The 288358-nt window shown below is 39.1% G+C and overlaps 3 protein-coding genes and 1 long non-coding RNA gene across 5 annotated transcripts; 2 read left to right on the top strand and 2 right to left on the bottom strand.

Moving 5' to 3' along the window:
* Positions 1–3020: 3020 nt before the first annotated feature.
* Positions 3021–18657, bottom strand: LOC132384542 (uncharacterized). Its single transcript, XR_009508929.1, has 3 exons — positions 18640–18657; positions 18332–18471; positions 3021–3094 (listed from the first exon to the last, which is right to left on the bottom strand). It is a non-coding gene; the product is annotated as an uncharacterized LOC132384542 (long non-coding RNA).
* A 2352-nt stretch (positions 18658–21009) lies between these two features.
* spred1 (sprouty related EVH1 domain containing 1) lies at positions 21010–119334 on the top strand. 2 transcript variants are annotated; one of them, XM_059955698.1, is made up of 6 exons: positions 21010–21607; positions 65500–65674; positions 99332–99500; positions 107516–107565; positions 114336–114497; positions 114894–119334. In XM_059955698.1, exons 1-6 carry the CDS (start codon positions 21582–21584, stop codon positions 115551–115553), a joined length of 1242 nt encoding a protein of 413 aa, XP_059811681.1. In that variant the 5' UTR covers positions 21010–21581; the 3' UTR covers positions 115554–119334. The 2 variants fall into 2 exon arrangements, with proteins under 2 accessions (XP_059811681.1, XP_059811672.1); XM_059955689.1 differs by having other exon boundaries at positions 107513–107565.
* A 19256-nt stretch (positions 119335–138590) lies between these two features.
* On the top strand, positions 138591–180680 carry fam98b (family with sequence similarity 98 member B). Its single transcript, XM_059955681.1, has 8 exons — positions 138591–138777; positions 142588–142736; positions 145953–146087; positions 147812–147990; positions 148075–148155; positions 162438–162554; positions 174198–174365; positions 179829–180680. The coding sequence occupies exons 1-8, from the start codon at positions 138740–138742 to the stop codon at positions 180237–180239; spliced, it is 1278 nt and encodes a 425-aa protein (XP_059811664.1). The 5' UTR covers positions 138591–138739; the 3' UTR covers positions 180240–180680.
* Positions 180681–187934: 7254 nt separating this feature from the next.
* On the bottom strand, positions 187935–287314 carry LOC132384505 (RAS guanyl-releasing protein 1-like). The gene is made up of 17 exons (XM_059955660.1): positions 287251–287314; positions 273830–274135; positions 242076–242181; positions 234137–234199; positions 231117–231248; positions 227420–227573; positions 218663–218836; positions 214542–214658; positions 212305–212580; positions 206309–206389; positions 204444–204548; positions 203400–203509; positions 200732–200876; positions 200233–200269; positions 196335–196478; positions 190911–191281; positions 187935–190275 (listed from the first exon to the last, which is right to left on the bottom strand). The coding sequence occupies exons 2-17, from the start codon at positions 273900–273902 to the stop codon at positions 190117–190119; spliced, it is 2247 nt and encodes a 748-aa protein (XP_059811643.1). The 5' UTR covers positions 273903–274135; positions 287251–287314; the 3' UTR covers positions 187935–190116.
* Between the last annotated feature and the right edge of the window lie 1044 nt (positions 287315–288358).

Genomic DNA, 288358 nt, shown 5'->3' with positions numbered 1-288358 from the left:
CTATTCCACTTCTCTCCAACTTGCATACTAAGACATTCAAGAGCCACATTAGAAAAATAAGATAACAATTCACTTCAGTGTTCTGTTGTGACTTGTTCCAAGATCATTGGAGAGGCATACAACAGTAGCTGGAGGCCTTGAGCACCTCTCCTTTTAGAAGGGACATCACAAATTCCCTGTGTGCAAACTACATGAAATTGCACTTTCAATAAACACAGCAATCAAGACAATGACTCATATACAAACTTCAGATAAGACCTCACTGGTTTATACTAGCAAGAGAAAATCTGCAGATGCTGGAAATCCGAGCAACATACACAAAGTGCTGGAGGAACTCAGCAGGCCAGGCAACATCTGTGGAAAAGCACAGTCAATGCTTCAAGCCAAAGCCCTTTGGCAGAACTAGAGAAAAAAAGCTGAGGAGTAGCTTTGAAAGGTGGGGGAGGGGAGAGAAAAACACCAGGGAGCAGGTGAAATTTGGAGGGCGAGGAATGAAGCAAAGAGCTAGGGAATTGATTGGTGAAAGAGGCAGAAGGCTATGGATGAAAGAAAAAGTGGGGTGGAGGGGTAGAAGCTCCAGAGGGGGTGATGAACAGGCAAGGAGATAACATGAGGGAAAAGGGGATGGGAAATGGTGAAGGGGGTGGGAGGAATTACTGGAAGCTTGAGAAATCAAAGTTCATGCCATCAGGTTGGAGGCTACCCAAACAGAATAAGTGCGGCCTCATCACAACAGTAGAGGAGGCCGTAGGTGGACATATTGGAAAGGGAATGGGAAGTGGAATTAAAATGGATGGTCACTGGGCAATCCCCTTTGTATACTAGAGTGTACTAGATAGAGTAGGTTTCTCATGCATTCCAATTCATGAGTTGAAGTATGATCCAATTTTTCTCCCATGAGCTCTAGGACATTCAGATGAAAGTAAGGAGAGGAATGAGGAAACCAAATATAAAAAGGATGCAATTTTTTGAAAGAAACAAATCAAGTTCATAGGGAAGAGAGAGAACAAATGGGAGTGAAACCAAATGGGAAATGAAGATAGAGAGCACTAGACAAGAGAAATAAATCTCAAAAATGAAGGAAAATTAATTACTGTTTGAGTCTAGTAATATGCTTTATTCAAAGAATGAACACGATCTGGCTGTAAAACCCTCCAAAATCCAAATCCTTTTCATCACTGGAAACTGAATTACTTGAAAGCTTTGTAAAACTGTTTGCAGAAATATGAGGGCAATTTGTAAACAGCTGGAATTTATATAGATCTGAGTCATAGCTATACCTAACTTTATTTTATGAAGAAAATTGAAACGAGATAAACTTAATTTACATGTACATTTTACAACTGTCCTACAATATAAAATAAGCATCCCTACGAGCTCAGCTTGCAGCTTGCCTGTTGAGCAGAAGATTGTGATTTCTGCATTTGCATTGCTGTCCTTTAAAAACACAGGAGGTTCTGTGACCTGAAAACTAAACAAGAAATCTGCACAAGTACAGCTGCTTTAATCTTCCCCTGAGGATGAGAGAGTCATAAAATGCAACTGGAAGTACATGGAGCACAGGTAGATGCCAATTGGCCCAAAATATCCGTGCAGTGAATGATTCTGTATCTGCATGTTATTTCTGTTGTTCAAGGTAATTTTACCGATATAAGCTCCATTCATTTGCAGAGTAGATGGATCGAGAATGGAGTCACTGAATAATAAGTTGTGCGATATATCAACTCTTGATTTTCTGGCAGGATTTGTTATGTGATTATTTGCATTTGCCACACGCGATACTGAAAGAGAAGGAAGGACCTTGGTGGATAAACCAAATCATATTGTTTTAATATCACCCTGATACAAAAGAGCTCCAGGAAGTTACATGGGTTGGTGAGCCTAAAAGAAAAAAGACAAAGGTTTATAAGACTGAAAAAAATACTCAAAGACAAACTTCAAGGGATGCTTTGGGTAACTAATTTTGGAAATCTGCAATATTGAGAATACAATAAACTCCCAGTTGTGTACTTCAAAACACCTTCTAATTCCCTGATGTACTTCAGCCTATTCCCAGAAACCACATACCCAGTCTCTTCCTCATCCTGTTTACAATAGCAGTGTGTGTGTGCGTGGAGACTGAAAATAGGAACGCATCAGGGAAAACCTTGCAGCATTTGGAGCTGTTTATTTTGGAGAAGTTCAAGCTTAGAAAGGATATGAATGTGGTTTTCTTTAAAATGAAAGGGCTAGATTCAGTGCGCATTAGATGGGTTATTTTATTAGATAGGGATGACAGAAATTACTCTTACTGAAGAAATCTGTGGTAAAGAGTTAAATTAGGTGCCAAAAAAATGTTTCCTTTTCAAAAACTAAGTCACCTCTGGAAAGAAACTGTGAGAGATGTGGGTACCAATATTTACTTAGATTCATGAAGAAGCATGGGAGAGGATATCCGGACAGGAAACCCAGAAGAAAGGGTTACTGTGATGTCCAGCAGGATGACTTTTTTTTAGCAACCGTCCCGTGGGGCAGACAGCCTCATTGACAGGTTGCTTGCTTGTTGGAGTAAAGTAGCCAAGAAGATGGTAAGCATGCACGTATGTGTGGGAGTAGTTGGTGTCTGAGAGCATCATGTCCTGAGTTTGCAGGGTAAAATGGATTTAAGAGTACTGAACCGGATATTGAGGGAAGTGCAAGAGGTCAGAGACTAAGTGGAGGTATGAAGACCACTCAACGAGTGAGATTGGTATGTAAATGCAGTAAATCCAGTGCTTCTGTTGTACTCTATAGAAAGTTACAGCATGGAAACTCTCCCTTCAGCCCATCAATACTGTATAGGCCATCACCCATATTTACATTAATCCTACCATTACTCATTTTATTCTCCCACAATACAATCGCTGTTGAAGTAATAACAAACAAGTTATGTCATTGAATGATTGATTATCTAAGGAAAGATGCACAGAAACTCTAGTTGGAGCCCTGTTATGGAAAGACAAAAGGCAAGATTCAAAGATGAGCATATTCCTCACCCAATTGCGCAGTGTAAAGGAGGAGCCCCCAGGATGGCCATGACAGTCTCAAGGGCATTTATCAGGAGCACCCAGAAGCCCTGCATAAGCAGAAGAATGTAATTATGCATGTGCCACATCATTTCAGAATAACCCATCATAGTGACTAAGTGGGTGGAAAAACTTGCTGGAAAATTATGACACATTCCTTGCAATTATAGAAAAAAAAACGTATCCTTCTTGGCAACCAGTTACAAATGCTTGTGGCTGAAGCCATGGTATCAAAGGCAGGTGCATGTCTTTCCTTCTAAACATTTCATTTTAATTAATTAGTTTACTTAATAGAAACAGAATAAACTGCTTTTGTGTTTTGTGTTGGTTAAATAGTGAGAAAATGTTTCTTCTTTGATGTGATAACCATGCCACATATTTTGCAAGTAGCCAGACACTTTAATCTGAATTCAATATTGATATATACTTACTGTATGTAGAGAGGCATCTTCCTAAATCCTTGTAGGCTTCTCAAGACACTAAGATGCAAATTGCCACTGACCACAAACCCCTGATTAAATCACAAATAAAATCTGGGCCTTTCGGAATGAAAGTTACCATTTGAATGCAATGCTTCGCCAATAAGGATAAGCCAATCAAAATGTAAATGCTCATGCATAGTCCTTGCTGGCGTGCAAAGGTGAAATGCAACTCAAGTGCCAATTTTGGACTTTGAGCCCTGTCCAGAGTGTTTGCAATGTTGAGAATTTGCGCATTGTATATTCTTTGAAGGATTTTCTGCCTCATCATTGTATGTTATAGGTCATGCAAAATGCAAATCTGTGAAATACACTGGAGAGTCACAGACAAAAGAAGATCGAAGCAGCTTCCATCAATCACATTCTCCTCTACTGCTGCAATAAGGCCACACTCAGGTTGAAGGAACAACACCTTATATTCCATCTAGGTACTGCAACCTTCAACCTGATGGCATGAACATCGATTCCTTAAACTTCCGTTAATTGCTTCCTCCTTCATCCCATTCCTACTTCCCTCATCACCTTATCTCCTTACCTGCCCATCACCTCCCTCTGGTGCTCCTCCCCCTTCCTTTTCTTCCATGGTCTTTTACCCTCTCCTATCAGATTCCTCCTTCTCCGGCCTTTCATCCCTTTCACCAATCAACTTCCCAGCTCTTTACTTCACAACCCTGTCCCTGGTTCACCTATTACCTGCCACTTTGTACTTCTTCCTCCCCAACCCCCATCTTCTTCTCATCTTTTTTATCAGTCCTGATCAAGAGTCTTGGCCCAAAACATTAACTGCTTACTCTTTTCCATAGCTGTTGCCTGACCAGCTGAGCTCCTCCAGCATTTTGTGTGAGTTGCAGTACTTTGCTTTAGCATCCTGAATGGCTCATGGTTCATCTATGATTTCAATCTGAACTGACAACAGATGATAGGTTTTTAGAGTGATTTATCCAATTTCCACAATGTCACCATATTATGAGCTACATGGTGGTACACATTAAAAATTGAGAAGTGTGTTGGTACTAAACCTCTTAACAATGAAGGTGACCTTAAAAGACTATGATCCTGTTCAATGCAGACAGGTGCTTGTTATTGTGGAAGAATGTTATCAGTTGACATTTACAGTCAATTTCAGAATCAGAATCAGGTTTACGATCACCGCCATGTGTCGTGAAATTTGTTAACTTAGCAGCAGAAGTTCAATGCATTACATAATCTAGAAGAAGAAGAAAAATTAAAATAATATCAATAAATATATAAATAAGTCGATTAACATATACGTATATTTAATAGATTATAACTCATGCAAAAAACAGAAATAATATATATTAAAAATGTGAGGTAGTGTTCATGGGTTCAATGTCATTTAGGAATCAGATGGCAAAGGGGAAGAAGCTGCTCCTGAATCGCTGAGTGTGTGCCTTCAGGCTTCTGTACCTCCTACCTGATGGTAACAGTGAGGAAAGGACATGCTCTGAGTGCTAGAGGTCCTTAATAATAGACGCTGCCATTCTGAGACAACACTCCTCGAAGATGTCTTTGTAGGCTGGTATCCAAGATAGAGCTGACTAAATTTACAACCCTCTGCAGCTTCTTTCGGTCCTGTGCAGTAGCCTTTCCATACCAGACAGTGATGTAGCCTGTCAGAATACTATCCACACTACATCTATAGAAATTTCTGAATGTATTTGTTGACATACCAGATCTCTTCAAACTCCTAATGAAGTATAGCCACTGTCTTGCCTTCTTTATAGCTGCATTGATATGTTGGGACCAGGTTAGATCCTCAGAGATCTTGACAACCAGGAACTTGAAACTGCTCATTCTCTCCACTTCAGATCCCTCTATGAGGATTGGTATATGTTCCTTTGTCTTACCCTTCCAGAAGTCCACAATCAGTAAGGTTGCATGCAAGGTTGTTGCTATGACACCACTCCAATAGTTGGCATATCTCGTTCCTCCTGTCTCAACTGAGAGTCTACCAACAATGGTTGTATCATCAGCAAATTTATAGATGGGATTTGACCTATGCCTAGCCATACAATCATGGGTATAAAGAGAGTAGAACAGTGGGCAAAGCACACACCCGAGGTGCTTCAGTATTGATTGTCACTGAGGAGAAGACGTTATCACCAATCTGCACAGATTGTGGTCTTCCTTTTAGGAAGTCGAGATCCCATTGCTGAGGGAGCTACAGAGGCCCAGGTTCTGTAACTTCTCAATCAGGATTGTGGGAATGATGCTATTAAATGCCAAGCTGTAGTCAATGAACAGCATCCTGACATAGTTGTTTGTGTTGTCCAGGTGGTCTAAGGCCATCAGAAGAGCCATTGAGATTGCATCTGTCATTGACCTATTGTGGTGATCGGCAAATTCCTTGCTGAGGCAGGAATTCAGTCTAGTCATGACCAACCTCTCAAAGCATTTCATCACTGTAGATGTGAGTGCTATCAGGCAATAGTCATTAAGGCAGCCCACAGTATTCTTCTCAGGCATTGGTATAATTGCTGCCTTTTTGAAGCAAGTGGGGACTTCCTCTCATAGCAGGGAGAGGTTGAAAATGTCCTTGAAAACTCCCACCAGTTTGTTGGCACAGGTTTTCAGAACCTTACCAGGTACTCCATTGGGACCTTCCACCTTGTGAACGTTTACCCTCTTTAAAGACAGCCTGACATCGTCCTCTACGACGGAGATCACAGGGTCATCAGGTGCCACAGGGATTTTCACAGCTGTAGTTAATCAATTCGAAAACTGATTCAAAAAGTACAACCTTCTCAAAGGAAAACCTTAATAAATGATATCTTTGCAGCAACGACTAAATTCTGAAAGAAGTAAACTAAAAGCTGTAACTGGATTTTAATAAATTTTGCGTAAGGTGTTCAAAAAATGAAAATTTTGTAATCTATATGTCAACAACATAACCTATGTTTCAGAACCAATTCATTACTTGAAAATCATTTTACAAAATCTTGAAAATGCAATAAAATGTTCCATTAATGCATTTTTCATTAACTCCATTTTAGGCAACTTAGTCTATTATAATCAACTGATTTCAATTCCAGTAAATGTGAGTCTATAGATATAAATACTAACTTGCATTAATAATGTAATAACCTTTATAAACCCCTGAAGACAGGCCTCGAAATGATTGTTATAGAAAGAACTCATAAAAAACGAAAGCATTTCCAGCTCTAAAAATCAAAGATAGAACAACTAATGTAGAAAATCTAAAATAAAAACAGAAAATGTTGGAAACACTCAGAAGATCAGCCAACATCTGTGGAAAGAGAAGCTGAGTTATTATTTCAGGTCACAGAATTTGGAAACAGGTAAAACAAGTTAGCTTTCATTAACAAAGATTGTGAGATGGAGGAAGTGGATGGAGACAGAAAGGCCCAAAAGGGCAGGGAAAAGTCAGATATGGACCATCTCTGATAAAATGAGGGAGGAACTTAGTAAAAAGTAAAGAAATTTTGAGTTGTGAATGAATACCAAAAATAGCATCAATACAGTTTTGGTTTCTCATTCATTTTACATGTTCACAAAATGATTTTGTTTTTTCATTTGTACATCTGCTTTTATCACGTGGCGAAACATGGAGTTCAGCATTTGTGTGGAAAGCAGCACATAGGTTCCATAGCAAAGTCCAATAATCTTGCTCCAAAATTCTTCTGAATACTCTTCTATAATGTATCCAACTTTGTCCATTCTGCTCTGCTTAAAATGGTTTTTCATATCTTTACCAACTTCCCTTTCTCCCAAACGTAAAGCCCTGACCATCACGACTCTAGGTATTCAGATGAAACCCTTCCTTTTGCTTCATTTTAACCTTCAGAAACATCATCATGACTAAGTTTTCATCTTTACCTTTTATGCGCACTACTAACTTACTGCAACTCATGTACTGTATTCACATTTTCCCTTTTTTGACCAACATATATCGAGATTTTGATAGGAAAACTTACACAACAATAACTTGGATTTAAGTGAAAGTAGAAATTTCAAGCATTTGGTCATCATGTTAAATTTACATAACAGTTATCTCCCCAAATCCCATGCCACTATTATTTCATGATAAAGTTCCATATTTTTCAAGTATTTATCTAATCTAATCTCTGGTTATGATTGACTTAACTTCTACAGCTCACCACAAAAATAAATACATCAAACTTCTCTTTTGATAAATATCTTTGTGTTTTCCTCTTTGAAATAAATGTTCTTTAGACTATTGACTAGAAGAAATACATCTACCACACATTTCCTGTTTTTTTCATACAGATTTTATTATTTCACACTTATTTGACAAGTATTTTTTTGTTGTATAAATGTTACCTCAAACTTGCAATTGAATGCAGTGGAGTGGATTTCACTTATGATGTCTCTTCCACAAATTAATCATAGAATCCTAGAAACTAGTATATTGGCCAGACCATTTTAAAAGCTGTATTGACCAAATACCAGTATTATCTGTGAAAATTTTTGTTCCAGATATAGATCAATAATCATTTTCTTATCCAATCAAAAGCTCAGGGATTTGCATTACGGAGAACTTAGTGCAGATATCTAGTAGAGCTCATCTAGTGAGGCCTTATGGGCAGAACTCAATTATAAGAGTGGTGCATTCACAACAATGTTGCTATACTATAGTTCTTCAAAATAGCCATCAGGAGCTCGAGGAACAGGTATGCAGACAGATCATGCAAAGTAGTGAAAGAAACCAGGTCATTATAGTGGATGATTTTAACTTTTCCTACATTGACTGGGAGTTTTATCATGCCAGAGTTAGGAGAGAAAGAGGTGCATCCAGGAAGGTTTCTTGAAACAACATGTCAGGATTTCAAATAGGGATGAGGCAGTACAAGACTATTCATTAAGAGATGTGCCTGGCCAGGAGGTCAATACTTCAGTGAGGGACAATTTTAAAAGCAGTGATCATAATTCTGTAAGTTTTAAGGTAGTTATGGATAATGATAAAACTGGTCCTCAAGTAAAAGTGCTAAATTGGATGAAGGCTAGTTAAAGAGGAAATTGGGCAAGTAGATTGGGAGAGGTTGTTTTGTGTACAAATCCACATTTGACACATAGACCAATGGATTGGAGGTCAAGATCAACAATTCCTGTGCGCATGAAACATAAGGATGGCAAGGTTTGGAAACTTTGGATGACTGAAGAAATTGTTGATTTAGTCAAAAAAGAAAAAAGAAGAATATGTAAGGTTGAGGAAGCTAAAATTAGACAAGGCCTTTGAAGAATAAATGAGCTAGGGAAAAATGAACAAGTATTTAGGAGGGGTAAAAGAACCAATTAAATATTCTTGACAGATAGAATGAAAGCAATTCACAAGGAATTTTATACAGTATGTATATTAGAAGCAAGAGAATAGCTAAGGAAAGTGCAGGTCTACTCAGAATTGTGGACGGAATTTATGTGATAAACCAGAAGTGATCGAGGCCATAATTGAGCACACTGCCTCAGTGTTTACCAAGAAAGACACAGATGATGGTAAAATTAGGGAGAGGTTTGTTGACTTTCTAGGGTGTGTTGATATTAAGAAGGAGATATGTGTATTGGAAATATTAAGATGGATAAGTTCCCAGAGCCTGATGGAATTTATGCCAGAGTACAGAGGGAAGCAAGGGAGGATATCTTGAGCCGTGATATCTGTATCCTCTTTAGCCAGAAGACTGAAAAATAGCTGTACTGATCCTTTGTTGAAGAGGGAAAAAGCAGGAAATTATAAACTGGTGATCCTTATATCAGTGGAAAGAAATAATTAGAGAAGATTCATAAGAACAGGACTTACATTTGGAAAAAGCATGAAATTATAGTGAAAATCAGCGTGGCTTTATATGAGGGGGTTTGTGTCTCACAAATCAGACTTGAGTTTTTTGAGGGTATGGCAAAGCTGTTTGATGGACATAAGGCTTTTATTAAAATGTTTGACAAGGTCCCTTTTGATGGGCTAGGCAAGAAGATTGTCACTTGAGACCTACGGTGAGTTGATAAGATGGATACAAAATTGGCTTGATCGTAAAAGACAGAAGTGTAGGGGTGTTTCTCTGCCTGGAGCTTTATGATCAGTGGTGTTCTGCAAGGCACTCTGTTCTTTGTTATACTATATGTATAACTAATCTGGATGAAAATGTTTGATTTATAGGTTTGCAGATGACATACAAATTAGTGGATTTGTGGAAAGTTTTGAGTGTCTTCAAGTGCTACAGCAGGTTACAAATCCATTGAAAATTTAAATGGAGAAATGGCAGGAAGTACTTAATCGAGACCAGTGTGAATATTTTGGGAGGGTAAGTGGAAATGGAAAATATACAGTAAATGGTAGGATCCTTAGTGGCATTGATCTGCAGCGGGATCTTGAAGTGCAAGTTGATAGTTCACTGAAAGTGACAACAAAGTGGATATGGTGGTAAAAAGATATATGGCATGCTTGTCTTCATCAGTCAGCATATTGGTAAAAAGGTCGGAAAAACAGGTTGCAGCTGCATAAAACTTTGGTTAGGCCGCATTTGGGGTATGTGGCATTCTGTTTGCTGCACTTTCAGAAGAATGTGGAGTCTTTGAAGACGGTGCAGATGATGCCTGGGTTGTAGTGTACTACTTACAAGAAGAGGTTGGGCAAACTTGGATTGTTTTTGCTGAAGCATCGGAAGCTGATACGACCCAATAGAAGAATGTAAAATGATGAGAGGCATAGATAGTGTAGATGATCAGAATCTTTTTTATAGGATTAAAGTGAGAGGGAGAAAGTTTAAAGGAAATGTGCAAGCTTCCACAGAGTGGAAGGCCCTGTCTAGAAAGGTAGTTGAAGCATTTATGATAGCGACACTTGGACCAACACATGAAAAGGCAGAGAGAGATACAACCACATGCAGACAGATGGGATTGGTTTAGCTTGGCATCGTGATCAGCACAGACATGCTGGGATGAAGGGCCTAGTCCTGACCTGTGATGTTCTATCTTCTCAACTTACTTGGGGATTTGCCAATTCAGAGGTTCCATGAAATTATGGCAGAGGTATACTGCAAAACTACAGCTTCTTTCATCATCTCCAACCAAGGCTAATTTTATTCATAGTTCAATTATCATATACCTGTCTCAAAAATAAACTAGAATTCAGTATTGCAGCTAATTGAATTTAATGACAGTGATTTATTCCAGAAAACTGATGGTAAATTAATGATGGAATGCGATAGGTCATGTAATTCCTCTCACATTAATACTACTTACGAATACAGATAGCTCTTAACAGAGGTTCTGCATCAGCATACAGACTGGCATCTGAAATCATATATACACGCTCATATGCATTCACAGGCAGCATAGAAAAGCTTAGCCCTATATAGAACATGCTGTTATGAGTCATTCTTTATAGCTTAAAACAGGAGATGCTGAGACCTTTCCAGTGTGACACAGTTCAGACAGCAATGTGCAATTACACTCTGATATTACTCTCTGACTAATGTAATCTACACCAATAAGTCAATGAACAATCTTTGAAACTTCGCTCAAAATAATTTTATTTTGTTGCAATCATACTTCCAATAGTAGCAGAACTGTAACAATTTACTTCTTACACAAATTTATAGGAATGTTCCTAAAATGTAAAGCAGAATATCATTCATGACCTCAGGATGACCAAAAACCAAGAAATGTATGAAATGTAATCATAATTGTAATTTGAGAAATATCACAGCTTTTACAAAAAAATTCAAATTTACTCTTTTGCATTAAATATTCTCAAGTGTTTTGGAAGCAGGCATTTTCAGAAATTTAATGAAGCAGGTGCTAAAATATATATCTTCAGGTTGGCAAAGGAGAGCGAGGAACAGCCTGAGGGTTGGACAATTTCAGTGCCAGGCCAAAATGAAAAGGTCAGGATGCCGGGGCCAGAGGGAAGGGATGAGCTAGACCAACTCGCTGGTCCACAAGGTTTTCTCATCTCTGCACTAAACTGAAGTGACGGCCTGCAACTAATGAGCTCCTGAATCGGCTGCAGTGATGACTGGCTTTGTGGCTGTTGACTCACTTTCATGAACTCCACTTCTGAATGTTATTGTATTGTTTGCCCAATTTGTTTTTTTTTTCCTGCACAGTGGGTGTTTGACAGTATTCTTTCCTTTAATGGGTTCTATTGGGCTTTTTAGTTTTGTGGCTGCCTGTAAGGAGGTGAATCTCAAGGTAGTATATAGTATACATACTTTGATAATTAATGTATTTTAACTTTGGATAGAAGGCTATCTGGGAATTGTACACTATTTATTTTCTCCAGTAGTTTCATTACATTTTGTTCCATGTGCAATAACTTCCAGCAACTTGTAAGTCATTTTGACAATTATGTCACCATATTTGAATAAAAAAATAATATAATTAGAGTACCCACTTATCATTGAACAAACAGCAGCTCTATTCAATTTGAAATTCAATAAGTTCCCAATATGCTGTGCTTTACTTCCCCACTGAATGCAAGTGAGAAATATTCAGCTTTCCTTTCCCTTACTTTTTTTGGTAAAATTTTGAATTAATTGGTATATTATTATTTGCTTTCACCCTCTGATTATTATTTCAGAGGTTTGAAAAGAAAACAACTAAACAACTTATTCCTATACAATTTTATCTCTTTTGCAGAATAACAAAGTGGCAAAATACTGCGTACGTGCGTGCATCAGGAAAAAGTTAAAAGAATATTTGTGATTTTCCAGTTCACTATGGAAACAGATGCAAGTGCTAAAAAATAGAACACTTTTGCACTCTTGTTTCCCTCTAAAGTAGAAGATGAGCTAATTATAAAATATGGAATAACCTTTCTCTCCAGGTCTCTTCCCAAAGTCCTAGTGTCACCTTTCCTCAGCCTACATTTTCACCCTGGCTGAGATTCATGATTTTGCATCAATTGGTCCTGTCTAAAACTGATTCTGTACTGTGAATGTGTAGTGATAGTAATCTGGATTAAAATCACTTAACACCTTGCATCCATAACACTACCAGGGAGAATACATTGTATGCAATTAGACTAAATTAAATTTATGTAACATTTACAAGGAAAGGTACAGTAATTTATCTACAATACCAACTAGTTCTACACAAATACATTTGGCTTGCATTTTCATCTTTTAATTTATTATTTAACTAAATGTATGCCATTCACATAAAAAGCAGTTCTGAAGCAGTAATTACGATGGCATTACTTATTTATTGAGATAGAGTGTGAAGTAGGCCCTTCTGGCCCTTCGTATCGCGCCACCCAGCAGTCTCCTGATTTATTCCTAGCCTAACCATGGGATGATTTATAATAACCAATTAACTTACCAACTGGTACGTCTTTGACTGTGGGAGGAAACCGAAATAACCAAAGGAAACTCACACGGTCACAGGGAGAATATACAAGCTCTTTACAAACAGTGACGAGAACTTGGGAGCATAAATTAGGAACAGATGTTCTCGGGGGAAAATGCAGCAGGAATGTGGAGGTTGCTTAGAGAACACTTACATTGGTTTCTGGATTGGTTGGTCCAATTGACACAGGGAAAGGATGGTAAGGTGAAGGAAACCTGGTAGACAAGGGAGGTGGAATATTTAATCAAGAGGAAGCATAATTGAGAATTAAGAAGCAAGGATCAGAGGGAGCTTTGAGAATAATAAAATAGTCAGTAAGTAGCTTATGAAGGGGCTTAGAAGAGTTAGAAGCGAACATGAGGAAGTCTTGGCAAGTAGGATTAAGGAAATCCTCTAGGCATTCTATGTGAAGATCAGGCAGATGACTAGAGTGAGGGTATGACTACTAAGGGATAAATGGTGAAACACGTATGGAGACATAGGGGACATCTTTAATGAATACTTTGCTCAGACTTGACCGAGGGAGGGACTTTAACATATGTGAGTTTGGCATAAAACAAGCTAACATACTGGAGCCCATTGAGGTTTTGAAAGAGGCAATGTTGGTGTTTTAAAAAATCTTAGGATAGGTAAGTCCTAAGATAAGTCCTGGGACCATATGGGACATTCCCTAGATTACTACTGGAATTAATGAAGATACTGCTGGGTCACTGTTGATGATCTTTCTGCCCACAGAAATAATACCAGAGGATTGGAGGATAGCAAATCTTGTTCTGTTGTTCAAGAAAGGTAAAAGGGATAATTTTGGGAATTATAGGCTCATCCATAAAAGAAACAAAATTGGACCTCAGAAATATAATAGGTACAATTATACTGAAATACTGTAGGCTCCCTAATAGACACTGAGAGATGAAGGAACTTTACATAATCTGTCTACTGAGGGATAGGATTTTGCATATTTGGAAAGCCATGGCCTGCTTAGGGTCATGGCTTTTTGCAGGGCAGATCATATTTTACAAACCACACTGAGTTTTTTGAGAAGGTGACTAACGATTGAAGCTAATGTAGTGGATGTTATCTACATGGACTTCAACAAGCCATTTGATAAGATCCCTCATGGTAGATTGATTCAGAAGATAAAGATTCATGGGATTCAGAAGATGCAAGTTTGGATTCAGAACTGACTTAGCCATAGAAGAAAGAGGGCAAGGTGGAAAGCTGGTATTCTGATTGGAGATCTGTGATCAATGCTGGAACATCTATTGTTGGTGACATTTATCAGTAATTTGGATAAATATGTTGATGGGTTGTGAATAGCATATCTACAGATGGCTGAGTTGAGAACAGTGTAAAGGACTATCAAAGAATATAATGGTATACAGATCAGTTACAGATATGGGCAGAGAAGTGACAAATGGAGTTTAAGCAGGGCAAATATGATGTTCTACACTTTGGAGGTCAAATGATAAGGGAAAAAAATTACAGTTAATAATAGGCCTTTTACTAGCCTTGAGGTACAGAGGGCTCTCGGGGTCCAGGTCCATAGTTCACTGCAAGTGGCTACATAAGTGGATAAGGTGGTAAAGAAGGCATATGGAATGCTTGCCTTCTTTGGTGGGGGTGTTGATTATAAGTGTAAGGTAGTCATGATGCAGTTATATAAAACTTTAGGCAGACTGCTCTTGGAGCATTGCATATCTTTTTACTCCATTACAAGAAGATGTAGAAACTGTGGAGAGGGTACTTGAGAGGTTTAGCAGGATGCTGCCTATATTGAAGTGTATGAACTTTAAGGAATACTTGAACAAACTTGTGTAGTTCTCCCTAGAGCATTGGAGGCTGAGGAGACACCTGACAGAGACTTTTAAAATGATTAGAGACATAGATAGGGTAGACAGCTTGAATCTTTTCCCTAGGGTAGAAATGTCAAACACTGGAGGAGATGCTTTGTAGGTTAGAGGAAGGAAATTTAAAGGTGACTGAGGGGTAAGTTTTTTTATGCAGAAAGTGGTGGGTACCTGGAATGGCTTACCAGGGGTAAAAGTGGAAGCAGATAGTTTGGTGAGTGTAAGAGGCTTTTTGATAGACACATGAATATGAAAAGCATGGACGGATATGTATGAAACACAAATTAGCAGCAAGAGCAGCACAACATTGTGGGCAGAATAGCCTGTCCATTACTATACTCTTCAATGAGACCAGCAGCAGTTCAGGGTAATTCTGAGTTAAGGAACTGGATGTACTTTGAATCATGGTGCAGTATCTTGCCCTAAAACTTCAACCATTCTTCTGCCTGTCACAGGCCATCAAAGAAAGCAAAGTATGATTGCCTGCAGCACAATGGATCATGTGAAGTTCAAAAAGTTACTGCAACCATAGGATCAAGCGGGACTTGAAAGAAACATGACAAATAGGCCATGCCAGGAATTGTCCTGCCAGCAGTGAATGACACAAACTATGAACACAAGAGATTCGGCAGATGCAGGAAATCCTGAGCAACACCAAAAAAATTTGGAGGAACTCAGCAGGTCAGACAGCATCAATGGAGGGAAATAAACAGTCAATGTTTCAGGCTTGAGACCCTTCATCTGGACTGAGATAAAGAATGGCAATTTGGAACTTAATGTGGGGTGGTTCAAGTTCTTTCATCTTGGATCATGTCAGTATATTTCCTAAGTGTTAGGGAAGTTAGGACTATAGAAGGCATAATAATTTAGATGAGAAATTACACAAATTATTTCAACCTTATTTGACAGACGCAATGTGAACTTAAAACATGAATAAAATACTGGTTATTTAAAAAAAATCTAAATTGCAAAAGAGTGAAATTTATATTAGTTCAATTATCAACATATCAAATTCTACCAATACATAAAAATATTCTCATAATTTTATTAGTGAGGCCACACCTAGAGTATTGCGTCCAATTTTGATCTCATTACTTACTATTAATTCCTTGCTTACAGTTTGGGTTTCCTTATTTGCTATAGAGGGAGTCCAAGAAAGATTCACCAAACTAGTTCCAGAAGACAAGTGTTGAGTAGAGACTGAATAGGGTGTGCCTGCCTCCCTTCTCTAATGTTTATAAGAATGAGAGGTATTCCCATTGCAATACACAACCCTTCAGTATCGGTCCAAATAACCCTTAGTAGGGTCAGCTGGATAGATACTAGGCAGAAGATTGTCCAAATCAAAGTTCCTAGAACTAATACTGAAATAAGGAGAACTGTCATTACAGTGTGACAAGTCTCTGGAATTCTCTATCCTGGACATCTGTGGAAGGTTTAGACATCGCCTACATTTAAAAAAAAGTTTGGCAAATTTCTGCACATTAGAGAATCAGGAATATGGGAACTAGATCGAAAAATAGTATTGTAGTTGAAGATCAGTTATGTTTTTCTTGAAAAGAAGGGAGGGCTTGAGAAGTTGACTGGCCAATTCCTGTTCCATTTTCTTATGTTCTTTCATAGGGCTTGAAACACTGTTTCACCAGAATAGTATTGAAACATACAATAAATTAACAAGACTATTAGCATAAATTTAGTTTGTTTGCCTTTAGCTACAGAAGAATATGGACTGATCTGACAGAGGTACACAAAAGGTTTCATAAAAACCTATTCTCAATAACTACTTAATCTGATAGGGGAAATAGAAAATCCAAGGAATAATTTCAAAATCAGTTCTTTACAAGGAAAATCAGAATTATTTTTAAACAAAGGCTAGCAGAATATGTTGGAAATCCAAAAAGTTTTCAGATAATTGCCTCTGTGATGCAAGTTTTTAAAATGATATATCCACAAGATATTGTAGACTAGTTGTAAGGAGTGTTAAGTCAGTCTCTGATCAATTCTGGTCAGCAGACCTCAAGAAATACTCAAAAAATAGTCTGACTTTCCACAACAATTGAAGATGAATGGTGAACTAATAAAATTAGAATCAATGGAAAAAATCAGAACTGTCAGGTAAGAACTACTCACTAAAAGGAGTGCTGTCTAATTTCAATGTTCATGTTAGCAAAATTTCAGTCAACAAGATTTTAATCATATTTATCTCCATTTGAAGATTTTGAAGAAGATTCAAGCACATATCGTGCCTGATAAATCGTTTATCCTTCTACCCCTGCTGCAGTTATCCCAGCATTGATTCACTTCTTACTTACAACAGACCACCCAATGATACTTCCCATTCATAACATTGGAGCATTTTGATATATTTCTTCTCTCCAATGAATAACCATTGCATCCCACAGATTCCTACTACAAGTATTTTCTGAATATTCACCTTATTGCTTCTTCTACCCCCTTTCACTTCCAAAATCTTCACTTTCCATCAATTTTGCTCACCTTACTTTTCTTCCTGGTCTCTCCATTTTCCTTCCTCACTCCCACCCTCCCTCTCTCTCCCTCTCATTCTCTGCACTAGCATGTCCCTTTTCTTCCCTCCATATTAGTTCTATAATTACTAACATTGTTATATCAGAAGAAAAAGTTTATTAAGTGCATTGCCACAGTAATCAACCAATATTATAAGGCCTTTTTCTCTTCAGATTTTCCAGTGGACAGTAGGGCACTGAGGAGTGCTGTAGAACAGAGAGATCTGTGAATACAGGTCCACAATTCATTGAAAGTGCTGTCATAGGTTGATGGGTTGTTAAGAAAGCTTTTGGCACATTCACCTTCATAAAGCAAAGCACTGCGTACAGGAGATGGGATGTTATGTTGACACTGGTGAGGCCTAATTTGGAGTACTGTGTGTAGTTTTGGTCACCTGCCTACAGGAAAGATGTAAGCATGGTTGAAAGAGAACAGAGAAAATTTACAAGAATGTTGCTGGGAATGGAGGACCAGAGTTAGGAGGAAACATTGAATAGGTTAGGACTTTATTGCATGCAACGTAGAAAACCGAGGGGAGATTTGATAGAAATGTACAAAATAATGAGGGGTATAGATAGGGTAAATGCAAGCAGGTTTTTTTCCACTGAGGTTGTCTGGCACTACAACTAGAGGTCATGGTTTAATGGTGAAAGGTGAAAAGTTTAAGGGGAACAGGAGGGGGAAAATTCTTCACTCAGAGGGTTGTGAGGGTGTGGAACCAGCTGCCAGCACAAGTGGTACATGTGAGCTTGATTTCAACGTTTAAGAGCAGTATGGATAAGTGCATGGATGGTGCAGATTGATGGGAGGAGGCAGTTTAAATGGTTTGGCATGGAATAGAAGCACCTGTTTCCGTGCTGTACTTTTCTATGATTCTATGACTCTACCAGTTTTTGCTATTATAAATTAACATCTTCACACATAGTGGAAGTTGCCTGTGGAATGACTAAGAGGATAATGTAAATCAGTAATCTTCACTATCAGCATGGTATGAATACATGATGTATACGTACAGATACAATACATAGTGCAAATCATTCTGGACCCAGCTGATTGCTTGAGCTTGATGGCCATGGCTCCCATCCACCACACTTACCTCTTCCTGATATAGAGAGTCAGAGAGGGAAATTCTTTGCAGCCAGCTTGCATCCTGTGAGGCAGAGTGGGCTCCAGACTGCCTTAAGCCACTTTGCTGTTGCCCTGACAGTCTTTGGCATCTTGCAACTTATTATAAACCTTTTAATAGTATATAAATATCTCATGTCAGTTATCAATCTTTTAAAACTATCCAAGTTTATTTATATAATTTTAAAACTTATTTAAAAGATCTGAAAGAGTGTTTATCTCAAAATGCATCAAACATCAATAAATAATGTGAAACATTAAAATAACTATAGCACTTACTTGTACTTAACATATTTTGTAGTTCCTTCTTTTGGATTCTATATATGCCTAAAAGATGGACTCCATGCAACTCTATGTGTCGAATCGCTAGTGAATCAGATTTGCCAGATAACATAAAGAAATATTGTTGGAAGAAGATGAACAATCTTCTATTGTGGCCGTAAACAGCATGGAACAACACATAATAAGCTGAGGTTTCGGAGAAGAAGCAGGAATGGGCAGGTTTCTTCTTGTAGCCTTAATACTACACACACACTGAGTACATTATAGGAGAACCATATTTAAATTATCAATGTTAATTAATTTTATACATAGTTTATGCTTATGCTTCACCACTATTGATCACATTGGAGGTCTTCGACCCATCATGACATTAATTGACATGCTATATAAAATTTTACTTAATATATTATATATAACAGATAGAGACACAATTACATTTTCAGTAAGTTCTTTGTGAAACATTTTAATAACTTAAATAGCATACAGTCAATAACTTCCCAATGCTGTCTTTCTCACTAGTACATCTTATTTAGGAGGGCTGCTACATCATCATGATTTCTTGCTCTTAACATATATGTAAGTTTTTAGCACAACCTGACCTTCAGAGCTGTCCTGGAAACCATGGGAATGAAAAAGAGGGAAACAGAATTCAGCAAACATGGAACCTTTAAATTCTGTTAGTCATTCATAAAATGAATCATAAAATGTGCTAAATATGCTACAGGATACCGTCGTCATCACGAATATTTGTGGTGGTTAAATGAAGATTTCAGTTTTCTAATTTATTACATTCATTCCTAATTCAAAACAATAGTCTCCCTCAATCTTATCTTACTTTTCAACAATATTCACACTTTCATATCATTACCCACTTTCATCTTTCAGTTTTTCAACCACAGCAGCATCAGATATCATAAGCCTCATACTTTCAACATGGATCATTAATAGATTAAAGACTAAATTAAACCAAAATGAAATGATTTAGAAATAATTACATTTCCAGCTGATAGTAATACAACTTTTCCAAATGCAAAGGTTTTAAGTTAATTTCAAACTCTTAGTTATAGGGACACGGAATAGCGTTCGCTAACCAAAAGGGAAAGAACAAAATTCAAAATGCATGTTTATCATGGTAAATACATGAGAAATAACGTATGCAAATATGCTAATATGGAAGAAACTTGGGTAACAGAATGAAAATGTTACATACAATGGTCTGATACTGATTGCCAAATGCAAAACAACAAATTCACTTTATGTAAGTCAGTGATAATAAATTCAAGCAACACACACAACGTACTGAAGGAACTCAGCAGGTCAGGCAGCATCAATGGAAAAGAGTATGTCTGGCCTGCTGAGTTCCTCCCGGATTTTGCGTGTGTTGCTTAGATTTCCAGTATCTGCAGATTTTCTCATCTTTGATAATAAATTTGATTCTGATTTTCTCTCTGTGGTGATCAATGTTTTGCTGCTCTGTGGGCTTCCGGGTATTCGATCAAAATAGGTAATTATCTGCCACAAAAAATACATCCCTTTTTAATGTTACCAAACCTTGTTGCGTTTATTTATCGTTGTTTTATAGCTATTTTTTTTAACTTATGTATTTCCTAGCTAAAAGGCAGGTTAAATTCTTTGTTATGGTGAGGAGATGCAAGTGAGCCGTGATGTTTGACATTCGACTCCGTTTCTGTGATTTAAAAAAAACCTTAAGACAAGGAACTAATCGTACAGGGAACCGAAAGGGAGAACCCACATCCTTTTTTTAAAAAAAAGTTTATCTAGTTTGAAATGCAGTTATTGTCTTTCCACATTACAAATTTATTTCCCCATTAACTTCAGGTTGTTTTAATTTCAGGACCAAGTTGGTGAATTAAATCAGAACAAACTGCAAGTTCAAACTTCGGGGAAAAGATTGAGGATAGAAGTAAACAGCAAACTCTAGCCCTTGATCCTTTTGGATCTTTTTATAATGGCTTTCAGACAAAATGCTTTCAAAGTGGCCCTTATGAATAAAATCATCATAGTTGTTAAACATTAACTGATAATGGAAGGGCACCCGTATTTTTTCACCGAATGGGGTGGCTTGCAGTGCATCGTCCGGCCAGCGATGCCTTTTCCAGTACTTAGGCTTTCCCTTCCCAGCGATTCAATGCTCACCAACATAGCCAGCTCACCGAGCTTGACATTACACGAACAAAACGGTGAAGGAAATCAGCAAGTTACACAGCACCCACGCAAGAGAAGAAACAGTCGACTTTGCCGGTGAAGAGGCTCGTCGACTGTTCATTGCCTTGCACAGACGGTGCGGGTCTCGCCGAGCTCCTCGGGCACTTCACGTGTGCAGCCCAACATCTGCAGAATCTCTGGTGCCTTTAAATCACTGCGCGCTGCCACTGGGAAAGAGGGAAGGACTACTTCCAGGCCGCTCACATCGGCAGGGAGAAAACAGACCTTTCAGCAGCTGGCGTCGGTGTTGAGTTATGGATCGGTTCCAGCGGAATTGAGTGAAGAGGGGGGCGTAAGGTGGGAAGACGGGAGGACTTGTAGGGGCCGAGGAGGGATACGGGTGTCCCAGGGTGCGTGCGACGCCCGTTGCTTCCGCCCGGACGCCAGCGTCCCCCCCCCCCCCCCCCACGGAGACGGCCCAGCGCCCCTCCTCCTCTTCTCGCCGACTGAGAGCGGGATGGAGCTTCGGAGCGGAGCGCTGGCACTGGACAGGCCGGGGTCAGGCCACTGAAGACAGGCCACGAGTGGCGCGCTGCTCCCTCCTACCCCCCGCTCCTCACTTTCCCACCCGCTGTGATGTGGATAGCAGCGGCCGAGGCGCTGCCCGGCCCGGGACAGGCAGCGGGCAGGGCGGCTGCAACATGAAGAAGTGGTGTGGCGTGCCGGGGATGCTGCTGAGGATTAACGTGGCGATGATCGCAAGGCGCTGAAAGATGAGCGAGGAGGCAAACCAGACCGAGTAAGGGGACTACATAAATAAACAAATGGTAGCCGCCGGCGCTCGCACCCGGGGGCTCGCTTCTCAGCTCTGTCGTCTGACTACCATCGTGATTCCGGCGCAAGCCAACTGCCCGGATCTGGGGACGCAACCGCAGCCCAACCCCGGCATGGATGTGTGGGGAGCACTAGGGTTCCAACCATTGTTCCCTCAGACCCCTGACCCACCATCCCTCCCCTGCCGCCCGATCCGCCCCACACCCCCGATTGATCCGTCCTGCCCCCGAGCCGCCAATCACCTTCGCCCACCCCTGGATCCGACAACAACCTTTCTTTCTCCCCGCAAGCCACCAATTGCCTTCTCACCAACACCGACCCAACAATTACCCGCTTACCAGCCCCCAATCCGACAGTCACCCTCTCCCTAACCCTCCGACCCACCAGTTACCCTCTTCCCACCCCCTGATCCGATAGTTACCGTCTCCCCACCCCTCCGACCCAGCAGTTATCCTCCCGTCCCCCCCGATCCGACTTCCGACTCACCCTCCCCGTGTGTCCCCCCCGATCCGACTCGCCCTCCCCGTGTGTCCCCCCCGATCCGACTCGCCCTCCCCGTGTGTGCCCCCCGATCCGACTCGCCCTCCCCGTGTGTCCCCCCCGATCCGACTCACCCTCCCCGTGTCCCCCCCCCGATCCGACTCACCCTCCCCGTGTGTGTCCCCCCCGATCCGACTCACCCTCCCCGTGTGTCCCCCCCCCCGATCCGACTCACCCTCCCCGTGTGTTCCCCCCCCCCGATCCGACTCACCCTCCCCGTGTGTCGTGTCCCCCCCCCCCCCCGATCCGACTCACCCTCCCCGTGTGTCGTGTCCCCCCCCATCCGAATCACCCTCCCCGTGTGTCCGTCCCCCCCCCCCGTCCCCCCCCCGATCCGACTCACCCTCCCCGTGTCCCCCCCCATCCGACTCACCCTCCCCGTGTGTCGTGTCCCCCCCCCCCCCCGATCCGACTCACCCTCCCCGTGTGTCCCCCCATCCGACTCACCCTCCCCGTGTGTTCCCCCCCCCCCCCCCCGATCCGACTCACCCTCCCCGTGTGTCGTGTCCCCCCCCCCCCCCCGATCCGACTCACCCTCCCCGTGTGTCGTGTCCCCCCCCATCCGAATCACCCTCCCCGTGTGTCCGTCCCCCCCCCCCGTCCCCCCCCCGATCCGACTCACCCTCCCCGTGTCCCCCCCCATCCGACTCACCCTCCCCGTGTGTCGTGTCCCCCCCCCCCCCGATCCGACTCACCCTCCCCGTGTGTCCCCCCATCCGACTCACCCTCCCCGTGTGTTCCCCCCCCCCCCCCCGATCCGACTCACCCTCCCCGTGTGTCGTGTCCCCCCCCCCCCCCGATCCGACTCACCCTCCCCGTGTCCCCCCCCATCCGACTCACCCTCCCCATGTGTGTCCCCCGATCCGACTAACCCTCCCCGTGTGTGTCCCCCGATCCGACTCACCCTCCCCGTGTGTGTCCCCCCCATCCGACTCACCCTCCCCCTCCCCCCATCCAACATTAATCTCTGATCATCCCATCTGACATTCACCCCCCCACACTGCCTCTGAATCGACATTCAACCTCTCCCCATGGCCGACCTGCCTTACACTCCTCTCTCGTTCCTATTTACCCCTATGTAATCCTGCCCCTGTGCAGCTCCTGCCAGAAATGCCTTTCCTGCTTTCACCCAGACACACTGTCCTCACTTCCCTCAAGATTTGATGTCCTTTCTACCCATCCACCCCAACCAGTCCATCCACTCTCCTGCCACCTATCGCGTTGTCTTCATCTCCTCCCCTCAACCCTTCTGACCCTTAACCCCATTTACCCCCTTCCAGCCTCTAACCAACCCAACCCCTGCCACTTTCTTGAAAGCTTACCTGTCAACCCGTCCCTGCATCTCCTTCCATTCCGCTGTTGCCCCTACTCCCTTCTTCCCCTTCACCAGCTCCCATCATTTTTCTCACTCTACCTTTTTGTTGAATACTGTGAATATGATTGTGACTGTACAGCGGTCAAATGCTGTGATTATTGAATGCAAAGGTTACTTACTCTGTTCCATCTGTACAGATGGAATGGGATGAGATGGACGTCCATACTGTGTAGAGGGATAAGGAGTTGCGTGTCTGGCATGTTGGGCAGATGGAGGACTATACCTGACAAGCAGGGATGGGGTAGAGGATGGTTGTATATATTTTACCACAGAACAAGGAGAGGTGGTTGTGTACAATCGTAATACCCAGGTTTGATGGGGGAGTTGGTTTAGAAAAGGAAGTGTTTGTGGAAATATAAATTGTATTTTGTTTGGTATTTAAGAGGCCTGAGTTATTCTGTGCTCAGTGTTGGAGGTGATTGGGGAAGGCTGGTGTGAGCAAAGCCTGTCCTGAGTGGGTTGGGGGCCAGGTTTGAAAATGAGGGGGCATACATCCAGCCTCCACCCTGAATTTGGAAATGGTCGTCTTTGCTTGCCTGGGGTTGGGAAGAGGGGAAAGGATAGATTTAATTTAAATAGTGCCAGGCTCTGCAATTGCTGCAGATGTGGAGTTGGGTGCAGTTAGAAACAGAATTCTGCCTCTTACGTATTTGAAACAGCTTTCATTTTTGTTCTCTTCTACTTGCCCTCGGGTGGTTTGATAGGCAAGATTTCCGCTATGCAATGACCCTCCAACAGACTCAGCCATCCTGCTTTTTTGTCAATCATTCTTTTCTGCATTGCTTTTTCATTCATAAAAGAAGCTCTGTAATATGTCATTTCCCTTCTCTTTTCAAGCCTGTGGTAAAGGGGCCGTTTTAGGTGATACATAAATTACTCACTGGCCTTGTCACATCCGTAATTGGTAGTAATGGCAACATTTTGAAATCTTGGTTGTGGAGAAGCGTGTGAAAGGAGAACAGTTTGCCGGATGCACTCATGTGGTGAGAAATATTAGCATGGGAGGTGCAGCAGTCATGTGACTACCCCATTCATAAAATACCTGTTGTCCATTCACAACCCTGCATTCACTTGCATTATGCAGTAAGATCAGTGGCTCAGGAAAGAAGCCGACTCTGGGATTTTTTTTGCCAGACAGTATACTTTGTAACATTTTAACAATAGCCAAGAAGTTGTATCTGTAACTTTAGATTTGTGAATAGCTAAAGAGAGAGTAATATTATACTCTGAACATGAGCTTACAAATGTAAGGTTAATTAACTTGCAATATATGAAACTTGTAGAACTGCCATTATGTATTATATTACCAGTTTCCTACAGGTTTTGTTACATTGGGAATTTGCTGCAAGGTTTTCCCCCCAAAAAACAGGCTTCTGTTGGCAAAATGTCTATCTTCCCTGATATTGTTTCCTTTCTTAATGGCTTTCATTCTTTCTGGAAATGTTGGCAAATTCCTGGCAGTAAATGTAATCATTGTTCAAAATACAGTATTTGTAATTCCAAGATGGTGCTGGTGAAACTCAGTGATGTTCTGTGAACAGTTTACAAAACTTCTAAATATACTTCTCCTGAAGTACTCTCACTGTAATCTGCATCCTGTAATTTCCCTTTAATGTTCATTTGAACCATTGTAAAAAAAAACAAGTAATTTCACAATCTTCTGAAGGACTTGATGGACTTGTCTCTCACCTTTAAGCAAATGAAGGTGCAGTGCCATGGCCTGAAAAGGGGAGGACTCCAAGCCAAACTAAAATGGTGGGGTGTAAAACTTCCTCTACCAATATCTTGATAGTAAATGTAGTCACTGGCAAACAAAATTGAGGACCTAAGGGCAAGATTGTAGTATTGGAGGGAAATGAGGGATTGTTATGTTCTGTGTTTCATGGAGATATGGCTCACTTCGGACATGTAGAATACATTGGAAAGACCTGAGGGCTTCTTAATACCCAGGATGGACTGGACAGCTGGTTTGAAGAGGGCAAGAGGTGGGGTTTGTGTTTCATGATAGACTCTTTTGTGGTGCTTGGATGTAGCAATCTTGTTCCCCAAACCTAGAACATTAATGATTATGTGCTGATTGTTCTATTTACCGAGTGTTTTGTGTGATTCTGACTGCAGTTTACGTACCGCCAAAGGCAAGGATTAAGCAAGCATTCAAGATATTAAGTGCAGCAATTACCTAACAGGAAACAGCCAACCCCAACACCTTTCAGTTCATTATTGGGGCCTTCAATCAGGCTTGTGTTTAAGGAATCTCTCCCCAAGTATCATCAACAAGGGGTGTCAACACACTTGACCACTGTTATACTACAATTAGGAATACCTACCGCTCCATCTCTAGACTGCATTTTGGGAAATCTGATCATCTGGCTGTCTTCGTACCTGCATGCAAGACAGAGGCAAAAAAGCAAGACTACAGAGATAAGGATGACAAAGAGGTGATCACGGAGGCAGAGGAGCACCAGTGGGATTGCTTCGAGTTGTAGTGGACTTTGTTCAGGGACTCATCAGAGAATCTGAATGAATATGTCATGGTTGTCATGGACCTTATAAAAGCAGTCGTGGACGAGTGAGTCCCAACAAAATCATTTGCTGTTCTCCAACCAGAATTCTGGATGAACCAAAAGATGGCAGTCTTTTGGTTAAGGGCTAAATCAGTGGAGTTCAGACCTGGTGATCAAGTAAAATACAGAAAGTCCATGTATGACCTCCAGAAAGCGTTCTCATATGTAAAGTGCTAATTCTTGACCAAACTTGAATCACTGAAGGATGCTCGACAGCTGTGGCAGAGCTTTAATGCTATCACTTCCTACAAAGTGAAATCAGGCGACGTAGCTAACAAAGTTTCACTCCCAGATGAGCTCAGTGTCTTTTATGCTCGCTTTGACTGTCAATGCACGGAGGCACCTTCACAACCTCCACAGTCCCCAACAGCCTTGTGATTTCAGTCTCTGACAGCAAACTGAGAACATCCTTCAGGAGGATGAACCCATGGAAAGCATCCTGACTCAGATAACTGGCCAAGTACTGAAGACCTGTGCTGATTAACTGGCTGGAGTGTTCACTAAATTTTTTAACATGTATCTTTAATCTTTCACTTCAACAGTCTGAAGCAGCCCCACCTACTTCAAGCAAGGTCAGTGATACCAGTATTTAGAATGTGGTAGCCTGTCTCAATGATTGTCATCCAGTAGCACTTAGAACCACTGTGATGAAACATCAATTCCTGCCTGAGTGACCTGGATCTGCTCCAATTTGCCTACCATCACAACAAGTCAACATCAGACTTTCATTGGCTCTTAACTCATCCCTGGAACATTTGGAGAGTGAAGATGCATACATGAGGATGCTCTTCATAGACTACAGTTCGGCAATCAATGCTATTTGTCCCCCTCAAAACTAACCAGTAAGCTCCAAGACTTGGGCTTTAATACTTCCTTGTACTACTGGACTCTCAATTTTCTCACTTGCAGACCTCAGTCGGTTCAGATTGGCAACAACATCTTTTCCACAATCACTCTCAGCACGGGTGCTTAGTCCCCTGCTCAACTAGATAAATACTTAAGACTGTGAGGCTAAGTGCAGCTCCAATGCTGTATTTTAGTTGCTGACGACACCACTGTCATTGGCTGAATGAAAGGTGGTGATGAATCAGCATATGGGGGTTTAAATTGAAAATCAGGCTGACTAGTGCTGCAACAACCATCTCTCATTCAGTGTAAGCAAGTCCTAGGAGCTGATAATTGGCTTCGGGAGGAGAAAACCGGAGGTCCATGAGCTAGTCCTCATCGGGATCAGAGAAGGAGAGGGTCAGCAACTTTAAATTCCTTGGTGTTATCATTTGAGAGGATCTGTCTTAGATCCAGCACATATGTGCCGTTACAGGGAAAACATGGCAGTGCCTTTACTTTAGAAGTTTGTGAAGACTCAGTATATCATCTAAAACTTTGACAAACTTGCATCGTGGCCTGGTATGAAAACATCAGTGCCCTTGAACAGAAAAGCCTACAAAAAGTAGTGAATATAGCCCAGTCCGTCACGGATAAAGCCGTCTCCCTCTCCACTGAGCACATCTACATGGAGCACTGTCACAGGAAAGCAGCTTCCATCATCAAGAAACCCCATCATCCAGGCCTTGCTGTCCTCATTGCTGCCATGAGGAAGGATGTACAGGAGCCTCAGAACCTGCACCTCCAGGTTCAGGAGCACCCTGCAACCTTCAGGCTCTTGAACCAGAGGGGATAACCACTCAACTTCACTCACCCCAACATTGAACTTTTCCCACAATGTATAGACTCACTTACAAGAACTCTTCATCTCATGTTCTCAATATTTATTGCTTGCTTATTCATTTATTATTTGTTTCCTTGTATTTACTATGTATACCCACAGAAAATTGAATCTCAGGGTAGTACAGGTGGCCCCCGCTTTTGGAACGTTCGCCTTACGTCAACTCTCTGTTACGAAAGACTTACATTCGTACCTGTTTTCCCTAACCAAAGAGGATTTTCGCTTTTACGAGAAAAAGATGCCTGCTTTATACGTGTGTTTACTCCGAGAAGGACTACAATTGACCGTGAAGCCTTGTGTGGGCAGTTGTTTGCGCATGTGTGTACGTATGTGTGTACATGCTGATTTTTTTTTTCTCCAAATTGATTTTGGCTTGCTGCCTTCCAGAGTTTGATAAGTGAAACTACACCGTACCTACAATATTTCTACTTTATATAGAGTTTAATTTATCATATCATTCCTACTTTTACTATATGTTAGTGTTATTTTAGGTTTTATGTGTTACTTGCTTTGATTTGGTAGGTTTATTTTGGGTCTGGGAATGCTCAAAAATTTTTCCCATATAAATTAATGGTAATTACTTCTTCGCTTTATGACATTTTGGATTACAAACGGTTTCATAGGAACGGTCTACCTTTGGATTGCGGGAGAAACCTGTATATGGTGATATATAAATTTACTTTGAACTTTGTAAAGTGGGACCTTTGCTAGCTGTGGCTGAACAGCACAGAAAATGGAAGGAATTGTGGATATCCAAAAGATGTGGTTTGCATATCTATTGTTCTTAAGATTTCACTGATTGTGCAACTGATTAATTTTTTAAAAATCTAGGTCTCCTTAAAGTGAACAACTAAATTTGTTACCAACTTGTTCTGAAAGTGTTGCACTAGCTACTGGTGAGAATGCAATCTAATCTGTAGATAATAGTGTAAACTTGTATATTAAAGCCCAGTAAGAAATAAGTCTGGGTGCTGATGCTGCTGCTTTGTGAAGTAATGACTTGGAGTTTAAGATGGTGCTGGTGAGGCTCAGCGACTACTTATTAGTGACAAACAAAACAAAGGAAACAACTAAATACTTAATCGATAAACACTTTTTCTGGTAAATGATCACCGCAAGCAATAGTCTGCAACTTCCCTTTTGGAGCTGAGCTTTTGAACCACCTGTATGACCTGGCATTTTTGTGGTGTGAACTGAAGTCCAGGAGGTGAAATAAAGTTGCAGCGTGGCAGGCTGGAGAGCAGGGAATGAGCCAATGTATGTCCATTGTTGGAGTGGACTTGGAGGTGATTTGGTGTGGCAGAACTGAGAGGCAAGGAGAGCTGAGGCAAGACAGAGCTCTAGCACATCCCTGAAAGCAAGGAAAGGCCCAAAGTTCGATAAATTTAAGCACTAGGATGAATTAGAAAGGTCAGGTACTGGCCGTATCGAGGCAGTGGGGCCCAGGCTCCAGACCATATCAAAGTGACAGACTCTGGGTCTGAGAGCGAGGAGTGATCCGATGTTTGGACAATTTAGGCACCAGGTTAAAATGAAAAGGTCAGGGCCAGAGGGGAGGACTGGGCCATTTCAGCTTGCTGCTCCATGACAGTTACTCAGCTCTGCGCTGGACTGAGTCTGTGAATGGACTCACTTTGGTAAATTTTGATTCTGAATGCTATTTGCTTACTTTTATTGTTTGCTTAATTTGTTTTTTCTCTCTGCATATTGGATGTTTGACAGTCCTTTTTTTAATGGGTTCTTTGGGTTTCTTTGTTTTGTGGCTGTCTGTAAAAAGACAAATCTCAAAGTTGTATATAGTATACATACTTTGGTAATAAATGTACTTTGAACTCTGAGGATATTGCACTATTCAGTGTCTGCTCTATTGCTATACCTGTTGTGTAAATGTATTATAAATGTCTGTTGATCAATTTGAATTTGAATTTTTGAAGGAATTTGGAATACACATAGGAACTGATTTAAAATATTACCTAGGTATGTACAATTTCAGGGGAAGCACGGTAAAATTATGAGTATAGGATTAATAGCCATACTTTCAGATCATGAATGTATTTATTTTGCTTTTGCTGGAAATATGTTTTATTGGGGGTTTATTGTGTTAAGATTATGAAACAGTTGTTTTAAGTGTGTGGCCCAAGTTCACAACTTTAAAGTTAGTTTAAATGGCATTCATACCAAATTGGTTAAGTTCTTAAATTTAAACATGCATTCAAAAAGATATGCTGATTTAAGAATCAAGGGCAAGAACTGGTAAAACTTGAAACATTTTGGTATTTCACACACCCACTTTCCTCAGGCACCAGCTTTTTTTGAACTGGAAACAAATGGTTACTGCAGTTCAAAGCCACTTCCTGATACCAAATGAATTTGCCCAATGTTCTATGGGATACTGTGCTATTATCTGTGCACTTAGCTTTGAAACTAACTTTTCCATAAATGTACCTAAACATGCTGAAGACATGTTCACAGCTGCTAGAGAACTGAGCAGAAATATTGTCCCTAACTTTTTGTTCTCCACTGTCTTCCCTATTTAAGGGAGAGTTTAAAGATGCATGTCAGATACAAATAATTGAGGTTTCTGTCACATTTTAAATAGTTGCAATACAGCTTTGAAAATGTGCCCAGAGTATTTTGATGTTATTTGTGCAAGGTATCAACAGAAAATAAATCATGAGAGATACATTTTGATGTCATTCTCTTAAAGGCAGTAAAATGACTCATGCTTACAAATAACACTTTTTTTTTGCAGTTTATATAATACTACTTTTGGTTTTGTGTTAGTTTTCATGACCCAGCCCTCTTTGGTCAAGTATAATGAAGTATTAGCGTATTTTCCAAATGTCTTTGACTAATTTGAACTTATAATTTGAAAATAGAATTTTGAGCAAAAGAATTCATGACCTTGTGACTGAACATTTTTGATAATTTTCCATATGCAAGACTATTCTACAATGAGCTTTAAAAATATAATTTTACAGGAAACTTGTTTTGTGAGATTCTCAAGACTTATGATTTCAAAACTATTACTAGTTTGGTTTTTGGAAGTAGTGAAAACATTTTATTGAGGAAATTTTTGGGAATCAGTTTTGGAATATTTTGTATAGATTTAAAATACATTTTTGAAATGTTAGCTGTGACTGGCTTACCGTAATTGAACTAGTATCTCGGAGATCCCAATTTTTTATTACCATTACTTCTTCATGATTAATTTTCCCTTCTCTCCCTTCCCATTTTCCGAATTCCACTCAAATTCAATCGCCCCCTCCAACCAACATTATAAAAGTGTTTGCCTCCATGATTTGAAAACCATGTTTATGTAATTTGAATACAGAGTGCTTTTTGTGATAACAGATCAGTTACACTGCTTGTCAATTTCTGCATGATTTTCACAAGCTTTTCGCTCTGCAAGATATTTTTGGATGCTTTTGTTTTCTAATGAAAGTAGATTTTGTATGTAGTTTCTGAATTTTTCATTCTTCTGAAACAAAATGGACATGTGCTATCTCACGATTTATTGAACTAATTGTATGACCAGTATCATTCCTGACACTACATTTGCAAATAGAATGTAAAGGTGCATTGTCAGACTTTTTGATTATGTAGATAAAGTTATGAATAGAGTGAAAAAATCCTCCAGGCCATCTTAAAGGTAGCAACTCCAAAAATCTGTCCGGCTGATATTTACCACTTTGAAGGTCTACTTAGGAATTATGGAGGAATGATTTTTTTTTTTAACATTTGCTCAACCACTCCACAAGCCATAAAACTATACTAATGTATTCATGTAATATGTAGAATAATAATATAAGGGTATTAGGAACTGTTCTTGAAGTCTTTGTAATAATGTTCTCATAGATCAGTACAGCATAGTACAAGCCTTTCAGTGTATGATGTTGTGTCAACCTATATATAATCTAAAGCTTTCTTCCTACACATCCATGTATCTATCTAATATGACTTGAAATGTTAACTGTTTCCATTTCCACAAATGTAGTGTACTCTACTTCTGGCATTTTCTGTTTTTATTTAAATACCCGTGAAGATTTTGACTTTCAAGCAATTTTAATGGTACTCTTAAAGTTTGTAAGGCCAATGCCCTATAAAGCCTTAACATTACATCGCTGCTCTTATATTTTGGTCCTTTTGAAATAAATGCTAATATTGCATTTGCCTTCCCTACCACCAACTCAACCTGCAAATTAACCTTTAGGGAATTCTGCACAAGGTCTTCCAAGTCCTTTTTGCATCTGAGTTTTTTGTGTTTTCTCCCCATTTAGAAAATAGTCTGTCTTTATTCCATCTACCAGTGCATTGCCACACTTTTCCCTACACTATATTCTTTCTGCAGACTCCCTGCTTCCTCAAAACTACCTGCCCCTCCCCCATCTATGTATCGCCTGCAGATTTGGCCACAAAGCCATCAATTCCGTTATCTAAATCATTGACGTATAACAGGAATAGAAGCAGTCCCAACACTGCCTTCTGTAGAACACCATTTGTCACCGCAGCTAACCAGAAAAAGTTCCTTTTATTCCCACTCTGTGCCTCCTGCCACCAGTGAGACAATCTTTTATCCATGCTAGTATCTTTCCTGTAATACCACAGACTCCTTTATCAGAGCCTTGTGTGGCACCTTGTCAAAGGGCTTTGGAAGATTCAAATAACCAATATCCACTAACTCTCCTATGTCTATCCTGATTGTTGTTTCCTCATGTTGTGCAGTGATTGATATTTTATTTTTGAAGAACAAAATTAATATGGTTTAATGATTCATAAACACAAGAAATCCTGGAAATCTTGAGCAACACACACAAAATGCAGGAGGGCCTCAGCATGTCAGCAGTATCTGGAGGGAAATACGTGGTTGATGTTTCAAACTCAGATTCTTCAATAGGACAGGAGAGGAAGGGGGAAGAAGCCAGAATAAGAAGGTGAATGGAGGGGAAGTAGTACAAGCTGACAAGTGGTAGGTGAGACTAGGTGAAAGCAAAGGTGAGTGGGTGGGTCAGCTGCAAAAGGCAGGATCTCCTAGTAGCTACCCATTTGAATTTGACCTTCTATTCCGATATGTCTGTCCTCCACAGCCATGATGAGCCCATACTCAGACTGGAGGAGCAACATCTCATATTCCATCTGGGTAGCCACAAACCTGATGGCAGGTGGCATCTAGTAATTACTCCTCACTCCCCCTTTTCTCTTTTTTAACATTTTCCCTTTTACCTGGACTATTCCTCTTCCCGACCTGTCTTGCAAAAATGCTATCCCCTTCTCGCAATTCCTCCGTCACCGCTGCATCTGCTCTCAGGATCAGGCTTTTCATTCCGGGACGAAAGAGATGTCTTCCTTTTTTAAACAAAGGGGCTTCCTTTCTTCCACCATCAAATCTGCTCTCAAACACATCTCACCCATTTCCCGCACATCTGCCCTCACCCCATCCACCCGCCACCCCACTCGGGGTAGGGTTCCCCTTGTCCTCACCTACCACCCCACCAGCCTCCGGGGCCAACGTATAATTCTCCATAACTTCCGTCACCTCCAACGGGATCCCACTACCAAGCATATCTTTCCCTCACACCCCCCCCCCCCCCCCCCGCTTTCCACCAGGGTCGCTTCCTATACGACTCCCTTGTCCATTCGTCATCCCCCCCCCCATCCCTTCCCACTGATCTCCCTCTTGGCACTTATCCTTGCAAGTGGAACAAGTGCTACACCTGCCCTTACATTTCCTCCCTCACCACCATTCAGGGCTCCAGACAGTCCTTCCAGGTGAGGCGACACTTCGCCTGTGAGTCAGCTGGTGTGGTATACTGCATCCAGTGCTCCCGGTGCGGCCTTTTAGTGGTGCCTCTGGTGCGACGCTGACTGGGAGACCGTTTCGTTGAATATCCATGCTCTGTCCGCCAGAGAAAGCAGGATCTCCTAGTGGCCACACATTTTAATTCCACGTCCCATTCCCATTCCTCTACTGTCAAGATGAAGCCACACTCAGGTTGGAGGAACAACACCTTATATACCGTCTGGGTAGCCTTCAACACGATGACGTGAACATTGACTTCTCTGACTTCTGTTATTGCCCCCCCTCCCCTTCTTATCCCATCCCTGATATATTTAGTTTCCCCCCCTTTTTTTTTCTCTCTCTGCCCATCACTCTGCCTGTTCTCCATCTCCCTCTGGTGCTCCCCTCCCCCTTTCTTTTGCCCTAGGCCTCCCATCCCATGCTCCTTTCCCTTCTTTAGCTCTGTAACCCTTTTGCCAATCACCTTTCCAGCTCTCAGCTTCACCCCATTCCCTTTGGTCTTCTCCTATCATTTCGCATTTCCCCCTCCACCTCCTACGTTCAAATCTCTTACTATCTTCTTTCAGTTAGTCTTGACGAAGGGTCTCAGCTTAAAACGTCGACAGTGCTCCTTTTTATAGATGCTGCCTGATCTGCTGCATTCTACCCACACTTTGTGTGTGTTGCTTGAATTTCCAGCATCTGCTGAAGATTTCCTCATATTTCCCCTTTTTGGTTACTCTGGCCCCTTCAAGAGATCTGAAATCTTATGTTGCTGAACAGAAAAAAATGTTGATGTTTGATGGAGTGGCTGATTCCTTAAATGGTTCTGCAAGATTGGGAAGGTAATATGAGCAGTATTTTATGGCTCTGGGCCTGCAACTCAGTGATCAGAAGAATGAATGATGATCTCATTGCAACCTACTGAATATTGAAATATCTGGATAAAGTGGATTTAGGGAAGATACTTCCATCGGTAGGAGAATCTTAAGATCTGAGAATAAAAACTTACCCCTTGAGAACTGGAATGAAATGACATTTCTTCAGCCTGAGGCTGGTGGTTCTGGAATTTATTGCCTCAGAGGGCTGTTGGTGTGGCTGGCTCTGTAGTGTAGCAGTTAGCACAGTGCTTTACAGCAGCAGCTTTAAGATCAGGGCACAATTTCCTACTGTTACCTATAAGGAGTTTATGCATTCCCCTCATGCCCATGTGAGTTTCCTCCAAGTGTTGCTGTTTTCTTCCACACTCCAAAGACATTAGGTTTGGGTTAGTAAGTTGTGGACATGTTATGTTGGTGCTAGAAACACTGTGACACTAGTGGCTACTCAACACAATCCTCGCTGATTTGATTTGATGCAAATTTATAATTTCACTGTATGTTTTGACATACATGTGGCATACAGCTGATATTTAAGTCATTGGGAGTATTTAAGGCAGAGATTGATAAGTTATTGATTGGTAGACGGGATATGGTTTATGTAAAGGAGGAAAGAAAATTGGGTTTAAAAACACAATTGAAGGGTGGAGCAGACTCAATGGGCTGAGTGACCTTATTCTGCTCTTATGTTAGAGTCATATGGATAATGAACCATGTTTTATGTCACTTATGCTTGTAGATTTGATGTTTGTGGGTTTGATAGAGGCTGAAATAGAACTGTAGAATAGATGAGTTCACAGCTTGGAGGCAACAACCTTTTTAGAGAAAGGATGTTAGATACAGGCAGTTAATTGTTAGCAAGTGCAGAGACTGAAAGTAATGCAGTGAAGAAGGAATTGCTTAGTGTTGGGATTGAGTGAGTAGGAGGAGTGATTGTTACCTTAAAAAGGAGTTAAATGCCTTTGTGTTAATTTTCTCTTAATCTCTGTGTTAGCATAAACGTAGTGGATTGCTAATCCCATATCAGTACTCGGCAACTCCTTTACTCTATTCCATGAACATTCAAAGTAAGACATTTACAGATTAGCTGTATTAATGTTTCACAATATTATTTCATGGTTTGAATTTTGCAGTGTAATTGTCAGTATGAATGAGCAAACAAACTGCTGATTAGATGCCTTCTGTAGTAACTAATTTTTAACTGGTCACAACGGGGGGTGGGGGGGGGGAAAGCAAAAGTGCACTGTATGTGTAACTGTATGGGTACTATTTCATGTAAGGTGGTGTTCTTCAAAAAATTAGCTTTTGTAGTTTCTGCAAAAAGAGCTATATTGCACATTTTGTGTGAGTTTTGTTGGTTTTCAAATATATAGCTAGTTACCAGAGGTTTAAGTTAAATGTTGGATTACCTGATCAATGTTAGGTCAGAAGGAAGAAGTGTGCTTAATATCTTTAAACTGTCTGTTTCTAATCACGTGAGGTTTTGATTTTTTTTTTAAAGTTGCTTATAATTTAAGCAAAAATATTGAGATTTTTTTCCTTTCTTATTATTACATACCCAGGCATGAATTTAAAAGTAGAAGTATTTTCTTATGAAGGGGAAAAAAATCTCCTTTTGACATAATTTGTTAACGTTTGCCTTTTTTCCCCAAAACGTGTGTTCAGTCGCCTTTTGATTTTGAACATAAGTTCCAAAAGTCAACGAAAAATATTAAGTAACACAGAAAATGCAGGAGGAACTCGGAGAGTCAGGCAGCGTTTCTGGAGAGAAAGTAAACAGCTGAGGCCCTTCACCAGAACTGGAAGGGAAAGGGGCATAATCAGAGGAAGGTGGTGGGGAGAGGGGAGGATTCAAGTTTGCAGGTGATAAGTGAAAGCAGATGAAGGGGAAGGTGGGTTGGTGGGGGAAGGGGTACTGTGAGGTGATAGTGGAATAGTTAAAGGGCTAAAGAACAAGGAATCTGATAGAGGATTTCAGACCATGGAAGAAAGGGAAGTAGGAGGGGCCCTGAGGGTGGTAATCAGTTGGCAAAGAGTAAAGAAGGGGTAAGAGGAAAGCCAGAATGGAAAATGAGAGAAGAGGGGGAGAAATTATCAGAAGTTAGAGTAATCACTGCCATCAAGTTGAAGCCTACCCAGACAGAATACGAAGTGTTAACTCCTCCAACCTGAATGTGGCCTCATTGTGGCAGTAGAAAAGACTATTGACTGACTTAGAATGAGAAATTGAAATGGGTGGCCACTGAGAAATATAGCCTGTTGCAGTGGACAGAGCAAAAGCGCTCAACAAAGCAGTCTCCCAGTCAACAAAAGAAGATGAGGTCAGACTGGGAGCACCAGTTACATTAGATGACCTACAGGTGATGTGTCATCTCACCTAGAAGGATTGTTTAACTGGTGGTGAGGGAGGAGGTGTAGGAGCAGGGGTGGTGTAACACTTGCAGGAATAAATGCTAAGAGGGAGGTTAGTGCGGAGGGATAAGTGGATAAGGGAGTCACTAGAGAGTGATCCCTGTGGAAAGCAGAGAGTTGGGGGAGGAGGCAAAGCTGTGCTTAGTGGTAAGATCCCATTGTAGCTAGTGGAAGTTACGGAGAAGGATGTGCTGATTACATGGCTTCATGGGGTGGTTCATGGAAGGGCAAAGGAGAACCCTAAGCCTGTTAAGGTGGCAGGACAATAAAGTGAGGGCAGGTACATGTTAAATGGAGGAGCTGTGGGTGGAAGGGAAACCTCCATTCTGTGAAAATGGAGGATATTTCAGATGTTACAGAATGGAAAGTATCTTTGGAACAGATGTGGTAGAGATGGAGGAACTGAGAGAAGAGAATAGAATTTTTACAAATGACGTGGGAAAAAGTATAATCAAAATAACTATATGCCTAGCCCTGATTGCCTCAATTTCACTCTGGATAAATGGTTCCTATACATTTCTATCCTGCTTCAGAAAGGCTTTAAAGCTCTCCAGTTCTTTCTGAACAACAGACCTAACCAGTTCCCCTCCACCACCACCTTTTGCATAGTGGAACTGGTTCCCACCTTCAACAATTTCTCTTTTGTCTCCTCCCACTTTTTCCAAACCCTAGATGTAGCCATGGGCTCCAGCTATGCCTGCCTTTTCTTCGGCTGCATGGATGAGTCGATGTTCCAAATTTACATGAGTAACACACCCCAACTTTCTATGCTACATCGCTGATCACATTGCTGCCATTTCCTGCACCCATGCTGAGCTTGCCAATTTCAGCAACTTTGTCCCCTGCTTCTACTCTGCTCTCAAATTTACTTGGTCCATCTCTGACACCACTCTCCTCTCTCTCAATCTCTGTCTCCATCTTAGAAGACAGACGACTGATTACAAATGTACTGACTCACAGGTATCTTGACTAAACCTCTTCCCACTCTGTCACTTGTATAAATGCTTTTCTCTTTCTCAGTTTGTCTCTGCCGTATTTGTTCTTAGGATGAGGCTTTCTATTCTCGAACATCTGAGATTACCTCCTTTTTCAAAGAATGGGGTTTCCCTTTCACAAATATTGATTCTGCGCTCAATGACATGTCCTATTTTCCACACATCTGTCCTTGAGTCATTCTCCCATCACCATCCTCTTTTCCTTACCTTACCCACCACCGCATGAGCCTCCATATCCAGCATATCATTCCCCATAACTTCCACCATCTACAGTGGATTTTACCATGAAGCACATCTTTCCCTCCCACCTTCTCCCCCTCCCCTTTGCTTTCTGTTGGTCTCCTCATGACTTGTTTGTCCACTCATCCCTCCCCACTGATCTCCCTCCTGGCACCTAGCTCTGTGCAAGCATGACGAGTGACCTGCTGTACTCTTCTTCCCTCACCACCATTCAGGGTCCTAAACTGTAAGGTGGTAAATCACCTGCAGGCTTATCAGGGTCATCAGGGAAAGAATTCAAGAAACGAGTGGTGGCAATTGGGACATTCTACAGCCAGAGTTCTCAGGGAGACATTGGATGAGGTATAATCAGGCATATCACAAGTGTCAATAAAAAGAAGTTAGATTTAAATGGAGTGGCCATTGTGGCAATGGGCCAGTGTTAGATTAGGGAGCTCAGACTTTGCTTGTACAAGTTTTGCAGAGGAGGAGTGAAGGTCGTTGGTAGGTTTTTAATTTTTTTCTTTCTTATTGCACAGTTAGAGCAGTGGGGATGCCAGGCAAAATAGTGTAATGTTCATCTTGTTGGTTATAGGATGGCAGGGAGACCTCCCTTCCCCTGCACCAACACCACCCCCTCCCCACCCCCCCGTGTCCCTGCTAACCACACCAGCAAGAAATGCATCCAGCTGCAGCTTCTTACAGACAGTTACAGTTAAGGAATTGGATTGGACACAAGATCATTTGGCAGGCAGGAGGTAATGCGGATGTGAAATAGACATCCAGATAGTATGTTGCCTCCCAGGTGCTACAGTCAAGGATGTCTTGGATTGGGTCCACAGTATTCTAAAGCGGGAGAGTGAGCTGCCCGAAGCTGTGTTACATATCGGTACCAACAATATAATCCTGTAAGATATAGGAGCATAGTTAAGCCATTTGGCCCAATGAGTCTGCTCTACCATTTCATCTTGGCTGATCTAATTTTTCTCTCAGTCCCAATCTCCTGCCTTCTCCCCACATCCCTTCATGCCCTGACCAAACAAGAATCTATCAACCTGTGCCTTAAATATACATAAATACTTAGCCTCCACAGATGCCTGTAGCAAAGAATTCCACAAATTCACCACTCTCTGGCTAAAGAAATTCTTCCTCACCTCCATTTTAAATAGACACCCCTCTATTCTGAGGCTGTGTCCTCTGCCTTACATTCTCCCATCATAGGAAACATCCTGTCCACATCCACTCTATCAAGGCTTTTCACCATTGGTTACCCCTCATTCTTCTGAATTCTAGTGAATACAGGCCCAGAGCCATCAAATGCTCTTCGTATGACAAATCATTCAATCCTGGAAACATTTTTGAGAACCTTCTTTAAACCCTCTTCAGTTTCAGCACATCCTGCAAGTGAGGCCCTGCCAGTGTTTTTAAAGTTTCAACATTACATCCTTGCTTTTATATTTTAGTCCTCTTAAAATGAATGCTAATATTGCATTTGCCTTCCTCACTATGGACTCAACCTGCAAATTAACATTCAGGGAATCCTGCACAAAGACTTCCTTAAAGCTACCTGTCCCTCCATCTATCTTCATGTCGCTGCAAACTTTGCAACGAAGTCATCAAATCCATCATCCAAATTATTGCTATATAATGTAAAAAGAATCAGTCCCTTCACAGACTCCTGTGGAACACTAGTCAGCAGCAACCAACCAGAAAAATCTCCTTTTATTCCCATTCTTTGCCTTCTGCCAATCATCTAATGCTTTATCCATTCTAGAATCTTTCCTGTAATACCATGGGCTTGTAGCTTGTTAAGCAGCCTGATGTGTGGCACCTTGTCAAAGGCCTTCTGAAAATCCAGGTACACAACAACAATCGATTCTCCTTTGTCTATCCTGCTTGTTATTTCTTCAAAGAATTCCAACAGATTTGTCAGGCAGGATTTCCCCTTGAGGAAACCATGCTGACTATTTTATCATGTGCCTCTAAGAATCCTGTTTAACAATCTGCTCCAACATCCTCCCGGCGACTGAGATCAGACTAATTGGCCTATAGTATTCTTTCTTCTGCCTCTCTCCCTTGAAGAGTGGGGTAACATTTGCAATTTTCCAATCTTCTGGAACCATTTCAGAACCTAGTGATTCTTGAAAAATCTTTACTAATACTCCACAATCTCTTCAGCCACCTCTTTCAGAACCCTGGAGTGTACATCATCTGGTCCAAGTGATTTATCTACCTTCAGATCTTTCAGTTTCCCAAGAGCCTTCTCTCTAGTTATGGTAACTTCACACACTTCATGACCCCTGTCACCTGGAACTTCCACATACTGCTAGTAGATCCCACAGTAAAGACTGATGCAAAGTACTTATTCAGTTCATCCCGCATTTCGTTATCCCCTATTACTACCTTTCCAGCATTGTTTTTCCAGTGGTGCAATATCCATTCCTGCTGCTTGTTTACTCTTTATGTATCTGAAGAAACTTTTGGTATTCTCTTTAACATTATTGGCTAACTTGCTTTCATATTCAATCTTTACCTTCATAATGACGTTTTAGTTGCCTTCTGTTGGTTTTTAAAAGCTTCCTGATCCTCTAATTTCCCGGCTTTTATGTTCATGTTGACTTCTCTTGTCAGCCACAGGTATGTCATCTTTCCCTTAGAATACTTCTTCCTCTTTGGGATATACATATTCTGTGCCTTCCGAATTGCTTCGAGAAATTCCAGCCATTGCTGCTCTGCCATCATCCCTGCTATTGTTCTTTTCCAATCAATTCTGGCCAACTCCTCTGCCATGCTTCTGAAATTCCCTTTACTCCACTGTAATACTGATACATCTGATTTTAGCTTTTCCTTCTCAAATTTCAGGGTGACTTCGATCATATTACGATCACTTGCCCATAAGGGTTCTTTTACCTTAAATTCTCTAATCAATTCTGGTTCATTGCATAATACCCAATCCAGAATAGCTGATCCCCAAGTGGGCTCAACCACAAACTGCTCTAAATTTTAACTATCTCATAGGCATTCTAGAAATTCCCCCTCCTGGATCCAGCACCAACTGGATTTTCCCAATCTAATTGCATATTGAATAGGTGGGAAAAGGGAAGAGGTCCTGAAAAGAGAAAGTATAGAGTTAGGTAGATAGCTGAAAAGCAGGATCTCAAGGGTGGGGTTCTCTGGATTGCTGCCTGGGCCACACGCCATTGGGGGTAGGAATGGGATAATTTGAGAGATGAATGCATGGCTGAGGAATTGGTGCAGGGGTAGGGTTTTTGATTTCTGGATCATTGGGATCCCTTCTGGGCAAGGGTTGAACTGTGCAAAAGGATGGCAAACAACTGATTGCGAGAAGGTTTGCTAGGACTGTTGGGGAGGGTTTGAATAAATTTGGCAAGGGGATGGGAACTGTAGTGATGGGGCTGAGCATGAGGCAGTGTGTAGTGAGATTGCAAGGAAGGACAGGCAGATGATAAGCTTAAATTGCAATGGGATTAGTTGAACTGTAACATGGGAGCAAAATCGAAAAGGGAGATGAATATGGGAATCTAATGAATTAATTTGATTCAGGCAGCTTAAGGGAAAGGGACCCTTGGGAGGCATTTGTGGTAGAGAGGCTAAAGTCGTATATGTCAGTGGTATTACAGGAAAGATACTAGCATGGACAGAAGATTGGCTAACTGGCTGGCGGCAAAGAGTGGTAATAAATGGGGCCTTTACTGGTTGGCTGCCTGAGACTGGTGGAGTTCCACAAGGGTTGGTGTTGCAACCACTTATTTTCACAATAGATGTCAATGATTTGGATGACGGAATTGATGGCTTTGTGGCCAAGTTTGTGGATGGACAATGTGAAGGTAGATGGGGGGTGGTATGGGGTATTTGTTAGACTGTGTTTGGAGTATTAATGAGCAATTTTGGGCCACTTATCTAAGAAAAGAAGTGCTGGCACTGGAGAGGGTCTGGAGGAAGATCATGAGAATGATTCTGGGAATGAAAGTGTTAATGAATGAGGAGCGTTTGATAGTTCTGCGCCTGTATTTGCTGGAGTTTAGAAAAATGGGGGGGGGGGGAATTCTCACTGAAGTCTATTGAACATTGAAAGGTCTGGACAGAGTGGACATGGAGATGATGTTTCTGATTGTGGGAGAGTCTAGGACTGGAGGGTACAGCCTCAGAATAGAGGGGTGTCCATTAGAACAGAGATGAAGAAATTATTTTGCCAGAGGGTAGTGAATCTGTATAATTCATTACCAAATCTTTGGGCGTATTTAAAGCAGATGTTGATGGGTTGTTGGTTAGTCAGTGTGTCAAATGTTATGGGGAGGAGACGAGAGAATAGAATTGAGAGGGATAATAGATTTGGTGTTATGGAATGGCATAGTAGACTCAATGGGCCAAATGACTTAACTCTGCTCCAATGTCTTATGGTCCTATAAATTGTATCCTGTGCTTCCAGTGTGGCTTCCTCTACACTGGAGACACCAGATGTGGGTCAGGAGACTGCTATGTCAAACAGCTTTGCTTCTTTTATCATAAAAAGCAGGTTTTCAGTTTGATTTCCCATTTCCATGCTGACCTGTTAACCCACCGTCTCCACAATGAGTCCACTGTCAGATTGGAGGACCAACACCAGAACTTGGTGTCTTGAAAACTGATTTCTCTATCATTTGGTAACTTATCCCACTCCACCCCTCCTCTCTTTTTCCATTCCCCATTCTGATACCATCTCACCTGCCCATATGCTCACCTCCCTCCCTTTCTTCCATGGTCCACTGTGCTCTGCTTCTTCGGCCCTTTACCTTTTCTGTCTATCTCCTCCCAGCTTCTTACTTCATTCTCCTATCAACCCATCTTCCCTCTCACCTGGCTTCGCCTATCACCTGCCAAGCTTGTACTCCTTTACCCCCCCACCTTCTTATTCTAGCTTTTGCCCCCTTCCTTTCCAAACCTGAAGAAGGATGTCAACCTGAAAAATCAACAGTTTGTACCCTCCATAGATGCTCTTGACTTGCTGAGTTTCTCCAACAATTTACTTAAGATTTCCAGCATTTGCAGGATTTCTCGTGTTTATGAAAAATATTAGTTTTGCATAAAAATGGAAAGGCCAAAGTCAGGATTTTGAGATGATTTCAGGTCTTTAAAACCATGTTTTAAAAAGTTAACAAAAGACAATATTTGCAATTCAGGGGGCATATGTAATGAAGAAAGGCATTTATTAATTATTATTTAAGTTCTTGTTTTGGATTGGAAATATATTGCCAGTTCAGGAATGCTGGATTAAAAATCATTTTGGAAAGCTTTTTGAGTGATCTGTTAGACTTCAGTAGCCATGCTTAATTGTTAAATTTCTCCAAATTTTAAACCACTGAAGTGGCGTAATATCAAATAGAATAATAGTTGGGCGTGTAGCTAAATTTTCTGTAAAACCTGACCTTTGTACAGAATGTATTTATAAGTAGATATTTATATTCATTCATATATGTGGTCATGGGACATTACAAAGTATAGTGAAAATTAGACAAATTGACATGGTATATGTTAGTCATTCTAAGATGAACATTCTATTTTCTATCAATATACTTGTTATTTAATAGATTAAATTGGGAATTTTAAAAGTAAGGCATTGACTTGCTAGCACACATTAGAATGGGAGGTGTTGCCAGCCTAAAGCATGAAGCATGACAGATTTGCAAGCTATTTCCATTGTATATCGTAGGCATTGAAGAAAATCGATAAACATGATCATTAGGAAAGCAGGGAGCAAGATGCAGTTTGTGCTGCAATTTGTTTATTGGAACTGGTTTATTATTATCGCATATACTGAGATACAGTGAAGAGCTTGTCTTACATACTGTTGGTACAGATCATATCATTACACAGTGCATTGAGGAAGGACAGGGTAGAATAATAACAATGCAGAATAAACTAACAGCTACAGAGAGGTAAACAATAAAGTGCAAGATCCTGATGAGGTAAATTATGAGTCAAGAGTCCATTTTATTGTACTAGGGAACCATTTTAATAAACTTAACAGTGGGGTAGAAGCTGTCCTTAAGCCTGGTGGTATGTGCTTTCCGGCTTTTGTAACTTCTACCTAATGGAAGAGGAAAGAAGAGGGAATGTCCAGGGTCTTTAATTATGCTGGCTGATGACTGAGTCTGCGAGAAGTGTAGACAAGAGTTCATTGAGAGGAGGCTGGTTTCATTGATGTGCAAGAAAATTCAGAAAGCAGAGGTACAACAGAACTTGGCAATCCTTGTGCAGGATTCCCTAAAGGTTAACTTGGCAGTTGAGTTGGCAGTAAGAAAAGCAATTGCAATGTTAGTGCTCATTTCAAGGGGGCTAGGATATAAAAGCAAGGATGTCATGCTGAAGCTTTATAAGGCATTGGACAAACTGCACTTAGAGCACTGTGAGCAAGTTTAGACCCCTTATCTAAGAAAAGACTTGCTGACATTGGAGAGTCCAGAGGAGCTTCATGAGAATGATCCTGGGAATGAAACAGTTAATGTGCTGTAAGAGGAGTGTTTGATGGCTCTAGGCCTGTACTTGCTGGAGTTTAGAAGAATGAGGGAATATGTCATTGAAACTTATCAAATATTGAAAGGCCCAGATAGAAATGGATTTGGGGAAGATGTTTTCCTATGGTGGGGGAGTCTAAAACCAGAGGGCATGGCCTCAAAGTAGAGGGATGTCTGTTTACCACAGCAATGAGGAGGAATCTCTTTGGCCAGAGGGTGGGTGAATCTATTGAATTCATTGCCAGAGATGGCTGTGGAGGCCAAGTCATTGGGTATAATTAAAGTAGAAGTTGATAGGTTCTTGATTAGTAAGGACATCAATTGTGTGGGGAGAAAGTGGGAGAATGGATTTGAGAGGGATAATAAATCAGCCATGATGACATGGCAGAGGACACTCAATGGACCAAATAGCCTTATTCTGCTCCCATGTCTTATGGTCTTAAAATGGAGTTTTTTGGAGTTCAGATATATGGATGCCTCTCTCTCTCTCTCTCTCTCTCTCTCTCTCCTCCCCCCGCCCCCCAATCCATCCTTAAGTCAATGACCCACTGTCTTGTTCTGTTGACATTGAGGTTGTTGCCATGACACCAAGCTACTAAGTCCTTCCTGTATTCTGACTTACCATTATTTGAGATACAGACCAGTGCAGTGGCATCATCTGCAAACTTGTACATGGAATCACAGCAGAATTTGGCCATGCAGTCGTAAATGTACAGAGAGTAGATTAAGGAATGAAGTCATCTAGAAATATGGCACCAACATATATCAGCGACTTTCTGTGGGCTGCAGAAAATTGTACCAGTTTTACTCTTAGACATACTTCTTTTGAATTACTTTCACTACAATCTGCAGCATGTAAATTTCCTCAACAACAGAATAAGAAATTACATCAATGATCTTCAGATCTCACGATTGACGATGGAATGTGGAACAGAAGTCATGAGCTCCAATGGAGCAGTTAAGTGCGGCATCTTTAAGGATCAACGCTGTGGCTGGAGATGTGGCAGGAGAGGCAGAATTCAAACCAGGCTGAAGCACAGAGGAAACCACAGCTCCTCTACCTATCATCTTATTGGCAAGTGTGCAGTCACTGGAAAATAAGATTGATGATTGCACCACAAGGCTGCTGTATCAGAGGCATATGAGGCAGATCTCCATTGTCTCTTGCATTGAAACTGGGTTAACAGAGAATATGCTGGACACAGAGATCAGATTGGAAGGTTTTACTGTTTTCAGAATGGATCAAACCGCGAACACTGGTAAGGAAAAAGGTGGTGGCTTGTGCTTTTTATGTCAATTCTAATTAGTGTATGGACATTAGGGTTATGTCAGCCTCTTGTTTCCCTGACTTAGAACACTTAACAATTAAATGTAGACCATTGTATTTGCCTCTGGAATTCTCGTCCGTGATCATAACTGCAGTTTATATATCACTAGCGGCCAATTATAAGCTAGTTCTCGCAAAACTGCACTATCTTGCCCATCCTGATGCATTTCAAATTATTTAGCCAGGTCTATTTGAAGAAAACTTTGCCCCAAATATCACCAGCATGTAATCTGTTGCACCAGAGGTCCCAATACACCAGACCACTGCTGCTACACTACGATATGGAATGCCAATTGTTCCTTTCTGAGACTGCATTTTGGCAAGTTGGATCACTTGGCTATACTCCTGCTACCTGCATACAGACAGAGCCTAAAGAGCAAGGCTCCAAAGATCAAAACAACCAAGTGGAGGTCATGGGAGGCAGAAGAGCAGTTATAGGATTGCCTTGAGTCAGAACTCATCTCAGGACCTTAATGACTGCACAAAAACTTTATTAAAAACAGCTGTGGAGGAGTTTTTGTCCCCACAAAATCTTTCAAGGTTTTCCCCAATCAGATGCCCTGGATAAATCATGAAATTGAGAATTTCATGAAAGCCATATCAGAGGTATTCAAGTCTGGAGATCAAGAATGCTAGATGAGGTGCAGGTATGATCTCTGGATAGCCATCACTCGGGTGAAGTGGAGATTCCGGACAAGACTGGAATCAATGAGGGATGCTCAACAGCTGTGGCAGAGTTTGAATGGCATAACCTCCTACAAAGTTAAATCCTGCGACATAAGGGTCAGTGGAACTTTGCTTCCAGATGAGTTCAATGCCTTCTATACTTGCTTTGACTACCAGTACAGGGAAGAATCTTTGTGCATCCCCATGTCTCCCATTGATCCCTTGGTCTCAGTATCTGAAGATAACCTGCGGGCTACCTTCAAGAGAGTGAATCCAAGGAAAGCATCCGGCCCAGTCAGATTATATGGCCAAGTACTGAAGACCTGTGTTGACCAACTGCTGGTGTGTTCACAGATATCTTCAAACTTTTGCTCTGGTAGTACGTGGTACTCACCTGCTTCAAGCAGGCTTCAGTTGTGCAGGTTCCAAAGAAGAGTGTGGTAACCTGCCTCAAAGACTATTGCCTAGTGACACTTGCATCCACAGTGATGAAGTGTTTTGGGAGGCTGGTGTTGAAGTATATCAGTTTCTGTCTGAGTGGCGATTTGGATCAGCTCCAATTTGCCTAGTGATGCAACATCTCTACATCAGATGCCATCTTATTGGCTCTTCACACAACCCTGGAATATTTGGACAGCAAAGATGCATTAATCAGGATGCTCTTCATTGATTACAGCTCAGCATTTAATACCATCATACCCTCAAAACTAATCAATAAACTCCCAAGACCTGACCCCCAATATCCCCTTTTGCAATTGGATCCTAGAATTTCTCACTTGCAGACTCCAGTCAGTTCGGATTGTCAAAAACATCTCCACAATCTCCATTAGCAAAAGAACACCACAGGGATGTGTGCTTAGCACCCTGCTCTACTCGCTTTATACCTATGCTTGTGTGGCTAACTGCAGCTCCCAACACCATCTACAAGTTTGCTGATGACACCACTGTTGTGGGCCATACCAAAGGTGGTGATGAATCAGCATACAGGAGGGAGATTGAAAATTTGACTGAGTGGTGTAATAACAACAACCTCTCACTCAATGTCAGTAAGACTAAGAAACTGATTGTAGACTTCAAGGGAGTGAAGTCAAAAGTCCATGAACCAACACATTGGAGGATTGGAGGTAGAGAGGGTCAGTAACACTAAATTCCTGCATGCCACTATTTCAGCAGACCTGTCCTGAACCCAAAGAAAGCACAACAGCACCTCTACTTCCTCAGGAGTCTGCAGAGTAACAGCATGTCACCAAAACTTTGGCAAACTTTTATAGATGTGTTTTGGAAAGTGTGCTGACTGGATGCATTAAGTAGCCTGGTATGGGAACACTAATGCCTTTGAACTGTAAATCCCACAAAAGACAAAAGGTAGTGGATTTGGCTCAGTACATCATGGGTAAAGCCCTCCCAACCATTGTGTATCTACATGAAACATTGTCATAGGAAAACAGCATCTATCATCAAAAATCCTCACCACCCAGGCCATGCTCTTTTCTCACTGCAGCTATCAAGTAGAAGGTACAAGTGCCTCATGACTTGTGCCACCAGGTTCAAGAACCTCAACCATCAGATTCCTGAACCCAGGGGATAACTACACTCACTTGCCCAACCAATGAACAAAAGGGGAGAACAACACTCATTTTATTTCTGGTGTTCCCACAACTGATGGTCTCACTTTAAGGACCCTTAATCTTGTTATTTCATGCTCTTGTTATTTATTGCTATGTAGTGGTGTGCTACATGCAGCACTAAAATGACATGGAGTCGTTAAACTGCAGTTCAAGAAGATTTTATTCGAACTTCACAGCCTTGCTTTAAAACCTCCCTGATCCCGCCCTCCCCGGGCACGGATGCTGTAGGGGGCACGTACTCACAATCCCGTGCTGGCTTTTCCCTTTGTTGGTGAAGCAGACCTGGCACCCTTTTGGGACTGGCCTTTGTGCCGGCGCGCTGGCTATTTGTGAGCCGGTTCGAGTGCGCTAGGAAGTGGGTCGCCACATAACCCCCCCCCCCCCCCAATGTCCACAGTCTGGGCTGGACCCTGTTTGGGAGGTCTGCCTCTGCGCCATGGTGCCGGAAACTCGACCGGTTGCGCCAAGTCCACAAGGGCCGGTTTGAGGCGGTCCACCGTGAAAACCTCTTCTCTCCCCCCAATGTCCAGCACGTGGATCCGTTGTTCCTGAGCACCGTAAACGGCCCCTCGTAGGGCTGTTGCAGCGGTGGCTGATGCCCGCCCCTTCGTACAAACACAAACTTACAGTTCTGCAGGTCTTTGGGTACGCAGGTCGGGTTCTGCCCATGCTGCGAAGTGGGTGTGGGGGCCAGGTCACCGAGCCTCTCGCGTAGTCTGCCCAGGACTAGGAGTGCGCTAGGAAGTGGGTTGCCACAGCTATTTATTTGCATTTGCATGGTTTGTTGTCCATTGATCCTGTTTACTGTTACTGTTCTATAGAATTGCTAAGTATGCCTGCAGGAAGAAGAATCTCAGGTTTCTATGTGGTTACATGTATGTACTTAATAAATTTTGCTTTGAACTTCGAACTTTGAACAGCAGTGTTTAGAATAATTGTGTCAGAGATGTTGCTGACTATCCTTACTGATTGGGGTGTATTGGTCAGGAAGTCATAACTTCCCAGTTGCAGAGGGAGATATTGACTCCTAGGCTCTGGAGTTTGGTGATGAGTTTGCTTGGAATTATAGTATTGAAGTCAAAATACCAGTATTTTGAGTGATTTCGAACTGTAGTCAATTGGTGTCTTTACCATCCAGATGCTCCAGTATAGGGTCAGAAATATGGTGACCACCTTAATCCTGTTCCTCTGTTGGCAAATTGAAGTTGGTGCATAATATCAGGAGTCTGTTATCTCTCATCACCTTTTATTGTATTAAGACAAATGGTCACTATTGAAGAGCTGGTCTTTTCTAATTAGTTAATTCCATAAAATTCAGCAACACCCTCATGTTTTCTAAAGAATCGTTAGAGTAGACTGTTCCAGTATAAAATCCACTGTTATTATCCTTTTGTGAATGTTTTTGGCACTGCATCGTTTGTCATTATCATTTCCTGTAGGCTGTTTCAGGAACCAGATTTTTTTTTAGCATTTCTATTTTTACTTTTCATTGTATATAATAAACATATGCTGTGACAGTAATGATAATTCTAAGAAGTTGTATCTTCTGATGTCCATTAACAATATGAACCATTTTCTAGTTTATCAAAGCTACAACTTGCATTTGATTTTGAGCAAGGAAATCTGAGCTCCTGGTGCATTAGACAGTGCTTTGATCAAGTGAAGCTGAGAAAATAATCCAAACATAATATATCTAAAGGTGCATTCATAAATCTTTACTGTTAGTCAAATGGATGAGCAATTGTCTTGTGGCTATGGTATAACTCAGGGGTCGGCAACCATTACCACTGAAAGAGCCATATGGACCCATTTCCCACAGAAAAGAAAACACTGGGAGCCACAAAACCCGTTTGACATTTAAAATGAAATAACACTGCGTACAACGTTTTTTTTTGCCTTTATGCTATGTATAAACAAACTATAATGTGTTACATTTATGAAATTGATGAACTCCTGCAGAGAAAACAAAATTACATTTCTGCATGCAACAAAAACATTTTGAACTCCGAAAAAAAGACGTTGGGTTGAAGGTTACTCCGTAGTTAGCCTACCTTCGATTGAAAAATTAAAAGAAATCACGCACTGGCGGGTGTCAGGGATTGGCAGTGGTGACGTATATTAATAGCGATAAAAAACACGTTGTAGCGGTGTGCTTACACGCAGCGCTAAAATAACGACACTGCAGTCAAAGATAACTTTATTCGAACTAAACAGCCTTGCTTTAAAGCCTCCCTCAACCCGCCCCCCCCGTGGGCGCGGATGCTCCAAAAGACACGTACTCACAAACCCCCGTAGGCTATCTCCCTTAGCCGGAACGGTGGCTAATTGTGAGCCGGTTCGGATGTGCCAGGAAATGGGGTCGCCACAACGTTTTATTTAGATTGTACAAGATCACCATAATCTTCAAATTTCGAATTACATTTCAAAAACTAACAAACCACGGGGAGCCGCAGCACAGAGATGAAAGAGTCGCATGCGGCTCCGGAGCCGCAGGTTGCCGACCCCTGGTATAACTGGAGGGGTGAGTTTAAATCTGCTGTAGTGAATTGGGGACGTGAATGCAATCACTTTTGAAGCAGTAGAGAATTCAGTAGCAAATTCAGACTTTAAAAAAAAATGTCTAGCTGCCTTACTTATGGGAACCTAGTACCCTTAATTTGATTACCATTTGTGATATTATGTGGTTGGCGCTCAAGTTTTTTGACATCTAAGAACTATTAAAGCATTGTTTATACTAAAAGAGTTATGCGCTTATGAAAAGTTAAATTCTTGTTTCATTGTGATGCTGAAAAGTATGTGAAGTCTGTTAAGTACAAGATTGAAGAAAACTGTCAAATCATAACTCCAGAATTCCAAACTTAGCTTGGTCCAAAATGAAGGTTGCATAGTCAGGGCAGGAAATGACATTTAGATAAAATTTATTTTTATGCAGAAGTAATGAAGGTAAAACTAATTTCAGTACTTTGGCTTTACTTCTTGATACCTGAACTTCATTATAGGATTTGTCACCAAAGGATTCTTCTTGAACTTTGACTGAATTCAGAAAGGACCTCTGTGAATGAGCTTTTTAAGCCAGTATTTTGAGTGATTTCCAAATTTTGCTGCTATATTGTGAATGACTGAAATTGAAGCCAGCAGCTCAGAGGAACATCTGGTGTTAAACAGCTCATAATCATGTTCACAAGAAACTTCTAAAGAATATTTCTTTGAAGTTTATTTTTAAGTTCTACATCTCAACTATTTTGAGTCATTACAATTTCGATTAAGATTCATTGTAGAAACAAAGTAATGTTGAAATTGAACGTAAAAGCATCAGCACCCAGGGCATGACCTTTTCTCACTGTTACCATCAGGTAGAATGTACAGAAGCCTGAAGGCACGTACTCAGCAATTCAGGAACAGCTTCTTCCCCTCTGCCATCCAATTCCTAAATGGACATTGAAGCTTTGGACACTACCTCAACTTTAAAAAAAAATACAGTATTTCTGTTTTAGCACGTTTTAAAAAAATCTATTTAATATACATAATTGATTTACTTGTTTATTTATTATTATGTTTTAATTTATTTTTTCTCTCTGCTAGATTATGTATTGCATTGAACTGCTGTTGCTAAGTTAAATTTTACGTCACATGCCGTTGATAATAAACCTGATTCTGATTCAGTCACAACATGCTGGAGGAACTCAGCAGGTCAAGTGGTATCTGTAGAGGAAAATAGTCGATGTTTCACATCAAGACCCTTTGTCAGAACCCAAAGGTATGGGGCAATACCCAGAATAATAAGGCAGTGGTGGGTGAAGATTGCATGCTAGCTGGTAATAGGTTATGGGGACCAGTTGACCAGGTTGACTGGGTGGGGAGGGGTGAGGGTGGGGGACTGATGTGAGAAGCTAGAAGTTGATAGTTGGAAAAGGTAAATGGCTGAAGGAGGAGGAGAGGGCAGTGGTCCATGGAATAGAGGAAAGGAGGTGGTGAACTAGAGGAAGGTGATGTGGTCATGAGGACAAGGGAGGAGAAGAAAAGGAGTGAGGCCACCAGAATGGGGTGGGGTGAGGTTTAGAAATAGATGGGAGTGTTACTTGAAGTTAGAAAAATTGTAATGCCATGGTGTTAGAGATTCCTAGATGGAATGTGCAGTGTGACTTCTCCAACCCATGTTTGGCCTCATCGTGACCATGAGCAGACATGTCAATATGAGAATGAGTCTGCCCACAGGTAAAGAATTTTAGGGGTGAATGTGGTGACATTTATGTACTCTGATAATAAAACCTATTTTGAACTTTGAAAGTGAATTGAAATGGGTTGCTGCAGGGAATTCGAAGCTTGATGAAGTGGACAGTGGTTGACAAAGTGAACCCCTGATAGCTTTAGGTCTTACTGATGTAGAGGAGGTTGCACTGGGAACTCCAGATACAATAATTGACCTCATAGACTAGCAGGTGAAGTGCCGCCTCATCTGAAGGGCTGTTTAGGACCAAAAATGGGTGTAACGGAGGGAATATAGATACAGTTGTCATGGCCGCAGGGATAAGTGCCAAGAAGGGATCTGCGCTGAGAAGCAAGTGGATAATAGAGTCACATAGCAAGTGTGAGGGATTGGAGGGAGGGAGGTGGATAGTAGTAAGTTGGGAAAGATAGACCTGGTGGGAGTATCGTATTGGAGATGGCAGAACTTGCTTCCCCACTGAACTCACGTTAACATATCTCAACTCCATTTTGTCCTTCATGATTCAGTCCCTTCCTACCTACATCTGTGACATTTTCACTATAGACATCCAGTCACTGTATAGTTCCATCCCCCATCAGGAAGGCCTTGAATCTCTGTGCTTTCCGAACAACATACCTAACCAGTTACTCTCTACCACTGCCCTCCTCCATCTGGTGGAACTGATACTTATCCTCAACGATTTCTCTATCAACTCCTCCAACTTTCTCCAAAGGTGTAGACATGAGCATTTGCTTGGCTCTAATGCTTGTATTTTTGTCAGCTTGTGGAACAGTCTCTGTTTCAGGCCTTTACTGGTAATGCTTCCCAAATCTTTTTCATTACATTGATGACTGCATTGGTGCTGCTTCCTGCAGCCGTGCTGGACTTAATCGATTTAATCAACTTTCACCCTGCCCTCAAATTTACTTTGTCCATCTCTGACACCTCTGAAATGTTTGTTGAAGTGTATCTTGAGGTGCTTTGTTTGATTATGTGTCTCTGTGAGTGTGGTGTGCCAAATCTTCACCAATCTTGGACCTCTTTGCTGTTGGGTCACAACCTCATTCAGCCAAAACTCTATGCTCTGTCATTGAACAGAAGCGAGCACATAGAACAGTACAGCACAAGAACAGACCTTTCACCCCTCAATATTGTGTTGAATTAATTAAATTAGTAATCAAATGCCCAACTACATGAATCTCTTCTACCTGCAAGATGTCTGTACCCTTTCATTTGCTGCACCTTCATGTGCCTATTAAAGAGTCTCTTGAACACCTCAATTCTATTTACTTATTCTACCACCACCTTAGGCACCCACCATTCTCCATATTAAATGGCCGTGCATCTTTGAATTTACCCCTCTCACCTTAAATGCATGCTTTCTTTTATTAGAAATTTCAACCCAAGGAAAAAGATATTCCCTGTCTACTCTATGCTTCTCACAATCTTACCATAATCTGATCTCGCCATTGCCCTAGCCACTCCAGAGAAAACAACCCATCTTTATCCTTATAGCATGCCCTCTAATGCAGGCAGCATCCTGGCAAACCTTTTCTGCATCCTCTCCAAAGTCACCTGATGGGGTGACCATAATTGAACACAGTGCTGTAGATAGAGCCTAACTTGAGTTTCAAAAACATGCAACATAACTTCCCTGCTCTTGAACTCAAAAGGCAAGCATGTCATATGTACCTTTACCAACTATGTAACCAGCAAGCTAAGGACTTGGACCCCAAGATCCTTCTGCACAACACCACTGTTAAGGGTCTTGCCATTAACAATGAGTGTGCTGTTGCTTTGCATTTGATCTCTCAACGTGAAATACTTCACATGTTAAACTCCATCTACCATTTCTCCACCCATATCTGAAACTGATCTATATTCTGCTGTATCCCTTGGCACTCTTCTACACCATCCACAGAAGCACCTATCTCCATATAATTTGTAAACTTATTAACCTACCTGATCTGTGCCTTCATCCACATGCTAAATAATTCACAACTGGTATCTGGCATTTGTTCAGAACCCAAGAGGAAGCTAGAAATCCTTGATCCTAAGGAGCTATTTAAGAAGACACAGTACTCCTAGATTTTCATATTTTGTACAGTTCCAGAATGAGGGCTATTGAATCATTCTGTATTCTACTTTATCTACTTCAGCTCCATGCCTTCATGCAGAAAATCCAATGTTCATGTACATTTAGTATCCTATTCTTTATCATGTATTTCCTCGCCTTGTTGGACCCTCAAAACAAAAGTCTCACCTGCCCTTCACCACACCATGCCCCCCCCCCTTAAAATCATGGGATGGTACTTTATGGTCTTCTGATGAAGGTGGTCATTGTCTACTGCTTGTGTGGGTCAAATCTTAGTTCTCACTCAATCTAAACTTGCATTTTAATTCATGATTTGTGATAAGTGGACATGGATCACTTCTTTGACCAATTGCACGTGTTCTCCAAGTAAATATGGCAGTAAGCAGCCTCAATTTTCATTCCTTGACTAATGGAAGTTTGAGGTTTTTGTGCTCTTGAAAGGCAGTCATTGTTGGCATTTATGCTGTTGCAAAATTGATTCATTTTGATTTGCTGCAGTCATGATGAAATAACTCTGTCAAAATGGTATGGGAGGGTGTTGCAGGGTTTGGCCCATATGGCTTTAAAGGACCATTGATGTTTCCATTTTTTGGTCAAAATGATGTGCAACTTAGAGGGATGTTGAAAATTAATTATTCAAGGTTGCTGGAGGAAACTGCCCTGGTAGAGACAGTTCACTAAATGTGAGGTGTTTATGTGATCTTACATATAGAATAGAATAGTACAGCACAGTACAGGCCCTTCAGCCCACAAAATTGTGCCAACCCTTAAACCCTGCCTCCCATAATAAACCCCCCACCTTAAATTCCTCCATATACCTGTCTAGTAGTCTCTTAAATTTCACTAGTGTATCTGCCTCTGTTGTGATGGAAAATAACTGGTTCTTTTGAGTCTCAACAGTAGAGGCCTGGACACACACAGTTTTAATAATAAGGAATTTATTTACAAGGGGAAGTCGGGTCAACACAAGCAACTACAATATTCTAACAAAAAACGTTTAGGGTTAACACGTGTGGGGAAGGTCGGGTTGGCTGTACAATACACAGAAAGAGGTGTGGGGACAGGGTGCAATTACATGTACAAAGAACAAGGGAAAAGCACTACGACAGTTATCCCCCTTGACCTTGGATAGCTTTGGCTCCCTTACCAGGACCAACGACCTTCCCAAACATAAATCAATGCACTTACCTTCAATGAGGTGATCTGTAAGAGAGAGCGAACCAGGCACATGTCTCACCGTTTATAGCATGGGGCTGGGCGAGATAATCCAATTAAGGTGACCAATAATTTAGGTGTGCAGTGATTAGTTGGGAGGGACCAAATGTTGATTGGCGTATGGTGTGTTCTCTGACCAGCCAGGTGGCAGTGTGTCTTGTCACGTGGCCGGTATCTCTGGATACAGCCTCCACCACTGACTCAGGCAGTGCATTCCATGCACCAACCACTTTCTGAGTAAAAAAAAATCCTTCATTTAATATCCCCCTTGAACTTCCCACCCCTTACCTTAAAGCCATGTCCTCTTGTATTGAGCAGTGGTGCCCTGGGGAAGAGGCACTGGCTCTATCTATTCCTCTTAATATCTTGTATACCTCTATCATGTCTCCTCTCATCCTCCTTCTCTCCAAAGAGTAAGTCCTAGCTCCCTTAATCTCTGATCATAATGCATACTCTCTAAACCAGCAGCATCCAGTTCTCCTTTTGGTAGCACAATATTCAAATTCAATACATTTGAATTCCATTTTTAAGCATAAGATTTGAGATGGATAAAGGTTAGAAGAAATGTAGATTACTACTAATGCAGCAGGCAAGACATAATCTACAGGTCCAGATTTAAGGAACTTTTCACTTCTATTGGCATTTAGTTGGAGCTGTTGGGTTATATTGGAAATTCGACTTTGGAGATCTTAATTTGTACTGGCAAGAGTCTGAATTGACACTTCAAAGTGAGTCTTGTTTTATGTTGTAATTAGTCAGACTTTTAATAGTGATGTATAACAAATTAAATTAGTTTCAAATATATCTTGGGCATGATTATAACTGAACCAGTAATGTTGTGCAATGAAAATAGAATCCAAAGGGAGAGAAGGAGATGTTTCCTATTTGTGCCATGTAATAACATTGATTAGAAGCAAAAAAAAAGCTAAAATGTTCAAAATATCACTGAGTATTACATGGAACCATCCAGCAGATGAAAACATCCTTCAATCCAGATCTGTGCTGACCGTGATGCCAATTACATCTGCCTGCAGGGGATCAATATCCTGTCCTGACATTGTAAGCATCTATATGCCTCTTCAATGCTGCCATTGAAACTGCTTCACCATTTACCCTGTTGTGCTTTTCAAGCACCCACTGCTCTGTGTGTGAGTGTGTTGTGTACTGTTGAAGAAATTATAGTGCATGTAAACTGCTTACAATAATAGATTAAGTAAACAATGCTATAATATTTGGAAGTAAAGATAATCTTTTCAGTAGTTTAAAGGTTGTAAATTTTTCAAGTAAACAATTAGTTTGCTGAATGAGATCCTGAAGGTGCAAACCTCTGCTCATTTTTAGGTTATTTCAGTAAAAGTATTGTTACTAGAAGCAAGTTTATATGAAACACGATCATAGCTTTATTTACCAATGGGTTCTCAATTACAGATCATGATTGATGACCCATAAGACTGCAAGTACTGGGATCTGGAGCAACACAAGATACTGGAGGACTCAAAGTACTTTAATCACCTTTCAGTTTTAGGAATGAGCAAAAACTAAGTAATTGCAGTTACCTTGAAACTTAAGAGTAATGTTGCTTCATAAGAATTTGGGCAAAATGGTATTTAATGCAATAGTTGTTTACATTTAACAATTTTAATCTTTCTTTTGTTTTTGAGATTCTAGTTCCAATATTTACTGTGGTATTTTAATCTGTAGGGTCCAGACACCCATATACCTGGCTTGTTTAGGTGCAGCTAGCATCTATAGATCTATAGTAGTGGTTTGTGTTGCTTGCAGTTTGAAAACAATGAGAGCTACAGATGAATATCTTATTTGTCACAACATGCTCTGCCCCAATCCCATTCTACATCTTGGGCTTAATGCATAAATTTTGTTTTAGACTAAGACATCTCTTTGCATTGGTTTTATTTTTAATCTCTTCATCTCCTAATGCGCTCGTATACAGCAATCAGTGGTGTGCTTGAAAGAAACTGAAATAAAAGTTCAGAGCAGGAAATGAATCACAAGGTTTTCTCAGTGGCTGAATTTGAGAAATAATGTTCACTTTAGCATGAGAGATTTGAATTAGAGAACAGTGATATTTAACCACCCATCAGCAGTTTAGGTGCAAACAGTCCTTTTCCAGTCAAAAATTTGATTTTCTTTTTTGTAATTTTTCCTTGTTTATCTAAGTGGATAAAGGAAGATGGGACTTTGTCTTAATACCTTGAAAGAAATAAGGAAGGGGTAAAGATAATAAAAGGTAATATTTCCCAAGGTGGAAAGGGCTTATACAAGGGGCATAATTTTAAGGTGATTGGGGAAAGATATAGGAAGGATGTTGGAGGTAAGTTTTTTTACACAGAGTGGTGAGCGCTTTGAATGCTCTGCCAGGGGTGATGGTAAAGGCAGAATTAAGGCCAAAGTGGAACCATTTGCCTTTCTGGAAGAACATACAATACAACTTTATTCTTTTGAGTTGATTATCTCCTGTAGCTTTTGATTGTTTGCCCACCACTTTAAAGTAATGGTTCTTGATCTATCACTCAGGGTGGTGATTACAATGTCAATATTCCTGAGCTGTAATCACAGAGCAACCTTCAGATCTCTTACTGCTGGTCTGTCCATAAGGGCTCTAATGTTCAAGTGTACAAAGTAAATTTATTATCAAAGTGCATATATGTCACCATAACAACCTTGAGATTCATTTTCTCACTGGCATACTCAATAAATCCATAATAGAATAATAACTATAATAGAATCAATGAAAGACTGCACAAACTTGGCCGTTCAACCAGTGTGCAAAAGACAACAACCTCTGCAAATATAAAAGGAAAGAAATAATAAATAAGTAATAAATATCAAGAACATTGTATAACTGATGAACATCATATTGAGTTGAATATGCTTGTGAATGTTGTCTTTTAATGTATTGCATACTAGTCACAGCACTGACTTAATAGATTGAGATCTAATCTAGTAGCAGGCAAGTACAAGGTCACTCTGTGCTGTGGACTGAGATGATGTGTGGGTAGCAATTGTATAAGTGTAATGTAGCTGAACCTGGTCTTGGACTTGCTTGATGTTCATTAGTATTTTCAAACAAGCACTAGGAACCAGTTAAGATTAGAAATGTTAACTAAGTATATGTTATTGATAGGAAAGGGCTTAACTGCTGAAATTCAGTTGCATAAAGGATAGGGGGATAGTGAAAACTCCTTGTGCAAGACCAGAGTGTGGTTAGAAATGCATGACTAATTGAGAGTGCATAAATGAAGTGATACTTGGGTGGTGCCAAAAATTATCCTTTAGATTTGGAGGTTGGTATAGGATACCATAATAATAGAATGGTATTAGCACAGAGGGAAGTAATTTCTGCCTTTTAAATCAATGCTAGCTGACTGCAAGAACAGTACAGTTAGTCCCACCCCTCCGCCCTTTCTCTTTACCTCTACAATTCATTTTGTTCAGATTTGAATCCAGATCTTTTTTGTAAGTCACAATTTAATCTGCCTCTATAGCCTTGCATTTTAAATGTTAACTACTCACTGCACTTATTTAGTAAGTTTCCTGATAATCACTAATGGGAACAAGTTTGTTTGCTCTATTGTAACTAGATCCCTAATGAATATCAGTTTTAAAATCCAAAGACTATGTTCGTCTCTTGCTCCAGGGGAAATATCCCTTGTTCTCCAGCCATTTTCTTGTGCCTGAAACCATTTTGTAAACATTTCCTACACCCTCTCCAATACCTTCACATCTTTGTAAGAGTACTTTGTCTAGATTTGGATACATTATTGTATTTGTGACTGAGCCAGTGCTCTATGAAGGAGGCTCCTAACTTCTGTTTTTATACTACCTATGTGAAGCCTGGGATTTTTGACTTTGTAACCAAGTTCAAACTGCTCTGCTACTTTCCAAAGATTGTAACAGCTCTCAGTTCCTGCAACCCCTTTAGAATTGTGCTCTTTATATTATTCTGCCCCTCCTTGTTTTTTCCCCGTTAGATATCCAAGTTTATATTAATGCTTATCTACATGTTTGCCCATTTTACCCGCCTATCTATTCTCTTGAAGTGTATTACTGTTCGCTGTTCTTCCAAGTTTAGTGTTGACTGTATGTTTTAAAAAATGCCCCTGTATGTCCAAATTCAGATCATTAGTATCAGTGAAAGCAGATCCCAGCAAAGAATTCTGGTAACACTTTATATGTTCCAATCCAAGCAAACAACCGTGTAGATAATTTCTTATCTCTGCTACCATCATCCTTTCTATTCCAAGAACCCACCTACCACCACCATCACCTCCCCCATCCATTGGCACCTCCTCAGAAATTACAGATTGGAATATTATTCTCATTGCCTTCCATTTAACCTCTTGTGTTTATCAGCAACCTAATGTTCTGACTTAGTAGCATTAAAATACATGGAGCCTGCAGTGTACAGTTTTGTGAAGGAAATGACTCATAGTTATCTAGTTGCATTTCAATTAATTGTGGAAGAGAACATTTGATGAAAGAAATGAATCAAGGGTGACAGAATTTGCATTTTTTAAAAACTATTTCTGTATTCCTTACAGAGATCTAATCAGACAAAATAGTGTCAATGATTTTTGGTTTGTAAGAAGAGCTTTAGTTGGTGTAGAGACTTAAAGAATGAATTTCAGATTGGCTTAGATGGCTGAAAGAATGACTGTCAATTGTAGGATGAGATGGGCAGGGTGTGACTGCAGCCTGTGTGTTAAGTGGAGTAGGGTGAGATGTTAACATGTTAGAAGTTTTAAAGCCATGGAAGTTTGAATTAAGAATGGACAATGCTGGATTGCCCAGCAGGTCAGATGGCATCTGTGATAAAGTAAATTAAGTTAGTGTTTTAGTTCAAAGGCCTTTAATCAAAATACTTAAACTTGTGAAGGGTCTCTATCCTGAAATGTCAAGACTTTCTCTTTCTACAAATGTTGCCTAACTTGCTGGGCGTTTACAGCATGTTCTATTCTGATTGATGAAGATAAGGTGTAGGGTATTTTCAGCATTCATTGAGATGTGAACCCCTGTTGTTGGATGATGTTGTAAGTGATGACACAAGGAGTTCAAATGACTTCTTCGAACTGATACATAAATGTTAAATATGGTGTGTTTTGATTGAAGTTCAAAATGCTATTTATCTTGCTGTGAACATGGCTTGTGCTCTATTTAAGTTTTAAAAGCATCTTTTAAGAAATCTCTCATCACTAAAAGTGGTAGCAGCCATTTGCTTGAACACTTAAAGCAAGATTCCCATGTTAAGTGTGTTTAAAAATAAATTCTAAAGTAATACAAAGTAGAAAATGTTGGAAGCATTCATTGGGTTGGGCAACATCTGATAAGAGTATAGTTGAGTTTTATCAGAAAAGAGTAAGCAAGTTTTAGTCAGGAGAGAAAATGAGGGATAGATGGTAGAGCAAAGGGAATACCTTTGGAGTGAGACCTGATGACTTAATGTGGCTGTTAAAATCAGATTAAGTTTCTTCGATTGTTTTCTGTGTTTATTCTGCACTTCTGTGATTCTTTTTTTAAAGTATAGCAAAATGGGGCAAAAAGTGTCTGGCATTTATTTCTTTACCCAACCTTCTGATGAACCATTGCAAGTGGACGTTGTGCATAACTGAATGTAATAGTTTCATCAATAAACCTTGGTACAACATTGAAACAGTAGTGCAATTATTGTGCTCAGTGACTGATTTGCTGTTGGCTAGAAAGCTCCTGAGGAAAAATGAGCTTTTAGGCTGTAGTTGAAAGAAGATAGCATACTTGCTTTTTGAAATGATTGATTTGGCTACTGGGTTTCCTGGACTTGCTGTGAATTGATGTGATTTATTTGACTGTAGCTAGTTTCATTGTGATGCTACTCGCTCTTTAAGCAGAACTGCATGGACAAAGTTAAGCATAATTCATTATGGAAGGAATGGGATACCAATATCAAATTCTAATGGTTGATACTATTAATTGTATTGAGTGCTTGATGTTATTGTTTCTGGACAAGCATGAATAATAATATTTAAATTACACTTTCAGGAAGAGATAAATTATTATGAAATGAGTTAGAAAAAGAAACACTTATATTTGCAAGATGTTTTCCAGTACATCCCCACTAAAAATGTATTTTAAAGTACATGGTCGATGTGATAATGTTTGAATTTAAAGATCACCTAAGATCTCAGAAGCAGTATATTGATGAACAGATCATTTGATTTAGGTACTGTTGATTTAGAGGTATTAATGTGAGAAATCTCTGCAATAATTATTGGGATGGAGGTAGGTGTTGGAGAAGATAGAGAAATGTTCATGAAATGTAGAATAATGTTTTTATTTCAATAATTTCAGCCCTTCTAGTTCCTTGGCCCTTTACCCAAAGAGGGCATTTGGAGAGGCGTCACATAGTGTTAGCAATTTCATCTGCAGACTCTGCCCTACTGTTCCTTTCCTTTAATTAATGGAAATGACAAACTAGAAATGTTCACTTACTTGCCAAATATATAGTTTTTCGTTATTGAAATCAGTGCTAAACCTGACTATATACCGTTGCTGAATGTGGACCAAGGAGGCAGCACATTGTTTAAAATCAAATGGGCAGTAACTACGCCCCCCCCGGATGAAGTTTTTTTGGGAAAGTTAGATTATTCAGTGGCCATTTTTTTTTTGTAATTTGAAAATTTGTAAGTATTTTATGGTTTGAGAATTCCATTGTTTCCAAAGCACTAATTCCGTAAGTCAGTTGTTTGTCGGTGTCATGATTTTGCTGTAATATGGATTAATGACCAAACAAAACGATGCCTTTAACGTCAGTTTCAACACACTAACATATAACAACGTACAAATACTTCCCAAAAATTAATCATTCCTTGACTTGGCTTTAGATATGATTTGTGATAGTCATAAAAGGAACAGTTGCAAGAAAAGTTTGTGAACCCTTTGCAATTACCAGTTTTTCTGCATTAATTACTCATAAAATGTGTTCTTATCTTCATCAAAGTCACAATAGTTGACAAACATAATCTGCCTAAACTAATAACACACAACCAATTTTATTTTTCCTCATTAATACTTAGTATAAAATTTAAACAATCACAATCTTGGTTCAAAAAAGTATGTGAACCTCTGGGGTTCTTGGAGCCTTCTGCAAGGGCACTTTGGAGCCAGGTGTTCCAATCAATGAGATGAGCGTGGAGGTGTGGGTTGCAGAAGTGCCCTGCCCAATTTTAAAAAAGACACACAAAGTCAGGTTACTGACAGAGCCTGCTGTCAATAAAATCTGGTTATGTGCACCCTGCTTCGATCAAAACAAGTTTCAGAGGACCTTAAAAAAAATTGCAGAGGTGAAATGCAGGAAGCTGGAAAAAGCTACAGAAGCATTTCTAGAGATATAAGTGCTTATTAGTCCACAGTAAAAGAAATTGTCTGCAAATGGAGGAAATTCATTACTGTTGATGTCTTCCTAGGAGTGGACATTCTGCAAAGATCACACCAAGAGCACAACGTGCAATGCTGAAGGTAAAAAAAAAGAACCCAAGGGCAACAGCAAAAGACCTACAGAAATCTCTAGAAATTGATAAAGTCTCTGTTCATGTGTCCACTATAAGAAAAATATTGAACAAGAATGGTGTTCATGGAAGGACACCACAAAGGAAACCACTGCTCTGCAAAAGAAAAACATTGCTGCATGTCTCAAGTTAGCAAAATATGTCCTGGACATTCCACAATGCTTTTGGGACAATATTCTGTGGAAGGATGAGACAAAACTTGAACTTTTTGGCAGAAATGGCACTGCACACCAACACCAAAACCTCATCCCAACTGTGAAGCATAGTGGAAGGATGGGTTGGGGTTGCTTTGCTGCCCCCAGGCCTGGATAGCTTGTAGTCATTGACGGAATAATGAATTCAAAATTCATTCAAGATGTTTTACAGGAAAATGTCAGAGTAGAGATCTGTCACCTGAAGCTTAATAGAAGTTGGATGATACAACAAGACAGTAATCTGAACCACAGAGTAACTCAGCATAAGAATGGTTTAAGAAGAAGAAAATTCATGTTTTGGAATGACCAAGTTAGATTCCAGACCTTGACTCAACTGAGATGCTGTGGCATGACCTGAAGAGGGCTGTTCATGCAAGGTATTCCAGAAATATTGATGAACTTAGACAGTTTTGTTTGGAGGAATGGTCTAAAATTCCTCCTCGCTGTTGTGCAAGTCTGATCAGCAGCTACAGGAAGTGTTTGGTGGAGGTTATTGTTGCTAGAGGAGGTGTCACTAGTTATTAAATACAAGGGTTCACATATTTTTTCCAGCCTGGACTGTGAACAATTAAACAATGTGTTCAATAAAGATATGAACAGTACAATTGTTTTGTCTATTTGTTTAAGCAGATTATGTTTTTGTTTATCATTTTGGCTTAGATGAAGATCGGACCACATTTTATGAGTAATTAATGCAGAAAGCCGGTAATTACAAAGGTTTCACAAACTTTTTCTTGCAGTTGTACCTTGTAACCCAATTTTCATGAACATTTATCATTGCAGAAGTAAAAAATTATATATTTCAATGAGAGGGCATAGGATTAAAATTATTTGGACTCAAGCTGGGCAAAAATCAGTGTGAGAAGACAAAATATAATTGGCCATCTCTTCCCCTCCATAGTAGTTAATTCTGTTTACTTAATATGTATTATTGTTGTTTGGGTATCTTGTCATATGAATGTTACCCAATAACTTAGGAAGCAAAGAAAGAGGAGAAACTGGAAAATGTTTATTGGTGAATGCATTCAAGAATCTGAAAGCTTGTTTATTCTCACTTCCAGAAATATTTAAATCCCTTTGTTCATTTCAGCTTCTTATAACTTATTAGGGGTTTCAAGTGCTTCTTTGAGGCCCTTGTACTTCACAAATCACATTCTTAGAAATCTGAGGGAATGGGTTCATTAAAAGCATCAGATAGGAAAAGCAGATGGTAAAGGACCTTTCTGGTAAAATTGAGTATGGTACTGACAATAGTCTGTCGGCATTATGTAGCTGTTTATGGTACTGTATTGGAAGGAATTTTGACTGGCAAAAAATATATTGCTGAATGTATAAAGAAATAACTGCATTCCTACTCGCAAAGTTTTATATGATGGTCAGGTCAACCATTTATGGGGAGAGAAGTAGATAGCTTTTCACAGTAACAACCATTTAAAATGATGAATCTGGAATGTAAACTTAAGCTGTTTGCACAGATGCTTTAGCTTTCATGAAATAATCTCTTCATGTAGAAAATAGTTTGCCAGTATTAATTTACAAGTGGAAGATATGCTAATTTAATGTTGTTTTCTACACCTTTTCAGCTTTATATGAGTACCACACATCAAAATTACTTAGAACTAGTTGGAACTCTCAGGGCCCCCACATCTATTTAAATATCAGTACGTTATGCGTATTTATAATTACTACAAATTATATCTTAGTCAATGGTTGAATATTATGGTAATACACCATTCTGCCAATATCCTGATTTCAGCCATATTTTTCTGAGGAAGTGCTTAAGAATAATTGTTTAAGTTCTTTCCCAACTCTTGATACAGAACTATATTAAAGGAGAATTTAGTGTAAATAATTATAACTTATGAACTTTGGATGTTATGGGAAGAAATTATAGCTGGATATAAGAAAATGAATTTGCTGAGGTTAAAACCCTAATATTTATTTGGCCTTCTTTTTGCAGTGATAGTTACTTTGCACGAGTGCGAGCAGTGGTGATGACCCGTGATGACTCGAGTGGAGGATGGGTACCACTGGGAGGGGGAGGCCTCAGCTGTGTCACTGTTTTTAAAGTTCATCTGGATGACTGTGCTCGCGATGATTTTCTTATCCATGGGGAAAGGCTCCGGGACAAAACAGTAAGAAATACATTTTTTTTTACAATTTGTTTTAGTAACTTGTTGAAGCCAATGTTTAAATGATTATTAACATTTGGCGAAGGAAGGAATAAAATTATCCATACAACTGCATTTTTGTGTGGGTGGAGTATTTCTGCACATATGAATATAATATTTGTGTATGTTCTGTGTTTACTTAATGCCATTTTGTTCCTCCCCTCCCCTTGTTAAGTTATGGTTCCTCATCTTTTAAAAAAAGTTAAATGTTCACTGTTTTCAGAATTTTAATAAAACAACAAAAAGATTGTGTTATTTTTAATATCTAAACTGAACAGATACAGAATATGCATTGCATGTTTTACTTGAACTGAGCTTCCATTCTGTGACCTAGGATTTCAATTTCCGATACTCTGGTGCAGCATACTGTGAAAACCTTCTTCAGTTTCTTGTATGATTGGTTTTTTCAGTCGGTTAAAAATTAGCTTTATTCATCACTTGTATGTTGTATCATTTACATCAAATCAAATGGTTGCCACGCTTCTGGTGTTGTCGTGGCACCTCCAAAACTCACTAACTTGAACCGTACATCTTTGAAATGTGGGAGGAAACCAACATGGTCATGGGCAGAATTTACAAACTCCTTACAGGCAGCAGCGGCATCTTTCATCTGGTGCTATAAAGTGATAAACAAATGCTACCATGTTGTAAACTAGGCTCAATACACCTGGTTTCTGAAAAGAAACCCGCTAGTTATGAATTTCACAGAACCTCCCTGGCGACCATTATGCTAGCAAAAGATTTTTAGATTTTGTTGCCGGTTTTTCAGCATCATCCAGCCATTACCACTTTTTGTTTTGCTATTTGGACATTGCCCATCACCACTTGCACTTGAGAAGGTGACGATGAGCTATCATTGTGAACCACTGCTGCCTTGCTCGTGAAGGTAATCACTGTAATAAAAGAGAGTGAGTTAATGCTTTCAACATGGCAATAATGAAGGAATAGCAAAACATTTCCAGGTCAGGATGGTATATGACAGGGGAACCTCGAGAGGGTGCTATTGTCGTGCCCCTGGAGAATTTTTCTCGGTGTTAGACATTGCTGTTAAAGTAGCAAAGTTAATAATTGCAGTGCATTTTGTAGATTGTATACAGTCAAATCCTTTTGTATAGTAGTAGAGGGAATGAGCTTCTAAGGTGGCAGTGGCCATGATTGTGTAGAGGTTTTTAGTTGTCTGCACACCTTCATTCATTGTAGGTGATATAAAGGTTTGAGTTGTCAGGTGGTGAGTTATTCATCACAGGATACCTAGCCTCTGGCCCATTCCTGCAATATCATCAGCAGTGAGCCCAAGATATTGTTACCGAGAGGCTCAATAATGGTGCCAATGGATGTCAATGATAGGTAGCTATGTTGTCTTATTGTAGAAGATGATGTCTGACCAGTTTACTGTGTTTAGTTTATTAATACCAAGCTTCTGTGTTAATTTAGTTTAATTGTTAGTTTTTATTAAATTGCACCCTGTTCCCAGAAATTAGGCTCTTATTAATAAACAGTAGGATGGGTTGGGGTGGGAATGGGGTTTGTGAAGCAGTTGGTGAATGAGAAAGATGCCACTCTCAACACTTTTGCATTGTTATATTGATTTTTAATTTGGAATTTTGGTTTAAAATCATGGTCCTGACAATGACTCCAATGTCCTGTAAATGAGTGGGGAAAAACATCAGACTGGAGGTCTGTTCTGTTTAATTACTTTCATGATCCCATTCTATGTGAATACAAATCGCCATCCTGCGTTGATCTTTAACTTCCTAAACTTTTTCCATAGTTAAAGGCCACTTAATTTTCTTACATCGTTGTTGTTTCACAGCTGCTTAAGATTTGTTAGTTTACTTAAAAGTATCCTTGTAGCTCATTTTTGTGCCTTCTATCTATTAGGTATTCTTCTTCTTGTGCATAATGCTTGGTTTTGCACTAAATTGCTATTTATTTTGGAAGAGTTTCATTCATAAAATAAATACTTGAGATACTCAGCAGGCCAAGTTTCAGTGCTTTTTTTCTTAACCTCTTCTCCTTCTATGATGTCCTAAACATTAAGCCCCTGCTATTTCTTCATGTCCATTCTTCATGTGTAATTTCATTTGTTTCCAATACATTGTACATAGTCCCTCTCCCATTTCAAATCTGAGTTTCATTTTTCCTTGCCCATTCCCAGGTTCTTCCTTTTGCACAACAGCTAGCCCATATTCTATATAGTCATTGCCTTCGTGCTTCCAACCCAACACTCAAATCTATCTGGACATTCTGGAATGGGAGGGTGAACAGCCAGTGGTCGTGGTGCATGTAGGTACCAACGATATAGGTAAAAAATGGGATGAGGTCCTACAAGGTGAAGTTAGGAAGTTAGGAGATAAACTAAAAAGTAGGACCACGAAGGTAAAAATCTCTGGATTACTACTGGTGCCATGTGCTAGTCAGAGTAGAAATAGGAGGATATTTCAGATGAATACGTGGCTTGAAAAATGATGCAAGGGGGAGGGATTAAAATTTCTGGGGCATTGGAACCAGTTCTGGGGGAGGTGGGACTGGTAGAAACAGGACGGTCTGCACCTGGGCTGGACTGGAACCAATGAACTGGGGGAGCGTTTGCTACTGCTGTTCAGCAAGATTTAAACTAATGTGGCAGGGGGATGGGAACAAGTGCAGAGAGACAGAGGAGTGTAAAATGAGGGTAGAAGCAAAAAGTAGTAAGGTGAAAAGTAAAAGTGGCAGGCAGGCAAATCCGGGGCAAAAAGCCCAAAAGGGCCACTTTTCAACATAATTTATAAGGGCTAAGAATGTTGTAAAAACAAACCTGAAGGCTTTGTGTGTCAATGCAAGGAGCATTCGCAACAAGGTGGATGAATTGAATGTGCAGGTCGTTATTAATGAATATGATATAGTTGGGATCACAGAGACATGGCTCCAGGGTGACCAAGGATGGGAGCTCAACATCCAGGGATATTCAATATTCAGGAGGGATAGACAGGAAAGAAAAGCAGGTGGGGTAGCATTGCTGGTTAGAGAGGAGATTAATGCAATAGAAAGGAAGGACATTAGCCTGGAGGATGTGGAATTGATATGGGTAGAGCTGTATAACACTAAGGGGCAGAAAACGCTGGTGGGAGTTGTGTACATGCCACCTAACAGTAGTAGTGAGGTTGGGGGTGGCATTAAACAGGAAATTAGAAATGCGTGCAATATAAGGATAATATAATGGGTGACTTCAATCTACATATAGATTGGGTGAACCAAATTGGTAAGGGTGCTGAGGAAGAGGATTTCTTGGAATGTATGCGGGATGGTTTTCTGAACCAACATGTCGAAGAACCAACTAGAGAGCAGGCCATTCTAGATTGGGTATTGAGCAATGAGGAAGGGTTAGTTAGCAATCTTGTTGTGCGAGGCCCCTTGGGTAAGAGTGATCATAATATAGTGGAATTCTTCATTAAGATGGAGAGTGACATAGTTAATTCAGAAACAAAGGTTCTGAACTTAAAGAAGGGTAACTTTGAAGGTATGAGACGTGAATTAGCTAAGATAGGGTGGCAAATGATACTTAAAGGGTTGACGGTGAATATGCAATGGCAAGCATTTAAAGATCGCATGGATGAACTACAATAATTGTTCATCTCAGTTTGGCAAAAGAATAAACCAGGGAAGGTAGTGCACCCATGGCTGACAAGGGAAATTGGGGATAGTATCAAGTCCAAAGAAGAAACGTATTAATTAGCAAAAAAAAGCAGCTCACCTGAGAACTGGGAGAAATTCAGAGACCAGCAGAGGAGGACAAAGGGCTTAATTAGGAAAGGGAAAAAAGATTGAGAGAAAGCTGGCAGGGAACATAAAAACTGACTGTAAAAGCTTTTATAGATATGTGAAAAGAAAAAGATTGGTCAAGACAAATGTAGGTCCTTTACGGTCAGAATCAGGTGAATTGATCATAGGGAGCAAAGACATGGCAGACCAATTGAATAACTACTTTGGTTCTGTCTGCACTAAGGAGGACATAAATAATCTTCTGGAAATAGTAAGGGACTGAGGGTCCAGTGAGATGGAGGAACTGAGGGAAATACATGTTAGTAGGGAAGTGGTGTTAGGTAAATTGAAGGGATTAAAGGCAGATAAATCCCCAGGGCCAGATGGTCTGCATCCCAGAGTGCTTAAGGAAGTAGCCCAAGAAATTGTGGATGCATTAGTGATAATTTTTCAAAACTCCTTAGATTCTGGATTAGTTCCTGAGGATTGGAGGGTGGCTAATGTAACCCCACTTTTTAAAAAAGGAGGGAGAGAAAAACCGGGGAATTATAGTCCAGTTAGTCTGATGTCAGTGGTGGGGAAAATGCTAGAGTCGGTTATCAAAGATGTGATGACAGCACATTTGGAAAGAGATGAAATCATCGGACAAAGTCAGCATGGATTTGTGAAAGGAAAATCATGTCTGACGAATCTTATAGAATTTTTTGAAGATGTAACTAGTAGAGTGGGTAGCGGAGAGCCAGTGGATGTGGTATATTTAGATTTTTAAAAGGCTTTTGACAGGATCCCACACAGGAGATTAGTGTGCAAACTTAAAGCACACGGTATTGGGGGTATGGTATTGATGTGGATAGAGAATTGGTTGGCAGACAGAAAGCAAAGAGTGGGAGTAAATGGGACCTTTTCAGAATGGCAGGCAGTGACTAGTGGGGTACCGCAAGGCTCAGTGCTGGGACTCCAGTTGTTTACAATATATATTAATGATTTAGATGAGGGAATTAAATGCAGCATCTCCAAGTTTGCAGATGACACGAAGCTGGGTGGCAGTGTTAGCTGTGAGGAGGATGCTAAGAGGATGCAGGGTGACTTGGATAGGTTAGGCGAGTGGGCAAATTCATGGCAGATGCAATTTAATATGAATAAATGTGAGGTTATCCACTTTGGTTGCAAGAACAGGAAAACAGATTATTATCTGAATGGTGGCCGATTAGGAAAAGGGGAGGTGCAATGAGACCTGGGTGTCATTGTACACCAGTCATTGAAGGTGGGCATGCAGGTACAGCAGGCGGTGAAAAAGGCAAATAGTATGTTGGCATTCATAGCAAAAGGATTTGAGTACATGAGCAGGGAGGGCTCTGGTGCAGTTGTACAAGGCCTTGGTGAGACCGCACCTAGAATATTGTGTGCAGTTTTGGTCCCCTAATCTGAGGAAAGACATCCTTGCCACAGAGGGAGTACAAAGGAGGCTCACCAGATTGATTCCTGGGATGGCAGGACTTTAATATGAAGACTGGATCGACTAGGCTTATACTCACTGGAATTTAGAAGATTGAGGGGGGATCTTATTGAAACGTATAAAATTCTAAAGGGATTGGACAGGCTAGATGCAGGAAGATTGTTTCCGATGTTGGGGAAGTCCAGAACGAGGGGTCACAGTTTAAGGATAAAGGGGAAGCCTTTTAGGACCGAGATGAGGAAAAACTTCTTCACACAGAGAGTGGTGAATCTGTGGAACTCTCTGCCACAGGAAACAGTTGAGGCCAGTTCATTGGCTATGTTTAAGAGGAAGTTAGATATGGCCCTTGTGGCTAAAGGGATCAGGGGGTATGGAGAGAAAGCAGGTACAGAGTTCTGAGTTGGATGATCAGCCATGATCATACTGAATGGCAGTGCAGGCTTGAAGGGCCGAATGGCCTACTCCTGCACCTATTTTCTATGTTTCTATGTATCACTTCTCTCAGTGCTTATTGTCCTCAGTAATTTATCTAACTCTTCAACCCCCTGCCATTTTCCTGTTGTTAACCACAATTTCTTATTATTTCCACTATAATTTGTCCATGTCATGGATTTATAGATACAGCACAGTAGCAGTCCCAGTAAAAAGCATGCAGAAGAGATTTATCAGGGTATTCCCTGGAACGGAGGGCTGTTATGAGAAGAGATTAGATAGGCTGTGTATGTTCTCAGTGGAATGTAAGAGCCTGAGGGATGGCTTTGTAAAGTTTTACAAAATTATGAGGTATAGAAATAAAGCAGAATAGTCTTTTCTCCCTAAGTTAAGGCAGGGGCATCTAGATCAAGCACAGTTTAAGATGGAGGAGAAATCGAAAGGAAAACAGAGGATATGTTTTTCACACAGATAATGGTGGGCATCTGGGGCTAAAGGCATATGTGATGTTGAAGAGCTACTGAGATAGGAAAGGCCTCACAGTCAGCGTGGATGGACAAGGTGGGACTAAAGGGACCATTTTTGTGCTGTGTGATTTGCTTTGGACAATTTGTAATGGCAAGTTGACCTACCAGCTTGGATGTCTGTGGGATGTGGATGAAGCCACACCACCCAGAGGAAACCCATCCGATTGTAAGGAGAATGGACAGCACCCTTGGTGAGCATTGAACCCAGGTCCCTGGTTTTGTGAGCCACATCTTATTACTAGCTATTCTGAAGCTCCAGACATAGTCAAACCACAGAATTCCTTAGCCTTTAATAACTCATTAGACATTATTTTGTTTCAATCCACTTCATGATCCATTCCCCTAAATCAGGGGTCGGCAACGTTTACCACTAAAAGAGCCAATATGGACCCATTTCCCACAGAAAAGCAAACACTGGGAGCCACAAAATGAAATAACACTGCATACAACGGGTTTTTTTTTGCCTTTATGCTATGTATAAACAAACTATAATGTGTTGCATTTTTGAAATTGATGAACTCCTGCAGAGAAAACGAAATTACATTTCTGCATGCAACAAAAACATTTTGAACTCCGAAAAAAAGACGTTGGGTTGAAGGTTACTCCATAGTTAGCCTACCTTGGATCGAAGAATTAAAAGAAAGCGCGCACTGGCGGGTGTCAGGCATTGGCAGTTGTGATGTATATTAATAGCGATAAAAAACACGTTGTAGCGGTGTAGCGCTACACGCAGCGCTAAAATAAAGACACTGCAGTCAAAGGTAACTTTATTCGAACTAAACAGCCTTGCTTTAAAGCCTCCCTCAACCCGTCCCCGTGGGCACGGATGCTCCAAAAGACACGTACTCACAAACCCCCGTAGGCTATCACCCTTAGTCAGAACGGTGGCTAATTGTGAGCCGGTTCAGATGTGCCAGGAAACGATGTCTCCGCAAAGTTTTCATATTGTACAAGATCACCATAATCTTCAAATTTCGAATTACATTTCAAAAGCTAACAAACCACGGGGAGCCGCATCACAGAGATCAAAGAGCCGCATGTGGCTCTGGAGCCGCAGGTTGCCGACCTCTGCCCTAAATCATTTCATAACTTAATGTAAAACCTGCACCCATTTTAATAATAAGCACAAGACATTCTGCAGGTGTTGGGAATTCAGAGGAACACACTCAAAATGCTGGAGGAACTCAGCAGGTCAGGCAGCACCTTTGAGAATGAATAAACTGTCGACTTTTCAGGCTGAGGCCCTTCATCAGTATTGAAAAGTAAATGGGAAGAAGCCAGGCCACGATGAATTGGAGCAGCAGCATCTCAAATTCTGTCTAGGTAGCCTCCAACCTGAGGGCATGAGCAACGATTTCTCTTAACTACCAGTAATTTTGCCCCCTTCCCCTTCCCTCCTCAATTCCCCTCCACCCTCCACCACCTCTTCCCTTCTCCTAATCTGCCTATCACCTACTCCTGGTGCCCCTCCTCCTTCCTTTTCTCCCATGGTCCACTTTTCTCTTTATCAGATTCCTTCTTCTCCAGCCCTTTACTTTTTCTCCTCTCAGCTTCTTACTGTATTTCCCCTGTTTCCCACCCACCTGGCTTCTTTAATCACCAACTAGTTTGTACCCCTTCCCCTCCCACCAGCTCCTTAATCTTCTTCCCCCTTCCTTTCCAGTCCTGATGAAGGGTCGCAGTCCAAAACATCGACTGTTTATTCATTTCCGTAGTAACTGTCTGACCTGCTGAGTTCCTCCAGCATATTATGTGTGTTACCCATCCTGATAATTTGGTCATTTGAAATGAGAATGTCATGTCTGTTTGCTACAAAACCCTCCAGTATACACTGATAGACTAATGGAGATCCATTGGTTATGTATTAGAAGCTTTGCACATAGAAATCAATCTTTCTGTCGCTTGCTTTGTATAGCAGTTTGTGTGCCTCACTACAAACAGGATAGTCATTTTTCAACAAATGTTGAGGCCTGGAGAAAGGTCATTCAACCTATTGAATCCAGTCCAGCTCTCTGGAAAAACATTTCTGGTCAATTTCATTTCTTGGCTATTTCCGATGGACCCTGTGTTTCTTTTTTCTTCTCTGTATCACTTTTGAAAATGTTGTTTAAGTCTCCTTAAGGAGTTACTTGCTGTGTGAAAATATTTCCTCATGTCAGCTCTGGCTGTTTAGCCAATCACTTTAAATTTGTGTCCTTTGGTTCTCAGCACTTCTACCAATAGAGAGATCAGTGTTTGGAACATTTCCATCAATTCACCAGTCAGACCGCCCTACTAAAGAGAGAGATTCAGCTTTTCAAATCTATTCAGATTACTGAAGGCCACATAGTTGTAGAGAAGTATAGCTCAGCAACAGGCCTTTGGGCCCATTGAGCCTCCACTGACAGTCATCTATTTTATAGTAATTATATGTTAATCTCATTTTTTTATTTTTCCCATATTCCTTCAGCATCCCACCCCCAACCGCTCATCTACACTCTTAGGGGTAGTTTAGAGAGATTAATTAAATTACTGACCTGCATATCTTTGGGATGTGGGAGGAAATTGGGTCACCTGGAGGAAACTGGCATCACAGTGAGAATGTGCAAACCACACAGAAGTACTCAAGTTCAGGATGTATCCAGCTGTGAGGCAGGGATACTAATCACTATACTAATGAGGACCATTCTACTAACTCTTTACATTACGCTTTCTTGTTCTTCCTGCAATATGATACCAAAATTGTTTGCAGACCCTCATTCCATCTGCAGTATTTTACAGATCAGTATAATGATCTGGTGTCCTCATGCCTCAACTCCATTCTGTTCCCCTTGGTTCAGTCCCTTCCCACCTACATCCCCAACACTTCTTGTGCTCTCAATCTCCTCGATTCCCTGGCCCTGACCGCCTCAGTTTCACCAAGGATGTCCACTCCTTATACACTTCTATCCCCATCAAGAAGGCCTTAAAGCTCTCTGTTTATTTCTCAATAAAAGAACCAACCTTTCCCCTTCACCACCACCCATCTGCCTGAATTGGTCCTCACCCTCAAAAATGTTTCCTTTGACACCTTGCACTTTCTCCAGACTCGAGGGGTAGCCATGGACACCTGCATGGATCTCAGCCATGCCTGCCTCTTTGTTGGCTATGTAGAACATTCCATTTTACAAGCCATCCCCAGTAATACTCCCAAACTCTTCCTCCACTATGTTGATGACTACATTGGTAATATTTCTTGCACCTATGCTGAGCTTAACTATTTCATCAAATTTGCCTCTAACTTCCACCCTACCCTTAAATTCACTCGGTCCCTCTCTGACGCTCCCCACTTCTCTGTCTCTGTTGGCAAACTGTTGACCGACATCTTTTATAAAACTAGCGATTCCCACAGCTATCTTGACTATACCTTTTCCACCCTATCTCCTGTAAAAATCATATTCCGTTTTCTCAGTTGCGTCATCTACACTCATTTGTTCCCAGGATGCAAATTTCCTCTCCAGGACATAATAGATGGTTTCCCTTCCTGCAGCATAGATTCTTCCCTCATCCATATCTCCCCCATTTCCAGAATATCCACACTCATCCCATCTTCCCGCCACCTTGACAGCAATAGTGCTCCTCTTGTCTTTACCTACAACCCCAGGAGTCCCCACATCTAGTATATCCTCCTACTCAATTTCTACCATCTCCAAAGGGATCCTACTACAAAACCTGCCTTTACTTCCTCCCTCCCTCTTTCCCGCAGGGACTGCTTCCTCTGTGACTTGTTAGCACTTATCCCTGCAAGAGGCCAAAATGTTACACAACTGAGTCGGCATATGGGCAGCTGCTGCGAGCGCTAGGTGATTTTATTCCCAGTCAGTGTCTCAGCAGTGTTCCACCCTCCTCAGTAAATTCAGTTCTTTTACAACTATTACACCACTCATCGTAGTGTACCTGTAGTTGGCACTCCATCTAATATTTCTTGCATTCCAGTTGACCTACATTCTACCTCGTTCATGTTAGTCTGCCGTGATGCACATCAGCACCCCCTTAAGCCCCCCCTCCCCCTTACAATGTCCTGTTCCATGTTTTGGAACAGTGCGAAAAGATGTTTATTGTAGATAGGCAAGGTAAACCTGAATGTATTTCTGTAAGCCGGCTCACCAAAGCCTGGAAGGCATTGATCGTGTGATGGCCAGAGGCTGATTCCCAGGGCTTATATTCTACTAGCTCTATTGCACCTTTTTTATGTTTAATGTTTTGCACTTATCTAGTCCAAAGTTCATGGGACTTTGACTTTCAAAAATAGTTCTTCTGTTTGAATTAATTGGATGAAGGAGTATATAAATTCAAATGTGTTGTAGGTGTGTCAAGGTATAATTTAGTTGTTTCTGATTTGATACTCTAGTTTTGTCTGATTGAATAAGTTAGGGAGCAGGTTTAAAGGTAGACAAAGTCATGTTGGGCTCAGAAAGTCACCCTGGAAAATGCCTCGGTTTAATGTGATGATGTTCTTTTTGTTCTTTATTATTATTTTATTTTTTTTCTCAGCTCAAGCTGATAAAACCTGAGGTACAGGCATAGCTAAGCACACTCATTTCTCAAATCCTCTGAACTATTGGATTATTCTTGTTGTGGTTTGGTAATGTGGCTTTATGGAGATATACATAAATATTGCTGTGTAGGCCTAATTGTTTATTGCTGTTGTGACTTTGAAATGATACCAGTTGTAGATACTAATGTCAGGACAATGTATACGCTTTTCCTGTTCCATCGTCTTTCAATTTCCTCTTTTAATTCAGTGTATTTCTGGTCTTTTTCACTTACTGAATTCTATATGATGTGCACTTGGAATGGCTGTATCTCCCAAGTAAATTGTTCCTGCTTTTTATCCTGCAATATTATTTCCAGACAGTTATTATGGATTGTCCTATTTGTAATAATGGATCTATCATAATATAGTTTGACTCTGACTCTTTTTTTAAAAAAAGAGAGATCATGCTTATATTTATAGTAGGATATGGTGCTTTTATGAGTTTGTATTTTAATGCAAGATTTTGAAGAATGATGTTTTCCACTTGATTGTGTCTGTCATCCATCCATGCTCAGTACATTCCCTGCTATGCTTTCAATTTCTGCAGTAATCTATTACATGACACCTTATCAAATGCCATCTGAAAATGTGAGGGTCTGCCTAATCCACAGGGATACCTTATCCACTACATATGTTACTACTTCAAAGCCTCTAGTAAGCAGCTGAACATGATTTCGCTTTTCACATAATCGTGCTCACTTTGTCCAATTTCTTTGTATTTAAAGTTCTTTGTTCTAATGTTTTAGTAATAGCTTCAAGCATTTTCCCTTAACATAGATACTGAGCTAACTGACCTGCAGATTCCTGTATTCTGACTCCTTCTTTATTTGAATAAAAGAGTTACATTTGCTGTTGTTTGATCTAATGGAACCTTTTGAAAATCTAAGGAATTTTGGATATTTTAAGCGCACAGTATCTGTTTCTCTGGTCACTTAAGATGAAGTCATGACATGGTGATTGTAATTTTCCTGAGTTTGTTCCTTCCTTTTCAGTTCCTGATCTTAGAGCTGTATCTGGAATGTTAATCTATCCTTTATATTGAAGATAAATTCAAACCACTTGCTTAACTTTTCTGTCAACTTTACATAGCAATCAAGACTCTGGAATTAATTGGAGGATCAATGCTCATCTTGTGAATTTCAAAAATCTACACAAACTCCTGTTTTTATTTTGTATAGCTTTATTACATTCACTTTCGTTCTTTCATATTGATCATATGATGCATTGCTTTTCTCTATTCTGTTTGTGCAATTGTATGTTTTTTTTCTTAATTTATGTTTGATATATTTTTTAAATATTTTCTTCAAAATCTCTTCTATGTTATGGTTCCGTAAACTTGAGTTATCCTTCTTTAATACTCTATCAATTAATTAATAAAGCCATTTAACAAATAGTGCCGATAATTGGTAAAACCATTTTAGTTCTGGTGTATGTCCTTTTTGAATACCACTAACTTACATATTTATTTCATCTTTTTTCATTTCTGACACAACTCTGTAATGACTTTTGGGTCATATTTATGGAAAACCGTATTTTCTGGGAACAAAGCATTAAAAAACCTCCCTGTTATTTAGATAGAAATCAATGCCAAGAAGAGTGCACTGCTTCAAATACACTTGCTCAACTTGCCATTCTGTATTGCACAAGTAAGGGACTTCTAGAAATGTGACTCCATCACTCTTTGACTGTTATTCCTTTTGTACATTTACTGTCATGAATAAATGGGTAGATGCATGGAATTTACTTGAAAGCATTCATGAATACTTGGACAGCATGAAGGTTAAGCAGGTAAAGTAGTGGTTAGTGCTTTGTTATTACAGCTCGGGACTTTCTGGAGTTTAGTGTTTAATTTGGGCGTTGTTTTGTAAGAAGTCTCTATACATCCTCCCCACGGAATGCATGGTTTTCTCTGGGTCCTCCGGTTTCCTCCCACATTACAAAGATGAGCCAGGTAGGTTAATTGGTCAGTGTAAATAGTCCCGTGATTAGGTTGAAGTAAGTTGGGTTTGTCGGGTTGCTGGGGCAACATGCCTTGAAGAACTGGAAACACCTACTCACTAAATATTATTAATAAATAAAGACAGTTGAAAAGAAGAAGTATTATAAGCATTCAATTTGTTTTCCAAAGACCTTCAGATGTGTTATGAATTTGAGATATGCCAAGGTATCTTTTGGTGATGAAGGGACATTGTGATATAATATCCCTATTGTAAAGCAGTAAGCATTTTAATAACAATATCATGAAGTTACAGTTATAGGAGCAACATTCATCACTATCAGGTTAACATTTCACAATGGACTGCATTATGCTTTATTAGACTGTATTATTAGGTACACTGATATGTTGCCTTGATAAGTTTTTTTTTAAATAATGGCATTACACTATTTTTCCTGATTTTTTGATATTTATATATTAGATTATTTTATGAAAACTAAGAAGTAACTAAAGAAGTATCTATCAGGTTGGTGATACAAACAGGGCTTAAGTAGTTTGGGAATAGTGATAAATTAACACATTGCATTGTTTCCAAAAAGAGTCCTAAATCTGAGGTCTGGAAGATTTTAGGAATTTGCAGCAGATTCCTGATTATTTGATGGCAAAGATGTGACGGGATATTATCAGACAATGAAGTATTTCTGCAACACTGTTAAATAAAAAAAAATAGGTAAATGTAGGAGAAATTATGATGGGGAATGGATCACCGAGATGGAATATATCTAATTAAACAAATATGTATGTCATTATTATAGAGAACTGTGGGTATGCTGGAAATAACGAAAGAAAAGATCTAATAGCAAGGATTGTAAAAATAATAATCTGATAACCCAGTACATAAGGAACTTTGCTGCCTCAGCAGAATTTCATTAGGGTGTTATTCCTATTAATACCTGATACTTTTCACTCTTTTTAGATGTCTTACAAAGTTGTATAAAATTTTGTTTAGTGAATCTAATAAATATAAAGGGAGCACAGGAATGAGAGTGTAGGTTCATTGAAATAAATCTTCGCAAACATCATCTGGCAAGCCAAGTGCCAAACTAACAGGATTTCTGAATAGTTGGACAGTAGATCTTCAGAGCTCTTGACTCACAGAATCCCCAACACTCACTTTTCATGACTGATGTTTAGCTCATTACCTGTGGCAAACAGTAGAACTTTCTCTGCTGGGGCCCCAGCAAATTCTTCCCTAGCTTTCCACAGTGACCTGGGATACACTTGGTCAGGTATGGGGATTAGTCCACCCTTATTATCTTTACACATATCTGCTGTCTGCCTACATATTTGCTTATCTAATTCCTGTTGGCTATTCAGGGTCCAGTTGCACAATCCCATAAAAATAATTACTCCTTTTTTTATTTCAGAGCTCCGACTATATAACATCATTGGTTGATCCCACAACAATATCCTCTCCTACTACTGTGATGGTCTCCTTAATCAAAAAATAGAACTCCTCCTCCTGTCTTACCTCCATGCCTGCCACATCTGTAGCATCTTTACCCCAGAAAACTGAGCTCAGTTCTGCCTATCCCTCAGCCATATTTCTGTAATAGCTCATAATATTCACACTCCCATGACTTGAGTTATCTGGCTTACATGTCAGGCTTTTTGCATTAAAGTAAATGCAGTTTAGTATATCAAACATTCCTTGCTCCTTGTCCTACTCCTGCCTTCTGAACTTGCTTGCATTAACTTAGACGTTTACCTCAGTAATTTCATCTACCACATTTTCACTTCAGGTACCAACCCCATGCCAATGTCATTCAAACTGTCCTGAGTTACACTGGCAGATTTCCTTGCCAGGATAATGGTCCCACCCAGCTTGCGTGCAACCCGTCCCTCATAAAGCGTAGTCCTCAGCTCCAGAAGCGATTCCAGTGACCCATCCTCCTAGTTCTGCCTTCACCAGCATGTGGCACTGAGTGTAACTCAGAGATTATAGCCCTTGAGGTTCTGCCTGTTAACCTTCTGCCTATCTCCCAATATTCATTCTGCAGGATTTTGTTCTATTTTCTACTGACGTTGTTGGTACCAAAGTACATAATGATTGCTGATGCTTACCCTCCCTGATGAGAATGTTCTGCAACCCCACAGGGACTCTTATGCCCAGGAGACAACATACAATCTTGGAGTCTTATTTTTCAGCTACAGAGTCTCTTGTCTTTCTCTTTAATTGTCAAGTCTTCTGTCACTCCAGCTCTTCTTGTTTCCATCCTTTCCTGCTGTTCATCCCCTTCAGATGCCTGATTTATCATATAAGGGAATGGCTACAGGGGAATCCTAATCTCAGCCTGATCCCTCTTTCTTTTCTAGTGGTCAGGCTATTACTAGCTGCTTGCACCCTTGTGACCATCTCACTAATGTTCCTGCCTATGGTTCTCTCAGCATCACTGATGAACAATCGAGCTGTACCTTAGTACTTGCACCTCAAGCTCAGCTCTTCACTTCAGTTACAGCAACTGTCACAATGACTGCTTCACTGTAGCTCATCTGCTTTTAAATAATCAACATTTTCTTGAATTAGTGTGCACATGTAATTGTAGCACCTCATTGCACAGTGGAACACAAATATTGTAAGGAAACATTGACTTCGTGTTAAAGCACTGATTAAACAGCTTATTGGTGTGAGTATTCAATAGAAACAAAAATCTGAATATCTTTTGTTTATGCTCAAGGACCTCAATTTGAGTTATAAATTAACAGAACTTATCAACATTTGGAAGACTCAAACTAAATTTTAAGAATATGATGTGGGTCAGAGCAGTAAATTGCAGAAGAACATACACTCTGTAAGTGAGCAAAATTTTGGCAGATGGCATCAACACAACTAGGCATGAATTTGTCCCATAATCTTAATCACTCTGTAATTCTAGTTCATGTTTTTCGATTTGGGTTGTATACTCTTAGTTAAAAATCCTTTTTACAATTTCCATATGATGCTCCAGATATTTACTGCAACATTTTGAAGAACTTAGACTCCGTTGGATATAAAATGCTTTGTAAAGTCATGAAATGCACAATGCAAATTTCAATTGCAGGTTGAGTACCCCTTATCTGATACATTTGGAGCCAGAAGTGTTTCAGATTTTGGAATATATAATGAGATATCTTGGGATCGTCATTATTTCCAACTCTGTATTTATGTACTACTAGTAAGCAGTCTTTGTCTTACAGTTGTTCATCACACATATGTACTCAACAGTTTAACTTATTACATACCATTAATATAATGAAAACATAATGTGTACAGTGTTACAAAAGCAGCATAGCAGCATGGGGAGAATACCTAAGTCAGCTGTTGAACAACAACAAACAAAGGCAAAGGCAGGCTTTCAGTCTCCTCCTAAGATGTCATGTTTTGATTAGAAGGTTACAGTACACCGTTTTTGTACTTTATTTTTTTTTAAGGTTTTATATAAGGTATAAGGTATTAAAACCAACAGCATTGAGGACGACTTATGGTGTTAGACAATCTTGGCAAACTCATCAGTGAATTTCTATGTTACTTCGTGATTAACATATGCTTTAAAAAGTAAAATTTCTGCAACCAACCTGCTGAGTGTTAACAACTACCTTCAATTTTTAGTTTGTTGAAATTGATCTTTGCTTGTTTCATGATTAGCATACTGTTACTCCACTGATGAATTCACTCTTTCAATACAAAATTGAGATCTTCATTTCTCACTTTATGCTGTGTTTTTCTATTTTTCATTAACATTTGTTCATCACATATGTGAGGTCATCTCTCAAATCTGCCTGTGGTACGCAGAGATCTGTGCATCGCCTGGAACCTTCCCAGCACTTTGTGGAATTTTCCATTTGAAATGTCATGTCAGTGCTCTAAACAATTTCGGAATTCAAAGATTTTTGGATTTTCAGATAAGAATACTCAATCTGTACTAAAAGTCACCAGTGTTATTGGGACTCTCTGAAAATACATGTTCCATTTGTCACTCTCATTCCATTGATGCTATTCTTGACTAATTCATATTTTTGAATGATTACTGAATTTGTGTTGAATTATAGTCAAAACTATACAGTAATTACTGTACCTCACTTGTTAGTGTTTTTTCCCACTGGGAATATACTCTCTTGTTTCCAGGCTTAGTCTGTATATTTAAGGTATGTCAGAAGCTTGAACTTTTTAAAGAGTTTGTACAGGTGAAAGAAGTGCAGTTCAGGGAAGATAGCAGTTCAGATAATCTTGGGTTCAGTGAATGATAAAGAGCACAGGACGAGGCATTTTGCTCTATTTTACACTGTAAGTTTGCTTTTCCTGAAGGTCACTTCCGAATCTTTCTATTACTTGCGTTCAATCCCTTCCAAAGACATCAAATTATTATATACAGTTTTTCTTTTTTTTTGATTGTTTGGCCAATCATCTTAAATGTGTGATCCCTGGCCTTCATTGGTGGTAATTATTTTTATTTACTCTATCAAAACCATTCATGATTTTGGACATCTTTTTCAAATCTTCTTATGACTTTACACCAGAGTACATAAATTGAGATTGGAAGTGAAAAATATCAAAACTGATTAAATGAAATTAGAGACAGATTAAAAGGGCAGTGCTTACAGTGTAGGTGGATGAACAATGATCTGCACTGAAATGTGTAGGGAGTTTAAGTGGAAGAGTGGTAAGAAATAATATACCTTAAATGATGCTAACATTTGGAATAGAAGGAACAGTTAATAAGAGAGAATGCTTGTAAAAAAAAGTCTATATTGAAAAGAGTTATAAAACAATCTTCAATCATCCTCTTGCCTAATGTGAGGCTTAATTTCATAATGTTTGAAACATTCAGCTAACAGTCAACTTCTGTGGAGAAGGGGAAAATATTAACAGTGTTAACAACTGTTTTTTAGAACTGGCCAATTCAGATTTTAAACTGGAAAGCCTTATTGAAGCCTTTTCTAAATTGAAGTCCAGAAGGCTGAATTAGGCTGAGCATATTGATCCTGAAGAAAGCACAAATTAAATGTATATGAAACGTTGGAAATGGTTTAAGAATTGGGCAACAATTCCTGAAAAATATTCAGTTAAATGACATCTTTCCAGACAAGATTTGTAGATATTGGCATTCACCAAAATTAAGTGTAATAATTGTGCAAATGAGCTTGCGATTCAGTACCACGGTTTTATAGGTTTTCATTGATGAAAGAGTAACAGTAAATGCTAGTAATACTACTGATCCGTTCCTAACACTGGAGAGCTATAGATAATTTGCCTGACTACATGTTCTTATCTTTCATATGGATATTTAAACACTGTACAAAGTAGTGCAATAATCAGAATGAGCACCTATTTAGTTTGCCATCTGAAACTGTCATGAATTGGAAATAAACTACTCAATGTGTGAATGACAGGTCTTTTCATGGAAGATTATGCTTATCACTATTGGAGCATTTATTTTTAATCAGTTTTTATATCAGTGATTGGCAACAGACTAACTATAAGTAGCTGTGATCAAGTTTACGTGCAGAGGTGAGTTCTAATTGTGCTGGTGATACGTGTTCAGATTTATGTACGATAAAGTTTTAAAAGGGGAACTATTTGGAATTGCACAAATACATTACAGTCCAAACATTCAATACTTGATTGTACTTTCAAAACAAATTCCAACATTTGCAATACTGATTAAGTTTCCTCTTTTCATTATTGATGCACATAATCTCATTTCACTATTTTAAAGATCTGGCAACAGAACCAAGTTACAAAGTGAAATGTCCTGAGATTGGGGAGTAAGCCATCAATCGCACAATAGATGGTTGTGCTGTGTGGGACCAAGAGCTGCTCTAAATTACTTTTAAAAACTTGGTCATTTTCCTGATTGTATCCTTCTTCATATCTCTATAAGAGAGAACTGGGAAATATTGACCAAAACGTTAAGAATTTTTGCTTGATGAGAGGTAGATAATGTGAAAGTGAATTGATTTTGTAACAACAGTTTTATTTTTAATTTTATTTCTGTTAATGTTTTTGCTATCATCTTTGTAACTTGTCTCTGGTTGCACCATTTTTGAAAACCTGCATGGTTTATGTATGTTTTGAGTGACCAACTCATTCGTTGGTGTTTTTCTTCCTCTTGATCCCATCCCCTCACAAACAAACTGTTGATTTAGCCAGTCCCTTCATGCCCTTGCATTTTAGTTAAACTTTGAAATCCCATGTACTGGCAACCCATAGTACATTACTGTGCTCTGCATCTGGCCTGCAGTTGGAGCCTTTGATGTGGCCTCAAGTCATTTCCTATGAGAGGCTGGAGCCAGGAAGCTCATCTTAAATCAAATGTAAAGGAAACATGCATGAGTTCCAGGTGAAGAATGCTTGGGTTAATGGATATTATCTTTCACCATAAAGCTCGCATTCCTTTATTTTAAGCTAGTTTATAAAGTTTGACAGGGCTGGCATGTGCTTGAAGTAAATCAACTATTTGGGTTGATCCAAGTGACTTTCTTGATAACAGAGGGAAATTAGAAAATATGAAGTATGAAAGTATGAAAAGATCAATGGTGTGAACTGAAATCTAATGCAAATGATTGGGTTGTAGACAGCTGTAAAGCCTTTCAAATTTGCCACTTAGGCAAAAGGCTTTGCAAACTGGCTTTTTTGGTTTGGGGGGGCGATCTAAGATTGTTGAATTAATTTTTTAACTTCAGTAAGTGAGTGATATAATTTCCAAAGTAAGGAACAGAGGACTTGTGTCTGGCAGAACTGATACTGTTTACCCTCAATAATTTATCTATCATCTCCTGACTCTTCCTTCAAACCAAAGCTGTAGCTGTGGGCACTTGCATGGGTCCCAGTTATGTTTACCATTTCATTGGCTATGTGGAGCAATCCATGTTCCAAACATACATTGGCAACTTCATTGGTGCTGCTTCCCGCATCAGTGCGGAGCTCATCAATTTCATCAACTTCGCTAGCAACTTCTGCCCCATCCTCAAGTTCACTTGGTCCATCTTCAACACTTCTCCCTCTTTTGATTTCCTTGCTTCCAGCTCGGGCACTGACTCTCCCTGTTACTTCACCTACACCTCTTCCCACCCTATCACTTCAAGGATGCAATTCGCTTCTTTCAGTTTCTCTATCTCTGCTGCATCTGATTTCATGATAATGCTCTCCATTACAGTACAAGCTGAGTTCTCTTTTGAGAAAAGGTGGTCAATTTTCCAACCTCCCACACCCCACATCTAAGCAGTCTCCATGCATCTCTTCAACTTCCCATAATTGTGCCTTAACCTTATTTCACCTTCATTCCATTTCACCATTCCCCCCCCCCCCCGAGACATAACAGAGATGGAGTTACCCTTTCTCCTCACCAACCACCCCATAAGCCTTTGCATCCAACATGCTCTCTGCAACATCCACCATTTAAAATGAGATCCCACTACCAGGTACACCTTCCCCTTCCCCCTCCATTTTCTGCAAGAAAATCCTGCTCTCCTCTCGCTCCTTCTCTCTCTCCTCCCCTCTCTCTCTCCCCCTAAAGTGGAAGAGGAAAGATTTAAAAGGGAGCTGAGAGGCAACTTTTTCATGCAGAACTTTATGTTGGAACAGCAAGAGGAGGTTCAACAGGCATGGAACAATTACAGCATTTAAAAGGCATTTATATAACTACATGGGTAGGAATATTTTAGAGGGATATTGGCCAAATGCAGGTAAATGGGACTAGCTCAGTTCGATAACTTGATTAATATCTGTAAGTTGGGCTGGAGCTGTTTACCTCTGTAGCTCTGATCAATAATCTTTTGATGTTGGATTTTTTAAAATATTTAATTTTTGCTTAACCCTTTGCTTCATTGTTTTGAAATCCACTTTGCCTCCTCCCTCATCCTCCATTCACTTTTGTGGTCTGCATTTCTTTGCAGTCATTGCTTTAACTGGTACTTCCTATTTCTTGTTCTGTGCTACTCGGTCATATTGATTCAGGAGATTGTGGTTCACACGATTCCTGATTTGCTTTTCAACATGGCTGAAAACAAAAATTCAAATTGAATCCAGGTATAATGAAAGACTGGTGAACTTTGGCCATCAGGAACCATAAAACATACTGAATTGTAACCACTGCCATTGACTGAGAAATGAGAGCTGTTGTATATTGAATCAGCTGCAGAATGTCACAAATCTGCATTGGAAGTAAATATTCTAAAGAAGATGCAGTTTTAAGAATCTTGCTAATAGTGGAGATTAATGGTACAAAAAAAAACAATATTAGGATTTCTCACAGTTACTGCAGGCCAAAATGGCTGCTTTCATTTGTGATTTGGAGATGTTCAGAATAGTTTCTTCTTTTTCAAAGGAGACCTAGACAAATAATTATAACATTAATTTAGTGACCCTTCAAAGTTGATCATCAATACATTTACAGCCACTAATCTCTGGTTACTGAAGAGGTAAAGTTACATAAGAGACCATTGTTGCACAAAAATTGTATAGCTGGAGGAAGTTAAACCTTTAACTTGGACAGAAGATACCAGTTATGGATGATAAAGTTAAGAAGCTGGACAATTTTCTCCCAGTAGGGATACATAAATCGGGGACAACCCCTAACTGTTTTGACAAAGTGAAACACGAGGGCTGAAATTTAAGTCAATCGTTCTGTGGCTGTTGCTGCCAGGTGAAAGAGCACAGGTATTTGAGAGGCTTATTCCCATATTTTAAATAGCCTGTTTATTTCATACATTCCTTATTAACCCAATCAAAAAATCTGTTAAATGCTATTGTTTTTTATTACCTGTGTTTGAAAATCATTCTCCAGTTGTGTTCTTTAGCTATCATTGTAGTGGATGAAACTGTAGTTAAGGGACAAATTAAATAAAGCCCTTTGTTGATGGGATGATTCATTTGAGCCAATATCTACTAACTAAAATAGAGCTATTATAGGGAAATTAAACAGATGTTAAGTCCATATTGTGTATTTGATGGGTAAAAGTAAAAGTGCCTGCCTTTTATTCTTGCCTTATTGGTGACTTCCTTACATTAGCATGTTCCACTGAGCTATTAATTTTGTTTTTTTGAGTAAATTATTGTAGTCTTTCTCATTCTATCCTGATCTTTGTTGATTTTGGTTAGCTAACATAAACAAATATGATCAATTTTTTAAATCATATTGTGCCTAGGGCCTCAAATAATTTTAGCGTCATTAAATAGATTAGTCAGTTGTTAAGTCTTAAAATTATCAGTGTGTACTCTGAATTGCTATCAATTGAATACAACAGATCATTCATTACCCTGGATGAGACAAAATCAAAAAGTACCTTATTTTCGCAAAATTTGTATTTTATCTTTAACTATGGGAACCAGTTTTAAATAATGTAGTACATTGTGGCGACCCATTTCCTGGCACATCCGAACTGGCTCACAATTAGCTAGCTTTCCGGCTAAGGGAGATAGCCTAAGGGGGTTTGCGAGCACAGAGCTTTGGAGCCTCTGCGCCACGGGGGGCAGGTTGAGGGAGGCTTAAAAGTGAGGCTGAGGATTTCGAATAAAGTTTTTCCTTCGACTGCAGTTACCGACCCCGTGTCGTAATTTTAGCGCTGCATGTAGCACACCGCTACAACATGTTACTTTAAACAGACAATTCCAAATACTTAAAGATGTACGTACTCTAAAACTTTTGAATGTTGAAATTTGTCTGAACTTTTTCACTGAAGTGGAATTTGGTTACACTTAAATGGTTTATTATTTGACTATTCTAATTTTTGTCAGAAAACAATACTGGACTTGCTACAGGACATAGTTTTACAATGTTTTACAATTACATGACATAATAGTTATTAAGACAGGTTTTATTTCCTTGCCTTCTTGTTTTCTGTGGAGGTTATGACCTGAAAGGATGCAGTGTGGAGATATCACAATTGCGTTTAAATTACTCTGGTAATTAAGTTATATTTTATTGCACTTAGTGATTAGCATGCTGAGTGTATCTTAAACAATCAATTCAATGCCACGAACCTTTGCCTTTATGTTTTGAAATATCTCCTGCATTAATTATGATGGCATCCTCTGGAAATCATTTCCACCTCTCCCCATCCTTGAACCATTCGAAGAATTGTTAGTAGATTGCTTCTTTGATAGCCATTTTTGGATAAAGTCTGCTGTAGCTGAATGTTGACCAGTCTACTAATTTAATACTATTTTAGGACTATCTAGATTACTTGAGCTCAGCATTCCATACAAACATTTAATTTTCAGTATACCATAGCAAAGGCCATTTACTTCCATGACTGTATTAAAAAAAAGTACTGCTTCCACTTAACTTTATTCTGTCATAAATGGAAACCTCAAGTACAGTTATTTCCAGCCTTAACAGTTCTACCTCTCACCTAGTCAATTGTCCATTCTCTAGCAAGCCCCAATTCATCAAAAACTAATTTTATTCTGCCAGTCACGCAGTGACATTGGTTTGTTCTGTGTATTCCTGATCTACTGTTCCTTGCGATTTTTACAATTCCCGTCATTGTGCTTAAGTTACAGTTAAGCTTTGGCCTCGTGCACCTCCTCCGTTACCTTCACCTTACTTTGGTCCAAGTTTCTTTTAACCATATGTGAGGAATACTCTAAAATATTACCCATAAACCACTCTAAAAATGTTTATCTGGAGCTTAAAGACTTCAGAACAGATACAGGAAATTGAATATTTGACATTGTTGAATCCTTCCTTTACTGTGGGAAATCTCTAGCTTTTATAGCCAATGAAGTACCATTTCTGTAGTAATGTTAGAAACATTGTCAGTAATTGCACACAGCAAGGTTCCATAAATAGCAGTAAGATTAACAACCAAATAACCTGTAAATTTTGAGGATGTCATTTATGGGTTTTATAAAGTTGTTAATCATTTTACATATGTTTCCTATTTGCTTTCCATAATGGCAAATTTGGCCTTTAGTTCCATTTTCATTATTGCCTTCAATTTGCTTTTTACCTATGAAGTTCTGTCATCTAATTTTTTTTTTGACTGTGTTTTGAAAGATTCCTGGCCAGTTCTGGTATTCTGTTTGGAAAGATATCCTCAAACTATCTTGACCCCTTTGAAACCTGCCCACATCAGCACACTATGATTTGCCCTTAGCTTTTTACTGAAACAAGACCTTAAGTATATGATGCACAAGATTTTGCATATGCTTATTTTACATGAAAGTTTAACATGAAATGCAAACTGTGATTCCTGTTTGATTTGTCAGAAAATTCTTTTGGTTCTTGGTCTAATTGAATTTGTGTTAAATTGCTCATAGGTGTACTTTAGTATAGTATATGTGATCTGAAGAATGTATTGATGCAAATTTCTGTCAGCTTCAAATTTGATTGTTAAAAGAAGCTTTTGTTTCATGTATTTTGATTTGCCCTTTTATTGGTCTAGTCACTGAATGTCAAAGAGCAGTAAATGGGCAGTGTACATGTGAAAACAATTTGAAAGCCAAAGACCTGAAACTTCAGTCCTTAGCAACAAAAGCATATTGCAAAGTAGTCTTGCATAAAATATTTGAAATTTGATACTCTTAGACAATGATATTTTGCAATGCTGAAAATAAATTTAACCAGATTATTTGGTATGGTTAACATCAGTAGATGTCCATTGCTGCAAAATATATAGCACAATTTAGCAAGACTGCAAACTGATTATGTCGAGAACTTTCGACATTGAGACATAATCTTTTAGAATTTCATTATTACTTATCAATTGGAGACAAATTTCTCCGAGCACCCATTTTGGAAAGGACTGTCTCTGTCAAGATGAAGTCAAATGTTGTATAGAGATTATGTATCGTGGTTGATGCTGTTCCATTTATTTTTTCTGTAGTTCCCAAGCGAGGGTGTCTTTTGGATTCCATAAGGATAGAGTTCAGTGTGATTGGAGGAGCAACTTTTCAGCCACTGATGGGGACAGAGGGGAGTGCTTGAGGAGTAATCTGATGATGACTTTTACTAGGGCAATCATCAGGAAGACCCCTCTAGTTTACAAGTTAGATTCATATCCTTTCCTAAATATAACCATGTTTATGGAACTTGAGAGACATTGGCACGTTCATTTCTTCTGAGATGTAGAAGATTCGAAATTTTAGAAATTCAAAAGCAAATTAGAATTGGGTTTTGGTTTATTATTGTCTTGTGTACTAAAATACATAAAAAGCTTCTCTCGCATATTGTTCGTACAGATCAAATAATTATGCAGTGCATTGAGGTAGAACAAGTTAAAACTATACTGCTCCCTTGGTTTTTTTTAGTTGGGATGTTGCCTATTTGATTGTCAGGCAGAGGTGGCTTGCTTTGTGTAGGAACCAAATGTGCTGCCATGTGAATCACTGTTGAGTCTTTAGAGTTCCTTTCAGCAAGCACTCTAAGTTCATTTTTCCTGGGGTGAGCTACTAGGTGTTTGGACTGTAGATAACCTCAACATCACCAACGAATCCATACATATCATAGTTATCAGCAAATTACAAGATTGTGGCGCCCCATTTCCTAGCGTATCCGAACCGACTCACAATTAGATAGCCTACGGGGGTTTGCAAGCACAGAGCTTTGGAGCCTCTGCGCCATGGGGGGCCGGTTGACAGAGGCTTAAAAGTGAGGCTGAAGTTTTCGAATAAAGTTTTTTCCTTCGACTGCAGTTACCGACTCCATGTCGTAATTTTAGCGCTGCGTGTAGCACACCGCTACAATTGGTGACCCCGACGGTCCAAACGATTTTTGGACCAGAAATGACCGACGCCGCCTCTGTTCATGCGGTTTCGTTGAAACTGCCAGGTTTCTGGACACAGCGCCCGGACCTATGGTTCCAGCAAGCCGAAGCCCAATTCCATGTTCGCCAGATCACCTCAGAAGACACCCGCTACTACTACGTGGTGAGCTCCCTCGACCAGGACACAGCGGCCCAGGTCGCAGAGCTCGTACAGTCGCCCCCGGCAGACGGCAAGTACACGGAATTCAAAGCCCTGCTCCTCAGGACTTTCGGACTCTCACGGCGCAAGCGGGCTGCCCGTTTACTGCACCTGGATGGCTTGGGCGACAGACCTCCATCGTCTTTAATGAATGAGATGTTGTCTCTGGCCAGCGGACACAAACCCTGCCTCATGTTTGAGCAGGCATTCCTGGAGCAGCTGCCCGAGGACATCCGCCTGCTGCTGTCCGATGCGGATTTCAGTGACCCCCGGAAGGTGGCAGCCCGGGCAGACTTGCTGTGGAACGCCAAAAAGGTGAGCGGGGCGTCCATCGCACGGATCTCCCAGCCCCGCTCCCGGCAGCAAACCAGTCCAGGCCCGGCCGCAGAGCCCGCCAACCCCCGGCCCAATAAACACTGGTGCTTCTACCACCAGCGGTGGGGTGCAGAAGCCCGCCGTTGTCGCCCGCCCTGCGAGTTCCCGGGAAACGCCAGGGCCAGCCGCCGCTGATGGCTACGGCGGCTGGCCATCGGGATAGCCTCCTGTATGTGTGGGATAGAAGGTCGGGACACCGGTTTTTGGTCGATACTGGGGCTGAGATCAGCGTTTTACCTCCGACGAGTTACGACACCCGCAGCAGGGCACCGGGTCCCCCCCTGAGGGCTGTGAATGGCAGCACCGTAAGGACCTATGGCACCCGCCAGGTGCAGCTACTGTTCGGCTCCAGCCAGTTCACGTGGGACTTCACACTGGCCGCCGTAGCCCAACCGCTTCTGGGTGCGGATTTTTTGCGGGCTCACAGCCTGCTGGTCGACCTGCCCAGGAAGAGACTGGTACACGCCGAGACCTTTCAGACGTTCTCCCTGGGTGCAGCCCAGTTGCCAGCCCCTCACCTCGGCTCCATCACGCTGTCCGACAACGACTTCACCAGGGTCCTGGCGGATTTCCCATCGGTTCTGGCACCGCAGTTCACAGTGGCCATGCCCCGACATGGCGTACAGCACCACATCCCGACCCAGGGACCACCCCTCCACACCCGTGCTCGGCGGCTTCCCCCGGACAAGCTCCGACTGGCGAAGGAGGAGTTCCAGAGGATGGAGGAATTGGGGATCATCCGGCGGTCCGACAGCCCATGGGCTTCCCCCCTGCACATGGTGCCCAAAGCGAAGGGTGGCTGGAGACCGTGCAGCGACTACCGCAGGCTGAACGAGGGTACCACACCGGACCGCTACCCTGTGCCGCACATTCAGGACTTTGCGGCAAACCTGCACGGCGCACGGATCTTCTCCAAGGTAGATCTCGTCCGGGGATACCATCAAATCCCGATGCATCCTGACGACGTCCCCAAAACGGCTCTCATCACCCCATTCGGCCTTTTCGAGTTCCTCCGCATGCCGTTCGGCCTGAAGAATGCCGCACAGACGTTCCAGTGGTTAATGGACGCGGTGGGACGGGACCTGGACTTCGCGTTCATCTATTTGGATGACATCCTCATAGCCAGCGGCAGTCGTCAGGAGCATCTGTCCCACCTCCGTCAACTCTGCGCCCGACTGAGTGAGTACGGTCTTACAATCAACCCTGCCAAATGCCAGTTCGGACTCGATACCATTGACTTCCTGGGCCACAGAATTACTAAAGACGGGGCAACCCCTCTGCCCGCTAAGGTAGATGCGGTCCGCCACTTCCCCCGACCCACCACGATCAAAGGCCTTCAGGAATTCGTAGGTATGGTCAATTTCTACCGCCACTTCCTCCCTTCAGCTGCCCGGATCATGCGCCCCCTGTTCGCCCTGATGTCGGGTCCGAGCAAGGACATTACCTGGGACGAGGAGTCCTCTGCCGCTTTCGTTCAAACGAAGGAAGCTTTGGCGGACGCCGCAATGCTAGTACATCCCAGAATGGACACCCCTACCGCCCTCACAGTGGACGCATCCAACACGGCAGTCGGTGGGGTGCTGGAGCAACTCATCGCAGGTCGCTGGCAACCCCTGGCGTTTTTCAGCAAACACCTGCGACCACCCGAGCTTAAGTACAGTGCTTTCGACCGGGAACTGTTGGCGCTCTACCTGGCAATCCGGCATTTCAGGTACTTCCTAGAAGGTCGGCCCTTCACCGCGTTCACGGACCACAAACCGCTTACCTTTGCGTTTACGAAAGCGTCCGACCCCTGGTCGTCCCGCCAGCAACGCCACCTGTCCTACATCTCTGAATACACGATGGATGTCCGGCACGTCTCAGATAAGGACAATGTCGTGGCGGATGCGCTCTCTCGCCCTACCGTTCATGCCCTTTCCCCAGGGGTAGACTTTGAGGCGCTGGCAGAGGCACAGCAGGCGGATGAGGAGATTCCGAGTTACAGGACCGCAGTCTCCGGTCTGCAGCTCCAGGACCTCCCCATGGGCCCGGGTGAGAGGACCCTACTCTGTGACGTCGCCACCGGCCAGCCCCGTCCGGTCGTCCCGACAGCATGGCGGCGCCGCGTTTTCGACTCCATTCATAACTTGGCGCATCCCTCCATCCGGACAACTGTCCAGATGGTTTCCAGCAGGTTCGTTTGGCACGGACTCCGCAAACAGGTCAGTGAATGGGCCAGAACGTGCATGCACTGCCAGACGGCCAAGGTGCAGCGGCACACCAAAGCCCCACCGCAGCAGTTCCATCCCGCCCACCGGCATTTCGACCACATTCATGTGGATATCGTGGGCTCCCTGCCAGTGTCGCGCGGAGCGCGTTACCTCCTGACTATCGTGGACCGGTTCACAAGATGGCCAGAGGCAATCCCGCTCACCGACACCACCTCCGAATCTTGCGCCCGAGCCCTGATCGCCACCTGGATATCTCGCTTTGGTGTACCAGCCCACATTACCTCCGACAGAGGCGCCCAGTTCACCTCCAGCCTGTGGTCAGCTATGGCCAGCCTTTTGGGGACTCAGCTGCACCACACAACTGCCTACCACCCACAGTCGAACGGGCTAGTGGAGCGTTTCCACCGTCACCTGAAGTTGGCCCTCATGGCCCGCCTGCGAGGAGCCAACTGGGCGGACGAGCTTCCCTGGGTCCTACTCGGCATCCGCACAGCGCCCAAGGACGACCTGCACGCCTCGTCGGCCGAGTTGGTATACGGCGCGCCCCTGGTCGTCCCCGGGGAGTTCCTACCAGCCCCAAGGGGGCAAGAGGAAGAACCCGCAGCAGTCCTGGGCAGACTTCACGAGAAGCTCGGTAACCTGGCCCCCATACCCACTTCACAGCATGGGCGGCACCCGACCTGCGTACCCAAAGACCTACAGAACTGTAAGTTTGTGTTTGTACGAAGGGACGGGCATCGGCCACCGCTGCAGCGGCCATACGAGGGGCCGTTTATGGTGCTCCGGAACAACGGGTCCACGTTCGTGCTGGACGTTGGGGGGAAGGAGGAGGTTTTCACGGTGGACCGCCTCAAGCCGGCCCATGTGGACCTGGCGCAACCGGCCGAGTTTCCGGCGCCTCGGCGCAGAGGCCGACCTCCCAAGCAGGTTCTGGCCCAGACTGTGGACATTGGGGGGTGTATCGCCGGTTCTGGGGGGGGGTTATGTGGCGCCCCATTTCCTAGCGTATCCGAACCGACTCACAATTAGATAGCCTACGGGGGTTTGCGAGCACAGAGCTTTGGAGCCTCTACGCCATGGGGGGCCGGTTGACAGAGGCTTAAAAGTGAGGCTGAAGTTTTCGAATAAAGTTTTTTCCTTCGACTGCAGTTACCGACTCCGTGTCGTAATTTTAGCGCTGCGTGTAGCACACTGCTACAAGATTTCCTTTGTCTTTTACAATCACCTGATCTTTGTTTCTATTCTTGACTATGAATGTAGGCAAGTTGGGGCTTCCAATCCAAGAATGCTTTGCATTGCTATTAATTAACTCCTGGTTGTTCTAAGCAAGTTTGTCATCCCATTTTTGTGGGAAACCCAAGAATCATTTAAAGCTGCCAATTGTGATAGACTTCATTGAAGTCCAGACACGGAAACTTTTCAGCTTCTATTGCTTGGGAGCCATCAATTTGTTATGAGGCTCTGTCTGAGAAGAGCTAGCTTTGAAGGATCTCTTATCCTTGTAGCATTCATTTTCTTGGTAATATGAAGAAACACAGACCAATCCTCATAGAAGGATCAGAAGTGGAGAGAGAGAGAACATTTTCAAGTTCCTGGGTATTAAGTTCTCTGAGGATCTAACCTGGTGTCAGCATATCAATGCAACTATAAAGAAGGCAAGATAGCAGCTGTATTTCATTAGGATTTTGAGGAGATCTGGTTTGTTACCTAAAACACTCAAAGGCTTCTACAGGTGTACCATGCAGAGCATCCTGGCAGGCTGCAGCACTGTCTGGTATGAGGTGTGGGCTACTGCACAGGATCGAAGAAACTACAGAAAGCTGTAAAGTTAGTCAGCTTCATCTTGGTACTAGCCTCTGTAGTATCCGCGAAATCTTCAAGCAGTGATGCCTCAGAAAGGCGACATTCATTATTGAGGACCCCCACCACCCAGGACATGTCCTCTTCTCATTGTTACCATCAGGAAGGAGGTACCGAAGTCTGAAGGCACACACTTAGTTATTCAGGATATAATCTCTGCCATCTAATTCCTAAATAGACGTTGAACCCTTGAACACTACCTCACTTTTTTTTTAGATTATTTCTGGTTTTGCATTATTTTAAATTTATCTATTTAATAGACATATATGTACTGTAATTTATTTACTTATTTTTTTCTATATCATCACATATTTACATTGTACTGCTGCTGCTAAGTTAACAAATTTCATGACATATGCCGGTGATATTAAACCTGATTCTGAAATAGGTGCACAAACACAATTTCAGTGCAAATGTTGTCAAGGCTGCTTGATCATGTTAGTGTTTCCCTTGATATTTCTTGCAATCTTCCACCTCACGGCTAATGAGCTTCTGACTGCAATGGAATGAATCTACAGGATAAATAAAACAAAAACTGTTCAGCTACGGTAGCAGTTTTTCTGGAATAAAGCTCATCCAACTGTGGACATTGATCTACAGAGCCCAGACAGTACTTAATTGCATATTGGGGTGGCTTCAAGTCATCATCAGCTCATTGTTTGGAATGTGGGAGAGAATGGGCCTTGCACTTCCAAAACAATTCTCTTCCATCTCCCTCATTATCCACAACAAACCATCCACAATTAGAGCATGGAGAATGTGGATAACTTCCCCACAACACAGAATTCACAGGATTGTTTCCATTAGTGGGAGAGTCTAGGACAAGAGGGCACAGCCTCAGAATAGGACATCCCTTTAGAACAAAAATGAAGGGGAATTCCTTTAACTAAAGGGTGTTGAATCTGTGGAATTTATTGCCATAGATGGCCATGGAGGCCAAGTTATTGGGTATGTTTAAAGAGGAGGTAATCGGTTCTTCATTAGTGATGGGTGTCAAAGATTACGAGGAGATGGCAGGAGATTGGGGGGAAATTAGCCATAGTCGAATGTCAGTGCGGACTTGATGTGCTGAATAGCTCAATTCTGCTCCTTTGTTTTATGGTTTTAATGTTTACTTTTGATATGTGAACCACTTATGGCAAGTATCTCAAAGTACTGGAGAGATGCTATCAATATTTCCCTTGAAATTCTCCAAATTTACTTGCAGGCTAAGTGAACCAATGTCAAAAACACAGCTCAAGCCCCCAGTACTGAAACTGTATCAGTTCTTGTGCACTCTGGGCAGACCCCCCATTCTACTGGGGTTGTATTAAGAGTGTCCTGAGCAACTGCATCACTGCCTGGTTCAGAAATTGCACCATCTCAGATCGCAAGACCCTGCAGCGGATAGTGAGGTCAGCTGAGAAGATCATCGGGGTCTCTCTTCCCGCCACACGCTGCATCCGCAAAGGAAACAGCATTATGAAGGACCCCATGCACCCCTCATACAATCTCTTCTCCCTCCTGCCGTCTGGGAAATGCTCCAAAGTATTCAGGCTCTTACGACCAGACTATATAACAGTTTCTTCCCCCAAGCTATCAGACTCCTCAATACCCGAAGCCTGGACTGACACCTTGTCCTACTGTCCTGTTTATTATTTATTGTAATGCCTGCACTGTTTTTGTGCACTTTATGCAGTCCAGTGTAGGTCTGTAGTCTAGTATAGCTTTCTCTGTTTTTTTTATTACGTAGTTCAGTCTAGTTTTTTGTACTGTGTCATGTAAACCATGGTCCTGAAAAGCGTTGTCTCATTTTTATTATGCACTGTACCAGCAGTTATGGTCGAAATGACAATAAATGTTGACTTGACTTGAATTGATATGATTATCCCCAACTCTTGAAACAGATGCACTCTTCGTAGCTATGGTACAGCGAGACATTGATGTTGTTACGTATCCCGTAACTGGATATACCAGCAAAGATAGAGAGGTCCGTTGAAGTATGATGTCACTATTTTCAAACGTTTTTATTTATAAAGGGGCACAAAAGTAAGGTTAATACAAACATTCAGATAATGCACGTCGTCAATACTCAATCTAAAGCGCGGGTATAGTAATAATCATCATTAAGAAGTAATCTCGACTGTTGTCTAGGGGATAATATATTGTCTGTTGGAAATATAAAAGTCACTCGGAAGTCTGCAGACTTTAGCCTTTCGGGGAATCGCTGGGTTTCACGTGTTTTAGAGGGATCGGGGAAAAACGAAAAAAAAACTTGCCCAGGTCTTTATGAAGCTACTCCGTAAAATCAGGGGAACGTTGTTCCCCGTTGTTAGTTCAAAGTCCTTCTCGGTATTATCAGCCACCCGCTCCCCAGGCAAAGGAGTTAGGAGCGCATGTGGCGTTGAGTGGCTTCCAGCTATTACGGGAGCACACTGAGCGAGGGTGTCCTTCTGGTGCGTCGCTGGGGTACTGCCTCCTGCAGTCCCCTTTTATCTTTACTTGCAGAGTTGTAGATGTCCATCAAAGTAGGGTGATGCAATCCCCACCCCCACATTTCCCGAGGGTGTCCATATCCATGGTAGCTGTCACGTAGCAGGTGCCTCTAAGAACAATGGCCAAAACCGTTGCATTGTCTCTCACTTCCTGGGTCCGAGACCCGAATTAATAGCGATCTTGCGATTCTCCGGAAGGAGGGGGCTGCTCCTGCCTCTTCGGCCCCTCAGAGCTGTGGTACATTCATAACAATGTAATCAAAGAATGCTTTGATATTTCTAGATGATTATTTGAGAAATGTGTTTACCCCACCTCCACTCACCCAAATGAGAATCCATAGTCCATGCCAATTTGAACTAGACAAGGATCATTTGGTTATGACATTTAAAAACCTCAAGTAACTTTGTTGGCAATATACAAGTAGCAGCATAACGGAATATACCAACCCTTACAAAAAAAACCTATATATTTGTTGCAGAGCTCACAAGAAGGAAAGGAGTGGCCCATTATGTGTATGTTCTTTATTTCCACTCCCACAATTTTACATTTATTGCTCTGAAGTAAAATAGCAATATACCTCTAAGTGTCAGAAGCGTTTGACATGTTCTTTTAAAAGATAGACTGAAGGCCAACTGTCACAAGAAAATCAGTGTTAAGAGATTGAACTGCAAAATTTAATTGCTCAATTTATTTAGATGGTTCCAAATGAAACGAATAGCTTATTATAGTCCCTTGAAATGTAGGCATTGCAAAATTGGATTAAATCAAATCAAGTAAAAATCAGTCTCCAGCCAAAGGAGGAAATATAAGAAATAATTGGAAGCTGCATAAAGTGATGGTTTTTCAGGAGCTCCTTAAAATATGAGTTCTTTTTATTAGTGGAGTCGAATGGATTGAGGATAAAGAGAAGAATTTGAAATGCAGTGCCAAGATGGTTGAGAATATGTTGCCATGTTTAAGTACTGGTGATTTACTGTGTACTTTTTAATCTATTGTAGTCAAATATAATGAGATTATTGAGTGTACTTATTGCACTGAGTTGAATATCTGTAAACATGATTTAACATTTGTATTTAAAGTTCATTTTGAATCTTTTTAAACTTTTCAGGTGGTTTTGGAATGTGCCTTGAAGAAGGATCTAGTTTACAATAAAGTAACTCCAATATTTCACCACTGGAAGATAAATGAAAAGAAGTTTGGACTGACCTTTCAGAGTCCTGCTGATGCTAGAGCATTTGACCGTGGTATTCGCCGAGCTACTGAAGCTATCTCAGAAGGTAGGGATTCTTAAATTGTATTGAAAGAAATACTTCAGGCCATTGCTTTGCAGAAAATTATGTAAAAGCCCCAGTCTACTTTACAGTGCATCTTTCAGACACTTAAGTGAGTGGGAGAAGGAACAAAAATGATGGTTTGCTTTTAAACTATGTTGTGCCATATTTCACAGAATCGGCTTTGGAATCTGAACTTGAGGCAGTATCCTTTCACGGTGTTAACTGTACTACTGCACATTGAGTACAAGTTGAAGGGAAGGGCAAAAGTAGAAGAGACTTTTTGTCCAGATCTCTTTAGGACATTGCTTATCTTGTTTGCAAAGATTGATTTAAAAAATTAATGATAGATATTTTTAAGAATGCTTACCGATGTCTTTATTGACAGATGTCCCAAAAAAATTCATTTAATATCCAAAGCCATAAGTTTAAATCCAAATGGATGAAACAATCCCATAAAATGTATAATTCTGTGTACCTGACAAGGCAAGTAAAAGATAGAAGACTACTGAGTTGTCCAGTATTTGGTAGACAGAATTTGTAAGCCTGGTAGCTCATATAACAAAATAAATTATACTTGCAAATGCTTCTGAAAGCAATACCAAACCTGAAGGTGCAGAAAGATTTTTCAGAGACAAATTTTCTTTCCAGTACCTTTTGTGCAAAAAAAAGAGCCTGCTTTGATGTTCCCAACAATTGGAAGAAGATGCATTAGCCAACTGAATGTGACGATTAACGATAACAGAAATGCACCTCTTCTGTTTGAAATGCTGTGATATTCCTAGTCACAACTTTGTTTTTAGTTTCCTTTATTTCCCAACATCCAGAGAAATTCTTGCCCTTTTATACAGACTGTAACTAGTTAATTAAAATTTGAGCAGAGCAAAAACACACACAATGTACGTCCATTTGGCACAATAGCATGGCAATTAGCATAATGCTTTATGGTGGCATCTGTAAATCAGCTCTGCTCTTGTTTCTAAGGAGTTTGTGCGTTCTCCCCATAATCACGTGGGTTTCCTCCGGGTGCTCCAGTTTCCTTCTGCATTCCAAACATGTATGGGTTTGAGTTAATAAATTGTGGGCATGCTATGTTGGCTTTGGAAGTGTGGTGACATATGTGAACTGTACAGCACAATCCTCGCTGATTGATTATATGCAACCGAGTCATTTCACTGTACGTTTTGGTGTACATGTGACAAAGCTTATTGTTAATCTATAAAATCATTGAGCCAGGCAGCATCTATAGAGGCCAATAAACCATCAATGTCAGTCCTGATGAATGGTCTCAGACTTAAATATTGACTGTTTATTCCCCTCCATAGAAACTGCCTGACCTATTGTGTTCCTCTAGCATTTTGTGTGTGTTACCCAAAATTTCCAACATCTGAAGAATCTTTTGTGTTAAAAATGTTCATAAATTGTTATCAGATATGGTATAAAAGAATTGGAAAATTAAGGTACATGTAAGTAATTGTGCTCCAAAGAAATATCTTGATATTTTTTGCTGCCTTTGACACTAGATAAATAATTGAGAGCTTTATAAAGAGCAGCAATGTTACAGGTAGAAGTTATCTTTATTCTAACTAATTTGGAATAGATGAGAAGGTAGAGAGGAAATATACCAAGGGGATGAAAAGCAAAAAGAGAAAAATTTAGAAGAAAAAATCTGAGCTGAATAAGTGAAAGTAGATTGATAGTAAATGCAGCAATCCCTTCCTTCTTGACAAAATAACCAACCAATCCTCCTTACTGGAATCCTCCTTACTACAATCACCCTTCTCTTACTGGTAGAACTTGTCTTCACCCTCAACAATTTTTCTTTAGGCACCTCCAACTTTCTCCAAATTCAGGGGGTAGCTTTGGGCAATTGTACGGGCCCCAGCTATGCCCACCTTTTTGTTGGCTGTGTAGAATAGTCCATGTTCGAAGCCTTTCCCAGTTATATGCCCCAACTCTTCCTCCGCTACATTGACAACTGTATTGGTGCTGCTTCAGGAACCTATGCTGAGCTCATTGATTTCATCTCTAACTTCCACGCTGCTCTTAAATTTAGCTGGTCCATCTTTGACACCTTCCTTTCCTTTCTCGATCTCTCTGTCTCAATCTCTGGAGACAAACTGTCAACTGACATCTTTTATAAACCTATTAATTTCCCCCATAATTGTGTCTATACCTCTTCCCAGCCAATCACCTATAAAAATGCTGTTCCTTTTTCTCAGTGTCATTTCCTCCACTGTATCTGTTCCCAGGATGCAGCTTTCCATTCCAGGATTTCAGAGGTGTCCCCTTCCTTTAAAGAACAGAGTTTCTCTCCCTCTACAGTTGATGCTGCCCTCACCCACTTCTCCTATGCGTTCACCCATCTTCCCATCCACCCTAACGGTGATAGAGTTCCTCTTGGGGTTCCTACCACCCCATCCACATCCAAAACATTATCTCTGCAGCTTCCACTATATCCATAGAAATCCTACTACTAAACATATCTTTACTTCCCACACTGTCCAATTTCTGCAGGGATCTCTCTCTCCACTATTTATTGGCCATTTGACCCTCCCCACTAATCTTCTTTCAGGTACTTACCTTCTGCAAGTGGCCTAAGTGTTATACCTGCTTGTACAGCTCTTCCCTCACCTACATTCAGGGCCCCAAGCAATCTTTCCAGGTGAGGCAACACCTGCAAATCTGCTGGGGTCATCTATTGTGTCTGGTGCTCCTGGTGTGGCCTCCTCTACGTTGGTGAGACCATCATAAATTGGGAGACTATTTTGTTGAGCACCTCTGCACCATCTGCTGCAAGCAGAACTTCCTGATGGCTCTGGTGGCCAAACATTATAATTCCCATTTCCGTTTTGGCATCAGTCCACAGTCGCCTCTTGTGCCAAGATGGGGCCACCCTCACGGTGGAGGAGCAATACCTTAAATTCCGTCTGGGTACAGTCCAACCTGAAGGCGTATCAATTTCTCCTACCAGTAAACAATTCCCCACCCCCTTCCTCTATTCCCAACTCTGACCTTTTCTTTCTTCTCACCTGACTATTACTTCCCCCAGGGTCCCCTCCTCCTATGTCTACTCTCCTATTAGATTCCTTCTTCTCCAGCCGTTGATCTTTCCCATCCATCTGGCTTCACCTATCACCTTCCAGCTAGCCTCCTCCCCCTCCTCCCACCTTTTAATTTTGGGTTCTCCCCCCTTCCTTCTCAGTCCTGAAGAAGGGTCTTGGCCCAAAACATCAGCTATCTATTAATTTCCCTAGATGCTGCCTGACCTGCTGAGTTCCTCCAGCATTTTGTGTGTGTTGCTTTGGATTTCCAGTATCTGCAGACTTTCTCTCGTTTTATCCCTTAATTCTTTACTGTTTTTGTAATATTTTCTCTCCCATTAAATTAAACCTATTTCCAGGGGTCTGTTTTACTTATTAAGTTACGAGATCTTTAGAATTTATAATAGTGTGTTTTATATGCTGGAGTACTAAACTTGGACTGGATTTTCAATTAGTGGGCCAGTGTTTGAAAACAGCAATTGGAGTGCTCTGGCTGGAGAATTTGGACATGGTGTAAGCAATGAGAACAGCTGATTCTCATAGGGAAGGAGGTTTTTGTCTTCTAAAGAGACCACGAATATACTGTGAAGCAGTAACAAACATTTTCAGAATCAGAATTACTTTATTGCCAATATGTGAAATATGCCAGAATTGATTGTGGTGCAGTACCAAGCATAAAACACAGGACAATACCATAACAGACAACAGAACAGCAACCAACAATTTACAAGGCAATAGTATAAACAGCCATGAGCAATCAACAACTAGTGGAACGGTCACATGCGCAAATGTCAATAATCAAACCTATGAACAGACTCAATAATAATCAACAGAATAAGGAGAGCAGGAAAGACCATTTAATGTATGTTGTGCAGGATATTATATGAGCGAGTTTGTTGAGAAGCTGGATAGCTACAAGAAAGAATTTTCAGAGATGATGTGTAGCCCTGGTGGTGATGGATTTGTAACGTCTCCCTGACAGAAATTTGCTAGGGTGAGTGGAGTCAGCAGTACTTTTTTTTCCAGCGCTTTTCTTTAGTGACGAACAGGCCTTTTATTGTTGGCAGTAATCATTCCTCATTTGCACTGTCTTGATAACATTAAGTTCCAAGTTGTTACGAGCACACCGTGCTGCAAGACGGTCTACCTCCTCTTTGGGAGCAGGTCACTTCATTATTAGAGATGAGGCTGAATACAGCCGTGTCATCCGTAAACTTTAGCATTTGTGTGTGGAGATACAGTCATTTGTATAAAGTGAGAATAGGAGGGGTGAAAGAGCACAGCCCGGGGCAGAGCCAGTACTTATAGACTTTGGATCGTCAGGTAGGAGCCCAGCCTTACATACTGCATTCAGGAGGTTCATAATCCACTGATAGACACTGTAGGTTACAAATGGCTGGCTTAGCTTGCTTAGTGTTGAAAGTGGAGCAAAAATCCACAAACAAAATCTTCACATAGGTGTTAGGGGTCTCATTATGTTGAAAAATATAATGAAGGCACAAGTCAACAGTACCCTTAATTGAGTAGTTTGCTCAAAAAACAATCTGTAGCAGGTCAAGAAGAGGATTAGTAATGGACTTAAAGTAGGCCACCATCAGACATTCAAAGGTTTTCTTAACTATTGAAGTCAGAGTGACTGGCCTATAATCTTTAAATCCAGTAATCTTTCTTGGAACTGTAACAATTGTAGCAACTTTAAAGCAATCCGGAACCCTGCATAATTTCAGGGCGGTGTTAAGTATCTCAGTGAAGATAGGTGTGTAAAAAGGGCCTGTAGGATCATTGGGGACCCGAGTCACCCCAGCCACAATCTATTCCAGCTGCTACCATTCAGGAAACAGCATCAAAGCCAGGACCAACAGGTTCTGGGACAGCTTCTATCAGACTGATTAACATGCTGATTTGAGTGTATTCTGTGTTCCATTGAATGTTCTATTTATTATAAATTACTATGATTGCTCATTACACATTTGGACAGAGACGTAATGTAAAGATTTTTACTCCTCATGCATGTGAAGGATGTAAGAAATAAAGTCAATTCAATTCAATTCAACTACTGTTTTGCAGAGTTATTTTCCTCTCTGGAATATTTTGGAAAATGGGAGCAAACAAGTATTGGCCTAGAAATATGACAACTTACTAATTTTTTGTAAAACTTTGTAGTTATCTGTCAGCTGACAGTTGACGTGAATTTAATGTGACAGAAGAATTCTATTTTAGGAGATACTGTATGGGAATGTTGAATTTCCCAGTAATTTACCTGAAATAAATTGTTAAGTCTAACATCATAAAACCTTAAATCTCTTTAAGGTGGAAAATAAGACTAAGATTTTTTTTAAGATTGGTATCTGGATAAAATGGTTCAATTCATTCACATTATACTGATATTTTCTTATATTGCTTACCCTCTTCAAGTCAGTATTACAATCTTTGGCAGCATTATAGTCTTGAGTCTGTGTAAATATGTCTCTATCAGCTCTGCACATCTGGATACTGCAATTTTTCCCCATTCTTCTTTGCAAAACTGCTTAAACTCGTGTCAGATTACATGTGGATCGTGAGGGAACAGCCCTTTTCAAATCCAGCCACAATTTCTCAATTGGATTGCGGTCTACTTGGCCACTCCATGACATTAACTTTATTGTTTTTAAGCCATTCCTGTGTAGCTTTGGCTTTATGCTTGGGGTTATTGTCTTACTGGAAAACAAATCTTCTCCCAATTCGCAGTTCTCTTGGAGACTACATCAGGATTTCCCTGTCTTTTGCTGCATTTGTTTTACTGACCACTTTCACCAGCCTTCCAGGGCCTGCTGCAGTGAAGCATTGCCACAGCCTCCACCATGCTTCACGGTAGAGATGATGTGTTTTCGGTTATGTGCAGTGTTTGGCTTACGCCAGATAATAATCATCTAGTCTGATGGCCAAAAAGCTCAATTTTGGTTTCATCAGATCGTAGAACCTTCTTCCAGCTAACTTCCGAGTCTCATGTGCCTTCTGGCAAACTCCAGCCAAGATTTCATGTGAGTTTTTGTCAACAGTGGCTTTCTCTTTACCACTCTCCTATAAAGCTGCCACTGGTGTATGCACAGTCTCTCCCATCTCAGCCACTGAAGCTTGTATCTCCTCCAGAGTTGTCATAGGTCTCTTGGTGACCTCCCTCACTAGTCCCCTTCTTGCATGGTCACTCAGCTTTTGACGATGGCCTGTTCAAGGCAGATTACAGCTCTGCCATATTCTTTACATTTCTTGATGATTGACTTAACTGTACTCTAAGGGATATTTAGTGACTTGGAAATGTTCTTGAATTCACCTCTTGACTTGTGCTTTGCAGTAACCTGTTTGTGGAGTTGCTTGGAGTGTTCTTTTGTTATCATGGTGTAGTTATTTGCCAGGGTAGTGACTCATCTGCAGTTGGACCTTCCAGATAGAAGTGTACCATAATCAATTGAAACACCTTGAGTGCACACAGGTTTATATCTAGCTAGGACACTGTAACTAATTATGTGACTACTGAAATCAATTGACAGCACCAGTGATGATTTTCTGTGTCATATTAAAAGGGGTGCATACTTACGCATTCGAATATATTGTGCTTTATATTTGTAATTAATTTAGATCGCTTTGTATCGATCTGTTTTCACTTTGACACTAAAGAGTCTTTTTCTATGGATCATTGTAAAAAAAAACCCAATTTAAATGCACTGTGATTCAATGTTGTAGAATAATATAATAATAACATGAAATCTCACAAGGGGTGTGAATACATTTTATAGGCACTCTATATAAATCCTGATTCTCATCATCTTTCCATAGATTATTCAAATTACAGTCTTTTATTAGTTTATTTTATTGCTTTTTAGTAGATTCTCCTGATCTTCCGTTGAGCAATGACTTTTCTAATAATAATTACTGATACACAAAAAGTAGGATTCTGTTGAGTTTTTGTTATAATCCAAGAACAAAACACCTCTGCAACCTTTTATTGAGTTACTGTGCAGAATAGGCCATGCTGCCCAGCAATTCTCAGATTTAATCTTAGGCTAATCATGGGACAATTTACAACAACCGGTATGTCTTAGGACTGTGGGAGGAAACTCACACCGTCAGGGAAGAATGTACAAATTCAGTCCAGGCAGCGTTGGGAATTGACCCTGGGTCACCAGTATTGTAAAGCATTATGCTAACTGCAGCATTACCATGTTGCCCATCATCTTATTTTTAAACACCACCAGGCTATTGCAACCTCATTGTGTTTACTCATAATTTCAAATTTCACGATACTGGTAAGACATGCCATTCCTAGTAAGGATGCTCTTGACTGAGTTCATATTACATCTCACAGTGGCAGGAATGACCAAATGTCAGCCAAGGACCATAAGCCAAGGGTGCTGCCAAGACATGATGCTTTATTGCAGAGCAGTCATTGAGCATCAATGTGAAAAATTAAGGCTTTCTTAAGTGGGTTATTGAATGGTTGAGACCTGCTTTAACATTAAAGAAACATCTATTGCTTTTGGTAATGATCACCACCATTCCCATCCCTTCTTTCATTACCATTATTCTCAGCTTTACTTCATCTGCTCAGTACTCCTTGCACTCACCTCTGACCCAGCTTTAAGCAATCCTTTCTGTAGTTTACCTTGTCTATGATGGAAGAATTTGAGGACAGAAGGACCCATTCGATTCTTAATAACATGGATTTTGTGCCCTTGAACAATCTTGTTTAAAAGTTCCACACCCCAGAGTGTGGGCATCCCTGCATTGAAAATGCTGGGGACTTTAAAATGAGCAGCCTTTGACATTGTTATTTTGAGCTTAATCAATGTTTTATTTTTGCTGTTTAATCCAACTCGTATGATCTTTAAATAGTTGAACAGATATGAGTGAGACAAATTTTTATTGTTGATTTCAAACTTTAAAGGGTGAATAACAGTGAAGCAACTTGTCGGATGACATTGATGTTTTATTTGTCAGCAGGTTGCCAGGAACCTTTCAATGAAGCTACAGTTTCTGATGATAGCTTTCAAGTAAGTGAAATAACAAATGCATACATTGATTTGATTAAAGGCATTTGTATAAAATCTTTCAGAGCCTGTATTTGGTCTGCTCGATAGTAGCTTCAAGAAGCTGCCCTACAGTGTGAAATTTAGCAAAGCTTATTATTTTGGTGGCCTGGTATATTTCAGGATTAAGTATGACAAAGAGATTTTTCTACTGATTAAAACGTAATATTTAATACAACTCAAGTTTAAGTGGCTTACAGTATTTTACTGCAGGAAACAATAGTACTTAGATGACAAGTGAGTACTGAATGTGGACATGAGTAATATTCTGGTACAATTTTAGAAATACAACATCAGAGTACAGTCTTCAAAGTGACATGATTATTGCTTTATATATAATTTGAAGTATATTTGCTATTTGTGACTTTGGTTTGTGATTTGTCATCACAAATGGCAAAGTATTTGATGCACTTTTAGAAGCTTTTTGCTTAAAAACTTATTGTCTATTTTAAGTTAAAATATTAAATTATATTCTATAGATCTCATCTTTTTTCATTAAAGAATATATATTTTTAAATGCACAGGAATTAATATAGTCCTTCCATTAATGAAAAAATAAAGCAGATAATCTTTACTAATAAGTCTGTTGTGGTTACCTGGTAAAATACATTTCTTGTCTTCTTAGCCAAATTTTGTACTATGCTAGTTAATCATATTCCTTTAAAATCTGAGTGGAATGCAAGACAGGCTCATACCAACAAACACCGTAGTCAAGTAAGTGCTTGGGGAAACTGAACAGAGTTGACAACTTTAGATTGATATTTTTTTCCAATCTGTATCAGTTATCTTTCTTCCGCCTGCAGCCTGGAACCTTAGAGCTTCCTTTCTAATCTCTGTCCATTAAAAGAGACAGTAGTATTCAGCAATGCCAACACACCTGTCTACAAAGCCTAGTTTTGATTAGTATTATGAACTGGAAATCTCAATTACCTTCCATAACTCTTAAGGAATCTACAGATGTTTTTGTATAAGAACAAAGTAACCAATACCTAATCATCCAGGTTGCATTCTTAACTCCTAATTTGTTAATTTTAATATTTTGGAATATAAACAAGCATCACAGTCATTGATGTTGTATACAAATATAGTTTTAATACAGTTAGAATTGCAAATTTTTAATCATTGCTTCTTCTCAATGAAAACTTGCTTCAGTGCAATTCAATGTGCACCTCAAATCCCTATCAGAATCAGCGTGCTGTGATTTCCCCAAGATTCTACAAATTTAGATGGCTTTCAGGACTCTTAAGGTCTGCACCATTTCCAACAAAACATTTCACTGCTGACAAGCTCAGGAGTATAATTACACTTCCACACTCACTCAGATAGCTGAATTGTCTGTCTGTAAAATGTTTAAGGTTTTTGGACATATTTGTTCAGATTCAGTGTTTCTTAATTGCATGGTTGTAGACTTTGCTTTCAAAATCCCTACAACATTATTCTGAGGCTGGAGGGCCTCAAACCTCAAATGTTAACGCTGTGTCCCTTTAACAGATGCTATCTGTCCTGCTTAGTCTTTCCAGCATTTTCTGTTTTTACTATTGATCCATCGTTTGGATTTGAGTTTAATTTCCTCTCAAATTGATTATTTATGAGTGATTAAATTTGGTCTCGCTATTTGTCAGCTTTTGTATTTAATAATCTGAAAGTTGGTTTTGCTTACGTTTTGTTTTCCTCTGCTATTTGCTTGAAATTAGTCAGGCAAAGTTAATAAGTAGCAATGTGCTATCATCATTTGTGCACAATTTCTGCATGCTTTTGGGCTACTTGGAAAAATTGTGCTAAGTAGTGTCCCACCTTAAAAAAAGACTTTGTGTCCCAGATGAAGTCAACCATCACAAGTATTAACTTTAAGCTGTCTTGGCCCTTTGGTAGTGGAAGGCACATTACAGAGCATTTTAATTAAGCCTTTGTCTCTGCCAATGTGACTAACAAATGATTCTATAAAGCCTTTCCAGTTATTTATAGTTAGAATCTGGTTAATCACAGATGGTGGCTGATTAAAATATTTTTGTGATAAATCCTTTTTTAGCTCTATTAATGAAGCTGCTATATTGTCACTCTTAAGGCAAAGAATATTTTTAAACCAATTTAAGCAAAGCAGCTAAAATATAGGTGTGTGACAAATTTTGTTTTTGTGATACACAAAAGAATTTGAGCAGGAACTTAAAGGAGCTAGTGCAGTTGCAGTCAGGTTTTCGAATTACCCTTTGTGGGAATGCCAAGCAACCGTAAAACATCTTGCCAATTGTACCACAATTTAAAATTGTCATTGCTTTTAAATTTGAATATTAGAAAGAGAGAGTGTAGGTCTGTGGTTGCTAAGCTTTTCATTGAACCTTACATTGAATTTGTGCATTATACCTTGCCATTGGAATGCAAGTTAAATGTAGAGGGAGTGAATGGTTTGGGGCTTTCTTCTAAGCTGAGTATATTTATCATTATTTTGAGGTTCTATGGTAGCATAGTGTATAACGTGATGCTATTGCAGCTTGGATTGTCGAAGTTCAATTCTGACACCATCTGTAATGGGTTTGTAAGTTCTCTCCGTGGGTATCCTCCTGGTGCTCTGGTTTCCTACTTCATTCCAAAGAGGCACTGGATAGTGGATTAATTGGTCATTGTATATTATCCTGTAATTGGGTAAGGCTTAAATAGATGGGTTGTTGGGCCAGAAGGGCCTGTTCTATGTTGTGTATCAAAATGTATGATCAATAAATCATTTCAAGCTCTTAATTACAAGATCCTTCATTTAAGTTTCTCGTGGTTAAACACTGAAATAGCTAATTTCACACAAGGAAATATTATAGTTTTCTTAAGTTCTTATTGTAAAGAATTTCTCATCTCGGAGGGATAATTAACTAATAATTTGACTTTTCTATGCTAATTTACTTGAAAGTGTAACAATCTAATGTCTAGTTCCCAGTCTAAATCTAGTTTTGTTTATAGCAAGTATTAGGATGCAAAGATTTGAGATAAGTGTATGCCACTAATCTTCACTGGTAAATTGCACTCAGCTAAAATAAGAACGGAACCTATTTTGTAAGCTGTTAATAATTTTCTGCTTGAACTTCAGTCTGCAGAAACGGAAAGGGAAGAAGTTTTGATAATTTGAATAAGAGGATCTGAATCTGGATCCCATTTTCTGTGCAACTGTATTTGTCCAACATATTGCAGCTGGAGTTGATTTTATTACTTTACCCGTCATCCATTCAAGCCATTTTAGTACTTTGAAGGGGGAAAAATATCATAGGAAGCATCTCTTAGCAACCACAGGACAGTAATTACTATAACAGCAGCTGGGAGAAAAACAGATTTCCATTTTACATAAAAGCTGTGTTGGGTTGCTTTTTACAGACAGAACTTGCCAAGCTTTGTCAGAACTGAGTATTATAGTCAGAATGTGGGTGGTGGTTGCAGCTTTTAATCATTCTGTTACTTTTTTAAAATTTCCATCTTGCAATATGCTATGCATTAAGTGTTTCAGTGTTATGCAATTCTTGTTTGTTAAATGAAGGGAGATTGTAAATTTGAAGATATGATTATACTTCATTTAATATAGGAAACAGAAGGAATGGGATCCTTGCAAAGGTAACATTATAAATATGCACATTTTTCATCAAACAAATAGGAACAAGTTTGTATATTAAACCAAATAACAATTGATCATATTGTAAACTTAAAACATGAGGGATTCTGCAGATGCTGAAAGTCCAGAGCCACACTTTCAAAATGCTGGGGTAACCCAGCATCTGTGGAAAAGAATAAACAGTTGACTTTTCGACTGAGACCCCTCATCGGGACTAGAAAGGAAGGGGGAAGATGCCAGAATACCAAGGTGGAGAAGAGGGGAAGGGTGATGAAGTAATAATAGAAGTAGGAATCTGACAGGAGAGGAGTGTGAACCAGAAAAGAAAGGGGTGTAGAAGGGGCACCAAGGGAGGTGATAGATAGGTGAAGGGAAGAGTAAGTGGGGGGGGGGGGGGGTTGTCAAAGTGGAGAGTTGAAGGGAAGGGAGAAAATCCTGGAAGTTGTAGAAATTGATGTTCATGCAATGGCGGCTACCTAAATGGCATAAAGTGTTTCTCCTCCAACCTTAGAGTGGCCTCGATCATGGCAGAAGAGGCCATGGACTGACATGTCAGAATGGGGATTGGAATTAAAATGGTTGTTTTTTTTTTGTTAAAATTTTGTTAAATACTGCTTTTTGCGAATGGAGTGAAGGTGCTTGACAAAAAACCCCAATCTACATTGGGTCTCCCCAGTTTAGAGGAGGCCAAATGGGGAGCATCTGATACAGTAGTCAACCCTAACAGATTTGCAGGACAAGTGTTGCTTCACCTAGAACTAAACTGTATAGTTTATTATATATATAATATAGTAAACTTTGTGTGATTCTTAAATTATCAACGGTGCAAAGCAAACATAATTTCTGAAAATTCTGTGGTGATGGGTTATTCACTTGAATTACTATAGTCCATATGTTGAAGATACTCCCATAATAGTAATGGGGAGGGAGTTCCAGGGCTTAAAGCAACTATTAGTGAAGGCAGTATATTGCCAGATTAAGTACTAACTAGAGGTAGAAGTTATGGATCTGAGAGTTGTTGACGGAGTAGTTTATAGGACATCTTGTAGATGTTACTCACTGTAACTATTGCTCATTGTGAAGGTGGTTAGTGTTCAAGGGTAGTGGATGGGGTGCCAGTCAAGTAAGCTTTTTTCTCTGGACTGTGTTTAGTTGTATAATTGTTAGGCTATGCTTGTCAAGGCAAGTAGATATATTCCATCATTCTTCTGGCTTGTGCCTTGTAGATGGTGAGGCGTCGGGTAGTGAGTCACTCATTGCAGGAGTACCAACAAACTCTAGATTGTTTGGCAATCTAATTCAAAGTAATTCTAATGACTAACTGTGGATATGTCTTGGAAAAATTTGACAATATATATCAATAGTTCAATAGAAAAAAGAAACAAATTTCTGTTATGTTGAAGCAAAACATTAACCACTTAATTTTCTCAAAAATATCAGAGCTAGTTTTGCAATTTTGTCACTTTTTAACTTTCCAGATTAAGGTCCCATACAGATGATGCAGAAGTTAAGGTGACCCCACCATTACAAGTGTTGGCATCTTATGGTATTTACAAATCAGAATCCTGAAACAGAATAAAGTTCGCTCTTAAGAAAATTACGTGGGAAAAATATTAAATGCAGAAAAAGGACAAAAACATTATCTAATTTAGTCAATACTGAGGCACTGACTCATTGCATTGATTGGGTGAGCAGTCCTAGCTGAGTCTCGTCATTGCCACACCCTCTCCTATTTGAGGACGTGTGAGCAGATGCCTTAAATGTAACTCTGCCATTCTCTTCATCGGAAACTTTTTCTCTAATTAACTGCATTGTGGGAAAGTCCTGTAGCCATGACCAACTTGTATTCTGGCTCCTAAAGTAATCCCTTGGTCTCTCCATTGATTTTTTTTCCTTCTTATTCCCTATTTCTTAAATTCTTCTTAATCCATGATCTTTATCCATTCTCTGTGTCTGCTGTTGGCTTCATCTGTTTAATAGTGGTGGTGGATCACTTTATCATCGGCAGTAAGTGTTTTACATGAGATAAACATCCCATGGAAATGCATGACAAGAGAAAATCTGCAGATGGGCATCTTTGCTTTTTAAGACGAGATTCAGTTTGGTGGGGGGGGCGTGAGGTTCCTGTTATAGAAAACTGCAATAAAGATGGGTTTCTAAGAATACATCTTTTTTGTTACATGAGAGTTATCTGTAACTTATTTCTTTCATGATGATCCTGATTAAGATGCTGGTTACTTCCATCTACTTGTAAACTATACTGCACCAAAACAAGCTATTGGTAAAACTAGTAATGTGTTCTAATTTTTGGCCTTTCTAAGCTCCCTGATATTTAAAGCATTTGAGAACATTTTCAATAGGAAGAGGTTCTGTGCTGTTTTATGATATTCATTGATTTAAACTGACATTTTTTGCATTTCTAGCATAAAGTCTGCACTTTATTTTGCTCATCAGAGTTTCATAACATAGAATTGGTCCTTTCACAATTTTGATAAATATGGCAAAAATGATTGAGAATCTGCCACTTACAAATTGAGCTGGCACAGTTCTGAAGCACTGTATTTCTGTAATCTTGCCCATTATTAAATAGCTAAAAATCAGCTGATATACACAAAGAAATTATGATTTCAAATTGTCAAATTATAAAAAAGCACTTTAACTAGAAACAAAGATTAACAATGAAGCAAGCAAGTAAACTATATAAAAACATTTTTCGCAGTCGATCCTTTCAATTTAAATAAATGAAGGTGATGAATGGGTCAGATCTCAATTAGAAGTCACATTCCCAGTGTTGGGAAATTGCTCCAATTTCTTGTTGTGCTGTTGGACTTCTTTTCAAGAGTTCATGTGGCAGTCACAAATTTAGTGGTACTTTTGTGGAATTTCAACAGTTCTGCAGAGAACTGTCTGCATACTGCACTTCCAACGCTCCTATGTAGTTTGCTTTTTAACTGGCTCCTATGTAGTTGGCTTTTTAACTGGAGTGTTTCATAGAATTGTGATAGGCTGACCTCTGTTGGTCAAACTGGAAATATACTGTTTACAATTTGAAATGGTGAATTTCAGAATCTTTCAATTATCACTGGCATGTGTTGTGAAATTTGTTAACTTAGCAAATAAGTAATAAAGGCTTTTGTGCTGTTTTTAGCCACCTCAAGAAAGTGATGCTGATTCTTTGAAAAGAAAAGAGAGAATTTTACGACGTGACACTGTAGTAACCAATGAACCTTGCAGAAGCTGCTATGTTAGAACGCCTCCACCTGAGGAATTCAGTTCTCGAAGATTGTATTTTCCTGCTCAGCAGAATCAAGTAATTTTTTTTATTATTTAGTGTTTGTTTTAGAAAAGAAATAAATTATGATACATTCAACTATTTTACAGAGGTGAAAACTGAACATGGAACATGAGTATAGTATCTCTATACTCTTGAGTTACATCTACCTGGAGCGCAATTTTTTAAATTTATTATTATAGTGGTTTATAATGATGTTCCTCAGAATATTATTTGAACTTAGCAGTGTAAGCCTGAGTAACATTAAATTGTGTCCTGGCCAGTGACTGGGCTATTATCGTGCTTATTCAAAGGAGAATTCGTAAGTCAGTTTTGTATCTTTTGCAAGCCTATCTTATGCATTATAATATTTTTACTTATCATTTTCTTCAACCATAGTTTGATTTTTAATGAGAAACTTTAAATATTTTTCAGGTCATGTTAAAATCAACTAGGCACGTCAGCTTTCAAGATGATGACGAAGTAGTGAGGATAAACCCTCTGAAGGATGTATTGATTAGGGGCTATGAAGACTACAGACATCCTATTGTGCGAAAAAATGACTTGGAAACAGAAGTAGATTCATATGTGTGTTTTAAGCCTGAATCTAAGAAACATGATTATGTATATCCTTCAGTGCAAGGGATGGAATCCGGTTCTGTTAAAGATTCAAAAGGTTCTATTGTATTCAAAGCACAGCCCCCCACTTCACTGAAATCAAAAAAATCCAAACGAAGGAAAGAGGATGGAGAGCGCTCTCGTTGTATATATTGTCGAGAAATGTTCAACCATGAAGAGAACAGAAGAGGACAGTGTCAGGATGCTCCAGACCCAATCAAGAGGTGCATTTATCAAGTGAGCTGTATGCTGTGTGCAGAGAGTATGCTTTATCACTGTATGTCAGACTCTGAGGGAGATTTCTCTGATCCATGTTCATGTGACACTGGTGATGACAAATTCTGTTTGCGATGGATGGCTCTTATAGCCTTGTCTGTTCTTGCACCGTGTATGTGCTGCTATCTCCCTCTAAGAGCCTGCCACCATTGTGGTGAGATTTGTGGATGTTGCGGAGGGAAACACAAAGCAGCTGGATGATGTAAACGGTTGGGAGCCAAGCTGTGCAAATAGTTTTTCTGCAGATGGCATCCATTCTGGCTCATGAGGGTATCGGCCCTCTGGTATTCAAAGCCAGGATCAGTTGCAGAGCTGTGCAAGTTTCCAGGTCTCGTGGAGAAGTGATGTGCTTTAAATGATAATGACATTTCTATAGACATTTCTATGTCTATAACTTCGCATGGCACAGTCTAACTCAAGTGGTCTTGCGAAGCAAAGAGGTCTTTGCTTTTAGCTGTTAACAATGAACACTGTAAGTGATTATGCAGAAGGTATTCATTTTGCAGTTTTGTACATTGAATTGGTTATGGGACCTGGTGTCTCACATGAAGCTTTTACTGAAGAGACTCAAGTTTTAGATTAAAAGCACTAGGTAACTGTTTGGATTTTTTTTATTGAGAAAGATTATTTTAGATTTTGCTTCTGTTAAGTATTACTATGTGCATTTACAGAATCACTTATCCAGCAGTGCAGATGAATTTACTGTCTGAGTAATTACAAATTATTTAACACATGTAAAGTGTCAAACTCTATATAACTAAATTTGAGATATGGCTTGTACTTGAAGAAATGTAATCTTTTAGTCCTGTGTCAAGATTTTGATATATAATTGACCCATAGATACACTTCTTATTTTTAATCCATTGTAATATGCATGCTTGCTAATGATTTAGCATAATTTTGAATATTTTACCACCTTCCCCATAAAACAGAAAGTAACTGATTTTAAAATTATCTGAAACTTATTGAACATTTGGGGCGTATTTAGGTTTATAATCTTCTGAAAAAAACACTTCTAATATTTTTGCACAACCAGCAAGTTTCCTGACGATGACCCAGTAAGTTAGATGATTTAATACATGATGTAACTGAGAATCATATGCTATTAAAAATCTAAAAGATATATAGTCAATACAAGCATTTTAGACGAAGCTTTATGTCTGCAAGCTATCGAAAAGCAATAGATATAGTTTTGGAAAGATACAGTTTTAATTTGTAAATTAAGCGAATGCTAGAGCATTTAATGATGCTAAACTATGCTAGCTTATTTTGTTCTGAGATAGAATTGAATGCTCTTACTTTAAAAAAACAACCACTGAGGTGCTGGATTTCCCTGGATAAATTTTGCATACAGGCATGGTGTGGAGTGGTTCCTGTAAATGTGTATGTGGTTTTGTGTTGAAATACATAGGTATGGTATGTGTCGATGTAATTAAAAATCAGAATTTACATTGGAGCCATGTATGTTGGCAGGAACTAGGACTACACAGTGGAGAAGACAAATTTTGAGAATGAATGGACTAAATAATTGGACTTAAACATAAAAGTCAATTTTGTGGTTTAAAAAAGAAAGAATTACTCTTCACTTAGTTTAGAGCCTCTGATAATCAAGTAACGTGGAATAAACCAGAGTTTTACTTATGGCACGTGGGCACATTTGATTTTGTACATTTTCTCTACAGAGTCTACACACTATTGTACTACATTTTTCATGTCTGTGAATTTGAAGGGGAAAATAGAGCTTGTGTGGTTGTGGTAGAATCATCCTCAGTCTAAGATTTAATGCTTCTAAATGTTATATTTATTCACAAGAAAATTACATTTAAAATTTAGGACTTCGGGTAAAGTGCTTAGCCAGGTTCTAGTTTTTTCAAATGTAAGTGTAAATGAATAACCCCATTTGTAAGATATTCCATTTTAAAATGCATCTATTTATCAGCTGTGAGTAGGTGGAATGAACTGACAGCGTTCTGTACATAAAGCTAACTTTGAATATTATTTCACATTGAAAGTAGAGGCTAAAGATATGAGACTAAATTTTAAAGAGCTTGTTTCTAGTTTTGTACCTAATAGAATGGCTCCTAAAGGAAAATTGTGGTGATGGGCAGTTATTTCTTTTGCAATTTTGAATATTTAAAATTTGTGTAATGCTTCATTATAGGATTCCATCTATGCTGATGAATTTTGATTTATCAGTGTTTTGCACATTAGGGGAATCAAACAAATTTTGAATTGTATTTAGAGTACTTGTACATAGTCTGAGACCACTTGCTTATTTTGTATTTTTCTATACATTTCTGTTGTCCACATTTTGAAAAACTAAAGGCCATGTTTCCATTAAGTGCCAGTTAACTTTCCCTTTGAAAGAACTGCAAGCTAGCTGAGGAAAAATCTAATCGACTTTTCTGTCAACTGCAGCTAGTAAGGCACACATAGACATTAACTGAAGTCTTATTAATCCTGGCATTCAAAAACTTCATCTAAAAGTTCTGCATGTATAATGTCTTCAAGGTAAGATTTTTCTCTGATGTCCAATCTGTAATATTCTGAGGGGAAACTCTTAATTCATGAGATTTTAAATGATTCTTCAGGCCCCCACATCTCATCCATTGCATTTGCTTCTCATCTGGGTTCTGGTGAGAAAATTATGTATATCAGTTTGTTCACTTTTTGCATTAAATGGATATGACATCTGAATTAATTTCATTTTTCCAAATATATGCTAGTCACAATAAGTTCCAGAGTGAATGCTGAATTGAAGACAGAGTTTGGAAAAGAATATCATATTTACTGGCTGCCTAAAAGGTGTGATTTTCCAGTTGTTCCATTGTAATAAGCCTTAAGCAGAATTTCTGACCTTTTCAGTTTTCACCATTGTTTTGACGTTACTGTTCTTGTGACTGTGCAACCAATTTTTAAATTGCATTTGTGAAAATGAACTGGGGCACATATTAAATAGATTTTCACATGCAGGCCTATTCTATTATTTTCTGCACTCATAATGCTCAGTATTTAATTCAAAAGTTGCTTCCTTCTTTTCATATCCTTTCCCCATGTGCGGATGGAATCAGTGTTTGTAACTTTTTAAAAATTCTCTTACCAAAATTATTATCATAGTGGAAATCAGTTCCAGTTCAATTCGGAGACAGAAACCTACTTACCTGTAGAATGTTAAACTTTAAATAACTCCAAATATAACTTAAGCTGCTTTATATTTTCCCCCCATTGGGTCCAGAGGAAGTCTGAGAGTGCTGGCACAATGGAATGTAATGATGCATTTATCCCAAATGAACAACTTGCTGGCTGTAGCAAAGTGTTATGTGTTGTAATAGGTATACGTTGGCCTAAGAATAATCAGGCACTATGAATTAGTATGGTGCATCTAGCCATGTATTGAATTTGTATGCAATGTCTGCTTTATGTATTTAAAAAAAAATGCCCAAAAGGCATGCTAATAACGCTAATCAACCCCTCTGAGTACTGATGCTATTTATCACTGTTTCCTTTTTAAATGCAACTTTGTTCTACTTCCACTTTTTTTTTAATGCTATGCTTTCCAAAATGAGACATCATTAGAAACCTAAACTTGCTGAGTATTTAGTAACCTTTTGATTTTTCTCCAGATTCTGTCTATTGTTTGCTTAGTGCCACTTCCTTAATACACAGCCAACTTCCAAAAAGTGCCTCGCTTGTACATTTTTAAAACTCCATCTAAATTTAACTGATATTGTACTTGGTACATTTCAATTTTAGGTATTTTTATTTTTGTGTTGAAAAGATGAAGTATGTGATGTACAGTTTAGTTTAACTACTGCCATGGGTGTAATTAAATGTACGAGAGTGTAGCTTCTTAATTTCTCAAATATATATAATGTAAATATGCATATACTGTAAGTTTGTAACAGATTTTGTTACATCATACACTTGTAATTTGACATATCAAACAAGTATCATAATAAAACAGTAAGTTTTAATTTCTTTACACTCTGTCTGTTGTAATATTCTATTACGCCAGCATGCTAGGCAAAATAGCAAATGGTTAATGCAATCTACTAATTAAAACGTATTTAAGTCGTTGAGACTGTTTAGCAGTGACTAGATATTAGAAATACAAAGGTGGAAATACAAAAGTGGATTTGTTAACAAAGTTGTACTGCAGATGTAAATTTACTTATTTGTTTGTTTTGCAATTGTGATAATTCAGCAGAGGAAGCAACCTGATGAACTTATGAACACATCGGGTGGGGGGGGGGGGGGTTCACTAAAGATGCTTATGATGAAAAATTGAGATATACCCAATTGTTAATGTAACCTTTTTGAGAAGGAACAAAAACATACTTATTCCACTTTCAGTGATATTTTCAGCTGAACTAATGCTTCACATTGGATTTAAATGGTACATAACATTTTACAACTGAAAAAAATTATCATTGGGCCCAATAGTGGTACACTAATTGAGCTATGTTAACTTGGTCTCACCTTATTTCATTTTGCCTGAATGGTGCTGCCACATTACCCTCAGTATACTACTTGTCTTTGTTGTCTCATGAGTTACATATTCTGACCACCTTGAAGCAGATTTTCACATTTGTCGTGAGAGATTTCTTGTATCAAGAATAAAGTTCAATGGTTTCACTTTTTTTTTTATTGCTGATGTGGGAAGTAGAAAAAATGGACTCAGTAACTAGAACTTTGCCTCTTCACACCAGAGGTGTCCACAGTGTTGACGCAGAAGGAATAATTTTGATCTGCAGCAACTGAGAGAAATTTATTCCTTGCCAGGTCAAAGAATGTACCTCAGACAGTGATTTGAATGACCTGAAGTAACAACTGCAGGGAACTGTTCTATGTTCTTTCAAGTTGCTTTGACTTTGAATTTATTGAAACAATTAATATCATAAAATGATCACAGGTAACAGCATCTATTGGAAAGAGTCCTGGTGAAGGGTCTTGGCCTGAAACATCAACTGTTTACTCTTTCCCATTGATGCATTTTGTGTGTTGTTTTGGATTTCCAGCATCTGCAAATTTTCTAGTGTTTGTGAAGCAATCACAGGTGTTAGGATGTTGCCTCATGACCATGACAATAAGTAGCTGCAGAAAATTGGGTTCATTGAAGAGGCAATTAAGTAAAAATCTAAGAGATATTGCAAGTATCACTTTACATTTATGCATAGTCTCAGAATGCAGTACTGTCAAAATAATCACCATGTGTTCTTGACTTTTGATGCATGTTGTTCTAAACTGACAAGCAGGATAATTTTATTCCATCAGAAAGGTCTGTCCCCAAAAGCATGCTACTTTCACAAATATAAACCACCATGGGGCAAGAGAGTGTGACTGCAAGTAAGACAGGTATGGGGATCCAAGAGAAGCTTGAACTTGCCCAACTAGTTTGAAATTGTTGCTTCCTGTGAGGATGAGAGTGGGGGCTGTAGGAAGAATGAGCAACCAAATTGTGATTCAGGGAGCCATTCAAGATGGGGGAGCGATGAGAAATATGATTGTAATGGGGGGAAGCAGAATTAGGGGAATAGACACTGGTATCTGTCACAAGGATTGAGAGTTCCAACAGCTCTGTTGTTTGCCTGGTGTCCAGGTTCGCGACAACTTATCTGACCTATAAAGGAATTTGGAGTGAGAGTGAAAAGGTCCAGTTGTCGTTCATGTGGGTACCAACAACTTGGGAAGAAGAGGTAAAAGGTTTTGCTGAAGAAATTTGAGCAGTTATAAACAAAATTATAAGCAGATCCAAAAAGATAATGATCTCTGGATTGTTACCTGAGCCATGTGCAAATTAGGACAGGGTTAATCAGATCAGAAAGTTAAATTTGTGTCTCAAAGATTGGTGCAAGAGATGTATTAAAGATGGCACTGGTAAGACACACACGCTTTACAGACGGCAAAAGAAATTAAAACAATTCTATTAATTGCCTGGATTGGGGAGCATGCCTTATGAGAATAGGTTGAGTGAATTTGTCCTTTTGTCCTTGGAGCGACAGAGGAATGAGAGGTGACCTGATAGAGGTGTATAAGTTAATGAGAGGCATTGATTGTGTGGATAGTCAAAGGCTTTTTCCCCAGGGCTGAAATGTCTAGCATGAGAGGGCATATTTTTAAGGTGACTGAAAGTAGGTACAGAGGAGATGTCAGGGGTAAGTTTTTTACACGGTGGTGAGTGCGTGGGATAGGCTGCCGGTGGCGGTGGTGGAGGCGGAAATTATAGGGTCTTTTCAGAGACTCCTGGATGGATACATGGAGCTTAGAAACATAGAGTGCTATGGGTAAGCCTAGGTAGCTCTAAGGTAAGGACACGTTTGACACAGCTTTGTGGGCCAAAGAGCCTGTATTGTGCTGTAAGTTTTCTATATTTCTAATTATTCTTTTTCTGGACTACAATCACTGCAATTCACAGCCTGTAATTTCCCTTTTGGAGTTGTGCTTTTGAACTGTCTGTACAACCTGAAGTTTTTATGGCATCCTGAAGGATTCAGCGAACTGGACTGTCAAGAGTGCAGCAGCCATTGCTGGAGCGGACATGGGGCTAGATTGAAGTGGCAGGGCCCAGGCCTGAGAATGAAAAATGAACCAATTATTTGGCCAATTTAAGCATTAAGCTAAATTAAAATGATAAAAGCATCAAGGCCAAGAGCGAAGGAAAAATCAGTGTTCAGCTCACTGCTCCATGAGGTTTCCTCGCCTCAGTATTGAACTAACTGCAGCCTGCAGCCATCAGCATTCATTTTAGTGCCGAACTGGCTCTGTGGCTGTGGCCTGCAGACGTTGGGCTCCTGAGCCAGCTACAATGTTGGAACTAGCGCCATCACTATAGACTCACTTTCATGGACTCTGCAGTTCATGTTCTGTGTATTATTTGTTTTTCTTATTGTAGTTTGCATGATTTGTTTTTTTTTGCACTTTGAGTGTTTGATGGTATTTGTTGTGTGGGTTTTTTAATGGGTTCAATTTTGCTTCTTTGTTTTGTGGTTGCCTGCAAGAAGGCAAATCTCAAGGTTTTGTACGGTATACATACCTTGATAATAAATGTACTTTGAACTTTGAAGTGGGTTTGAATTTGTGGGCCATTTGCACCAGTATTGGTAGGAGGGAGTTGTTCTGATGGGGTGGGCTCTACCTAATTCCATGCTGGGACCAACATCCTGGCAAATTATGTAACTACGGCTGTGGATAGGAACATTGTAAGAAAGGTGGATGAGCTTAGAGCATGGATTGATACCTGGAAATATGATGATGCAGCTATTAGTGAAACATGGATGCAGGAGGGGTGTGATTGGCAACTAAATATTCCTGGATTTCGTTGCTTCAGGTGTGATAGAATTGGAGGGGCAAGAGGGGGAGGTGTTGCATTGCTTGTCAGAGAAAATACTACAGCGGTGCTTTGGCAGGATAGATTAGAGAGTTCATCTAGGGAGACTATTTGGGTGGAATTGAGGAATGGGAAAGGTGCAGTAACACTTATAGGGGTATATTATAGACCACCTAATGGGGAGCGAGAATTGGAGGAGCAAATTTGTAGAGAGATAGCAGATATTTGTAGTAAGCACAAGGTTGTGATTGTGGGAGATTCTAATTTTCCACACATAGACTGGGAAGCCCATTCTGTAAAAGGGCTGGATGGTTTGGAGTTTGTAAAATGTGTGCACAGTAGTTTTTTGTGGAAATACATAGAGCTACCAACTAGAGAAGTTGCAGTGTTGGATCTCCTGTTAGGGAATGAGATAGGTCAGCTGACGGAGGTATGTGTTGGGAAGCACTTCGGGTCCAGTGATCACAATGCCATTAGTTTCAATATAATTATGGAGAAGGATGGGACTGGACCCAGGGTTGAGATTTTTGATTGGAGAAAGGCTAACTTTGAGGAGATGCAAAAGGATTTAGAAGGAGTGGATTGGGACAATTTGTTTTATGGGAAGGATGTAATAGAGAAATGGAGGTCATTTAAAGGTAAAATTTTGAGGGTACAGAATCTTTATGTTCCTGTTAGGTTGAAAGGAAAGGTTAAAAGTTTGAGGGAACCATGGTTTTCAAGGGATTTTGGTTCAGAAAAAGAGGGAGATCGACAATAAATATAGGCACCATGGAGTAAATGAGGTGCTCGAGGAATATAAAGAATGTAAAAAGAAATTAGAAAAGCTAAAAGAAGATATGAGGTTGCTTTGACAAGGAAGGTGAAAACAAATCCAAATGGTTTCTACAGTTATATTAATAGCAAAAGGATAGTGAGGGATAAAATTGGTCCCTTAGAGAATCAGAGTGGACAGCTATTTGCAGAGCCGAAAGAGATGGGGGAGATCTTGAACAATTTCTTTGGTATTCACTAAGGAGAAGGATATTGAATTGTGTAAGGTAAGGGAAACAAGTAGGGTAGTTATGGAAGATATGATGATTAAAGATGAGGAAGTATGATGCTTTTAAAGATTATAAAAGTGGATAAATCTCCGGGTCCTGACAGGATATTCACTAGGACCTTGAGAGAAGTTAGTGTAGAAATAGCAGGGGCTCTGACAGAAATATTTCAAACGTCATTAGAGACAGGGATGGTGCCAGAGGATTGGCGTATTGTTTATGTGGTTCTATTGTTTGAAAAGGGTTCTAAGAGTAAACCTAGCAATTATAGGCCTGTCAGTTTGACATCAGTGGTGGGTATATTAATGGAAAGTATTCTTAGAGATGGTACATATAATTATCTGGATAGACGGGGTCTGATTAGGAACAGTCAACATGGATTTGTGTGTGGAAGGTCATGTTTGACAAATCTTATTGAATTTTTTGAAGAGGTTACTAGGAAAGTTGATGAGGGTAAAGCAGTGGATGTTGTCTATATGGACTTCAGTAAGGCCTTTGACAAGGTTCCGCATGGAAGGTTAGTTAGGAAGGCTCAATCGTTAGGTATTAATATTGAAGTAGTAAAATAGATTCAACAGTGGCTGGGTGGGAGATGCCAGAGAGTAGTGGTGGATAACTGTTTGTCAGGTTGGAGGCCGGTAACTAGTGGTGTGCCTCAGGAATCTGTACTGGGTCCAATGTTGTTTGTCATATACATTAATGATCTGGATGATGGGGTGGTAAATTGGATTAGTAAGTATGCAGATGATACTAAGATAGGTGGCGTTGTGGATAATGAAGTAGGTTTTCAAAGCTTGTAGAGAGATTTAGGCCAGTTAGAAGAGTGGGCTGAAAGATGGCAGATGGAGTTTAATGCTGATAAGTGTGAGGTCCTACATTTTGGTAGGACAAACATGGTAAATGGTAGGTCACTGAGGAATGCAGTAGAACAGAGTGATCTAGGAATAATGGTGCATAGTTCCCTGAAGGTGGAATCTCATGTGAATAAGGTGGTGAAGAAAGTTTTTGGTATGCTGGCCTTTATAAATCAGAGCATTGAGTATAGGAGTTGGGATGTAATGTTGGGAGCTTAGAAGGTTGAGGGACGACTTGATAGAGGTATTTAAAATTATGAGGGGGATAGATAGAGTTGACGTGGATAGGCTTTTTCCATTGAGAGTCGGGGAGATTCAAACGAGGACATGAGTTGAGAGTTAAGGGGCAAAAGTTTAGGGGTAACATGAGGGAGAACTTCTTTACTCAGAGAGTAGTAGCTGTGTGGAATGAGCTTCCAGTAGAAGTGGTAGAGGCAGGTTTGATTTTGTCATTTAAAAAATAATTGGATAGGTTTATGGACAGGAAAGGAATGGAGGGTTATGGGCTGAGTGCAGGTAGGTGGGACTAGGTGAGAGTAAGCGTTTGGCATGGACTAGAATGGCCGAGATGGCCTGTTTCCGTCTGTAATTGTTATATGGTTATAAGGTAAATGATCTTGAATTGGCAGATATGACATTGTGTATATCACAGAGTCATGATTGAAAGAATAATTCTAGCTGGATATACATTCAAGGATATACATCATATCAAAAAGACAGGCAGGTAGACAGTGGGATGGGGTGGCTTTGTTGGTAAAAAATGAAATAAAATCCTTGAGAAAGATGTAGGATGACAAGATATATAGTCCTTGTAGGTAGAGTTAAGGAACTGCAAGGGTAAAAAGACCTCCTCTGAATAGTAGACAGGAAGTGGGGTACAAATTACAATGGGAGATAAAAAGGGATTTGAAAAAGCAATGTTAAGATGGTCTTGGAGGATTTTAGTATGTAAGTAGCTTGGTACAAATCAGGTTGATGCTGAATCCCTAGAGAAGGAATTTAAGAATGCCTACAAGATGGCATTTTAGAGCAACTTATGGTTGAGCGTACTACAGATAAGGCAATTTTAAATGGGATGTTGTGTAATAAACCAGTTAGATTAGGGATCTTAGATGAAATTCACCCTGCAGTTTAAGAGGATGAAGCTAAAATCAAATGCAATGATATTATAATTGAGTAAAGATAAATACAGAGGCAAGAAAGAGGAGCTGGCCAAAGTTGATTGGAAGGGGATAACAGCAGAGATAATGGTAGAACAGCAATGTCTGGAGTTTCTGTGAGTATTTCAGAAGACACAGGATCAATTCATCCCAAAGAAGAAGAAGCATTCTAAAGAGGGGATGAGGCATTCGTGGCTGACGAGGGAAGTCAAAGCATAAAAGCAAAAGGGGGGCATACAATAGAGCAAAAATGGGTGGGAAGCTTTTATAAAGCAAATGAATAAGTGTTATGTCTTTCTTCAGTGTGCGAGAAAAACACGCAGCCAGAAATTCATAAGGGCCAGGTTTAAAGTATGTGTAGTCGCTCTTAGTAAGGAGAGGGTGCTCAGGAAGCTGAAATGTATGAAGGTAAACAAGTTACCTGGACCAGACTGCACACCAACATTCTGAAAGAGGTAGCTGAAGAGATTGCAGAAACATTAGTGATCTTTAAAGAATCACTGAATTCTGGCATGATTGGAGAATTGCAAATTTTGCTCAACTCTTTAAGAAAGGAGGTAGGCAAAAGACTTCCTTCCTAAAGTAACATTCATAGGCCAATAAACCTGACCAGTGATTGGTAAGATATTAAAGTTCCATTATTAAGGATGAGGTTTCAGGGTATTTGGATATGCACAATAAAGTAGGATGAAGTCAGTATGGTTTCCTTAATTTGTCTTGCATAACAAATTTGTTGGGAATCTTTGAGGAAACTACAGGCAGCACAGATGACCAGTGGATGTCTTTTGCTTGAATTTTCAGAAGGCCACTGACAAAGTATCATTGGACATACCACATTTTCCATCATGTCACTCATAAAAGTGCTATTCCATTTGTGCAGCTCCTTCACCACATCAGTTTTCAGGATGAGGTTTTCTGTTCCAGAACATCTGAGATGCCCTCTGCCTTCAAAGAATGGTGTTTCCCTTTATTTTCTGTCGATGCTGCCCTTGCCTGCATCTCCTCCATTTCCTAGGCATCCACACTCACCCTATCTTTCTGCTGCCATAACAGGGATAGAATTCCCCTTATCCTTTACCTTATTCCTTATCTTTGGCTTGATCCTTACCCCACAAGCCTCAGCATTCAACATAATTCTCCATAACTTTCTCCATCTTCAACCAGTGGATCTTACCACTAAACATATCAATCCCTCCCCCTACTCTCCAATTTGCACACTTCACATGCAACCCTATCAGTTTCATCTGTTGTATCTGATGTTCCTAGTGAGACCACCTCTATATTGGTGAGACCTAGTGTAGATTGGGGAACTGTTTCATCGAGCAGCTTCGCTCTGTCTGCCACAACAGGTAAGAATTATACTTCCCCTTCCCATTTTGACATGATGAGGCTACTCTAGAGTTCAAGGAGCAATACCTCATTCTGTCTGGGTAACCTCCAACCTGGTGGCATTATTTCTCTACTGGTAATTTCTCCTTGTTACCCCTTCTCTTTTTCCATTTCTTATTCTGGCTCCCCTCTTATCCCTTCTAATCTCCTCACCTGCCCATCAACTCTGCTGGTGCCCCTCCTCCTTCCACTTCTTCCATGGTCCACTCATCTCTCCTATCAAGATTCCTTCAGCACTTTTGCTATCTATCACCCAAATTCTCACTTCAACCTCCTCCCCACTCACCTACCTTCCCCCTCACCTAGTCTCACTTCTCATCTGCAAATCTTGCTTCTTCCCCCACCTTTCTAGGGTCTTGGCCCGAAAGGTTGACTGTTTATTACCCTCCATAAATGCTGCCTGAGATTAACAGGCCAAGATACTACATCAAGACTGGAAAGGAAGAGGAAGATGCTCAGATGAAAGGTGGGATGAAGGTACACAATACATAGAACAGTATGGTGCACATTGGGCTCCTCAGACCACGTTGAGCCAGCCAGCATAAACCTACTCCGCAATCAATCTCAAACAAGAGATTCTGCAAATGGTGAAAATCCAGAGCAACACACACAAAATACTGGAGGAACTCAGTAGGCCAGGCAGTATCTATGGAGAGGAATAAACAATTGACATTTTGGGCTGAGGTCCTTCATCAGGACTGGAAAGGAAGAGGGAAGAAGGCAGAATAAAAAGGATGAAGGGGTACACAGAATAAAGTATAGTGCAGTTTGGAACTAATCTATGACTAATTCAAAATCCCTCCGATCATCTCTAGGAGTTGTGAAATGCATATCAAACTCCCAGATTTGAATCAGTTCAAGTGGTTGAACACTGGCCATAGCCTGTAAGATTCAGCCCATCTCTACTGCCATGATTAAATCAATGACGCTTTGCAACATCTTTGAGCTGTTTGCAATTGCTTCCTTTCCAAGCTATTGATCTGTAAGTCTTTTTACAGGGTATGCCCTTTCAAAATGCTAGCCACTGATACAGATGATGCTCTTGTTATCTATCCTCTGATGCTGAAGTTTGTCAGCTGGTGATAGCTATCCTTCTGTTACTGGGGCCTTGCAAAGCTGTAATGATAATATTGACCCTCAATGTAAACAGCTTGCTCTTTTCTAGGGGACCAGTTGGTATCCAAATGTGATTGCCATTTTCATTTTGACGTGTTAGAACTTTTGAATTAGTCCTAATATCACCTGAAATCTGCTTCACTTTTGTAGTCATGATCAACCACTCCCTCTACCACTATCATTGCAGATCATCCTCATTCTGCTCTCACATGTGGGCACAGAAGCCAAGTACAATTGTAGAAGTTCTTGGGTAGAAATTGTTTGTGTCTGGTGTTATAATAATATTCTTGAGTTAACTCTGATTCCCAATCTTCTGATTGAATTTGATCCTTTTGTATGACAAATTTACAGCTGTTACATATGGATGTCATATTGCAACTTAATGACATGAAAAATGAACTGAGGTTTCTCCAAATGCAAACCATCCTGGCTAATTTCAGTGAAATTTTAACCTACAGGAATCAAGGAAGGAGACCAAACTTCAAACCTTTAGGACCACCTGTCTCTTTGAATATACAATATACTAACAGAAATAAATGGTTGGTTGGATTTCTAAGCCGCCGCTCAAATTTTAGTTGAATTCCCAACTCCTCCCCCGCAGGAAAAAACAGTGACATTAGCAATAAATCCCCAACCCCTCCTCAGGACAGCGACAGAACGATCCCTGACCCCCTCATCCACAAATAAGAACAGCGACAGTGGCATCAAAACCCCTACGTACACACAAGAAACTAACAGAGCACCCTCCTGCCAATCGGACACAAGAAAGAAAACACCAAAAACCTGAAGGAGACCAATATAGAGTACAGTCAAGTAATCACATAAATCTCAGAATATCGACATCTTTCTGACAACATATTAGGAGATCAGTTGCACAAACTCGGTCCCTCCTTGAAGAGTGACCGCTGACCCAGGTCCGAATGCCATCGCCCTATGTGGCGTCTATTGGGAGCAATTGCTGACCAGGTCTGAATGCCACCAACCTCATCCCCTCATCAGCATATACCTTGATGCTTCAATCTTCCTCACCATTTCAAGATGGAGTCGTTCATGACCGTGCACCTTGTCTCTGGTCTTTTCCATGAGTCAGCTCGTGTTCTTGGTTCTTTCTGGCTCCCTGCCTCTGATCTCTGGACACAGCAGATCATTCGATTGAGTTCTGAACTGCACATCACAAGCTCTCAGAGTTTCTGTAACACAAATAAACAAGACAAAAAGAACAAGCAGAAGGTGAGTAAAAAGTGAAATAATTGAAAAGATTTGCTATCTGAAATACATCACCTGAGGAATTGTTGTTCATTGGCACCATCTTGACCCCTTGATCTGTGTCCCATACAATATCTAGGCTTGCTGTTTTCTCCAGTTAAATAAATATTTAATCCAAAGTTTCTATAATGGAATGTGGGGATTTGGGGGAGGGGTGTGGATAGTACATATGCATTAAAATTTGACAATTGGTTGCAAACTGTTTAATCAAAAATACATTCATTTTTCTATTGAATTCTGAAGATTTTGTTGCCTTACTTTTTTTACTGACCTGAAACAAGGGGAGATTGGATGAGGTTTGTAACCATCAGTTTTGGATGGCTCTGAGAGCCTTTATTTCTCACAACAGCAAACACTACCAGAACTTTTCAAAGTTAAAACATGTGCATTAAAGAAACAATTTTAAATGTCAGAATCAGGTTTATTATTGCTGTCTTAAATGACATGAAATTTGTTGTTTTACTGCAGCAGTACCGTGCAAAGACAATTACTGTACATTACAAGTAAACAATTAATGTAAAAAGTAACAAGATAGTTATCATGGACTGTTCAGAAATCAGATGGCAGGGAAGGAGCTGTTTCTGAATTGTTCAGTGGGGATCTTCAGTCACAGGAGGTTCCTGTAATTCCTCTCTTGGTCGATGGGAGAAGAGGGCACATCAAGAATCACCGTTCCCTCTGAGCTGCACAGGTGAGTGACCGTGCAGTAACTGAAATGCTCCTACATGCATATCCGTTGTTGTCATGCACCTGAAATTCTCTTTTATATAATGTTTTATTTAAGTACCACAGTTTTCAGGCCATGTAAAAGAGTCTCCTGCTCAAAGCAATCGTTGATTGGTGCAGTTGTAAAAAAAAATATTAGAGGAAGCATTTTGGATGATGAGGGCTCTTAGTAATGTATGCTGTCTTCTTGAGTCATGCCTCTTGAAGCTGCCCGTGATGGAGCTGGTTGAGTCTGCATCTTGTGCTCCTGTATATTGGAGCCTTTGTGTAAGGCTGTGATGCAACCACAACACAAAATTCTGGAGGAAGACAGCAGCTCAGACAGCATCACTAGAAGGTTGTTTTAGGCCAAGACCCTTCATCAGGAATGGAAAATTAAATGAAAATATGAAGGAAGGGGGAGGGGAAGAAGTGCACACTGGCAGATGAGTGGGTGGGGAGGGGGGATGAAGTGTGAAGCTGGAAGACGATAGGTGGAAGAGGTAAAGGGTTAAAAGAGATGGCTATGATATGAGTGTGGGCTATGAAAGGAAGGAAAGGAGGAGGGGCACCAGAGGGAGGTGATGGGCAGGTGAGGAGAAAGGGTAAAAGGGGAGCCAGAATGGGGAATGGAAAATGAAAGGAGGAGGAAGGGGGGGAAAATTACCAGAAATTAGAGAAATCGATGTTCATGCCATCGGGTTGGAGGCTACATGGAGAGAATATGAGGTGATGATCCTCAAATCTGAGAGTGGCTGCATTGTGGCAGTATAGAGAATGCCAAGGACTGACATGTCAGAATGGGAAATAGAATTAAGATGGGCAGCCTCTGGGAAAACCGCCCTTTATGGCAGAGTAAAGATTCTGACAAAGTGAGGAGCAACACTTCATATTCCATCTGGGTGGGCTCATATGTTACAAAGGAACAGGTAGAGAGGAGAAAGAGCTGGTGGAGTGGCATTGCAAATTAGGGATAATATCACAGCAGCAGAAAGAGAGGGCATCGCAGTGGGATTGACTACTGTTGATATGGATGGAAGTCAGAAACAGGAAGGGAGCGATCACTATTTGTGAGTACAGTATTCCTCTCCCCACCCCAAGAGCAGCTGAGACAACAAAGAGCAGATCAGTAGGCAGTTTTTGGAAAGGTGCTAAAATATCATGGTTGTTGTCATGGATGACTTCAACTTCACTAATATTGCTTGGCACCTCAGTACAAGAAGTTTAGACGGGGCAGAATTTAGTAGGTGCGTGCATCAAGGATATGAGACACAGTATGTGGATCAGCTGACTAAAGGAGAAGCTATACTGGACCTAAAACAGGCAATGAACCTGGTCAAATGATAGGTCTCTCGGTGGGTGAAAGCTTCAGAGTCAGTGCCTGTAAATCTCCGACCTTAAACATTAGTCAAACAGGAGCAGACAGTATGAGAAAGTTTTAATCAGGAGAGGGCTAATTATGATGTATTAGGTTGGAACTTGGGAGCAGAGGTCCTTAGGGAAATGTACAACGGAAATATGTGGGATGTTGATGGTGCACTGGATAGGTTGTCCTACTGAGGCAGGGAAAGTTGGTAGAGTGAAGAAACTCTGCTTGACGAGAGGTGGAAGAAGAGATCGTACTGAGCTTGTGCTCAGTTGGAATGTGACGCATGCCAGGAGAGTGACTTTAATTTTCTGTCCTGAAGATTAATTACAATATACTGGAAGCCCACAGGTGATGGTAGGAAATGGCTGTCTTTTATATGCCACTGTCTTGCTTTTCTTTAATTGGTAGTTGCCTGCTCACCTATGGATTGAACATTCGTTGAAGATTAATCCATGAGGAGGAATTGTGGTTTTTAATTGCAGTGATCCTGCAGTAAGTTGCAGTTCATTTCTAACCGGCATGACAGAGAGAATTCTGAGCAGCCTCTTGGTCTAATCGACTTGTGTGCACTGCTGTTGTAATTACACTGGGGTGTATTTGTAATAAGCAAGAATAGCAAAGTCATTGTTTGTTTACCATTGAGGCTACACTTTGAGTAGGTGAGTTATTGGTTTTGAAACAGTATGTGGATGATACCTATTGGACCCTGGTGTCCTCACCACAAAGCTGTATTCATCCCAGGAAATTAGGAAAGCTGCCTCCAATCAGTGCATTGTATGTTCCAGGTTAATTGATTAATTAGTGTATCATAAGATTAGTTTGTATACTATTAAATTTGCTGGCATATAGTATTTTGCCTGAAAGGTTAACTCAGGGTGTTTCTATCACTTGCAATGGGCAATGTTTTGAAATACTGCAACAGATTGTTAATAAACCTAGTTTTCTCAATTCAATATATGGGAGATGCATAGGCAACGGAAAAGATCATTCTCTTCTTTTGTTTTTTGAATATTTTAACTTGTCCTACTCTAAAGTAACATGAAGCATTTGAAGGCTGTGAGCCTGTACTCATTGGAGCTTATAAAAATTTGTGGGGAGGGTGGGGAGGTATCTCACTGAAACATTGAATATTGAAAGGCCTAGATAATGGACACCAGGATGTTTCCAGAAGTTGGAGAGTCTAGGGCCGGAGGGCACATTTCAGTTCTTCAGTTTACAGGAAAATATACCAATGAGGAAAATATATCTATCAAATATTGAAAGGCCTAGATAGAGGAGACATCGAGCGAATGTTTAAAATAAAGGGGGAGTGTAAGTCCAGGGTGTCTAGCTTCAGAATAGAATGTCATCCTTTTCGAACAGATAAGGAGGAATTTCCTTAGCCAGAGGATGGTGAATCTGACTACCACCCTCTGGCTATAGAGTAATCGCATATACCTAAAGCAGAGGTTGATAGTTTCTTGAATAGTAAGAGTGTCAAAGGTTACAGAAAAAGGCAGGAAAATGGGGTTGAGGGGAATAATTGATCAGCCCTGCTGGAATGATGACACAGACATGATGGGCCAAATGGTCTAATTCTCTTCCTGTGTCTATGGTCAAGTGTTTGGTTATTTATGTGGAAAAAGAAGGAATCAGAGCAGACTAAGCTCTATGCTGCAGGGGTAAAAGGTTTGTATTACTTGCAAAACTTCACTCGAACTTCATTGAGTTCTCCTCCTACATCCACGCTGGTCTGTTTAATATTTCCTGTATCAGCTCAGACTGAGGGAGACAATGCATGGCTTTGGAGAAGAGTCATCTGAATCACATCCTGCAGTCTTTCAACGGGGATATGTGGTATTGGGATCAGGATTCCATAAGGTCTTGCCTGTCAAAAACTAAAGCTTGTTTTCCTGCATGACAAGGATCTGAGCACCTTTCAAAAGACAGTGATGTAAGACATAACTTCGATAACAAAAACTTACTCCAAAACTAACTTCCTTACAAAATTAAACTTTTTCATCATCTAGTGACTTTGTTCAATAGGTAATTAATTAAAGGGGGTCGAAGTTATTTTTAATAAATATTTTTCTATTCCATTCAGTGTGTGGCCTTGCCATAACTTTCTTTTGTCTGTAACATCACCATTTGTCTTGATCCGCACCCATAAATTACTAAACCTTTCAGTAATGGGAAGAAGGCAGGAGAATTGAGATGAGAGGAATAATAAATCAGCCATGAATGAATGGCAGAACCAGCCTGGTGGACCAAATGACCTAATTCTGTTCCTATGTCTTATGGACTTAAGGTTTAAGAATCAAAAATCTGGCAATGCTTTTGGGAGTTACAAATAGCCAGGAAGTAGCTTAAGAAGGAACATAGGAGAGCTAGAAAGAGACATGAAAAGGCCTTGGTGAGTAGGATTAAGGAAAAAACCCAAGGAATTCCACATATACGTGAAGAACGGAAAGATTAATAAAGTGAGGGTAGGAGGAGATAGTGGAGGTCCTTAATGCATACTCTATTTCAGTATGCACCAGTGAGTGGGTTCTTTATGAATGTGAGGTCACCATACAACAGGCCAACGTGTTGGATCATTGTGTGGTTAAGAAGGAAGGTTTGTTGGAAACATTGAAAAGCATTAAGATAGATAAGTTTTTAGGGGCCAGATGGAATACACCCCAAATTCCTATGGGAAGTGAGGGAAGGGGTTACTGCACCATTGACGATGATCTTCGTGTCCTTCCTGGCCACAGGATCTTGAGTATGGCAAGTATTATTCCTTCATTCAAGAAAGGTAATAGGGATATTTCTGCAAATTATAGATCAATGAGTCTGATGTTGGCAGGGGACAAACTATTGGAGAGCATTCTTAGAAACAGGATTTATGGGCATTTGCAAAAGCATAGTCTGATTAGAGATAGTCAGCATGGCTTTGTGAAGAGCAAGTCATGCCCCATCAAGCCTGATTGTCTTTTTCGAGTAAATGACAAAAAAATTGAAAGTAGAGCAGTGGATCTGATGTGCAGAACATGGATTTTTGTAAAGAGTTTGATATGGTTCCCCATAGCTGGCTTATTCATAAAGTTAGGAGTCATGGAGCTGTGGAAACTTGTCTTGTCCACCAAAGTCAGAGGGTGGTAGAAGATGGAGTGTATTCTTACCGGATGGGTATAGGTATGGTAAATGCAAGCTGGCTTTTTGCACTGAGGTTGGGTGGGACTATAACCAGAGGTTATGTGTTAAAGGTGAAAGGTGAGAAGTTTAAGGGGGACATGAAGGGAAACATCTTCTCACAGAGCATCGTGAGAGTGTGGAATGAGCTGCCAGCACAAGCAGTGCATGAGAGCTCGAATTCAATGTTTAAGAGAAGTTTGGAATGGTACACGGATGGTAAGGGTATGGAGGGCTATGGTCACAGTGGCCTCATAATTGTGTATACTTCTACCAAATCTCTTCTCAATTTTTTACATTCCAAGGAATACAGTCCTAACCTATTCAATCTTTCCTTATAACTCAGGTCCTCCAGACCCGGTAATGTTCTCTATCCTCTTTCACCTTGTTTACACTTTCCTGTAGGTAAGTGACCAAAACTGCAAACGATACTCCATTTTAGGTTTTACAAACACCTTGTACAACTTCAACGTAACATCCCACCTCCTATACTCAATACATTGATTTATGAAGGCCAATGAGGCGAAACCTTTCTTAGAAAATCACTAGCAGGTGTCACAGGTAGCAGCACAGAGATTTTTTTAAAATTTTTTTTATTTATTAAATTTTAGAAAATTACAAAGAATAAATGTGATGATAAATAGTGAGAAAAATAATATTAACCCTCCCCCCTCCCCTTAAACCTCCCCCCCCTTAACCCTTATCTAAAGAAATCAAAAAAAGAGAAAGATTGCCTGGATATCGGAGGATCCCCACATGCTCCATGGAGTTCAAAATAATTTTAATATTTATTTTTACTTTCCCCAATTACTTTATAATTTTATCTTCAAAGGACCTATGTATTTAATCCTATCTTTTGTAGGTATGGGAGCCAAATTTTCAAAAATATATCATATTCATTTCTTAGATTGTATGTAATTTTTTTCAAGTGGAATATAACTATGTATTTCATTATTCCAACGATCCATAGTTAAATATAAATCAGATTTCCAAGTAACAGCGATAACTTTTTTGGCTACTGCCAATACAATTTTTATAAATTTTTTCTGATACTTATTCAATTTAAGTTTCGGTATTGTCCCTTCAATATCTCCTAATAAAAATAATACTGGACTATGTGGGAGTTGTACTCCAGTAATTTGTTCCAATAAAAGTCTTAGATTTATCCAAAATGGTTGAATTTTAAAACAAGACCAAGTAGAATGTAAGCAGCACAGAGATTTCAACCCTGGAGGACCTGACCTTTATCACAGCACCTAACTCCCTGAACACCCTTTGCAGAACCTCATCACTTGTCCTAGCCAAGTCATTGGTACCTACATAGACCACAACCTCAGCCTGTGCATGCTCCCACTTAAGAATGCTGAGAACTCAATCCAAGATGTCCTGGACCCTGGCACCTGGGAGGCAACATACCATCTGGTAATCTCGTCCTCGCCCACAGAACCTCCTGTCCGTTCCCCTAGGTAATGAATCCCCTCTCACCAAAACTCACCTCTTCTCCCCTCCACTTCCCTTCTGAGTCACAGAGGCAGACTCAGTACTACAAACCCTGCCGCTGTGACATTTCTCTGCTATGTCATCCCGCCACAACAGTATCCAAAGTGATCTACCTGTTGTTGAGGGGGATGGCCACAGGGATACTCTGTACTGGCTCCTTAACCCTTTCCCCTTCCTGACTGTCACCCAGTTTCCTGTGTCCTGCACAGGAACTACTTCTCTAGATGTCCTATCTAACATCCCTTCAGCCTCCCAAATGATCCAGAGTTCATCCAGTTCCAGCTCCAACTCCTTCCCATATCCGCAAGAGGAAAATCCTGCCTGGCATCTCTACTGTTCTAACTGAGCAACTGTAAAGAAGGTGGGGAAAGAATGTCAGCTCTTCTTTCTTTGCTTTCTCTGACTGAAGCCTCAAAATCCCCACTCTAACTCTGTCCACTTTGACAACACCCCTCCCTTTCTTTAATTTGTTCTTGCTAACTTCTTCCCATCTAGGTGACAAATGAACATTGATATTATGCAGATGTGGGCAGATAGAGTTCAGTCTGAACAAGTGTGAAGTGATACACTTTGAAAGATTGAATTTGAAATTAATGGCAGGATTCTTAACAGTGTGAAGCAACAAAGTGATCTTGTGGTAGGTGTCCACAGACTCCTCAAAGTTACAGATTGCTTAAGAAGGCATTTTGTAGGTTGACCTTTATTAGTTGGGGGATTGAGTTCAAGAGCCATGATGTAATACTGCCACTCAATAAAACTCCAGTTAGACTACACTTGGTGTATTGCCTTCAATTCTGGTCACCTTATTGTAGGATATGGAATTTTGGAGAAGGTACAGAAGAGGTTTACCAGGATGTTACTTGGATTAGAGGATGTTTCATGAGGAAAGGGTGAGCAAGCTAGGACTTCTGTCTTTGGAATGAAGGAGGATGAGAGTCATCTTGATAGAGATGTATGAGATGATAAGAGACAAAGAACAAGTAGACAGTTTGCACCTTTTTTGCAGAGCGCTAATACAGGAGGACCTACTTTTAAGGTAATTGGAAGAAATTATAAAGGGGTATGGAAGAGATAAGGGTTTTTACACAGCTTATATAGTGCACTGTCGCAGGTGGGGGCAGGGGCAGATACATTGGAGACAATTAAGATACTCATAGATGAAAGATAAAATGGAAGGATATGAAGGAGGGAGCAGTTTGATTGATTCTGACTAGGTTAAAAGATCGATACAACATTGTGGACTGAAGGGCTTTTACTGTGCTATACTGTTCCACATTATCACTGATCCATAGTGACTGTTCACAAAGAAGAAAGTCTGCAGATGCTGGAAATCCAAAGCGACACACACAAAATGCCGCAGGAACTCAGCAGGCCAGGCAGCATCTATGGAAAAGAGTGAACAGTTGACATTTCAGGCCGAGATGAAGAATATCAGCTGAAATGTCAACTGTTTACATTTCATTGTTCCCTTGTTTTGCTGAAGGTTTCATATACAATGAATGATCACAAAATAAAGTTTAAACTTCTATATAATAATAGACTGGTAGTTCATTATTGTCACATTCACCCACAGTGGAAAAATCTGTCTCTCATACGTTTTATTACAACAGAACATTGAGCTAGTATCTGATAGTAGAGGCAGATACACAGGGACATATACAAAACTCTTAAATTGGAACATGGATAACAGAAAAAAAAATGGAGGGCCATGTACGGTTGCATTGATCTTAGAGTAGGTTATAAGATTGGCACAGCATCATAGGCTGAATGGCCTAGTGTTGCAATGTTCAGTGTTCTAAAGGCTAAAACAATACTAGAGTGCAGAGTAAAGAGTTACAAAGAGAGTGTAGTGCAGGTGGACAGTAAGGTGTAAGGTCATAGCAAGCTAAATTATGAGGTCAAGAGTCCATGTTATGCTACTAGGGAACCATCCAATTGTCTAGTTACAGTCATTGAACGGTGGCTCGTGCTTTCAGACGTTTATGGCTACCGCCAGGTGAGGGGGTGGGAAGAAGCGAGAATATCCGGGATGGTTGGGGTCTTTGATCATGTTGGCTACGAGGAATATAGATAGAGGAGGGTGCAAAGATAAAAATAGGTGACGGTCAAAGGTGACATACTAAATTTCTTTAGCCTCCTGAGGAAGTAAAGGTGAGCTTCAACGTGGCTGAATCAGGGCAGATTAAAGGTGACTTTCACTCCCAGGAACTCGAAGCTGTCGACAACTCTTGACCCGAGCACCGTTTATGAAAACAAGCGCAGTATCATCGAACTGAATTGAGATCCAGTGTTCCTCTACCTGCGCGGCATCTTCCCACCAGCAGGGGCCGCCACCGCGGGAGGAAGGGATGGTTGCGGCGCCACTCGTCGTTGGACAAAGGAGCGGGAGGAGGTTTGAAAGGAGCCGGTGGGGTGAAGTGACCGGGGGGTGGTGGTGGAGAGTTCGGTGAAGGCCTAGTCTCGTTTCTAAGCGGTTGCTGTGGTGCACTCGAGCTTGTTAGTCGTGCCATGGAGGCGGACATCCTGGACACACTCGATGCGCTAGGGTGAGTGGCCCCGCTATTTGTAGATTCCTTGCACCGCCGCTCCGCACAAGTGCCCGGTGGGGACCCCATTTCTCTTCTGCTCACGCCTCAACTTTGCGGCGGGAAACTCACGGGGTTCACAACTTTTGCAACAGAGGAAGGCTATTTGGTTCAGTGCTGGTGCCGACCTCGACACGACCATTGCCCTTGTTTCCGCCCCTCCGTCCTCTCTTCCCCCAACCCTCATTCCATTACCCCTTCCCCCCACACTTTCTCCCACTACAAATGCAATCTGACTCACTGAGTTTCTTCAGCGGTTTGTGCTCCAGTTTGCAACATCTGCAGTTTCCATGTCTTATGGAAATTTTTTATTATGTATAATTTTTACCTTTATGAACAGCTAAAACAAAAATAAGCACAATCGTTCAGAGGTTCTGTAGTGTAAATGTTTCTGTCAGTACCAAGCCACCTCTGTTTCCTATTATTGGCCTATGTGGTAAGGCTTTGCTTGATCCATCACTGTCAGCTTCCTGCAAGTACCAGCCTAAATCCCAAAGAAGAGGTCCTGCATCATGACACTGATCTGTGAATGTGAATGTCATCATGAGGGAATGGAGAGCAAACAAGTCCTATTCACAAAGGGTGGGGGGGGAGGAGGGGGAAGCTTTAACATCTGTGAACCATGCCACTTTGCTTAGTCAATATCAAGATTTTTTTCAACACCAGGTATAAAAACGTTCAAGAATCGAATTATTTAAATATCTTGATTATTGACAGTTATAAAAAATACCTATGAGCAAAATGGAAAACACTTGATTGTATGGTACACCCCTGCATTATTGAGGAGTTGTACTCCTGATAAACTGTCTGAATCATGATTTTCCATAATAGCCCTTCATTGAAGTTGGCAACATTTACTGTTTTACTTTTTCCCCCTCAGATAAATTCTGTAAAAGTGAATTTTTTTTTGTTCCTATTTCAAAACTTTTGGTAGTGACTTGAGAAGTTCTGAAGAAGGGTTTCGGCCAGAAGCGTCAGCTGTTTATTTATTGCCATAGATGCTGCCTGAACTGCTGAGTTCCTCCAGCATTTTGTGTATATTGCTCTGGATTTCCAGCATCTGAAGAATCTTATGTTTATAAGTTACCCAATGCTGACCTTGGCTATATGCAGTCTTTCATTTCCATTCAAATGTTCTTAAACACATATTTCATGCTAATTCTCTAAAGAGGTAGCATTTGCACAGGGAAGATGCTGGCAGTTTTGCAAAATCTAGGCTGGCTAGCTGGTATTTCAGCTTCACTAACACTTTCATCTGCTTGCAGTTAGAGATATCTGTATCGTAAAATAAAACAAAGTTGTACATACAGTATACTAAAAGATTTTGAATAATGGTAATGGAGGCGTAAGCTAAAATTGCTTTCAAAAGTATGCTTGCCAACCAAAGATTCTACTTCGAAAGCCATCAAAATATAAATTTTGGACGAAGAAGTTAAATTTTAGAAAATCAATCCTAGTTCCTGGTTCAGGACTAATGACCCAGGAAAGTACAAGAGGTCCAGGTATAACCTCCGGAAAGCCTTTCTGGAAGTGAAGTGGCAAAGTGAAGACCAAACTTGCATCACAGAAAGGTGCTCAACAGCTATGGCAGGGCTTAAATGCCATCACCTCCTACAAAGACCCAAAGCACCCTCCCCCCCCCCCCCCCCCCCCCCCCCCCGGTCAACCCTGTGATTTCAGCCTCTGAGGCTGATGTGATGTGAGACTTCAGGAAGGTGAATCCACTGAAAGCTTCTGGCCCAGACAATTTACCCTGCTGAATGATGAAGGCCTGTGTAAATCAACTGGCTGTCATGTTGCAAACATCTTCAACCTCTTGCTTTGGTATTCTGAGGTACGTACCTACTCCAAGCAGGCTTCAGTCATACCAGTACCCAAGAAAAAATGGTAACTTGCCTCAATAACTTCTTTCCAGTAGCATTTACATTTACAGTGATGAATGTTCTCAGGTTGGTCATGAAGCGTGTCAACTCCTGCCTGAGGAGAGAGTTGGATCCTCTTCAATGTGCCTACCAACACACAACAGGTCAACTATAGATGCCATTTCATTGGCTCTTCACTCAGCTCTGGAACATCTGGGCAATGAAGATGCATATATCAGGATGCTCTTCATTGATTATGGCTCAGCTTTCAACATTATCATCCCCTCAAAACTAATTGCTAAACTCCCAAGACTTGGGTCCTGATACATTCTCGTGCAGCTGAGTACTCGATTTTCTCATTTGCAGGCCACTGTCAGTACAGATTGGCAAAAACATCTTGTCCACAATCACCATCAGTTCAGATGCACCACAAGGCTGTTTACCACCTGTTCAGGTGCAACACAAGCCAGCTGCTCTACTTGCTTAAAAACTACAGCTATACAGCTAAGTGCAGTTCCAATGCCAGGTTTAAGTTCTCTGACATCACCACAGTTGTTGGCCAAATCAAAGGTGGTAATGAATCAGCATATAGGAGGGAGTTTGAAATTGATCCAGTTGAATGGTACTGCAACAACCTCTCACTCAACATCAGCAAAGTCAGAGTTGATTATTGACTGCAGGAGGAAGAAAATCGGAGGTCTATGACAAGCCTCATCAGGGGATTGGAAGTGGAAAGGGTTTTTAATTTTATATTCCTTGGCATTATCCTGTCAGAGGGTCTGGCCTGGGATCAGCACATATGCGCTATCACAAAGAAGGGACAATAGCACCGCTGCTTTATTAGAAGTTTGCTTGGATTTGACATGTCATTTCAAACTATAGATGCATAGTGGAGAGTATCCTGACTGGTTGCATCAGGGCCTGGTGAGGAAACACTGGTGCCCAGGCACAGAAAAGCCTGCAAAAAGTCGTAGCTGTATGTCAGTCAATCACAGGCAAAGGCAAAGCCCTCCTCGCCATGGAATGCACCTGCAATGGGTGCTTTTGCAAGAAAGCAGCATCCTTCATAAAAGACCCCCAACGACCAGGCCATGTTCTCTTCTCGTTGCTACCATTGGGAAGGAAGTACAGGAGCCTTGGTCCAACACCACCAGGTTCAGGAACAGTTATTACCATTCAACCATCAGATTCCTGAAGCTATGTGCATAACTTCAACTCTGAACTGATTCCGTATCCTGTGGACTCACTTTTAAGGACTCTGCAACTCATGTTCTCCATATTATTTATCTATTTTATGCACACAGTTTGTCTTTTGCATGTTGGTTGCTTGTCAGTCTTTGTGTATAGTTGTTCATTGAATTCTATTGTATCTGTGAATGCCTGCAAGTAAATGAATCTTAAGGTAGCACATGGCGACATATATGTACTTTAATAATAAATTTACTGTGAACTTTGAATTTTGAGTATATTTTCCATTAAAATTTCTTTAGATTTATATCATGATTTTTATGCAATTGTAATAACTTTGTTTGCAGTACTAGAGAAGATTTCTTTTTGTTGTGTCTTCCGAAGAGTAAATAAGTATACTTTTTTTGCTAATGATTGAGGTGTATTCACTTAATAGGTTTTCTTGGGTAACACTTACAATATTTTCAAACATTGTTGAGATCTAATCACAAAATCGATGAAAGAACTGGTTTTGAAAATATTGAGTTTATCTGAATGTGGCTGTATCCACTTTGATAATTTACTTGACATTCTTGGATTTTGATCAAGTTTTACTTACATGTTTCCATAACATTTTGATTATTCCTCATGACAATTTTATTTGTACATTTAGTCGCACATTGATACTCAGTTTTTACTTGTATTATTCGTTAAATAGCTATCTATTTTCTCTTAAATGTAGGTACAATGGACCCTTGTTGGATGAAGAAGCACTTTTGAAAGCAGTTGAGACTGGGCCATCTTCTTCGGAATTTACTGAATTATGTGTATGGTTATCTTCACAGATAAAACTGTTATGTAATTTGGAAGAAAGTATAAATAGTATTACTAGTAAGTGCATCTTCCATCAGTCTAGTATTATTCAAGTATCGTGTTTCCATCACTTTTCCTCTGTCTCTGGTCCAATGCATAAAAAGGTTGGGAACCCCTGCTCCATCCAATAAAGATTGCACAAAACTCAACAGACTTGTTCAATGTCTGATAATTTTAAGAAATATTCCTAATTATGTCCCTAATTGGAAAGTTGGCCTCCATTTACATTATACATGGTCTTATTTGTTAAATCTGTGTGTCATAGCTGCTCCTGCTGGAATCTTAGCAATTAGATTTGCTGATTATTTTAACAAAATTGCACTGGAAGATTTGAATGAAAAAAATGAAATATGATAACAATGTACTTAGGTTTTAATCTAAACAGAAGTTGATACAATAGATTTAACACTGAAGTTGTTACTCCAATAACAAGGAAACATTAGTCTCTCCTGAGAAAGCATTGAAATGACAGGCTCCTGTATTTTATATTGTCAGCAGTAATCTTAAATGAGCACAGGGACATCCAGACTACAAAGTAAAAGGATTTGGGTGAAAGTCTTTTATAGTCGAGAAGAGTTTAATTCCATGGAACATTTGTAGTCCTACTGGAGCAGGCAGGATGGGTTGCACTCTGAACCAGGCTGGGACCAAGATAACAACTGAAATAATTACAAAAAAAAGCTTTGAACTATGGAGTGCGTGAACATCAGGCAAACATAAATAGTCAAAATTTCCCATAGAGCAGAGAATAAGGACAAACCTCACAATGTGGGTCTTGGTCTCCAAGTTAAGTGAGAGAAAGTACAATGAGCAAGATGTGCAAATACAAATAAAAGGGAAAAACTAAATCCTTTGAACTGAGAAAAATAGAATAAGGAACAAGAAGAGTATAAAGAGCATGGTAGTAGTGGCTATGTAAAATTATATTAAGAGAATCGTAGCGACTAGTGCAACATTATTAGAGATTGGAGCAGTGTTCAATTCTGGAGTCAGGAATTTGTATGCTCTCCCCGTAAACCCATGGGTTTCCTCCAGGTGCTCTGGTTTCCTGCCTCGGCATAAAGATGTACCAGTTAGAAGGTTAATTAGTCATTGTAAATTGTCCAGTGGTTCGGCTCGCGTTAAATAGATGGGTTTCTGGGCAATGCGACTCATTGGGCCAGAAGGGTCTGTTCCATGCTGTATCTGGTTTTTTAAAAAAAATGCGTTAGTGATACTAAAGATTTATAAAACATTAACAGATTGGCAATTTAAGGTACATGCAGTGACACTGTATTTGAAGAGCAAGAAGTAGTAAAACTTTTTTCATACTTTGTATCAGTTGGATAACATGATTAAACTGCTAGATTTCAGGGAAAACCACTGATAAGCGGAGGAAAGAATTTGTTTGATATATTGCTTTAAAAATATTAGGCAGTGACCAATCACCAAGTTCTGATAATTTTCAAAGGTAGTAAAAATTATAAGTGGGCAAACAGTTGTTCTCCAATTCATTGTCTCTCAGTCAGCATTCACAATTGAAATATTGTCCTTTAGATTGAAATAATCAATTGTTAATAACATGATATAAAGAATATTAAATATTATACATTCTGAGGGTATTACTGTTGGCAGGTTTGGGTAAGAAATTCCAGAGTGATTATGACTAACTGAAGGCATAATTGTCAGTATGAAGGAATTTTAAAATCAGGGATGTACACAAAACAAGTTGGAGCAGTTTATTTATATGAAGTTTGTAAGACAGCAGTGAATGGCAACAGTGGAAATGGATTTCAGTAAAGACAGTATGGCAGAGCAGTTGACCAAATGAAAACCAATCAGAAAGAACAAGTAGATTTGACCTAAGGAGTATCAATTGATACCACTTATCCACTTATCTTACTTCAAAAGGTATTCCATGTAAGGAATTGCGCACAGAAATTAGAGGACATGGAATGACCTGTAACCCATCAGCAAGAGCGGGTCTTTATTGAACAGTAAGATGCACAATGGGATTAATGGCTCTGAGTTCAGATTTATTCATTGTTACTAATATTGTATCCTAGGGGTTGGAGAGAAGAGCCTCAGCTCTTCATACTATATTCAGTTTTACTGTTGACACCAATTTAAATGGCTCTGTAATTTCTGTAGATAACAGCTGAAGAATTGTAAAGGAGCATTTGATAGATTGAGCAGGAAGAACTGGTAGGTGAATTCAGTGCGTGGAAAGGAATAGAAACTGGAAATTCTTTTTCCTCCAAAGTGATCTACTTCGGTCAATGAAAGTTGAAATATGTAAGTGATGGATGACAAGGTTTATAAGAGTTGTAGAGCAAGCATTCAAACATAACTGCTTGCATGTTCTGCAGACTATTCTGGCTTAGAAATGCATCACTATACTTTCACCATCGCTGGATTTGAATTGTGAGATTCCTCGTAAGCATACTGTTACCAGGAAGACCGCAGAGTTCAAGATAACTGTGATAGCTGGATGGGTGGGTGGCAATAACATCCCAAAAGATTAGGACACAAAATAGAGAAAACCTTATTAAAATTAATGATAAATGATGGACATCATTTAACTTTGGATTCAATTAATGAAAAGAAAAATTAGCAAATAATGAAAGATATTAAGGCAAACCAGAAGAAGGCAAACATGATTTGGATCAACAATTTTTGTTGATATTGAGTGATTGGTTTATTGAAAGGAATGTCCATGAAGAAATATTAGTCTTCATGACTAATGTTATGATAAATGCTCTCTTTTTACTTGAAGATTCATCAAAAGATGCACTGGGATTTATGGAATTCAGGTGTTTGGTGACTCTGGACTATTTAAGTGCCAAATTTGTCATATTTTGTTGAAGAAACATTTAAATATTTTAATACCTGTCAATTAGGTCAGTTAATTAAATGAGAGCAATGTGATATAAAGAAGTTACTTTCAGCAGTGATAAATGTGAATTTCTGCAGATGCTGGAAATTTTGACCCTAGCAGGTCGGGCAGCATCTGAATGAACACTCATTGTTTCAGGCTAAGACCTGATGAGGGTCTCTGTTTATTCTCCTCCATAGATTTGCCTGACTTGCTAATTTCAGCAATGATTTTTGTGAATTTTTTTTGTAGAAATTTATAAATCATAATATCCTCCTGAGTTGTTTTTGCATTTTGACTGATGTTTATCAACATATATGCATATGTTTTCTCAAGTTATTTGCAATACCTTTAATTTCTACTGGTCTTTGCTCTTTAAGGTGCTGATGATATTGAAAGCTTTCTGTTGGAGGTTAATGGTTTCCTAAAAGAAATGTCTTGCCCCTATTCAACACTTCTGTCAGGAGATTTTAAAGAGAGACTAAAGAAGAAGGAAGACTGCTTAAAACTATTATGTAAGTTATGCTATTATACTCCAACTTAGCCAGATTCTTAAAATATTTTTACAAGAATTTTTTTTGCAGGAGTTGTTACTGGAATCTTCCAGAATTTTACTGATTATATGTAACATATATTGAGGAAATAAATACATGATGTTAGTTATAATTATAAATGCTATTAGGTTTTATGTTGTGCTGTGTGCATTTAAAGTATTCAGACCTTACCTGGTACACCACCAGGTGTCCCCAAAATACCATGATATAGAAATACAATGAGAGCTTTGAGGGAGCTTCAGAATGTACTGCTGTATATTAGCTTGTCATTCTTTGCTAAATTGTTCAAATTCAAACACAGAAATTGGCTTATTAAATAGGTGGGCCATCAAGTCAGTTCCAGGCTGAACATTGAGTGTCAACATGGTTTGCTGTGGAGGGATTATGTCTAAAATTGATTCTGCCTTCTCTCAGCATCCAGCGATGACTCTCCAATAACAATTAGGCTAGGAAACACTTGTCCATTCTGTCTTTTTCAATCTAGGATCGGAGGCACATAGTAACGCTAAAGTGACCTGAAGATTTTAGTGCATAAAGCTGTTCTAAACAGCTGCTGCACTGAGGTCAGACTGGAAAGCAACATATTCTCTGGTTCTGATGCTCCTAATCTGGTTAAATCTGCAGGCTTGTTTACAATGGAAGCAAGGTCCTCATGGAAGCTATTGCCATATATCGAGCATCCTTTAACCTTTCAGAGTTATGGATCTGCATGCATCTCATTATTTTTCTTCTTTCATATTCTCTTTTGTTTATCCTCTATTAAGCTTCACTCCCATTTTGTCCTGCGACCATCAAATCCATGACCATTCTCATCACTCTATATGCAAACTAGTGTTGTAAAAATGCTCTTGTTACCCTCTCTCCCGCTTACATAATTGTTCTCTGTGTCCTTCTCTAAATATAAAATTTATGGATTATCATTAGGTATTAAGGATTGCAGAACCATAATAGGTTGATGGAACTGGGATGCAAATTGGTAATGACTTAAGTGAATGGCATAAGCCAGAGGGCAGTAATTTTCTGCTGTTGTAGATTTTTGTTTAAATGTCCTATGAGGTCAAAGAAGGAATTTATAAGCAAGCTCTAAAAATGGTTATAAATAAGCCTAAATACTTTGATTTAAAAAAAAATGTTAGGACAAAGGTGACTACTGTGATGATTTTCCATGTTCTAAATATTGATTTTTAAATGGACCTATCAGCATTTTAACCGAAGTCAGCTGGCTTTCTTGATGTAACATGGATTTTGAGTTTTTAGTCTCTATAGCAAAATTTAAATAATGCTTTAAATATTTAATCTGCAGCATTTATATATGAAAGATAATTCATTAATTACATGATTTCTATTTCAATGGAAAATAATAATTTGGAAAGAAGAACCTCAAATGCTGGAAATCTGAAATAATTTAAAAAAGGGTGAAAGCAATCATCAGCTCAGTCAGCATCTTTGGAGGGAAACAGTGCTTCGGATCAAAGACCCTTAATCAGGATTTCGACAGATAAATGGTCTTTAATTTGAAACATTTGCTGCTTCTCTTTCACAAATGCTGGTTGACCTGAGTGTGCATCATTTTCTGTTTAGATAAAGTGTTGGGTTCTTTTATTAACCTTTCAAATACTTTAACTGTGGATGTGTTAAATGGATTGAAATATTGAGGTCTCTTGACTTAATATGTTTGCCGACAGTGTATCTTTCATCTGAGCTTCAAACTGCCAGGATCTTACAGTGTAAATCTCCAGCATCAAAAGCTGAAGGCAACAAAGATATTTCTCGGGAAATTAAATCTATCTTTGCAGCGCTGGGCTTCCCCTGTCCCACATCAGGTGTTGCTGATGCACAGTTTTTTAAACCTGTAGAGGAAAAGGTCAGTAATGCACTTGTTTTTCCTGACTCTTTGTTATGCGTTTACAGTAGTAAGGCCACTAATAAATATATTTTGTTCTCCTAGGTGAAAACTATTATTTCCAAAGTTCCCAAAAGTCATATGAGTCAACCATTGCTGAAGCAGACACTAAATCCTGAACAATGGGTAAGGGACTGCTGTTAGGAAAGACAATACTATTTTGATTAGAATTGCTTATTTTTTTGAATTAAATTTGCTATAATTAACATTACAGCTATTTGGTACACTGCAGGATCTCTTAATCAGCAGTGGCATGAATGACCATCAATGGAGGTGTCCTGGTTTATATCGGATAAGATACTGTGAATTTACAAAATGCATCTTTTTGTGTTTTAGCGGACAGTGTTTAAAGAGTACAGGATCTACCAGTAAGAAGGAAGGACAAGGATGGCAGGATAAAGGATCTTAGAAAAATAAAGCATATATAATGTTAATGAAGTTAATATCAAATAGGGCTGTTGAGGATCATAGAATAAAACAGCTAGAAAAGAACTCGGGAAAGGAATTAGGAGAGCTGATGATAGGAACCTGTCCAACAGATATGAGTTTCTCACTGCCTGTGAAGATAGGAGTAGGACTGTAGGAAGGATGAGCAAGTGAACTGTAGCATCATGGTGCAGGGAGCCATTCAAGAGTGGGGGAGAGAAGAGAAATGTAGTTTTAATTGGGGATAGCATAGTCATAGGTTCAAGAGTCCCAAAGACTGTGTGGCCTGCCTGATGCCAGGTCAGACCACCTCATCTGACCTGCATTAATGTAGATAAGTCCCGAGTGCCTGATGGGATGTACTTCAGATTAAGAGAGATGCAAGATGTTGAGGCCTTGACCAAGATCTTAGTATCCTCTCTAGCAACAGATGAGCTCCCAGAGAACTGGTGACTAGCTAATGATGTTCAGTTATTCAAGAAGTAAGATGGGGATAACTTCAGTAATTAGAAGCTAGCAAGTCTCATGTCAGTGGTAGGGAAGCTATTGAAGAGGATTCTTAATTATGAGCATTTGGGCAACCCTGGCTCAATTAGGGATAGTGCAGGTGAAGTCATATCTTACTGATCTTTTCAAGGACATGACAGATGATTGATGAGCTGTGAATATTACTCATGTGGATTTTAGTAAGGTGTTTGACAAGGTTCCACAAGGGAAGTTCATTCAGAAGATTGAAGTGCAAGTGATTCATGATGACTTGGATGTTTGAATTTGGAATTGGCATGTTCATTGTGTAATGGTCACGGGTACTTGACTACTACCCCTGGACCACTGGTTGGAGGACCATGACTAGTGGTGTTCTGTAGGGGTTTATATTGACATCCCTGCTGTCTGTTTGTTTCTCTCTCTCACCATCACTTACCCTCTCTCACGACACACACACACACTGGTGAATGCTGTAGAATTTTCTCTATTTCTGCATAAGTATCATCTAAAATGTGAACAGATCTTCACTGAAGTCCTAAAGCTAGATAACGAAAACCCAATTAAATAAGTAATACAATAAACATTATACTTGTTCACTTATTTATTGAGAAAGATGATCCAATATTACATGTATTGGGGGGAAAGTATGTGAACCTCTGGGTAATGCCTTTTACAAAAGCAGTTTGGAGTTAGGTGTTCCTATCAGTGAGATGAGACTGGAAGTATGGGTTGTAGAGTTGCCCTGCCCTATGAAAAAAGACGCACAAAAACTTCTCAAGAAAGATTTATTTATATGCACAATCCCTTGATCAAAACAACTTTCAGAGGACCTGAGAAGTTTTGTAGAGATGCATGAAACTGGAAAGGGCTACAAAAGCATTTCTAAAGAACTGAGTGTTCATCAGTCCACACTAAGAGAAATTGTCTACAAATGGAGGGAACTCAGTACTGTTGCTACTCTCCCTAGGAGTGGACATTCTGCAAAGATCACACCAAGAGTACAATGTGCAATGCTGAAGGAGGTGAAAAAGAACCCAAGGGTAACAGCAAAAGATCGGTAGAAATCCCTAGAACCTGCTACAGTCTCTGTTCATGTGTCTACGATAAGAAATATACTGAACTAGAATGGTATTCATAGAAGGACACCATGAATGAATCCACTGCTCCACAAAAAAAGTGCTGCACCATGCAAGTTTACAAAAGGCCACCTGGATGTCCTACAACGCTTCTGAGACAATGTTCTGTGGACAGATGAGACAAAGTTGAACTTTTTGGCAGAAATGTTTTGCTATATTTGGAAGGAAGAGGGCACTGCACACCAACTCCAAAACCTCATCCCAACTGTGAAGCATGGTGGAAGGAGCATCATGGTTTGAGGACAGCTTGTAATCGTTGAGCGAACAATGCGTTCACAATTGTTATCAAGGCGTTTTACAGGAGAATGTCAGGGTAGCAGTCTGTCACCTGAAGCTTAATAGAAGTTGGATTATGCAACAAGACGATGCAAAAGGCAAGAGTAAATCAAAATCAGAATGGTTTAAAAAGTAAAAAATTCATAGTTTAGAATGGCTGAGTCAAAGTCCTGACCTTATTCTTATAGAAATGTGGAAGGACCTGAAGCAAGCAGTTTATGCAAGGAAGTCCTCCATCATCCCAGAGTTGAAGTGGTTTTGTAAGGAGGAATGGCCTAAAATTCTTCTAAGCTGATGTGCAGAACAGATTAACGGTTACTGGAAACATTTGGTTGAAGTTATTGCTGTACAACAGGATCACACCGTTCACTGAAAAAATACACACTTTATGTTTATGTACTTCTACATACAAGGTTACATAATTTTCCCAACAAATACATGTAATATTGTATAATTTTTCCTCAATAAATAAACATACAATGTGTATGTTACTAATTTAATTGGGTTCTCATATAGTTTTAGGTTTTACATGAAGCTCTGATCACCTTTTAGATCATATTTATGCAAAAATAAAGAGATTTCTACAGGGTTCACAAGCCTTCTACCACCAATGTAAATGACTTGGGTGAAAAGGTGTATGGGTGGTTAGTAAGTTCACATTTGATACAAAGATTGGTAGTGTTGTGGATAGTATAGAAAATTGTTAAGGGATGCAGCTGAATATAGGTCATTTGCAGATATGGGTGGAGAAATGGCAGATAGGGTTTAATCAAGCCAAAGGTAATGTGTTGCACTTTAGAAGATTGATGTGAAGGGATAGTACGTAGGTAATGGCAGGATCATTAACAGTGTTGATATGAAGGGACCAATACATAATTTTATGTATTTTACTGTATTACAGCAGAAAAACATGCTTCGTGACATATGTGAATGATATAAACCCGATTCTGATATGGGTTTCTATTGTGAACTGGGAGTGGGAAGGGTGTAGAGAACTGTGTATATAACTTTTACACAGTACTGTAGTGGGGTGCACAAATTAATAGGGTAGTAAAGGTGGTGTATGATATGCTTGCCTTTGTTACTCATGGGATCAAGATCAACAGTCAGGAAGTTCTGATTGCTCCATTATAGATAGGATGGAGAGGTTTTGGAGAAAGTGCAGAATAGGTTTACCAGGATGCCTCAGTTAGATGGTATGTGCTATGAGCAGAGGTTGGATAAACTTAGGTTGTTTTTTGTGGAGCAGCTGAGGGTGGAACACCTGACTGAAGTTTAATTTTTTATATATTTCAAAAAAACATTATTGATAATTTAAAAATACAAATAAAAGATTTATTTTACATTCATGTCTTTATATTCAGTAGTGATTTTTTTTTAAAACACCATAATACAAGGCTCCCTCAGGTGATGCACCCTTTCATTATTTGATAGGTTCCCTCTCCCCTCTCAGCCCCTCCATGTGTAACAGTAGAAGGAGCCTTGACTGTGGTCCTAGCCCACAGAACCATTGATTTCCCTTAGAGACTTCTCACTGTGCTGGAAGACCAACAGGTTTTGGGCAGAATAAAAGGCACTTTTCAATTTAATGACCTTCCAGAAGCACTGGATGACTGTCTCAGTGTGTGGCTCCTGGGAATAGCTTGCAGATCAGAGACTTCTCTGTTATACTGCACATCTGCTGGGAATGAACTGAAGTAAAGACCCTTGCATCCTTCTCCTTACCCTCTTCACAAAAGCTCAATCTGCAAAGAGGTGGCTGAGCATCTCAACACAGAAGACCCTTGGAGCTGTGTACCAAGTCCCCTCTACTGCCTGTATGCCCATGACTGTATCGCCACCCACAGCTCTAATCTAATTAAATTTGCCAACGACACTACATTGATTGGCCTTATCTCAAACAATAACGAGGTGGCCTACAGAGAAGAAGTCATCTCTCTGACACAGTGTTGTCAAGAAAAAAACCTCTCCCTTAACGTCGCAAGAACTAAAGAGCTGGTTGTGGATTACAGGAGGAATGGAGGCAGGCTAACCCCTATTGACACCAATGGATCTGGGGTTGAGAGAGTAAACAGCTTTAAGTTTCTCAGCATCCACATCACTGAGGATCTCATGCAGTCTGTACACACCAGCTGTGTGGTGAAAAAGCCTCTTTCATCTCAGATGGTTGAGGCAGTTTGGTATGGACCCCCGAATCCTAAGAACTTTTTATAGGGGCACAATTGAGAGCATCCTGACTGGCTGCATCACTGCCTGGTATGGGAACTGTACCTCCCTTAATCCCAGGGTTCTACAGAGAGTGGTGTGGACAGCCCAGCACATCTGTAGTTGTGAACTTCCCATGATTCAGGACATTTACAAAGACAGATGTGAAAAAAGGGCCCAAAGGATCATTGGGGACCCAAGTCACCCCAACCACAATCTATTCCAGCTACTACCATCCGGGAAACTACTGTAGCATAAAAGCCAAGTCCAACCATCTCTGGGACAGTTTCTTCCACCAGGCCATCAGACTGATTATCTCATGCTGATTTGAGTGTATTTCTATGTTACATTGACTGTTCTATTTATTATAAATTACTATGATTGCACATTTAGACTGATACGTAACGTAAAGATTTTTGCTCTTCATGTATGTGAAGTTTGTAAGGAATAAAGTCAATTCAATCCCTTTGCTACTGTAGCTATCTTGAGGACAACGTGTTTTGGAAATAATGTGTCCTATCCAGAAAGGATTGGCATTTGAAAGTGGAATTGGTTTATTATTGTCACACTTACTGAGATACAGTGAGAAGCTTGTCTTGCATATTGTGTATATAGATCAGATCATTGCACAGTGAGCTGAAGTGCATAGAACCTAAAAATTTACAGCACATTACAGGCACTTTGGTCCACATTGTTGTGCTGAACACATAATCTACTCTAGAAATGGTCTAGAATTTCCATACTGCATAGTCCTCTATTTTTCTAAGCTCCATGTCCATATCCAAGAAGCTCTTAAAAGACCCTATTGTATCCACTTCCACCACCCCCTCCGGCAGTGCATTCCACGTACCCACCATTCTCTGTGTGAAACGCTTACCCCTGACGTCCCCTCGGTACCTATTTCCAGGCAACTTAAAACTATACCCCCTTGTGTTAGCTATTTCAGCCCTGGGAAAAAAGCCTCTGGCTATCCACATGATCAGTGCACCTCATCATCTTATACATCTCTATCAGGTCACCTCTCATAATCCGTTGCTCCAAGCAGAAAAAGCCAAGTATACTCAACCTATTCTCATAAGGTACACCCTCTAATCCAGGCAACATCCTTGTAAATCTCCTCTGCATTCTCTCTATAGTATCCACATCCTTCCTGTAGTGAGGTGACCAGAACTGAACACAGTACTCCAAATGGGGTCTGACCAAGGTCTTGTATAGCTGAACATTATCTCATGGCTCTTGAACTCAATACCACAATTGATGAATGCCAACATACCATATGCCTTCTTAAGAACGCTGTCAACCTACACAGCAGTTTGGGTGTTCTTTCGACACTCAAATCTCAGATCCTCCACACTACCAAGAGTCTCACCATTTATATATATTCTGTCTTCAAATTGGACCTGCCAAAATGAACCACTTCGTACTTATCTAGGTTGAGGTCCATCTGCCACTTCTCAGCCCAGTTCTGCATCCTATCGATGTTCTGCTGTAACCTTGTGTCATCAGCAAACTTAGTAACCCACCCCTCTACTTCTTCATCCAGGTCATTTATAAAAATCACAAAGAGGAGGGGTCCCAGAACAGATCCCTGCTGACACCCTGGTTACCAGCTTCCACGCGAATACAAACCATCTACAACCACCCTTTGCTTTCTGTTGGCAAGCCATTTCTGGATCCACAAAGCAATGTCTCCTTGGATCCCATGTCTCATTACTTTCTTTCTCTTTCTTTTTCAATCTTTTTATTGAGTTTCATATATAAAAAAAACATAACATAATAATGAATAGGTTATAAGTGCAATAGACTTGAAATTAAATTAATAATAAGATAACAATATCCTATTAAAATATCAACAGAAAAAAATAATACATTAATCAATCAAGCCTATAATAATTATATATGAAAAAATAAGAATAATCATCAAAAGAAAAAAAAATTAAAAATACAAGAAAAAATATATATTGAGAAAAAAAAACCACTAAACTAAACTAACATGGGCAATAATAACAGTTTATATGTATATGATAGTGTCAAAAACTCCGGAACTCCATACCAGAACAAGAATAAACAGAGAGGAGGTCTGGAAGAGGCCAAATTAATTCATATGAAAATGTCGAATGAACGGTCCCCAAGTTTCTTCAAATTTAATTGATGAGTCAAAAATAGTGCTTCTAATTTTTTCCAAGCTCAGATAAGAAATAGTTTGAGAGAACCACTGAAACATGGTAGGAGGATTTACTTCTTTCCAATTTTGTAATATAGACCTTCTGGCCATTAATGTTACAAAAGCAATCATTCGTCTAATTGAAGGGGAAAACTGATTACCATCCTCATTTGGTATACCAAAAATTGCAGTAATAAAATGTTGTAAATCGATATTCCAAATTGAGGAAATGGTAGCAAATATGTCCTTCCAATAGTTATATAAGGTGGGACATGACCAAAACATGTGGGTCAATGAAGCCACATCTGAATGACATCTGTCACATTGAGGGTTAATATGAGAATAGAATCGAGCAAGCTTATCTTTAGACATATGAGCTCTATGTACAATTTTAAATTGTATTAAAGCATGTTTAGCTTTAGAAGAAGAATTAACCATTTGTAAAATTTTTTCCCATTTTTCCGTTGATATATTATATTGAAGTTCTTTTTCCCATTCTTGTTTAATTCTACCTGATATTTCTGGTTGTATTGTAGCGGTGTGCTACACGCAGCGCTAAAATTACGACACGGAGTCGGTAACTGCAGTCGAAGGAAAAACTTTATTCGAAATCCTCAGCCTCACTTTTAAGCCTCCCTCAACCTGCCCCCCATGGCGCAGAGGCTCCAAAGCTCTGTGCTCACAAACCCCCGTAGGCTATCTAATTGTGAGCCGGTTCGGATGTGCCAGGAAATGGGTCGCCACAGCATCTTCATAATCATATTATAAATAAAAGCCACTAATCCCTTCTGACAAGGATTTAAGGTAAAAATCAAATCTGAAAAATCCATTGAAGTTGAATTGGGGAAGGATGGTAAAACTTTATGTAAAAAATTTCTGATTTGTAAATATCTAAAAAAAATTAGATTTAGGTAACTTAAATTTGTTGGAAAGTTGGTCGAAAGACATCAAACTACCTTCAAAAAAAAGATCACGAAAACATTTTATACCTTTCCTTTTCCATATGCTAAAAGCTTGATCTGTCAAAGAAAGTTTGAAAAAAAAATTAAGTAAAATAGGGCTATCAAGAACAAAGTTTTTCAAAGTAAAAAATTTACGAAATTGAAACCAAATTCGTAATGTATGTTTGACAACAGGGTTGGATATCTGTTTATTGAATTTAACTAAATCAGCAGGAAGAGAAGAACCAAGAACGGAGAATAGAGAATATCCTTGTGCCTCATTGCATTCTAAATTTACCCACTGTGGGCACAATGGTGAATCCAAATCTAATTTCCAATATATTAAGTTATGAATATTATTCGCCCAATAGTAAAATATAAAGTTAGATAAAGCTAAACCACCATCTTTTTTAGATTTTTGTAATTGCCTTTACTTAACCTGGGGTTTTTATTTTGCCACACAAATAAGGAAATTTTTGAATCAATGTTATCAAAAAAAGATTTAGGAATAAAAATTGGTAAAGCTTGAAATAAATATAAAAATTTCGGTAAAATCATCATTTTAATAGCATTAATCCGACCAACTAATGATAAGGATAAGGGAGACATCTTGTAGTAAGTTGTTGAATTTGATGGAGCATAGGTAAAAAATTCAGTCTAAATAAATCTTTATATTTCTTGGTAATTTTTATACCTAAGTAGATAAAGTTATCAGTAACAACTTTAAATGGTATCCTGTCTTTTCTTTCTTTCTTTCTTTTTCAATCTTTTTATTGAGTTTCATATAAATATAAAAAAACATAACATAATAATGAATAGGTTATGAATACAATAGACTTAAGATTACATTAATAATAGGATAATGATATCCTATTAAACATCAACAACAAAAAAGTACATTAATCAATCAAGTCTATATAATTATATATGAAAAAAAAACAAAACTAATCATCAAAAGAAAAAGAAAAAAAAATTAGAGATGTGTGAAAGAAAATATATATATGAAACAAACACTAAACTAAAACTAACATGGGCAATAATAACAGTTTATAAGTATATGATAGTGTCAAAGAACTCCGGAACTCCATACCTGAACAAGAATAAACAGGGTATCCTGTCATTCAATAAAGTTTGCGCGTTTAAAGGGAATAAATCACTCTTATCCAAGTTTAGTTTATGACCAGAAAAACTACCAAATTGAGCCAACAAGGATAAAATAGCGGGAATAGACCTGTCAGGATCAGAAATATATAACAACAAGTCATCAGCATAAAGTGATAACTTGTATAACTTCTCATTACGGGTAATACCAAAAATATTAGGAGATTCACGAATAGCAATGGCTAAAGGTTCTAATGCGATATTAAATAATAAAGGACTTAAGGGACAACCTTGTCTCGTACCATGAGATAATTGAAAAAAAGAGGATCTGTAATTATTTGTAAGAACAGAAGCAACAGGTTTATAATATATTAGTTTTCATTACTTTCTGAAGGAGCCTTGCATGGGGATCGTCAGGCTCGTAACGCACGACCTGCCCTTGACAAAGCCATGATGACTATCCCTAACCAGATTATGTCTCTCCAAAAGTTCATAAATACTGCTTCTCAAGATCTTCTTCAACAACTTGCCCACCACTAGGGTCAGACTCACTGGTCTATAATTTCCTGGAGTAGAGAGATAACCCCTTTCTTGACCAAGGAAACAACATTTGCATCCCTCCAATCTTTTACTTCTCCCGTCCCTATTGATGATACAAAGATCATTGCAAGAGGCTCAGCAATCTCCTGCCTCACTTCCCACATTAGCCTGGGGTATATCTCATCCAGATCCAGTGATTTATCTAATGCTTTCATGCTTTTCAAAAGTTCTAGCAGATCCTGTTTCTTAATGTCTGTATGCTCAAGCGTTCCAGTCTGCTGTAAACCATCCCCACAATTCCCAAGATTTATTTTAGAACAAGATAAATTAACAACCATAAGACTAGGAGGAGAATTAGGCCATTCAGGCCATTAACTTTGCTCTTCCATTCCATGATGGCTGATTTATTATGCCTCTCAACCCCTTTTTCCCCATAAGCTTTGATGCCCTGACAAATCAAGTACCTATCAACCTCCACTTTAACTATACCAAATGGCTTGGCCGCCACAGCTGTTTGTGGCAATGAATTCAACAGATTCAGTAATCTCTGGCTAAAGAAATTCCTTCTCATCTCTGTTCTAAATGGACATCTTTCTATTCTGAGGCTGAACTTCCCCACTGTTGGAAACATCCTCTCCACATCTGCTCTAATCTAGGCCTTTTAATATTCAATAGGTTTTAATGAGATCTTCCAACCCCACTCCATTTTCTTAACTCCAGCGTGCATAGGCCCAGAGCCATTAAATGCTTTTCATACGTTTACACTTTCATTCTTGTGAACTTGCTCTACTCTTTCCAATGCCAGCACATTTTCTTAGATAAGTCGCCCCAAAAACACACAATACTCCCAAGGGTGTTCTGACCAATGCCTTATAACCATATAACCATATAACAATCACAGCACGGAAACAGGCCATCTTGGCCCTCCTAGTCCGTGCCGAACCCTTAATCTCACCTAGTCCCACCTACCCGCACTCAGCCCATAACCCTCCACTCCTTTCCTGTCCATATACCTATCCAATTTTACCTTAAATGACACAACTGAACTGGCCTCTACTACTTCTACAGGAAGCTCATTCCACACAGCTATCACTCTTTGAGTAAAGAAATACCCCCTCGTGTTTCCCTTAAACTTCTGCCCCCTAACTCTCAAATCATGTCCTCTAGTTTGAATCTCCCCTCTCTCAATGGAAACAGCCTGTTCACGTCAACTCTGTCTATCCCTCTCAAAATTTTAAATACCTCGATCAAATCCCCCCTCAACCTTCTACGCTCCAATGAATAGAGACCTAACTTGTTCAACCTTTCTCTGTAACTTAATTGCTGAAACCCAGGTAACATCCTAGTAAATCGTCTCTGCACTCTCTCTAATTTATTGATATCTTTCCTATAATTCGGTAACCAGAACTGCACACAATATTCCAAATTTGGCCTTACCAATGCCTTGTACAACTTTAGCATTACATCCCAACCTCTGTACTCAATGCTTTGATTTATAAAGGCCAGCGTTCCAAAAGCCCTCTTCACCACCCTATCTACATGAGACTCCACTTTCAGGGAACTATGCACAGTTATTCCTAGATCTCTCTGTTCCTCTGCATTCCTCAATGCCCTACCATTTACTCTGTATGTTCTATTTGGATTATTCCTGCCAAAATGTAGAACCTCACACTTCTCAGCATTAAACTCCATCTGCCAACGTTCAGCCCATTCTTCTAACCGGCATAAATCTCCCTGCAAGCTTTGAAAATCCACCTCATTATCCACAACACCTCCTACCTTAGTAGTAGGTGTTATAATACTTCAGTATTACATCTTTGCTTTTATATTCTAGTCCTCTTGAAATGAATGCTAACATTGCATTTGCTTTCCTTACCACCAACTCAACCTGCAAGTTAGCCTTTAGGGAATCCTGCACAAGAATTCCCAAGTCCCTTTGTACCTCTGATTTTTGAACATTTTCCCTATTTACTAAAGTGTATGATCATACACATAGCCTCGCTATATTCCATTTGCTATTTCTTTGCCCATTCTCCCAATCTCATCCTTAATAATATACTTCAACATCTTTAAAACCACTACGGTCAGGCTAACTGGCCTATAATTTCCTTTCTTCTGCCTCCCTCTCTTCTTAAAGAGTGGAGTAACCTTTTCAATTTTCCAAAAGAATTGGAAATGACAATAAACTAGGCAAAGAAGAGTAGTAGCAAAACTTAAATGTGTAAAATGTGGAGTACTTCACCTAAATAGAAAGACACATATAACAGATTCATCAGTGAAATATCAAATGAAGATTTAAAACTTGGCAGAATCAATTTTAAACAGACCTGTGAGATGAGAGTTGCAAATGCCAAAACTAATAGGTATTGATCCACCAAGCTAGGACAGTGGAATATAACTGTAGAGTTAGTGTCCAAGCACTCAAAGTCTTTATCAGACCACAGATTGAATACATTGTCTAATTTTGAACACCCGAAAATAAAAGATATTCAAGCTCAGTGGCTATCTGGGTATAGCTGTTGTACTTTGCATTTATTGGCAAAGGAACAGTGGAAAGCAGTTGTTGCTCATCTCAAAAAGCAGTTCACAAATATTCAGCAGTTACAGAATGGAGACTTCTTTACTCGACTTCATTTGTATTTTTTTTTTAAGGGTAGCTGTAGAGTTTGTCAACTGACTGCAGCAGGAAGGCTGAACATCCATTCATTCAAATTGTAGAATTCATGGAAAAGGGAAACTGGGATATTTAGAAAGCAGAGAGTAAAATCATAGTTTTAAAAACAAAATAAAGATGGTGTCAAAGGCATCTGATTTAAGAAAGAAATGTGAATGATAAAAAAAAACTAACAAAGTTGACAGTTTGCTTCAGGTTGAGCTATTTTTCAGGGCTAGAGTTCAATAGCAATTTTAAAGTAATGTGTTATTAACACGATTCCCTTTGGCAGAAAAAGACAAAGCTTTTTATCTCCTTTTCTGTAATAATAGACAATTAATTTATGATCACCTCTGGAGCAATTCTTGTCCTGATTCTTTCAAAAGTAAATTATAACAGCATCAGGGTTCATTTGGGCTTTCATTTTTAATGGATACAAGCTATTTCTGCTCATTTTGCTGTTGTTATTTTAGCTGCTTCAGGGTGTTAAGTTGATTGCCTGTCCTTTCAGAGGCTTTAAGTAGTGAAGAGATTTAGAAATTTGGATTGGATGGGGCCCAAAAATTACTGATCCAAGTTATTCAAGATTATTAATGTGTAGATAAGATTAATCTACCATATTAGCTTGGAACTACAGAGATCTCCATCCAGAGCAAATAACCCTTATTCATTACCACTCTACATTCCTGAACTTTGCCTTTCTGTGCTGCAATGTCACTGTATTCACCCCAGCCTGTGTCTTAATATTGAGAGGCTACGTGAGCTGAGCCATGGGCAATTCATTGCTGCAGGGGCACCATTGAGGAAGAGAGGCTTGCCTAGTTTCCTGTCGCATCACTTTGCAGCCTGAGGAAAAGTCTTTGTAAAATGCAGGGGATTGTATTCATGTACAGTTGCAAGAAAAGGTTTGTGCACCCTTTACAATTCCTGTTTTTCCATATTAATTACTCATAAAATGTGGTCTAATCTTCATTGAAGTCAAACACAATCTTCCTAAATTAATACCAAAGAAACAAATATTTTTCTCGTCAATACAGACTACACCGTTTAAACAATCATAGTCTAGGTTCAAAAAATCTGTAAACCTCTGAAGTAATGCCTTCTACAAATGCTTTTTGGAGTCAGGTGTTCCAATCAATGAGATGAGATTGGAGGTGTGGTTTGTTTGTTTGATTTTTTTTATACATTTTCTACATAACTACAGATAAAAAAAAACCCAGATCAAAATGAAAGACATTGATACAGTGCAAAAATAAGCATACAATAACAATCTGATACAGAGAAAGATAATTGAAAAAGCACTCAAATTGAAGACAAGTAAAATTAGTGTCCTCCCCAAACCCCACAACACAAAACAAAAAAAGGAAACTCCAGACCACCCACAACACAATATAGAGAATATAAATCAGGACAATCAAACCCCCAAACTGTGAATACACTTAGCAACAGAAGATAATAATGCTTACTACCAAAAGAAAAGGAGCTGAAAGCAAGGGACTGAAAAAAAAACCTTAGTTAGGAGGAAGGTTATAACAGTACTCAATAAAAGGTCCCCAGAGCTTATGGAACTTTAAGTCCGAATTAAGAATTGAATAATGAATTTTTTCAAGGTCAAAGCAGGCCGTAATATCATTAAGCCATTGAGCATGCGTGGGCGGGGCAACATCTCTCCATCTAAGAAGGATTAAACGTCTAACCAGGAGAGAGGCAAATGATAATATTCGACACTTAGACGAACTCAGACGTAAATCTTGTCTCACCCCAGAAACCGAACAGAGCAATTAAAGGGTTTGGTTCTAGGTGGTGATTCAGAATATACGATAACGTTATAAAGACATCTTTCCAAAATTTCTCCAAGCTAGGACAAAACCAGTACATATGAATGAGTGAGGTGTGGTTTGTAAAGGCGCCCTGCCATATACATATTTTTTTTGAAAGGGACAAAGTCAGGTTACTGACGAGCCTGCTGTTCTCAAGAAAGATGGTGCACATTAGCATTTCTCAATCAAAACAATTTTCAGAATAAGAATTGTAGAGATGCATGAAGCGGGAAAACCTACAAAAGATACTAAACCTGAATGTTCATCAGTCCACAGTAAGAGAAATTGTCTGCAAATGGAGGAAATTCAGTGCTGGCTAGTTGGATAGGCAGTTAGATAGAGCTGAATGCCAGGCCAGATCAGCTAAGATCTTATTGAATGGCAGAGCAGGCTTGATGAACCAAGTGGCTTACTCCTCATATTTCTTATGTTCTAAAACCATAACTGTATCACAGGCCTCTTAAACGTTACCTTATTAGGATACAAAATCAGCTTGATATATTCTTGTTTAAGCTAATTATTCAAACAGAGTTTTTGAGTATTGCTTGGCTAAAATGGTTTTATCTAATCTAAACTAAGACGATCTGTAGAATATAAAATAATAAATTGATTTAATTCCATATGGGTAATAATTCACTTTTGCAAAATCTTTTTACACAGGAGAACCTTGTGGAGATAAATAAAGCTCTCACTAGTGAGTATGAGTGTCGCAGAAGGATGTTGATCAAACGTCTAGATGTGACTGTCCAGTCATTTGGCTGGTCTGACAAAGCCCAGGTAAGAATCAGAGTCTGAGGCATGAGATATATATAAATATATATATATATATATGTGTGTGTAGAGGAACTGTTTACTTTTGTAGCATGACTTAAAACCACCCTCGACATTTGACTTAATTCAATTTTAGATGTTAGGAATCTTTTTTTATATAGGAACACACACAACATGCTGGAAGAACTCAACAGGTCAGGCAGCATCTATGTAAGTGTAAAGATAGTTGATATTTCGAGCCGAGACCTTTTTCAGAACTAGGAAAGAAGGAGGAAGATGCCAGAACATAAAGATGGTTTGGGGGGGGGGGGGGGGGGATGGGGAGGCTAATTGAAAGGTGATAGGTGAAACATATAGTGGGTTGGGAAGGTAAAGGGCTGTAGGAGGAATCTGATAGGAGAGAAGAGTGGACCACAGGAGATGGGAAAGAGAAGAGCACCCAATGGGAAGTAATTGGCAGGTGTGAAGAGGTAAAAGGTCAGAATGGGGAATAGAGGAAGTGGGGAAAGGCGTAGTTTTCTGTTTACCTGAAGGGGCAATCAATATTCAAGCTGTCAGGTTGGAGGCTACCCAGACAGAATATGTGTTGCTCCTCTACCCTAAGGTTGGCCTCGTCTTGGCACAAGAGGAAGCCGTGGACCGACTCATCAGAATGGGAATGGGTATTAAAATATTTGGCCACTGGGAAGTCCGACTTGTGGCGGATGGTGCAGAAGTGCTCAACAAAAAAGTACCTGAATTTACGACCAGTTTCACCAATGTGGAGGAGGCTGCATCAGGAACACTGGACATGATAGACAACCCTAATAGATTTGCATGTGAAGTGTTGCCTCACCTGAAAGGACTGCCTGGAGTCCTGAATAGAGGTGAGAGTGGTGGTATGTGGGAGGTATAGCAGTTGGACTGCTTGCAAGGATAAATATCAGGAGGATTTATGGGGAAGGACGAATGGACAAGCGAATCGCTGAGGGAGCAATCCCTGTTTGGGGTGGGAGGGTTGATGGATGAGGTAAAGATATGTTTAGTGGTAGTATCCCTTTGGTGGAAGTTGCAGAGGATAATGTGTTGGAGCAGATACTGATAGGGTGATAGGTAAGGACAAATGACCTCCATCACTATTAAGGCGGTGGGAAGATGCGGTGAGCGCGGATGTACGGGAAATGGAAGTGATGCGAGTGAGAGCATCATCAATAGGAGACGGAGGGATACCCTGTTCTTTAAAGGAGGACGACATCCATGATGTCCTGGAACTAAAAGCCGTGTGCTGGGAACTGATGTGCAGAGGCAAAGAAAGTGAAAATGGAATAGCAATTTTATAGGAGATAGGATGGGAAGAGGTATAGTCAACATAACCATGGGAATCAGTAGGTTTATAAAAAGTACGTAGGTGCCAAATAAATGGTAGTAATGAGTCCAGGAATCCTTAACATAGAAACATAGAAATTATTACTAAACAATGCAGTGGTTTAATTATTGAAATACGTACATTTCTTAAGTGTTTTGTGTGCATAGAAAAGTAAAATATATACTATATACTAAGATAAACATTTGACTAACTGACACTAAATACCAGATGTACCTGTTCCGACTTAGAGAACTCATGGTACTTTTTCTCGATTCCCGATCTGTGGTAACCTATGCACATCCTCCCATATACTTTAAATCATTGCTAGATTACTTATAATACCTAATACAATGTAAATGCAATATAGATGTTATACTGTATTGTTTAAGGAATAATGAAAAGAAAAAGTAGTCTGTACATGCTCGAACAACAAGTGCTGGAGAGAGAACTTCTAGGTTTTCCATTCCACGGTTGGTTGAATCCACGCATACGGAATCCCCAGATAAGGAAGACTGACTGTATACAGGATCTGGGATCACTTTTTCCTGAAAGGGCATGAACAGTGTACTGAGTTTGAAAGTCTTGACCTTAAACACATTTTTCATTAGACAGGAAAAGATGTGATGAATACAATGGGGAATGTTATTCAGAAGTGGTCCCCAATATGGGGAAATAGTTCATGCTTTCCAAGACCTTGAAAAGGCTTTTATTATCAGAAGGCAGTCTGGTACAGCTGGGCCAAGTTGGCAGAAGACTTGTGTTCTGCACTTGTTTAGTGTCTTTAAGGCCCAATCTCTCATACTTCATTGCTTGATACTTGGCCTGTGAACATGCAAACTCTGGAACTGTCTGAACTGCAGTTGTTCGTGTTCGCCTGGTTCTGGAGCAGAGACAGCAAAGGCTAAACAATTTCCGTTTTGTTCTCTATATTAAGCTCCAATTCAATGGGAAGATTGCTGGTGAAATGCAGCATTGTGATGAAGAAGATTGAAAAAACTGCTGGGCAGTGATAGATTTGTGATTGGTATCAGTCACATTGAGTCTGGATCTATTGTGAATGAGCCCATTGGTTAATGTAACTGCTTGTCTGTCATGAGTAGCAGATGTAGCATGTGGATGAATATTCCATGGGTAATTTCATGAGTAAAACTTGAGGGATGTTCCACGGTCTGTTTTGATCGACAGAGTCAAAGGCTTTTGCCAGTGGAGATAAGCCTTGCTCCAATTGTGAACAGCCATCTCATTTTAAACAATTATGTGCAACAACTTTTGCTCTTTGAAATGAAGCACAGGACCAGATGGATAGCTCTTAAAGGGGTAAACCTGAGTGCTGCTCTGCAGTTGTAGCCCTGAACCAATGAAGCATACAACCAAAAGCAACCCTTTCTTTTAAGCCAAGTAAAAAATTCTAAATAGTTTTAAATGTTCATTTTAGAAAGAATTGGGGAAAAATCATATTCTCATAGGATTTCAATTAATATATCAATTGCTGATAAAAGTATATAAAATATTTATTTTCTTGTAAAGGTAATTTGCGCTATGGTAATCTTTCATATTATTAGCTAAATAATATAAACTAATGTATAATTGCCAGTTTTTTGAAGTGAGCACCACAGATGAAAAATGGTCAAATGTTGAGGATATCTGGTGGAACTGTATGTGTTGCAGCCTCCCCACTCCACCCCCCCCCCCCACTTCCCCACCCCATGAGAGACCGAATTGCCCTGCAGTAAATTATACATGTTACATTAAGCAGTGGATATTGTCTATTTGGACTTCAGTAAGGCCTTTGACAAGGTTCCGCACGAAAGGTTAGTTAGTAAGGCTCAGTCGTTAGGTATTAATATTGAAATAGTAAAATAGTAGTAAAACAGTGGCTAGATGGGAGATGCCAGAGAGTAGTGGTGGATAACTGTCAGGTTGGAGGCCGGTGACAAGAGGTGTGCCTCAGCGATCTGTATTGGGTCCAATGTTGTTTGTCATATACATTAATGATCTGGATGATGGGGTGGTAAATTGGATTAGTAAGTATGCAGATGATACTAAGGTAGGAGGTGTCTTGGATAATGAAGTAGGTTTTCAAAGCTTGCAGAGAGATTTAGGCCAGTTAGAAGAGTGGGCTGAACGATGGCAGATTGAGTTTAATGCTGATAAGTGTGAAGTGCTACACTTTGGTAGGAATAATCCAAATAGGACATACATGGTAAATGGTAGGGCATTGAGGAATGCAGTAGAACAGAGTGATCTAGGAATAATGGTGCATAGTTCCCTGAAGGTGGAATCTCATGTGGATAGGGTGGTGAAGAAAGCTTTTGGTTTGCTGGCCTTTATAAATCAGAGCATTGAGTATAGGAGTTGGGATGTAATGTTAAAATTGTACAAGGCATTGGTAAGGCTGAATTTGGAGTATTGTGTACAGTTCTGGTCATCAAATTATAGGAAAGATATCAACAAAATAAAGAGAGTACAGAGAAGGTTTACTAGAATGTTACCTGGGTTTCAGCACCATACAGGGAAAGGTTGAACAAGTTAGGTCTTTATTCTTTGGACCGTAGAAGCTTGAGGGGGGACTTGATAGAGGTTTTTAAAATAATGAGGGGGATAGATCGAGTTGATGTGGGTAGGCTTTTTCCATTGAGAGTAGGGGGATTCAAACAAGAGGACATGATGTGAGAGTTGGGGGCAAAAGTTTAAGGGTAACACAAGGGGGAATTTCTTTACTCAGAGAGTGGTAGCTGTGTGGAATGAGCTTCCAGTAGAAATGCTGGAGGCAGGTTCAGTATTGTCATTTAAAGTAAAATTGGATAGGTATATGGATAGGAAAGGAATGGAGGGTTATAGGCTCAGTGCGGGCCAGTGGGACTAGGTGAGTGTAAGCGTTGGCACGGACTTGAAGAGCCGAGATGGCCTGTTTCCGTGCTGTAATTGTCATATGGTTATATGTTACTTAAGCAGTTCCTCTGAAATGCTTGTTGACCTTTTGAGTTTTAGATATTCCTGAATCTCCTAACTCATGATGATTAATAGCACTATTTAAAGCATTGCTTATATATTGTGTAATGTGTTGTATTAAATTAAAAGGTTGCAGTGCCACTAGAAATGTACTCTATGCAGTATTCTAAAAGGCTCTTCAAGTAAGGCCAAGTGGGTAGTGCTCAGCAACAAAGAGATGATCAATTTGCTGTGCTGTACTGTAAGCTTCCTAATAGTCAGTGGGAGATAGGGGAGTAGATGTGTAAGCAAATTGCAGAGTGTTTGCAAGAATAATAGAGTTATAGTTATAGGAATATCCATTTTCCCAATGTTATCTGAGATCACCTTAGTATGAAAGGCTTAGACTGGAAATTTTAAACTGTGTTTGAGGAGCTTTTTGATTGTCCTATTATAGAGAGCGCAATACTGGATTGAAGATGGTGGCATGCTTGGACACAGCGGCCTCTATGGGGCGAAGCAAAGGTGTTAGTGTCTTTTTTAGATAGTTTTTTATGATCACAAGACCCTGCTAGACACCAAGAACTTCAAGTACTGAAGTTCCACCCCATCAGAGAGATAAGCTGGACGTGAAGACGTGTTACCACCTGCTACAGAAGGGCATCAGAGCCATTGCGCAAAAGTGGTGTGCAGTCTAACAGCGAGTGATTGTCTTGGATGTTTTTCTTGTGATCACAAGAACCTGTTCAGCATTGGTAATGTAGGGTACTGGCAGGTCTGATTCACTGGTTTATTGGGAGCTGTATGGCCTCGGTTGTAGGCAGTCTAGGCCTCATGCAGCAGTGTCTCCTGTTGCAGCCACACAAGAGAGGTGACACTGGTGCTGGTGTAGCGTGGCCTCCATGCTGGATTGGTCGTGGCCCCTCCCATCAGTGCTGCTCTTCAGTGTTTGCTCAGTGGAAGACAAGCTGGATTGTTTTCATCTGCAGATTGCTGCCGTCTTGTTCTTGCTAACAACATTTACGGCCTTGGGAACTTGGGCAATATATATATTTTTGTGTGACTGTTTGTTTACTGCTAATGCATTTGTCTTGTGCTGTATATGACCGTTGGTACTGTGGTTTGCACCTTATCCCCGGAGGAATGCTGTTTTGTTTGGCTGTATCTATGGGTATTCATGTGTGATTGAATGACAATTAAACTTGAACTTGACAAAGCCAATTTTCATATCTTCACTAAGGTTGCGAATGATGCCTGCTACATTCACATCCAAATCATTAATGTATATAATGAATATAAATAATAGAAGCTGTTAGAAATCTTCATCTTTTGCCATTTGGCTTAAGTGGAGTTGCTGGAAATCTGAAACAACATAAGAAATACTCAGCAATACTTAGTAAAAGAACGCTTGGGAGGCAGTGATCATAATATGATAGAATTCACCCTGCAGTTGGAGAGGGAATAGATAAAGTCAGATGTATTAGTATTACAGTGGATTAAAAGGAATTATAGAAGCATGAGAGAGGAGTTGGGCAAAGTTGATTAGAAAGGGACAGTAGCAGAGATGATAGAACAGCAATGGTTGGAGTTTCTGGGGGCAATTTGGAAGGTGCAGAATAGATTTGTTCTGAAGATGAAGGATTATTCTAAAGGGAGGCTGGCACAACTATGACAGACACAGAAGTCAAAGATGGCATAAAAGCAAAAAAGAGGGTATATAATATAGCAAAAATTTGTGGGAAGTTAGAGGATTGGGAATCTTTTAAAAACCAACAGAAGGCAACTAAAGAAACCATAAGGAGAGAAAAGATGAAATATGAAGTTAGGGATAATAGGAAATATGGCCACAAACATTATGCCATTTCGGCTTACAAAAGGTTTCATAGGAACAGTCTACTTTCGGATAGCGGGGAAAACCTGTATTGGACACTAGAAAAGAGGTGCTGCTTTTCACATTATATGTCAACGATTTAGATAATGGATTGATGGCTTTGTGGCCAAGTTTTCAGGAAATATGAATAGGGAGTTAGATATGGCCCTTGTGGCTAAAGGGATCGGGGGTATGGAGAAAAAGCAGGTACAGAGTTCTGAGTTGGATGATCAGCCATGACCATACTGAATGGCGGTGCAGGCTCGAAGAGCCAAATGGCCTACTCCACCTATTTTCTATGTTTCTATGAAGGTAAGCTAGCCAATAATATAAAAGTGGATACCAAAAGTTTTTTCAAATACAGTATGTAAAGTGTAAAAGAGAAGCAAGAGTAGATTCAGGTGTCCCCCACTTTACGGAAGTTCGCTTTACGCCACTTTGCTTTTACGAAAGACCTAGATTCGTATCTGTTTTTGCTAACCAAAAGAAATCCGAAGAGGATTTTCGCCTCTACAAGAAAAGGTGCTTGTTTTAAACTTGTGTTTACCCTGAGAAAGACTACCATAACCGTGAAGCCTTGCACAGGCAGGTGTGTGCGCATGCGTGTACGTGCCAGTATTTTTCTACAGATCACTTTTGGCTAAATCTGCCCGATTCTGGTAAGTGAAACTACACTGTACATACATTATTTCTACTTTATATAAGCTGTGTATTTATCATATCATTCCTGCTTTTACTATATGTTAGTGTTATTTTAGGTTTTATGTGCTATTAGGTATGATTTGGTAGGTTATTTTTTGGGTCTGGGAACGCTCGAAAAATTTTCCCATATAATTTGATGGTAATTGCTTCTTTGCTTTATCCCATTTCGGCTTACAAAAGGCTTAATAGGAACAATCTACTTTCGGATAGCGGGGAAAACCTGTATTGGACACTGGAAAAGAAGGGCTGCTTTTCACATTATATGTCAACTATTTACATAATAGATTGATGGCTTTGTGGCCAAGTTTTCAGATAACACAAAGATGAGTGGAGGGGCAGGTAGTGTTGAGGAAACTGCGACTCTGCGGAAGAACTTGGATAGATTTAGCGAATGGTCAAAGAAGAGGCAGATGGAGTAAAAGCATAGATTATTTTCTAAACGGAGAAAAAAATGAAAGGGATGTGATGCTGAGGCTTTATAAGGCTTTGGTCAGATTGCACTTTGCGAGGGGAAGGGGTGATGCTTTGCTGCTAATGCATGGGAGGGGGGAGGGGCCTTTGTGTTCTAATACTTTTCTGTCGTTCATTCTTTGGTGTTTTCTTCTGTTTTGTAGATGTCTGCAAAGAGTAAAAGTTCAGATTGTAATTCAGACATTCAGTGGGGAGAGAGAAGCAGTTAACTTCTCATTATTTGATATATGAGCTCTGTTTCTCTCTCTCCATAGTTTATTCTAATGTTTGTTCTGTTACTAAGTGTCTAAATGTGGTGTAAATCTGTCCAAACCTCGAATCAGAATTTAGCTTCTTTTGTTTCCCTGTTTGTAAAGATAATCTCTTAATTAATTTACGTTTTCTATTTAGCACCTGGCTCAGCTTATGCCTTCTCCTCTGCAGTTATTGTTTTAACTGCTATTCTTCATTAGCTATTACTTCCGTGGTTTTCAAAATTTGCATTTTATTTTTACATTGCTTTTCTGAAAGTTGCCACTGTATAGCTCCACTACGTAAGTTTGATCCTAATTCTGGCGCTATCTGAAGATTTCTCATATTTTCCCTGTCACTGCATGATTTCCTGTACGTGTTCTGCTTTCCAACTTTGTGCCAAGTACAGGTTGGCTGTTAAGTGAATTGTTCACTATAAATTGCCCCTGGTGTAGACGGGTGGTAGAGATATTGGGGGAAACATGAAAGGATTCTTAATGGGCAAATCAGAAAGAATAGGGAAATAGTGGGAGATTGGGATTAATGACTTGCTCGGAGTGGCTGCTTCCTATGTTATGAGAATCTATCATCTTCATTTCTCCCTCCAGGGGTACAAAGATGTAATTTTCTCTCAAATCTGGAATTGGTTTCCCGACACTTGTGTGGTCAAATTGTCTTTGGTCTAACTTCTGCTTCAGCTCACAGTGTCAAGTGCACTTTAGTTATAGTTGCCAAGATTAACCCTGATCTGGAGTTCTTTATCTTCTACAATCCCAGTTCCACCATCCATACTATACAATTTGGACGAAGTGTTGTCCATGCTTATAGTGGTACTACTGTTCAGTAATGTTCCCATATATGCTCAATTGCTAATACAGTATATTACTAAAGGTTTAGTTACTTTTTAATAACTACTGCTAGTTTTCCAAGTTGCAGTTTCCACCTTATTTTTCTCATTTATTCTGTTGTACGGGAGAAGTACCTGTTCTGAAACTTATACCTTGCTGTATTACCTTTTAATATGCAGATTTTGTTTCATGCACATTGCTTGCAATTTATCCATCCTTAATTCTTCTTAAGGTGGTAGTGAATAAAGTTTCCTTCACTTTGCTGCTTACATAAATTGACCCAAGTGGTCCTCAGTTTTTACATTCACAAAAGGTTCCTATTTCCATCATTGCAAAGTTCTGATTTTATCTCCCTTACTGTATGACTCGATTGTGGAGATAAAATGGTGTCAACTCCAGCAGATTTGAAGCTGCCCGCATTTTATGTTAAGTCATGCTGTTAATTTCATTTAACCTTTAGTGACACGATGTATTAAGTACAAAAATAAGGATTGGAACAATGAATAGCCTTTAGTTATTAATATATTTATTTATTAACATGACTAAGTTATTTCCATTGTAACTAACAAGTTTTTCAAACTGGCATTTGAGGGTTGTGCAATTGTGCTTTGTTACAAAAACTCATTTGTTTCACTAATGGTCATCAGAAGAAATGTCTGCAAACAACTGATTGTGATTTTTAAACTCACGATATTGTGCTTAACTCTCAAATGTTTTGGAATAAGCAGCTCTGCTATCATTTAGTTCTTGAGAAATTAGGGGTGGCTAATTAATGTTGGCCTAAACTGAGTGCCAAAGCAAAGTAATATTTTGACAGTGGGAGTAGAAGATTAAGCTAGTGGTATTCAGAAATTCAATATATGTTTCATATCAGCATAAATCACGTTTGTTTTCTGTGCTTATTTTTGATGGCAATATAACCATATAACCATATAACAATCATAGCACGGAAACAGGCCATCTTGGCCCTCCTAGTCCGTGCCGAACCCTTAATCTCACCTAGTCCCACCTACCCGCACTCAGCCCATAACCCTCCACTCCTTTCCTGTCCATATACCTATCCAATTTTACCTTAAATGACACAACTGAACTGGCCTCTACTACTTCTACAGGAAGCTCATTCCACACAGCTATCACTCTTTGAGTAAAGAAATACCCCCTCGTGTTTCCCTTAAACTTCTGCCCCCTAACTCTCAAATCATGTCCTCTAGTTTGAATCTCCCCTACTCTCAATGGAAACAGCCTGTTCACGTCAACTCTGTCTATCCCTCTCAAAATTTTAAATACCTCGATCAAATCCCCCCTCAACCTTCTACGCTCCAATGAATAGAGACCTAACTTGTTCAACCTTTCTCTGTAACTTAATTGCTGAAACCCAGGTAACATCCTAGTAAATCGTCTCTGCACTCTCTCTAATTTATTGATATCTTTCCTATAATTCGGTAACCAGAACTGCACACAATATTCCAAATTTGGCCTTACCAATGCCTTGTACAACATTACATCCCAACCTCTGTACTCAATGCTTTGATTTATAAAGGCCAGCGTTCCAAAAGCCCTCTTCACCACCCTATCTACATGAGACTCCACTTTCAGGGAACTATGCACAGTTATTCCTAGATCTCTCTGTTCCTCTGCATTCCTCAATGCCCTACCATTTACTCTGTATGTTCTATTTGGATTATTCCTGCCAAAATGTAGAACCTCGCACTTCTCAGCATTAAACTCCATCTGCCAACGTTCAGCCCATTCTTCTAACCGGCATAAATCTCCCTGCAAGCTTTGAAAATCCACCTCATTATCCACAACACCTCCTACCTTAGTATCATCGGCATACTTACTAATCCAATTTACCACCCCATCATCCAGATCATTTATGTATATTACAAACAACATTGGGCCCAAAACAGATCCCTGAGGCACCCCGCTAGTCACCGGCCTCCATCCCAATAAACAATTATCCACCACTACTCTCTGGCATCTCCCATCTAGCCACTGTTGAATCCATTTTATTACTCCAGCATTAATACCTAACGACTGAACCTTCTTAACTAACCTTCCATGTGGAACTTTGTCAAAGGCTTTGCTGAAGTCCATATAGACTACATCCACTGCCTTACCCTCGTCAACATTCCTCGTAACTTCTTCAAAAAATTCAATAAGGTTTGTCAAACATGACCTTCCACGCACAAATCCATGCTGGCTACTTCTAATCAGATCCTGTCTATCCAGATAATTATAAATACTATCTCTAAGAATACTTTCCATTAATTTACCCACAACTGATGTCAAACTGACAGGTCTATAATTGCTAGGCTTCCTTCTAGAACCCTTTTTAAACAATGAAACCACATGAGCAATACGCCAATCCTCCGGCACAATCCCCGTTTCTAATGACATATTAAAGATCTCCGTCAGAGCTCCTGCTATTTCTACACAAACTTCCCTCAAGGTCCTGGGGAATATCCTGTCAGGACCTGGAGATTTATCCACTTTTAAATTTCTTAAAAGCGCCAGTACCTCCACCTCTTTAATTGTCATAGGTTCCATAACTTCCTTACTTGTTTCCCACACCTTAGACAATTCAATATCCTTCTCCTTAGTGAATACCGAAGAGAAGAAATCATTCAAAATCTCTCCCATCTCCTTCGGTTCCACACATAGCTGACCACTCTGATTCTCTAAGGGGCCAATTTTATCCCTCACTATCCTCTTGCTTTTAATATAAATGTAGAAACCTTTCGGATTTACTTTCACCTTATTTGCCAAACCAACCTCGTATCTTCTTTTAGCTTTTCTAATCTCTTTCTTAAGATTCCTTTTACATTCTTTATATTCCTTGAGCAATTCCTTTACTCCATGCTGCCTATATCTATTGTAGACATCCCTCTTTTTCTGAACCAAATTTCTAATATCCCTTGAAAACCATGGTGCTCTCAAACCTTTAACCTTTCCTTTCACCCTAACAGGAACATAAAGATTCTGTACCCTCATAATTTCACCCTTAAATGACCTCCATTTCTCTATTACATCCTTCCCATAAAACAACTTGACCCAATCCACTCTCTCTAAATCCCTTCGCATCCCCTCAAAGTTAGCCTTTCTCCAATCAAAAATCTCAACTCTAGGTCCAGTCCTGTCCTTCTCCATAATTATATTGAAGCTAATGCTATTGTGATCACTGGACCAATGATTGTGTGATCATTTAGAAAATATGGAAAAATTAAAAAATAGTCTTTTTCTTTTATTAGGCAAATACAGACAAAATGGCAAAAGTCTATCAACCAAAAAGGCAGTCTTTATCGCTGATGTCAACTGTAACCCTCGCTCACCTCCTGGCTGCGCGTGAGGACTTGTCCAAAATCCTGAAGACCAGCAGTGGTTCCTTAAGAGAAGGAACATCCTGTGCCATTAACAAGGTAGGGTTATTTGCATTTGGACACATATCTAGTTTTGACTCTGGATAGCATTTATTGAAGTGATGTAATTTTTCATTTGGCGTTATTTCCACATATGACTCTTGCAGCGTCAGCAGAAACATCAGAATGTTTGCAAGTCACTTAATGTTCAAAGAAGGATAAATCATATTTAGCATAATTTAGGTTATTTGTATATTTTAAAGCAAACGTCAAATCACTGCACACATAGACACATGATTTTATTTTGGGAGTGTGAATAACTATTTTCTACATTTGCGTCATGTGCTTGTGACTGAGCATTTCAAACCTAATTGATGTTGAACCTTGTATCCTTTGCAAAGAAAGGATATTGCATTAAAGCTACAGAATCTTAATGTCATAAAGTGAAAACGGCTGCATATTTGGAGTCCTTCTGTTATTCCTGGGTATCATGGCAAATGATTTTAATCAGAAGAAGGCTGAATTTTATGTTTTGCTGTGGATTTGGGATTTGATTAAAGACCAAACGATATCATTATTGTACTGTGCTATATGCAGCATTATGGGTCATTAGTATGATTCATCCTGACAAGTCAGAAGTTTCAAAATGCAGTTGAATTATCTGTGAAGAATTTCACTATGTAGTTTTAAAAGAAAATGGTAATCCAGCAGAGATAAAAATTAACTGGTCAGGACAAGGTTTGGATTTCCTCTAGCTCAGAAGTAACTTTATATATTTTAGTTGAAACAACAGTCATTCTGCCCTCAGATTTACCTGGTCCTTTTCTGTCACCAACCTCCCCCTTCTCGATCTCTCTGTCTCTATCTTCTAACGTCTACTATAAACCCACAGAATCTCACAGCTACCTGGACTGTATATCCTTGAATACTGGTATCGGTCTCCCCCGCTATCTGAAAGTAGAGCGTTCCTATGAAACTGTTTGTAAGCCAAAATGTAACGCGAAGAAGCAGTTACCATTAATTTATGCGGGAAAAAATTTTGACCATTCCCCAACCCAAAAAATAATCTACCAAATCATACCAAATAAGACATAAAACTTAAAATAACATGAACATATAGTAAAGGCAGGAATGATATAAATATACAGCCTAGATAAAGTAGAAATATTGTTTATACGGTGTAGTTTCACTTATCAACATTGGGAAGACAGCGAGCGAAAATTGATTTGGAGAAAAAAATCGGCACGCACACAACTGCCCGTACAAGGCTTCATGAACATGGTAGTCTTTCTTGGGGTAAACACACGTATAAAGCGGGCGTCTTTTTTCATAAAAGCGAAAATCCTCTTTGGTTAGCGAAAACAGGTACTAATATAGGTCTTTCGTAACAGTGAGCTGTCATAGAGCGAACGTTCGAAAAGCGGGGGCCACCTGTACTTGTAAATATGCCAACCCATTCTCTCAGTTCCTCAGTTCCTGCTGCATCGGCTCTTAGGAGAAGAGGCTTTTCATTCCAGAATGAAGGAGGTATCTTTCAAAGAAACAGGCTTCCCTTTCTCCACCAACAACGCTGTCCTCAACTGCATCTCTACCATTTCATGCATGTCAGCTCTTACCCCATCCTCCTGCCACCCTACCAGGGATTAGGTTCCTCTTGCCCCACCAGCCTCTGCATCCAGCACATAAGTCTCCACAACTTCTGCCATCTCCAACAGGATTCCACCACCAAGCACATCTTTCCTTCACCCCCCTGCCCACTTTGTGCTTTCCACAGGGATCACTCCCTACACAACTCCTTTGTCCATTCATCCCTCCCACTGATCTCCCTCCTGGCACTTATCCTTGCAAGCAGAACAAGTGTTATACCTGCCCCTACACCACCTCCCTCACTATCATTCAGGGCCCCAAACAGCCCTTCCAGGTGAGGCAACACTTCACCTGTGTGTCTTTTGGGGCTATATACTGTGTCCAGTGATACTGGTGTGGCCTCCTATATATTGATGAGACCTGACATGGATTGAGAAACCACTTCACTGAGCACCTATGCTCCATCTACCAGAAAAAGTGAGATTTCCCAGTTGCCATCCATTTTAATTCCACTTCCCATTCCCATTCCGATATGTCTATCCATGGCCTCCTCTACTGTCACATTGAGGCCATACTTAGGTTGGAGGAAGAACACCCTAGATTCTGGCTGGGTAGCCTCCAATCTGATGGCATGAACATCGATTTCTCAAACTTCCAGTTATGCCCTCCTTTCACCATTCCCCATCCCCTTTTCCCTCTCTTATCTTATCTCCTTGCTTGCCCATCGTCTCCCTCTGGTGCTCTTGCCTTTTCTATCTTCCATGGCCCTCTGTCCTTTCCTGTTAGATTCTCTCTTCTTCAGCCCTGTATCTCTTTCACCAATCAACTTTCCAGCTCTTCACTTCACCCCTCTTCCTCCTGGTTTCACCTATCACCTTGTGTTTCTCTCTCTCCCCTCCCTTCACCTTTTAACTCTACTCATTTTTTCCTCCTGCTGAAGGGTTTTGCCACTGTTACGAAATTCCCGTAACTGGATCACCTACCAGCAAAGATAGAGAGGTCCGTTGAAGTCTGACGGTACTATTTTTAAAAGTATTTATTGATAAAGGGCACAAAAAGAAGATTAATGCAAACATACAGATAATATACGTCGTCAATACTAAATCTAAGCGCGGGTTTAATAATAACCGATAAGAAATAACTCTCGTTGTCTCGGGGTTACTGTATTGTCCGATGGAAAGATAAGTCACTATCAGTTCGTTCAAGCTGCAGCGTTGTTGGGTTTAAAAGTGATGCGGTTTAAACTTGCCCAAGTCTTTTGTGATGTCAATCCGTTGAGTCAGGGGAGCGGGTTTCCCCGTTGTTAGCTAAAAAGCCGTTTTCCGTGGTTTCAGCCACCAATTCCAGCCACGGAATTGAACGCACGTGGCTTGGTTTCCGATGATCGTCTGTTGTTACGTGGTTGCTTAACGTTTCTTCTGGTGCGTCTGAGGGGTTGTTCCTACAGCCCCTCTTTTATTCTGACTCGCAGGGTCATAGATGTCAATCAGGTTGGGGGTGATGCAATCTCTCCCTCAACCAGCCCACTTTGCCCGAGGGCATTCACGTAGCAGAGCATCTCGACCCACAAATCTGTCTCCAAGAGACAATGGCCATGTCCCGTAGCTTTACATCGCTATGGGGGGGAGAAACATGACATCCTGCACATCTCCCCCTCCTGCCTTGGGCCCCCTTTTGACTCAACCCAACAGTGATCTGGCGATTCTCACAAAGTAGGGAGCCACGGACGTAACACCACGAAATGTCGACTGTACTCTTTTCCATAGACACTAGACATTAGAATACTACAGTACAGGCCTCTGTGTTGTGCCAACCCATATATTCCTCTGACGAAGGGTCTCGGCCCGAAACGTCGACAGTGCTTTTCCCTATAGATGCTGCCTGGCCTGCTGTATTCTACCAGCATTTTGTGTGTGTTGTTGTTTGAATTTCCAGCATCTGCAGATTTCCTCGTGTTTGCTCTTTAACATCCTGGTAAATCTCCTCTGCACCCTCACCATAGCTTCGACATTCTTCTTATAGTGAGGTGACCAGAACTGAACACAGTACTCTAAGTGTGGTCTCACCAGAGATTTGTAGAGTTGCAACATGACCTCCCTACTCTTGAACTCAATCCCCCTATTAATGAAGCCTAGCATCCCATAGGCCTTCTTAACTATCCTATCAGCCTGTGTAGCGACTTTGAGGGATGTATGGATTTGAACCCCAAGGTCCCTCTGTTCATCCACACTCTTAAGTAACCGACCATTAACCCTGTACTCAGCTACTCAGCCTTCTGGTTTGTCCTTCCAAAGTGCATCACCTCACAGTTATCTGGATTGAACTGTATCTGCCACTTTTCTGCCCAACTCTGCATTCTGTCTATATCCTCTTGTAACCTTCGACAACCTACAGCTCCATCCACAACTCCTCCAATCTTTGTATCATCTGCAAACTTACTCACCCATCCTTCCGCCTCTTCATCCAGGTCATTTATAAAAATCACAAAGAGCAGGGGTCCCAGGACAGATCCTTGCGGTACTCCACTAGTCACCAACCTCCAGGAAAATAAATATTTTCCTTCCACTACTACCCTCTGCTTTCTTCCTGTAAGCCAATTTTTTATCCAAACAGTCAAGGTTCCACTGATCCCATGGCCTCATGTCTTTCTGGATGAATCTCTCTTGAGGGACCTTGTCAAATGCCTTGCTAAAATCCATGTAGACCACATCTACTGCCCTACCCTCATCAATTTCTTTTGTTACCTCTTCAAAAAAATCAATTAGGCTCATGAGGCACAAGCTTCCCTTCACAAAGCCATGTTGGTTATCCTTGACTAGACTGTATTTCTCCAAATACTCATAGATCCTATCCTTAAGAATCCTTTCCAATAGTTTGCAGACCACCGACGTAAGACTCACTGGTCTATAGTTGCAAGGATTCTTCCTATTACCTTTTTTAAACGAGGGAACTACATTTGTCATTCTCCAATCCTCTGGCACCTCCACTGCAGCCAAAGAGGATTCAAAGATCACAGTTACTGCTCCAGCGATCTCTTCTCTCACTTCCCACAGCAACCTGGGGTATATCACGTCTGGCCTTGGGGACTATCAATCTTGATGTTTTTAAGAAGATCCAACACTTCTTCCTTAATCTCCACATTGTCCAGCACACAGGCCTGTTCTATTTCAAACTCACCCTGATCAAGGTCCTTTTCACTTGTGAATACTGAAGCAAAGTATTCATTCAGATCCTCCCCAACCTCCTGCGCCATCAGGCACATGTTGCCTTCTTTATCCTTTAGCGGCTCCGCCTTCATTCTTGTCATCCTTCTGTTCTTCATATACGCATAGAACGCCTTGGGGTTCTCCTTAATCCTACATGCCAAGGCCATCTCATGCACCTTTCGAGCTTTCCTAAGTCCTTTCTTAAGCTCCTTCCTGGCTACCCTGTATTTCTCATGATCCCCTCCTGCTTCCTGCCCTGCTGCCTGACTTGCTGGGTTTCAGTGTATCAACAATACTCTAGTCAAAGCATCTCCAGCTTTTGTGTGGGTTGCTTGGATTTCCAGCATCTGCAGATTTTCTCTTAAATGTGTAGTTGGAGGGTTGGATGAAATCCAGGAAATACTGCCACTGTTCTGTTTTAAGTTCAATACAAATTTTCCAATGCATTTGTACCCACAACTATTGCATACATTTTTCTACTCTTTGCCATTGATTCTGTGACATTATAAAGGTTCTCTCTTCTTGTCTCCTTCATACTTACTTGAGGCTGAACTGAGGCTATCAGCAATTTGTTTTGGCTTCTGTTTTGTTTTCTTTAGCTCCGTCAATAATTGACTTTGACCAGAGTATTGTTGATACACTGATTACTGCTCTAAGTTATTTAAATTATAGAAAACCCTCTCTTTGCTGTCTTAAAAACAGAATTATTTTGTGTTTTTTTGTTGTGCAGGTTCTGATGGGGAGAGTGCCTGACCGAGGAGGTAGGCCATCTGAAATAGAAGCTCCACCACCAGAGATGCCACCATGGCAGAAGAGACAAGATGGTGGGAGAGGTGGATTTGGTGGTGGAGGTGGCGGTCGTGGTTGGGGTGGTGGACAAGGAGGTGCAGGTGGCAGGGGTGGTGGAGGAAGAGGTGCACAAGGGGTAGGAGGTGGTTCTTGGGGGGGTGGAGGTGGCGGTTATGGGGGTGGCTATGGAGGTGGTGGCTATGGGGGTGGCTATGGAGGTGGTGGCTATGGGGGTGGCCAGGGAGGTAGAGGTGGGAGAGGAGGGTATGGGGGAAGAGGAGGTTATGGGGGAAGAGGAGGGTATGGAGATACGGGAAACTATAGTGGACGAGGGGGTTATGGGAGATACTAAATGGACATGACAGTTCGTTCTGAATACCTGCATAAACTGTTGACACTTAGAGCTACATTGTTTGCAATTAGTGCAACAGTGAAGTTTGTACCTGTAGCTAGAATTATTTTATCTACCCAAGGTCAGAAAATTACAGCATTCATTTATCCTTTAGGGTACATGAATGGTAAAGGCCTTTTTAAATAAATAATTATGCATACATGGTACATGTTGTTTACTACCGAAAACAAGAAACATTTTTTTATGTTCATTGAAAATGTTCATTGTACAAATGTCCTTTTTTATGAGAATGTGATTATTAAAATTATTTTACTGTGTAAATGCTAGAAGGCTATGAAAAGCTGTGAGCAGTTGAGATTTTCTAAATTACTATAAAGATTTTGGCCATGTAGTAATTAAAAATGAACTAATTAATAAATGGAGTTTTGTTTTGAGATTGAAGTATGCATGGATGTGGTGAAATTCTTAGTGCTTCATTAACACAATTAGGATCCTTGCCTGTCAACATGGTAAAGTGTTGGATTTCAGGTGAATTTATGAATACTGAATGCCTACCATCCACACAATGAGTTCCTTTGGGTCTGACCTGTTTGCAGGTTGGAATGCTCTGTCACATGAATAAAATACTTTTTTCCCTTTATAAGTAGAAACAACATTCATGGTATTCAACAAAAATGAGACCTCTACTTGCCTGCAGATTTTGTAAATTTCATGTATAATGAAGAGTGGGTTGATTTTCTCTGCATGTATAATTGGGCCTTAAACAAATGGCCATTAACACCAGAATGAGTGCATGTTTCCACTTCAGAACTACATTCAGCTATAGTTTTAACAAAGAAAACAAACTGTCTAATTATCTGCTTTTATCTGTGATTTAAATTAGTACATCAGTTACAGGTTTGACAGGTGAAAAGGCACCTAATTGTATCCAACTGACTGACACCATTGTCTTTTAGTACATATTTCACGGTTCAATTTGTATCCCTTCAGCACTGTAATGCTTTTAAAAATCCGTAACTGCTACCCCACCACAACTCACCCCAGTGAAGACACGTGCAGTTCCAAAATCATCCAAAAGATGGACTGCTTAGTATTTTATTGAGAAAGTTATCAAATATCATTAAGTGTTGTTAGTTTACTGATCATAAATGGATGTGGATGCTATAGGAAATCTCTTTTATATATGGTTTTTTAAAAAGGCACAAATTTCTGATCTGTTGTCCAAGTAACATTGATATTTCTTGTTGCCGCTGGTTAGATGAATTGAGTTTCAGGATCCACTTACAGATTTATGGAATATACAACTCAATGTAAAGACTTTGGAAATAAAAAGATATTTAAAATCACTGAAGAGTTATATGCGTGCATAGATATTTCCAAAATGTATGAATGATCTTACTGAGTACAAGTAGGTTATTGCAGCAAAGTAGACAAGCCTGACCCTTGTAAACAGGCTATCTTCTGGGGAGCTCAGAATTGTAGCTGACAAATATATTATGTTCTCAATGCCAGCCTGAATGCTCCCTCTCACTGGACAAGGGATTTGAGAGAGTTGATGGAAATGTTACTACCTTCAAGGAAACTTCGATGACATCCTTAGCACTTTTCACCAACTACCTGGTAATCTCTTGTCATGACAGAGTTTGGAATAGAAGTATATATGTTTCTAAAGTTTGGTGTTAGGCATCCAGGTGTGGTGTGGTCTGCCCTTTGGAGGCAACTGAGTATGATTAGGCCCAAGGTGCTGTTGATATTGACCTGGGGGAGTATGCTGATGTTGTTAGACTGGCCTAACAGTGGATTTGGAGAATCTTGCGAAGATGGTTGCTGTTCTATCTTTACAGTAATTTAAAGTGCCTACTGTAGGTTGTCTTAGTCTTAAAATATTATAAGAGGGCACAAATTACTGCTGCTTGATAGATTTTGATCTTATGGAAGTGTTAGTGTTAATTTTCAAGCATATTTGCAGGTGGAGAAAGATGTTGATTACTGAAGATTTTAAAGTTATGTCTGTCTTTGCTGAGGGACCGCACTTGAGATATGGGAAGTAATCAGTGTCTTTCACTGTCTAATTGTGGATTTTTTTTTTGTGGAAAGGCAGTGTAATGCACTGGGAACAGATAAGTAGAGAACCATTATAATTTGAGTGTCAAGCGTATTCTCTCATGCTTCCATAAACTTATTAATGGTGATCTCGGTGCTGCATCTCCAAATACTCATATGCATACTGCAGCTGAAGTTGTGGTTCTGAAGAGACAGTAGGCAGCTATTAAGTAATTCAATTTTGAGGTTTCAAAGAAGAGAGTGTTGGGATGATGAGCAGCATTGTTTGGCACCTTCCTGCTCTGAGATTGGGTCTGATTTTAATGTGTTGGTTAAGATCATGGTTTCTATTGCCATGATGAAACACATGGTTCAAGTGACAGTCTGAAGACAAATTTCTGTGTGAGGTCAAAAAAGACAATAGGGTTTAAAAAATCTAAGCTGTCTCTGCATCAGTGAGTTAGGTTATTTGCAACTTGGTGCTGCTGACAACACTGTCATCATTTTGTTGAGGATTGATAAGGTAATTAACCCAATTGATCTTTTAGTACATTCTAGGGTTATTGAATTGCGTGAATTTAAATTCTCCAACTGCCAGAGTGAAATTCAAACTATTGTCACTGGAATAATGGTTCAAAGCACAAGCTGCCAGTATTGTAATTTAGTCATTTTTGAACCATTTATCAGATAAACAGTTGTCAGGTCACAAATTTTGAACACCCACCCAAAATTTACCTTAGTAATGAAACTCTTCTGCTGAATCAGTTTGTCACTCTGACCAACTCACTTTGTCACAATAGAACATAGCACAGCAATCGGCTCTTTGGTTCATGATATCTGTGCTGACTGTGATCTAAATGTATTAATTCTCTGCTTGTTCGTGTGCCGATGCCTCTTAGAAGTTGCTGTCATATCTGCTTACACCACCTCCCTGGCAGCAACCAGGCACCCACCATTTTTGTTATTTTTGTAAAATAAGTAATTTGCCTCGTAAATATCCTTTAACATTTCCCCCTTACCTTAAAGTTATGCCCTTCATTTTTTACAGAGTGCCACTTGTCACAGACATCTAAATAGCATATCTGCGCCTCTACCATTTTCTCTATGGCCAAACCAATTTTGAATCTAGTCTACAAAGTCACAAAGTATTCCATGTGATTTAATCTTTTGGCTGAGGGACCTTTTTGAATATTTTACTAAATCCATGCATACATTATTGCAATACCCTCATCAATCATCTTTGTCACCTCCTGAAAAATCTCAATTAAAGTTCATAAGACAAAATCTCCTCAGCAGAAAGCTTTAAAAAAGACCATGTATTTAGTGAATGTGAGAAAATCCTATGCCTAAGAATTTTTGCCAGTAATTTTCCTACCACAAATGTAAGGTTCATCAGCCTAGAATTTGCTGGATGATCTAGGAACAACATTGGCTATTCTCCATTTCTCTGAGACGTCACTGTAGCTAAAGACAATGCAAAGATCTATCAAGGCCCCAGCATCCCTCCTTTTGTCTAAGTAACCTGGGATAAGAAAATACAGTGCAAATATCAGCAAACCTTCTCAGCTTTGGCATGGTTCAATTGACAGTCTGCAAATCTAAAACGTGTGTATATAACTGAAACTTGTGACCCAAATGATCATTGTTAAACAGCTCTGGAAACTGTTACCTACTCCTAATCAGCGAGGTTGAACGGCTTCCTCCTTTGCCTCAAAAAGTTCCAGGAGTTAACTTGGAACTAATAGATTACCAATAATGAGCCTTGAGACAACCTGCCTCTAGTCACATTGCCTAGAGAAGGCTCTGCTCTTTAGTCTACTTGATAACCACCCTCAGCACAGAGGAAGTCCAAGCTTCCAGTACAGCAACAAGTTCACAAAAAAGTCTAAGCAAGGATTCTCAACCTGTAACCTCTCAAACTGGGTCCAGGAAACCCTCGGGTAATGTTAGGGATCCATGGCATGAAAAAGGTTGGGAACTGCTGGTCTCGGGAAATACAGTATTCCCACAGTCTTCCCATGTCCATAGCCACATAATTTCAGTTAAGGATCATGCTATCATGAGAAGAGTCCTGTTTGATGGCAACGGGGTGAGCCAGGAAACAGTACATCATCTCCTGGATGAATGGATTTTAGATGCTGTGGGATGGTTTGCCACTTGCACTTTGGATTCTGTTCCATATTATTCATAAGCACTATTGACTGAATGACTTTGCCATGTCTCCATCTACCTGCCCAGATGTTGTACAACAAACATTCACCTCTTCATAACAGTGGGAATATTAGGAAACTCAAAAATTGAATGAAAAACTTTATGGCTGAGGAATCTAGAAATTAGGGCCAAGCTGTTTTTGATTGAAGTAAGTAGCGTAGTGGTTAGAACGACACTTTTACAGCTCAGAGCATTCCGGAGTTTGAAGCTCAATTCTTGTGCTGTTCTGTAAGAGGTCTCTACGTCCTCCCTGTGGAATGCATGGGTTTTCTCCAGATTCTCCAATTTGCTCCACGCTCCAAAGACATACCAGGTAAGTTAATTGGTCATCGTAAATTGCTCCTTGATTAGGTTAAGGTTAATCGGGTTTGTTGAGTGTTGCTGGAAGGGCCTACCCAATGCTGTATCAATAAATAAATGAATATGTGCAGAGGGTGATGGAAATTTGGATCCCTCTTTCACAGTAAGCTTAATTATAAATTTTTAATCTGCGACCAACAAAGAAAGCTGAGAGGGACATAGAGTTGGATCACAAATCAATTATGAAACATAAATGGTGGTTCAGAATATAGGTGCTAAATAGCTGGTTTGTATTTAACTCCTAAATAATTGGTTATGTAGAAGGAAAGGATTAAGTTGGTTTTCAAGTTGATTAAAAGGTCAGCACAACATTGTGGGCTGAAGGGCCCGTACTGTTGTGTTCCCTGTTGTTTGTTTTGATTAAAACTAGGCCTTCTGTAATTGTCTCATTGTTAACTGGTTGCAAAATATTTAATCCCTCCCTACTGGGGGGGGGGGGGCAAATTTAAAATTGGGTTGAATTTATAACACCTTTTCTAATTGCATTGCATGTTTTATGCCATCAGATTAATACATTGAATGCCAACAATTCCATTAATTATTTTCATATGATTATTATGGTCCAGTTACTGGAGCTCTTTGTTCTCTCTTTGCCTGAATACAACTGGTACATCACAGGCATTCCAAGGACATGTTCCACAATGGCAATCATGTTGCCTTCTATGTTATTGGAAAGAATCCAGACAAAAAAAATCATAATGAAGCCCTAACAAACTGGTAAGATGCTGCCCATTTTGATTGTATGGGGTGAAACTTGTTGATTGGAGTTGCTTTTGTTCAGAAGTCCAAGACCCATGAAGTGACACATGAGATTGCTTCTCTCATAAGGCCTCATTGCTCGATTCATCCTGGTGTAGGATTTTAAACCCTATTTAAATTCAATAGAGATTCAAGGTCCGTGAATGAGGGAAAACAAGTAATTTTGAAATTAATTATTTTAAGGTTAATAGTTCTAAATGCCTGCTTGTCTGACAGTTATAAATTTGTTAAAGATCCATACCAATTTGACTGGAGGCAAAGTTCTGAACCCTTATCTTCCATCAAGATTTGTCAAAGGATTTTTGAGAGAAAAGCCTTTGCAATGATCCTGTCACATTTTAAAAACGATTTTCTGCAGATGCTGAAAATCTTGAGAAACACACAGAAAATGCTGGAGGAACTCAGCAGATCAGGCAGCATTTATGAAAGTGAATGAACAGTTGACATTCGGGCTGAGGCCCTTCAGGACTGAAAAGGAAGGGACAGAATAAGAAGGTGGGTGGGGGAGGGGGAGAGGAGGATGATGACAAACCTGACCATCTGGATAGGCCCATTGTTTTTGCCTGCTCCTGTCCAATTGAAATCGTGTTCACATACTTAAACTCCATTTTAGCCCACTTAGTTCAGTCCTTTTCCACCTACATTTGCAACACTTCACATGCTGTTGATCTCAAGACCTTTCAATTCCCTGGCCCTGATTCCCTCATTTTCACCATGAATGTCCAGTCCTTATACACTTATATCCCCCTTCAAGAAGGCCTTCCACTTCTTTCTTGACAACATACGCAACCAGTTCCCTTCCACCACCACCCTACTCTATATGGCCAAACTGATCCTCACTCTCAACAATTTCTCTTTTGGCTCCTTCCACTTACTCCAAACTGAAGAGGTGTAGCTGTGGGCCCCAGCAATGCTTGCCTTTTCGTTGGCTACATGGAATAGTCCATGTTCTAAGCCTTCCATGGTAATGCTGCCCAAGTCTTTCTGTGCTACAATGATGACTGCATTGGTGCTGCTTCAAGTATCCATGCAGAGATTGTCAATTTCATCAATTTTTTTCTCCAATTTTCACCCTACCCTTTAATGGGCAGCACAGTAGCATAGTGGTTAACGCGCTTTATGGTACAGGTGACCTGGGTTCAATTCCTGCCAGTGCCTGTACGTTCTCCCTGTAACTGCATGGGTTTCCTCTAGGTGTTTCTTCCCACAGTCCAAAGACCTATCGGTTGGTAGGTTAATTGGTCATTGTAAATTATACAGTTTATCAGATTAAATCGGGGGATTGATAGGCAGTGTGGTTCAAAGGGCTGGAAGGGCCTGTTCTGTGCTGTTTTGCAATAATTAAATAAATGAACTTGGCTCATTTTTGAAAATCACTTTCTCAATCTATCTGTCTCTATCTTTGGAGATAAACTGTCTACAAATATTTTTTATAAACCTACTGATTCCCACAGCTGTCTTGGCTATACCTCTTACAACGCTGCCTCATGTAAAAATACTATTCCTTTTTCTCATTTCCTTCATCTCTGCTGCAGGATGAGGCTTTCGTATACAGGACATCAGAGATGTCATTGTCCTTCAAGAATGGGATTTTTCTTTGTCCACCATTGACCTTTGCCATCACCCACATCTCCTCCATTTCCCAGATATCTGCCCTCAATCTCATCTTCCCACTGGCTTAGCAAGGATGAGTTCCTCTTGTCCTTACCTAAAACATCCCATGAGCCTCTGCATCCAACAGATCATTTCCTGCAACTTCTTTAATGGGACCCCACCACCAAAGACATCTTTACCTCCCCCCACCATCTCTCTGCTTTCCACAGGGTTAATTTCTTCCACGACTTCCTTATCCATCTAACCCTCTCCACTAATCTGGCACTTATCCCTGCAAGCAGCATAAGTGCTACACCGGCCCATTCACCTCCATTCAGGGCCCTAAGCAGTCCTTCCTGGTGAGACTCGACATAGATTGGGGCCTCTGCTCCAACCGCAAAAAGCAGAATTTCCCAGTGGCCAACAGTTTTAGTTCCTATTTCGATATGTCTGTCTATGGCTTCCTTTGTGTCATTAATCATTGATGTAATTTTTAAAATAATTTTGCATTTGGACCTCAAGTCAACTTAAAAACATAAGATCTCTCAATAAATCCAGTTCTTTCAGTCTCCCTTTTCACTCCCTATTCTTAGCCTTTTAAGCAAAAAAAATTCCAGGCACCATGTAACATATTCTAATCTCTTGGATCCGGAGCAAGTTTAAGATATTAGACTTTAACTTTTTAAAAACACAATAGACAAGAGGGAATTTTATTTTGAGGCTGTTTAATATTTATACTTTAAACAAGTAAGATCATTTTCATTATTACATCATGCTACAGATCACTTACCCATCACAAACAAGTCAGGTGTACAAAAACATACTTATCATACAATTATACATATATACAATCACTAAAAAGCACAATTTGTTGTTTACTTTATAAAAAGAGTTACTTACCTAAGTTTTAAAGCTCATTTTGCTTATATGTAAAGATCTAAGTGAAATTACAGCTAACATCTCTGTTATTACAGCCTGCTAACTTGACAATCTTAATCAAACTCTGTGAGTATATGACAGCCTTGTAGTTGACCGAATTATTATCTAATTTTCAGGTACAGAACACAGCCCGCGTAATATACACGGTTGGGTTTGCAATGCATATAGAAGAGTGGCAGTTTATTAAACCAATTGAAATACATTTTTTGCATCTTGTGCATTTTATAATCAAATTGAGTGATAACTAAGTTATATTCAAATTTTTTGTCATACCCTGTATTCTTACCTGAGTTGATGCAGGCAGATAAAAATAGTTACATTTATTTCATGTCAACTATTTGGACCACGTTTTGATGTTTGCTTCAGTTTTACTGTTTCATAAAAAGGCAAGGAAGTTTGACACCGATTCTGGGTTTTGAGTGGATCACAGGCGTTTTAGAATTATATTGATATTTACAATACAAATATTTGAGTTATTTTACACTAAAGCATCAGCATACTTATTTCAAAAAACTTCCATAGTTCGTGTAATCTAGAGAAAAGCTATGGATGATCCCGAGAGATGTACAGTACAAAAATGCAATGTCATTTAGTTATAGACTCATAAATATTAGCAAATATGCTTTGTGCATTCTGGTTCATACATACATGAAATTGTGAAGCATTTTTGCTATTGAAAAAAAATCAACATATTTGCAATTGCTGAATTTAGCCATTCAACCTTGGTCATCAGCTCAGTTCTGAGTATGGCTATTTAATATGTGGTAGCTGAGAAGCCATAAATGCCAATGAAGCAGCAAAAGTGATTGCCTATGCTGACTATGCCTTGTAATATCTATGACATTTTTAAAATCTAGACTTATGGGGCTTCTGAGTAATCCTAGGTCACTTGAGTCACTATGAGTCATTTCTGATGACTTAAATACTGATTACATCAGTAAGATTAATCAACTTTTTAAACAGGTTATCTTGGAGAAATGCAATTTGAAGGCTTTAGAATGATGATTGGCTTTGTCATATATAAACGTTAAATGAAAGCTTCATGCTAGTTTGTTGTTTCAGTGGCTCAACATAGTTTAAGATACATATACAGCATATATATTTTTTCTCATTTTTACAAAGCTTTTTAAACAGCAGGAATAAACTAAGAGTATCTTTTCAGGCTTGATATCGCAAAGTACTTTGAAATGCAGTTACTATTGTAATTCAAAAATAGTGGTATAAAAACCTTGTAACCTATCAATATGTGGGTCACCATGGCTATTTGATCGTGGTTGATAGAACTGCCTAGTTTCAGTTTATTTAAAACTGACATTAATAAAGATTGATGTATAATCAAGGAATGTTTTACCTCAATTGTCTCTCTCCAAGAATGACTAAACAGTCTAAGAGTTTACTGTATGTATTTTTTAAAAACTGTTTTAATTTTACCTCTTTTTTTTGCTTTAACTTCAGATTGCATTGTTAAGAAATGAGGTTATGTTTTATTCTGCATAATTAAACAATCCATATGCACATTAAGTATTTTTGGCATTTAACTCCTAACAAAAATAGGAGGCAAATACTTTTGGTGATGATATAGTTTGATAATGATAGATGCCTATTATCTATCGATTGTAACATTTGTGATATTTCTAATTTTATGCTAATACCAGTTAAAACTACATCTGTGTGATCCTACTAAGTTGTCAATTTCGGTTTCTGAAACCACCGAAGACAATTTTTCATCAAATATCCACTCAAATTCAACCTCCTGCTTAGAGATGCACTTGATTCTTCATAAACTTGTAATTAGTGTTTGTATTAATGCTCAAGTTTGCAATCTAAAAACTAATCATTTTTGACTACCAAGGAAAACAAAGTTAAATAGTGGGAAAATATCCAGTTATTTTTACCAAAAAAAATCCTCAATTCCTTAACGTTCTAAATTCACTCTAGTTGGTATGAGTACTAAAATGATATTAAATTATGCTTATGAAGAGCTGCTTGGATCTATGATCATATGTTTACGGAATGAATCAAGTTGTTCTGCAAGAGCTTTAATTTCTTGCTCTGCCTCTAATAACTTTGTCTGCAGATTTGTGTTTTCAATGTGCAGCTTTTCCTTCTCTTCTCGAAGCTGGGTTCTTTCCTAAAAACAGGAAAAAATATAATTATGTACAACTTTTCAGATTGTTTTGATCTCCTATTTTCTAAAGCTTCTATTTTACCTTGCTATTAATTTCACAAATATTGGACAATGCTATTTTTGATGTTTTAATTAAGAAACTGGATGAAACTAGATGCTATGGTCTTGCTTAAATCCCTTTAATGCTACACAACAGAATTTTTATTGAATTTGAATTGGCTCATCTGCCTTTGTAAGATCTTCAGTACAGATTATGCAGGTATTAAAGTACTTAAATGTTGATAAACAAAACTACCTATTCTACAAGGAAATGCCCACAGAGAGAAAGAAGAATACATGTTTTAAGTTTTCCTTCATTGCCTGCTCCAACCAGGCTGACACAGTACAGTTAACTAGGATATGTTGTCTTACTTTGGTTCAGTGATATTATTGAAATAGATGAGTGGATGGATATCACACAAACTATTTCCTGAGCACTTCTTTCTAAACGAGTGTATTAGATATAGAAATTGAAGTTTAGTTTTAACATGTATTTTTTAAAATAATGGGGAGTATTGGTACAATGACCAAAATATATGTACTTTTGCTTCTTAAGTAGTTTAATTATGATTGAGCCAAGGGGAAAAATCAGTTCTTACCTTTTCTAGTTGAAATATTCGATGGTCCTTAGTAAAATCATCTCCTTTAGGCTTATGAAAGGAAGCCATGTTTTCCCATTTAACACAAGGTCTTCTGCGAGCCGGAATAGGGCTTGGGCATAGTGGAAGTATATTTGGAGATAGCAGTGAGGTGTCTGTCTTAATTTTTCCCAGAGAAGCAGCTTGATTTCCAGTGGTGTCTGTGTCTGAGATAGAAATGTCTGTTTGCGAAGACTTGTGCATTACAATAGGCTTCAGTCTTACTGAAACTTTCTGTGCTGAGCTGCCCATTAGTACGATAGTTCGGTCCTTCCGTTCAGAATGGTTCTGAGCTTCTTCGTTAAAGTACGAAAATGGTCCGTCCTCATTTCCTGCAAAATTTGTAATGTGAAAGGTGTCAGAAAATTGTAGAGAATGAGATAATATACTCATAGACATACTCATGGCTTTCTATGTGTTGATTTATATACTTCTGTTGCAGAATCCTAGAACATAGAAACAGACCTTGGTCCAAGGGGATCAAGATGCTCCATCCAAGCTAGTCCTATTTGCCAGTTTTGGCCCATAACCTTTTCAATCCATATACCTGTTCAACTGTCTTAAAAATTGCTATTGAACTTGCCTCAGCCACTTCCTCTTGCATCTCATTCCACATGTATACCACCCTTGGTGTTACAAAAGTTGACCCTTGTAATCCTCTTAAATCTTTCCCTTCTCACCTTAAACCTATGTCTTCTAATTCTTGATACTTCAACTCTGGTCCATTTATCCTATTTATGGCTCTCATGATTTAATAAACCTCTATTAAGCTTATTCCTTGGAGCAAAGGAGTCTAAGGGGCAAAGTCCTAACCTCTCCAACCTCTTACTATAACTCAGTTCCTCAACGTTCCTTGTAAATATTTTCTGCACTCTTTCTAGTTCAATAATATTTTTCCTATAGCAAGGTGACTAAATCTAAACACATTACTCCAAGTGCAGCCTCACCAATGCCCTGTATAACTGCACCTTGACCTCCTAACTTTTATACACAATGCCCTTCTTTACCACTTTATCTGTGACTCCATTTCCAATGAAACATGGTACTCGTACTCCAAGGTACCTCTGTTCTACAACACTCCCCAGTATCCTGTTATTCACTGTGAAAGTCCTACAAGTTTCCAAAATGTAACACTTTGCACTTATCCAAATTAAATTACATTTGCCATTCCTGTACCCACTTATTCTGTTGATCAAGATCTTTCAACAATTTTTGATAACCTTTTTCACTGTCCACTCTACCACCTATTTTAGTGTCATCTCATAGGTTCTGATCCAGATCATTGATAGGCATGACAAATAATAATGGGTCCAGCATCGAACCGAGGCACACCACTAGTCACAGGCCTCCAGTCTGAGTAACACACTGCTAACATCCTCTGATTTATTTGCTAAGTCATTTGTGTAACCAATTAGCCAGTGCCCCCTGGAGTGCATGAAGTGTAACTGTCCAAAGCAGCCTACCATGTGGAACTATCATTATTTTGCTACCCTTTTAAGAGGTAGTCTTCTGGCACCTGACTCTAGCAATGATGTAAACATTGCAGCCAGAGTTCTCAGAGTTTTACTACTAGCCTGCTGCAGTATTCTTGGATACACCTGGTCAGATTCTGGAAATGCTCTACCTTCATTCCTTCTGAGACATACAGCTCCTCCTTTACTGTATCACAGACTATCCCATTTATTTATCCTACTTCCACAGCCTTCATGTCTTCACAGTAAAAATAGCGGCGAAATGCTAGACCATAAGACATAAGAGCAGAATTAGACTATTCGGCCCATTAAGTGCTCTGCCATTCCATCATGGCTGATTTATTATCCCTCTCAGTCTATTCTCCTGCTTTTTCCCCATGACCCTTGACTCCCTTAATAATCAAGAGCTTATCAACCCCTGCTTTAAATATACCCATGACTTGGCCTCCACAGCCCTTTGTGGCAATGAATTCTGCAGTTTCACTACCTGCTGGCTAAAGAAATTCTTCTTCAACTCTGTTCTGAAGGGATATCTTTCTATTCTCAGGCTATGGTCTGTTTTTGAAACATTCTCTCCACATCCACTCTATCTAGGCCGTTCAATATTTGCTAGGTTTCAGTGAGATCCCACTCTTATTCTTCTAAACTCCAGTGAGCCCAGGCCCAGAGCTATCAAATGCTCCTTGTACGTTAGCCCTTTCATTCCCAGGATCATTCTTGTGAACCTCCTCTGGACCCAGTCCAATGCCAGCACATCCTGGCGTAGAAAAAGGGACCAAAACTGCTCTCAATACTCCATGTGCAGTCTGACCAATGCCTTATAAAGCCTTGGCATTACATCTTTGGTTTTGTATTCTAGTCCTCTCAAAATGCATGCTAACATTGCATTTCCCTTCCTTACCACCAACTCAACCTAGAAGCTAACCTTTAGGGAATTCTGCATGAGGATGCCCAAGTCTCTTTGCATCACTGATTTCTGAATTTTCACCCCGTTTAGAAAATAGTCTGCACCTTTATTCCTCCTATCAAAGTGCATGACCATACAATTTCATACACTGTATTTCTTTGCCCATTCTCCTAATCGTTATTCATTAAGAACCTTGCCCACCTCCTGCAGCTCCACACAAATGTGTCCCTTTTGGTCATTGAGGGGTCTTACTCTCTCTAGTTTCTTTTTCCCAAAATATAAACAGAATATCTCTTTGAGTATTTTTTAATCTCCTTCGCCAGTTTTCTCATGTCACTTTTTTTGTTGCTGATTTCCTTCTTGAGTATACTTTTACAATCCCTGTACTCCTCCAGGGATTTTCTTGATCCCAGCTCCCTATACCCAACCCATTCTTCATTTATTCCCGGACAGGATCACAATATTTTCATCCTTCAGTGTTTCCTGCTTGTAGTAACTCTCATATCGTGTCTTAAGTGAAGCCTCATGCTTAGTAACCCACCCGCTGCCTTAAGATTCCAAAGGGTACTTTCTATTCCATATTGTTTCCTTTCCTGTTCCCTTACCGCAGGAAATTATAAATCTTTTAATAATGCTGTGGATTTTTTTTTTACATTATTGTGAATGAGAGGACAGTTTTTTAAGGTTAAATTCTCATCTTGGATGAAAACTTCCTAAACTTGGTGGCCAACCTTTCATAGTTTGAAAAGATATGATTTCATTGTGAATGCAGTAGCTTTTAACTTCCAGAATTCCCTAAATATAATCTAGCATTTAAGAAAGGAAGTGTGGCAGTCTATCAACCAAAAACCAATTGGGCTGACATTAGGAGGGGAAAATGTTGTAACTTAATTTGAAAGATAAGGTAAGATGACACTTGAGAAACCTGATAACAAGCAGAGTTGATATGGTTTTATGAAAGCAAAGTCGTTTGATAAATGTATCAGTAGTTTTTAGGGTTTAACTAGCTGCTAACTAAATGAAACACAAGTTGAACCATTTTGCCCTGTCATTCAATATCTTTAATTATATATCGGATATATATATATATCTTTAATTATAGTCGGATTTAAAATATACAATTGCTGTTTTTAGAATTCTAACTCTAGCCTCTTGATTCCTATCAATGTCTTAAAAACTCCAATCACATCTTCCTTTATTGTTCTAAATTACAGGTTATAGATTTAGTTGCTGTCAATCTTCATAATTTAACTCTTTCTTTAGGTTTCCCTCTTGCACATCTATGATTACCTGTAGAAAATCCAAATATACCATATCTCCTACTTTCTCACTCAACAGTACAGGTGGAAAAATTACGAAGATACAAAAGCAAATCTTCAAGTTCAAATGTTCAAGTTCAAGTTGCTTTTATTGTCATTTCGACCATAAACTGCTGGTACAGTACACAGTAAAAACTAAACAATGTTCCTCCAGGACCCTGGCAATCACTCACTTTGGTCTAAAAAGGAAGAGTACACTACTTTCAAAGCACTTAGAATATAGGTTCTAAAGTGAAATGAGCAGTCGACATTTTGGGTCAAGACCCTTCAGTAGGACTAAAGTGAAATGCCATCCTTGTCCACATATTGTTCAGGTGCAGAAGATACTGAGAGGCTAATAGAACATAGGTCTTTCTGTATAAAGTACTCGAGTACAAGTGGATAGTAATAGTATATCTATAGGAAGATCTAGTTAGTTCAGTGCAATAGTACGTCTATGCAGCATGCACTCCAAAGCAATACTTCCAGCTCAGTGGCTGGCACTCAATACCAACGCTCCAGATGAAGTCTAATCAGATCTTTGCAAGGATGTATTTAGCTGGGGAGAATAGTAACAGTTCAACCATTTAGGACCAGACTAATTTGTCTTTTTTAAAGATTGGGGTGGGAGGGCAGGATTCTGAATAATTAGAATTATCTACTACAGAGAACTGCATCTGGCTTGTCATGTTTGAAAGTAAGTATTAACTGAAACTCTATGAACACAGGTAATTAGGACAGAGTGGGGAAAATAGTCTGAGCTATATGTTTAACTATACTATTAAATGTGGCAGAGCTGGCTTGAACATCCAGATGGCCCACTTCTAATTCTTAGGTCTTAAATTTTTTTAAAAAATCAATATTTATTAATTGAGATACAGCATGGATCGGGTCCATTCAAGCCATGCCACCCAGTAACCCCCAACTTAGCCCTAGCACGGGACAATTTACAATGACCAATTAACCTACCACCAGAATGTCTTTGGATTGTGGGAGGAAACCAGTTCACCCACACGGAAAACCCACACGGGAAGAATGTACTAACTCTTTACAGACAGCAGTGGGGTAACACTTCCTCAGTACTATACTTAGTAACTACCTACATTATGGCTAGGATTTTGAAGCAATGTTTGAACCCACAAACAGAGGTTGTTAAAATTATTGGGCATCGTGGGATTTATGAAATGTGATTTTTGTATGAAGATCTTGAGGTGGGTACTGCGCAGGCCTAAATTTTTGAGTTGATGTTCCAGCTTGCAAAAAGCTCATTGAATTTACTGATAGTTTTTACCTTAACCTTTCCAATTCCTCCTCAGAAAATGTCTGAATGGAATTAACTTACTAGCTTTCAAAGAAGATATGGCAAAGATTACTTTGATATGGCAAAGATTTGAGACTCAGCACCATAGCTGGATTGAAACTACTGTGTGACCAACATGAGCCAATGCAGGTGGATGAATGATTAGGTTATTTTGAAACTATTACAGAAGATAAGGTTAATCACAATAAAATATAATCAAAAAGTTTTCTGAACATGATTTTAAAGAGCTTAACAAATAAAAGCACAAATTCTACAAAGTACGGGTGTATAGTACTTGGAGGAATGCATCTTTTATTTAAATCACTTAAACATAAAAATATCAATAGGACCATTTCTAAATGTTATTTTAATCCAGAAAATACACTATTCTATGAAAGGTAATATTACCATTGTTGTAGCCTTTAGTACCAGCAGGACAGAGTGCAGTGGGAGTGGAGCTTGATGTTGGACTGGAGTCTATGGCCTTGGGTCTGTTTTTGCATTCCAGGACCACCAAGTCTCGACACTGTTTGTGACAGTTCATGCCACAGTCTGGGTGATGAAAAATCAACAATTAGAAATGCAATATTTGCAACAGTGGAGAAACTTCCAACTAGTAGATTAACAGTCTGTGTGAAGCTGGTGTGAAAAATTTCCATGCACAGAGAGTAGCCAACCATTTTGCAATGTGTGATGTTGCTTTGGGCAGCTATAAACATAGGAAGTTTTTTTTCTCCCAGCATAATTAAGACCATAAGACATATGAGCAGAATTGGGCCACTTGGCCCGCTGAGTCTGCTCCACTGTTCGATCATGGCTGATTTATTAGCCCTCTCAACCCCATTCTCCTGCCTTCTCTCTATAATCTTTGATGCCCAACTAACTAAAGAACCTATCAACCTCTGTCAAGTATATTCAATGACTTGGCCTCCACAGCTGTCCATGACAATGAATTACAGGGCTTCTTCCCCCTCAGGCTGAAGAAGTTCCTTCTCATCTCTGTTCCAAATGGATGTTCCTCTTTCCTAAGAGCTGTAACCTCTGGTCCTAGACTCACCCTCTGTAGGAAATATCCTCTCCATGTCCACTCCGTTAAGGTCTTTTAATGTTTGATAGGTTTCAATGAGATCTCACCCTCCCCTTCTTCTAATCACCAGCAAGCACAGGCCCAGAAAGGAGTGATGAATACAGGGCCCTGGTGGAGGATTTTGTCAAATGGTGCAAGCTGAATCATCTGCAGCTCAACATCAGTAAGACAAAGGAGATGGTGATGGACTTTGGGAAGACCAAGCCTGCACTGCTGCCTGTTATTATTGATGGTATGGACCTACAGGAACCTGGGGTACACTTGAGTGGAGCACCAACAGAGAGGCTGTATACAAGCCTCTACTTCTTGAGGAGACTGAGGTCCTTTGGACTGTGCAGGCCTCTCCTTCACATGTTCTACCAGTCTGCCGTTGCCATTGCAATCATCTATGCAGTGGTGTGCTGGGCAATGGCATCGACATGGGTGATGCCAACAGGCTCAATAAACAGATTAAAAAGCCTGGCTCTGTTATAGGGGTCAAACTGGACACTGAAAGCTGCAGTAGAACAAAGGACCATACAGAAAATCCTGGCAAATCTAGACATTGTTACTCACCCTCTGCATGCAGAGGAGCTCTTTTGGTAATAGACTATATTATTCCAAAGAGCGCTATATGAAGTCATTCTTACCTTCAGCCATTAAGCTCCCTAATGAGTCAACCTGTAGCTGGGGAAGTGATGCTCCTCTCTTATTAGACCGTTTGAGGTAACTTATTTTTTTATTCTTTCTAACTTCTCCTAATATTTGTATATCTGTGCACTTATAATGCTACTGTGACACTGTAATTTCCTTTGGGATCAATAAAGCATCTACCTATCTATCAGATGCTCCTCATATGATAGTCTTTTCATTCCAGGAATCATTCTAGAGAAACTCCTCTGAACACTCCAAAGACATCACATCTTTACTTAGATAAAGTGCCAAAAACTGCTCACAATACTCCTTAACCAATGTCTTATAAAGCATCAGCATCATATCCTTGCTCTTATATTCTAGTTCTCTTGAAATGAATGCTAACATTGAATGTGCCTTCCTCACCGCCAACTCAACCTGAAAGTTTAGGGAATTCTGCACAAGGACTCCCAAGTCCTTTGCATCTCAAATTTTTGAATTTTCTCTCTATTTAGAAAATAGTTTGCACTTTTTTTTTTACCAAAGTCCCCATTCTCCCAATTTGTCCTTCCACAGACTCCCTGCTTCCTCAGCTCCATTTGACCTTTCACTTATTTTTGTATCATCTCAAACTTGGCCACAAAGCCATCAATTCCATCATCCAAATTGTTAGCATACAATGTGAAGAGAAGTGTTGCCAGTACTGACCCCTACAGAACACCACTTGGCACTGGCACCCCAACCAGAAAAGGCCCCCTTTAATAGTTAAGTGCTGTACAATTTTATAGCCTTTAAATACGATTAGAAACATGTTAGGTATTTCACAAAACATTTAATTAGTTTAAGAACAGCTAAGGTAACTGCAGTGTCAGAATATATAAACTAATAATACTTTCACAAATTTATTTCATTTGTTGTCTAAAGGCTCATTCTTCCTATTCCTAGGAATATAGAGGAAATGTAAATATAGGTCTCTCCTTTCAATGTTCTGATAGCATTGTTAAAATTTGTAAATAATGCCAACAGGTCTCTCCTTTGTTTTATCAGCTTGTATTGTATGTTAACATCTCAGTTAAGGCATTAGTAGTGGTTACCACACACACACATCCTCAGAACTTTCACTGCATCAGATTGGTCCCAATACTGAAAATGAAATTACTGTGTTCTGTAACACTATGCTTAATTAATATTTTGTGTTTTCTGCTTCACAACTGCCTTTGATCTTGTGCCTATATATTTTCAAAATCTTTGGAGTGTTTTGAAGTTATTCTCCTTTGTTTGGTCAAAAAAGTAAATTGCTGCATCCAAAACTGCAGCTTTGGAATTATTAACCTGCAGTGGTAAAGGGGTAAAGATTTACCCTGATACTGTGTGGATTTGTTGATCAAAGCCCACCTTGGGGTGAAAGACCGTAAGCATCTCATTCACTTTACCAAGGAGAAAAGAAATGCAGTTTGTGATGGAGTAATGCTGAGTGGTCATCTGCTTGAAATATTTATTACTGTATTTCTATCACCACAGGTGCTTCCTGATCTTGTGAGTTACTTCAGCAGCTTGATTTTCAGTTTTGTAGCATCCATAGTTATTTAATGAAAACCTTCCTTTAAAAAGATCATAAAGACCTTTGTAATGAGCTGACCCTAGTCTGCCATTGTTCCCTGCTCAATACCTGCTGCTGCAATTGACCTGGATTCATCTCATCTCGTGAGGCGTAGTGGCAAAAAGTAGCCACGAGTCTCTAGGTGCCAGATTTGAGGACTTGCTCCTGCTGTGCAGATATGTCCATTTAGCCACTGTCGAGGGCCTCCTTCTGACAGTCAATGACTTTTAAACACATTTCAAATTGGTGTAAATCATTTTAAAAATGAAACATTTATTTGAACTATTAAAGTTTAAAAACAAGGATTTAAAGGGAAATGAAAATAAATGATCTAACTCAGCTTTTTATTCAAGGTCGGTGATCTGTTTAAATAAATTGTATTATTCTACTTCTACTTCTGCCTGCAATATAAAGTAGATCCAGCTGCTCGACTCAGCACACTGGCCTCTAACCTCCAGTTAATTTCATTTGCCCATTGCAACGGGCAATAGTGACAGTCAGAGACAAAGTGACGTCTGATGGGGATGTCATCAACATTTCAGTATGAAACTGTTGTAATAATCTTTAAGTTTATCAGTTCAAGCTTGATTATGCTAGGTAATTTTAATGACCAATACAATAATTAATTCCTCATAATACCTAACTTTTTTTTGTCTTTAATTATGTTGTACATTACTTTGCTGATAAATTAATTATAATTTGTTCCCTTTGGTTTGTGAAGCCATTGTCAATTATTCATACTTTATTTAACTATTCATACATTGGCAAAATTGTAGCTGTACATTGCTTGATTTCAGTAAGTTAGTTAACAAAATTCAGTTTGCTATAGAAATACCAGCCAGAGAAAGCAGTTTTTCAATTGGCACCATTCCTCAATGGAATTTGTAAAAGTGATTCCACTAATGCAACAATGTCACAAATGTATTTGCATAAACTTGCTCTGCATATTGAGAGATTACCAAAATGCATAAGCATAATTATCATTCATTTGAAGAAATGTCATTTACCTCTGCATCTGTACCCTTGTTTAATGACACCCCAGATCTGTAAAGAATAAACAGATGTTACCTTATTTTAAAGAATGAATAGTTAAACCTAAAATTGGACGATCAATTGCGTTTCCTGAGGAATAGCCAACAAGGTAACATTTATTCACTATCTCCACATATCTTGAGGACATTAACATCAATCACATGGTGTGACAGTAGAATTGGTTGTAGCACAAATACAATGATGGTAACATCGCTTCTCTAAAGTTGGGTTATTACAACACTGTTACAATTCTAATAAATTTCCAGGTACTATCTCACAAATCAGATGATTTCACTAATTCAAGTTCACTGCATGTTCAAGTGGGATTTTAATTTACAAACCCAGCATGATTACCATTAAAATGTTTTATGTATTATCTAAGTGCTGCTGGAATAATTACTTGTCAAAAACTATCAGGTTATTTTACATCTGATTCAGAGACAGGCCAGGAAATGATGGGAGAAAATTGCTTACAAATCCAGCACAATTGTCACAGAAGGTAGGCTTCAGATATGTTGTCTCTTGGAAATTATGGAGAAAGCCCTGGACTGACTTTGAGAAGATGGAACTGGACCTCAAGAAATAGGCTGTAATTTCCTCTCTGCTTATTAGTCCTTCACTGTAAAATGAGAATTTTTCATTAGTGCGGCTTTTACATACAAGTGGAACAAATATTTAACTGGAGCTCTGTGTAAACTATTCTGGTAAAAAAATGGTAGCAAAAGCAGACTTCGGGCTTTGGTACAAATTATAATCTGCAATAATCACTGCAAACTGTACTTTCTGCCACATTTTAAATAACTCACAAGTGAGAACAGTCTTGGCACAATATTGAGTACAATTAAACCATGCTGTCAACAAACAAACCTGTACTTGGGCAATCATTCGTGTCACACTCAAGAAGAAAACAGTGCTGCATGATGACATTGATTTGCTTTATAGAAGAGTCAAAGATATATGCTTAGCTTACTATATACTGTGTGCACCTTTTGAGAGTAAAAGACTATTGATTAATGTAAAGATGTAATATGTTTTCCTTCAGAATTGTGTAATATACGCTGTTTTAATAGCTGCAATCAGCTTTTGATTTATGTGAGTGCCATTTTAGTTACCACCATTTTGGTGCTGGACTGGGGTGGTGAAGTCATTAAGCTGTAAATGTTACTTCTCTATTGCAATAGTAGTAAACTCTAAGCTGCATGTTAAATTCCTGACCATGAATGGATTTGGATTTCTGATGCAGGCTAAGTAATGAAAAACCTTAATGGTACTCCTGTCAAAACTGACTAAAGTTTTCAAAAATTTATCATGATACTTTAACAATTGCTGATGAAACACAAATGAACTAAGTTCAAACACACCAGTAAACCCATTATGCCATATTCTTCAAATGGTAATACTTAATTACAAAGACAGTAATGACATTCTTTTAAGTGCATTTCTGACTCTTTGCTAAAATGGCTTGCAGAGAACTGGCCTACTAAGAATCCATTTTTTAAAATATAATGTCAGATATACTCCTGTTTACCCTTTGTCAAATGTTGCTTAAGAGAATATGTTGTATTTAGACTAATAAACCAAGTGTGAATGATAGTGGCACATTTCACTATCTCCTTTCTCTCGTATCAAGCATTACAATTACTGTGTAAGCCTACGAATAATGCACCTGTACAATTGGCATCAGGATTGAGTTGGTTCATGTAGACCTTTGTTAACTTAGTGTGCCAGTTTGTTGCTTCACATGTAAATTTGTTCATTTCTTTGCACTTAGAATTTTCTGTATCCTGCTATAGACATCAGTGAGTCATTCCTGTATTTATAGAAATAAATACTTGTTGTAATTGCTAAACAAAAATAATAGTCGTGCAAGAGTGGTGATGGTGCTATCTGTGAAGAGTTTGCTTGTTCTATCCGTATGTTTCCTCCCAGCTCCTAAAGGGGTCATGGTAGGTTAATTGACTGCAGTAACATTCTCAAAAGGGTGGTGATTGATGGGAATATGTGAGCAAATTGATTTGCAGGGATGTAGTGAAACAAGAGGGAGCACTAGTCCAATGGGTTTGCTTCCCTATAGCTGGTGTGTTACCTGATTGTGGGGGGGGGGGGGTGGAAGAGATAGCTTTTGTCCATTCTTTGTAAGATTAAGGTACTTGATATAAATCATGGAGAGTTTAGGGAAGGAGCAGAAATGCTTGATTCAATTATGGTATGAAAAATTGAGGGCTATTGAGGAGGAACTGAGGCAAACCTGCTTCCAATGAAAATAGGGTTTAATGCAAAGCCATAGGATAATTAGGAGAATCACCAAAGAGATGAAGGAGAAAATCTTTTGTTTAACCAGTGAACAGTGAGTAGAAGGTGAGGGAATAAGGAAATACACAACACATGGTAAAATTTGGAAAGGAACATTGAAAACAGGCCTGGAAGATGAATTGGGATATTTAACTTTGTATAAATTAGTTGCAATGAGATTTTCTTCCATCCACAACTGTGAATTATAGTCAGATTAGATACAGAAAGAAAAAATGGAGAGATTGAAAACATGTAAAATCTCAAAAATAAATTTCTACCTTCCAACTTTACTCTTTTCTGAATTGAGAGCGAGTTGCATTGTGCGAATACATAATGATAGATTTTGTCATTTAATAGTGGTTTTAAATTATATTTGCAACACAATCTTCAGCCTCTCAAGAGACTGAGTGAATTCTTCTTGTTAAACTAACAAAGCATTTTTACACTTTGTACCTGGTGATTTCTCAATCCAGGACTCTTCTTGACACAAACTGCTGGAATTTTATAGATAATGCGTGACTTTATTATAGGCACAGAATTTGTTAGCAAAACTATCACATTCCAAGGGAGTTGCTTTCCCTTAATCAAATATATAATCAACAAAGCTGTAGAGAAAGAGCAGAGGAATGGGAATAATGGGCTAATGCTTTCAAAGACCTGGCATAGATCTAAAATGTCTTCCTTCAGTACTGTTGCATGTGTGTGCAATAAAAATACAAACTCAAAAAAACTGAGATTATGGCCTGAACATTTAACTCTTTCAGTCATACTAAGAACATTCAGTTCTGTTGGAATGCATACCATCATACTTTTGGGACATTTTACACCATTGTGAAATTGCTTTACCTACCAATCTCTATCCATAACGCAAAAGGAAAAAGGAAAACTGGCAGCAATCTTTTCAAATTCCTCCTGTGAGATATAGCCATCCTGATCGTGATCATAATTTTTAAAGACTGACTGCAGAAAACATAAAAAATTACATTTATTATATGCTCTAATTATAATAATGAACAACCTTGAATAGTGCTAGTAACTAGGTTCACATTAAAGTTGAAAGGGCAACTTTGGGAATGATATCTGCCAAATGTTATCCTAAATGAGGAAACTGCTTTAAAATGTAATTGTCTTTATCCAAACCAAATGTTAAGTTTGTGAAAAATAGGAGCAAGAGTTGACAATAATGCTGCTTAAGCTTGCTCTGCCTTTTAAGATCATGGCTGGTCTGATCTTGACTCACTTTTCAGCTTTTCCCTATATAATGCTCAATTCCCTGCTACTTCCAACTTCTGTCGAATAGCTTTAAACATGGTCAAGGTTTCAACCACCACACCATCAAAGAAATTTTTCCCTATCTTAAATGGGTGAATGTTTATTCTGAATCCAAATCCTCAAATGGTTGGTTTAATTTAATATCAGAGAATGTATACAGTATACAACTTGAAATTCTTACCCTGCACAGACATTGATTTGAACATTGTCACCTGTGAAATGAAACATCCTCTCAGCATCTAAACAACTTCCACCCAAACCCCTCTCCCTCAGTATTGTATGCACTAATAAAAAGATCATCTCTCATTCTTCTAAATTCTGATTGCAAGACTAACCCACTTGTTACAGATTCACATAACTGAAACTAGGAAAACCATTCACCAGTTGCAAGTGTTCCACGGGATTAGGTTGATCTCGATTCCTATATTCTACTTGGAAAAAGCAGTATTATTTTCTACTGAAAGAAAATTCATTGATGTGATCTAATCTTGGGAGGGGACTAGAACTTTCACCCAGTCTTCAACCTTTTAAAGGGAAATGTCAATTTTCACCAGTATTCTTCCCCACTTTTCCTCTATGTTGGAAAATTAGCAACGACAAATTTGGTACGGGAAAAACTCACGTCAACCATCCGCTGAACATGTTTGCTGACGGTCTTCGGATCAGGCTTTGGGGATATTCCAGGGGCCCAGTCTGCTACAACAGGTGGCTTGCAAGGAGTTGTAGGCTAAATAAAACAAAGCCCTATAAGTTACATTGCAATGTGTGTGTGGGAGAAGGACACGTATTAACGTGATTGTTGGATACTTGAATCATCAAGCAGTTCTGACAACCAGATACAATTTCAGACAATAGTAACCTCTTATTAATTTTGTGGAAGCTATATGTATTCAAGAATAATTATACGTTGAGTCTTTGCTATTTTAAACTGTTGATGGCCACTGATAAGTCATAAATCTGGTATTCCTTTTTAAACAAGTGTTTTATAATTATTAAATAATAAAAGAACATGTGAATTTATCTTGCAACAGTTTCCAATTCTCCGTTATATTAAAATAAGTATTCCACAGCCTCAAATATTATAAACTAAAATTATCATAAGGATAGGAATGCCAAAATATGCACTGGATAAGTTCAGCAGGGTCTTCGATCTGAAACACTAGCTCTGTTTTTCTTTCCACAATTGCAGTCTGGCCTGTTTAGTGTTTCCTGCATTTATGGTGTTTTTCCTGTTTTTTTTTTTGCAGATTTCTAACATCTGTAATGTTTAAATTTTCAGGTACTTTGAACAGTTTTAGTCTTCATATTATCAAAACAGACAGGAAGACAATTGAGAAACTGTGAAGAAAATGCTAGCTAAAAAACCAAGCAGAGATTTTATTGGCCAATATTGGACTGGCCGAAGGCCTTTGCTATGGAATAGAGAAGACTGAGGAATTTTACAGGGTGCATGTCAGAAAAAGTTTTCTTAGGTCAAATTTATAAATAAAAGACAGCCAATAATGAATTCACAAGAAATTATTTTACCTAGTCAATTGTTAGAATATGGGAGTCATTGCCATCAGGAATATCTGAGGTAAATGGAGCTGGGATGCTAACTAAATTCAACATTGAGGAAAGAACAAATGGAACACAAAGAATCAGCACACTTGTACTGTTAGTTTACACTAATTCTATTGTTTTTCTTTGGGAAAGAAACACCAAAAACCCATTTGCCACAACTATTAGACCAAATCATGATAAGGTTATTGAAGTGGCAATTTCAGTGGTAGATAAACTGCTAGCCCAATTGTGCAAAAACTTCTCAACAAATGATGCAATCTATTTTGAAAATACTCTAATATACCCAGATAGTCAGTAAAGTAATTTAAACTGGTTTAACTTAGATTATACCTCCTTGGATGGGAAAAAGAGTACACATTAGCACAGGGATCCAAACCAATAATGCATCATTAATTAAACAGTTTTGTTCAGATATGTCAGTTTAATTTTGAATTTGGACAATTGTATAAAATAAGGGGTATTTTATCAGGTCTGATGGATTAATACTTGGTTTACATATGCAGTATATCAAAAAAGTGACTCACAATAAAACAAATGTCTTAAATTCAGGTCATCTTGGCTTCCCAATTTCAACAAATGCTTAACTCCATACAGTATCTCATTTATAAATACAAAAAAAGGTCTATTACTTCTAATGTAACAAAGGTTTCTCTTTGCAATGTAAAGCTTCCCAGACTTTTAACATGCTTTCAGCCCAAAATCAATTACATGCTTGCTTAAAAAGCGGTAAAGCTTCTGATTTAAACACGATCAAATTTGATTGTCTTTCAAATTTAACCACCCGCAATTTCACGATATATAATTTATCTGGCACTCTGACAAGATAATTGCTGCTACAATCGGCACTAATGCATATCACAATATGGCACTTAATATGAAACAGTAATATCAAATGACAGAAATAATATAAGGAAACTTTCTTACTGGGACTTTATTGTTTCGTGGCTCGCGTGCATATGAAAGCTCATAAATTTCATCTTCTGAGTAGTAGAGGTCTAGTGAGAGCTGAAATAGTGCAGAGTACCAGTTAAACAAACTGCTTTCAATAAATGTTTCCGTCTTCACTCACTGCACCCATGTTTAGTCAGGACCTTTCATTCTATATTGATAGACCCACTAATTATGAAATGTTATACTCACAGTTCAATTAATGATTTACTGATGATTCAAACTACTGCAAATACCTACAGAGGGCACCAGTAACTCTGATTACAGATGGCCTACATTAACATGCAGTCTCACTTTATTTAATTGCATCAATAAAACCTTTTAAAGAAAACCAAATATGGAATATTTTAGACTAAAATCTCAATGATGTTCATGGCTCGTGATTCTCGCACCTCTTCTTGACCACATTGCTGGAATAAGATTATACAGGTTTCCTCGTCCAGAACTAAGGTCTTGCAAATAAGCATTACAGAGAACATTAACACTGAGGACCAAAGTAGACAGACAGACAGACAGACAGACATACTCTATTGATCCCGAGGGAAATTGGGTTTCGTTACTGTCACACCAACCAAGAACAGTGAAGAAATATAGCAACATAAAACCATAAATAATAAGTAAATAATGTCAAGTGGAAATTAGTCCAGGACCAGCCTATTGGCTCAGGGTGTCTTACACTCCAAGGGAGGAGTTGTAAAGTTTGATGGCCACAGGCAGGAATGACTTCCTATGACGCTCAGTGTTACATCTCGGTGGAATGAGTCTCTGGCTGAATGTACTCCTATGCCTAACCAGTACATTATGGAGTGGATGGGAGTCATTGTCCAAGATGGCATGCAACTTGGACAGTATCCTCTTTTCAGACACTGCCGTCAGAGAGTCCAGTTCCACCGCCACAACATCACTGTAACTACAAAGGTTATCTAACTCTTGCCCTATTCCATACTCACCAAATGTTTACTAGTGCCTTAAGGTTTCAGAAATAGATACATTACTTATACATTCCCTCTCTTTATCTAGATGTGCTGTTCTAGTGCTTCTAAGACTGGTCTATAAGGCCACCAAGGACTAGGTTCACATTCATTAGAACCATTTAACATAAAAATACTTTCAAAAGCTTATAGGACATCATTTAAACTGGCATAGCAAGCAGCAAATTAATGGGCAAAATAAATTCACTGGCAAATACATCTCTTCCTTAAATCAATGCAGCAAAAAAAAGCTGATTGATTAATAGTCTTATTATTTGAACAATACAATCCAAGTACACAGAGATCAGTGAAAATCCATTCCTTTACAGTATATATTCACCACCACCGCTACCATTTATCCCCAGATATTACTATCTTTAACGGCTATGACAGAAGTATAGGTAAAGGAATAATATATCCACTCTGCTGCTCTTCAGCGGGCAGTTTGGAGTGGCATAAAGTTCATGTTATTGGTGACACAGTCCAGAGTTCTACTCAGCATTTCATGAGAGAAAAGCAAGTTACTCGAACAAAAATTCAATTTTTTATATGTCTCCATAAAGCCTGGCATTGAATTACATTATAATTTTTTAATGTAATGCTCAATGTTCAACAATACCATTGGCAAATGATCCTGGAAAAATCATAGTATTTAACACTTAATAGAGGAGCAAGTTAATGGTGGCCAGTCTGACTATTTCTGACTGATTTGCATCTTGATTTATTGTCAGCAACTGGATTCTATTTCATATTCAGTAATGGCGTGACCAGAGGTTAATAATCTCTAATAAGATGCTGTAATTGAAGAGCACTAGGTGAATTTGGTTGATTACACCTAGCAACAGCTATGGAGCAGGCAGATTTTGCACTCTCACCAATCATCTGCATGCCTTTCAAGCATTGACTCTTCTGCAACCAGCACTGCAAATACTTACAGGCAGCTCACTGGCTTTCCAAGTGAATCTGCCAAAACAGTGCCAGTGAAAAACAGTGCAATCCAATTAATACTTACTGATTAGAATTGAAATTCAAAATTCTGCTTGCAGAAGCTCTGCTAAACGAAATGGTCTCTGTACAAACACATAGGAAGCACTGTGGCAAGCTCAAAGTGAAACAAGCACACAAAATTTATTTTTGCTTTTGCAACTGTATTTTGTACTTTGGTTCAACTTATTGCTGGCCATGTGGTTGAGATAAACCACAGGAAGAAAAGGACAGCTGTATTTAAAAGACTTATCTTTATGAGAGAAGTGTGCTGTACAGTACATCTTTTATAAACATTAAGGAAATACAACTAAAAAACCTGCATTTATGTAGGATAGGTAATTTAATGAAACACTCAACGACAATTAATAAGACACAACAGAATTAATATTGCCAAGTAGAAGGATGGTAATAGCAAATAGAAAACTGATACCGCAGACCAAGCCACAGAAAGATGTTTTGGAGATGACTCAATGCTTGATCAGAGATAGATTTTAAGGAACGTATTAAAAGACAAGAAAGAAGTGGGAAGTAAGGAAATAATTAGAACCTCACACACAAAATGCTGAAGGAACTCAGCAGGTCAAGCAGCATCTATGGAAATGAATAAACAGTCAACATTTTGGGCCGAGACCCTTTTTTCAGGACTGGAAAGGAAGGGAAAGATGCCACAATAAAAAAAGGTGGGAGGAAGGGAAGGAGGATAGCTAAAAGGTGATAAGTGAAGTCAGGTGGGTAGGAAAGATAAATGCCTGAAGAAGAAGGAATCTGATAGGAGAGGAGAGTGGACCATAGGGGTAAGAGATGGAGGAGGGAACCCAGGGGATGGTAACAGGCAGGTGAGAAGAGGCAAAAGTGTAGAATAGAAAGAGAAGAGAGGGATTTTTTTAATCAGAAGGAGAAATTAATATTCATGCCATCAGATTGGAAGCTCCAAGATGGAATATAAAGTGTTACTCCTCCACCCTGATGGTGGCCTTATTCTTAACATAATTAGAGCTTAGGGGTAAGGCAGCTGATTTTGAAAGTATATATTAGGGGAGTGCAAGAAGCCAACATTTGTAAAGGTAAAATAATAAAGTTTGTATGCTTGAAGGAGATGTATAAATGGCAGTGCTGATGAGGCACTAAGTGGGGTCAATATTAGAGGAAAAGAGAATGGTAAAGATCTTTGTTCATTAAGAAATATGAAAAATTGCCCTCTAACTGTTCAATTATGCTGGGTCTCAGCCCAAAATCTCCACTATTTATTCCTTTCCATGGATACTGTTGGAGCAGATTCTATGGGCCAAAGGGTCTAATTCTGCTCCTATGTCTTATGGTCTATAACCTGCTGAGTTCCTCCAGCATTTTGTGTGTGTTACTCAGTTAACAGCATCTTACTTTGAATTAGTAAAGTTCATTCTTAAAGTGTATCACTTTAGTTATTTATTTATTTACGGATCACTTGATTCATAAACTCAAAAGCTCAATACTCTTGGTAAGTTAAGTTTCCTGCAGCTCACTTTTGTTTTGCTCATTAATTTGCTTGCAACTGAACAGTGCAAGTGAGTTCCTTGTGTACTATTTTGAAGTACTGTGTAACTGTAAAGGTACATCCAGAAGATGGCTTTCTTTTGCTTCGTCCATTTTAGTGCCACATTAATACATGTAACATGTAAACTGGCATTTTGATATGGAAGTGACAACTAGGTGAATCATACTTAGTTGCTTACAATATAGGTTTCACATTGCAGTTAAGTTAAAATTTTGTTTTTCCTCAGGATAAACAAATGAAAACTTTAGAAGCTTTCAGAAGATTGGAGCAAATAGTTTTAATAAAAATGCCGAGGTTCAAAGCTTTTGAACTGTTTAGCTTGACTGATAAGTCATTGTATTGTAATAGTTATAAAAGGCTATGGTGGTGATATATTCGCAAACACAAGGAAATCTGCAGAGGCTGGAAATTCAAGCAATACACACAAAATGCTGGTGGAACGCAGCAGGCCAGGCAGCATCTATAGGAAGAAGTAGAGTTGACTTTTTGGGCCATGATGAAGGGTCTCGGTCCGAAACGTCGACTGTGCTTCTTCCTATAGATGCTGCCTGGCCTGCTGCATTCCACCAGCATTTTGTGGGTGGTTATATATTGAGATTTTTTAACAGTACAGTTGGCCCTCCTTATCCGCAAGGGATTGATTCCGAGACCCCCACGGACACCAAAAAATGCGGATGTTCAAGTCCCTTATTTAACCTGAATCAGAACGGTGGTCTTTAGGACCCAGTGGAACCCTGGACTTTATTTAACATGTTCAGTGCGGTGGTCATTAGGACCCGGCGTAGCTCTGAATCTGCAGTGTTTCTGTTCACGAAAATAATCACAATCGCGATTGAAAAGAAGGTGGAAGTAATAAAGCAATCGGAAAGAGGTGAAATGCCATCGGTCATTGGAAAAGTGTTAGGCTACAGTCGGTCAACGATCGGAACAATTTTAATGACGCATGTGAAAGGCCCTGCCCCGATGAAAGCTACAATTATTACTAAGCAACGCAGTGGTTTAATTATTGAAGTACATAGATTCTTAAGAGTTTTATATGCATAGAAAGGTAAAATATATACTATACACTAAGAAAAACGTTCGACTGATGCTAAATAACACTGGATGGACCTATTCCAACTTCAAATCCAACTTAAAGACGGACTCAGTAATGGAACTCATTCATAACCCGGGGACTGCCTGTACTTTTAAGTCATTTCTTGATTACTTATAATACCTAATACAATGTAAATGCTATGTAAATAGTTGTTATACTGTATTGTTTAGGGAATAATGACAAGAAAAAGTAGTCTGTACATGCACAAACAATGAGTGCTGGAGACAACTTCCGGATTTTCCCGATCCTTGGTTGGTTGGATCCACGGATAAGGAGGGCCAACTATAGTCAACTTTTTTTTGAAAACAAAAACATTAAAATAATACAAATAGCTATAAGTTTGTTCTTACAGATAAAACTGGCTGACAAGTGATCATAATATTTAAATGAATTAATATCATTTTTCAACACAGTTAAGGAGCAAAAGAATATCAATATTTTATGAATGTTCTAATGGAAAATTCTTTGTCTTTATAATCTCCAGTTACAAAATTAATAACCCCCATTGTGTTTGATCTCCCTGTGAGATAGGCTGCCCTTATCTTTGTACCTTCTCTACTCACACAACCTTCAAGTCTTTAATAAGCTCCAGTTTTGATTTCCTGGCAGGTATGGCCTATTAGCAAACTGCTTGGTTAAAGAGGTTTGAAGGATTTCGAAGAATTCAGTGAGTGAAGTGAGGAGCCATGGTTGGCTTTGTTATGGACTCTATGCTCTTCAATGGTTCGGGATCTTGGTGGCTTGTGATAAAACTGAGAAACTATAATCAGTTTCAGGACAACATTAGGTCAACACGGGGTTTGCACCTAAAGAGAGTTGCAGACCTGGAAGTTAAGCAGTTTCCAACAGCCACATGGCCATAGGACTGTCACGAAACCAGTGCTACCTTCATCAAATCACCAGGCAGAGGGCAATCATTAAAACTGAGCACCGGCTGTCAACTCAAAGGATCAAGTCCAGGTGTCTGACCTTAACTTTGTGACCAAAGAATCACAGAAACGAACTTCAATTCTACCCTGGACTTCACATGAAGCCCTTTGTCAGAATCAAGCCGGAAGATGTTACTAGACCTCATGTAACAAGTTCAGAACTTGTGCATTTGTACCTTTTGGCATTTATCTTCAGGAATGACAATGGTTGAAATTGACTATTTAAGTCTAGATCAGATTATCTGAACAAAAACACCCACTTGCACTTAAATAACACAACGAACACTTACAGGTTCTGATTCAATGATACAACTTATAGACTTTGTTTGCATTTATCATGTCATTTTTGAGACACTTAATGCCTCAGTATTTGTAATGTCAGTGTGCATTTTTCAGTCTAAGGACTATTTATCATTTGATAGAACAAGCCATCATTGCAGTAAAGACCAACTTACTGTGAGCAAATGAACAAGGTCCTTGTTTGCTTCCAGAGGCGGTACAGTGTTCTGAAGCTGGACAAGCTCATTGATGTGGTTATACAGAATCTGCAGCTTGTGTATGTTAATCTTGCTATCTTCAACATAGTCTGGCAAGGCTTCGTGTAGTGAGATAAGATCTTTCAAATGGACGCCCAGAATAGGAATCTTGAAGTCTAAGCAATCACTGTAGACACGTCGATAGCTATTGTAGTTTCCACTGGATGAAAGCAGCTCAGTCATTTCATTCATTACCTACATTGAAAATACCAAGATTACAGATTCTGACTATTCTTACTTAAAGGAAACATTTATCTTAACCATACATTTTTTTTTCCATTTGATAGTTTTGAGAGAACATGACCAGTTAAAGTACAAGAATGAGTTAATGCAAACACGAAATAGTCTGCATTGTATAAGCAACCTGCCATTGTCCTTCTTTGTATCTGACTTTGCAAAAGAGGTTTCTTCTTGAGATATTGCAAACCTTGCCTAGAGTTAGCTACCATAGGTGTTTAGCTGCCAGGGATCACATATTGCAGGTTTACCAGCCAGGTCAGCAATCGTTTTATTCTTGATAATAGATTTTAGAGTCCATGGTACTTTCTGTGTTACTGTCAGGACTTCCTCTGACTGGCATTCATAGGGAAAATATTGATTTGTCAAATCAGAAGGAGATCTATTGAAGTTTATATTCTGTACCACAGACCCTTTGTCATGTTTGATATGGCTGGAGATGCATTGTGGTCCAGAGACAACAGTGAGGGCATACTAAGGCCAAACTCTCTGAATTAATTTCTGCACTACTTCTGCCAAAAGGTACAATAAATACCTACGGATGATGACACCAGATTGAGTAGTTGAATGGTAGTTGTGGCTACTGATGAGACATTATGGTTATCAAATGTGTTGCAGATCATAACATGTCTGCTTAATTAATTTAAAAATAGTCTTAAGAATTAAAAATGTTTGAGACCATATAATTAAAAGTTTCTTGGTGTGTTAGAAACATTAATGCTAGGTAATTACAATCCTTGCTCAATGTGTGTATGTTCCTTGTATAGAATTCTAATCAAGTTGCCTTCAATAAGAAAGTTTATGCCATGTGGGAAAAATAGTCTTGTTCTTAGAACCATAGACAATTTACAGTGCTGAAGGAGATCACTGGGTCTCATATCTTTATTTCCTTGTAAAACTGAAAATGATGGCATAAGCAAATACCATCAAACTTTGCTATTTTGCTATTTTGCACATTTTGTTCAGGTATAATTTTTTTACAGAATGAGTGTGATGTGGGAAATTCTACACATTTCATGTCCTGCTTGTACTAATATGTGGAGGAAGAACTTCAAATGATTCTGTATGATGCAAATATTTAGAAGCATTAAAAATGGAATACAGCTGACAAAAAGGAAGGCTGAAAGCTTCACTGATTTGTCTGAGGACCTTGTTCTGGCTTAACCATTAACACACTCTCCAATGCTCTGCTCATTTTGGGGACTTCAGCCCAACGGACTAGCTTTCCAGATCTGGGATATTTCCATTTTTTTTTATCTTTCCTAATAGCGTAACTCCCTCCAGATTTCACCACTCACCTACACACCTTTGGGATCTGGGAGAAAACTGATCCATTAGGGGGAAGAAATGTAGGCATGTGAGAGCAAGGCAGATTCCACTCCGACTGCCCTGCAGGTCGGGATTGCGTTCCAATCACTACAGTTGAGAGGCAGCAGCTACACTAGCCATGCTATTGTGCAGTTATTTCCCTAGACTGACCGTCAATAACATACGCTGTCTAGGTTCACATAGAAAGATCTGTAAATTCATATGTGTATATTTGCAAGATGTTTAGATGAATACAGTTATTGCCCAGCATACGTTGCACCTTTTACAGGGAGTAGGAGATTGAAAGTTACTGCAGTCAGATGCCGTTCCCCTATATCCTAACGCCTGGCCTTCAACATCCTAGTTATTCCGTGTATCAGTGTGGAATATAATTTCCTGGCAATAGTAGACAACCATCCAAAGTCAGGCCTCTGGCAAGGTCTCGGGTAATATGAAGTTTGGACAAGACATGACCACAGATGGCAAGAAAGGATGAAGGATCTGTGGCAGTAAAATCCAGGCCACAACTTACATCAAATTAACAAACTTATTATTAGTCTCATAGCATCACAATCTCTTTTGTGGACACTTACTCCAAGGAAAACACCAACCTTATTCACTTCATGAGGGACACAGGCGCTTGTTTCTTTGAGTCTGGAGATTGAGCTGTGACACAAACCTCCCACCACTGCCATTAGTGTATTAAAGTTCTGCAGCTGCTGTAGTTTCTGAGGAGAAAAACCAGATGACAATGCATTCTGAATCAGATGAGAGGAATCGCAGGGCTGTGAATGACTGTACTGCAACCCATAATTATCACCACCTGGATTCAAAACAGCAATACAGGGAATCTGAAATATTTAAGCACACATGTTTTCCTGTCTCTGCAATGCTAATGAAAAATTTCCTTGCTAAGTTATAATTATGAACTGATGACAAGTTAATCATTTACCTTTGTTTGAACTTGATCCTCAATGTTGCATGAATTTCTAGCTCATTGTGATCTGCTACTTTATTAATAAAGTATTAATACACATGACAGGTGACCCCTGCATTATGGGAGTTGCAATACTAGAAAATGGTCCATATCATATTTTTCTGTAATGTAACAGTGCATCAAGAAACGTATATCAAAATGTAAGTTTTGCATTTGTTTACTTTCTTCACAATTTCATAAGAGCAAACTTTTATTCTGTATCTCAGATACTTTTAGCACTGATTTGTGAATTTCATTACCCAAACTGCTATAAAGTATGGGTAACCTGTTGTTGAAATTGTACTTTTACACTGTTACAGCATCTCAGAAGATTTTGATCATACCACCGACACTCCAGCTTCCACAATTCAATGCGGCAGAGAATTTTGAAGATCAGTAACCTTCAAACATAAATTCCTCTTGCTACATTTCTAAGTGGTTGGCCTCTTCAATTCTCACCTTCTTACAAGCAGGAAGATAAAACTCCAGTATCTCAGTACCTTTAAAGCCCACTCAGAATCTTAAATAAGATTGAGATTCACTTCTTTATCACATGCACACTGAAGCATACTGTAGCGGTGTGCTACATGCAGCGCTAAAATTACGACACGGAGTCGGTAACTGCAGTCGAAGGAAAAAAAACTTTATTCGAAATCTTCAGCCTCACTTTTAAGCCTCCCTCAACCTGCCCCCCATGGCGCAGAGGCTCCAAAGCTCTGTGCTCGCAAACCCCCGTAGGCTATCTAATTGTGAGTCGGTTCGGATGTGCCAGGAAATGGGTCGCCACAATACAATGAAATGTATCATTTGCATTAACAACCAAAACAACCTAAGGACGTGTTGGGGCCAGCCTGCAAGAATGGAGAATGCTAAAGTACTCAGCAGCTTAGGTAGCAAGTGTGGAGTCAGAAAGATTTAATATTTCGGATCAATGACCTTTTGTCAGAACCGAGGAGATGCAGAGAAGGGGGAAAGATGGAGAGAATAATAGGAGCACTTGTGATAGTGAGGGCCAACAGAACTGACAATGGTGGCAACTGAGAGAGGGTGGTGAAAGTTCAAGAGTTTACAAGTGATTTGCCTGGAGATGGTTTAAGTAAGAGAGTAAAGCAAATAAAGAAAAAGAGGAAAAACAAAACAGGGGAAAAAAACAAAGGAAGCCATGCTGGAACTGATATATAAACTAAGCAAAACTCTGTGAAATGCTTTCAGAAAAACTTGGTGAGAAGAAGGCAGAATCAAGATGACTGTGAGAATCAGTGGGCTATTAGTGGGTTCCAACCCTATTTCCAAAGGTAGAGAAAGGAAAGGAAGGGAAGAGTCAGAGGCAGACCATGTAAACGTGATAGTGGAAGTTGGCAGCAGCACTGATGAAGCTATTGTCTTCTGAATGAGTACAGGAAGCAACTTCAATAAAGAAAGATAGTTGGTGCACAAACTCAAGCAGGACTAAGGTAAAGACTATTTCATGTATCGCACAAAGAATCTGGCTTAATAGCAGATTCCAACAGCTATACCTTAACTCTGGAGGAACTAAGTAGAGTTAAAGCAAATGTTATTCAGTGTGAGATCTCTACAATGAAGAGGCAAAGGTCTTTTATGCCATCCTGCAGTGGGGTATACATGTACACAAAATGAACAGGATTGCAAAATAAAATCTTCTAGACAAGGAAAATGTCAAAGCAATGGAGAGTGTTGCCGACAGCTCTCAGATAATAAGGTCCTTTCCAATAAGTATAGCCCCATCAACACGTACAAGCAAGCTGGATGAACTCAGCAGGTTGGGCAGCATCCGTTGACTGCTCGTTTCAATGGATGCTGCCCGACCTGCTGAGTTCAGCTTGTTTCTACATGTTGATTTGATCACAGCATCTGCAGTGTACTTTGTGTTTAAGTATAGCCCCAACCTGCTCAACTATCCCTCAAAACTCAAGCCCTTCAATCCAAGTATTAGCCAATTATAACATCTGCCTCAAATGCTAATATTTCCCTTCTTAAATAAGAGTATGCAGTATTCCAGATGTGGTGTTAACTGATTGATAGGGGATAGCGGAATGCTGTAGTAAACCAATCCCACTTTTATGAATTCTGTTTGCAATAAAGCCAGCTTTCAATTTCATTTCTTATTACTTGCTGTATCTCCACACTCACTCTTTGTGCTTCAAGTATGAAGGTGCTCAGATCCCTTTGCATAGCACCATTCTAAGCAATGTTCTGTTCTAATTTTCCACCTACAAAAGGGCCATTTTATTTTTGCTCACAGACCATCTATATCCCTCTTCACAACGTGCAGAAATGAGGGTAGGCAGCAATGACAATTTGACCAATTCACTCAGCTTCTTCATTTAATAATATTTGATCATTAAAAGTGCAAATAGTTGAGGCTACAATACTAGTTACGGGCAAAAATTAGCCTACTCAATCCAACTCACTGTTTTCTGTTGGTAAGCAAAACATCTATCCATTCCCAGTAACCGTGTGTAGCCATTATTTATGTGGCAGCTCATTAAATGACTTTCCAAAATCCAAACACACTACTTCTACTGGTTCCACTTTATCTGTCTTGATCACTACACCCTCAAATAATTCTATAAATTGTTCATTTCTCTTTAAATCAGGTTTACGTATTATGATTTTCTACCTACATTCAGTGGCCACTTTATTGGGTACACCTGCCTGTTATTGCAAGTATTTAATCAGCCAATCATGTGGCAGCAACTCAATGCACAAGAACATGTCGACGTGGTCAAGTGGTTTAGTTGTGTTCAGACCAACCATCAGAACGGAGAAGAAATGTGATCTAAGTGCCTTTGATTGTGGAATGATTGGTAGTGCAAGACAGGTTGGTTTGAGTTTCTCAGAAACAGCTTAGGACTTTCAAGCACAATAGTCTCTAGAGTTTACCGAGAATGGTGCAAAAACAAAAATCATCCAGTGAGCGGCAGTTCTGTGGGAGAAAAGGTCAGATGAGAATGGCCAGACTGAGGGTGTCAGGAAGGTGACAGTCACTCAAATAATCATGCATTTCAGCAGTGATATGCAGAAAAGCATTTCTGAATGCACAACATGTCGAACTTTGAAGTGGATGCTGCTGTAGCAGCAGAAGACCATGTACCTCTTGTATCCAATAAAGTGGCCACTGAGTGTATTTTCTTAATAATGGATGTAACAATATATCTAAGAAAGGATGTGCTGGGATTGAAAAGGATCTAAAGGAGGTTTACAAGAATGACACACAAATGAAATGGTTAACATGTGGTGAGCATTTGATGGCCTTGGGGCTGTATTCACTAGAATTTAGATGAATGAGGGAGGGATCGCATTGAAACCTACCAAATATCCAAAGCTCTTGACAGAATGGACATGGAGAGGATGTTTATAATAGTAGAAGAGTCTAGGGCCAGAGGGCACAGACTCAGAAAAGAAAAACGTCCCTTTAGAAGAGAAATGAAAAAAAATTTCTTTAACCAGAGGGTGGTGAATCGGTTAATGCCAAATCATTGGGTATATTTAATGCAGAGGTTGATGGGTTCTTATTTAGTAAAGGTTTCAAAGATTATGGTGAGAAGGCAGGAGAATGGGGTTGAGAGGGAAAATAAGTTGGTCATGATTGGATGGCAGACCAGACTTGATGAGTCAAATGGCTTAATTCTGCTCCTATGTCTTACGGTTTTAGGGATTTATTACAATGAATATCAATAATTTTTAAAATATTCTAATAATTCATTTTGCTAAAGCCACAATCATCATCCATACCTGAGCCACACGAATAAACTTGATGAAGACTTCAGCTCGTAGTTGTGGTGTAGGTCGACTGAGAACCATCAGCTGGACCCACTGCGAGATGCCATTGCACAAAGCGACAGAGCGTTCCATCATAGGATTATCTTTTACACAGCCAGTTAATACATAATTCTGATAATCTGAAAACTGGGCAAACCAAAAGTCAGTCATTATCTGATTATTATCCATTTTAATCAATGTTATCTCATCCTGCCTTTAAATGGTGAAAGTGTGTGGTGAACTATGTGCCTGTCAGGACACGCCCCTGCTGACTGCTCCTGTGGCTCCTCCCACAGGCCCCTGTATAAAGGAGATCTGAGGCCTGACGCTCGGCCTCAGTCTCCAGGACATTGTATGATAGACACTCACTCCTGGTTCCTTCTTCCAGTCAATAAAAGCCGATATCTCGCCTTACGTCTCAGTGTGAGTTATTGATGGTGCATCAAAGTGACAAATGCGTTAACTGCAGCTGTGAGACAAAAAAAAGCACAACAGCGTTTCTTCCACCTCAGACAACTGAAGAAGTTCGGCATGAGTCCCCAAATCCTTGACCTTCTACAGGGGCACCATTGAGAGCATCCTGACTGGCTGTATCACCCCCGATACAGGAACTGCACCAGCCTTGATCACTGAGCACTGCAGACAGTGGTCCACTGTATCTGTGGAGGTGAACTTCCTTCTGTTGAGGACATTTTACAGCAGCAAGTGGATAAAGAAGGCCTGGAAGATCATCGGGGACACCAGTCACCCTAACCATAAACTGGTCAGCTGCTTCCATCTGGCGCACAGTACTGCAGCATTTAAACCCAGAATCAACAGGCTACAGGACAGCTTCTTTCTACAAGCCATTAGACTTATAAATCATAATATCTGTACACTGCAATGGGGGCATAATGCAAAGATTTTTACTCATTCACATTGAGAGATGGATTAAGAGTTAAATAAATTCAAATAATTATTTAACATGGACTGTGCTTTAGATGGCAAGTTCTGAACAACTTTATATGAAAACAATCACAAACTAAACTTCCTGGTTAAACATTCCATCAACCTGCAAATAGAGAAGGAAAAACCAAGTTCAGTCAAGATGGACACATCTGGCATCAGTGGCAAAAATATCATTGGCCATGCATCTCATAGGAGAGGAGAAGGTACAAGGGATGTCTTGTATATTTAAGCATTCCTCAGAAAAATTCTGGATGGCTATTGTGACTCAATTTTAACATGTGTACTCCTAAATCAGTTGAAGTTGGAGATTTTTGAGGATAGGACTTGCATAAAGGAGATCAGTGGATATTTGAAACTTCTTAAGACATTTGGTAAATTGCACAATAAAAGTTGTTAGAGAAGACGAGGATATGAAATTGGGACTATAATATTAGCAACTGGTTAACAGACTAAAGCAGTGCAGTAAAAGTTTCACATTCGTAGGTTATAAGTAGCGAGTTACTGCTTTTGTGATTCCACTCTGCACTTTACAGCGCATCGGGCAGCAGCCTTGCCATTTATTTAGCATTTTGTCTGTTTTTTCAAGACTGTGTTGCTAGCTCAATACTCAATCCATGGATGGAAAGTATGCAGGAAGCCAGCCGGCTTCAAACCCGGGACCACTCGTCACAGAGTCCGGTGCTGTTGCCACTAAACCACCAGTTGGCAGATAAGTAGGGAATGAGGCAGAGAAAAATGTTTGGGCCTCAGCTTTTATAAGACCACCAGACCTAGGAGCATAATTAGGCTGTTTGGCCTATCGTGTCTGCTCCACTATTCCAATATAGCTGATTTATTATCCCTCTCTCCTGTCTTCTCCCTGTAACTTTTGATGCCCTGATTAAGTATCTATCAACCTCCACCTTAAATATACCCAGTGACTTGGCCTGCACAACCGACCATGGCAATAAATTCCACAGATTCACCACACTCTGGCTAAAGAAAGTTTTCCTCATCTCTGTTCTAAATGGACATCTCTCAATTCTGAAGCTATGCCCTCTGATCCTTGACTCCCACGCTAGAGGAAACATTGTCCCCACATCCATCCTATCCAGCCCTTCAATATACAATAGGTTTCAATGAGATCCCCACTCATTCTTCTAAAATCCAGCAAGTACAGGCCCAGAGCCATCAAACACTACTCATATGTTAACCCTTTCATTCCTGGGTTCATTCTCATGAACCTCCTCTAGACCCTTTCCAATGCCAGCACATCCTTTCTTAGATAAGGGGCCCAAAACTGTTCCTAATACTCCAAGTGTGGTCTGACCAATACCTTATAATGCCTTAATATTACATCCTTGCTTTTGTATTCTAGTTCTCTTAAAATGAATGCTAACACTGCACTGACCTCCTCTAACACCAACCCAACCTGTAAATTAACCTTTAGGGAATCTTGCATGAGGACTACTGAGTCCCTCTGCACCTCAGATTTTTTAAATTTTCTTCCCACTTACAAAATAACCGCATCCTTATTCCTTCTGCCAAAGTTCATGACCATGCACTTTTCTACATTATATTCCATCGGCCACTGTTTTGCCCAATTTCCCAATCGGTCTCAAGTCCTGACACCCTGCTTCCACAAAACTACCTGCCCTTCCACCTATTTTTGTATCATCCACAAACCTGGCCATCACTTCCTTCATCCAGATCATTAACATACAATGTGAAAAGAAGCATTCCCAATACTAACCCCTGCAGTATACTGCTAGTCACGAATAGCCAACCAGCAAAGGCCCACTTTATTTCCACTCTTTACCTCTTGCCAATCATCCAATCTTCAATCTACTTTAATACCTTTCACATAATATTGTTTAGGCTCTTATTTTGTTTAGCAGCCTCATGTGCGGCACCTTGTCAAAGGGCTTCTGAAATTCAAGTAAACATCATCCATTGACTGTTCTTTGTCTATCCTGCTTGTTATTTCCTCACAGAATTCCAACAGATTTGTCAGGCAAGATTTTCCCTGAAGAAAACCAAGCTCGGTTCAGCCTATTTTATCATGAGCTTCCAAGTACACCAAAAGCTCATCCTTAAAAATGGACCAATGTCTTTCCAAGCACTGAAGTCGGGCTATCTGGCCTATAAATTCCTCTCTTCTGCCTTCCTCCCTTTTTAAAGAGTGGAGTGACATTTGCAATTTTCCAGTCCTCTGGAACCATTCCAGAATCTAGTGATACTTGAAAGATCATTACTAATGTCTTCACAATCTCTTCAACTAACTCCTTTGGAAACTGGGATGTAGTTCATCTGGTGCAAGTGACTTATTTACCTTTAAGCTTCTCAGCTTCCCAAGCACCTTAGTAATAGCAATAACACTCACTTTTGCCCCGACATTCTCGCATTTCTTGCATTCTGTTGGCATTTTCCACAGTGAAGACTGACATACAATACATTAAATTCCTCCACCATTTCTTTGTCCCCCATTATCACCTCTCCAGTATCATTTTCCAGCTTTCTGATATACATTGCCTTCTCTCTTTTACCACTTATATAGCGACAATAAAAAGTATTCACCCCCACCCCCTGGAAGGTTTATTGTTTTACAACATTGAATCACAATGGATTTAATTTAGCTTTGCTGATACTGAACAACAGAAAAAGACTCTCGTATCAAAGTGAAAACAGATCTCTAAAAAGTGATCTAAATTAATTACAAATATAAAACACTAAATAATTGATTGCATATCTATTCACCGCCTTCAAGTCAGTATTTAGTAGATACACCTTTGGCAGCATTACAGCCTTGAGTCTGTGTGGATGGGCCTCTTTCAGCTTTGCACATCTGAACACTGCAATTTTTCCTCACCTTTCTTTACAAAACTGCTCAAGCTCTGTCAGATTGCATGGAGATCATGAGTGAACAGCCCTTTTCAAATCCAGACACAAATTCTCGGTTGGAATGAGGTCTGGGCTCTGACTTGCCCGCTCCAGGATATTAACTTTGTTGTTTTTAAGCTACTCCTGTCAAGCTTTGGCTTTATGCTTGGGGTCACTGTCCTGCTGGAAAACAAATCTCTTAAGTTGCAGTTCTCTTGCAGACTGCATCAGGTCTTCCTCCAGGATTCCCTGTATTTTGCTGCATTCATTTTGCCCTCTACCTTCACAAGCCTTCGAGGGCCTGCTGTAGCGAAGTATCCCCACAGCATGATGCAGCCAGCACCGTGCTTCACAGTAGCGATGGAGTGTTTTTGAAGATGTGCAGTGTTTGGTTTATGCCAAAAATAGTATTTAGTCTAATGGCCAAAATGTTCAATTTTGGTTTCATCAGACTTTAGAACCTTCTTCCGGCTGACTTCAGAGTTTCCCATGTGAACTTCAGGCAAATTCTAAGCAAGACTTCATGTGAGTTTTTTCGACAGTGACTTTCTCTCAGCCACTCTCCCATAAAACTGGGACTGGTAAAACACCTGGGCAACAGTTGTTGTATGCGTAATCTCTCTCAACTCAGCCAGTGAAGCTTGTAACTCCTCCAGCGTTGTCATAGGTCTTTTTGTGGCCTCCCTCCATGGTCCCCTTCTTGCACGGTTACTCAGTTTTTGAGGATGGCCTGCTCTAGGCAGGTTTATAGCTGATGCCATGTTCTTTCCATTTCCTGATGATTGACTTAACTGTACTCCAAGGGATACTCAGTGATTTCAAAATTTTGTTATATCCTTGACTTGTGCTTTTCGATAACTTTTTGCGGAGTTGCTTGAAGTGTTCTTTCGGCTTCATGGTGTAGTTTTTGCCAGGATACCGACTCACCAGCAGGTAAACCTTCCAGATACAGATGTATTTTTACTACAATCAATTGAAACACATTGACTGCACATGGTGATCTCCATTTAACTAATTACGTGACTTCTAAAACCAATTGGCTGCACCAGTGATGATTTGATGTGTCATATTACTGGGGGGGGGGGGGGGGGTGGCGAAGACTGATACAATCAATTATTTTGTGTTTTATACTTGTAATTAATTTAGATTACTTTGACACAAAAGCAGCTTTTTCTATTGCTCAGTGTCAAAAAAAGCCAAAATAAATCCACTGTAATTCAATGTTATACAGTAATAAAACATGAAAACTTCCGGGGGGGGGGGGGGGGTGTGGTGATGAACACTTTTTATAGACACTGTATATCTGAAAAAACATGTTGTATCCTCTTTTATACTATTGGCAAGTTGACTTTCACATTTAATCTTTTCTCTCCTTACGGCTTTTAGTTGCCTTCACTTTAGTTTACAAAAGCTTCCCAATTCTCTTCCTTCCCACAAAGTTTTGTTCCATTATATGCCCTCTCTTTTGCTTTTATGTTGTCTTTGACTTCCTTTGTGTCACCCTCCCTTTAGAATACTTCTTCATCTTTGGGACATATCTATCTTGTACCTTCCAAATTGTTCCCAGAAACTCCAGTCTATCATCCCTGCTACTGTCTCCTTCCTGTCAACTTTGGCCAACTCCTCTCTCATGCTTCGGTAATTCCTTTACTCAACTGTAATACCGATACATCTGATTTTAGCTTCTCCTTCTCAGTCTGCAGAGTGAATTCTATGATATTATGATCACTGCCTCCTATGGGTTTCTTTACCTTAAGCTGCCTAATCAAATCTGGGTCATTCCATAATACCCAATCTACAATTGCCACAGGCTATTTTAAAAAGCCACTTTGTAATCATTATAGAAATTCCTTCTCTTGGGATCGAGCACCAGCCAGATTTTCCCAATCTACCTGTATAGTGAAATCCTCCATGGTTAACACAATATTGCCCTTTTTACATGCATTTTCTGTCTCCTATTGTAATTCGTACCCCATGTCCTGAGTACTGTTGGAGGCCTGTATATAAGTTCCATCAGGGTCTTTTTACCCTTGCAGTTCCTTAATGCTACTCACAACATACATTTTCTACATTATCTGATCCCATGTCACCTCTTTCTAAGGATTTGATTTCATTTTTTTTTACCAACAGAACCACCCCACCCCCTCTGCCTACCTGCCTGTCCTTATAATACAATGTGTATCTTTGGATGTTAAGCTCCCAACTATGATCTTTCAGCCATAACTCAGTGATGTCCATAACATCATACCTGCCAATCTCTAACTGCATTACCAGATTATCCACATTACCTTAATACTGTGTACATTCAAATATAACACCTTTAGTGCTGTGTTCATCCACCTTTTTGATTTTGGCCCCCCTGTTACACTTTAACTCATCCCACCAACTACAATTTTGCCCCATCATCTGCCCGTCCTTCCTCAGTCTCACTGAACACTGTATCTCCTTCTATACCAACTGCCCCATCCTCATCCCTATCACTTTGGTTCCCATCATCCTGCGAAACTAGTTTAAGCATTCCCCAGCAGCTCCAGCAAACCTGCCCTCAAGGATATTAGTCTCCCTCGGGTCCTTTTTTTATAGGTCAGACCTCCTGAGAAGAGTTTCCAGTAATCTAGAAACCTGCCCCCTGCACCAATTATTCAGCCACACATTTATCTGCCATTTCATCACTGGCAGGCGGTACAAGCTGCAATCCAAAGACTACCACCTTAGAAGTCCTGCTTTTCAATTTTCCACCTTAACTCCCTATATTCTCTCTTCAGGACCTCCTCCCTTTTCCTACCTATGTCGTTGGCATCAAAATGTACCACGACCTCTGGTCATTCACCCTCCCCCTTTAAAATGGCGTGGACCCGATCCAAGACATCTCTGATCCTGTGAGGTAACATACGACCTGGGTGTCTCTTTCATGTCCACAGAATCTGCTTTCTGCTCCTCTAATTATGGAAGTCCTTATCACTCCTGCACTCCTCCTCTCCCACCTTCTCTTCTGAGCCATCGAGTCAGGCTCAGTGCCAGAGACCTGATTGCTGTGGCTTTCCCATGGTAGGTCACCCCCCGCAACAGAATCTAAAGAGGCATTATTGAGGGGAATGAACAGAGCGGTACTCTGCACAAGCTGCCTAACTTCTAACAGTCTTCTTCTAACAGTCACCCAGGAACCTGCTCTTTAGGGGTGACTACCTCCCTGTAGCTCCTGTCTATGACCTCTTCATTATCCTGTATGAGCTGAAGGTCATTGAGCTGCAACTCCAGTTTCTTAACATGGTCCCTAAGGAGCTGCAGCTCAATGCACTTTGTGCAAATGTAGCTATCATAAGAAATTAATGACTTACATGAAAGGATTGATTAGGATGAATGCACATTTGCTGACTATACAAAGCTGAGTAGGAAAGTAATCCATGGGGAAGAAACAAAGAGATTGCCTCTTTGACAGTGGAAAAGAAGATGGCAGATGGAATATAATTGTGGGTAAATGTGAACTAACAAAACTCTGATGGAAAGAATAGCAAAGAACATCTAAAAATGAAATGTAAGTATTCATCACCAACTAGAAAGGTAAACAGAGTCTTCATCTTTACAACAAGAGGTTGGAGTACAAAAAGAAGTATGTTGGTAACATTATACAACACTTCTAGAGTCTACAATTGAGATCACTGGGGTTTCTGATTTCTTTATCTCAAGAAGAATGAATTAGCTTTGGCTCTAAGACAATAATGTAACTATATTCTAGACAGGTTCCTGGGATAAAAAGACTGACGAGGAATGCTGGAGAAGTTTATATTTGTTAGAGTTAAGAATGAGAGGTGAATTTATTAAAATATTCAATGTACCTGAAGGACATGGCAGGATGGGTGCTGAGATGTTGCTTTCTTTGTTTGGGAAATATAGACATTTTCAGGATAGAGGATCAGGTATTTAGAACTGAGGGTAAAAAGTATTCCTGCACTCTGGAATTCTCTACCCAGAAGAGGGCTGTAGATGTTCATTTACTCAGCACATCCCAAAGTTGAGATTAACAGACTTACGGAATCTAGGAACGTTAAAGGAGTTGAGAAATAGTACAAGAAAAGCAGGCTATAGTGGAAGATCAGTTTTAATCTTGTTGGGGGGGGGGGGGGTCAGTTTGATAAGACATTTGACCCATTCTTGCTCTTATATCTGACATTTCTATTGAAATGTTGAAGTCCCCTCTCCAGGACTCAAAACGTTTAAGTCCAAGAAGCTATCTTCCAAATAAAATGTTAAACTTAAGCAGCAACTACTCACTCAGGTTGGATGGAGAATATCACAAAGAGAAATGGGGAGCATTTACCATTCAACAAGACAAAAATAGATAAATTGATAATCTACTTGTTGATGAGACATTGCTAACCGGTTGTTGCATTCTCTCATACCACAATGGAGAGCAGACAACTTTTATTTTTTCAGTTGACTTTACATTGTACGTCACACTGAAGAGGAACATTAAAGGTAGTGCACATTTATTGGAAAAACTGAAATGTATTTTTCAATGCAACAAAATTCCATAAATGGTATTACTAAGGAAACATGAAGGTGGAACCTTAATAAGAAATTGTTAACTATTCAGATGGGATTTTAGAGGTGGCAATAAAAAGCAATCCTTGAAATCCTGTTAGGTTGGGGGGTAAATTTATTTTCAATTATTTGTTGGAGTATGAATGTGCTATAAATGGAGCACAAGGATCTTCTGCTTAATCAGTATCTAACAATTTACCATGCACCAACCATTTTGAGGACAATCACAACTGCTTATTATGTAGTTTATCTGTAGGTGCTGAAGTTCATGAGTAACCTGATAAAAGTTAACTTCCCCTGCATGTTCAAGTGAATGTAATTTTAAGACAAAAATCAGATCTTTTCCTCCATTTCCTTAACACAGTTGATACCCAGACTTACTGATATCCGGCGGAAGGACTTGAACTCGAGGTAGGTTAGGTGTTCCGCCAGCTCTTCTGGCTCCAAGTGATCAAAAAGAAGGGAAACTTTTCGTTTTTTGCTACAGTTTGGTTTTATCCTCTGAGTGATTTTCCGTGACCATTCGTGTGTACTTCTGTCCAGTAAACAAAAAAAAAGTTTAGCTGCTGCTTTCAAAAACACTCATCAGCATAGGTTAGGTGAGGCATGTACTGACATGATTTGTCACTTCTATATGACTAAGATTTAGCTTTCTTGTTGCAGCATTACAAGCAGGCACCTTTGCCTTTTCCCTTTTTCTGTTCCATTAAAATACCTTCATTCTACTCTGACAGTCTCTTTTGTCTCGTCTGATGATATGTGCCTTGTGTTTATCTTTGCCTGCCTCTTGATATTATAGCAGCTTCAACTTCTTCATTTTCGAAATTGAGTAATCCTGTTTCCACCCATTCCCGGGATAAGAAAGTCCCTCTGTTTTACAGGCTGTTACCTAATCTACGATACAACAGTATTGCTGCACATATTCTTTCGGTATTCTGCTGAGTAGTGGAGTACAAGGAACAGTAATAATCACAGCCCATCAAAAATCAAAGATATTTTGTTAGAGGCTTATGAATCTACCTCTATACAATAGGAAAGCATTCAGGAAATTGGAATAAGTTTTGCCCAGAAAAGAAAATATAGGCACTGGGCATATACTCACAATGGTGCTTGGCTGAAGATGGAGGTGGTTTGATGCATAAAATCAATAATCTGTTAGATAACAATTTTTGGATGTATGGAGTTTTCAGTGAAGGACTACTTAATTTGACTAATTTGGAGAGTTTTGGAGTTTCAGTTCTCCACACTTATCTTCTCAACAAAGGATGAGAAAATTGAATAAATAATTATCTCACTTTGGCTATTTTGGCCATGATTGCAGCTAAAACTAATATAAACTGGAACCATAACAGAATTCTGGAAGAACTCAGTGGGTCAAGCAACATTTGCAAAAGTCAACCCTTGATTTAAGACATCAACTTACACCTTTTGTTGTTTAACCCATTGATTTTTCTCCAATGTTCTGCTTTTGTTTTAAATTCAAGCATCTGCATTCTGTTTTGCCTTTGTCCAAATCCAAACTGTAAAGTGGGTTACACACAATGACTCTAAGACAATTTTTCTTTGGGAACCTGAATTACAAGTAAATTTGAACAAGCTGAAAGTTTTTCTATCTGACAACTCCAATATCCCCTGTCTAAGTGCATGGACAACTGTCCAATAATTCAGTCTGAAACAGAAAGGGCTCATAGAACAAACATCTTATAATTCAATAACAATGAAGTTGCATGATTGGTTATGACGGAACAGAAGAAAATTTTCCAAAAAGGAGAGGGGATTCTGTACTTTATAATGAGAATAGCAATTAGCTTTTTGTTAATTAATCAGAAAGCTTCATAATAATGTTTATGTTGTGTGTAGAAAATTGGAAAAAAAATTACATTTCCCTGTTCTAACTTCACTACCTTCCAGAACAATGTTGTAACTGTTTTAACCATTTATAATCTATGGCCTCTTGTAGTCTTCAAAGTTACCAATAATCTAGACATTACTTAAAAACATCTGAAAAGATCAAAATATCATGTTTACCATTTCCAAAACAAACATCTGAAAACTATAATTTTTTTAAAGTCATGTACACACACACAAACACACACACACACACACACACACACACACACACACACACACACGCTCACTCACTCACAATATATACTAAGATACAATTCCATACATTTTTTATAAGATTCTAATGCATGGTTACAAGAACATTAGCTATCAGTAACAGTGAATGAGTTAGAATAAGCTACTGTATACTAACCAGCTAACTTTCAGGTAACCTGTTAAACCTCTTGGTTGTTTGTCAGTCTTTGTTTATGTATAGTTTTCATAAATTCAATTGCATTTCTTTATTTTCCTGTAAATGCTTGCAAAAATGAATTTCAATATGGTAACATATAGTATATGTACTTAGATATTAAATTTACATTGAGTTTGATTTCTTAGCCAGCTCTTTGATAACTGGAGCTCTGGAAGTTACTATCAGTGACTTGCTTCAGAGCGATAAGCTATGCTGTGGTGATGGATCATCGTGGAGTGTGGTAGGAGTAGGAATTTGTGCAAACAGCCAATTTCAGCACATGAATTTAGCATGATCAAAATGCCACTGATTTTAATGATGGGCATTTTACTGCATAAGCCTCAGTAAAAGGTTTGATAGTGCACATAGCTGTTTCTGGAAAAATGGAGATTAGGAGGAGTATGCTATTAAGCATCAAGCCTGTCTTATTTTTCATTATGACTATCTGTTCATCCAAATCTAGTGCCTTGTTCTTGCTTTCACCCCATGATGTTAAGTTCAAAGAAGTTTAAAAAGTATTTGGAAGTTTCAGCTTTGCCTCAGTTCTTGATTTTCTTAAAAGGATTTATCTTTTCAGTTTTTCGCTTGTAGATTTTAAAAGCTTGTTAATGTTTTTGAAAGACTGAGAAACTTCACAAGATTTAACAGTGCTGGCTAAGTGTAGGGGCATGACTTATTCAAAAATAATTTATTTCTGCCATTTTATATGTAGAACTAATCATAGAGTCACCATGTGATATTATTTTTATCTCTGTTCTCCTAAAACTCAGAAAGTCCCCACAAAGAGAGTTTTCACCTTTTCTGTGAGTTGCTGCTGAGAGAATTGTGAAAAGTAGTGATAATTGCTAATTGTTTGTTGTTATCGAAGTAATGTGAAGAAATGTGTTTCCTTGGCTTTGAGTCAACCTGAGAAAATGAAACTGTTTAACTGAAAGATAATCCTTTCTAGAAAATGGTCTGAGAAAGCACACAATCATGTTCATCATAAAATACTAATTTGCAGTATATTTTGGATGATCCCATACTTATAAGCTTCCTTAAAGTTGTCATAGTTGGGAGGGGGAGGTAGTGGGGATAAACTCACGCTGTATTAAATGCTCACAATGATATGTGTCTCAAATAGCCTCTGACAACCAAGTCCAGCTCCTGGCCTTCATGTATGGCTTAGCTATAAAGCCAGGCAGAACCTACTGACAGGAGAAATGGTTAAAGGCGGGTTACTGGCACCTTAAAACCAGTCACTTCCGGCAGATGGGGTTCATCAGCCATGGTTGGCAGCTCATCTAGTAGGAGGAAAACTCAGATCTGAAACCTCTGCTGCTTTGTGGATAAACCCACTCATTGGGAAGGCTTCAGGCGTAAGCCCTGAGAGAAAAGTTTGGAGCTGGAGTCACTAAGGCTGTCCAATATTGAATTCAACACTGACTGGGAACACCTGCCAAGCCGCTGGTGCTGAACTGCATTCATTTGTTCCTGTGTTCCTTTGGATTCATTGGCTGTGTGGAGAAGGGAAGCGGCATGAGCAACAGCTCAGTCTCTATATCGTACTGCCCTGACTTGTGTATCATGTAGACAGCTAGGATTCATGGTAGACTCTGGCCAATGCAGGGCCTCATACTCTATAAGGCTGTAGTTTATAATGAGAGCAATTATTGGATTGAAAATTTTTCCCTAATTCTCTCTCTCAGACACATATTCTTAATCAAGAATAATTGTGAAGGTGATGTTGATCATTTATTTATCATTTTTTTAGAGATGGAATATGTACTTATGTCTTACATTTGTGAAGTGTCAATAAATTGAGAATGTGACTCTTCACCCTTCTTTCTCACCAGCTCTTGAAAATGTTCCATTGTTTCTGAAAGACTGTTGTCTATTTTAAACATTATCCAGAACTCCGTAATCCAGTACCTGGAACAGCACCATGCAAATATTAATATCAGCATAAATAATGCAACAATGCCTTTGTTTTAACTTAAATCAATAAATGAACTAAAGCTACTCTTTAATCTTTGAACAGAAAGTAACTCTACATTGCAGATTAATATTAGTAACATAACTAGACCCATATCAGTTACATAACTGGACTGAGTTATATCACAGGTACTATTCTCAAACTTGATCTTAACTGGCACAGGACCTTTGCCTGCAATTGCCTTCCTTGTGTTGACACACCCAGCCACCCCTTGGGCCTTTGCTACTTGCAATATGTGTCCACTGTTGGAAGAAAAGGAATCAATGATGAATTTGAGACAGCACATCACCAAATCTCCCTTTAAAACTTTGATGGGCAACTAAGCCCTGCCTCCAGCATCAAAGCTGGCAGGGTTTAGTAAAAAAAAGAACTTCAACATTTAAAAATATTATTTAAATATATAAAGCTAAAAATGTTAACATTATAAGAAACATATAAAAAATAAGTAATCTTCAAAAATGTTAATTCTGTCCCTCTTAAGCACTACATAGCTCTGCAGTTCCCATTGTGATCAATATGGTCTAGGAACCTGTGCCAGTTCTATCCTTGTGCAGGATTTGAAAGCCATTTCTTTAGCCAGAGGGTGGTGAATCTGTGAATTTCACTGTTACAAATGGCCAAGTCATCAGGTAGATTTAAAGTGGAGGTTGATAGGTTCTTGATTATTAAGAGTGTCAAAGGTTACGGGGAGAAAGCAGGAGAATGGATTGGTGAGAGATAATAAATCAGCCATGATGGAATGGCAGAACAGACTGAATGGGCCAAATAGTCCAATTCTACTCCTATGTCTTATAATATTGGCATTTACCACAGTTAATCAGCTGATCTTTGACAAAACATAATTTGGTAATAATACAGGCAAACTAAACATACCAGTGGCAAGAGAAACAGTTGATGTGTCAGATTAAAAACCTCAAAACAGATAGGAGGTTATCAATCTGAAACATTAAACGTGTTTCTTTCCTTGGATGTTGACCTGCCTGCTGCATAATCTGAACATTTTTTTCTTTCCCCAATGCCTCACTAAAGCAGTCATATTCAGATCATGACTGTAATTGCCAGTTTTAAATTGTTCATGAATCTATGGGCTAGATTTAACTATTTTATTTCTTGTGATGCCAATCATTCAGTTCCTCTCATCACACCATCTTATCATTCAGGCAATCTGAACACTGAAAATGCAAAATGGTTTATCTTTATTATTCATAACATAACACAATTTTGCCAATACTCTATATACACAGTGCAACCTAGAAGTAAAGAATGTTTGAAAAGGGAATAAATGGCGAACCTAATCCTGTAAAGTTATTCTGCCATTTAATAACAAGGTTGATCTGACCTTTATAACTCCATTTTCCTATCCAAAATCCATTACCATTTAGGTTTCTGACATACAAAAAATCACCTACCTTGAGTCTATCAGGTTCTATGGCTTTGTACCTAGAGAATTCCAAAGATTTGTGACCATCAGAAAAGAAATTTACCCTCGTCTCATTAAGTTTTTCTTCGTGCTAAGAATGTGTTCCCTAGATTCAGGCTCTCTGATCAGGAGAGACCTTCTCATAGCATCTACCCTATCTAATTCTTCCTAAGAATCGTGAATTCACGTATAATTTTTGTGGGTAACTTGACAGTGTAGACTGCCCATTCTTGCACCACAAGCCAAGTACTTCAGTCCAGCAATCAACTTTCACTGCTCTGTCTTTGAAGTATAATCTTCCATAGAACCATCGAACACTACAGCACTGTACAGGCCCTTCAGCCCTTCATGTTGTGCCGATCCATATAATCCTTAAAGAAGTACTAAACCCACACTACCCCGTAACCATTTTTCTTGAAAAGGAGACAAAAGATCTACATTGTATAGTTTCAGAGTTATTAATATTTATAACATCAATCCAGCGGTTCTAAACTATTAAGACTACACTGATATCCTTATATCGACCAGCAAATTTTGCCTAAAAATTACTTGCACAAAATAAAATGTTTTGTCTGTTTGGAAGTAATTGCACTTATTTCCTATTGAAGTTCTGCTGGGCATCATCCTTATTTTTAGTGACTCCCCAACCTTGAGTGTAATGAGCTACCATCTACAGACAGACAACACTTAACACCTCACATCTGCAAAGGAGTAAATCTGTCCTAATTGGGCAACTTCACTGTATGAGGGTATTGGTTGCTGCCATTAAACTCACTGTTTAACCCCTTCCTCCAAATTTCTCCTCTCCTTCCATTTTACGTAACCCCAAATTCTATCTTGTGGCCTATGAGTGGATAATTCCCTTTCTTATTCTATTAGTGGCCAAAGACCAGAAAAACAGGTGCTTAAGGCGAGTGTGTACGAATTAGGTGCCTTTTCTGGTTATGCGCTATTTCGCACTAAGAAAAAATGCAACATCTCTCCGCAATAATAAAAACAATAATTATCTGAAGAGAAGTGACTAATGGTACATATAATCTCTTTCTATGTTCATTCTTTGATTTTATATGGGTTTCATCCTTTGCATCCTTCTGTGGATGTTTAGAGCTGGAAATTGACTGGGTAAGTATTTCCTGTATTTAACACTTTAGATATTATTTATTGAAATGTCATTTTAAATATTAGTCTGGCCATATAATTCTCATATAATTTTTTATATAGAAAATAAGTTATAGAAGGCATAGATGAAAAAAAGAGCTACTATAATTTTTTAAAGATATGTTTGCAGGACTTAACCACAATCTTTCAAACTGAGACTAAAATGTGAAATGCAAATGCTGCAGGTATATACTTAGCTTTTTGTCTTTACTTAGCTGTGGTTGTTATTTCCAGGAAAAGGCTCACCTTATAAAGTAACAGATCTTCAAGCAAGTTGCAGCACAGTTTTGCTCTAAAGCATTCTGATATGTAGGTCATCATTAAGGAAAACAATTCTTATTTAAAGTCTTTAAGTATCCTTATTTATATCCCAAAATAGCATTGTTGAGTCCAATATTAGTGACATTTTCTGGAAAACAAGTGTTGAATAAGATAAAGACCAATTGTCTTTTAATATTTTTCAAAGTGCACTCCACAAATGCTTCTTTAAAATGTAATTTCACAGCTTCAAAAAGGAACAACTTTTAAGCAATTATTTACTACTTCAAAATGTACTTAAAATAGGACATTAAACTGAACATACTATTTTACCCTGAATCTGTATGGCATTAGTTACAGAAGCTGATCAAAGGAAATTGGTTTAATGCTGTGGATGGTTCATTATGACAAAGAACTGTGGCACTGAGTTACTTTTACTGTTACCCAGTTTTAATCTATCTCTTTATTTAGCAGTAGAGTTGATGTCTTTTTCCTTCCCTCGTTGGGCAGGAAGTTGGGCAGCAGGATTCTGAGTCATACTCTGCTGGATATGTAGCCCAGGATGCAAAAAAACTACATACACCTGTAGTGGATATGCAATGACTTTCTGAACCCTTGGGCTAAGCAGTGGCACAGGGTGGAGGCCCTGCTCCGAGAGGACTCTAGAAATGTTTTGATGTTAGGTAAAGCAGGAAGTGGTCCTACGATGACTAATAAAGCTGTCATAGATTTTCCTGAATTTGACAATGAGAAATCTAAAAGCTCATTAACATTCAAGAAAATTATTAGGGAATAACTATTATTTTCTTAACTTAATTAATTAAAATCCATAAAATCCTATAGGAATAATTATAAATAATAAACTTAATTTTTAAAAGTGCCTTCTACCTTGTTTCCCAATCTTTGAAAATGAGGGTCCCTGCATCAGAGGAGCTCAGAAAAATATGGAAACAGGCAAACTTAGGGTCATCTGTGACTGATGTTGCAAACAATCTAGTTCAGATTTAGACAAGTACCCAGAAGAGTTAAGTGTTTAATGGGAGGGGCTGATGTTAAAGAAATTTTCTACTTATTCAGAGCCAGACATCAGAGAAGCAGCCTGATAATTTGGAGGGTGGAGCTGAAAGAGTGATGACAAGACAGGAATGGATGTATACTGCATGCAGTTGCTCCAAATCATTTTTAGGTGGGATGATACAAAGGTATCAATCTCCATGACATCACAAGCTCTTTTCTATACGTTCAAATTGTTGGAATTTTCTACTGTTTTAAAGTATTTCCATTACCAGCATTGGCATATTTATTTATTAACAATTTGAGTGAGCAACCCATTTATAATTTCTCATTTAATTCATTTCAAGAAAACGAATCTCTGGGTGACATAAGTATTTTGATAAAAAAAATTAAAATTTTGAACTTTATCATAATTTTAGGTCTTTCTGATGCGTTGTGTTGGATTTTTAATGAGTACGAACAATGCCACCTACACAGGAGTTCTTGAGGAGCAGCAAGGCAAAGGTTGGTATCTCCCTGATTTCTGCCAAATATAGGGTGGCTTCAATTAATGCCATCCCTGAGAAAGAAAAATCAACATCACCTGAATGACTGTGATGCTTCACTCTCAGATGTGCTCAACATCTTTTATGCCTGCTTTAAAAGAGTGAATAAAACTACACCTGTTCAAATCCCTGAAGCATCTGGTGACCCTGTGATCTCTGTCTCAGAGGTCAACGTCAGAACATCTTTCAAGAAGGTGAACCCCTGCTAGGCATCAGGCCCTGATGGTGTACCAGGTATGGTACTGAAAAATCGCCAACCAACTGACAGGAGTCCTTCAAAGACATCTTCAATCTCTCACTGCTGCAGTTAGAGGTTCCCACCTGCTTCAAAAGGGCAACAATCCTACCAGTGCCCAAGAAGAGCCGGATGAACTGCCTCAATGACTATGACTCAGTTGCACACACATCTACAGTTGAGAGATTGGACATGGCCAGAATCATTTCCTGCCTAAGTAAGGAGCTGAACCTGCTGCAATTTGCCTACCACAATAGGTCTACAGCACATACAATCCCACTGGCTCTCCACTTGGCCTTGAATCATTTGGACAGTAGCAAAACCTATGCCAGGCTGCAATATATTGATTACAGCTCAGTATTCAACACACTCATACCCTCAGCATCAACAAGGTCCATAAGCTGGGCCTCTGTACCTCCCTCTGCAACTGGATCCTTGACTTCCTTACCAGCAGACCATAGTCAATGCGGATCAGAAATAACATCTCCTCACTTACAATCAACACTGGCGTACTTCAAAGATGCATGCTTAGTCTACTGCTCTACTCTCTCTGTACATACAACTGTGTGGCTTGGCACAGCTTAAATGCCATCTATAAATTTGCCAATGCCACAACCATTGTTGCATTCGAGCAAAGGGAATGCATACCAGTCCTCATTGAGGAATCAGCAGTGGAAAGGGCAAGCAGTTTCAAGTTCCTGGGTATCAATATGCTTGAACGTCTATCCTCAGCCCAACATATTGATGCAATTACAAAAATGGCATGACAGAGGATACATTTCATTAGGAGTTTCATTAAGTTTGAAGAGACTTAGTATGTCATCAAAGATTCTAGCATATTTCTATAGAGGTACCATGGAGAGGATTCTAACTGGTTGCATCGCTGTCTAATATAATGGGGTCACTGCACAGGATTAGAAAAAGCTTCAGAAAGTTGTTAACTCAGCCAGCTCCATCATGGACATTACCCTCCCCAGCATCAAGGACACCTTTAAAAGGTGATGCACTGAGGACCAGAATCACCAAGGACATTCCATCTTCTCATTGCTACCGTCAAGGTGGAGGTGCAGGAGCTTGAAGACACATACTCAATGTTTCAGGAACAGCTTCTTCCCTTCACCATCAGATTTCTACATGGACAATGAATCCATGAATACTACGTTGCTATTTTCCTCTCTTTTTGTAATACTTATTGTAATTTATAGTTTTTCTATTATGTATTGCAGAGCACCGCTGCTGCAAAGCAACAAATTTCATGACATATGTCAGTGATAATAAACCCTTTTCCAATTCTGATACATGTTTTCTTGATGGAACGTGTGCAATTCTAGATACTTGGTGTAACCAACAAGCCTGCCAAAGTTCACTGCACTGTGTAGACTCACAATTAAGTAATTAGTACATGAAAGTTTGCAGGCAGATATCAATATCATGAGTTACAATTGTTGGGGGCGGGGAACAGCAGAACAATGATAGCAAAAGGTGGGGTTAATGTCTTTAGAAGTGTGTGATAGACACAATATAACAAGTGTAGTTTTATATTCTTTTCATGATTTGATGAAACTACATTAACTTCTAGTCCTGAGGGTGAAAGCTGTTAATGATTTTATAACATTTGCCTTCTCAGACAGGTGAAAATGTCTTCACTGTAGGTTTGTTTCCTTTCTAATCTGGATTGAGAGCAACAGGGGGAATAAACATCCTTGTCCTAACATATGTCATATAACCAACATCATGCATTGCCACTCATACTTCACTATGAATTGGTGCATTGGTGTGCCCTTTTCATGTATCTGGGAAGCTTTACATCTCTCTCCAAGCCTGCTGTTCATTCTCTACGATGACATACTAATTATCATAATAGTTAATGTGTCTTCTGAAGTAGCTTCTGTTGCCTAGGTTATTTTAAACATAGTCTCACTGATTACAGTCTATTTTTAAACAGTTTCAACTCGATGAAGTACTACAGGGACATTAAATTAATGCTTGCTTATTTTTCAGTGTTAGATATGTGAAGAGAAATGGAAGATGCTTATAATGCATGTGCATTTAGCAAAGGTAGGTGATAGCCTTTCTTTCTTATTCAGTTCTTCCAGACATTTTGAGGCAGTTCTAATTATAGTAATATTGCACTCCCTCTGTTGTGAAATTTCTATAGAACTACAATCTTTGACTGAGGTATGAATTTGAATGGGGTATTCATAAGATTCTAAAATTGAAACTGAATGGTAATAGTTTCCTTAGCACTAAAAATATATCCCTTCCTCTTAATTGTGTCAGATCGTGTTATCACGATCGTGTTAAAGTGAAGTTCAGCTGGCCTTTGGTGTTTTTGCTAGCTGAGCAAGGGTCAGCCTTCTTCCTGTCACAGATGTCATTGAAAGTTTGGTATCAACACTGGACCAGCATGCTTTTGTTTTCAACCTCATCGTGTGCATTGCCAGATAAAAACCACTTACAAATTTTTCACGAGGTGCTTACAGTCTACAAAAAAGGTTCATTTCAGTATCTTTGGTCAAGTAATTTAACTCAAAGTGCAGAGCAGAAAAACTGATCCATCCTGGCTCATCTATTTTTCAGGCATATTTATTTGTTATATCAAAACCTGCCAAAATTAACAGAGGAACTCAGCTGTAGGGATGGAGTTCAGAGTATCAGGGAAATATACTTGAAATTTTATTGATTCATCTGTCTCCCCAAACCCCTTTGGTCTCTGGTCCACTGAGGCCGACGTGTATGTGATCTGCTACTTTATACCAAAATATACCACCTTAGTGCATGGCTTTTGCTAAGATAAAGTCACAACAAGGTCAGTACATTTGAAATCAGGTGACATAAAACAATAGATAGCAATCTTGCCATGAGGTACCAAAAAGAATATAAAAGATAAAAAAAGTTACAAAATATAGGAATGGGTGTGCATTAGTGCTAGGACAATGGATGATCTCTATTTGCATAAATGAGTTGGAATCTAGAATTAATAGACTTTTTTCAGAAGTTGCAGATCAAAGCAAAATTCTAAATCATCATGAAGCTTGCTATGTATGTAATAACGTCCAAAACTTTGGTCCACACATTAAGATTAAACTTTAAATTGATAGGGATAATTATAATGGAGAATAAACAATAAAATACAACTTAATGCATTATCTTTGAGAACAGCAATTATTTATTTTCAATAAAACACAAGGGTGGCTTCCTTAAATGGTTCATTAGGTTAGACCATTTAGACAGGGTTTAGGAATCAAAAGGAGGTGATTATTTGGGGATTATACCATACACACCATTAAACCATAAGGATAGGGGCAGAATTAGGCTGTTCAGCCCATCAAGTCTGCTCTACCATTCCATCATGGCTAACCTCATTCCCCTGCTTTCTGCCCATAATCTTAGGCACCCTGACTAATCAAAAACCTATCAACCTCTGCTTTAAGAGCAAACACGAGGAAATCTGCAGATGCTGGAAATTCAAACAACAACACACACAAGATGCTGGTGGAACACAGCAAGCCAGGCAGCATCTATAGGGAGAAGCGCTATCAGCGTTTCGGGCCAAGACCCTTCATCAGGACTCTGCTTTAAAGGACTTTGCCTCCACGCTATCTATGGCAATGGATTTCATAGATTCACTACCTTCTAGCTAAAGAAATTTCTCCTCAACTCTGTTCTAAATAGATATCCCTCTATTCTGAGGTTGTGCCCTCTGGTCCTAGAGTTCCCCACTATAGGAAACATCCTCACCACATCCACTTCATCTAGGTCTTTTAATATTCACAAAATATTCAATCAGCTTTAAAAGAGATCCCACTCATTCTTCTAAATTCCAGCATGTACAGGCCCAGGGCCATCAAATGCTCCTCATACATTAACCTTTTTATTCCCAGAATAATTCTTGTGAATCTCCACTGGACCGTCTCCAATGCCAGCATATCTTTTTTTAAGATACTGGGTTGAAAACTGTTCATAATATTCCAAGTGTGGTCTGACTAATGCCATATAAAGCCTCAGCATTACACCTTTCCTTTTATATTCTAGTCCTCTGAAAATGACTGCTAATGTTGCCTTTGCCTCCTCACCACTGAGTCAATGTGCAAGTTAACCTTCAGGGAATCCTGCACAAGGACTCCTAATGCCCTTTGCACCTATGAGTTTTGAATTTTCAATCAGGGCCAAATTGTTCACATAAGGACAGCATGCCCAGGGATATCAAAGGATAAAAAGTTTAATAAGCAAAAAAAAAACAAAGCATAAGACAGGTTCTCTGCACTAAAGGTAAGGAAGGCCCCTTCCAGTATATAGAAAGAAGAGGCAAAAGGGACCACAAAGTATCACTGGCAATTAAGATTAAGAAAATCCCAAAGTGTTTTCTAAATATAATAAGAACAACAGGGCAGCCAGAGAAATAATGGAGCCCATTCAGAACCAAAGAAGCTATCTATATGTGTTGCCAGTGGATGTGGGCTAGATCTTAAATGAATTGTTTTTATTTGCAGACACTGAAAGAAAAGATTTTATGGTTGGAAATTTCAGATGAAACTCTAGAGTAGATTAAGATGAGAATGGATGAGATATTATAAGACTTAGCAGGCCTAAAGGTGATGAATTCCCAGGAACTGAGTAGATTTATCCCCTGCTATGCAAGGAAGGGAGGAGATTGCTGGGGCCCTGATGGAGATGTTTAAAGCTTCATCACCACAGGTGAGATACCAAATGCCTGGAAGATAGCAAATGCAGTATATTTATTTTTAAAAAGGCAACAGTAATGTTATTATAGCCAAGTTAGTCTAATGTCAATGATTGGGGATTATTGGCAAAATTCTGAGGAGCAGGATTATTCTACACACGAAAATGCAGGGGGTGATCAGAGACACCATGGATGTATTGGTGGGAAACCATATCTGACTAATTTATATAGATTTTTTTTGGTTTTTAAAAAAAAGGTAACTAAATATATTAATGAGATGGTATGGTTGAAATCATTCACATGAAATTCAGTTTGGCCTTTAACAAGGTACCACATGGAAGACTGGTCCAAAAGAATAGAGTCCAAAGTGACCAACAGGATTGCTTTGATGATTGGAAGCCTGTGACCAAAAGTGTACTGCAGAGATCTGTGCTAGGATCCTTGTTGTTCTTCATATACATTAACAACTTAGATATCAATGTGGGAAATCACATTAGCAAGTAAGTAACTAAATTGTAACCCCAAAGATCGGGATGTACTGATACATAAATCGCCTAAATGAATGGAATGGAGCTGTTACGTTAAATGTACAAAATTCTGGCTGAACCACATCTCGAGATCTGTGCAGAGTTCTTAAATTCATATTACAAAACAGATATAAAGCCATTGAAACACTGTGTGATAAATATTTGCCAGAATGATAAAACAACAGGGGGGACAACACCAAACTGAACAGCAATGATTTACAAATGAACTGATGGATGTTTTCAAGATTATAAAAGGATTTTCGATGGATTTGGCACAGACAGGTAGATTTGTAGGGAACAAAAAAGTGAGCTATTTAATAAAATTTCTTAATATTAACTCCAATAGGGGATTCAGGAGAAATATATTTTCACAAAAAGAAGCAAGAATATGACAATGATTGCCTCGGGCATTAGTTGAGACGTATTATTACTGCATTTACAGGAATTCAAGATAAATATATGAGGGTGTACAGAATAGAAAACTAGTCAGTTATGGTGGACTTAAAGTAATATACATGCTTAGCAAAGGAACTTCTTTTAAAAGTCTATCATTTGCATTAAAATTGAGATATTAAATTTGGCACCAAATGAACAATATCAAGAGCATTGAATTGCTTTGCAAGCCTGGTCAGTCTATACCCTCTGTACTGTGTTACAGAATCAATATAGATCATTATCCTCTGGAGTGGTACTTCAACTGTCAATCTTCTGACTCAGAAATAAGAGAACCACAGCTGAGCCAGAGCTGACGTTAACGGAATAAAGTGAAGTTGAGGAGAATACATTTTCTGTTTTTTATATTTCACAATTGAAAGGATGTTTTGACAAATTATTAGAGTTGCATATTTTATCCTGCCTGTTTATGATCTGGGCACACTCTCACCTACTTTACAGTTCAAGCTTTATTGCAGCAAAAGGATATAGTGTGATGAGCTTCTGCAGTAGCTCTGTTGATGATACATTGAAGCGGTGCATTGACAGAGTTACCTGTAACAGGTGACTGCTTCGACACAGGTTCCCTTCTGCATCTGTTGGAAGAGGGAAGAATTTCATGAATTGGAACACAATCTCATTGATGATTTCCATCCAAATGTATTATGCCTTCAGGATTAAAATCTGTGATTTTGCTAATGTTGTTTCATCAAATTCATTGCTCTGTGTGTTCTGAGATTTAAGACAACGGATAATGTCATGCTGCCTAGCCAGAAATACCTGGCTACACTACAAAGTCAGAAAACACTGAAGTAGGTCAACACTGGAAGCTCCAAACAACAACACTGATGGTGTAATTGTGCAGGCATATCTAATTTCAGAGTTCACAAAACGAGAGAGCAGTTCACATTGCACAAAATTTCTTTTTAAAGTGGCTCTGTATGTTGTCTTGTGCTCTGATTGCTGAAATCACAATTCATTATTGGCCAAAATTTACTGTGAGAGGAGGAAAATCATTTCTCTTTCACATCATGCACCATCCTGACTTAGAAATAGATTGTCAGTACTTCACTGCTACTGAGAGTAAATTCTAGATTCATGATATCTTCACCAAAGCGATTGCAACAGTTGCAGAAAGTAGCTCACCACAACCTATAAAAACTAGATTTCTTGCAGATCTATGTCCCTGTGTATCCATTCAAAATGTTCTGCTCTATAATTCTACCAATTTATGTTTCATCAGCAGACTTACAATTCAGACTACCTAACTCATCTGTCATTTTTGTATATCATAAACAACTAAAGTCCCAGCTATTGTCCTTGAGGTACACCCCAGGTGACAGTCAAACAACCCTCCACCATTTTCTGCCTCTTTTCATCAAGTGCATTTTGTACCCAGTTCACCAGCACACATTGGGTCACAGGTACTTTAACTTTCTGGACTAGTCTTATCAACCATATGGAACCAAAATTTTCTTTTTGACAAAAGAGGACACATTCGCAATTTTCCAGTCTAATGGAACTTCACCCAAGAAATGTAACATTAGAAAATTTGGTATTTTATTATTTATCTTCTTTTAGCTATATTTGTCATAGAAACAGTTCACGAAAACATGTTACACCTTTTGTTTTCCATAATACAAAGGCGTGATCCAAAAAAGAGGGCCGAAAAAAAGTTATAATAGGGCTTATAAAAGTTATATAATAGGGCTTGATAAGATAAACTTATTCAAGCCAAAGAATTTACGAAATTGAAACCATATTCGTAATGTATGTTTAACTATAGGATTGGTTATTTGTTTATTCAATTTAGATATAGCAAAAGGAAGCGAAGATCCTAAAATAGAAAACAATGAGAAGTCTTGTACAGATTAACATTCCAAATTTACCCATTGTGAGCAAGATACTATAATCGATTCTTGTGTCCAAAATATTAAATATCAAATATTAACTTCCCAATAGTAAAATCTCAGGTTTGGCAAAGCCAAACCACCTTCCTTCTTAGGCTTCTGTAAATATTTTTTACTTAATCTAGGATTTTTATTCTGCCACACATACGAGGATATTTTGGAGTCAATAATATCAAAAAAAGATTTAGGAATAAAAATTGGTAATGCTTGGAAAAAATATAAAAATTTGGGTAATACTATCATCTTAATAGCATTAATTCGACCAACCAGTGACAAAGATAATGGGGACCACCTGGTAACAAGTTACTTGATTTGGTCAATTAAAGGTAAAAAATTAACTTTAAATAAATCCTTATGTTTCTTGGTAATTTTAATACCCAAATAAGTAAAATGATCTGTAACAAGTTTAAATGGTAAGTGTTTATAAATTGGAACTTGCATATTTAATGGAAATAATTCACTCTTATCAAAATTTAGTTTGTAACCAGAAAAGCTACTAAACTGAGTAAGCAAGGACAAAATAGCAGGAATAGATCTCTCAGGGTCAGATATGTATAGTAACAAATCATCTGCATATAATGATAACTTATAAGTCCCTTCCTCACGAGTAATACCAAAAATATTACGTGATTCACGAATGGCAATGGCTAAAGGTTCCAAAACAATGTCAAATAATAAAGGACTTAAAGGACAGCCTTGCCTCGTACCACGGGATAACTGAGAAAAAGGAGATCTCTGATTATTGGTAAGAACCGAAGCCAAAGGTTTATAATATATTAATTTAATCCATGATATAAATTTTAAACTAAAATTAAAATTCTGCAACATATTAAATAAATATGGCCATTCAACTTTATCAAATGCTTTTTCAGCATCTAAGGAAATAACACATTCTGGTATTTTAGATGAAGGAGTATAAATTATATTAATTAATTTTTTTACACAATAGTTTTATGTCCTATGAACAGCTATCTAATAAATATAATTTGCCTAAAACTCATTTTTTTAGATACTTGCAAGTTAGAAATTTCTTGAATAATATGTTACAGTTTTTTTCCGAAATTATGTCCAATGGACATAACGGAAAATTTTTTAGCTCTGAATCCTTGCCAGAAGGGTTTAGTAGCCATCTTTTATAATATGATCATGAAAATACAGCCAGAATTATCAGAAAAATTAAGAAGGAATGGGAAAAAGAACTTCATTGTCTTATACCCACTGAGCAGTGGGAGAAAATTTTACAATTAGTCAATTCTTCTTCTATTTGTGCTATACATGCCCTAATACAATTTAAGGTTGTACATAGGGCTCATATGCCTAAGGATAAACTTGCTCGAGTTTATTCTTATGTTAATCCAACCTGTGACAGATGTCATTCTGAAGTTGCTTCATTGACCCACATGTTTTGGTCTTGCCCCTGCTTGCAAAATTATTGGAAAGATACTTTCGGTATTATTTTAAAAGTTCTGAATATCAACTTGCATCCGTATCCTATTACTGCAATTTTCGGTTTACCAATGGTGGATAATAGTTGTTTATCCCCTTCAGCCCGGCGGATGATTGCATTTGTTACGTTAATGGCTAGAAGATCTATCCTATTGAATTGGAAAGAAATTAATCCTCCAACCATATTTCAGTGGTTTTCTCAAACTATTTCTTATTTGAGTTTAGAAAAAAATTAGAAGTGTTGTTTTTGACCCTTCAATTAAATTTGAAGAAACTTGGAGACCATTATTCAACATTTTCATATGAGCTAAACTGACTTTTCCTAAGCCTCACTATTATTATCCTTAACTATTTGGATGGAGGTGCGGAGTTATTGACGCTACTGTGTATACTTGACATAATGCAATGGCCCATGTTGGTTAGGTTTTTTTTTGGAGGGCTTTTTTCTTATTTACTCCTTTTTTCGTAATCACTATGAGTTTGGGAGGTTATTATATACGGATTATCATCTATTTGTATTTATACTTTAACCTATTAATTATGTATTCTCAAACTCTCTGTATCTATGTTTCTTTTATGTTTGTTTAAAATTAATAAAAAGATATAAAAAGAAAAAAGAAAAGAAGAGTTGCTGTCTCAATCCTGTCCCTACCACACTTTTTAAGGACTCTTTTAATAGTATTTTCAAATGTTAGGAAAATTATTTACACTTTTTTTGAATCTGGAGGTATTCCAAATGCCTTCAAAATTGGAGGCTGCCAAACCCCTCCTTAAAAAAACCATACCTTGATAGTGAGGTACTAGCTAACTGCAGGCCTATATCAAATCTTCCCTTGAGAAAGTCATTTTCAACCAGCTCAATGTTCTCAATGAAAATGATTTTTGAGAAAAGTTTCAGTCAAGATTTTAGAGCAAAACACAGCATGGAGACAACCCTTACCAAACTGTCAGTGGCCTTATGCTAGTACTAATGCAAAACAGAGTCTCATTTTTAATTCTTCTAGATCTAAGTGCTGCCTTCAACACAATAGATCACAACATTCGCCTAGATTGCCTTGAGAACTGGTCTGGCCTCTCTAGTAGTCAATCCTGTTAATTGGTTTTGCTCATATAATTTAGAATTTTTTTTGTCTGTCTTGGAGACCAATTTTCTAAGAGATATGATGTACCTTTTGGTATTGTTCAAGGGAACTGTCTTGGCCACTACTCTTGTCCTTATACACACTCCTCTTGTCCTTATACACACTCCTCTTAGGAGACATCGTTGGAGAACATAAACTTGATTCCCACAGTTAATGAAGATGACACACAATTAATTGTATATCTCTGCTGAGATGCTGATAACACCCTATCTTCTCTGATTTATGGTTATGACTCAATAAACAAATGGCTGAGCAATAATTTCCTAAAACTAAATGGAGATAAAACTGAAATACTTTTGATTGGTCTCAAAGCCAAAAGAAATAAACTTCTTGATAAACTTGGGAACACAGCTCCCCTTCTAAAATCAGAAGTTTACCAAGCCTGGGTATTATCCTTGATTCGGATTTGAATTTTAAATCTGACATAAACAAAGTGACCAGAGCAACACTTCTACACTTCTAATGATGCTGAAAAACTTTGTATCGAATAGACTAGATTACTACAATGCACTTTATAATGGCCTTCCAAAGCAATCTATTGGCAAACTTCAACTCATTCAGAATGCTGCTGCTAGACTTTTAACTAAAATCAGGATGAGAGAACATATCACTCCTGTCCTAGCTATTCTGGACTGGCTTCCTGCATCTTTTAGAATTGATTTCCCTTACTTGTTTTGAAAGCTCTTAATGATCTAGGACCAGAGTACATTACAGAACTGTTTTTGTTTTATAATCCTGCTGGAGATCTCGGGTCTCCTCCCAATCTCCCTCAAAAGATAATTGGCAGGTCAGCTTTTTTGAACTATGTGGCTAAACTGTGGAATTCAACATCAAAAACTGAAAGGGATGCAGACTCAGTTGACACTTCTAAACCGCAGCTCAAATAAGTATTTATTTAACCTTGTTTTTAAAGAACAGATATTTGTCTTTTACTTCCATGTTTTTTTTAAATTTGATTTCATGTTTGCACTTTATCCCATTGTAAATCACCTTAAACTACATCATCTGTATGAAAATGCCCTATAAATAAGTTATGATTATTAATGTTTGATAAGTTAATATTACAGACTGCTAATGCTATACTTGTGCCCTACTTCTGATATAACTAAAGCATTTATAGAATACAGTACAATAATGCAAACTTATTGGCTCCATTCAAATGCTCCATTTCCCTACCACAACTGAATAAAATGTTGACAAATGGCCAGAATTGATAGATTGAAGGCTTTGTTCATTCCAGACACATCTTGTTTTGTTACTGGAACTTGAGTATTTCTTGTGAGTAATCTATTTGCCTTTCTAGCAAACTGCTCTTGTTCTGGTTATCTTCCCCATAACACCTGCAATTTGACTTAGTACCAATAAATCAATTTGCTTCAGGAGTTCTTCCACAAAAGGCTCTCAGCAAGTTATGGTCCTGGTAGTTTTGGGATTATTGGAACAGTAATGCAGCTCTAATATTCTCAATGCATGATGAAGTTGATTATATCTACAAATACAAAAAGTTTTGTTACTATTTTGAGTACAGAATATGATTTATTTCACACCTATTGTAAAAAAAATAGACAAACTGGGCACAAACAGTTGGATCCAAATTGTACATGGGGGGGAGGGGGAAGAGGAGGGGAATGTTGGTATTCTTAGGAAACAAGACATATCAGAATCTTCTATAACTGAAGTCCCGTCATCTGCACATGCATCAAGAAACATGAGTTTAAAAAAATAGCTTTGATTTACTTTCTTTCCATACAAATTCCACAAGAGTGAATTTTATTCTGCATCTCAGTTATTTGGATAGGGATTTGCAAAGTCTGTAAGGGTGAGTTTTCACAACCTGAATAGCCACGATGATTGGGTATTAAACTGTAGTACTGGGGCCTTTCAATTGTGCCAAATATGTAATTAAGTTAAATAAAAATAAAAAATGCAAATTCCTCTATCAATACATATTAATCTCTTGTGAATATCTATAAGGGAAGACAGATATCTAACAAAGCAAGTGAGCACACATAAAAGATATTCATTATTAAATTTCTCTTTTATTCTTTCTCAATTTCTGAAAACCCTTGAGGAAGAATAAATACTTGAAGGTCGCTTTTTAATTGGTTCCAAACAGGGGAATCAAAAAGAACTTTAATCATTTTCCAAAAAGTGGTTTGATGTTTTCTGCAGTCACCATGCATTTTTCCAAAAAATGGGACCTTCAGACAGCCCAAAGCAGAATCAGGGGAAAAGAACAGTGGTGTGACACCTGTGGATCAGAGCAACAATACTGTATTTGGGGCACATTCTTGAAGTCTTGTCAACTCAAACTTCTCCAACTGGTCTCAACCAGCAATGCTCCAGCCTTAGGGTCACTGAAGACACCGTGCAGCTTGGCACATTATAACATTTCAATCAGGAGTCTACAGTTTGCTGGATAGTCCAAAGATTAGTTTTATTTGTCGCATGTGCATCGAAACATACATTGACGTGCAATGATGACCAGTGAAACAGGTGCCCACATGTGGTTTGTGAACACAGCAGGAAGTTCTGAAAGATGGTTAGCCATTCTTTCCCCAGAGAGGAAGCATACACATTGATGGACTGCAGAGCTGGATTTTCATATGCTATAACTGCATTGAAGATGCAGCCACCAATTATATATGACTGCTATACATGTCCTGACCATTCATGGACAATAACTTTAAATGTGTTATTAATGTAGCTGGATGATCCAACAGTGTACACAGTAACCTGGACAACTGCCCCAGACTACTGACTGAAATAGATAAGAAGTGCATGGTTGTACAATGTCTTCAGCAATCTGATGCAAGGAGCACTGTTGCAAAACACCTGGGTCAGTGATGGAGAAGTTCTTACACCAAAATATCCAGGTCCAGAAATTGTTGATTCCTGACCAGATCACTTATCTGCTGAAAGGTGTAGTAAGCATAAATGCAGGTCACCCTGGACCTTGGTGAGGTATCTTAAACAATATAATCTTTATTTTTAACTGTATATTTGACCTTAAGATAAATGCTTTCTGTTCTGCAGAATAGCCTTTACTTCATAGTTCTGGTTTGAAAGTAATATCCCTTTACCGCACTATAAATTGGTGTAGTTATCTGCAGCTGAAACAAAAAAATGTTATCATGTTTTGCAATCTGACCTGATAAATGCACCAGAAAAAATCAGGCTGAACAAATAATTTACAAGTCACAAGTCAGCCTCAGTAAACCTGATTAATTTAAATTACTCCATAAGCACTCTAAAATTTGAAGTACACAGTGATATTACATTAATAGAGATGCTTTCAATATCTAGACATCTGAAAAAAATAAACTCTGATCACATCTGCTAGTTGGTCAGCAATGAAATGTATTCAACAGCTGTTTTTTTCTGAAATGTGCATAAACTTTTTAGAAAAACAACTCAAGTAGAACACGCCATGGACTGAGTGTTCAAAATGGACATCCCAGTGTGGTAGCAAACCATGCTGACCAAATGTGTGGCATAGTTAATTCAACAATCAGCAATGAGCTTTTGGTGAACATTGAGTTTGGTTTAAACTTGTGGAGTTTAAAAACAATTAAGAATCTTGTGTATCATAGATAAGTATCACATTCTGTGATTTTGAACCGATTTCCTGTACTATGTTGGATTGGGCTGTAGAATTGTGATTTTTTTTTTGCAGATCAAGTTTCCTATGCATGCTTTTAATTTTATAGAAACGTAATTACTCAGTGAATTTTCCAGTAATTATGGTACGTTTGCTTCTGTATTTTTCTAGAAACTTTTTGGTTTTCAGTAGCACGTGACTTGATTCTGGCTATGTTATAGGTTAATTGTTATCACTGGAAGTTTTCGTTATCTGTAATCTGAGTATGAGTCGACCACAATTACTTTTTCCTTTGCCTTTCTTTATTCATTGTGTGTACATGCAACAATCAGATCACAAAAGCATCATGATCCAATAACATTGCTGCTCTTTTTGTCAGTATAAGTTTACAAATATTATTTAATAAAGTTAGTGCATGTTAAGCAAAATATTTTTGAATGCAGAAGTATACTTTATGAAGCAAGATGTAAATACTCAACTTGAAAATTCTAGAAACTAACAATTTTGCTCGAGTTCAGAGAAATTATCAAATCTGCTAATAATTTCATAATCCATTCAGTTACTTTGAAAATAAAATAACTAGAAATGTATTAGAGAGGATGTGAAAAAATGTAAACCACATTAGAAGCTGTGAAGTATTTTGGAGACATCAGGATTCTTGCTGCATTCTATATAAAGCTATGTATGAATAATACTTTTTGTTTTGTCAAGATTTTGCTTGCTGAGAATCCAGAATATTCCAGTCGGTCCTTTGGTATTTCATGATTTAATGGAGAGAGAGATTCAGCAGAAGGCTAAGTATCATAGAGTGGGAGTGAAGTGATTGTCACCGTTGCATAAGTGATGTCACGTGACTCATGCTAGGGCATGGCATTTCTATTTTAGCAGTGAGACTGATGAGTGCAGTACTTTGGATTTCATTAATATTAACAGGCCTTGTTTTTGTTTTTGCACATCTGCTGTAGCAAAGGAATAAAGGAGCGATTATTTTTGCAAATATCTTGTTCAATATGCTGGCAATTCTATAACCCAGTGTTAAAGAACGGATTAATACTAAAAGACAGACAGGTTTCTTTAAAAGACAGATCCAGGTGCTCTGTAACAAAAAGACTTCTATTGGTAAAATTGTTTGATTATGACAACCTTACTTCTGCTTTTCCTTTTAAGATTCTCAGTTTTATTTTAAATGCAAACTGTTTTTATTGTACTTGCTTGGTCTCATATTAAACATTGTTATAGAATCGTAGAGTACTGCAGCACAGAAAGAGACCTTTCAGCCGATGTGGTCCCTGCCAAACTGTTGTTCTTTGTTTATTGAGATAGGGCATGGAATAGGCCTTCGAGCCACTCCACCCAGCAATACCACAGTACGTGGAGGAAATCCACATAGCCACAGGGAGAACATGCAAACTACACAAGACAGCACCAGAGATTAGAAACAAATTTAGGTTGCTGGAGTTCTAAAGTGACTGCTCACTCTATCTGCTCCATATCTTTATATATTTTGCAAGAAACACGTATTCTGAAGGTTTCAACACTAATCAGCTCCAACATGAAGAAACCACACCAAAGCAATTTAGGTTAACAAAAACGTGCTTTATAATATACTCCATACCTCCTTTCCCACTTCATTACCTCGTCCTATCCTGCCCCCTTTTTCTCTCTGGACCTTCTTCCCTCATCTGTCCATCATGTTTGGTCTCAAGAGCATGAATGCTATGTGCTTTGATCATTCAATTTGCCTTGTATATTCCTTATTCTGACAGCAGCTTTCTTTAATATGGGAATTATTTTGATTCATTACCTTAATTATTGCCCTCCGTAATGCTCACTAACATGCAGTAAACATTATTCATGGCTAATCTTTTAAATGCCTTGACAATTTAAAATAGTTTGAAAATATTTTCTGGAACTTCCCTTCACAAATAGCCTTATCAAGCACGCATTCTTCTTCATGCAGGTTTATATGTTGGTTTGTGCTGTCTTGAGATAAAGGAGCATGAGCTTGGCTTGTAATTTTAGTCACTGTCTAGGCTATTTATTGAAGCCATTAATGTTGATGTTTAAAGGTAATATAGAAGGTCATTAGAATTATTGCACACAGAGCATTTCTTGAATTCCAGAAGTATAATCAGGCAGCTTCCACTTGATATCCTGCTCCTGACAGCTCAGGATCTCTGGACTGTTTTAGCAGGAGGAGCATTCAATCTTCATGTGTTACACGCAATCCAAGGGTAACGAGGCTTTAATAAAAGTCATCAGGAAGTAATGAAGTATTGCAATGATGAAATTATATCTAAAAGTAAAAAATCACATTTCCTAAAGTTCTAAAATAATGATGTCTAAAATAATGCATTTGATGGAAGCGCTCAGCAACCCAGGCAACACCACTGGAGGAAGAAATAGTGCAGAGAACAGAAAGAAATATTAGGATTCCTTTCATTAATATCTTCAAGAAATACCTAAAACATCATCTTCAGTGACTGTTTAGTTTGTACCATAAAATGTATTTCTGAGAGATTATTGTGGTTATACTTTGAATGTGTATATAATTGAAATCTGTGCTGTGTGGAAATGTTTCCTCAGGGACAAAATCCCAAATGTCTTCTGTACTTGAACATTGGACTGTAAGTTAGATAGTGCAGCTCTTCAGCCTGTATATAACGCTGGACAATCATGTTGAAATTTTAATAAACATTCTGCAATCATGCAAAAACAAAGTCTTCTACAATTAACACTGAGCTCAGCAATTTCAGCTAATCAGTTATCTAGTCCAGTATCTCATGTTCCAGCAATCATTTTTTTTTGTCCTCTTCTGGTAATTATAGATTTCACTCATGTTCTCCTACTTATACCATTCACAAACATGCCTTTCATATTATTCACCAACCTTCCTATATCCCTCTTCAACGGGCTCCACCATCACTCTTTTTTATTGAATCTACACCTGTATCCAATCATACACCTTTTGTTTTCTATAGCCATCCCCACTCCCTCAATAAATTAAAGGGAGGGCGTCACATGATGATGTAGGATCGAGACGTGGAAATCCAGCTCTCCCGTAAAAAAACAGTAAAATAATGTTTAAGTGAAGAACAGTTAGTAAATACTTTTTAAAAATAACATAAACTACTCAGGATTGTCTTAAGATATGTCTTCTAAACAGAAGCAGAAGAAAACTACTACTTTGAAGACAACACAAGTTGGAAAAGAATCAAGGCCGGCAGCCATGAAAGAGCCTCGGGCTCAAGTGCATTTTACGTCCAGCGATACAGAACAGGAAACTGCAGCAACATCAACTGTTTCCAAAAAAAAAGAGCAACAGGAATTGCACATGCATGAAGGAAGGGGCATGCGCAAACACGAGCAACCCAAACTACAAATCCCAGCTATGATCAGAACTGAAAGTGAAAGTGAATATGAGGTGGAATCAGATTCTCTGGATAAGTCAGACGAAGACCAAGAGACAAACAAAGAAGAGCAACAGGAAGAGGTTGGAGGAGATATTGGAGACATAAAAAAATCCTTGGTGCAAATAATGCATGAATTAAAAGCATTAAAAGTAATAAAAAAGATATTAAAAATATGAAGATTATGTTTGATAAAATGACGAAAAGACAGGACAAAATGGATAAGAAAATTAAAAACTTGTAAGAAATAACGGGAGACACCATTATATAAAATGGAGGATAACATAAGAAAACAGTTGTTGGAAAAAGTGGATATACTTGAAAATTTTAACAGACGAAATAATATTAAGATTGTTGGACTTAAAGGTATAGAGGGAGAGGATCCAATAATTTTTTTTCAAAAATGGATTCTGGAAATTTTGGAAATGGAAGAAGGAACCCAGTTAATTGAAATTGAAAGGGCTCACGGAGCCTTAAGATCAAGATCTCAAGTTCATCAAAACCCATGATCAATCTTGATAAAATGCTTAAGATATCAAGATGATGAAAAGATCCTGAAGGCGGCTGCCCAACGTGCCAGAAAGAGAAACGGGCCATTGATGATAGAAGGGAAAACAGTTCTTTTCTATCCTGATATAAGTTATGACCTTTTGAAGAGAAAGAAGGAATTTAACCCAGCAAAAAAAGTTTTATGGGAAAAGGGTTATAAATTTATATTGCGCCACCTGGCAACCCTGATAATTTTTTTGGATGACAGAAAAAGATCTTTTACTGATTATCGGGATGCAGAAGAATTTGCACAAGAACTCCCAAATATTCGCTAACTACAGCCAAAGATTTAAAAGTGAAATGGATTAAAGATGAAGACAGGGACAGTGAATGGAGTTGATGGATGTTTAAGGACAGAAGAATATTTAAATATATTCTTAATTATATGATACAGGGGGAGAAAAGTAAAAATTTGAGAAATATTAATTGAGAGTAGTGATTTTATTTTTTTCTTCTCTTATATATACTTTTTTATGTTATAGGGGAGCTGGGGGAATTTCGGATTGATTGCTACAGGATTCACATGTGTAATCATGGCGATTGCCATGACCCGCACAAAGGAGGGGGGTAATGTTGCGTTTTTTCTTTATTCACAACATTAGTATGGGGGTATTTTGTTATCTTTTTTTCTTTATAATCTATTTTTCTTTAATCTTTCTTTCTTTGCCTGGACAATCGGGGGGGGGGGGGGGGTGGGGGGGGTGGAGAGACACATAGCAACACGCAGAATTTTTAAAAAAATTCCCCAAGGTACTACGAAAGTTGAAAAGTTAGGCATTACTATAGACTGGAGTAACCCTGTTAAAAATAATGACTAATTTACTGAATTTTAAAAGTTTTAACGTTAATGGACTTAATGAACCAGTGAAAAGAAAAAGAATTTTAACATACATTAAGAAATTGAAAATAGATACAGCTTTTAGCTACATTCCATTTGAAAAAAATTACTTATAATTTAAGAGATAAATAAGAAATATTTTTGAAAATTTGGCACCCTTATTTACAAAAGATAGGATTAAATATATAGGTGCTCCAAAGATAAAATTATTGGTTATTTGGGGAAAGAAAGAAATATATATACTAAAGCTATTATGAACTCCATGGAGCATGTGGTGATCTTCCGATATCCAGGTATTCTTTCGTTCTTTCTTTCTTTCTTTCTTTTCTCTTTTTTCTCTCTTTCTACAGGGATATGTAAGGGCAGAGGGGTTAAAGGGAGGGGGGAAGGGTTGACAATTTTTTTTCCTTCTATAACCATTTGAAAATTCAATATTAAAAAAATTAAAACAAATTGTATATATTTTTCCCACATCTGATAAAAAAGTAATTAAACTAAAGTATTAAATCTACCTCACTCCATCGATACTGCCTGGTTGCTGAGTTTATTTTATATAGCATTATTTTATTTCGGATTTCCAATGGGTGCAGTGTTTTGCTGTTAGATATTAGCTTAGCTAAGATCAAATGTTTCATTCAATTGATTGTTCAGCTGAGTTGTAAGGTGCTATTCCTGAGATCTCTCTGCCAGAATCCTTTTTCTTAGGTTGCTGAAAGGGTGAAAGGATTAAAGTCAGAAAAGGGTTAGATTTTCACCATAAAGAGGGATAATTAGCAAGTAGATCATTATGGACCCTACAAACATTTCTCCTCAAATACAACATTCATGGTAGCTTTGAAAAGTATAATATATTTACCCTTAAGGAGTGAAATCCAGAGTGGTATGGAGAATAATTCTCCATACTGAACAATACACACAATATGCTGGAGGAACTTTGCAGATCAGGCAGCATTTCTGGAGGGGAATAAACAGTTGACATTTCAGGCTGAGACTCTCCATCAGGACTGGAAAGGAAGAGAATAGAGGCCAGAATAGGAACATTTGGGGTGGGGGGGGGGGCAGGAGTGCAAGCTGGCAAATGATAGGTGAAGCCAGGCGGGAGGAAAGGTGGATGGGTGGAGGAGGGAGGATGAAATAAGAAGCTAGGAGGTGTTAGGTAGAAAAAGTTAGGCTGAAGAAGAAAGATCTCATAGATGATAATGTAACAAAAGGAAGAAGGAGGGGAACTGCGGGAGGTGATGGAGAGGTAAGAAGTGGAGAGAGAGAATAACCAGAATGTGGAATGGAAAAAGAGAGGCGGGGTGATTACCAGAAGTTAGAGGAATATAGGCTCATGGCATCAGGTTGGAGGCTAACAGATGCAATACCAACTATTGTTTCTTCAGCCTAAGTTGGCCTCATCATGGCAGTGGAGGAGGCCATGAAGAGACAGGTCTAAAAGGGAATGGAAATTAAGATGAGTAGCCACTTTTTTTTTTAAATAGCACATTTAGAAAATTAATGTGAGTAACATTTTTAAATTCAATGTACATCATGCATATGTGAAACCACATGGCCCAGTGTGCCCAACTTTCATCTGGTTGAGATTGGTTAATTCCACATAAGTAAGTGAATCTATCCTTGAACTTTCCAGTTAACATGGAATTTATACTTGTAGAATCTTCCTAGAAGTTGATAATGTTGAATGCAATATTTGAATGTTCATTTTATTTTTGGAGAGAAGTGCATTTTCCATGAAGTAAGGGTTTTACATAAGCATAATGGTGTACTTTTCAATGCCAAGGAAAAGCTGAAAAGTAAAAGATCTAAAATTCTCTTCCATTTTTTTTTCCTGGGAACAGAAACAAACAAGATCACCTAAAATGATGTTTATTGTCTTATACCACAGTGAGCAATATATTGAATAGTTGCTTTTCAGAAAAGTCTGGAACATTCTATTTGTGGAAGAGCTATGTAAATGCCTTCAATAAAAACCATATTAATTCACTTGTAGAATTCCATTGATTAGCAAAGCGCAGAGTTTGCTGCAATGAACAATAATGCAAATTTAGCTTTTATCCTTAATTTTACTTTTGTAGCTTTCAAAACCATACTCTATAGAAGTGTAGGCCACAGCATGTTGCTTGAATAGTTGCTTTTTGTCACCATAGTAACCTTTATCAATTACCATTTCTTCCCTCTCTTTCGTCACTTGAATTAAACTTCCACCTACCCCATGAAGTAAATAATGGTATGGGACGTTCAGTCCAGTAATAGCCCTAAGTCTCCCAGATATTTCCAAGTTCAGGAAATTTGTGCCTTGGTGTTATGCAGCTGATGTTTATACTGAAACAATTGTGTACAGCATTTTATATCCAAGAGTATTGTAATCACAGATAAAACAAGTTGCCATGACAACCTGAACTATTGTCAATGTGGCACTTAGGATGCATTTTGTTCAGAAATTAATCTAAAAGAGTATGGTACTTTACATTTATAGATCAGAAAATATGTAGGTAGTTATCTCTTCAATGGTACTGACAAATGATGTTCAGATAAAATTGTTTTTGAACAGCGTTTTTGAACACATCAGGACCATCAATATAATGACTGGACAGAGAATATTTTACAGATACTAAGACATAAATCACACAGTTTATAATAGGAATCCCCATGTGACTCTAAGATAATTTGCAAACATACAAGCACATTGCAAATAATTTGTGCCCCAGTAATAAAGCTTCAGATTTGTAATGCATAATTGTCACCATTTTTCCATATCAATTTCAAAAGAAATCTAAATGAACCCTAACCTTAATTTAGTCCTCCAGTGCATCTATCACAATCCACAGGTTTACGTATGTAGGCTCCCCTCCCCTCTCCCCTCAACTATTTCTATTTTCTTTCCTAACCTGTTCCTCTCCCAAAGAAGCTAATACTACGGATTCCATGGCTGGTAAACTTGAACAGAGCATTGCCTCAAGAGTTGGGATTTTACTTAACCACAATTAATTTTACAGCTTTTCTTTCTTTAATTATGCCATGATTTTTGCATGATCCTAAGATAAATTTTATACCAAATACTATATGACTGTACTGAACAAATAATTTGAACAAATCTCTTATTCATTAATTTTAATTAAGACAGACCTATTACAATAAACAACTTTATTAAACCAGTACATATAGGAATGACTTACCCATGAATTAAAAACACCAAAATTTAAACCCCTTCTAGGTTTGATTCGGATTCATCTTATTACATGTACTTCAAAACATACTGTACATGTCATTTGCATTAATCAACACAATCTTGCAATTTTTGTAGTTTGTTTAGCCTTTATCAGATAATAAGTAGTTTCTACTCACTACACAGTAATTGCTTCCAAGCCCTTCCTGCATTTGCCAAGTAAAATCAATCTCAAATTATTGTTAACCATTGTTAGTATTGGGAAACATTCACGCAGAATGGCTGAACTTATCTCACATTTCATTATTCTGTAATGTGAGCACAAAATAATTAATTCTACAGACGGCAAATTAAATGCAGTTTGTAGACTGAACAGATTGTACAAAGGTTTAGAACACAGTTGACATAGGAGTTCAGATGATAGATTGACTGGTGGGGAAAATAGTATTACTTTGTGCTTTCAGTTTGTGTCAGATTCAAGTTGGAAATTTAAATTTTGTCTTGAACAGCAGCACTCTTGAGGGGGCAAAAGAAGCATTTGTCAAAATTAATAAAATCACACAAAGGTAGTATACTCTGCATTTCAAACTAGGTTACGTACAAAGTGGCATAGGGTCTAACATAATGGAGAGTTGCATACATAGCCTAAAAGGAATTGTGGAGAAAGGGGGTTCAATGCTGAAATATTATCTCCAGCTCAGGGAAAAAGGGAGCCTGTCCATTGGAGTTGGCTTCACCTAAATCAGACTGCAGCAAAGTGTGACAGTAATGGAATGAATTAAAGATTTTTTATTCAAATTCACAAATAGTTTTAATGAGATAGACAATTTGTAGGCACAAATAAAGATATATATCTGTAAGTTAGTTAGGTAGATCCAAAATTTAAAGCTGGCTTGGTGGTAGAAAGCAGAGTATGGTGCTTAAAGGTTCCTTCTTGCAATGGAGTGCAGCGTGTTTGGACCTCGTTGTTCTGTACATAAATATTTTGGTGTAAATGCACAAAGTTTGATTAATATGCTCGCAGATTAAATTAAAGTAGATGTGTTGCTGATACTGAAGAAGGTTAATCTAGATTAGTTAGGGAAGAGAGGTGAGTAATGGCAAATGGACTTCAGTACAGACAAATGTGAGGTGATACAATCTGTAATTTCAAACCAGCATAGGATTTACACTATGAATGACAGTGCACGATGGAGTGCAATAGAAGAGGAGGTGGTAATAGTACAAATACATAGTTACATGAAAGCAGTAGAGTAGACAGTGATTGTAAAAAAGACATTTGGTACAGCGGCATTCATCAGTCAGGGCATTGAGTATTGGAGTTGGGACATTACACTGCAGTTGTACACGTCATTGGTGATGCTGCACTTGGAGTACTGTGTACAGATTTGGTCACACTATTACAGGAAAGATATGGTTAAACTGGAAAAAAGAGTGCAGAAATGATCGACAAGGATGTTGCCAGTTTTAGGGAGAGGGTTGGCCAGGCTAGGGCATTATTCTCTGGAACAATGGAGAACAAAGAGTGACTAAATAGAAATGTTTAAAATTATGAGAGGCATAGATAAGTGGATGCTAACTGTCCATCTCCAGGATAGGGGAGGACATAACCGGGGTTTGGGGGTGGGGGGGGGGATAGATTTCAAAGGGATCTGAGGGGCAACTTGTTCACACAGAAAACAGTGAGTATATGGAATGAGCTCACAGAGGAAGTGGCTGAGGCATGTACAATAGTATCATTTATGAGCAGTTGGATAGGGGACAATGGAAGGGGGATGCCTGGAGGGATATGGGCTGAATGCAGGAAATTTGGCGCACCTCAGGGATGTATGCCCCACTGCTCTACTCTCTTTACGCCCATCACTTTGTGGTTAGGCATAGCTCAAACGCAATCTATAAATTTGCTGATGATACAACCATTGTTGGCAGAATCTCAATTGGCGATGAGGAATATACCAGCTAGTTGTGTGGTGTCACAGCAATAACTTTGCACTCAACATCAGTAAGACCAAAGTGCTGATCATGGACCAGGAAGGAACATGAACTAATCCTCATAGAAGGATTAGAAATTGAGAGAGTGAGCAATTTCAAGTTCCTAGGTGCCAAGATTTCTGCGGATCTAACCCGGTCCCTACGTATCAATGCAGCTATAGAGAAAGCAAGACAGCAGCTATATTTCACTAGGAGTTTGAGAAGATTTGGTTTGTCACCTAAAATATTTGGAAATTTCTAAATATGTACCATGGAGACACTCTGACAAGCTGCATCGCTGTCTGGTATGAGGTGTGGGCTACTGCACAGGATCGAAAGAAGCTACAGAAAGTTGTAAAATTAGTCAGCTCCATCATGGGTACTAGCCTCTGTAGTATCCAAGACATCCTCAGAAAGGCAGCATCCGTTATTAAGGACCCCATTACCTACGTAGGTCACACCCTGTTCTCTGTAACTATCAGGAAGGAGGTAAAGAAGCCTAAAGGCACACACTCAACAATTCAGGAACAGTTTCTTCACCTCTGCCATCTGATTTCTGAATGGACATTGAACCCATGAATGCTACCTCACTTCATTATTATTTCTGTTTCTTTCACTATTATTTTTAAATTTAACTATTTAATATGGCCGGCTGGTGGTGTAGTGGCATCAGCGCCAGACTTCGGAGAGAAGGCTCCCGAGTCCGAATCCAGCCGGCTCCCTTGCACGCTTTCTATCTGTGCTGCATTGAGCGTCGAGCTAGCAACTCGGCCTCGTAAAAACAAGAAAGCCTGCTAAAATAAAATGCTGACTCCACTCAGGGTTAAGGGCTTTCTGCTTCTTCTTCTTCTTCTTCTTCCTCTATTTATTATACATACATGTACACTCACTGTAATTCTTTTTTTTCTATATTTTTCCATGTATTACATTATACCCCTGCCAAAAAATTCACAAATTTTACAACATATGCTGGTGATACTAAACTTGATTCTGATAGATAAATGGCAATGTTGTTGTCATAGACTAAATGGGCCAAAGAGCCGTTAAATATGTGGTATTGTTCTATGACTCAATGATTAATTTAGCCATTATATTTGCCAGGGGATCAGAGCTGGGGGCTGAATATTCCAGAAAAACAGGTGGAATGGGAATGGATGGTAGGTGGCATCTCTGACACCAAGGATAATGTAGAGACAAAACGGGAAAGAATTCTGGAGTGGAAAATCGAGGTGGAATCAATTAAGGTGAAGATGGGGAATAACAAGGGGTAACCCAAGGACCTCTGATAGTAACTGTAGTGTTGGGCAGACTAATCAACTGAGCAATACAATGACATAACAAAGGAACGTAAATATCAATGCAGCACTTTAATATGGGAGTAATAAAGACATGGTCATGAAATGCTTTGAAGACTGAACGAGGCATCAGCCTATTTTAGATCTGTTCATCTGTAATGACTATTAACTACTGATAGCAGAATAATAAAAAAAACTCCTCTGGAGAAGGCTGATCATAATATAATAGAATTTGAGAGTGATAAATTTTAAATCTAAAACAAGAACATGAGACATGAATACAGACAATGGATGGGAATGAGGATGAACGGGTCAAAATAGATTTTTAAAATTGAACTATATGGTGGCAGATAAACAAAGCAATGCTTTAAGTTTTATAAATTTCATTCAGAAAATGACATAATGGGAAAAGTGATCTATCCATGGTTAAGGATGGTGCTAAATTTGAAAGAAAAAGCTCATAAAACTTAAGGAAAAGACACAGACTTTTGGACTGGTAGATTTTTGGAAACTTGCAATTGATATTGAGTAAACAGAATCATGGGTTGGGTTGTGGTTGGCGGGAAAAGAACATGAAAGCAATGAAGTATTGGAGCAGCTGTGCCTTGCTTTTCAAAGCTATATCTAGTGTACCGTGTACTGATTTGGTCTTCTTTAAGGAAGGTTAAACTTGCCTTAGAGGCAGTACAACAAAGGATCATGTCATTGATTCCTGGAATGAGAGGATCCTGTTATGAGGAATGATTGAGCAGAATGGTTGTGGGGGGAATGACAGGGTGACAATGATAAGGATGTCTCCCCTGCTCAGGAAGACACAAATTTGAAAGCATAAAGTGTAGCCCCTTAAAATTTGTTCTCTCACAGGGTTGCAAAGCTTTAGCATTCTTTAACCCAGTAAGCTATGACTCTGGGCTTTTAAATAGTAGGTTTGAAATAGATTTTTGAATTACAGTAGAATTAAGAATGAATAGGGTTGAGCAAGAAAATGGAGTTGAGGCTAAAGGCCACACCAGCCATCATCTTACAAACTGGTGTGAAGAGGATCATACAGCCTACTCCTGATTTTATTACTTCTGTATAAAATTATTAGCTCAGAAAAAGACCTTGCACTAAATGCAAATTTTTGGGCAAACATTCATTTCATCAACTTTTCCGTTTGCTCAGAAAAAAACAACAACGTCTTGTGCTGTGATCACAGTGGTCTATTTTGCACATAGTTATCAAGCAACATGTTGAGGTGGCTTGATAAAATCACTGGGTTTAAACAGATCAGCAATGGCTGGCGTCCTTTTTGTCTCATCTGTTCTTTGATCTATTTGCATAATATTTTTCTGCATTTCAGGATGGGCCTGGTGTAGCTCATTAAAATTATACATAGTCTTAATTATATCAATATTAACATATATTTTATATTAATTATGTATGTTTTGGCTTCTGAACTACCTAAAACCGGATTATCTAAAAATATTTGTTTTTACTCTTCCTTGATCATAATATTTTTAAATACATAGTACCAAAAGCTGAAAGATAATTCCATTTGTTCTTTAGAGAAATATAATGGATTCCAGTTAATTGGGCCATTTGTTAATTGGGTCAGCTGGGACAACTTTTAAAGAACAAAAATTAATCGAGAAAATTGCTGTGATCCCCTTCACTTTTTTTTAAACTATACATCTTAATTGGAGCAGGAGACTGTTGCCAAATAGGTTCTAACAAGAGTCAATTGTGTGCACTTGTATGGCCATTAGACACTGCACCATGTTAGGGCAAGCAATTTTTAAATAGTATCAGTTGCATGTGTTTGTGTTCAAAAAGCAGTGATCCAGTGATCTTTGTCATTGATAGTTGACGAGAAATAAGCAATAAGACAATTCGGAACTGTTTTGATCCCTGCTGTTTCAAGCATTCAGGCTAAAGATGCCAGAAATGCAACCAGAAGTAAAAATGAAATGATTTCCCTACCTCAACGAGTTAGGATCTACGAAGAATTTGAAGGTATCAACAATCATCTTGAACACTACAATTAAAATGAAGATTTGGAGGATGCGTCATCAATAGCATTGTATGAAGGCAGTCCATCATCTATACAAGGTGTCTGCAATGATTTTGTTCAGTTACAGTCAATCAAAAGAACACAGCAGTGCACACTGGATGAATTCCTCCATTAATTACCATTAGGAACTAATGCACACTTTTATAATACCGTAGCACTGTTGTTAGTATTCTAATCTGTTCTGTATTTCATTAAAATACATAATTCATCACTCAGTTTATTTTTTTTACATCTTTTTAACTATTTCCATGATACTTTAGCTAATTGGCGCAGCTGCTTATTTGTGTTAATAGATACTGGTTCCAATGTGTCCCAATTAACTGGAATCCACTTCATTACATTATTTCACCAAACAATTATAAAGATTATAAATGTTAACTGTAGTTTCTCAATAGTATTTGCTATAAAGGCATAGAGCACTACAGTGTAGAAACAAGTCCTCTGGGCCCATCTGGTCTGTGCGGAAATGTTATTCTGTCTTGTTCTATTAACTCACACCTGCACCATAGACCTCCATATCCCTCCTAACACCCATATGCCTATCCAAACTTCTCTTTAATGATGCAATTGAACCTGCATCCACTATTTTTACTGGCAGCCATTCCATACTCATACCGCCCTCTGAGTAAAGAAGTTCCCCCTCAGGTTCCCCTTAAATATTTCACCTTTCACTCTTAACCTGTGACCTCTAGTTTAAACTCACCCAACATCAATGGAAAAAGCCTGCTTGCATTTACCCTATCTGTACCCCTCATTATTCTATCAAATCTCCCTTCATTTCTGCTACAATCCAGAGAATAAAGTCATAGCCTATTTCACTTTTTCCCTCAACTCACGTCCTTAAGTCCCAGCAACATCTTTGTAAATTCAATCTTATTGATATCTTTCCTGTAGCTAGGTGGCCAGAGCTACACATATAACTCTTGTTCTGACCTCATCAATGTTTTATACCACTTCAACATAACATCCCCACTCTTGTCTCAATTCTTTGATTTATGAAGGTTAATGCACACCAAGAGCTCTCCTTACAACCCTATCTACATGTGGTACCACTTTTACGCAACTATGAATTTATATTCCCAGATCCCAGTTCTACCACACTCCTCAGTGCTCTACCATTCTCTGTACATCCCACCCTGGTTTGTCCTCCCAAAGCATAACACCTCATACTTGTCTGAATTAAGTTCCATTAGCCATTTTTCAGGCCATTTTTCCCCACTGACCTAGATCCTGCTGTAAGCAGTGATAGCCTTCCTCCCTACACACTGTTATCTTTCTCTCAACATCCTCTGTTTGCTTCTACTCCAATAGGATTCCCTATCAATGTTGTATGTGAAAAGTGTTGCCAGAGCTGAAGAATAATTGGCTGATATATTGGAACTGCATGGAGACAGCAACGTATGGTGGAAGAACAAAGTAATTTAAGTTTACAAATGGAGAAACTTCACATTACTAGAATTCAAAACAAATTTACAAACTGTCTTCTTCTAAATGATTATATACATTATGTGACTGTGTTTTAATTGAGGAGACATTGCTTTAAACTTCAATACATTTTCTATGATTCTGAACAAAACTGAAACACATTCTGTCAAATAATCAGTAAAAGTGCATAAAAACCTCTGCTCCTTTTTGCAGTAGCATTTACCTACGTAAAGTTCTTGTCTTACAAAACAGAATATGCTTTTAGACAGAAGCAGATTGAAGATTTAACATTGAAAGTATGAAGGATTGTGTATTAAATTGTTTAGTTTCCTCTTATGTTTTAACAAAGATGGTCTAGTCATTCTAACAGTCAAAATGTACGTCATCATCAGCTCAGCTATTGAAGTTCAGAGTACGTGATGTAGGTCCTTTCTGTCAAATATATTTGATCCCTCCTCTCTAAGTGTTTGATATTTCAAAGCAAAGTACACACTTCTCAGAAGCCTCATTTGGCGATGTGACATTTCGGCTCTGCATGTGTTAGACTACGTAGTGCATTTTACCCTTAAATAGGTGGCAACTGGAGTCTGTGTACGTTTCAACATCCAAAGACAGCGTAACCCCAGGACCTCAGAGGGTAGCTCTGATGTGTAGCAGCACAGCAGAAAAAAAATTCCTCTTAAGACCAGTCATGTATTCATCTGTCAGTTACTTTGTTTTCTTTAACCCTTTACACTCATCAAGTATGGTTTTTCCAAAGGGTACCTACCCAGCAGTTCAAATGGACACACGGTTTCAGTGTAAATAAAGGCCATCTCCAGGGTTTTTTTTTTAATTGTATTTTTATTATTATTATTATTTTTTTTTTACAGACATCCTTAGACATATACGTTGATTTTGTGTGTTGGGATGCTGCACTATGAATAAGCTGATTAGCTGATTATTGGAACATCAGACTTTTGAATTTAATAGTATTACGGGGACTTGTTCTTGTGTATGGGTTTTCTTAAGTTGGGCATATGTAATGTAGAGCAGCTTGCACCAAACAGTAATAATTTTGTGCCAAACATGTTGCCATTCCATCAGCAGCTACCACATAGCAATAAGTGGTCAAAAGCAAATCCTTAACTTAAGTCCTTCTCCCAGGAAATGAGAATATGAGCTACAAATTGATCCATAGAACACTCTTGTATTAGGTGCTATTTAGACACCTCAAGAGTATTCATCTTGCAGTCTCTTGGAGAGCAGTGCAAATGCAAATGGTATATTTTTCTTATATAGGTCCATGTCTCTTGAACAAAAGTGTTAGTGGTGATAATGCTGTATGAAATTGTTCACATTCTGTAAAGGACTGATGATAACTTCCCCACATTTAATTGGAGGAAATTGTAGGCATTCGTGTACTGAATCTTGATCAAGCAGTCTGACACGACATAAGCACTACTGTATCCAAGAGAGAAATATAGTGGCGAGATAGAGCTGTCTGTAAGGCTCCCCTCACTAGTCTTCACAATCTGCCTGCAAAATCATAGCTAATCATCTTGCAGAAGAGTTGTAGAATCTTTCCAGAGAAAAACAAATGCTACAGATCTGTAAACTTTCATCTTTCTTGATTACAAATCTTACTCTATAAAATGAAATCTATAGAAATTAGCTCATAGAATGTCTTCTTTATGCAGCTTGCACAGTGTTGCGGCAATGCTCAGCATTTATGGCTTCACTTGTTGCCATTAAAGTTCTGTCCTCTCTCTGTTATAATATCAGTAACACAATAAACATTACAATAAAGTTCAGGTGAAATGATTCATAACAGAAATAACTTAATTAGCTATGATAAACTTTTAAGCATCCTCCATAGTCTAATATTAAGCACTCTTCATAATATTCAGGTAGATACGTTTGGATGTTTTGAGAACCATGGTTCCTATATCCATTGTCTTCATGGGAGTACAAAACATTTTCAAGATCTGCATTAAAGTTTCAAGATCTGAATTTCTCAAAGTCAGTTGAATTCCACAATGCCTAACGTCAGAAGATATGGCTGCATAGAATTGTGGTGGAGAGAGAAACGCAACTTGGGTGTTATTGCATGACCCATCTCTTCCTGACAACATTCAATTCTATCGGTCCATGGAACTAGCTATGAGGCAAAAAAATGCAGTGTGTTATGAATCTTAAAATTCTCATTCTGCCCAAATTTCTCTTTAGACTTTCAAGCAAATGCAATATAGTATCAGGACAACATAAAGGCAAAATTTTAAGTTGTCAAACATATTAATATCATAAACAAAAGGCAAGGTCTTATACTCCAATAGTCCAACATGCTTCCAATCAAATGCTCTAGCTTAGTGTTAAGCAACAAAGAGACTGTATCTCTTCCCTCTGTGGTATAGGCTGAGAAGCCGACTTATTGATTCAATACACTACTGTGCTGTATCAAGTTGCTGGAATGCAACCAAAGAACAATTGAATATGCTACTATTTACTTGTATTCCCTCTCCCCCACCCACCCAGAGTTTTCTCATCAATTTTTCCATTTGAGAGTAGTTCCTCTTGCTTCTCCACACCATGCCCAAAAGGACCAATGTCCAAGCTTTCATCAAATCTGTTATAAAACTGTCCACATTTATTTATTGAATAGGCAGCCAATGTACATTTCCTCAAATGATGCCTGGTTCCTTGCCAAGCACCCAGCATTTGGTAATTTCCCACAATATCCCCAGCTCTGAAAACTGATGGCTACAAGCAGTAGAACATATTGCAAGCATCAGAATTTACAGCCCTCCACAATGTAACCAGGTCAATACTGGCAACTGATTAAAATCAATTTATTATGAATGGGAAAACAAAAATCACCAATAATCAATGGGTTTTCTATGTGCTTCATACATCTACTGATCTAACAAGAAATGATTAACCCATGCACATGTATTGGTAATCAAAGGGATATTAGTGTAAAGAAGAAAAAGTGCAAAGAAGAGAAAAGGCATTATTGCAAGATATAAAATTTCATGGCAGAAAGACAAATCTACTCAAGTACCTATTATTATATCCTTTAATGTTTTAATGGAGATGTTGCACGTTTTTGTACATGCTAGCCTTGTCTTTGCTGATGTCCTTCCTATTTATTTTGTTCCTAAGTTGGAAATCCGAAATCCAGTTCCCAAATTGGAGTCTAATAGAATATCAGCTCATAGCTTTCTCTGGTTTCATATACTTTGAAAAGATGCAGAACAAAACTGTCATATCTACTATGCTTGAGTGAGTTACACTCCAATGACTTTTACAGATCATTACGTTGCGCAGGGTGTTTTACTAATCTTTCACCCAGCCTCATCAGTTTCTACCAAGTGAGTAATGTTAATATTTCACTTGAGTTGGTGGATTGTGAGGTACATCATCCTTACTTCACTATTCAAAGCATTGCTTACTATTATGGATGCTATTGTACAGTGCCTTGAAAAAGTATTTAGCCCCCACAACTATTTTCACATTTTACTGTCTCATTTTCTAAATTTAAAATACTGAAATGGGATTTTTTGAGGTAAACTACAAAACATTATGTATCATGTCAAATCAAAAGAAAAACTCCAAAACTTGCCAGCAATTTACTAAAAATTAAAAACTAAAAAAGTGAAAAACTAAAAACTGAAAAGGTATTCATCCCCTTTGTAATTGCTATGCTAATTTTCCTCAGGTGGAATAATGTATATTACCTACCAACCCACCCGATTTGTTGATGTAGAAAATTGGAGGATCACCTGTTTTCAATGAATTCATAAGAATAAATGCCCCCCTCTCTGAAAGGTCCAACAGAATGGTAGATTTTCAACAGACCAAACCAAAATGCAGACAAAACAGCATTCAAGACAAGTCAGAGAAGTGATAATAGAGAAGCATAAATCTGAAGAGTACAAGACCATCTCAAACATACTTCAGATTCAGTGCAACCCATTGTGAAAAAGTGGGAAAAAAACGAAAATACAGCCATGCTACCTAGGTCAGTCCCACCCCTCTAAAATTAATCACCGGAGAAGAATGGTGCTTGTAAGAGAGACTACTGAGACACCAACATCTGCCTAAGCTGAAGAAGTCACTGGCTACAACTGGAGATGAAATTCATGACTCCACAATCTCTAAGGCTTTGCACAAAAAAGGTATTTATGAAAGAGTGACAAGAAGGTCTGACTAAAAATAAAGCATAACCTTGCACATTAAGGCTTTGTTTTGCAAAGCATCACTGAGAAGATGTGGAAGAAAGTCTTGCAGTCAGATGAGACTAAACATTTTAGACTCAACATTGAGCAGTATATATGGTGTAACTCTAATACTGAATAGCGGACAAGTAACAACACCCCTACTGTTAAGTATGGTGGAGGTAGCATCATGCTATTGGGATGCTTTTCAGCAGCAGGGACTGGAAATCTGGTCAGATATGAAAATTAATGCTGCTAAATACAGAGGGCTCCTCTGCCAGAAAGGTTAAACAGGGGTAGAAGTTTGTCTTTCAGCAAGACAATGACCCAAAGCACATTTTCAGAGCAACTATGGAATGGCTTCAAATGAAGAAAATTGATGTCCTTCAGCACCCAGTCAGAGTCCTGACCTTAACTGGTCAATCAACTCTAGCAAGACCTGAAGATTGTTGTCCACTGTCGCTCCTCAACAAACCTGGCACAGCTTGAACACTTTTGCAAGGAGGAATGGGCAAACCTTGCTCCATCACGTTGTGTAAAGATAAAAGAGACCTTTCCAAAAAGTACTGACTATAATAGCTGTGAGAGGTGGTCAAATAAATACTGAACAAAGGGTGGGGGGGTAAATACTTTTGAACTGCTGACATTTTAGTATTTGATTTTTTAGTTTTCATGCTTTACAATTTTCCCTGGTTTTTTGGGGGGGGGGTGGGGGAGTCTCTTCTGTGGAAAAAAAGGAGCATGTGATCCACAAATAAAAATTCTCAGATAAATTGATCAAAATTCCAGATTGCAATACTTGCTTATGTGAACAAAAGGCTGGGGATTGAATATTTTTTCAAAGCACCATAAAGAGGATTTATGATGGAAAATGGGATGAAAACATTTTGTTCTTGTCCTCTTCTGAAGATGTGCCATACTCAACAAAGAAAGTGGAAAAATGACCAAAAGATAAGGAATAGCATTTAAATGGGACAGTTCAGGGACTGGTATGAATCAAAATACAGTACAGTGGATTCCAGCTAATGGGACCAGTACATTTTAACCCAATTAAGCAGCTAGCTGAAGTTTTATGGAAATAGTTAAAAAGGCATTAAAAAACTAACTGCTGTTTAACTGAGAAACAAATATCTATTCAAATTAAATGCAGAATAAATCAGAATACTACCAAAACTATTACACTACTATAAAAGTGTGTATTAGTTGCTAATAGATCTCACAGAGGAATTCATTCTCTATAAATTGACATACTATTTCGATTGACTGTACTGTAAATGAACAGTCAAAGCTGACCCCTAGTACAGATAGTGGACTGCCGTCAAACAGTACTTTCAATAATTGCATCCTCCAAATCTTTATTTTCATTGTAACATTCAAGACGATTGTCAATACCTTCAAATTCTTCAGTGTTCCTTATGAAGTTGTGACATTGTTGGCATCTCCAAGCCTGAATACTTGAAAGGACAGGGAGCAGAACATTTCTGAATTCTCTGTTTATTCCTCGCCAACTATCAGTGACAAAAATCACTGCTTTTTGAACACAAACACACAAGTGACATTATTTAAGAACCATTCACTTTAAGTGCAGTGTAGTGTCTAATGACCAGACACAACTGAGGCTAGTTGAAAAATGTTTGGCAACAGTCTCCTGCCCAACTAAGTGGCAGTGTGTTCCAAAGAAATAATGGGAACACTGGCTATTTTCTTGATTTGGCTTGGTTCTATAATAGTTGTTCCAAATAAGCAGCTGCCCTGATTAGCCACAGGCCCAATTAACTGGAAATCATTATATTTAAATCTGAGCATTACTTTCTATATGGCTACAAAGGAAAATCATATAATGTCATCTTCAACGATTATGGAAACTCTCTGAACCAGATGATCTGATTAAACCTGAAGTTCTGAAAAAAAACCATTGCCTTCTCAGTGTAATTTACACTAAGGTTTGCATCCCATCAAGGTGATAATGCATTGGATGAATGAAGTAGTGACAGTGTGTTAATTATATGAAGCTGCAAAAGAGAACCTTACTGTCACTTTACTTTGCAACCAATCTACATAGGAGAATGAAAAGGAAACAACTGTACAGTTCCCAGTATTGATTTAGTCCCCACATTATAAATAAACACAGGCAGCTGGAACTGGGTCATACTGCAGAGCTATTGGAAGAAAATGTGATTACATGTGGGATTTCAGAAGACCCTGTTGTTACCAGTTTAATTGTCATACAACCATACACATGTATACAGTTAAATGAAATAGTATTCCTCTGGGGGAAGGTGTAAAACCGTAACAGCTGTCACACACACTGCACACAGCAAATACAGTTACAACAGCAGAAAAAATAGTCACAACAAATTATTATATTCCAAGTCTCTGAGGGGTGGGGCCTGAAGATTGAAGGTGCATGAGGTGACCATCCTGGAGCCATGATTTGGCAGGAACAAGCACACAGCAGATCCTCGCATGTTCAAGTGCAGCTGTAGATAAACGCAATCCAGGTTATCTTCCACCAAACGAACACTGGACCAATGAACAGCACCAATGTGAGGGGCTAGACGCAACCCAGCATACCCGACGTACCTGTGCTCTTTCCCCCATCACCTCCAGCACCTGCCCCCTTGAGTGGCTGCAACATGAGACACCATAGCATGAGAGCTTAGTCCGTGTAACAACCGAGGCCACACAGCTCCCCCACCATCGTTCTTACCAAATAACCGGGACTGCATGATCTTATCTTACCAATATCCAACAGGGTCTCGCAATCACAAGAAAAACATCCAATAATTTGCATCATCTGTTGGACCACGCACTGCCTCCAAGCACTGTGTCCGATGCCTTTATCCCTGGGTGGAGGTACACAATAAGCCCATGCTGAGCTCCACCACTATACAGCAACTCACTAGTGGGGTAGATCTGCAGTATTTGGTGTCCTTAATATCCAGCTGGGTCTTGCAATTGAAAGGAAGATGTAAAGGATGTACAACTACACCACTGGTTGGACCCAGAGAGGCTGCTGCAACCAAGCACGCCACCATTTTACTAGATGATCCTCTCACCAGACAATGTTATTAAAATCCCCAAAATGAGTCAAAATTCAATTTTAAATCATCCAACTATGGAGGTGGGTAGAAGAAGGGTAAAGACCAAGATTTTGTATCATTTATAATTGCATAATACAGTCCATACCATTAATTGCTCTGTGGTTATTGTCAGTTTATGAGGTGGATTCTCTTTATCCAATTCACATCACCAAACGAAGGCTCAAGCAAGTGAACTAGTAAAAAAAAGCAAATGCTGCTGCAATCAACCAACTGTAGTTGAAAAAGGGATACGAGCTGCAATCGGCTGAAATAGCATGAATGCAAGTAGATGATATCCCAGTGAAGTATGGAATTTTGAAGAAATGCAGACACAGGTTACAACTTAATCTTTGGACAGAGCAATCTAGGTGGTGGTAGAAGTCAATGTTGCAGCATTATGTAAAATGTGATTGACATACCACAGTGGGAAAGCCTGCTATCTGCCTGTTTTAGATCCCAAAGATACTTTGAAAATGATATTAAAGTAAAAAAAAATGGCTACTTAAGGTTTTAGCAGGTACTATTATTGTATAAAAAGTAGTCAAATCTGATTGGTACTTCAGAAATCGGCTTTATATCGGCTTTTATTCATTTATAAATCATCATTCTATAACTGAAAAAATCGTACCAAAACAGAAAAAAAATGCTGATCTTATTTTAATAGTTGAATAATACAAAGAAATGCTGTTACATTGAATCCTACGGTAGTTATACACCCCGATAGGAATGTAAACACACATCTATCAAGTAGTGCAATCACAAAAAGACAAGGTATTTAACGTTCTAAGTTTAAAGTTATGAAAATTCTTCATGAAACTAGAAGTTAAAAAATGTTTAAAAAATCTTTAAACATACTGTAGATTTTGTTACCAATTTATTCAGAGGATTGCTCTGCTATAACCTGTTTAAGATGGAAAAATTATATATTAACTGTTAATAAATTTTCTTCACAAGCACATTATCCAAATGGGATTATTTCTAAGTCCTGTGTTTATAATGCAAATGGCACAGGATATTCATACATTATGTTTTCTGGATCTCGGAGTAATGGAGGGAGCAGTCTTGAACACCTAAGAGGGTATTTGCTTCTATATTTAAATTCCTCTGGGTACCATTGTGGAATGACAAAGATTTTCAAAAGAAGACAAATGACAGTGTTCTCCCATAAAATGTTTTATCTTCTATGTCCACCAAACCTTAACCTGACTGGAATATACTGCCTTACAATGCCATAGCACCACAATGCAGAAAATAATGGGGAAAGTGTTTAATTGTACGTGCTTTTTTCTCCCCCTGGTGATAAACTATTTAAGGATAACCATTAAGCCTCACAGGAAGTTGGCAGTTGGCTGAAGTATCAAGATATACAAAATAAAAGTGAAACATGAACTCTATGAGATGATCATACTGTATTTTCTCAAATCACTAGCATTCATTAGCTTGTGTCTGATTAATCTCTTTCCCTGATTTACGTGTGAACAAAGACAAGATTCACAAATGTATTTCTGAATAGAACAATTTCCATCCATTTTCTTCAGTAACTACCCAGTACATAACAATTCTCTCAAACCTCAGACAAAATAAATTGTTGAAACTCATGTGGACAATGGTATCATGAAGGAATAATCACAAAAATATTTCAATATTTTTCTCTGAATAGAGAAGTAACTGAGTGTTTATCTTATTGAATAAAATATTTCATTTTAAATTTCCAGACATCGATTTTATGTATAGTTAAGTAACAAATTGAATAAAATATCAATGCACTTCAATATTTTGGCTGTTACTTTTTTTTTTAAAGCCCATGCTATTCCCGTGCAAGCTGACAAAGATGGTTTTAAACTGTCTATTAAAACAGTACCTTAAAATGACAATATATCAGGGCTATTTACATTTTATAAACCCAATACTTTAATTCTACAGAAACTAATAAACATTCTGTTGTGTACAGCTTATTCATATATGCAGAATTAAATCTAAAATGGATTGATAGCTATAAAAATCAGAAAAAAATAAAACATTAAAAATGCAACTGCTTCCAAAATAATTAAACAGGTATTGATTTAAAGGTATCTGTTGTCAAGGGAAATGATCTATTGAGGAGACCCCAATCTGCTAATAACAATGAGTTCCACTGTAACGAAAGTAAATCTTACCAAAGGACTGAATGCAGGTCTCCAGTAGGTCATCTAGACTGGCCCCTTTAGATAGCTGACCAAGAGACATCATGCTCACCCGAGTGATCGGAGCAAGGTTTAAGCTTGATATACTGTAGCTCGCTGTTTAGGAGCAGTGGCAACTTCAAGATTTCTGCATTCTTGCCGGGGTTTCCTGGAAGATGAAACAGTAGCGTCCGATTTGCTCAGCTGAATCTCACATGAGTATAGCATCAGGACTGAACACAAAAGATAAAAGCAAAACCCCCTCGAGCTGGACTGGTAGGAGCCATCACCCTTTGGCAACTGAAACAAATAAGACACATTGTGGAGGCTGTATTTCATATGCAAATTAAAGTACTTGTAAAAAAAAAGTTCACTGTAACCTGTGAACACAGGCATGTTGTTTCAAACTAAACAGCCATAGAAAACAGAAGCAATGTGTGACACCCACAGCGCACATGGTCATACAGCAAAGAGACCTTACATTCTGTTTGTTTCCCATGAAACCTTTGGTCATTTTGCTGTTTTAATAATGTAGACGGTTGGTGTAATAAATTCATATCATGCTGGAAGTCGCAACTCACATCCCAATTGTGTCATTTATTAATTTTAGATAAAAATTCAGATAAACAATACATCAGCTTAAGTGCTACTTTTATAGAAGGTGTCAACAAGACCTTATTTCCTCCAAATTACTTACAGTTAGTTATGGTGCAGAATCTAAATTTGACATTCACCACTTTACATGCTAAATATTCAAGTGTTTTCAAGAATATTTAACAGATATATTTTTTTAAAAGATTGAACATGCTAATAGATTGGGAACTTCCCAGTAGCTAAAATGTGGGATCTCCAAATTATAATGCAAAGTGCAATTAACAGTCCTAATTATTGTATAAGCAGCTTTCTGATGGCTGCAACATGTTTAGTAAATACTAAACTTAATACAGGAATTGATGCCTCTTAAAATTATAGTCTCAGAAATAAAGATGATTATAATCGAGAAATGCAAATTTCTCATCCAGTATCCTTCACTGTTTTTATAAGAGCTACATATTCTTTCAATATTACCTATTTGAAATAAGCACATCAACAATCTAAGTAGCAATTAACAAATAAACCAAAAAATGCCAAGAATATTGATTGAGTCAAGCAGCATTGGACACTAAAACAGGATTGGACAATGGATTTTCATTGGTTGTGGTGAAGGGTCTTTATTCTGAAACATTAAATTGAGAATTTTTCTCCAAAAATGTTCCCTGACCTCCTGTATGTTTCTGGTATTTAATGTCTTGAAATTGGAATTTGAACTTTGAATTTGACTTTGACAGCATCTGCAGGCTTAGTGTTTATAAGTAAATATTTTAAGTTTCACATATAGGTTGCATATCCATCTAATTTTCCTTTTAAAGTATCCAATAATGGCCCACATTCTCAAATATTGAAAGCTTGAGTGATGTAGGATTGTGCAAGCTAACAATTAAAGCCTACATTATATGAGTCTTTTGTAACTTAGATGGAAAACTGTGACTTTCTGTACTCTTCAAGTGCAGCAGCAAGACTTATTTATGTTATACCATTATTCCATTTTTGTTGAAAACTTTGTTACCAACATTGATTGGATATTTTCCTGGAGATGTTGCCATATGACCCTACTACCTCCACCCTTTCTAAATGTTTCAACCACTTTCCCAATACTGAGTGCCTACTCATTGGACCCAGACCAAATGGATAATGAACATCATTCTTTAACCAAATGGACATTTTCTGAATGTCAAATAACCTATTTTACTATCCATTTTAATAACAAACAAATGAAAGTGCTCATAGAAAATGAAAATAAAACTTTTTTTTCTGAATGCCCCAAGAATTTTGCTCTAAGTTGGTGGAAAGAGTATCCTGGAGACTCTGCTCCAACCATGGCTGGAGGCAGTGCCCATAAGGAGAAGAGGGAAGAACAGTTCGACAAGAAATTGCAACTTTCTGGCAGCTATATAGCACAGATTTTGCACTTCTATGAGCAGACAGGCTTTATCAAGGTGGCAAAGTCCAGGCACCTGAGCGTATGAGGTGACTGAACCTAATGTTTGGGCTTGATTTAGACACCGGGCCATATTGAAAAGGTCAGGGTGTTGGGGTCCGAGGCAAGGGACAGGCTAGTTCAGCTCACTGCTCCGCTATATTTACTTGGCTCTGTGCTGAACTATGGGTCTCTGACTGTTTTTGTGGACTTCAGTTCAGAACGCTTCGCTTGCAGTTATTATACTCATCATTTGTTTTTTTCCTCCACTCTCTGTACATTGGGTGTTCGACGGTCTTTTTTAATGGGTTCTTTTGGTTTTTTTTTCATGGCTGCCTGTTAGGAGATGAATACATACATACAAAATACACATACTTTGATAATAAATGTGGACTTTGAACATTTGGCTTTTTGCTAGATTCATGATGTCACATTCATCAAAAGTGTTCTGATCATCAATCCGAAAGATCAATTGTGGTTCTCTCTTCACAGATGCAGTCTGGCCTTTTCTGTAGTTTTGTAATTTGTTTTATATGAGATGTCTAATAGCTGCAGTAGTTTGAATTTCCCCCATCCTATTGACCAAACTCTTTGTCCAGTGTTATTGATCGCATGAAATTTACATTAAATACCACTAATACCTACCTCTCTAAGTGCTCATTGTCTACTTGTTAAGTGTAAGAGTGGTGTGGGGGGTGAGAATAACAGGACAAAAGCAAGTATAAATACATGCATTACGGTTATAAAAAAACAGATTATATTCACTGTAAAATATCCTGAATGGTTCCAAGCTTCTTTCATCCTTGAAACTTTGGTAAATTCGTTAAATTTGTTCCTGCTCTTCAAAGGGAACCAACTTATATGATATTTGTTGAATCTGCATTAATAAAATTATAATTTACTACACAAGATTTTAATGGTCTCCACTTCACCAAATATTTAATTTCCTTTAGTCTCTGTAAATAACCCATAAAATAATGGTTACATTATTAGTGAAGCACAATGAAACAGTGAACATGATCAGGGAGTTAGATGCTAAAAACAAGTAACTCCAGCTTCTTAAAATAATCTCTTTGATAATGTGAAGGATCAAATGATAAAATAAATAATCCATATTTTAAATATAGTTTGCCTATCCATTTTAAGTCTTTCTATGCCATCGTTATCTTCAGCTCCATAACTTTGCACAGCCCTCCATGATCTGAGTAGGTTGGCATCCTTTAGCTTTGTTCTTTTGTTCACCCCAATTCAGTTAAACTCTGGTAATAGATTAGAAACTGATTAAAAAATAGGAAACAAGTGATCAATACGAATGTCATACCAGAGTTAGTGATTAGTGCAAGGACCATTATTACTTCTAATTTACATAAATGACTGGATTTAGAAATATAATGCAAAAGCATCATACTTCTGGTGGATTTCAAACCAAGGGCAGTGGAAATGGAAAAAACAGCTCAGAAGATAAAAACAAGAGAAAAACTTCAGATGCTGGAAATCCTAGAAACACACACAAAACGCTGGAGGAACTCAGCAAGACCAGGCAGCATCTTTGGAAAAGAGTAGTTGGAGATGAAGGGTCTCGGCCCGAAGCGACGGCTGTTTACTCTTTTCCCAGATGCTGCCTGGCCTGCTGAGTTCCTCCAGCATTTTGTGTGCATTGCTTGGAAAATATGAATGAAGTAAACAATGGGCTTAATAATGTCAGATGAAAATTAAGTAAAAAAAGTAAATAAATGCAGTAGCTGATATTACAAACACTGCAAGTTAAATTGTGTGAGTAAAACATACACGTGCACACTCACACTCACAGTCACACTCTCACTCAAACACACACTCATAGATTCAAGCTGGAAACAAGCACTTCAGGAGAGCATGTCATTGCTTTGTGCACAAGGCAGGAACAATGGGTGAAATATCTATTACCTTTAGTACTGGAAGCAATAAATTTGGAATCATTTCAAAACTATCTGGTGTCATAACCATCATCCTTAGTGAATGAATCAAGATTGACGAAGTCCCTGATTTATAGTGATGATTCCTATGTACAGAAAAAAATGACAGATATGCCACCATTTCATCCAACAGAAGCATTTCAAGGCCCTGGAGTGGATAAAAATCTAGTTCTGGCATCTTCTGAGCTTCCTCAGGAGGATATTGTTAGAAAGCAGAGAAGCTTTGATGGAAATTGAGAACCTGACCACCATTGCAAAGGAAACTAATTCCATTAAAAAGGGAGGGATACTATCACGCTGGAAGTACAAGAAAGTCTGTAATAATCTGTTGAATATGGAGAACAGTAAGATAGAAGGCGAGATTGGGGTGGTGGGGTGGGGAGGATCTATTAGGAAGTCTGACAGGGAAGAGGGCATTTTTAGAACAGATGTATCAAAGAAAGAGCATAGGTGAATGTAACTGAGTTGTAACAGCAAAGCAGCTGAGAGAAGCAAATCTTGAAGCAAATTCTGATTACTAGACTATTGTCAGAAATGGGGATAGAGGAAATCAGGAGAGAAAGTAAAAGTAAGGGGTATTGTCATTTGCTAGCTGAGTTGTCAATGTTTTTCCAATTAACATAAAGAACAGGAAATAGTATGAAGCTTTCATCAATGTGCAAGAAAAAGAGTCAAGAGAACTCGAGTAAGGTTGGAACAAAAATGTTCATTTCCTGTGAAAAAGCAAACTTAACTACACCTCGTGTTCCAATGGCAGTAACTTTTAATTGGAGGAAGTGAGTAGAGTAATAAGAGAAACTATTCATTCAATGAACAAGTTCAGATAGGAGGATTAGAGTAGTGAGAGACATTTGTTTTGGCCTTCTTTCAATCACAATGCTTCAACTATTCTTTTGAAATTTAGAGGTTTTGAACACCTGTAATGAAATAAAGATATTTTGAACCAGGAAGTTGGAAACTTGAAACGGTCGAGTTTAGCTGAGCATATAGAGGTGGGAAAACTGGTTATGGGGTAAACAGGGATAAGGTAGGGGGAAACATGGGATAGGAATCAACTGAAATAATACATCTGACAGGAAGTTTTATGTTTTTAGACACCGGAAAGACAAATGCTTTTATCTCAGAGTGCAAACTGCAAAAAACGAAATGAAACTGTGGACCTGGAGAGCTGTGAAACTGATCCTGTGCTGTTTCAGACACAGGATTCTTTTCTATATGAGCTACAAAATGCAAAGCAATGCAAGAACCGACAAGAAGAAACCTGTTGCCACAAAGAGCAGTATTACAACAAGACCAATATTCCTGGAAACCATAGAAACATAGAACATTACAGCACAGAAGCAGGCCCTTTGGCCCTCCTTGGCTGTGCCAAACTATTTTTCTACCTAGTCCCACTGACCTGCACCTCGACCATATCCCTCTGTACCCCTCTCATCCATGTACCTGTCAAGTTTTTCTTAACTGTTAAAAGCAAGCCTGCACTTACCACTTCATCTGGCAGCTTATTCCACACTCCCACCACTCTCTGCGTGAAGAAGCCTCCCCCCATTGTTCCCTTTAAACTTTTCCCCCTTCACCCTTAACCCATGTCCTCAGGTTTTTTTTTTCTCTGCTGGCCTCAGTGGAAAAAGCCTGCTTGCATTCACTCTATCTATACCCATTATAATTTTATATACCTCTATCAAATCTCCCCTCATTCTTCTACGCTCCAGGGAATAAAGTCCTAACCTATTCAACCTTTCTCTGTAACTCAGTTTCTCAAATCCCAGCAACATCCTTGTAAACCTTCTCTGCACTCTTTCAACCTTATTAATATCCTTCCTGTAATTAGGTGACGAAAACTGCTCACAATACTCCAAATTCGGCCTCAGCAATGTCTTACACAACCTCACCATAACATTCCAGCTCATACTCTTTACTTAGATTTATAAAGGCCAATGTGCCAAATGCTCTCTTTACAACCCTATCTACCTGTGACATCACTTTTAGGGAATTTTGTATCAGTATTCCCAGATCCCTCTGTTCTACTGCACTCCTCAGTGCCCTCCCATTTACCTTGTATGTTCTACCTTGGTTTGTTCTTCGTTAAACTCCATCTGCCGTTTTTGAGCCCATTTTTCCAGCTGGTCCAAATCCTTCTGCAAGCTTTGAAAACTTACCTCACTGTCCACGACACGTCCAATCTTTGTATCATCAGCAAATTTGCTGATCCAATTTACCACATTATCATCCAGATCATTGATATAGATGACAAATAACAATGGACCCAGCACTGATCCCTGTGGCACACCACTAGTCACAGGCCTCCACTCAGAGAAGCAATCCTCCACTACCACTCTCTGACTTCTCCCATTGTGCCAATGTCTAATCCAATTTACTAGCTCACCATGTATACCTAACAACTGAATCTTCCTAACTAAACTCCCATGCGAGACCTTGTCAAAGGCCTTACTGAAGTCCATGTAGACAACATCCACTGCCTTCCCTTCATCTGCTTTCCTGGTAAACTCCTTGAAAAACTCTAATAGATTGGTTAAACATGACCTACCACATACAAAGCCATGTTGACTCTCCCTAATAAATCCCTGCCTATCCAATTACTTGTAGATCCTATCTCTTAGTACTCCTTCCAATAATTTACCCACTACTGATGTCAAACTTACCAGCCTATAATTTCCCGGATTAGTTTTAGAGACTATATTAAACAATGGAACAACATGAGCTATCCTCCGATCCTCCAGCATCTCACCCATAGATACCGATATTTTAAATATATCTGCCAGGGTCCCTGCAATTTCATCACTAGTCTCCTTCAAGATCCGAGGGAATACCCTGTCAGGTCCTGGGGATTTATCTACTCTGATTTGCCTCAAGACAGCAAGCACTCCTCCTCTTCAATCTGTATAGGTTCCATGACCACACTACTTGTTCATCTTATTTCCATAGACTCCATGCCAGTTTCCTTAGTAAATACAGATGCTAAAAACCCATTTAAGATCTCCCCCATTTCTTTTGGTTCCATACATAGCCGACCACTCTGATCTTCAAGAGGACCAATTTTATCCCTTGCTATCCTTTTGCTCTTAATACACCTGTAGAAGCTCTTGGGATTATCCTTCACCTTGACTGCCAAAGCAACCTCATGTTTTCTTTTAGCCTTCTTGATTTCTTTCTTAAGTATTTTTTGCATTTTTTTTTACTCAAGCACCTTATTTGCTCCCTGTTGCCTATATATGTTATACATCTCTCTCCTTCTTTATCAGCGTTCCAATATCCCTCCAGAATCAAGGTTCCTTATACTTATTCATTTTGCCTTTAATCCTGACAGGAACATACAAACTTTGCACTCTCAGAACTTCTCCTTTGAACGCCTCCCATTTACCAATCACATCCTTGCAGAGAACAACCTGTCCCAATCCACACTTTTTAGATCCATATAAGCATATAACAACTACAGCACAGAAACAGGCCATCTTGGCCCTTCTAGTCCATGCTGAACACTTACTCTCACCTAGTCCCACCGATCTGCACTCAGCCCATAACCCTCCATTCCTTTCCTGTCCATATACCTGTCTAATTTTACTTTAAATGACAATATCGAACCTGCCTCTACCACCTCTACTGGAAGCTCATTCCACACAGCTACCACGCTCTGAGTAAAGAAGTTCCCCCTTGTGTTACCCCTAAACTTTTGCCCCCTAACTCTCAACTCTTGTCCTCTGTTTGAATCTCCATATAACTATATAACCATATAACAATTACAGCACGGAAACAGGTCATCTCGGCCCTTCTAGTCCGTGCCGAGCACTTACTCTCACCTAGCCCCACTGACCTGTACTCAGTCTATAACCCTCCATTCCTTTCCTGTCCATATACCTATCCAATTTTACTTTAAATGACAACATCGAACCTGCCTCTACCACTTCTATCAGAAGCTTGTTCCACACAGCTACCACTCTCTGAGTAAAGAAATTCCCCCTCGTGTTACCCCTAAACTTTTGCCCCCTATCCTTTCTCATTTCTTCAAATTTGGCTTTTTTTCCGGTTTAGAACCTCAACCCGAGGACCAGATCTATCTTTATCCATGATCAAGTTGAAACTAATGGTGTTATGATCACTGGAACCAAAGTGTTCCCCTACACACACTTCCGCCAACTGTCCTAACTCGTTTCCTAATAGGAGATCTAATATTGCATCCTCTCTAGTTAGTACCTCTACATATTGATTTAGAAAACTTTCCTGAACACATTTTACAAACTCTAACCCATCTAGACCTTTAACAGTATGGGAGTCCCAATCAATATGTGGAAAGTTAAAATCCTCCACTACCACAACCTTATGTTTCCTGTAGTTGTCTGCTAGCTCTCTGCAGATTTGCACCTCCAATTCTTGTTGACTATTGGGTGGTCTATAATACAACCCCATTAATGTGGTCATACCTTTTCTGTTTCTCAGCTCCACCCAAATGGCCTCAGTAGACAAGCCCTCTAATCTGTCCTGCCTGAGCACTGCTGTAACATTTTCCATGACTAGGAATGCCACCACCCGCACCCCCCCCCCCCCAACCCTTCATCCCTCTGCCTCTATCATGTCTGAAACATCTAAACCCTGGAACATTAAACTGCCAGTCCTACCCTCCCCCCATAGCTAAGTTTCACTAATGGCTACAATGTCATAATTCTATGTGTCAATCCATGCCCTCAGCTCATCTGCCTTCCCCACAATACTCCTCGCATTGATATAGACACACCTCAGAAGATTACTACCACCACACACAACCCTTCTATTTCGGACTTTGCATGAACTTTTAACATAATTTATTTTCACCCCTGCTCCACTATATACTCTGGCACTCTGGTTCCCATCCCCCTGCATATCGAGTTTTAACCCCCCCCCCCCCCCCACAATAGCACTAGCAAATCTCCCTGCAAGGATATTTTTCCCCCTGTAGTTCAGGTGTAACCCATCTCTCTTGTACAGGTCCCACCTGCCCCAGAAGAGGTCCCAATGATCTTGAAATCTGAAACCCTGCTCCCTACACCAGTTCCTCAGCCATGTGTTCATCTGCCAGAGCATCCTACTCTTACCCTCACTGGCATGTGGCACAGGCAGCAATCCTGAGAATACCACCCTTGAGGTCCTGCTTTTTAACTTCTTACCAAGCTCTCTATACTCACTCTTCAAAACAAAAAGAGAAAGTGCTATAAAAACTCACAGGGTCACCCAACAACATTAAAGAAATATGCAGGGCTTGTATTTCAGCCCTGGAAAAAGAATGGGATTTCACAGGTTTTAGGTGCAATCATGGGGAGAAAGAAAAGGAGACAACAAAAGCCCAACTTTGTTACTTTCCATTCCAATCATAACAAGACGATCAGTTTACTTTTGAAACAGGTTTAATGGACATATATGTAATTAGTAAAAGTCTCTTGATGGATCTGCTACTGAGGAGATTACTGTAAATTTTATAACATCATTTTCTAATCTAATTATATTAGCATTGCAGTTGCTTTGCATGTATTATCTGTGCTTCAATATTCAACACCAGTGAAAACAGCTTAATTTCTGAGTCTTTATAAAAAAGTATTTTGTACTGTGAGCTATTTTTTCTCAGTAAACATCCTGACCTCAATAAGTTAGACATAATTTTTCACACCTTCTAAACTATCGTCTGAGCAGAAATTTGCACTACTGACCTGCATGCATGTAAATTATTAGTTTGCTTAATATGTTAACACCTTAATTGCTTCCTTTTTTATATTTTAGTGAAACCAAAGTGTTATAAAATATTTCCCAGTACTAAGGTAAAGAGTATTATATTATTCAATATTAAAATTTGAATGCAATCCCCTAGCTTATGAACCTAATTGATTTAATTCTCCGAAAGTTACCTTTTATGTAGTACTCTCATGGCAACATCAATATCCTCCTCCAGATCTTTTTTTTAAAAAGCAGTGTGAGCAATATGACCAAGAAGATACTTCTGTTGAAACTGAAGTAGTCACTGTTCCCAATAACAACAATTTTCCACTGATCATAAACTATGCAATTATACCTCGGATCAAGCTGCTACTTAAATTTCAACTAGGTCACTCCCAGCATTGACAAAATACTGAAACTCCACAGAGATCAGCGCAAAAGGAGTATGTTTACCTTTATACGTTTAGTATCATCAAAGAATACCACAGGGGAGGGGTGAGTGGGGGAGTGCTGGAAAGGGGAATAAATACTGCCCCCAGGTATTAATTGAGTACAGATTAAAGGTGCTATTTGCACTTCCTGCATTTTACTTGCAGATGACGGAGCCAGTTCTCATCCACTAGTGAAAAATTTCTGCCTACAGGTAAAATTAAATCTAATTTTATGACAGTAAAATTTACAAGGAACCAACACAGGCATCATTGCAGGAAAAGTGAAACTGTTAAACAAGTGTAACAAGATGCTTTTCAGAAATATTGTTGACCTCTGATTGCAACATTGAAGTAATTACTCTGATATGTTTAACCAAATAATGTCAAATCAAATGATAGTCCTAATCAAAATTACTGTATTATATGAGGTACAAAATTTCTGTATTATATGAAAAGGTTACAAAAATCATGGCCTCCTCGACCGTCAAGATGAGGCCACACGCAGGTTGATGGAGTAACACCTTTACTCCCGCCTAGGTAGCCTCCTACCTGCCGGCATGAACATTCAACTCACAGACCTCCGTTGATACCGCTGGCCCCCCCTTACCCCATCCCTATCTATAATTTTAGTCTGGTTCTCTTTCTCTCTCTTTTTCCCCCCTCACTGTAATCTCCCCTGAGCCCTACCTTTCTTTCTCTTTTATTTCCCCTAATTCTCCACCTTCCCCCTAAGCCCATTTCCCTCCAGCCTATCACTTCCCAGCTCTCTACTTCATCCCTCCCCCCACTTCTTATCCCCCCCTCGACCATCCCATGTTACTTCAGTCCTGATGAAGGGTTTTGGCCCAAAATGTTGTCACTATCTCCTCCCATAGATGCTGTCTGGCCTGCTGAGTTCTGCCAGCATTTTGTGTTTTTATTTATTTCCAGCATTTGCAGATTCAGTCATGTTGCCACAAAAATCAGTTAGCTGTGATAGCTAAATTATGGAGCACCTCGCTGTATAAAACTAGTAAAATATTAGAATTACAGGTAGAGTTGTTTCTTTTGCTATTAATTCAGTAGAAGAGACTGAGCTACAAGGGTTGAGGCAGTTTTGGAAAAGAACTGAAGCATAATGGCCATGGTGCTTTAAAAATAAGCCGAGGGGCCTGGTTCCGAGTCCCACCAAGGCTGCAGGAAATTTTAATCTGAAATATCAACTAACTCTAAATTATATTTTAAAACAACTAGAATCAGCAACAGAACTGGAATATATACAGTCATCTTGTTCAATTTTAGAAAAGGAAGTTGAACCTCACCCACAGCAATGAGACTGCCTCTCAACTGCCTTCTGAAATAGTCCAGTAAATAACTTAGATCAAAAGAATTTTGGAAATGCAATAAATGCCAGTATTGTCAGCCACATCCTATGGATGAAAAAAATATTTCCCATCATGGAAACTGCTTAAAACATAAAAAAAATCTCACAAGTCTTTGCACTATACCAGGAATGTGAGGAGCTACTTTAAGTCATTTGCAATTTTAACTCTACAATTTAATTTTCTAGCTCTGCATTGCAATCCTTACCAAAATTATAAATGGCATGTTTTGGATATGTGATAAAGGTGATAAACTTCTTGTCCTTCTTGAACTACCCTCAGCCTTTAACAGAGATGACAACGCTATCCTTAAACAATGCTGGTCCTGCATTGTCCAATTTATAGGTCCACATTTATCTACTTCAATACTTATCTCATGATGACAGAGAATCACAATTAACTTTCTTTCCACCCGCACAATATCTCTCAGCAACTCATGACTCTTTCTATTTCTCTTTAACGTGCTGATATTTGGCAGAAGTATCTAAAATTGCAGTATAATTTTGTAATGGGCATTGATACTAGAAATTACTTCCAACTCAATATAATGAAATTCATATTAATTACTGACAGAACCTCCAAAACAAACTCCATTCCTTAGTGATGACTGCAATTTTTTTTCCTGAAAATGGTAAGCGCTATAACAGAATATGCATAACATTGTTTCATATTTGATCCTGTGATCATCACTATGACTACATATTTCCTCCTCTACAATGTTACCTGACACCACCCTTGTGTCAAAACATCTGTAACTGAAGCACATATGCCTTTTTTAATAACTAAATTTGACTGTTAGCATTCAGTCCTCACCCATCATCTCAATCTATCCATAGCTTTGAAATCTTCAAATATATTGCTGCCAATGTCTTAAGTCTGACCAAATTCAAGTATGCCACTCAGTTTGGTACACTGGTACATTGTAGGTAAATACCTCCTAATGAATAGCGTTGAAATATGTTCCCCATCCATTTTGAGTTCACCTGCAGGAAGAATTCTCTACTGATCATAGTTTCCTGCCACTGTCTGTAAGGAGTTTTTACATTCTTCCCATGACCATGCGGGTTTTTTCTGGGTGTTCCGGTTTCCCTCCACAGTCCAAAGATGTACTGGTTGATAGGTTAATTGGTCATTGAAAATTGTCTCGTGATTAGGCTAGGGTTAAATTGGGGAACGCCAGGTGGCAAGGCTCAAAGGGCCAGAAAGGCCAATTCTATGCTGTATCTCAATAAAATAAATAGATTAACACAGTCAATGGAACATAATGAAATCATGCACCCATTTACACTAATCTTCTTGATTCCCCCTCACTCCTAACAATTCACAACAGATTATACACTCTCCTACACAATTTACAGTAATCAATTAACCTACAGACCTGCACAAATTTGGGCTGTGGGAGGAAACTGGAGCACTTTGAGAAAAACATGCAAGTTCCATGATTATATAGGAGGTTACAACTGAACACTGTCGTTGGAGCTGTGGGGCAGCAGCTCTGCTAACTATGCCATTCTAGATGTTGCACAATTCAAATTTTACAATTGTATATAGCCAGAACTTTCAGAATTCACTTGCTCAGAGAGCTGATGGAAATTTGTGGAATGGGATCCTAGAACCAAACCTGCTGGATAGAGATGTACTGTAAATGAAACTTGATCTAACTGAATGACAGAACAGACTAAAGGAGCAGGATGGTCTACTCCTGTTCTTATGCAAAATACAAGTTGTCATAAGCTTCAATTAATAGTCAAAAGAAAAAGTCCATAATAAAATACTCTTATAGAATCTCTATGAAAAGTTCTGACTTAAACTGCTTCAAAACAACACAAAATCCACAATTGTCAGAGAATAATATAGATGAGAAACAAAATGGTTTACATTAAATAAAAAGCTGTAAGTAAAATTATTAAATAATAATTGCTGATACATGAAGCGCGAGCAAGTTGCGACTCACTGAGGTTTTTTCATTCCCATTACTGTTTGTGCACTGCCCGAAGCTGACATGTTGCATTTTGTTGGTATCTCATTGCTCATACAGAACCAGAAAGAATAAAATGACAGTGTTCATCTCACACTTCGTGGGCAACGACCAGTCTCTCGCACAGCTGCTGTTAAAAGTAACTTCAAAAGGAAATGCATTATTTCACAAGCAGTGTATATTTCCGACCTATGAATTGAGATCTTATCATCCAATAGACAGGAGGTAGCTGCTTGTCTGAAGGGCAATGATCATTTACCAATCATTGGCCTGTTCTAACATTGATATGCAAATAAGCCTGCCTTAAGAAAACATACCGTAAGTATGTCTTAACAAGCAGAGGTAATTGTACAGACTAAAGCTCCTGTCACCAGATGGTATGGCAATTATAATTTGCAGTGAACCTGAATATCTATACACTAAATATCATTATATTATGGATGTTCTTTTCATAGTTATTGTTCGTAAACTTTGACAGATTTTAGCATATATAACTAATGGTAGTGGCAAAAAATGGCATTTAATAAAGATATATTATACAAGATGGCTGACTAAAATTAATTGGAAATAAATATAGAAAAAGAGAAAACCTACAGCGCAATACAGGCCCTTCGGCCCACAAAGTTGTGACGAACATGTCCCTATTTAGAAATTACTAGTCTTACCTATAGCCCTCTATTTTACTAAGCTCCATGTACCTATCTAGAAGTCTCTTAAAAGACTTTAGCGTATTCACCTCCACCACTGTTCCTGGCAGCCCATTGTACATACTCACCACTCTCGGAGTAAAAAAAACTTACCCCCGACATCTCCTCTGTACCTACTCCCTAGCACCTTAAACCTGTGTCCTCTTGTGGCAACCATTTCAGCCCTGGGAAAAAGCCTCTGACTATCCACACAATCAATGCCTCTCATCATCTTATACACTTCTATCAGGTCACCTCATCCTCCGCCGCTCCAAGGAGAAAAGGCCAAGTTCACTCAACCTATTCTCATAAGGCATGCTACCTAATCCAGGCAACATCCTTATAAGTCTCCTCTGCACCCTTTCTATGGCTTCCACATCTTTCCTGTAGTGAGACGA

The sequence above is a fragment of the Hypanus sabinus genome, chromosome 2, assembly GCF_030144855.1.
Source record: "Hypanus sabinus isolate sHypSab1 chromosome 2, sHypSab1.hap1, whole genome shotgun sequence".
In the NCBI taxonomy this organism is placed as follows: Eukaryota; Metazoa; Chordata; class Chondrichthyes; order Myliobatiformes; family Dasyatidae; genus Hypanus; species Hypanus sabinus.
The sequence above is the reverse complement of the archived record's forward strand: the minus strand, read 5'-3'. Positions and strand labels throughout refer to the sequence as shown.

What these genes read in the sequence shown, in the direction of transcription:
- spred1 (XM_059955689.1), top strand. Translation starts at nt 21,582, where the DNA reads ATGAGCGAGGAGGCAAACCAGACCGA. An exon ending in AAAGGCTCCGGGACAAAACA is followed by an intron (nt 65,675 to 99,331) that starts GTAAGAAATACA and finishes TAAACTTTTCAG; the next exon opens with GTGGTTTTGGAATGTGCCTT. An exon ending in TTCCTGCTCAGCAGAATCAA is followed by an intron (nt 114,498 to 114,893) that starts GTAATTTTTTTT and finishes AATATTTTTCAG; the next exon opens with GTCATGTTAAAATCAACTAG.
- fam98b (XM_059955681.1), top strand. Translation starts at nt 138,740, where the DNA reads ATGGAGGCGGACATCCTGGACACACTCGATGCGCTAGG. An exon ending in GACACACTCGATGCGCTAGG is followed by an intron (nt 138,778 to 142,587) that starts GTGAGTGGCCCC and finishes TCTTAAATGTAG; the next exon opens with GTACAATGGACCCTTGTTGG. An exon ending in AGACTGCTTAAAACTATTAT is followed by an intron (nt 146,088 to 147,811) that starts GTAAGTTATGCT and finishes GTTTGCCGACAG; the next exon opens with TGTATCTTTCATCTGAGCTT.
- LOC132384505 (XM_059955660.1), bottom strand. Translation starts at nt 273,902, where the DNA reads ATGATGTCTCTTGGTCAGCTATCTAAAGGGGCCAGTCTAGATGACCTA. An exon ending in AGTTTATTCGTGTGGCTCAG is followed by an intron (nt 214,659 to 218,662) that starts GTATGGATGATG and finishes TTTTCTCCTCAG; the next exon opens with AAACTACAGCAGCTGCAGAA. An exon ending in ATGTTCAGCGGATGGTTGAC is followed by an intron (nt 203,510 to 204,443) that starts GTGAGTTTTTCC and finishes TGTTTTCTGCAG; the next exon opens with TCAGTCTTTAAAAATTATGA.